The sequence below is a fragment of the Camelus bactrianus genome, chromosome 27 (assembly GCF_048773025.1).
Source record: "Camelus bactrianus isolate YW-2024 breed Bactrian camel chromosome 27, ASM4877302v1, whole genome shotgun sequence".
NCBI classification, from domain to species: domain Eukaryota; kingdom Metazoa; phylum Chordata; class Mammalia; order Artiodactyla; family Camelidae; genus Camelus; species Camelus bactrianus.
The window spans coordinates 27,458,529-27,746,886 of NC_133565.1; the positions used below are offsets into that span (position 1 = coordinate 27,458,529).

Here is a 288,358-nt window from a genome sequence, read left to right on the forward strand (position 1 = left end):
CCCTTTCAAATATGCGTGGCTTTCTGCTTGGATATAAACTGAAAATCTAGCTTTAAAAAATTTTAGTCTCTAGTCACATGCATTAAAAAAATTTCAAGTGGGGGGCCATGGTGGGTACTTACATGGGTGGTACCTACTTTTCTGAGTCCGGTCCTTATTAAATATATACATTTTTTCAACATTCTTTGTATTTAAGTATATTTTCCTTTCATAAAAAACTGGAGTATAGTTGATTTACAATGTTGTATTAGTTTCAGGTGTACAGCAATATATATTTTCCTTTTTAGTAGCCTCTTCATCATTTGCAATTAAAGTTTCTTAAAGATATATTTTTCATTTCTTGCTTTTATTGTTTTTCAACTTGCTTTTTCAATTTCTCCAAGATCTCTTCTGGAGTTGTGGAGGCCAAAAGCTTCACCACTTTTTCGCGAGATTTACCACCCTGGACCAAAAGGAAAAAACGGTGTCAGGGTAACACCCAAAACTTTCTAATGTTATTAGAGACAGCAGACCTCAGTTGTATCCATCGTGGCTGCATCCTCATGGGGTTGTTTAACAAGCAGGCTGGAGCCTTCATGACAGCTTAGTGCCCACTCTCTCCTAACCATTTCTGGTTTAACCGAAGATGATCTCTTAGATTCCACCTTACTACAATTTTTTACAACTCTTCAGAGTTTCTACCTTCATACATCAATTTCTGTAATAATACAAACTAGACATTCAATTTTCAAAATGAATATGGAATCCAGATGTACAGTATTCTGGTTTCAAGTAGTACTTTTGTTTAAATTATTTTTTAAATTACCAAAACGTCATAATTTTATATAAACTTTGTATACAAATAATTCCAAATGTAGAACTGCTATTCTCTACACGTTTCTGAAAATTCCGAACAAAAAGTGATGACATATCCAAGTGCTGTGATGCCACAACTGCTTAAGACGATTTTAAGAAGGATTTGTTTTGAAAGAAGGTAAACTTTGAGCAGGTATTTATCTGGGTGGGTGGAAGCTGCACAGGTGGAAGAGGGGGTCGTGCCTTTTAGGCAGATGTCAGAGCATGTACACTGGGAGAAAATCAGATGACCTGCTCCGGGGCAGGGGGGTTGGGCGTGGAGATGTTGAGGGAAGTGGCCTGACCAGATGGATTTTTAGGTGCAGCCTTCTAATCAGGACTGACTGCCAGCTAGAACCTGGATAGGAGTTATAGAGTACAGCACTGGAAAACAAGTAGAGCATTAAGAAACACACACATGGCTGGGCCTCACTCCTGAAGATTCTGTTTCAATCAGTCCAGGGTGATGCCTGGAACCTGTGTTTCAGAAATCATTCCCAGGTGATTTTGATATCCACCCTAGTGCAAACCCATGATATTAATGACTCTGTATGAATGATCCATCTCTCTTCCTAAAGAGCTTCTAGTAAGCAAGGATAACATGGACCAGAAATGCTGGATGAACTCACTAATGGAGATGAAAAACAAAGGGAAGCATTTTAGATTTTCCTAGTATGGTGATGACTTGAGGTAAGAGATGAGCAGACTTAATCTGACAGCAGATACAGGAATGAATTCAGAAAGGAGAAAATGATGGAAATGGTGGCAGTTAAGGAATGTAAGTATAAAGTGTGGCCAGTCTAGAGGACTGAGGCAGTAGGAATGAAGGAGACTAAATAGGAATAATTTACAGATCTTAGTGATTAAATGAATATGAGAGTTTAAAACAACTGGTTTTTCAATTATTTGGAAAAGGGAAAAAAAAATCAGTATTTTAAAAATAATGGCTGATGTAGTAATCAAAGATGTTTGGAGAAAGAGAGAGACCTACCTTGTCCAAAACCACATCACTCTTCCTGAGTTCTAGGACCTTGGAAAGATACCGGCAGAGCTCAGCGTTAGCCTCTCCTTCCGCTGGAGGCGCTGCAATAGCCACACTTACAGCCTCTGCTGTGACATCTGGAATGAAAACAGTGTGGACTTGATTCTTAGGGAGTTCTTTTTCTTCATGAAGTGAGGATATTCTGTGAAAGTGTTTGCAACTGCCTGGCATATACTAGGTTTTCAGTTAATAACTTGAATGAAGAAATGAATGATTAATCACAGTTAAGGGAACAAAGTCATGACAAATAATGCGCCTACCATGACAGTAAAGAAAGCCCAGAGAAGAAAATCGGTATTTACCCCACCCTGCTGACCAAGATGGGCCTACAGAGTCCTGGGCAGTGAACTGGATTTAGGAACTGGAAACTACACATGGTCTGGTAGGAAGAGCCCTGGGCAGGGATGAGTTGGGTTTTACCCCCAGCCACGTCACTGAGGAAGTGGATGAACAAGGCAGCTCATGAGATTGTACAGGGTTGTTCAGGGTTTCCCCATCAGGAAAATGAGAGTGCTGGACTGGATTTACCTCTTATGTGAATTACCTCTTTAATGTTTTTAAAATGTCGTATTTAGTTAACATTTACACAGCACTTATATATACTGATTTTAAGAGCACACAAACATAAGGGCTTTACAATAATAAATTTGTTTAATCCTGTAAGTTTATGAAGATACTAATACCTTTATCATCTCCATTTTACAAATGAGGAAATTGGAACTGAGAAGTAGTATGTTCAGGGTCACATGGTTAGAAAGTGATGTTCTGATTCAAAAATAAATTTGTATTCATGCTTTGAAATCTAGGGACAACGAATACCACTTTTTGAGGAGTGGTCCTGACTCACCCATCAATATAGCCTTTATAAACTATAATTCAAACAACTCAAACTTTAACATCTTTTATGGTGCATAGTTATACAGGGTTTAAAGATCAAACACTTGGGGTAATGTAATAGCTCAGTGGAAGAGCACCTGCTTAGCATGCACAAAGTCATGGGTTCAATCCCCAGTACCTCTGTTTGAAAAAAAAAAAAAAGTCTTCCAGTTATTTCTGAGAGAGAGAAGTATATATTCAGAACAGTTTGCAAATGAGCTTAAGCTGGTCCTACATCTGGGGTTACTTGGGCATTTCCACACACTGACATCTTGCCTGTGTAAACATGGCCAGAGAATTCACAGGAATAAGATGGTAAAACAACCCTCCTCCTATCGTGTCACTGGTTCTAAGCTGTACAGTTTTTCACATTTTAATATCTCTGAAATCCAGATGTATCTTAGATGCAAAAGAAAATGTTTAGTTGATGTGGATTCTGTCTTTCTTACTAGTACATAAAATATTTGTGTACCTTCTAGTTGATGGCTTCTCAGATTTGATGAAACATGGTATTCCAACAGTAGACAGTGTCCACAATGACTACCAAGAAAATGCTGGCCAAGGACGGCACGGCTGACAAGTAGCCAAGCTAACATGCTCATTAGCCCAAACCAGGCCTAGCACCCCAGTTCTGAGATCTTGTTTTCAAAATACTAAAAAAAAAAAAAAAGTTGGAATACAGAGCTTTAGCTTTAGTGGTGAAAAAGACTTTCAGGATAACCGATCAATGGTTTTCAAACTTTTTTCCCACTCAGAATCCTCCTCACCCCACCCAATTTCCTCTGAAACTCCAACATTTAAAACAAATGTAAATGTCCTGTCTGCCCACCTCCCCATTGTCCACCACACAGATTCCTGAGGCACCTGGGCTCCAGGGAATAATTTAAAAGCTTCTAACAGCCCAACTATCTCATCTGATAGATGAAAACAATGGGTTCAGAAATATTTTGTGTTGTTTTGATTTAAAACAAAGTTCACACAGGGGTTGATGATCAAATTCACAGATTTCAGGCTTTCTCTCCCTCCTTGGGCCAATGTCTCCACTTGTAGAATAGGACAACTATGAATAATCTAGGCTACACAGGTTTCTATATATGTTCTTTCTAAAATACCTTTTTAAAAAACTGAGGTATAATTGACATATAACTTACTATTTTCAGGTGTACAACATAATGACTCGATATCTGTATATACATTTTGAATTGATCACCACACTAAGTTTGGTTAATAAAATACCACATTAAAAGGAAAATATACAATGGGTTTTCTAATTTGGTATGCTTTGAATATGGTATATTCACTTTTAAACACTAGATTTACACCTTTACATTAGAATCTAGAATTTAAAAATGGAGAAGCCTCTCTAACTGCAGATGTGAAAAATATACCTGACCACATAGGAGAAACTTCCAGCAAACCAAGCAAGGCAAAGGGAGGATCGAGGGGGACAACCAATTCACACAAGCTTCCCACCCCAGTGTCAAGATATACCTGTCACAGCATTTTGTTTGGAACCAGGTTTGGCATGGACGGCTATGGTGACACAACCTTTAGGATCAACTGCCACAGGACCTAAGGGAGGAAGTGGTCTCTCTGGTTCCTTGCTCTGGCTTTTACCCTAAAACGACAACAACAACCACACTACAACTTTACAGGTTACAAAATGCTTTCCCACACATTTGATCTTTCCAGAATTCTCTTTCACCCTTAACCAAGACAAACTAGGCTAATTAGTAGTGTCCAGGGATTTCTGGCCACCTAGAATGGTTTTACAACATCCTTCATGGCTCAAATCAATTCTTCCATGAAGCCTTCCCATCAATCCCCCAAAGTGTTTTTTTCCTGCCTTGGAAGACCTGACTTAGTGCTGGTTCCTACCGTCTGCCTTGTATTTCCCATTCCTCGGGGGCAGACACCATTTATTATTCATCCCTGTATCTCAAGCAGCACAAGTTAACAAATGTTTGTGACCAGCTATGGCTGGAAGTGTGCATACATCTGTGTTTTGCGAGGGGCTAGGGAAGAGGAAAGAACAGTGATATTTAAACGGCTACTATGTGCCAGAAGCTGTACTAGAACTTTCCATTCAACAAGTGTGACCTAAGCGCCAGGGTGGTATTTAGGTAAAGGATATGTAAAGATGAATAAGGACACATGGTCCTTGCCCTCAGGGAGCTCAGACGGCAGCGAGGGAGAAAGAACAAATACCATTCTAATACACTACGCTAAGAGCGCCGACGAGAAACGCACCGGGCATGACTGCAGAGGGGGAAGGCAGTCCAGCCTCGGGACACTGAGAAGCTGCCGGCAGGAGGCAGTCTCAGGATGAGATAATGAGCCAAGTCTCAGGAACCGACTGGAGTCAGCCCCTCGGCCGGTGGAAGGCAAGTAGGAGTGGTGTATTCTTGACGGGGGGATGCGGCGACCAACCAAGGAAAGGAGACAGAACGCGGACTAGGGCCTCCCGGGGAAGCACAGGCCGTACGGCGCTGCCGGAACACGAAGCGCTAGCCTGGGCGGGTGGGAGTGAGGCCGGAGGGATCGGCAGCCACGGCACAGGGAGGGTCTCGCGGGCCGCGGGCCCGGGCGCTCCGACTTGCCCCGGCGGAGGGCGGCGCAGCCGAGTGACGCTGGGAGCAGGCTCCCCGGAACTCAGGGACAACGAGCAGCTGGCGGTGCTTCTACCCACCCGGGGGTCCCGCTTCTCCCCCGCGATCCTCAACCAGCATTTCTGCGGCCCACCCTCCTGCCGCCACCAGACTTGCCACTGGCCTTGTTCGTCGCACCGGCTTTCTTAGGCATCTCGGCGCCCAAAGGGAGCCGAGCAGCCGCCGGAGCAGCACGTCCAGCCCGGAGCTGCCTCAGCGCGCAGCCGCTCCACAGCATTCCCCGCAAAGGAGGGTGGCCGGGCGCCGGAAGAGCCCTCTGCGCCTGCGCACGCAGCGGCCTGCGCCTCTGTTCTGGCGCGAGGGCGACACCTTCCGGCCGGCGGGAGCAAGACTCCTCGTTCCTCCAAGGGTCTGCGCAAAGGATTGGTAGAGTCCAGTTTGTGTTTAGGAAGATCACTGGCTACAATGTGGCCACTAGAGGAATAGAGGTAGGGAGATCTGCCACCTAGATGGAAGATGGCCTGAACCAGAATAGTGGCAGCGGGAATGAAGAACTGAGAACTGAACATTTCAAGGATATTCAGGAACTGTAATGATCAGAGCTTGGGGAATGACTGGATGTGCGGATGAGGATTACTGAAAGTGGTTAAGATGATCAAAGATCAAAAGTGGAGAAGGAAAAACAAAGATCAAAGGTGGAGTCTAATGGGCTAGGGAAGAAGAGGGTTGACAGAACAGAGAGGCCAAGGGAATGGCAGGCTTCAGTTTCAATAACACGTCACTGGAGTATAGGGGAGAGAAGAAGAGGCATCGAAGGTTGTGGTCAGAACAGACGGTAGTGTAATTCCGTGACTAGGTGCATGGTGTGGTTATGAGGCGGAGTGATTGGCATGAAATGGTGGTTACTGGAGGTGAGGAAAAAACCTAGGAACGCTAGGTTTGGATGAACTGTCCACCCCACATGGACACTGAGGCCACTTCTACTTTGGTAGAAGAAAATGAACAAGTGTTAAACCAAAGCCGTATTTTATTTGAGGTCAGTTAAGAATTGGGTTACAAAAGCTGAATCAGCATTATATAGAATTAGTTTTGAGTGAAGTCATGTTAGCCTCAGTTAGAGCTTTGACTGTTATGATGGAAATAAAGGGGGCACTTGCCATGGTGAATTATTAATGGTATCTGGCAGTTGACTACATAAGTGAAGGCAGAGAGGAGGAAGAGGTGCCCTGCAAAAGAACCACTCAGCCTTTCCCAAAGGTCACTCAGGAGTGAGGAGTGGGGACTGGAGAAGGCGGAGGGAGGGGAAAAGCCATCAGCTCCATTTGCCATCCAAAACGTACACCTGATTGTTGCTTCTGCCCCAAATCTCCACCTCTGAAAGGGAGAGTTGGGATCACTAGAGCACCAACCCCTCTTACGAAGGATGCATTGTCTAACCCAAGAGATAATTCTCAGGTTTTGAGTCTGGATGACTAAAACAGGAAAGCTAAAAGAAGGTGGTTTAAAGGAGATGGGACTTGAAAGGAAACAATATGTTTCGTCTAAAATGTATTGCATTTTAAATACATTTGAAGGCCTGCCTCTAATGTCCTATAAAGTTGTCTATTTCCAGATAATTTTTTTCTTGCAAACTATAGGTACTACTTATGTGAACCTAAAAGAAAGAACACTTTAATAATGCAAATAAATAATCTCAATTTGTTGGGTAGATACTGGAGTAATCACACTTTTAAAAAATAGAAAATGCTTATATTCTACAGTAAATGCAGACTAGCCAAGTATCTTTTGGGGTCTTATTGTAAAGTTTGGGAATGGTGATGTTATTTTGGGACCCAGCAAAATATTTTCCCAACTCTGTAGCTTGGGAGATAAACCTGGGTTTAAATTCTGCCTCCCACCACTTACTGACCTTTTTAAACATGTATTTCTTGGCCTGTGAAATGGGTATTATAATAGTACTTCCCTCAAACTGACGTGAGAAGCAAATGAGAACGTGCGTGAAGTACTCAGTGCAGAGCCTGGTACACAGCAGTCACTCATGTAGCTCTGTTAATACAAAAAGATGTGAAGCGAGATGGTCGTCACCTTATCAGAGTAACAAGAACAGTCTTCTTTCTCCCACCTGCGGAAAGTAGAACAGGGGAGAAAACCTGAGATCAAGCAGCAGATGGCAGCAGCAGGGTTACTGCTGTAGCTGCTTTAAGGCAATGGCAAGGCATTCTTATTTTGAGCTCTATTACTTCCATATATTAAAAATAAGGTTAAACCCCAATTAACTAGAACCTTTGTTCCAAGATGGTGTCTTACACTCAACTTTTAGAAGAAAAGACAAATGACTAAATAAATAAATAAATAAATAAATAAATAAATAAAGGATAATAGATATTTATTTTTTAAAAATTCCAGGGGATGTCCCATTCAGTAAACAGTTCCGTTTCCTGTCCCTTCATGACTACCTTTAGTTACAATCATTCAGTACAACATACTTGAAAGCATTTGAAGTGCCTCAAATGTCAAAAAACATCTGGCACACCATACTTTAAGACAGAAGGATCTTCCATGATGGTAACTACAGAATGTTTGCTGGTTAATCTTTAGTTAACCAGAACCACACGTTCCATAGTCATTCCAGTTAACTGAGGTTTATAGCCATAAAGTCATTTTACCAGAGATAGGAAAGCTTCCCTTTTCCTCAGCAATTTTAAGAGAACTCTGTCACCAACACACCTCACTACCTTCTCAAAAATATCACATGAAATACTTCTGATGAAAAACTTCTATCCTAATTACCATTTAGAAAAAATTCTTTTTAAGTTGATACTTAAAAGAATTGTGATTTTTACCTATTTCCACAACGACCGGATAAACTTAATTACACATACATTTTTAATGAGATAATCACTTTTAAGGGAAAAAGAATGTTATTTATATAAAAATTTTGCTTTATAAAAGTGTATAAATGTCATTCTGTCAGATACACTTCCTATCCCCTCCTACTACAGCTGTACCTACGACAGTGAGGTCGTGAGTATTCAACATATTTTATTTTTTGGATAGAATTGTGTGGGTGACTGAAAGTATACTTTTCAGCAGGAATGATTCTGTTGGATAGCTTTAAAATTTCAAAGTAGTTGTTAGAAATGTTGGTATTTCATTCCAACGCTTGCTGTGTAAGATTATCGCCACAATGCTGAACTGATGTGTTTGCCCATCACCATCATCTCAATACTGAGAATTTTCTACAGCATCCCCCATACAGACAGGTATAGTGGTGCAGTTTGGAGATAAAGAATCCAGTCTTAGATTATACCTTTAGATCTTTTGTTTATATCACATTATTGTGAATCTGTACAAATTTCATTTATAGTTTAAAACTGTACTATGTAACATATTACTATACTATTATAAAATATCCTTTTCTGTAAGTGCATTGAAAATTTTCTTAGGCATCTGTTAAGCCTATTTCTAGCAATCTTCCCAATGCTAACAACCAGATATTTCAAAACTCCAAATATGAGGTCAGTTTTCTTAATCTTCTGAAATTTGTTACTTGAGTTAATAGGAATTCTGTAGGAATACTGACCCAAATGATCTTACGTAACCTTCAAATAGTTAAAACAGAAAGAAAACAAAAACAAAAACAAAAACAAAAACAAAAAACGCAGCTATATAAGACAAGAATCTTTCTATAAAATTGTTGAAAGATCACGAGTCAGCTGATACATGAAATTATACAAGGTAAAGCTGAAATAACTGTTTTAAAAAAAAAATGATTAAACCCTGTTCTTTTTTCCCTTAAGGTTATAAGAAAATGGAAAATCTCCCTTTAAATCATGCAGAGATTTAAATCAGCATTTATCTATCTCCTCTAAGAAAGTAAAATGTCTCTTATCTTACAATTATAAATATTCATAACACTCAAACTCTTTTTTGTGGCCAGTTTTTTATACCTTTGAGACTAGCCTGTATGGTACTATTTACCCAAGATGTATTACGATGTTAAATTATGTATAAAATATTATTTCTGGTATTTGTCCATCTTCTATTGAAGTGCCATTATTATTGCCGGGGGAACTAAAAAAGAAAAAGACAGTCTTGCTAGCAGTAGGTGTTTCATGCACCACTTTCTTCAATCCTTTTGTGCCATAGTGGGAATCTGGACCCTAAATAAGAACAAAAGGTTCATTAGTAATTTTCACTTAATAAGCACTCAGTTTAATGTGGTATTTTAATTAGATTGATGATCTATTATATTTCATTATAGCTCCTATATAAAAATTTACGCCAAGTCATTTAATGAAAAATGTAGCTTTTGCTATAAGCTAATTAATAACTAAAAATACTGGATGTAGAGCCCAGCTACTAGAGAACACTGAAATGGTTTTAAGAAAATAATTATTTTATTTTATCTCTATCAAACATTCAATCTCCTACTTAAATAGCTACTTCCAATGAAGAACCATTTTTTTCAGAGCAGAGCTGTGCTGAGAGGTGATGCTTTTTTCAAAGCAGTGGAATATTTTAACTCCCAGCTTTCTACCTTCCGCCCTTCCTATAAGGCTGTACTGTTTGTGACTCTCAGCTTCTACTGAAACATGCTCCCTCCCCAAGAGGAAACCATGGCCCTGCCAGGGCACCACCTGGAACACGTGGAGCAACTCTTACTTTGAGCGTCGCGCATGCTGTGTAGCACACGTTGGGCAGGATCTCTATAGGTTCTTTGAACATGACCCTGAATGTGTTAGCAGTCCCATCACAGCTAAATCCAGTATCATTCTGTCCCAGGGTTTGTTTTTTTTCATATTCAATGATCTGTCATTTTTAAAAGAGAAGTTAAATTTAAGTTAAATCTACCAAAACAAATTTTCATAGAAAAGAATGTGAAGCCCTTAGAAACAGCAGAGTAGACTATTACATCTCTGCATTGTAATTTTTCTCTACTATCTCTAACCACCACAGGTGCCTTTAAATGTGCTATCAGAAAATGCACTCATCACAGTAAGGATGGGGAGGATGTCAGATAGCTGGACCTTGGCTGCAGGAGAGAGGAGCTTCCAAAAAAGGCATGGCATGGGAACTGGTGTTTTAGAATGTGCAGATTTTAGATACCTGAGGGAAATGAGCCTTTGCTCCTTGCCAGCCTATGTCTTGTTGCTGGGAAATTCCTGCAGCATTTCCTATGTGGACATTCAAAATATGAAAATTCTGCCATTTTGATTTAGTTCCATAACCTGTGCCAGGCACTAGAGGATACCCTGAAGGAGCTTCCAGTCATCAGAGAAGACATAAACAATGACAATTCAGTACAGCACCCGCAGGAGGAGAGCTATACATAAGACGAAGTAGCAGAAGAGTGGAAAAAATGATTTTATCAGGGAGGAGTGAGGCTCCGTAGAAGAGAGTGTTAAAAGCTCAAGTCAGTTTATCAGGTTACAAGAGAAAAGTCTTCATGCAGAGTATATGGACAGTATGTGTGGAGGCCAAGGCTCACAAAGCCGCATTTTTGCTCACATCAGAGAAAAACAGTAACAGTAAAACAGGTTGAACCAGTACATGCAGCGAGAGGTCAGGACAGTGGTCATCTTGCAGGGACAGTAACCAGAAAAGATCACGAGGGGACTCCTGGGGCGCTGTAATGTCCTGTTCCTTGATCTGGCTGCTGGTTATGTAAGTGTGCTCACAGTCTGTGAGAAGGGGGCCATATGTTCCACTTATAAATATGTGTACTTTTCTGTATGTACAGTTGACCCTCCATATACGCAGATGCAGAACTGTGGATAAGAGGGCTGACTGTACTGTGCCATTTTATATCGGGGACTTTCATCTCTGAATTTTGGTATCCTTGAGGGGTCTTGGAACCAGTCCCCCACAGATGGCTATATATCATAGTTCAACTGAAAAAAAAAGAAAAAAAGACACCATGGTGCCCTGGAGTAAGTAGTAAGACCCAGGATTTGGCTGTGGCAGTGTAACCTAGAGTAATCCATGTCACTTCTGTGAGCCTTGGTTTGTCTTTTAATTTGGGAAAAAACCTTGTTTGCCTTCTTCCTAAGGCTACTGTGACAATCAAATTATAAAACTACAGCAATGATGACAGCAACAGACTATGTTCTGAACACTTTACATGCATCATCTCAACTGGTCCTCAAAAAACTACAGGGAAATACCACTACTGTCATAGCACCCAAGGAAGCTGAGGCTTAGAGAGGTTACACAATTTGCCCACAGTCCACCTTGCAGGTGGCAGAGCTGGATTCAAACCCAGGCAGGTCTATCTGGCAGTGTATCTAGAGGGTGCAAGAGACTAGCCCTGGGGAGAAGAAAATAGAGAGAAGCCCTATTTCAATTCATTTTACTCAGAGTATTTATATTTTATCATTTTAATATACCTGTAACCCTGATGACCTCGCTTAGTCTGTACCAAGGAGCCCAGTGTCTTAGGTAATAGGCGAGGTGCACTGAAAGTGGGGTTCCACAACTGAAGAGGCTCACTTGTTTCCAGGCCTACAGATTACAAAGCCTCCTTAAGTGGGTTTGTGGATCCTTTTGGATAGGATCTTAACAATATTTCTAAGTATATAAAGTGAAACAGGGAGTGATCATGAAAATCTTTTATACCCCTCAGAGGTTTGGTGAGGTTTTTTGGCATTAAAAATCACGGAAACAAAATTTTCCAACCTGCTTTAAAATCTCTCAAATAAACAATTTCACTGGGTTTTGAACCTATGGTTAAAAATATTAAAACTGTAACTGTCTAATTGGTTTATAAGAACAATGAATTGACATGAGTGATGTAAATTTATCAGCTGAATTTTACTATAAACCGTAGCAGACAGAATTAGAAAACGATCATCATTTCATTAGCACAACCAACAAAGCAATTCTTCCATCTGGAACAAGGTTATCTTTCTGAGGCAGTGAAGTATCTTTTTGGCTGTCATCAGACATATATCAAACTAATGATGCATTTTGATCACAAAGTTCACCAATCTTTTACTATTAAAAGTAATATATTAGTATTTTAGAGAGGGCCGTGTTTTCTGGTGTTATAATCTGAAACATTGTTTACTTCCTTTTCTCATTTTTATTTTTGTGTTTTAATTTATGTATAATACATAATAAGTTTAGAATTGCTTAGGTATACAGTTTGTAATAAAAGGGCAAGGTGGATGTGTTTCAAAAATAATTTTACTAACTGGGGTGTGCAATCAGAAGTGTGGCGAACACTGGCTGGTGAGAAGGGAAGGAGAGGTGCTTTACTGCCTTCCGGATTAAGTAACTGTGCCATATCTGAAAAAACTGAGGTGGAGCAGACCTAAAGACCAGGGCAGGGTATGGTCAGACAATCAGAAATCAGAGGTGGTACTAGCAATTAAAAGAAATTAGACAGTTTCAAGCCTCAGAGGTCAAGGTACCATGAAAAACAGCAGGTAGGTTGTTTTGAGACAGTCAATGCACAGCAGGAAGGACTAATAGAAGGGTTTCTTGGACAAAGGAGAGCTCCTTATATGTTCATCCTGTGAAGGACCCCAGGACCCCAATTTTCTGAAACTATCTTTTAGATCAATTTTAAAACAAAACCCTCTAGGCTTTAAATACTACTAACAGGCTTTCTGATGCCTTTGATGATTATATTGAAATTTGGATTTCATTGCAACAGTGTCTTATTGTAAAATTACATTTGTTCTCTATTTCAGATGATATATAGTGGGGAAAAAACTGTACCTGTATATTCACTTGATAATCTGTGGGACCATGAATAGATCCATATAAACCAAATCCAACTATAGAGATTCTTCTATTGACTGTGAACCTGAAAGAATGAAGCCAAATGTAAAATAACATACATAATTCAGTAAGCATTCGTATTCTGGAGGCTTATACATTTCAAAGTGTTACTCAGAACACCTAATTTTGCTCAATAAAAAGGAAAACTATAGGGAGGAGGGTAAAGCTCAAGTGGTAGAGCACAGGCTTAGCAGGCACGAGGTGCTGGGTTCAACTTCCAGTATCTTATTCAAAAATAAATAAGCCTAATTACCCTCCCCTGCCAAAATAAAATAAATAATACAATAATAAATAAATAAATTTTTTAATTACAAAAGTTAGATATCCTTGGAAATGTCACCTGCTTACCAAAAACTCTTGCTAGAGTAAATTTTAACTTATTGGGAACTTAAGTAGAATCTGTTTTCTGTACTGTACATTTTTAAGCCAACGAATTTATTTAACTTAAATAGCCATTTTTATTGTAATGATAACTTTAGTCTAAATATGTCTGCATATCTCCTTCATGAACACAGATGTGTCAGCCCTGATCAGGCCTGATATGCAGCATCCCAAACTATGACAACTCATCAGCTCGATGAATACCGGGGGCCAGTCAGAATGAGGTACTGGGCCTGGCACTGGGGAAATAACTGTCATCCAGACAGCCTCTGCCCCTGCTGCTCTTACAGCCCAACGGAGACAGTGACAGTAAGTAAACAAAGGAATTGTGGTAAGAACTGTGATGGAGGCAGGCTGCTGAAACAGAATGGGTGGTGGGGAGCTGGGTACAGGCCCTAAGTTACACAGGTGGGTCAGAGTGAGATTTCAATCTGGAAAAATCAACAGGTTCAGTTTGGTCATCATAGTTAAGAAATGGCCCACCTTACTTCATTTTATAACTGTAAAAACTAGCATCAAGCACAAATGGCACTGAAAAACTGTATAATAAAAGATAACCTAATATACATAGTGTTAGGTAAGGGCCCAACTTCTTTTCTTTTTAACGGAGATACTGGGGATTGAACCCAGGACCTTGTGCCTGCTAAGCACGCACTCTACCACTGAACTATACCCTCCCCTACCAGTCTAGAATATAAAGCAGTGATCCTCAACATTTCATACTTTAAGAGCTGAAATAACAAGTTCAATTTTTATTATTATTACTACCACACCATTACTACTTTATGAGCACTTCCTGTGCCAGGCACTGAGCTTCAGTTCTTTTTGCTGTTGTTGTTCATAATTATTTATTAGAACTGAAAGTTGTTTGCTCTTCTGTTTCATGAGCATCTGTTCAGGAGCTTCAGTTCTTTACATGAATTATTTCTTTTACTCATCATAACAGCTCTATAAACTAAGTAACACAGTATTGTTTTTATCATCCTCAGTTTTTATAGTTGAAGAAACAGAGGTTTAGGGAAATTAACTTGCCTATATCAAAACATGTGGCAGAGCTGGGACACAACTCCAGGTCTGCATGGATCTAAAGCTCATACTCCTCTTTTTGGGGGGGTGGGAGTGGAGGGTGGTAACTAGTTTTATTTATTAATTTTTTTTGAAATGGAGGTACTGGAGATTGAACCCAGGACCTTGTGGATGATAGGCAAGGGCTCTACCACTGAGCAATATCCCCTCCCCAAGAGCTCATACTCTTAATCATTATGTTAAACTGCCAGTATGAGGACCACCTTACATTTTTAAAAATATATTTTTTATAATACAGTTTTTTGTTATAAAAAAAGCTATATATTCTGCTAAAAATATTAGAAAATGCAGCTAAACAGGAGGAAAAATTTTAAGCATCTCTAAATCTGCCATTCTAGAGATAACTCCATTTTCAATTAGGTGCATTTCCTTTTCAGACTTTTAGTTCTAGTTTTTAAACAACAGAAAAAGACTTTTCTATGAATGTACATGTGTTATTTTATAAAACCATGTCAGATATACATATTTTTATAACTTCTTTTTCATGTAAAAAGGTAAAAGATTACTACCGATTCATCGTATTTCAGTAATTCCTACTTGTTAGATAATCTAGGCTATCAGCAGTTTCTGTTATTATGTAACAATGCCATGATGAATAGTCTCGTAGCTAAATCATTTTACAGAGCCTTAATCATTTCCTTAAAATAAATTCTTGGAAGTAGATTTTCTGGGGAAAAGGCACATTCTTAAGGCTTTAGATAAACTTTATCAAATTGCTTTCTGGGAAGATTATAAAACTTTACACCCAACAAGGAATGAAGATCATTTCTATCTCACTTTCAACAACCACGGGTATTTTCATTTATTTTTGCTGTTGAGAAGCTGATAACTGATAAATTCTATTTATATTTCTTTGATAACTGAGTTAACATTGGCTTATATGCTTACTGTCTACTGGATTTTCTCTTTAATGAAAAACCCACTCATGTTCGTGTTGCATTTTTCTGTGCTGATGAGCAGTGTCTTTTTCATGTGGATTTGAAAGTCCATGTTACATAGTTATTCTATGCTTTCTCTGTAATGTCCATTACAAACACTTTTTTATTTGTTGTCTATCTTTAAACATGGTGGTTTTGGAAAATTTTGAACTATTTATAGTCAAATTATGACCCATGCCAAGTTTAGATGGGTCTAGCTCATCCTCATAACAAACATTCTGTTCTAGCATTTTCACAATTTCATTTTTTTAAATGTTAAAACTTTTATTTATAAGAATACTGGTAGATGGCGTCGGTAGAGAACTTACTTTATTTTCCCAGTGGCTAATCCTTCCCTCACATTCTAAACATTCATTTACATGAGGCTGGTTTCTGAACTCTGCAGTATGTTCCATGCAGCACTAACTTAAAGCTTTATAATACTTTCCATGCTTGATCCATACCACTTTTTTTTTTAAAAAGAAATACTTACTCTTACAGATTAATCTTAGAATAATTTTGCCAACCTATTCCTCCTTACCAAAAACACGGGACTTCTACAAGGAACTGCATAACATAGAGAGGTTAGTTTGGAAAGATACCATCAAAGCTCTCCAGTTCTTCATAAGGATACCATACTATACGTTTCTTATAGGAGTTAATCCTACTACTTTACGATATTCGTTACTATTACAAATGGGATCTGTTCTTACTCAACATTATAACTGAAAATTTAAAACACTGAAAATTTTTTCTTGTGGCAAAATATATAACAAAAGGTACCATCTTAAGCATTTTTAAGTGTATAGTTCAGTGGCATTAAGTACATTCAGTGTTGTTAACCATCAGCACCATCCGGCTCTAACCGAATTTTGATGACATATTGGAACATCACTGGTTTTTGCATGCACTGTTTTACAAGTGGCCACTATTCTTTTTTATTGGTGCTGATAGAGTTTTACTGATCTTGAGGCTGTTTGGGCAGACCAGGTGTTCTCAAAAGTAGTTCTATTCCCGAAGAGGCATGGGGCACTGCTGGCAGGGAGCCAGGGACACCAGAATCACTGCAATATGTAGGATAGTCTCCCAAAACAAGGAATCCCAATCAACTTTCAAGTGTCCTGTCAGAGTTCACGTAGATGAAAAACTTGTTTTTAACTATGAGATTTAAACCTAATTCTTTTTCATTTATAAACCAAAGATTTTATGGCAATTTTAATATTCACTGACTTACAAAAGGTGACTACTTTATTAACATAGGAAATATCATACAGCCAATTCTCCTGATTTGTGGCAGTTATATTCTATAGTTGCCACAAACACAGAATTAGCAAACACTACGCCACTGCCCTAAGGGGGAATATGGACAACTCATTCTAGTATATTCCATTTTCTTTATTTTACAAAAGAGAAAATGAAATTAAGCATTAAGTGACTTGCCTGAGGCCACCCCACTAACAGATGCCAGAGTTGGGACTCAAACTGTCCAATGGCCCCAGAGCTGTCATCGCTTGCACTGCCCTCCACTGTCTCCATCTCGGTATGAGAGCTGAAATAAGGCAGAGGATCGCCCTGTTTGATCTCACACAGGAGCACGCTCCTGGGCAACTAAAATCTTTCCTGTGAATGACTGAGAAAGTACTGCTGGGGGTTACAAACAAACTTCAGCAAGCAGGTGAGTTCTCAACCAGGGAAACTGGATAAAGGGAATGGACTGTAACTTGCTTTATTTGAAACCTTTAAAGAAAATGACAAATTGGCAGCAGTGCTGCTCATGGTATTTGCGACGTGACTCTAACACACCTGTCCCCCGACTTGCAGCTGTCAGGGTGCTGCTGCACACAGGTACTGAGTCTGATTGCTGCAGCTTGTCTTCTGCTGCCCAAGTGTCTAGATACTGAAATAGGTATTTTATTTTACTACCAGTTACATTTATTTTCCTTTACAACTAGGCCATTATATCTTTAAAAAAAATGAAACATTATGAATTTCACTTCAGGTTAGTAAAGGGGGAATACAAAATATTTATTATAAAAAAGGGAGAACTAGGTCTGATGGAGTGCAGAACTACTAATGTAGATGTTATCTGCGAATAATGAAAAAAAAATTTCCTTTCTAGTAATTCTTTATCCTTTGTGACTACATCAATCAGAACACTGCTGAAAAACAGCAATATTCACAGGCATCTCTATCTTGAGGTTTCAATAGTTTATCATGTTAAAGAAGTATTCTTTTAGACCTAGCCTATTCATGGTTATATATGCATCGAGGGTGAAATTTTATCAAGTCTTTTTGACATCTGTAGGAAAAAAATGGGTTATTTCTTTGATCTGCTACCATGTTGAATTACACTAATACATTTCCTAATATTGAGTGATTCTTTCAATCTCTAAATACACTTTATTTGCTTTTATAGTGTTAACTTTCTAAGGTACTACTAGATTCAATATCCTATTTTATGTAGAATTTCTTCTTGTATGTAAGTGAGATGGACCTAGAAAATTTTTGTCTTGTCAGATTCCTGTATAAGCATTATGCTTCCTTCAATAATTAAACAAAAAGTGTTTTATTCTTTTAATGCTCAAGGAAACAATCTGTTCTCTGCAGGTTTGATAAAACTCACCTTTCAAAACCACCTTGTGAAGGGACAGTTCTTTGATAACTTTTAATTTCTTCCATGGTAATTGGTCTATTCAGGCTTTCTTCTTCAGTCAATTTTGATAATTTATATTTGCCTATAAAATGATCCATTCCATCAAAATGTTCAATTTATTAGCACAGAGTAAACCCAGAATTAAAATAAAAATTTCCTCAATATATGATTATATTCCCATTATTATTTGTAACTGTGAGTATGTTTTCTTTATTACCTTTGCCAGAGCTTTACTTATTTTATTGGTATTTTTCAGAAACCAGCTTACGGATTTAACAATTACTACTATTTTTAATTCATTAATTTATACATTTACCTATTTCCTCTCTCTTTTCTTAGGGTTCTTTTGCTATTCATTTTCTAGTGTCTTGGGTTAAATGCTTAAATCATTTATTTCTAATTTATTTAGTAAAAGTAGTTACTTATTGCTAATTCTCTGTGTGATCCTCTGTCCTCATCCTGTAAATTTTCCCAGATAGTATTCTCATTGTGAATGACTACTAAACAGCCCACAAATTCATTTTTATTTTCATTTTAACCCAATATTTATCTTCTCCCCCTTGGCATTCTAGTTTTAAACAAACTTATTGTTAGTTTCTACTTTTATACCAAAGTGCTATTAAGTAAGTGAAAATTCAAAAGGCATGTTTTATGAAAACAAGTACTTCTTCTATTTTGACATTTGACCTAAAGAAACATGGTAGAGCAAATATAAATTCCAACAGAATTATAGGCATGCATCTTTTAAGATTTAAAAATTATTTTCCACTCAAAGCTGTTATAAATGTATACTGGGACACTTTCCATGCAAATCTATGCAAAGAAAAAACTCACACTAAACCAAGTTAAGATTAAGTATATTAAACTGTAGCCTGAACTCTGTAAAAATAGTGTTTGACTAACTAAGACCTAGACCTCAGCTCACCAGCAATGGTAGTCCAAACAATACTCATGTGTTAGAAGGTCCAATTCAATCTTTTCTTACTTAAACCTGTTTCCTAAGAGATCCCATCACTCATAATTCAGTGGGGAGACCAGTAAGCCTGACATCTTGACTCTTGTATGAAGTTAGAAATGTATTAAACAAAGTATAAAATAAAATGTTGGCTAATTATTTCCCACAATTTGGGCATAAAAGCCAAACGCTAACTGCTGCCCCACCCGAACCCCAAGTCTACAATATGACAGATACCTGATTCGATCACTGGTTCCACTGTAACCCCACCGGCTCTCTACTTGCTGGAATCTATTGATGCAGCATTCCTTTCCTCTGAGGCAGCACCTTGGTCGATCAATGTATTCAACTCGGGGTTTAGGATTGACAGTAAAATGAAGAAAGAGATTCACCACTTCACGATCTGACAGAATTCCAGACTGAGCAGGACCTGCAGAAATAAAAATATAAACCTCAATAAAAGCAACTTCACTGCAATCTCTAACTTTGTAATTTGTTAAAAATCCCTAACTGTGAATTCATATCCAGAAGATGTAAACTTAACAATGAGGCAGAAAAATCGTGGCATATATAATTTTAGCATATATTTAAAAGTTTTACTAAATTTATTTGAGGTTAACCTAATATGTACGTGTAAAAATCATTAATAAATCAAAGCTTAGGTGAAGCCCTGAGATCACAGAAAGGCCTTTGGAATTTTCTATCCATTCACCCTCTGAGTATTTTGTCTATCAGAAAGAGGAGAGGTAGGGAAATGCTCGCAGTGGTGCCAGGGTTACCATTACCTCTCCATTTCCCATCTGTCTGAGGCTATAATCAAATAATGGAACACAGAGGCAGAAATATATGGGACAGTGCTTTTGTTGTGGGATTCAGAAATTAGCAGAAGGCAGGAGCTAAGACTGGAAGAGCTGTGGAAGAAGCATATGTTATAGTTTCCTTATTCACTGTTTCTGAGAAGAGAAAATTCCAAACAGCTTAAATTTATCCAGGAATAAACATGAGGAATGCTACTCCTCATAAAAAGATGCCACGAGATCCCTTCCAAGGCTGGTAAAAACAATCTAAATAAGAGATTTCAAAACACTAGCAATTTGGTTTAGGAAGCTATAAATCAGACTTTAATGTAAAACACCCTAAGTTTTAAAAAATTAAAAATTTAAAAGTATCACATAAAATATATCAACCTGCCAGACCTGGCCCCACAGTTCATTTGCAATCTCTGCATAAGGGAAGATTGTAAAGGAGAAAAAAATACAATTACAAAGTTAAAACATGCATTTTAGCCAAAACAAAAAACCCCCCCAAAAACAGACCTGGAATTGCGTAAGATCAAAAGAGAGATGGGGGTGAAAACTCATATAACTTTCTCAGACTGACAAGAGGACGAAAGAATTCAAATGTTTAAGGTGACTAAAATGGATGATAAAAAGCAGAGCCCAACAAACAGGTAACTAGTGTCCCTGAAGAACCAACAATAAGAAATAAAATAATGCAGTAATTCAAGACTACAAATACACCTTGCCTTACCATGCTTCGCAGATACTACATTTTTAACAAACGAAAGGTTTGTGGCAACCTTGCTGCACCTTCTACATCAGCACTTGCTGCTTCACCTTGCACTTGTACGTTATGAAGACGGCTTCTTTCCTAAAACCTCCTGAACCAGCCTCTGCTGGCTTCCAACTTTTCTTCTGTAGCTTCCTCACCTCTCTCAGCCTTTATAGACTTAAAGAGAATTACAGCCTTGCTCTGGATTGGGCTTTGGCTTTAGGGAATGTGACTGGTTTAATCTTCTGTCCAGACCACTCAAACTTTCTCCATGTCAGCAATAAGGCTGTTTCACTTTCTTATCATTTGTGTGTTCACTGGAGTAACAGTTTTCATTTCCTTCAAGAACTTTTCTTTTGCATTCCCAACTTGGCTAACTGTTCGGTGCAAGAGGCTTAGCTTTGGCCTATCCTGGCTTTCAACATGCCTTCCTCACTAACTAAGCTTAATCATTTCCTGCTTTCGATTTAAAGTGAGAGATATAAGACGCTTTCACTTGAAAACTTAGAGGCCATTGTAGGGTTATTAATTGGCATAACTTCACTATTGTGCCTCAGGGAATAGGGAGGCCCAAGGAAAGGGAGAGAGATGGCGGGTAGGTGGTAGGTGGAGCAGTCAGAACACACACAACATTTATCAACTAAGTTTGCTGTCTTATATGATGCAGTTTGTGGGGCCCATAATAATTACAGTAGTAACAGCAAAGATCACTGATCACAGTTCATCACCACAGCAAATATAATAAATGAGTGAATCAAAATAAAGGATTCAAGAAGGTGTGTCATAAAAGAACTGGTGATGAGCACTAAAACCAAAACAACCTAGAATTAAGTCTAATATAGTTGTATTATTACAATATATTGTGTGGGTGTATAATGAGTTACCACAAAGTGGTCTGGAAAGGTTGAAAGGATGAAACGCCATGCTAACATTCTTGTCTTAAACAGGAAAGGTCAATAAATACTGCTTTATTATGAAATGGAGAATTAAGAAAACTGAAGGGGAAAAAAGTAAATATAAAATTTATTTCCTAATCTCTAGACAGAAAAAAAAAAAAAAAAGCAAAGAAAACACACTCAACAGCAAAACAGACAACATAAAGGGAACTCTTCCTAAAAAAATTTTTGAAAAATACAACTGAGAGATAACATGCATACAGAAAAGAACCTGCATGACAGCAAGAGGAGAAACATTATCTGATGACATAGAAGAATTAATAAGTCTGTAGGATGGAATAGCCTATGCCAGAAAACAGCTACAGGTGAAATGGTACACAAATGGGTGAAGAACAACTGAGGCAGTCAATGCTTGAGAAGGGAAATGTACTGAGATGAAGCTGTGTATTTGTCACCATCTTCCCCCTTGGGATATCCGCTGATTTGCTTCACAGGGCATAAATGCCAAACAGAAACTGGCAACCTAGAAATTGTGGTAGTCCTCACTTGATGAAGGAGACAAAAATTGTAATTCAAAGCTACCAAGGCAGCCAGCAATGCAGAAGAGAATACTTAATAGAGAAACATTATCAACATTTTAGAGAAAACTATGAGACCAAGAAACTAAGCAGGAAGGAACTACTAAGAGACTAAAGAGTTAAACAGAAATTTCTCTCTTAATGCTGGAGAGAAAAATCCCCAAATATTTGAAAATTAAGCTACATACTTACAGCCTATGGATCCAGAAAAAAAAATTACCATGAAAATTAGAAAATATTTTTTATTGAATGATAATGAAAATACAACATATCAAAAACTTTTGGAGAAAAAAGAAATGCTTAGAGGAAAAACTACAGACTTGAATGCATACACAAAAAAGAATACATGTGAAAATTGCTGTTCTGAGCATTTATCTCAAAAAGTCACAATGTCTAAATAAATAACCCCCAGCAAATTAAAATTAAAGGAAGAAGATAATAAAAAAAAAATCAGAAATCAATGAAATGGAAAACATATACACACTAGAGTAAATTAATAAAGCCAGAAGTTAGTTCTCTGTAGAAATTAATAAAATGGGTAAACTCCTAGGTAAGGCTGATCAGAGGCACAATATACCATTATCAGAAATGAAAAAGGAGACATAATTTAGATTTCACAAACACAGAAATAATAAAAGCATATCATGAAATTCATGTTAACAAATTAAAAGTCTAGATGAAACTCACAAAAAGAAGTAGAAAAATATGAAATGTCATACTTAAGAAATTAAATCTCTAATTAAAAACTTTCCACAAAGAAAATGCTAGGTCCAGATAGTTTCACTGATGAATTCCCCTAAACACCTAAGGAAAAACAGCACCAATTTAATATAAACTCTTGAATATAGAAAAAAGAAATATTCCTAATTTTTGTATGAGCCCAGCATAAACTTGATAATCAAAATCTGACAATTTCATTACAAGAAAGGAAAATTATAGACTAATTTCTCTCCTGAAGTAGTTCTAAAAATATTTTTTAAATTTAGCAAATTGGATCTAGTAATATACAAAAGGATAATACATGACAACCAAGTCTAGTTTATGTAAGGAATCCAAAATTGGTTTAATTTGGAAAATCAATCAATGCAGTTCACTATATTAAAAGAGTTAAGGGGACAACTGCGTCATTATCTCAAAAGAAGAGAAACATTTGATAAAATTCACAATAAAACTCTTAGCAGATTATTAAAGGAAAAAAACTTCCTTAATCCAATAAAGGGTATCTACAAAAAAATTTACAGCAAGCAGACTCTATGGGGAAATACTGAAAGTTTTCTGCCAAGACTGGAATAAGACAAAGATGTTCACTATCAGTACCTCTATTTACTAACATGCTGGAGGGTCTAGGCCATATAACAAGGCAAGAAAAAGAAATGTCTAAGGATTAGAAATAAATAGAATTATTATTGTTTGCAGATAGCATGATTGTACATGTAGACTATGCACAATGATCTACAAATAAATTATTAGAATTCATGAATCTAGCAAGGCCATTAGATGCAAGGTCACTAGACACAAGGTCAATACAGGAAAATCAGCTGTATTTCTGTATACTGGCAAACAACCAATTAGGACATGGAAATTAAAAAAAACAATCATTTGCAATCATATTTAAAAAATAAAATACATAAGGAATATACCTACCAAAAAAATATACAAGACCTCTACCAGAAAACTCAAAATGTTACTAAGAGAAATTTTAAGTCTTAAATCAATATTCATGGATTGGAAGACTCAATATTATAAAAATGTCAATTATCTCCACCCCAGTCTATGAGACTAGATTGGGCGCAGTCAGGGTGATATGTCCACACCAGTCTATGGATCAATGCAATTCCAGTAAGAATCCCATGACTTTTTTTTTTTTTTTTTTGGTGGAAACTGATAAGCTGATTAAAACATTTATTTATATGAAAATACAAAAGACCAAGAATGGCCAAGATAAATCCAGAAGAAGAACAAAGTTAGAGGACTTTCATTACCAGATTTCAAGATTCAGTATAAAATTACAGAAATGATAATTCCACAGAACTGGTTCAAGGATAAACAAATGTAACAGTAGATCAGAATAAACATTCCAGAAATAGATTCACTCATATGCAGTCACCTGATTTACAACAAAATTATTTAGCACTACAGTGTATGGGGACAAGGATAGTTTTTAATATACAGCTATATGGAAAAAAATGAACCTTGACCTCTACCTCATACCATCCACATGTGTGAAAAAACACCACAGAAAACAAAAGTATAACTGGATTACAGACAGAAAAGTTAAATGTAAAACAACAGAATTCCCAGAAGAAAACCTAACAGAGTATCTTCACAACCTTGACGCAGGCAAAATTTCTTAAAGACATAAAAAGCCTTCACCTTAAAGGAAAAGACTGATAAATCAACTCATTAAAATTAAGATCTTCTATTTATCAAAACACAGCATTAAGATAACAAAAAGACAATCCATAGACAGATATTAGTGATATTACACATTGTATGTATTTTTAATATATTCTGGACACAAATCTTTTGTCAGGATAAATAATACATATATATATATATATATATATATATATATATGTATGTATATATATGTATATATATAAAAACGACGAGGATGTGGGGCAACTAGAATGAGCTCTTAATTCTCTTACTTAGGCAGCTGAGTGAACTGTTAACAATCACTTTGGGCAACTGTGTGGTAGGATCTACCAATGCTGAACACATGTACACTCTGACTTTGCAATTCCACTCCTACCTACTCAACAGAAATGTTCACACATATACACCAAGTAACAGGTACAAGAATGGCAACAGACAGAAACAACCCAAATGTCCAACAACAGTCAAATGGATAAATAAATCATGGCACATCCATACAACAGATTATACAGCAATGAAAAAGAATGAGCTACTGCCACACAACCACACAGATGAATCTAACAGACATGATGTTAAGAGAAAGAAGCCACACACAAAAGAATACATGCTATATATATGATTTCCTTTATATTAAGTTCAAAGACAGACAAAACTCATTTATAGAAACCAGAAAGTAGTCACCTTTGGGAGGGAGATTAATGACTAGGAGGGGCCGACAGAGACTTGTGGGGTATGGTAATATACTGTAAACTGACGTGTGGTTAAATAGGTGTATTCACTGTATTTGTTTTCTTCACTATGCAGATGTTATACTTTAATTTTAAAAGTTAGAAAAAGAAAAACATTGATTCTGACCAGCAAAAACTATTTGGAAGACTATTGGTACATACGTAACAAATCAGTATGAAAAGTCTGAATACTCCAATAGAACAAAAGTCATGAATGCTAAGAAAAAAATACAAATGGCCAATAAACATAAAGAAATATAACTTTAAACAATTATGAGATTTTTTTTCCTTTTAAATCAATCTGGCCATGAATTAAAAGCAGATAATACTCAGTGTTGATATGGATAGCAAGAACTGATCACAGAACTAAGAACCAGGTTTGTTTGATTTTAAATCAGATGCATCAACCCTAAGAATCAGAAAGATCTGTCAATATAACCCTGGATAAGGCACGTAACCCCTCTCAAGTTCAGTCCTTAAACTTGTGAAATATCATACAATTTTTATATAATAATACTATATAGAGTATTTTAAAAAATATAAAATATATATTACTTTAAAATGCATAGTAATATGTAACCTATAATATTATTGTGAAGGGCTATCAGGAGAATTAAATAAAATTATACAAACGCACATACCTAAATAGCTTCTTTCCCTCTCTCTTGCACATGGAAACTGACTGCACATTAAAATCATTTCAGATAGATTTTGGACAAGTTATACCCTTACCTGCTGCAAACTCCTCAATGGTCATCAGTGGGAACCGGATCAAAGACAGTGCTTTCCCTAGAACTTTCTGTTTGTTTCCAAAAGTCACAGGCAATTGTTGTCTTTGACATTCTGCTTCTGCCCATCGTACAACAGCTCCAAAAAGTCGACTTTCTCTAATACTAAGAGTGTCTCTTTCTAGAACTGCACAGAGAGTGTCTACAGGTAAAATACAAAAGTAAATCAAATTAGGAATATTTTGCTCTTTAATAAAACAACACTGACAAACATGCTTGTATTAAATTTTCAAATCTCAATAAAAAATAGGTTGGGTACTTAAAACTATAGACTCTATACATAAAAATATTTATGAATTAAAGAAATTAAACTGCAAAGTTTTCTTTAAGAATTTACTATGAGGTTAACATTCAACTTATTACTTAACCATACATGGAAGCTCGGATACAGTATCTCCTTATATATTCATGCCATTTATCAAGCAAATCCAAATATCCAGAACAATAATAGTAAGTCAGAGAAAAAGGCTCCTAGTCAGTAATGGACAAATTCATAAAGTCTACAGACTACAATTCATTCATTCATTCAGCAAATATTTCTTATTAAGTACTCACAATGTGCCAGGCACTATTCTAGACACCGAGGATACATCATTGAACAAAAAGTTAAAAATTCCTTGCCTTTGTGGAGTTTACATTCTAATGCGGGAACCAGATTAAACAAACCTAAGTAAGTTATAATACGTTAGATAATAAATGTAGGGAGAAATAGCAGAGTAAGAGGAATAAGAAGTGCAGTTTAAAACAGGATGGTCTAGACAGGCCTCATTTGAGCTAAGACATGAAGGAGGTCGAGGCAGGTGGGGTTAGTAAGTCAAACAGACACCTTGAAAGAGAGCACCCCCGGACTGGCCAGCGTGAAGGCTCTTATGAAAGCGTGCCTGGAGTACTCGAGGAACAGCCAGGAGGCCAAAGTTGTTGAAGTGGAGTGAGCAAGAGGGAAAAGTAGTAGGTGATGAGGCCCAAAGCATGGGGGGCAAGCGGGGTGCAATCATGTAGCACTCTGCAGATCATTTGGCTTTTGAGCGAAAAGGGGAACCCCTGGAGGGTTCTGAGCTGTGACATTTTATGTTCTAAAAGAACTACACTGGCAGTGGAGTTAAGAAGAGATGGTAATGGAGGCAAGAGTGGGAACAAGATCAGCTAGGAAGCTCCTGCACTGATCCAGGTCAGAGGTGATGGTGGCCTGAACTAGGAGGAAGTGGTGAAAAATGATCAGATTCAAGATATATTCTGAAAGAAGACTCAAGATTTCCTAACAGATTAGATATAGGAGGTGATGGAGAGCTTGAGTCAAGGATAATGCCCAGGTATGTAGTCTAAGCAATGGAGGAGTGGCTGTGGCACCAACTGAGATGAGAAAGACCATGCAGAAGCAGGGTCTGGGATGGGGGGAGGGGGGTGAGAGGGGAGAGCTAACATTTAATTTTGGACATATTAAGTTTGAAAGCCTTATCTGACATCTAAGTATAAATGTCATGACCATAACTCAGGCCCTCACTCAGAATCCTTTTCCTCTTATCACAGGCAAATTAAAATAGGCTGAATTATTTTTAAGCTACAGTAGACCAGAAGCAGTAAGTTCAGTAGGGCTTTAGAGGCCAACATACTAAAATGAAATGATAAGCTGCAATCTAACAGGGACTAAGAAGAGAGGAAATTTGTGAAAAGTAAACACAAGTACTTGAAAAGCACTGCATTCGAGTCTTTTATACCAAGAGAAAGAGATTTAAAAAAAAAACAACTTCAGAGACCTGAGGGCTTCAGTGTACAATAACTGATACTCATAATAGCACCAATAATCACAAGAATCCTAAATTATAGTCAATATGTACTATTTAACAAGGGCAGGTAAAGTAAAATATGTATTTTTAGATCAATTTCTCAAATGGCCAAAATAAATTGTTCTAGATGTATGAAAAAATTACTTACAGGGAACCCTACTTTCTAAAGAACCCCAATAAAATAGGCACTATTATGAAATATGTAACAGTTATACTTTAAGGTAAATTTAAATAAAAATGAGGATGCCATACTTAATATATGGAAGAAATCACTGCAAACATTAAAATATAATTAAATCACCAGAGATAGACATCTAAGAAAAATTTATTAAAAATAAAATTCAATTGTGCAACGATCTACACATTCATACTAGAAACAAAATATTTGTTTAATAACAAACATAGCTATCATTTTAGCAAAGATATCACAGTCCCCAGAACACAGGAGCTCAAAAACGTGTTAAAAATGAAGAGGTTAAATATTTTTTAATCAAGCATTTTTTACTTCTCTTACAGCTGAGCAGATGAGTATAAACTAAGGTTCCAGGAAATCTTTTCAAAGGTAAATGAATGTAAGTCAATATACCTCAATACTTGTAGGATTAGGAATATGCAATGACCATATTTAATCATTTAATAGAAAAACAGACGACTTTGAAGTGACACATATCCACCTTGTATGCTAATAACTTCAGTAAAGATAAACATAGAAATATGTACATTATACTGCCCTTGGCATAATGTAAATTCATTTTGTTCTACCAACGTGACATTATCTTCTTCCTCTGGCAACAAAGCTACAACAGAGAAACAGTATTTCTCTACCAGAAAAACAGCACGCACATCCCTCTGGAGCACATATTCAAATGCCAGAGAAGCAGCAGCATCCTCAGAATCTAAAAGAGCTATTAAAAAAGCTCCTGAAGCCAGGTCCTTCTTTCTATCAGCTTCTAGACTTCACTTTTCATTCTCAATTTTTAACAAGTACATTTGAGACAAACTAGACTGGTGGAAAGACATAGATTTTCTATTGACAGATGTGTTATAGTAAGAAATTACAGCTGCCAGTCATAAAGATCATAAAACACGTAAGATGTTTCATAAACATAATACAATGCTGGATTTTGCTATAAACCACTGTGAGTCAAATCAAATCAACAAATATTTATAGGGTTTTTATCCTGTGCAAGGTACCTACTTCAAGATTCCCAGGATCCAACAGCATGCCTAACGTAGGGGCTATTTAAGAAACAACTTGAAGTGAGTCACCCAGATACAGGCAGTATTATTTCAAGTGAGAGTAGACAGAAGTACAAATGGAGCACTTGACAGCCCCTTAAAGGAAAGGAAGTTAGGATTAAGCAATGCTTCATTACCAGCATGCGCAGTGCTTAGGGCTCTCAAACATCCAGTAATCCAACAAAAATTCAACAGCACAGGATGTGCAGATGCTGGAGAGGAACCCAATCTAGTCCCTGCCTTCAGGATAATGCAAGATGAGTATAAATCCTTCCCAAGGTAACATAAAATTAACAGGCAAACAAAGCAAGGGATGTTATTGTAACAGAGGAATATATTAAATGTCACGGAGGAGGGCAGGGTATCAACTCTTAAAGGAGTCACTGCAGAGGTATAATTTGAGCCAAGACATTAAGAATGAGTAAGATCTAGCCAAGGTGGGAAGGAAAAGCAACATTCTAGACACAGCCAGTCGCTCTAGCTGCTCAACAAGTATTAACTGAACACATACTATGTTCAACTGTTTTCCATGCTGAAGATATGGTGGTAAACAAAACAAAGTCCCTGCAGTGAGGGAATTTACCATCTAGAAGGGGAAGGTAGACAACATACATGTACATAGACAAATACCAAGATAAGAATTTCAGAGAGTGCTACATATTATGAGAAAAATAAATCAGAGTTAATGGAACAGGGATTGTTTAGGGGAATGGGGTATCTACTATTAAGTATATGTGAGATAGCCTGTCTTGTGACTCGTTTAACCTGAGATCTGAGTAATTAAAAGGAGATAGCCATACGAAAATTCGTGGGGAAAAGGATTCCAATCAGCGGAAATAGCAAATGCAAAGACTCAAAAAAATTGGAATAACCGTGGCCAGTATATATGGAACACAGTGAATGAGGGGGAGAATGGCAGGGGACAAGGTCATATGTAGACAGATAGGTAGTAACCATCAGCTCCTTACAAAAATTGTTTTCTCTTCTTTCTGGGATGTGAGTAGTCTGCATCTCCTAGCCTCCCCTGAAATTAGGTGGGATCGTGTGCCTGAATTCTGTCCAATGAAGTAAGAGCCAAAATGAGGGTGCCATTTCAAGGCCAAAGCTTTTAAGATGTGGATGTTTTCTCTGCCTGTGCTTTTTCCTGTCTGCAAGCAAGATACAGATGATAACTAGGCCATAGGGAACAGCAGACCAAAAAGGTGGAAGAGAGCTACTCACGGGCTAAGAACACTGCCTTGGACTGTTGTGTGAGTGTGAAATAAAATTCTATTGTGTTGGAGCTGGTATGCATTTTGGGGTTTATTTGTGCAAATGTGTTGAGTCTGCATTTTGGGGTCTATTTGTTACCACAGCCAAGCCTAGCCTACCCCGATTAATACAAGGCCTGATCACGTAGGATCTTCTAAGTTTTGTAAGGAGTTTGAATTTTAACTGCAGTGGGAAGCCACAAAAAAGAATGAAATATTGCCATCTGCAGCAACATGGAGGGACCTAAAGATTATCATACTAAGTGAAGTCAGACAATTTATCATATGATATCACTTCAATGTGGAATCTAAAAAAATGACACAAATGAACTTATTTACAAAACAGAAACAGACTCAGACATAGGAAACAAACTTATGGTACCAAAGGGGGAAGGTGGGGAATAAACTAGGAATTTGGGATTAGCAGATACACACTGCTGTATACCTGAAACACTGTTAATCAACTATATACCAATTAAAAAAAAAACAGAGCTCCTAGGTTTTTGGTTGTGTATGGTGGTGCCATTAAGGAAGAATGAAAAAAACTGGAAAGGAACAGAAAAGATTTGATGAGGATGGAGGGTAATCAATGGCTTTTTTAGTTGTGTTGTTGGAAATGTCTATAAAATCTCCAAATGAAGATGTCAAGTAAATAGCTGCATATATAAATTTGGAGCCCAGAAGAAGATAAGGTTAAAGATATGTATTTTAGGCTCACCACGATGATGATATTTAAAGTCGTAGGCCTGGGTCAGCTCTCTCTGCTCTTCAAACACAACTCAAAACTCCCTAGCCTGTCATTACACGGTCCTCCACACCTGGCTTTAACCTGCCTTGTACCTCCAGTCCTCTACATACAAGGCCTGATCACACAGGATCTTCTAAGTTTTGTAAGGAGTTTGAATGTGGTTCAACTTGCCTCTAACACCCTCCCCTCCTCGTCATCCAAATATTACCCATTCTTTAAGGCCCATGTCAGAACCTCCTGTGTCAAGATTTTCCTAACACGACTCCAATTTGAGGCGCTTTCTCCATGTTTTGGTTTTCATAGTAATTATTTTTTATGTATCTAGTTCAGAGAAGATGAAAGTCACATTTTGCCGTACGTCATCTTTTCTATTAATATCTTAAATCTTAATTTTCACATATTTGTTCCCTGATTGTCCAATTAGATGATAGGTGCCTTAAGAAAAATCACATCTTGTATTTCTTGTAGGACCCTAGTATAATGCCATGCATGTGGTGAGCATTCAATGAGTACTTGCTTTGACATCTTTTAAAAGGCAATGTGGTAGTTAAGACTTTTTAGAATATTTCAGCAAAATAAAGAAAGCAACACCCTTAAAGAGACAGACTTAAATCATTTGGAAAAAAACCACTAACTTAAAAACAGTTTTCCACCAACAAGGCTGACTAGTAAGGCATTACTGTACTTAAAAGAACATTTTAATTCACAGTGAACTTACCTATATCAATATCAGTAAACCCTTCTGCACTTATTGCATCCATTGTGCTTTTGTCTATTGTGTCTAGACAAAGACTAGCAAGCTGAGGTTCATCAAATAATCGAGCCTAAACACATAAAAAGACAGTTATTTTATTTTCATAGTTATTTTACCTTCAGACTGTACATATTAAAAGCTAATACTGCAAACAGTTGTAATTGCTAATTATGTAAAAACACCTACTCAAAATACAATTATAATTCTATATATTCTCAAAACGTTTCATTCCACAATCAGAAGTAAAAGCTAACAGCACCAATGTCCTGCTGTCATATTATCATTAACAACCCTGTTATTTTTATTTTCATACACATACGTATGCAATGCCTAATTTCTTATACATTACTTATTTTGATCCTGAACCCTCTAGGTTAGATAAGGCAGACATGATCCCATTTTCCAGATGAGGAAATAGAGGTCAGAGAAGTGTACTGACTTGCCTAATATCATCTACCTCGTTATACTCCAAAGCTAGTACTTAAATTCAAGTCTTACAATCTTTTCACTGAACGAAAACATCAATTGCTAAGCATACAAGTACAAACAGAGCAGATTTTTTTTTCCATTTCCTGTTTTGATTTGGGGGAAGAGAATGAAGTACAAGAATTTCAGAGCATGAAAGCTCAGGGAACCCAAGCAAAAACTAGGCCTGACAACAGAAGAGCAAATAAATAAATTCACAGGATGGAATATTAAACAATAATGAGAATGAACAATCTACAACTACACACAACAATATGAATGAATCCCACAAACTTTAATGATAGGCAAAAGCAGGCACAGTATATCTGAGCAAAAGAATATATAGCTGACCCTTAAACAACTTGAGGGTTAGTCACTCAGACATGTTTCCTTTCCAGTATCTACTGCTGCTACTTAAGAGTAAACTAAATTTTCTCAAAATTTAGTTTGAGTAGGCATTACCTGATAAAATAGCACTATTTTTATGATTGTATCACTTCATAGAAAGTGTTTCTCCCTGGGTAATCTATGCTGGTACAGTATACTGGCCCTTTGTTTTTAGAGGGAAGCTGGCATAGGTCCTCTCAAGTAAATGAACATGTTCAGTTCAAATGACTCACTTGGCAGGAAGAAGTTCACATGACAATCTGTGGGCTAATTCACACGACCCCACCAACGAAAAATTTGGAGTAATGTTGAGTTCTCAGATCAACAATGCACTGAAAAGTTCCTTTCTTCCCCAGTGACATCTGTTAACCCTTGCTACTCAAAGTGTGGTCCAGAAGTACCAACACCATCTGAAAGCCTGTTAGAAATGCAGATTCTCAGGACCCATCTCAGCCAACTGAACTAGAATGTGTGTTTTAATTGTCAAGGTTTAATTGATTGGTTTCTGAATTTTATGACTGAATTTTTTAAAATAAAAGTAGTTAAGTGATCCTCTCTACACACAATAAAACTCATTAGACAATAAAGAATCTTAATGACTATCAACTTCCTTATTAGATTTTCATCACAAATTCAAAAGAGGAAAAAATGCAGGGAGATAACACTTACTAGTTATATAATCTTGGTCAAGTTATTTTACCTTTGTGTGCTTCAATTTCCTTATCTAGTAAATGGGGCTAATAAAATTTTTACCTAGACCACCTACATCTCCTAAAGTTACTGTGAATATTAAATGCAATGTGAATTAATGCATACGGAGTACTTAGAATGGTGCCTGACACACAATAATCACCTAATACATTTTGCTATTATTATCATCAATATCACTATATCCTACTGGTTTAAGGTTGAGACCTTACTTCTACCACTTGCTGTCTAATGTTATATATGATATTTACCTCTTTAAGCTCTCATTTCATCTTTAAAATGGGAATAATAATAGTAAACAACACCACAGCTGTAATGAGGAGTAAATGTGACAATATATACAAAGGGACTAGCTTGGTGTCTGGTATACAATATATATAGACATGAAGTTCTTTGATTATGTCCAAGAGGTGACATCAGCATGTTCTTTCTCCTAGAACTATAAATACTTGATGACCGAAGATTAGAAGAAAAAAAAGGTGCCATCAGTCATTTTCGGTATGACAGAATGGATGCAGAACAGGGAAACACGAGCTCTGAGCTCCGGCCCCACTTAGCCTGTTGAGACTTTGGGCAGGTAGTTAACCAGCCCAGGTTTTAGATCTTTCATTTGGAAAAGGAAGGTTAAGCTAAGGGACACCCATGATTATTTACACTACTAATACTCAATAGTGATTATACATTATCAGCTTAGACTTTTTAGCCCTCATTTTAACTTCCTTGCCACTATAAAGACTGTATCTCCAAATAAAGTCACATTCTGAGGTACTGGGGACTAGAATTTCAACACATAAATTTTGGGGGACACAATTCAACCCCTAAAACGTGGTTACAGACTAGTTTAGGATTTTTAAAACAATCTGTAAAAGGGTATCACAACATTGTCTAAAAAGAAAAACAATAATGTATTAATATCTTAAGTATGAAGCTCAGATTACAGGCATTTAGCAAATGCTAAATAGTTTATGTTAAGAACTGGTTAATGGTTCCATATATGTGTTCAGTCTGTAAAGATTCATCAGACTGTACACTTAGGATATGTGCACTTTTCTGTATGTATACTATACTCAGTGAAAACTTTTTTAAATGTCAGAGAAAGAATATTCTTAAATTCTAACTCCTCCAGAAGTGGGTCAGCAAGCCTACAGAGAGAAGAAAAAGTAAATCTTATAACTTGTCTGGATTTGAAATACTCAATCTTTATTTTGGATCCAACAAAAATTGAGAACAAAAATGTTCAAAAAACTTCATGCTCTCAATCATAGCAGGAACGACATGGAATCCTAATCTCAACCCCAACTGTAAATAGCTACGTAACTTTGAGTCATAACACCCTACTTCTACAAGGCTTCAGTTTCTTTACCTATACAATATATTAATTCTAATTTGCTTTTCTATTCTAAAATCATATGAATCTGATGTATTTCCCTGAATGATACTATAAGATTTCATATGCTTTAAAATAATGATCCAGGACTAATTCTCCAGGAAACATTAAATATTCACATATACCTTTACCCAATTTTTGAAGCTAAATTAATACATACCGTAGCTACATTTACTTACCTGAGTCAGTAACATAAAGGCATTATCCGCCCTGAGATGTTTAGTGAGAAATTCCACACAATGTGCTTCCAAGGCTGGGACTGCATATTTCTTAGCAGTGTAAAGAGTAGTCATAACTGTTTCTGGGCCAATTTGAACTTCATCTGAATACAGAAATCTGGGAAGCAATTGGAAATTTCAGAGATGGTCAGTAGTGTTTTAGATAAGCAATCCATCAGAGTTAAACCCCTGAGGAGTATTTTAAAAGATAATGAACAAAGTGAAAAATAACCTGAAGTGTGTATCAGACTTTGCAGGACTACAGGGCATTTGCACTTACATCATCTCATTTTATTCATACTCAACCCTGAGAGGTAGGAAGTCTCTCTGTTTATAGAGGAAATTGAAGTTAAGTGAAGATCATGAGGTCTTCAAGTCTCTAAGCCAAATTTTTAGAGGTCTTTCAGCACTCCATAGCAGCTTAGGATGACAGCGGTTCACTGATCTCTCCTTCATCAAAGGATGTTCACTTAAGCAAATCTACAGATGGCTGAAGTTCATATCTCTAAACGTCAAAACATTCATTTATTTCCTGATAATGGTGTCTTCTTTTCCTGGGCATCTTTTAACCTTTCATTATTATCCTAGAATCAGCATCATGACCAAGGACTAGAGTACTGGGGCTCTGGAGGAATCAAACAATTTAATAGTATCTTAAATGATGCCACATTGCTATGTGCTTCTGGGTATTTAGGTCCAATTTTCTCTCAAAATACTATCAAACCAATACTGCCTCCCCTCCAGCTGGCTGCTTCTGACTGCTAGGTCACCAGATAAACCAGCTTCCTAGAAGTGCAGATACAGCGTAAGATTCTCAGAGAAGGCCCAGGCAGTTCCTGTCGAACTACACTAAAGCTGCTGCATATCCACTTTTGGCCCCCTTTGAGGCTCCTCAGAGACGCTTGTGCTTACTGCCCTGTTCTCAGCTATACTCAGAATAGCTGAAGGTGCTGGAGAAATGAGGTGTTAGGAACAAGCATTTCATTTCAGCAGTACTAAAGATTTAGAACACTTATTACACTTATATCCCCAACACCCAACTCATAAAATAAGAAGAACCCATTTAAGAAAACCCTTTAATATCTTTCAGAACACTCTATACAGTGAAATGAGTGCGGAAAGTAAATTCTATTTCATGTCCCTACTCTCTACTTTTCAATTTCTTCTTTTATTCCTGTGGCCATAATCACTACCCAAGATGAAACCCTACCCTGTTACACCCCCTAACTTCCCACCCTAACCAAATGCTAGCATTCCTCTAATAAATCACCATCTTTACAACTACCTCCAGTAGAGGCTATTCACTCTCATACTCCCCTGTCTCAGGTCAAAAGTGAAGGTTGCTGATTTTCAAGATTACACTGTTTTCAAACATTTTTTTCAAAACCTCCTCAAGCCAGCCATCTGTATCACCCTCATAATACTCAATGTTATATGCCACTTGGGGATGAGTACAGAGAATTAAAAATACCACTGAAGGCACAGCCCCTTATAGTCAGGGGTAGGGGGATGAATAAAGAGAGAAAATTAACATTTGTTGAGTGTCTACTATGTGACACGCCGATTTATTTAATCCTCTCACAAGGAAGGTAGGTGTTGTTACCTGCATTTTAAAGATGGGGAAACAGAGGCTGATGAAACATATGAGCTCCATAACACATCGTTTCTGGGCTTCTGACTGCTTCCAGAGCTAGACTATGGGGCCAGCCAGGTGACGGCTGTTTTAATTTGCATGGACTCAGGAAGAGATGACTTGGGTCTGAGCCTGTTTCATCACTTGCTAGCTATGTGATTTTTAGACAAGCTATTATCATTGTGTTCCTCTCTGAAAAGAGATATGAATAACAGTATCTACTTCATAACACTCTGGTGAGGATTAATATCAATCAAATTACATAAAGTGTTTTAAATAATGCCTGACAAATACTTAGCCTCAGTAAATGTTAGCTATTTATTTTTACATTGCTTCATTTTTTATCTCTGCTATTTTCCTCTGTATTTCAGATTTCCTTGCCACTGTCTTCTAGCCCTTCTATTTTTCTCCCTAGCAATCACATGTTTAAATTTCTAAGAATTCTTGTTTCTTTCTTGAGTGTTCCTTTTTTTCCTTCCACAGCATCATGTCTCAGTTTTGTGGATGCAAAAATGTTCCCAAGTCTCCAAGTTTCAAAAGTTCCTTTCTGTTCCTTGAATTACCTAGTTCCTTGAGGATCAGCTGTTCTTGGTCTTTGTTATTCATATCCTGATTTTCCTTTTATGTCAAAAGATTAATGAATATCTCCAGTTCAGTATTCTGGTAGCTGGTACTGTTTTCTTTGCTGTTGTGTAAGGAGGTCTATTTTCCAGCTAAAACCTTCTCCAAAATGGTAAGATTGGCTGGGATCTGTGCATGTGGAAGGGAAGTTGACTGGCACCTTACATCAGAGTAGGAAAGCAGCCCTGAGGCTAGACGCCCCCCCCCCCCGCCAATGCCATTACCCTGGAGTCCCTAAGCCAAGCCAGCATCCTAGTTCTCCCCAAGTGGTTGGTCCAGTTTATTTTAAGAGGAGCCTGCCAGTTGTCACCAGGACTTAGCATACAAGAGCTGGTTGAAGGGATGGTCTATAAGCAGGCCTGAAATTAATGCCCATATTTTAGCCCTAACTTCTCATTTTCACCCTCCTCTCTGCCAACTCTCAACCTAGAACTGTGCTGGGGTTCAGCCAGGAAAGACAGCTCCTGCCTCCACTGTAGTTCTTCATGCTCAGATTCTGGGCTCCAGACTCATCCACTCCATTTCCACCAACACACTCCCAAACTGCTCTGTCCCTTTTCTACATTGGCTTCCAACCCCTCCCCTTTTCCCTCTTCACTCTAATGGACTTATTCTCTTTTATTTCTTTATAGTCACTTTAAACCGAGAGAGAGAGAGAGAGAGAGAGAGAGAGAGAGAGAGAGAAAGCTAACTCTAACTCAGTTCCCTTCTTAAATAGAAACCTATGAAGTTTTTGTTTTAAGGGCAAGACAGGAAGAAGCCTTTACCTCTGTCAATTTTTTTTTCAGGCAAAATTTACTGAAGTTATAAAATACAGAGCAGAAATGTGGGGCCTGTATTACCACTTGCCTTTGTGTTTGAGTAGATTCAAACTTAATGAAACCAGTTCCACAAAGTTGAAGTACATAGTTTTGTAACAATGTATAAACTTGGGGATATGGGAAATCTGGAAAAGATTCCTAGAAGAATTTCTACTTGAGATCTAAAAGATGAAAAGAGGGTGGGAAGAACATTCCATGAACAAAATAATTGTGTTGGGACCACAACCCTATTCAAATTGCTTTTTTTAAATTATACTTCGGTAATTCATCTTTGTCTTGTAACAAGGAGTATTTTTCAGAAACATCCATATTTGTATCTAAAGTTGTAGACTGAGGATACCATTCATCTAGTAACGCCTTCGTTATGAGGGGACTACATCAGGAATTTTTTAAAATTGATCTTATCAGATACAGTTGTGTATCTTCTAAGAGGTTGGTTTGTTTTTAATCTAACAAACACTGTAAATTTTTATACTGAGTAGCCAGGCATTAGTGGCAAAAATGATCAAAATTAACTTTGCAGAGTACCTACAGCATGCATTTTTGTATTAGCCTCATCTTAGCTCTGTTTTATTTCTTACCCTTGTGTTTCTTGTAAGATTCTTTCTGGACCAATGCAAGTTATAAATAAATACTAGACTATAAACAATAAGAAAGGGAACTCTGTGTTTCTTGTATTTTTTCCTACATCCTTCCTGCAGCGCTAGGCACAGTATGGGCACCTGGCTAAGCTTACTGAATAGGTGTTAGCTGACTAGACAATTCAGCACAGGTTGCCATCTAACACTGATAGGGAAACTGTTTTCATTTCTATTAAGAAAAAGGCTACTTAAAAATCCAAAAATCATCTTGGTTCATATATTATTTGCATGCTTTCTCTACGTTATATTTAATTACTAAAATTGCTATAATAAAAAAACTGTATAAGCCAATGTTTACAAAACACAATTAAAAATTAAACATAACATTACCACAATACTTTGTATTTTAAAGTGAACATTCAGCTCTGATGCACTACCTCTAAGGATAAGAGCAGACAGAAATAATTACAGGTCATCAAACTATTTATTTTATCCCCAAAGATTAGTGGCTTTCCAAAAGATAAAACTTAGGTTACATTTAATTTAATTTAAAAAATTAAAAGACTAAGGTGAAAATGTCATTTTAAATTAGAAAACCACAAGGTCATATACAAGGAATTGATCAGTACTTGACTGATTCACTTATTTTACTGAAAAACATTTATTGAGGGACTACATAATAATAGACACTGAGATAGGTCCTTGAAATATAAATATGGGTAAGGTAGCTCTGCCCATAAAAAGCTTATAGTTTGGTAATAATTAACAAGTAATATCATAATTATAACATATCTATACATTAGGCACAGCCTGATAACTAATCTCTAAAGATAGCCCCAACAAGTCAAGCCTTCTATTATCCGTGCCCTTATACAGATTTGTCCCATAATGAATTTAGGCTGGTCCTGTTTAACTCCCTTTAACCAACAGAATGTGGCAGAAGTGGCACTAGTCAGTCTGGGGCCTTAAATTTGAGGATGGCTGGAAGCTCCTGCTTTTGTGCTTTCAGGAGCCCTAAGCTGCTGCTATAAAAAGTCAAGCTACCTTGCTGAACAGCGGCAGAAGCCCTACAGAGAGAGAAACGGGCTCAGCCATCCTAGAATCCAAATCAAATCCCCACCGTGACTCCAGCCACAACTGCTATCAGTCTAAGACTACATGAGAGACCTGAAGACTATGCTACAAGAACCTCCCACACAACTGTGAAAGACAATAAAACCATGCTTAAGCCGCTAAGCGTTGGGCATGGTGTGTTCTACTGTAATAGATACGAAACTTCCTATAAGAGATTAGACAGATTTACAGGCAGATTGTAAATCTGCTGGGGGTGGAATTAGTGGTGTTTTATAGACGAGATAAGGCCTGAAGTATATCTGAAGGGTAGTAAATAAGTGTGGAAATCCAGGCGGAAAGACTAAGCACAAAGGCAAAGAGGCTTTAGAAGGCAGCCATTAAAATAAGAAAAAGGCCATTGTTAGAAATGGGGCATTGAGTAAATGGAGAGGAAGGGGAATAGACATCAAATTATAAAGGTCTTGTGTACACCTGCTAAAATGTTCAAACTGCATCCTACAGACAAAAAGAAGTCATTAAAAGATTCAGAGGAATTGTGATAATATCTGGATATTAGAGAGATAACTTTGTTAACAGTGTGAATAATGGAGAGAGCTTAAGTCTAAAGGCAATGGTCTGTTCAAAGCAATGCCAAAAAAACAAAAAAAAATTAAGAGGAGAACCACCTTCAAGATTGGTCCAAACAGGATGAGAAACAGGTGTAGCAGACTGGAACCAAACTACAGGTGGGTCAATCCCCAACAGACCCACAGAACAACAATATTCAAAGGAAGAATAAATGATTATTTTTTAAACCCCTGAGTTTTGAGGTGCTTTATAGCATTACTGTGGCAAAAACTGACTGATACAGGGTATAATAAGTGTGCCTGCCTCAAAGACTTCTGAAACATTGAGTGACTTCACACAAGGTGCTTAGGAATGGTAGGTGGCATATGTCAAGCACTCATTAAGTGTCAGATATTTTTATTGTTGACATGTCCATCTGCATGGGTACTAGACATTCATTTGTGAATGTCCAGCTGGAAACTGGGTTCAGGCTAGTAGAAGTTTGGCAATATGGCTGTGGGAGCATGCAGTGCCATGGGTTAATGGGAGAAAGGAAGGCAACTGAAAATAAACCCTTGAGGAACAGTTACCCCGTGTCTCCTTCCGGCCACCACTCCATTTCTCTGTTCCTCTTTGCAACACAACTCCTTCAGGGGATCATTTATGCCAGCTGTCTCCAACTCCTCACCTCGTATTTTCTTCCCAATCTACTCAAATCCTTTTGTTGAAATCACTGTTGCGACGGTTATCAACAGCCTCCATTTTGTTAAAACCAATAATCCATTCGGTGGCCTCATTTTATTCAACTCTCAGCTGCATTTAACAGAGTCAACAACTCTCTCTTTATCTGAACACTTTCCTTAACTTAACTTTCAGGACAACATGCTCCTTGCTGTCCCTTCTAATTCCACTGACAGCTGTCTCAGTCTCATTTTATGTTCCTCCTCCTCTGCTACATCTCTACATGTTGGAGGATCCCAGAGTTCACCACTGTACCTCTTTCTTTTCACAATCTACATTCCCTCCCTAGGTAATCTCATGGTTTAAATACCATTTACTCCTAACTTGCAAATTTACATTCACAGGAAGTTCTTCCCTAAACTCCAGTTTCAAATTTCTAACTGTATACTCATACTCCTTCTTGGGTGTCTTGGAAATCTTAGTTCCACCTTCAAAATACACCCAGAATTTGACCACTTCTCATCACATCCATCACTATCACCCCGGTATAAACCACCATCAGCTCTTGCCTGGACGACTGCAAAAGCCCTGCTGCCCATGTTACTCCTTCTACAGTCAAACCTCCAAACAACTGCCAGAATGAGATTTTAAATGTATATCAGGTCATATCACGCCCCTGTTCAGAACCCTCCAAAGGCCTCCCGCCACACATCAGAGGAAATCCACGTCCTTCCACAGGCTCTGTGGCCCTGCATGATCCAGTCCAGCCTATCTTTGTGAGCTCATCTTCCATCACTTTCCCCCTTATTCTATCTGCTCAAATCACACTGGTTTACTCTTGCAGTTCCTCCCACAGGAGAAATTTAGGGCCTTAAACATATTTTTCCTTCCCTCATGGCTTGATCTATTCCTTAAAACATTTATCAGTACCTGATGTTATATCTTTGTTTCTCCTTACTTGATTGTAAGCTCTATGAGGGCAGGGACCTTCTCTTGTTCCTGGTGTATCCAACATCTAAAACAGTGACTGGTACAAGGGAGGCAGTATTTCTCAAATGAACAACTGAAGGACATTACTTAAAGCTCTGGCAGATTAAATCAAAAGCCTTTAAATAATGTTAACCAGTTCAAGTTGAAAAGATAATAAAAATATGTACAAGCTAACCTGCTTTTCCACCTCAGCAAGTGCTATGAGACACCTTTTTGTCACACAATAACAGGCACAGCATCTGTGTTGCTATATTAAGCACAGCATCTATGTTTCACAGCGGCCAATAACCTAAGTTTAAAAAATTGGTACAGATACCACTTTCAAAATAGAACAATGACTAGAAACTGAAGAAGGATAAATGCCATGACTACACTGAAAAATGCAAAACTTTAAAGGACTCAAAAATAATTCACTTATTTTCTATTGATGGGAAAGGTTTGACTGATTAACAGCTTCAGGGAAAATATGAAGTCAGCGTTTTCCCTCTACATTCTCAGTATTTTTTAAAGGAAAAAGCTACCCAACAATAGTTTTAGGTCAGTGGCTCTCAAACTTAGCTAGTATCAGTATTTAGGGAGAGTAAATACACTCCCAAGGTCTCACCTCGAAACATTACAATATTTTAAGGAGGGAGGAAGAAATCTATGAATTTAACAGTACTCCAAGTGATTGCCATGCAGGTGGACCAACAGGTCATTTTAAAGTTCTTCCAGTTTAGAAAATGTAAATGAGCTATAAATGATCCTCCTGGTCAACTTCAAAACAAAACCAAAATGACCTAGAGCCTAACTTTTGAGCTGCTTTTTCCCCTTGTACTAAATTACAAAAAATAAGAGAAACAAAGAGAAAATAAATAAGTCAACATCATATTACCATTCCAACATCTGGTTAGCATTTTTGTATGTTTCCTTCTATCCTTACCTCTAGGTATTTTTGCTGTTTCTTTTCCCAGTTTTTAATCCTAGCACAGTTTCAATTGCTACTTATTAAACATATTTTCCACATGAATGTTATTACTCAGCCTTCATAAATATACTTAGTAGCTGCACTTCATTCCATCAAATGGGCCTGTCATTGTTTATCTAACCATTCTCTCTGCTTGACTACTTTCTCACTATTATAAATAATCCTGCCTTAAATATTTTTGTGTGGAACACTGTTTCAGTGCTTGAATACTCCCTACCCGCGGGGAAAACCGTCTACAGTGCCAAACTGTTCTACCACCACCTCTGTCACAGAGGGCTCCTCAGATGTTAGCTAAAAAAAGAAATTGGAGGGTTTGATAGAAGAGGAAAAGTACTTCATTTTTAACTTGCACTTCTTTAATTACTAATGAGGTTAAACAGTCATTCTTAATTATCTTAATTAGTTTTTTTATTTCCCTAAATTATCTATTCTGTTCTTCAATCTATTTATTAAATGGATCTTAGTATTTCTTTTATACTTGTGCTAACTTTGTATTCCTATTGATCTTCCTGTTTGAGCTGTGAGCCTTTGTGGAGTATTTATCGGTTCCACTGACCTGTTTTTGTCCCAGTACCACCCAAGACTGCTATTTTAATGACACATTCTACTCAGGCAGCTAAAACTATCTTGATATAATGAAACACACATCATCTCTGGTATGAGTTGGCACTGTTACCTCGTCAAGTTAACTTGACTTCTTTGGGCCTCAGTCCAATTTGTAAAATTGTAGAAAACGATTCCTTCCTAAATGGACTTCTGCGAATAAAAGCTAGTAATGCCAAACTATTAGCTCCCTTCCGTTAAACAAAATTAATCAGAAGTCAATCTTCTATCCCCCGATAATCAAAAAGCAAACTCTAATACCGATGGGGAGATTCGTTTTTAAGCAATTGTGCGACCTTGTCTTCAGAAACGCAAGGTAGGGAAAGCCAAGCTTACTTGTTGGATTTTGACAACTAACACTAAAGAAGAAGGCGTCAGAATTTAAAAGAAAAAAAGAGAGAGAGGGGTGTCATCGGTCCTACAATACTTTCCAACTATCCCTCTCCGCCAACAAAGACATAAAACGTTGCAAATAGGCAACTGGGACAACCTGACCCGTACTCTTTCCTCACCACTTCTCTAATTCCCAAGCCTGGGCGGCAAGCCGCTCCTGGAACGTGAAAGTGCCTCTCAACCGCAAAACGCACGCTAAGAGGACGTGGACACTAACATTTACGCGAACCACCGGCGGACAGCCGTCCCGGCTGACAGATTCCGATTTCGACCTTTCGACCTTCGCGAGCATCACTGGCTCGGGAGGAAACTGAGGCCCAGGGAGGGTACGGAGAGCCTCGCCCAAGGTCAGCGGGGAGTCGGGGCAGGCCGGGCTCGGAAGCCCGCCGCTCACCTCAGTAGCGCCAGGAAGGCGGCGGGCTCCACGTCGGGCAGCTCGATCTCGGCCGACGTGGTGGCCATACCGCCGTTGAACATGGCGTCGAAGACGGCGCTGCCGGCCGCCAGCACGAAGCGGTGGGCCGGGATGCGCTGCGGACCCCCGGCGGCGGCGGCGGCGCCGGCGCCGCGGCCCTTGCCCAGCACGAAGCGCACATCGCTCAGCAGCTCCGAGTTGAAGAGGAAGGCGAAGCGCTCCTTCAGCGACGCCTTGGTCGCCTGCCAGTTGTACAGCGGCTCGCGCTGCAGGGGGAGCAGAGGCCCCAGGGAGGAGGGCGGCGGCGGCGGCGGCGGCGGCGGCGGTCCCGTGGCGCCCGGCTCCGCCTCAGAACCGGGGACCTGCTCGCCCGTAGCGGCTGGCCCGAGCGAGGCCATCGTGTAGCGGCGCGGCTCCGCAGGCTAGGGAGAGGGCTCCGGCCGCCCAGCCGCCATCGCCGAGGCCGCCCCCCGAGGCCTCCCTACCTTCCGGGAAAGTCGCTTCCGGAGGCCGCGCGCCTCCGCCGGCCCCGCCCGGAGCTGCCTGGCGCGCGTCCCCGGACGGCCGGGAGGCGGAGGCGCGCGCGGCCGCCGGCGCTGGACCTGGAGGGGACTGTGCGCTCAGAGGGGACAGTGCTCGGTGGGGTCCGGGCAACCCTGGGCGCACTGAGCGCATGTGAGCCCCCAGCTCCCGGAAGTGGGGCTTTTGCGGGCTGGCTGGGGCCCGGCCCAGGCCGCCGGCTCCTCCGCAGAACTGCGGGCACTTGAAGCTCCTGCTTTTCCTTCCCTCAGACCCCATGTGTATGTAGGGCAGGTACCCAGGCTCTCCTTCAAGGAGTTTCACGCCTGGAAGTGGAGGGGGTCGGAGGGCATGATCAAGGAACCCTGTGGGAGGAGACGACGTGATTCCACATACCCCTGTCCCCAACTAATGTCCAAGTCACCGCTCCAGATGGCCCTCCTCCCCCGCCCCCCCCCCCCCACCAGGGGTAATCCCGGGAGCAGAGCTGGGAACCCCTCTATGTCTAACAGCCAGTGTTCTGTAAAGAAGGGCTTTTCCTTTTCCTCCTTCCTCTTCTATCTCCGTTTTTGGTATCAGAATGTACTCATGGATTGGTTTTTTTAATGTGTTTTGACCTATTACCAAAAGTTGACCATATTTTAAATCTAAAAAGACCCCTCAAATGTACCAAAGCGAAAATAGTACAAATAGTACATACCACATTATCTGGTACAGGATAATAAAGTCATAATTGAATAGCAAAAAAATAGAAGACACTGCATTATCAAAACCTGTAGAATGCAGTCAAAGCTGAGCTCAAGGCTAAAACATAGCCAAAACCGCTTCTTTATTTGACTGAATAACTATAAAAATAAGTGAGGTAGAGGATTCTGGGAAGCTGGCAGAGTAAGATGCCCCAGGAATCTGTCTCCCCACATAGACAATTGCACTAGCAGAATCTGATATAACTATTTTGGAATTCTGGAATCTGTTGAGGGCTGGTAACTTCTAGAGGGAGACTTGGACAGTAAATTGCTGTTAATTTTGGTCAATTTCAGCTCTTTGCACAGTAACAGCTACCCATCCTCCACCCCTAGCTACATGGCAGTACACATGTTATTGGAGCAGCTTGCACACAGCTTGTAGGAGCCAGGGCAGGCAAAAAGGTACCTATCTATCCTACAACAGAGGTTGGAGTTCAAGCTCCAGACAAGATGGGGGAGTTTAGTCATTACAAGGGACTTTTGATTGAGATACCAGAAGGACATACCCTAGAAGCAAGTTTTACACCCTATTGGTAAGAGAAAAATTAACTAGCTTAAAACTACTCTTTGACAGTTTCAAGGTAATCTCTACAAGTTGCCATAAGGAGACTCAATCCTTTTTGAAGAGAGATACATCAACCAGAGTCTCAACATTTCTTCTTCAACAATGTTGGGGAAAAAAATAATGAGTCATGCTGAAAAGGAGACACAGAGAAGGAGAAAGAATAGACAATGCAATCAGTTCTATGGAAGATTTAGATAGGGGAAAAATCAGACAAGGACTTTAAAATAACTATATGATTAATATAATGAGGAAAAGAGAAGAAAGATGGAGAATTTCACCAGAGAGCTAGAATCCGTGAAAAGGGGTCAGATGGAGATTCTTGACCTGAAAAGTATTGTAAGAAATTAATACCTAAATGACTTGTGTTTAATAGCAAATTAGACACAGCAGAATGGATGATTAGTATAACTAGAAGACAAGTCAGTGGAAGATGTCCAAATTGAAACATAGAAAAAAAAAAAAACCCCAGAAAATGCCGAAAAGAATATGTGTCTCTTATTAATCATATGAGACAGAATGAAAAGGACTGACATATGTATAGCAGAGCACTAGAAGGGGAACAGAGAATGAGGCAGAACAAGTATTTGAAGAAATACTGACTGGAAATTTCTCAGAGCAAGTGTCCCAAGAAAACCAGGTGGAGCTGCATAACTTTTTTGGACCTAGCCTCATAAGTTATGCAAGGTCATATCCACTGCATTCTTCTAGTTACAAATGAGTCACTATGACCAGTCCAGATTCAAAACAGGGTAGGGGAGGGGAGATACATAGACCCCACCTCTTGATGAAGTAATATCAAAGAATTCATGGGTATGTTTTAAAACCTCCACCCTACTAAAACTAAACACACCTATATCCTATGACCCAGTCATTCCACTCCTGGGTATATATATCCAACAGAAACTAGTACTTATGCCCACCAAAAGAAGTACATGAATGTGCATAGCAGCTTTATTCATAATAAATGACCAAATGATTATCAATAGTAGAATGGATAAATGGTGGTATTTTCATATCATGGATGAAAAGGAACAAACCCTAATATTGAAATAATATGAATTAATTTCATAAACATGTTGCTTCCATTTATATCATGATTTCATTTATATCAAACTTCACAATAGGCAAAACTATAATATACGGCGCTGTCGGTCAGAACAGCAGTTACATTTTGCGGGGCTGTTGACTAAGAGGGTGCATTAAGGAACTTTCTGGGATAACAGAAATGTTCTGTGTCTAGTGGTAGTTATATAGGTGTTGTTCTGGTTATTTATTACTGTGTAACAAACCAGCCCAAAACTTAGCGGCTTAAAACAATCTGTTTTTCTTATGAATCTGCAGTGTGGGCAGGGCTCGGTGGGGAAAGCTCATGTCTCTCCACCCAGAGTCATCTGGGTTGGCTTGACTGAGGGCTAGAAGATCCACCTCCAAGAGGGCTTATTCACATGGCTGGCAAGTTGATGCTGGCTGCTGGCTGGGAGCTCCGTCAGAGTTGAGGGCCAGGGACCTTGGCTTCTCTCCACATGAACCTCTCCATGTGACTGGGCTTCCTCATAACATGGTGGCTCAAGGCCAAGTGGCCTAAGAGAGACAGGAAGAGGCTCGATCTCCTTTTATGACCTAGGCTTGACCGTCACACAGCATATTGCCTCCACACTTAATTTGCTGAGGTGGTCACAAAACCCTGCCCAGGTGTAAAAGGAGGGGACATAGACTCTGCACTTGATGGGGGAGTGGCAAGTCACACTGTGAGAAAGCCATGGGGGACTGGAAACTTTAAGCCATCTTTAGAACATACAACTGACCACAGGAGTTTACATATGTAAAAACTTCTTAGCTTTATGCTTGAAATTTGTGTCCTTTACCATTTGTAAGTTATATCTCAATAGAAAAGTAAATAAAATGTGAAAAGCTTGAAAAGAATATATAAACTTCACTTTTAAATTTATCCTGTATACTTGAGAACATTATCTATCTTTCCATCCATATAAACATGTATACCCCTAAATACAACTTTTTAAAATAAAAATGGTATCATATTACACATATTATTCTGAAACTTACTTTTTTTCACTTAATACATTGTGGAAATCCTTCCATGCCAAGCAGTTTGGGAGTGGAATGCTTTCAAATGTTCAAAGAAAAGACACTAAATAAATGAGAGCTTAGACAGACTTCCAAATTCATATTATGAAGTTAACTCTGATATTAAATCCTGATCAAGAGAAATCACATAAAGGAAACTATTAGCCAATCTCATATATGAATATAATATGAAAATCTCAAAGTAACAGCAAATCAAATTTAGTACTAAGTAAAAGCATAATTAACCAAAAGGAAGTAAATTCATTCAAGTAGTAATTCAAAGGTAGTTCAATATAAAGAAAAGGTACTAGCATTTATCCCCTCAGATATGCATAATAAGAAAAGTTATATCATAGAATTAGGAATGGACCCCAGTTTTATGGGTCTGAAGCTTATACAATTGTGTGTGAGTGTGTAGGGGGGTACTTTTAAAGAAAAGAATGCAAATTAGATAGAAAATAGGGGTATACAGATCTTCAAAGCAAATCTTTGAAACTTTTCTACATGTTTGAAATTATTAGAAAAGTTAGAAGAGTATAATGAGAAAAAATCATAAGAAATCACACATTTTTAAAAAGCTGACAAATATCACAAACAGCATAAACCCAGAAAGTAGCCTGAAAAACGTCTATAATACTTTTCCCCTGAAGTTTGTCTTCATACTTTTTGTCTCTTGACATGAAAATGATTTTGGAACATCATTTTCTAGAGAAAGAACAGAAAAATTATGTTTTTCCTCTAGTAGGATCAAAAATTTTATTATTGGCTATTATTGGCTGTTTAGAGAAGTTTCTGCATTTTTAGAACTTGTTACTGATCATATGCACATTTAAAGCATTATCGTGAAACCTGGGAACACTTCTTTGACATTTCTTTTCTGTACGAGCTATAGCAGACATTTACGGTACTGCTAGAGGTTTGTGTCCAACAAACACAGGAATCCTGATAAATTCTATCTTGTGTGATTCTTGTTACAAAAGGGTATGATTGTCTATTATTGTAATCAATGAAACATCAAGAATATTCCTAACAAGAGAGGACTTCTTTCTTGATCAGGTGTTAATAAAGACCAAATCCTCCATTTACAGTTTTATATTTTGATTGATTGGAAAAATTTCCCACAGACTAGCCTCTGTTGTTATTTATTTTTTAAACTTGTTTGCCTCCACTGCCCATATACCTCTGGGGCTGGGTCCCAGAGGATCCATTTATATGGTAATAAGGTTCCTGCCTATACCTTTGTGTCATGATACTGGATAAATTGGCACAACAGGCAGTAGAAGTATCCCTGGAAGCTCTTCCTATAGTGAGCATCTAGCAAAGGTGACTGATAACCACATAAAGATATCCTGCTAAACCTAACTAAACGTATCCCAGACTCAGCTTCTCCTTAATGCCAGAGGCCATTCCAGTGCCCCCCAGTGACACAGGGAAATTGTGATGGAAGATTTATCAGAACTATCAGCCTTAACCAACTGTCATTAAAATATCTTACTTTGCAAATTTTACATAAATATAACATTGTGTGAATATATTGCTAGAGCCCCTCCTAGACTCTTGGATGAGGTTTGTGAAAGTGAAGGGCCCTGAAGCTTAAGCTTCATTAGTTTCATGATAAATCTTCCTCTGCACAGAGTTGATGTAAGGCTTAACTGCATTAATACATGGGAAGCATTTAGAACAGGCTGAGTAAATGCTCAATAAATACAATTTATTATACATTACTGATACAGAAATAGATAAATACAGCAGAGTAGTGAGCCCAGAAAGAGATTCAATTATATACATACACATACATATGTGTGTATATATATGTGTGTGTGTGTATATATATACACATATATATATTTGTTTATTGGAGATAGATTATATCTATCTATATCTATATATATATGTGTGTGTGTGTGTGTGTGTGTGTGTGTATATACACATATATATATTTGTTTATTGGAGATAGATTATATTTCACTCTTTATTCCAAAATATATACCTCAAAGAATAAATCTATATATTAAAGAAGAAGACAGTGATAACAAAGAGGAAAAGAAGAAGAACAACAATGGTAACAACAAGACAAAAGAACCAAAATAAAGTGCAAGTGAAATGATCTGGTTTTGAGGTGGGGAATTTCTTTTTAAACATAATACCAAAGACTAAATCCATAAAATAAAAATACTGGCAGATTTGACTACATAAAAACATTAAACTTCTGTCCATCTATGAATAAAGTATATTAATATTAAAAGTAAAGATACAAACTAGGAGAAAATATTTGTGTAATTTATGACAAAAGGATCATATCATTAATACAGAAAGAGCCCTTATAAACCAATAAGATAAATACCCAATCATCCCCTTTTTTAAATGGACAAAGGACATGAACAGGGAATGCAAAGAAATACAACCTTTCTGAAGAGTGACTCAGAAATGCGTGTTCTACAGTTTAAAATTTATGTATCTTTTGTCCCAGCAATTCTATCCATGGTAATTTATTCTGAGGAAATAAGAGCAAAGTATAGAATTAAAAACAACATTATAAAAAGATATCAAAGCATTATAACAATTTTTAAAAATGGAAACAGCCTAGATAGATGATTGGTTAGGTAAATTACAGTACAATCAATCATATGCTGGAACAATAAATATCTGTTGAAGAATGTTTATTGGTATGAGAACGTGTTCTCAAGCCATAACGCTGAGTGAAAGAGCAGGCTACAGAACAAGACATAGCAATCCATTTTGTCCTATGGGCCCAGAGTGCACCATTTTTTTTTAAGTTGAAGTATATTCAGTTTACAACATTGCATCAATTCCTGGTGTACAGCATAATAGCTCAGTCATATATATATGTATATATATATATATTCGTTTTCATATTCTTTTTCATTATAGGTTACTACAAGATATTGAATATAGTTCCCTCTGCTATACAGTAGAAACTTGTTGTTTATCCATTTTATATATAGTCTTTAGTATCTGCAAATCCTGAACTCCCAATTTATCCCTTTACACTACACTCCCTCCCGCCCTGTAACCATAAATTTGTTTCCTATGTCTGTGAATCTGTTTCTGTTTTATAAATAAATTCACTTTTTTTTTTAGATTCCACATATAAGAGATATTACATGGTCATTTTGTTTTAAATGTCTGTTTTATATATATAAAAAAGATAAAGTTTATAATCACTGTTGTTAATTTGATATATTGTAGGGTGATGGGATGATTAGTGATTTCTCCCATTTTGTATTATTTTTTTTATTGGAGCTTAAGAAAGAGGTAAAAATATTGTGAGACTTGATGACATACAATGATTGCATTGGCTAGCAGGACACCTGCCTGGCTAGGCCATAAGATGCAGTTTATTTCTCTGTCTTCCTCTGAAATGCTGTTAGGTATCACCTCTCATTTGACGAAATGCAATTTAATTCAGTTGCCCGGTCATTGCATACCCCTATTGCAAGGCACTAGAGATGAGATTACAAAGGTAACTAGAAGATATTACTTTCCCCAAAGAAGCCATTAATTTAGTAGGAGGGGGGAAACCATTGGGACCTGCTTAGCTAGAAATAAAATTTTTTGGAATTTTTTTTTAATGCAACAGCAAAGGCAATTTTTCGTCTCCTAGACTAAATTCAGCTTACTTCTGGAGTTCTTCTTTCTTTGCTTGTCATTGCTTTCTGGAATTCAGCCTAGGAAAGTAACATATGTCACCATGTGTGCTAGTTTATAATTAGAACAAATGTGAAGATTTATAAGAAAAGGCCTATTGGCAAAAAACATTTAGTAAAACTCTAGAAAAGGCAGTCAGGAGAAATAAGGAGGAAGAAGTCTATTTTGGAAATTAATTTGATGCTAAAGAAAGAGAAGGCATTTAAAAGTATAAGAGGCAATTATTATGTCCTTGGGATTTTTGTTTCAGGAGTTCATGGAAATGTAGCTGCTATTAGATTACCCTCTATTTGAAAGGATGAGTATTGTGGATATAAATAGAAGCTAAGGTCAAGAAACTAAAGGCAGAAAAAGACTCATGCATCCAGTAGAGACTGATAAGCATGTGAAATAATATCCTCTACTCATAAGGCTGCAATTATGCCTCTGCCCTGAGTTTGAGCTCCAGGGAAGAGGGGAAGGGTAAAAATCAGAAGGGCCTAAGGTTGCCCTTCTCATACATCTTAAACCGGTTCAAATCTTCACCAGACTTCATTATGATAACATTAATACACAGCAGAGTCTTATTTCTAAGACCTCTGAGCCCATCAGGTAATTTCCTCTCCACATTTCATCTGTTTCCAACCAAGAATTGACATTTTTCAGAAAGATGTTGTTGACCTAAGCCCTAAAAAGCACCATCTCCTCCCTCTTTAGGAACATGAGTTTTTGAGAAGATTTTCCTAGAGGCATGGCCCCAGGAATTTAAAAAGCAAACAGGTAGAGGGTCACATATAGTCTGATGCAGCTTAATTTCCCACCATCTTTCCATCCCACTGCTACACTGACCTCCTCTATCCCAGATTTCCCACATTCTGCTTTCCTGCTCAGGACACAGCTGTTCAGCTTTCATCCTTCTCCACTGTCCTGCCAGCTTTCATGACCCTCAAGCTCTAGAGGGGCACGTTTCCCTGAGCACCTTCCCACCCCTTCCTGCTTTGACTGTCCCTTCTGTCTTTTCTTGGGCTCCTGTCCCAGCTGCCTGAGTCTGACTCATTCACGAAGGGCTCCATCCCCATGCCCCACTGTGCATGGTTGCCAGGGTCTCCACTGAGTGGCGGTGGGCTACCTGGATGCTCAGTGGATCTGCTGCCTCTTCCTTGTCTTTCTCTGAGAGGTCTCTTCTCTGCACTTGACTCTCATCACTACGTGTTCTTCAAGAAGAGGGGAAGAATAGCCTTTTAGTTCACCAAGTCAACTCAAGTTCTCTAAGTCCACAGCTCTTTCCCAGATACGCCTCATCTCCATATGGAATGTACCTCTTCTGTCCTCACCAAGTGCCACTCTTCCTAGCTTGAGTGAGAACATAATGACTGATATGCATACAGTTTTAGTCTGTGACCCACCTGAGGGATAGAAGGACATGTCTACCTATCCCAGACTCTTGGTACCTTTTCACTAAGGTATTGGACTTGTGTGTGGGATCAGGAGGTACTGTCTGTGCCCTTTATTTTTGGGGGTCCTATTTCTTAGGTTCTCTCAGGCAATAACATTCCTTCTGATCCAGCTTTCTGGGAGATGAATTGGGAAAAACAGGTTTGTAACGTCAAATAGCTCTGGTTTCTTAACCCAAACATCTGTCACATTGGCTGGCCCCGGGGTCCTAGATATGGTTGATCTTTATTGCCTTCCCACGATTTTTCTTCCAAATCATTTATCACTTTTATAGGATTTCATTGGTATTTTCCATTTGACTAACCTGTAGGCTTTTTTTTTTTCTCATTGAATCACACATACCAGTTATAAGATGCATTCTGATTTCAGAGTTGTTACAAGAGGAAGAAATATATATTTAGAATTGATGAAACACACTATATGTTAACCTTTCTGCTTGTTTTATTGTACATTTTTCTTTGTAGAGTTTTTTATGTTCTAGTTGATTTTCTACCATGTCAATTTTTATTTCCATTGTTTCTAATAATGATTTTAAGTAGTCTGTTACTAATTTTTATAATAATTTAAAAAACTTGGTCTGTTGTTCTTGGATATATGTCCTCTTTCATCTCTTTTACAACTTGTGGATCTCACATGACACACAAAAAATCAATTCCAGATCTACATGTAAAAGGCCCCTCAAATTCTTACAGCAGAAAATATAGGAGGACATATTAAAGCAGGCAAAGATGTCTTAAAAGGGAAATATAAATCACACTATCCATCAAAGGAAATTAATAAATTGGACTATATTAAAATTAAGAACCTCTGTTTATCAAAAGATACAAATTAAGAGAATGAAAAGGCAAGCTATAGATTTGGAAAAGATATTTTCAATACGTATACCTGACAAAAGACTCTCATCCAAAGTGTGTAAATTGATAAGAGAAAGGAAGCCAATTGAATAGAAAATGGGCAAGAGATCTGAATGGCCATTTATTAAGGAGGTTTTGCAAAAGGCTAAGAAGCATGCAAGAAGATGTTCAACATCATCATCATCAAGAAAACGCAAACTAACACGAGAATGAGGTACGACTACACGGGACCACAATGGCTAAAACTTAAATGGCTGACAATAACAAGTGGTAACAAGGATACAGAACAATCAGAACATTCATACTCATATTCTCCTGATAGGAGTGTAAATTAATACAGCCAATCTGAAAAATTATTTGGCATTATCTCCTAAAGATCAACATCTACACAATCTATGGCCCAGAGATTCCACTCCTAGGGATATTTCCAACAGAAACATGTATATTTGTTCACCAAAAGACATGCCCAAGAATGTTCATAGGAGTACAATTTGTAATAAACAAAAACTAGAGAAGAGACAATTGATCATCTTGAGTAGACAGAAATGTAAATTGTGCCATATTAACACAATGGAAATCTACACAGAATGAATTGATACAACAGCATAGATGAATCCTACAAACACAGTAATGAATGAAAGGAGCCAGACCCGCAAAGAGTATGTACTGTGTAATTCTGTATATGTAAAGTTCAAAACCAAGAAATTAAACTGGTGTTAGAAGTTAAGATATGGAAATGATATGAGGTGGGCTTCTGGAAGCTGTTAATGTTCTGTGTCTAGATCTGGGTATTATAGGAGCCTAGACCCATTTTTGAAAGTTCAATGAACTGTACTCTTAGGCTTTGTGCACCTTTTGGTGTGAGTGTTAGACTTTTTCCAGAAAAATACTGAAGACTTGTTCTTTAGATTCTTGCATTTCTTCTGGATGATTTAGTCAAGAAGTTTTCTTTAGGCTCTTATTGCTTTTTACTGTCATTGTCCTTAGATTAGTTTTTGCTTGCTTAAGTATTGGGGATAATAATTTTGCACACACAGTATTTTATTTCCCTCTTAAATAATGTTCCCTTTCAGCCTTCCCTCTCTAAGACAGGCTTATCTTCCCAGAGCAGGAAAGACTGAATATTTGGCCTCCTTATCAAAGTGATTGTTCTAAAATTAGGGTGGCCAGGGGAAAGATGCCATGTTCATTCCTGAGCCTCTTTTAGCCCCTGGGAATGTAGAATTGAGAGCAGCAGCCCTGCTATGGATCTGCTGGGTGGGAGTGAGGCGACCCCACTGCCTGGACTGCCTGGTCAGGGGCCAGATGGGCAATGTGGTAGCGATTCAGTGGAGCCCATAGGTCAGTGAAAGCTAAGGTGAGGTCAAGCCAGCTGGAGAGGAGCCCTCAGGCTCTGACCATAATAAATAAAACTAGGTGGCAGGTTAGAGCAACTGTAGGGATCAGCTATGGATACTAGAAGCCAAGATCAAAGCCAGTTGTGCCTCAGTGGTCACCAGCCCCCACATAGCAAAGGGATGGCATAAGGCTATAATATCTAAGAGGTCACATGGCCCCTTCCCTGCACCCATATGCTACCTTAGAGATGAGCTGGAAGAGGAGGGTGAAATCTGACAGACTTGGACTAATTGTACTAGAATGGACTAAAATACATGTTTCCATTGTCACCTAATCAGGGAGACCCAGTAAGATCAGGTTGCTTAAAGAGAAATAAAGGAACCACATTTCTTTGGCACTTCTGAGGACAGTGCAACTAAAGTTGCAGCCCTCTTTCTCTCTCTTTTTTTTTTTTCTTGATTTTATCAACTTGTAAATTTTGTTGCTGAAAATAATTCATTCAGGAAGTTTTCTAGATATTTGAATAGAATTTGAGGAGAAAGTTCCTGGCATTGCTACTCTCCACAATCATCCCTTTATTTATTAGTAAAACTACTTTACAATTTGTCTTACTTTTCCACTGTATTCATCGTCCAACCATCTACCTACCCACCCAAACAGTAACCATTTTTTGGAGCCACGTGCCAGGTATTAAGCTAGAAGATGAATGACAGTCCTTGCTATCAAGTTTTGAACACAGAGGGTAAGCAGATAACAAACACTGTTCCATCTTCACCTCACCACATAGCCACATAGGCTTGTTTTCATTTTTGGTGTCTAGGCATATGAATTGCCAGGTATTGTTGAAAGTACCAGGTTTCTGAGTCTTATGACACTATGACAATAATCTTTAAGAGCTTCCTTGCTTTGTAGTATGTCAAGTTGTACGTCTGCTGCCCTAGACCTGGAATCAGTCATTTCTCTAAGGAGCCTCGGTTCCCTTTAGTGGGAAATATATTTAGAAACCAGAATCTGGCCTCTAAGGAAGCTCATTTCTTCTGGGTTGGTTATTATTTCTTGTTCTTTTCAGTGGACAGAGATGAGAAAATAGACATCCATGTCTTGTTCCTAATCTCAGGGGAAAAAATCTTTGGTCTTTTATTATTGAGTATATTAGCTGTGGGTTTGTTGAGTGTTTTTATCATGAAGGGCTCAAAAAAATTTAAGAATGTAAAGGGGTCCTGCTGGTGTAGAGTACTAGCTAGGAGCGAGGACTTTGGAATCAGTCTGTGCGGTTCGAATCAGAGCTTGGCTGTTTACTTGCTTCACGAACTGTTTGGATGGTTTATTTAACCATTCTCTGCCCCAGTTTCCTTATTTGGAAAATGGAGAGGATAATAGTAACACTATCTACCTCAGAGGGATAAATGAAGATTAGATGATTACACGTTAAAACAGTGCCTGAACCCGGAGATTGTCATTCTAAGTGAAGTAAGCCAGAAAGAGAAAGAAAAATACCGTATATCACTTACGTGTGGAATCTAAAAAAATGACATGTTAACTTATTTACAAAACAGAAACAAACTCACAGACGTAGAAAACAAACTTGTGGTTACTGGGGGGAAAAAGGGGTGGAGGGATAAATTGGGAGTTCATGATTTGTAAATACTAACCACTATATACAAAATAGATAAACAGCAGGGTTCTCCTGTATAGCACAGGAAACTATACTCAATATCTTATAATAACCTATAATGAAAAAGAATATGAAAAGGAATATATATATATATATATATATATATATATATATATATATATATGACTGAATCCCTATGCTGTACCCCAGAAATTAACACAACATTGTAAACCCACTATACTTCAATAAAAAAAAAAAAAGTGCCTGATGTGGAGTAAATGATTCAAAGAACTGAACCAATTTAAATGTTCACTGGCAATTTCTAATTTCCCAAAGTCTATCACACATAGATTTAATCATTTGACTTTGCTTTTTTTGATTAATAGATGATGCCTCATTTTTCAAGTTTACATTTCTGTAATTACTGTAGAGGCTGAACAGTTTTCAAATTTTTGTCACAGTTGTGCTCCTTCCCTTTTTAATCTATTTTAACTGTCCACTTGTACTTTATTACTAGCTGTCTCACATACTACTTTGATGCATCAAGTACAAGCTAAATAACTAAAATTAGTCTGGTTTATACCACATTATCAAGGCTGTGTCGCGTTTATAAAAATAATATTAGGGCTCCAAGGACATTGAAGAGCTCGAATTATCTGTCCCACATGTTTTAAATCTTTGAAATAAGCCATGGAGACTAAGCCCAGTTGCTGTGATTCTGCTGCCGTGGTATAAATATGACCTTCCACGAAAAAGCATGTCATGGCCAGAAGTGAAACTCAAAGCAGCCGGTTGGGTTTCAGAGTTCACTTCACTAGAATATGCTGCCTCTCTGGTTACAGGAAAGTAAATATAGACCAGGCTGATTATATGAACACACTGCATTTAACTTTGCCCATCTCTAGTCCTTTCCCATTTCAGTTTCAACCGAAACGAGATCAACCCAGTTATAAGTAGGTCTGCTTATGCTTTTCCCATCCACTCAGGAATTTCCCTTCTTTCCAAGGCTAAGTGTTCCGCCTTTGCCCTTCAGTTCATTCCCTTACTATCCTGCTGCTCTGTTTCTCCCTTTTCTTTCTGGCGACTTCAAACTCTCCATTTCTACTGGCACCTTTTCCTGGTACCCACAAATATGTAACTATTTCTTCCAACAGGAAAGAGGTCCTCAACCCTGTGGCAGCCTCTGAGTGTTCCCCTTTCTCCCTCTTTCCTAGCACAGTACTTACTCCAGTTCCTCATCTCCTGCCACTCCTCAAGCAACGACGAGGTGGCTTTGGCCACCACTCCCCTGAGCACCTCTAAGGCTGCTGGAGGTCTCCTAACTGCAGAGCCAGTGAGCCGCTTCCTGTCATTTTATTTGACCTCACTGGGCATGATGGCTGACTTCTTACTCTTGGACACTCTCCTTGCCTGGGTGTGTGATACAGTTTTGTCATTTTTCACCTCTCTAACCTTTCCTTTTCAGTTTTCTACATGACGAGCCCCTCATCTGTCCCCACCCTTAACCATTGGTTTACTCGAGATCCTATGCTTGGCTCCCTTCTTCTTTTTCCCTCCAAACACACCTTCTGCACGATCTCTTCCTTTCCCATGATTTTGGTTAATGCTGGTGATTCCCAAATCTGTATCTTCACCCCAATCATCCTTCTTAGCATAATACTTGTTTTAGATATCCAAATGTCTCCTGGAAATCTCCTACTGGAGTCCCACAAACACATCAGACGGAGTGGACATCTCCTTTCCTGGAAACTCCTCCAACACCTTATGAAGTAAATTGCTGCTACCTTAAAAAAAAATCCAGTTGAAACCCTAGCAGTCAAGTGGAAAGAATGTCTAGCTGTCTGGCTGATTTTAGCCTTTGGTTTCGACAGATCACGGCATAGAGAATACAACACAATTGTGCTCTTTCTCTCCTAGTTTGTAAAATTTGATTTTATTTGGGCAGCAAAAAGCACAAGGAAGGAGGACCCTGTCTCTAGGCCTCAGAGAAAACCCACAATAAGTTTCGGTATATTTCAGTGTATCTTAGTCCCCTTAGTTCCTTGTCCTTTTCCTTTTCTCGAGCACGCTGCCACTCCTAAATTCATTTCTGGTTCTTGCCTCTCATATCCAATTAATCATTAAGCTCTGTAGATTCTGTTCCTAACTAGCCTCTCCATTCTACTCTCACTGCAGCTGCCCTGGTTCAAGATGCCTTTGTTCTTCTCGCTTAGATTACTGCTCCTCTCGCCCCTTCGCCTCCCGTTTTATTCACCTTCACCTCACACTCTGCACACTTACTAGAATAAGCTTCTAAAATGGCCAACCTGAACACGTCCCTCTCCATCGTCAAATTTTCACTAGTTCCTCCATCCCCGGGGGGTTGGCTGGCAGCTCCTAGACTGTGCTACGGTATTTTTGCCTCCTCTCCATTCTGTATGTTGTAGGTAACTTCTTTCTGAAATGCCCTCTCTGCCTTGATCCTACAGGGTCACTTCCTCTGAGGAGCCCAGACTGAATTGATCATTCCCTCCCCTGGGCACCTTTGATCCGTTTTATTACTGTCCTTCTTAAGTACAATGGTGACTGTGATGGTCTGTTTACAGGTGTGAGTCCTCCGTAGACTGTGAATGATGGGTCACTTGCTTACAATTTCCTTTTTTATAACTACACTGCCTAGTAGAGTTTGTAGCACATTTGTGTATTGAATGAATGAGTTTTAAATTTGATTGTTTGGCTAGGGATTCTGTTAGCTCTGCAGTACTTGGAGGCTGGTTGTAAGATGTGCAGCTTATTGAGTCCTCATCCTCTATCCCCTTCCCGCTTCTCCTTTCTGCTTCCTGCCTTTATGCCATTTCCTTTCCACGCTGGATGCCAAGCGGGTGGTGAACCAGTGACTGACTAGCGCATGTGACTGCTGGGACAGTCAGTTTTACCATAAACAGAATTCTTACTGCCTGAGTATTCATTAAACAAGACCCCACAGTTTGAGTTTATGTAATGCAGCAAAAGTCAATAACCCTCTGACATATTCACTAACACACCAGTCAATTATGAAATCAGTTCCCCTGGATTAGCTGCAAAGTTTACCTCTGCCGTGGAAAGTGAAAATTTGACTGATATAAAACCAGTTAACAAACGAAGAACAAAGCAACAAGAATAAAGATGTGATAAGTGCTTCAAAGAAGGTGATGTGAACATCAAAGGATTAAGACTACTTTTGGAAAATTGACTAACCGCTTGAATACTATGCAAAGGCATCTGTCAAATCTTGTGGCAAAGCTCAAACATGAAATGAATGTTGTGTATTATGCCATCATATTTCTTTTTATCAAAGTTATACATGTATTTAATAAAAATAGATTTACAGAGCTTGAAATGAAAACAGTAATACTTTATCCTACTTTTCCCCACCCCTGATTTCTGCCCCTGAAGACAACACCCTCTAATGCCTGCTTTTGCCCCCAATTACTAAATAACATGTTGGCATTGGAATTTCTCTATTTTTCCAGGTTTGGATGTTGTCTATCGAGTTTCTACTACGGAAGATGAGGCTGCTTCCTTAGTTTTCTTTTTCTTCTCACTACTTCAGCCTCAAACTCTCTGGAGTTTTTCATCTCTTACTACCTTCAAACATGCTAGGTAACATAACAATTTCATCTTTGTCTAGAGACAGTTCTCCTAGAGCTGCCTTCTTCCTGCCCTAAGCTGGGCTGCTTGTTCCCCAGGCCTGCTGCTGCACGGCTGTCATCCCATCATGCCCGGGGGATCCCTCAGCCCTGTTCATGGCCTGGAGCTCCTGTTTCCTGAATCCCACATCTTCCTCTGCATTGTATACTCCCTTGTTTTGGTGGCACACGCTCTCCAGCAGCTTTCTGAGAAAACGCTCAAGGGAGGTAGACTTTTTTGAGACCTTGCTTTTCTGAAAATGCCTTTTTTCCCCCTCTCACTTAATAGTTTAATTTTTTCAAGTTGAAGTCCTGAGCTATCTGGACTAGATCATCGGAAAACTCTCCCACTAAAAAACACCTAAAAATGCTGGCTATAGCATAACAGATTTTATAGGCACAGAGCTGAGACTGCAAAAATGTAAATGAAATCCTCAGAGGCTGAAACTAAACTCTGGGGCCTAGAGTCTGTGAGCAATGCAGTGCTTACAGCTCTAGGGAGGTCGTCATCTCACTAACCTGGAAACTTGGTTTTCCTGTCTACACTAGGCTAGGAGACCTGGCTTGGAGTTCACTGGCTGCAGAACATTGAAACTGACATCCCTGCAGAAAGCTGGGACCTTTAAAGGAAACATGCACCTGTGATGAAAGGATGAACAAGCAACAAATTTCCCACCACACAAGAAGATAAAAATGAAGCTCATATGTCATGGCCTGACTCAGAGAAGGGGGGAAACTCTCACTTGTAAAACTGAAGCCATCCTATACCATTGTTTGAGATCTGAATTCCTGCTACCAGAGGGACATTATTGACCTTTCCCATCTGATTCTTCTGATGATCAGCTGCACCTTTTCCTGACACCTGATCCAGGTTTGAAGGTGTTATCTGTCTCTAGCCATGGATCAGGACAGTGTTTCTCAGAGTGTAGACTGGAGACAGTCTTGAGGACTTCCTGAGTATAGTCAAGCTAAGTGACTCTTGGGAAGGGCCCTTTGCTTTCAAAGCTCATCAGGTCAGTGAAGAAACTGGCAGGAGGCTGGCCATGGACTGAGCAATTGTAATGAAGCTCCAAACAACATGCACACACCTCGAGCTGATCATTTTGTGTTTAGGCATTGCCATCCTGGAGGAACTCCTGGTGAGCACACAGGAGAGAATTATAAGGACGTTCATTTCAGCATTGTTTGTAGAGGTGAGAAATTAAAAATAACTCTGAGATCTATTAGTGGAGGAATGAAAAGTAAATTGTGGTATGGTCATACAGTAGAATGCTCTAACGGTGAAAATGTTCTCCTAATTTCTCGCTATTTTTTTTTTCTTCTTTGGAGTTTCAGTTTCTTGAATTTCATGCTGTCCTTCCTTGAACTTTAAAAAAAAATTTTTGCTGGAAAATATATTGGAATAATCAATCATCTGGGATGCATGGATGGTAAATGTTCTGAGTTCTTGCATATCTGAAAATGTCTTATTGCCTTTACAATTTACTGGCAGTGTGGCAGGGTTTAGAATTCTAGGTCCAAGATCCGTTTCCTTGCTAACTATTTTGTATGTATGTTTTCCAGGATTCAAACATTGTTAATGTTAGATGACAGTTCTGTCTCTTGTTCTTTTGTAGGAAATCCCAAAGATCCTAGGATTTCTTGTTTATATTTAAAATTATGAAATTTTCCCAGGATGTGTCTATCCAGATTTTAATTCAGTTCAACCTCACTAAATGCCAGGCACTGTTCAAGGTGCTGGGCTTCACTGGACAATGCACAACTCAGGCAAAGATTCCTGCCCTCCTGCCGCTGACAGTTTAGCAGGGGGGACAAGTTGTAAATAATATGCATGGGCCTCCTCACAGCAAAGTAGCTGGGTTCAAGGAAGGGCACCATATGAGGGGAAACTCTAATGGGCAAGCTCTTATAAGCTTTTGTTTAAAGGATGCTTTCTAATGTCCCATTGGCCAACGCAAGCTGGCCACATGCCAAGTCCAGAGTTCCTGTGGTAGGGGACTACAAAGGGCATGAACACTGAGAATGTGGTTCGGGGGCCTCCCAAGTAACAGCTCCCAGGGTCTTCTATGTATCCTTCAAATCTCTGGTCTACTAAAAGTACCTTTTCTGGTTTTAAGCACTATATTGTTTATTTTTTAAAATGTGTTTATTGGCCAGTTAATTATGTTAACTATTCTTACGCTAACTATTTTTATGTTAATTCTTGAATCAGAGGTTGAAAAGATATCTAAGGAGGAAAAGTAAACGTCAGGGAAGTCCCTCACTCTCCCCTCAGTCAGTTCTGTCTAGCCCAAACCCTGACATGCGAGATCTTTTTGTTATACCTCAAGAGCAGTCTGAATGATGCAGCAGCCTCTGGTCTGCTGGTCCCACGCTCATTCTTTTCATGCAAGAACATCAAATTACTCTGCATCTGTTTGCCTGCCAAACCATAGTGCTCTGTCCTTACTTATCAACCTAGAATATTTCTTCTCTCTTGCCAGCCACTATAATTTCAAACTCTCTAATGCCTCATCTGTATTAAAATGTTATATGAAATAATATTCACAGAACATTGCCTGAAGGATATTCATAAATACCCTTTGATCAGAGCTGGCAGATTGATTTCAGTTGGCAAGTGAGAAGAAGCCTATTGGTGTGGGAAGGTCTATGAGGTGACATCCAGTCTCCACGGGAGAGAGTTTCAGTGGTCATTGCTGATGTCTGCCCTGGGCTTGGACTGGGAGTGATGGAGTGCTTGCCAGGAAGGTATTTCCACTCCTGCCCCCGGATTTTGTAAAATTTATCACTGAACCAAGCCAAATCTTCAGAGAACTGCTTATCTTTGTGGAATTCTTTTGGCTCCTTTGCACTGAGTGGCTCTTGGCAATATGCCAACTACCTGCACTGAAAATGTACTGAGAGACAACTGTTCAGAATTAGATTCTATTTTTATTGTAGGACTGTTGCTGAGGACATACTATATGACACAGTGTTCCCTTTAAGAGGAGCCATGAGAAAGCTCTTCTGGGCAACTGATCTGTTTTTATCTTATGGACATCGTGAATGTTCTAACATTATGTTCCCCTCCTTGCTTTGGTTGCTAGGAAACCCAGGGCTATGGTGCAGACCTCATCTAGCAACTGCGGAAGACTTTTTGACAAACATTTGCTCTCCCTTCAGTTAGCATTTATTGAGCATCTGCTCTATGCTTAGCCCTGCCCAAAATATCCATGTTAATCATTGTAGCCCTTGTCTGGGCACTCCTGGCCAAAGAAGACAAGCCCGGTGTTTAATGTAATATTGTTTAAGGTAACTTAATATTTCTTTGAGTGGACTGGTCACTATCTGGTCCCTTCTCTGGGCAGGATTCTAGTAATCCACCCACTAAGGTACACCACCCTTGCCCGGGTCACTCTCAGGTCATGTTTTCTGTCTCTGTGCACCCCACATATCAATCTATTTGATTGTCCCTAGCACATTCATCTAGAGAGTCCAGCCTTTCATGAGAACATGAACACAACTTTTATCAGAAGAATAAAAAAAAAAAAAGGAAAAAAGGGGAGGGGGGAAGAGGAGGGGCAAATTAGAGATATGGGATTAACGGATATAAATTACTATATATAAAATGGATACGCAACAAGGATATATTGTACAGCACAGGGAGTTATACCCAGTATCTTGTAATAACCTATAATGGAGTATCAGCAACAATTACTGAATCACTACGCTGTACACCTGAAACACACACAGGACTGTAAATCAACTATACTTCAATAAGAAAAAAAAAGAAAAACAGAAAGACAGAGGAAAACAGAAGCATGTGACAGGGGAAGAGTGTGAGAGCACTGGGGTGGGGGGCTAAAGAGGGCGCAGCAGGCTGACATCTCCTTTGCTCTTCCCGAAGAGCCTCTCTGTGCTCCCTCAGTCCCTACCCAGCAGCATTCTTCCTTAGTTCCTACCTCCTATGTGACCAAGTTCCCTGATGTTTTGTTTTCATTTCCCTTCCATGGCAGAAGCAGGCATGGTAAGGGGTCCTTCAGTTTAATTCCTAATAAGTTAAATCTTTTGAGTCAACACACAAAAAACTGCGTCTTTCTCATGAGGGAATGGGCAGTGTACAGACCTCCATGTGTCTATTTTTGCTTCCTGGAAGCTTGGAGTCAAATTTCACAGCTGCAGTATTAGCCTTCATGACTTGCAAGATGGATGGTCCTAAAAAAAGCCAAAAACCGAAAATCAAAAACCAAACAACAACTTTATTGTCTGAATGCCTTTAATTTTAACTCATATCCAACCCTTTTCCAAAAGCATGGGAACTTAATAATTATTGATTTGTATGGAACAGAACTCCAGACTCAGCCTCCTAAGCAATCAGTAAACTAGCCAAATCTGTAGGGTGTCTACCCACCATTTCTGAGGTGCCCAGTGTGGTGCTTTGCTGCTGGTTGGCTGTGGCATCACGGGTATAGTGACTTACGTCAGAAAACCTGAATTCAGGTTCACCCTCTCTTAGCCCTTTGACCTTGGGCAAGCTATCTCACCTTTTTGAGCCCCTGTTTCTTCATCTATAGGTGGCTCCACATTCTTCAGAGAGCTCTTGTGAAGACTAAAGGAGAGGATGTTGATGGAATTCCTTTATAATCTACAGCGTACTCCAGTGCAGGAGAATGAGATTACATTCATTGGTTTGTGCCCTCTCCGGAAATCTCGGGTGGGGTCCTATCAAACCGTCTTCTCGACTACAAGCAGTTGGATCACTCATATTTTCAGCATTAAGACAAATTGTTGTCAACAAAATCATATAATCTCCGATATGCAAATCACAGTACCCCAAAGCTTTGCCATGGCCCTTGGATCCCTTGCAGACTCCTAGGGAGCCGCTCACAGGGTTGGGATGTTGGATGTTTCTGTCATCAAGTTCGATGCCCTTGGGCTTCTCTGCTGGTGCAATGCTCACCAGCCCATCTCAGTGGCCTCTGTTACCATTCTCTTCAACTCTACCCTCTTCCTGGGACATTGAATTCACCCTAGTATTTCCAACCAGAGCAAATAACTTGAAGTTCATCAAGTGACGTGTTCTCTCATACATGTCTGCCTTCAATATGGGTTGTTTCCATTTCCTGGAAAACCCCCACTATTCCTTGTCTGCTTCGTCGGCTTCTACTTGTTCTGCAAGGCTGGTCTAAAGCCTCACCTCCTCTCTGAAACTTTTCTTGACTCCTCCAGGCAGAATTGGTGGTTCCTACAGCAATTTGTACAAAGATCTTTTATCGCCTTGCATGCTAATCATTTACATATGTTTTTCTCACACTAGACTGTAGGCTTCTTGGGCAAGACATGTCTGTAATTCATCTTTGTGTGACCCCTTCTTAGAACAATGCTGGAAACATGGTAGAGTCTCTGGGGATGTTTGAGTAAGTATTAGTGACTTGATTATCATACACATTCTTACAGTAGCAGAGGGCATAATTGAAGCCAGGTCAATATGATAGGAGGAATAAGTCTAGAGCTGTGAAGTCCAAAACAGAAGCCACTGGCCACATGTGGCTACTGAGCACTTGAAATGTGACTAGTCTGAAATGAGATACTGTAAGAGTGAAACACACACAAACTTTGAAAGACTTAGTCCTAAAAAAGAATGTAAAGTATCTCATTAATATCTTTGACATTGTTGACCATTAGAAAAAAAGATAATCTTTTGGACATATTATGTTATATAAAATATTAAAACTAATTTCACCTCTGTCTTTTTACCCTTCTAAATGTAGCTAGTAGAAAATTTAAAACTACACACGTGGTTCACATTTGTGGCTTGCGTTATATTTCTGTCAGACGATGATCTAGAGCATTCATTCATTGAACAAATATTTCTTGAACAGCTGCTCTACACAGAGACTAATCTAAGTGATGGGAACAGAATAGTAAACAGATGGATAACTTTCCTGACCTCGGGGAGCTTACATCGTAATTAAGAGAAAGACACACAGAACAGGAAGCAGATGTGTAAGCAAGATAATTTTGGACAGTAAAAGAAAAGTACTATGAAGAAAGCAAAGTGAGGTTCTTGATAGAGAGGGTGGGCGAGGTACAGGAGGGCAGCCAGGTCTTCTAGAACAGGTGAGGTCAGGGGCAGGAAGATGAGGGAGGAGGCTGGGACATGGAAGATAGTAGAGACCTGAACTGAGACAGTGATGGGCAGACAGGGAGGAGCAAACAGACTTGATGGGCAGAACCGATGTGGACACCCTGGTTTCTGGCTTGGATGGCCAGGCGAATGGTGGGTGGTGCCACCAGGTGAGATAAAGCTGGAGTGGTCATGAGGCTATTGAGGAGTTCTGTTTTGGCCATGTTAAGTGTGAGGTGCCTGTGGAATCCCAGGTAGCAGCACTGAGGGGAGACATTAGTGCTGGGAATGATAATTTGGGATCTGTCAGCATTAAAACTGAACGTGGATGGGAAAGGAAAGAGAGAAGATGGCAAATGGAGAGAAAGCTCAGGTCCAGGGAGCACATTTCTAAACTGGATAATACATGAGCATGTGTCTAGGCTGAGGGGAAGGATTGAGGGTAGCTAGAGGAGTTCAAGGTATAAGAGAGAAGGCAAGATTGATGCAGCAAGGTTTGGGTGGTGATGGAGGGGTTGGGCTGGCCTTGGAGACTGGCTAGCAGGAGAGAAAGGGGTCTCGGAGGAGGTGTTTGTTGTTGGGGAGGAGAAAGGAGTTTAAGGAGCTGGTAAAGGTTAGGAGTAGTTGTGGAAGAGGGCGATGTCCAGGTCACAGGTAAGGACATCTTGTGGGGAGGCTTCGGATATGTCACAGTTTGGGCCAAGGCTTTATCATTACTTTCTTAGAATTGGAGGAGCCACTAAGAAGGGCCAGGGCCAGGGACTGGGAGAGCTGGTTTTGGAAAAGTTGGGTGGCCCTAGGGAAGTTCAGAGCCTCTTTGCCACTTTTTCCTCATCTCTAAAATGAGCAGAATGGTCTCTTCAACTCTCTCGTTATAAGGACGCTAAGTACCTGTGCCTTGAGCTGTTCACTGTCTGAAACTCACTTCCCTTCCCTTTCCCAGCCAATAAGAGGAATCCTGGCTCTGTCCCAGGGGGCTTAGTGGGGCTGCTCCCCAACACAGTCAAGAAGCCAGGGCAAGCCTGGCACACATTATTCCCTGTAACCAGTGGGCATCTGTCTGACAGTAGTGTGAGAGCAGAGCCCTCATCTCCCGGTCCTTGTACCCTGTACGGCCTAGAGCAGGCTGGCTGGTGGTAAGCTGGCTTCCAGGAACGCTACCTGGAATAGAAATAAATACCGTTCTAGTCTCTTAAATCATTGTACTCCTCCAAGGGCCAGTTCCAATTTAAAAATGGGAATTGCAGGCTGTAACAGTGTGCTGAACAGTGCAGGGAAGCACTTCGTGCCTATTAACTTATTAAATCTCGCAATCACACTAACATGGGTTATCCACATTCGGTAGAGAAGGGAAAAAACAGAGGTTAAGTAACTTGACCAAGGTCAACAGCTGTGAGTGAGCAGAGGGGTTTGAAGTGGGATTTGGATTCAGCTCAGGAGCCCTGCTTGCTGCCGGCTGTTGGCTGCTCCAGCGGAGAGCTTCCAAGGCTTCAAGATCATTTATCCCTTCCCGTCCCCGGGCCGAGGGTTTCCCACGTGGATGATCTCGCGGGCCCTTCCCGCTCTGACACCCCGGGTCTGGCTCCACCCTTTGCTGGCCCGCAGGTAGGCCCAGCGCCTCTCCAGGTCGTCGATGACAAGCTCCCGGCTGCGCCCAGTGCCGGCGCTCCGCGCCTGCCCCCCGGCCGCCGTCTTCCCGCAGAGTGCGCATCTCCGGAGACACCTGTCCCCGGGCAGAGGGCTGTCGCCGCTCCTCGGCGCCGCCCCGCGCTCGCAGCGGAGCCCCAGCGCCCCTGGGCGGGAGGATCGCGAGGGCGCCTCCCGGGACTGCGCCGCGGCCCTGCGCACCCGGCGGCGGCGGCGGCGGCGGGCGGACGCGCCGAGGGGGCGCTGCTGAGGGCGCGGCGCGGAGGGCGCGGGGGACGCGCGGGGCGGGGCGCGGCGCGGGGCGCCTCGAAGGGCACGGCTGAGGGGCGCGGGCGCTGCCGGAAGCTGGGGCGGGGCGCCCGCGCGGGATGCGTGAAGGGCAAGCGGCGCGGCGGCGGCGATGAGTGCCTCGGCGGCCACCGGGGTCTTCGTGCTGTCCCTCTCTGCCATCCCGGTCACCTACGTCTTCAACCACCTGGCGGCCCAGCACGAGTGAGTGGGCGCTCGCGGCGGGGGTCGGCGCGGCAGGAGCCCCAGCAACTTTTCTGATGGGGCTGAGCCGAGAACTGCGGGGCAGAGGTTCGCCCGCCGGCAGGAGGAGGGGAGGCGCTCGGAGTCGCGCGGGCCAGGGTCCTGGCTCAGACTGCCATCCTTGACATTTGGCGCAATTCTGGGGCCAAGTGCCAGGCACCCTCTCCACCCCAGCACCTTGCCAGGTATCTGGGGTTACAGAGGTCAATACAGCAATGCCCCTGCCCTTGAAGGGTCCAGGGGCAGGGGTGGGGGCGGTGCACACACCGACAACTAGGAGCCCGGCCTCATTATCTGGGGCCGAGCCTTGTTCGTTTCACATTTCGCAGGAACGTTTCCATGTATGGACACACACATACTTGTCATTTCTTATTAATTTTAGAAACTGTTGTGAATGACTAGCAGAAATAGCCCAGAACCAACAGGCAAAGACCTGAGTTCTAGGCCTGGCTTTGGCACTAACCGTAGGGACTGGCCTCAGTTTTCTGGCCTGTCAAATGGCCTCTATTTGCGTCCTATTGTCAGGATCCAAAAAGACCATGAAGGGCGCAGTGTAGCGTAGGATGGGGAGCAGGGCAGAGAAGCAGGGGCAGTTCCATGCTAAGGAAATGGGTGGGGCTGAAGGAGGACGCATATGGATTTGGTTCAAAGCTCTGCCTCTCCTCTGTGAGGGATCCCTGGCCAAGCAACGGCAGGCCTGCTCGGGCAGTGGGAAGGGTGCCAGGACTCCGTGCCTGCTGGTGTTCCTTGCTGTCTGCAGGGAGGAGGAAGTAACCTGTTATGTTTCCCACAGCAGTTGGTGCTAAGGAAATTGCATCAGTTTGTACGCCGCAAACCCTCTCCAGACCCTCAGGCAGCAGAGAAGTGTCTGCCCACAGGGTGGTGACTTCCTTCTCTCTCGCTGCTGGGGCCACCACTTGCTAACAGCCTTATCCAGACAGCACCCATCCATACTGAGTGCTCCCTAGGCACAGGCAGTGACTGCCCTTTGTCTGACCCAGTCTCAGGGCAAAACTTCTGGAAGAAGCACCTCTGGACAGCAGATGTCATGTGTCTGTGAATGTAGTGCACGGAGGACCCTGTCCTCTTGGCATTATGGGCAGTTCGACAAATATTTATTGAGTACACACTCTCTGCATGGCACTGTTTCAAGTGTTGGGGAAATAGCTATGAATAAGCCAGAAGAGACTGGGGAGGCGTATGTTGAGATAGACATTAAAAATAAAATGGGGCAACGTGAGTGACCAGGAAGGGGTACTGGTGGTCAAGGAAGGCTTCTTGGAGGAAGTGACATGAGCTGTAGGAGGTAGCCACAGGAAGATCTGAGGACAGAGCTTTCCAGGTTGGGGAACAGGGAGCAGTCCAGGGAGAGAGATGTGGCTGGGTGCAGGGATATTTGGGAGGGACGGCAGCAAAGCTTACTGAAGGATTGCATGGCATGAAGAGGATTTGAGGATGACTCTGGGATTTTGGCCTCAGCCACTGGAAGGATGGTGATGGCATTTACTGAGTACACACGCAATTATGTATTGCTGTGTATTACTGAGCACATTGCTAAGCTCTACAGAGTTTTGAAAAATTAGTTCCAACCATTCTTCCTGTCCTGTAGGTTAAAATCCCAGTAACCTTTGACTCCTCCTTCTTTCTCCACTCCTTCCCTCCCATCCTCCCACTGTCCCCTTTCCTGTAAGTCCAGGGCTGGGCTAGCATCTGTTTCCTCTTTCCTGTTCTCACTGGCACTGGCCCTCTCTGACCCAGACCAAAGTCTCCGTGGGAGTTCCCTTGTCCCAGTGTCCTGCACATTTCTGCCTCCGCCCCCAAGCCCAGCCCACCATGCTGGTGCTTTAGGCGTATTGCACTGTTCTGTGCCCCTTGGACACTCCTCAACTTCCCTGCTTCCTTGCCGTTGTTCACACTGTTCCCTCTGACTAGGATACACCTTCCTCCCTGTCTCTGACTGTTGATGCCACGCCTGAACTTTCTGGCCCAGGGTAAAATGCCACCTTTTTCTTTTCCAGACCCTCCCTCCAAACAGATGTGATCTCTCCCCCCTCTGAGCCCCCTTGGGTTGTGCTTTTCCCACAAGAGTTACTTTCCTGTGGTCAGGACCTACTTCCTAGGCCATAGCTCACCTTGGTATTGTCCTGCCCAGCACAGGGCCTTGTAGATAGTAGGCATCCAATTAAGTTTGACTTAGTTGAAGCTTTTTTCCCACCACCAGACCTTTTACAAAAGCCTGAAACACAGAAAAAGCAAATTAAGTTGAGGAATCAGGAAAGGGTTGGGATCTCTGTTACAGACACACACACTGCTCATATACCCGACCCCTGCCAGTAGCTGTCTGTACATGGAAGGGCATTAGTTATTCCGCCTCCCTCAACACACACATGTTCCAAGACTAACAACTTTTCCACTCTTGAGTTAGTTGCAGCACTTACCCCTCCTCGTCACCCCGGAGTCCCTGCTGGATCCATTTCTTCCTGTTCTGAGCAATTCCTGCAGTTGGATGTCACCGAAGGACACAGATGATCTGCTGCCCCAGTTTCTCTTCATTCTTTGCTCCTCCCCTAGAGGTGGAGAGTGTGAGAAGACACTGTGAACCAATTTACACTGCTTTCTCATAGCCCAGAAGAGTGCCAGCTGTGTAATGGTCCTGCTCCTTGGTAGGAGCAGGCATAGGGGTTGCCTCCTGGCCCCTACCTGCCTCAAGCTGTGATTAAAATGCCTGTCAGCTTACATGGCACACCTAACCTTTTCCCTCTTCACAGGATGCTTCAGCCCAGCATCGCGTTCCTGACTCACATCAGCTTTCTCTTCCATCGTCTCCTCCCTTGGCTCATCTCTGTAGGAGGAGGCTAGAGCATCCACTGGTGTGCACCACTAGAAACCTATTTCAGTCCAGTCTACCTGGACACTGGTCATCCTCATTCTTATCACAGAACTATGCCATCCACCCATCCATCTGTCCATCCATCCATCCATCATTTGTCATCCTTTCATCTATCCATTAATCTACCATCCATGATCTACCATCCATCTGTCCATTCATCCATCATTTATCATCCATTCATCCACCATCTATCCATTCATCCATCATTCATCATCCACCCATCCATTTCTCCTCCCTTTCTTCGTCTCCCTTTCCTTTCCTCCCTCATTCTTCCATCAATTCTTGTACACCTTAGTCCCCAGGCAGACTTTCTGTGTCATACTCACCCAGGTATCATGAAAAATTTGCAGAGTCCCATGCCCCACCCTTGAAGTATTCTGCTTCTGTAGGTCTAGGGTGGCACTTGGCAATCTAGCTGCTGCTGGTGCCTAGAGCCCCGCCCTGACTCTGAGTGGGGGCTGGGGCCAGGTGCTGGGGAGAGGGCCTGTGGCCAGTCCCCCTGGGGCCCCACTACCTGCAGGTTGGATGGATCACTTCCTGACTGACCTGATCTGACGTTGCGGGCAGATTTCTGACCGAGGCCTAGCGGCTACTCCAGCTGTAAGTGTGTGGAGTGAACTTCAGCATGAGTCTGTCCCTCAGCTATGGGTAGGTGTTGGCGGGCTAAGAAATCTGTGACCGAGAAGGGTACTTTCCAGAAGTCCCAGGGGCACATGGCAAAGGTTATCCAAAAGTCCTCATGTGTGGCTGTGGTGGTATGGAGGGGTCTCGGCTGAGGAGGTGGGCTTGTGGCAGCTGTCAAGGCCTGTTGGCAGTGTAGCATGGCCTATTGTAGCAGGCCAAGGGAGTGGGCCAGGTGGTGCTTTGTCTGGAACTGGATGCCCTGCTGATGTGGAGGACTGAGAGAGAGAATCTCTCTGTAGGACTGGAGGTGATGCCCCCCAACACCAGGTGCAAGAGCTGAGTCCATTGAGACGGGTTCCTCTATGTAGACAGGGCCCCCTCTTTTTCATCCATAGTGACTGACACATAGGGGGCTGTGATACATTTTTCCTCAATATTTTTTAAAATTAAGAAACAGGTGATGAAGTGACGTGAATTTCCTAAGGTCACTCAGTTGTGTAGTGGCAGAGTAGGTACCAGAATCCAGTCTCTTGACTGCTGACTCCACCAAGCCTTGGGCCCTAGTGCTGTCCCACTGAGGATGGACTTGGGTCCCACTGAGGAGGGACTTGGGTCCCCTGGTCTCCTTGGTGCCATGCCCCTTCCCAGGAGACAGTCCAGGGACTGTGTTCAATCTAGCCTCACCTTGGCTTCCTGGGTGTGGGGCTGGATGCTGGCTTGGCTTCCTGGGTGTGGGGGGCTGGCTGCATTCTGGCCTCAGGTCTGGCCTGGCTCAGGCTCTTCCCTCCTTGGATTGGCCTCATCTTCTGGCCCCTTTGATTATACACCGGCCTTTGGTCTTTCTTCCTTGTCCTCCTGGAAGGTGTGTGTAATTGTGACTCCTGTGTGTTCCCTGGAGCTCTGTCTGAGGGTTTCCAGCTGCCCTGAGGGTGGAGGCAGATTCAGTGGTTAGGCCTTTGGCCACAGTGAACAGGCCTTGGAGGAGCGGATGGACAGATGTGGGGGGACAGCGGCAGAGGGTGCTCAGACACCTCGTTCTCAAAGGTGAGCAGGATGAAGCGAGGACCTGGTAGCTCTGGTCCCTGAAAGTCACAGGGGTGGCCCAGAGGGGCCCAAGTGCTGCAGACAAACGTCATTAACTCCACAGCTTGAGGCATAAGGCAGAGGCAGAGCTGGGAGAGAGTGTGTTCAGTAGCCAGGAAATTCCATGCACCAATGTGTTTATTTTGATAAGTGACCACCTCCCTGTTCTGGTTGTTGCAGTTCCTGGACAGTTGTAGGGGCTGCTGCCCTCATCCTGCTCCTGGTAGCCCTGCTGGCTCGTGCCCTCGTCAAAAGAAAGCCACCCCGGGACCCTCTATTCTATGGTACGTCTCTGTGGGAGGGAAGCCGCACGACACTGGGCCTCCACCTCTTTTCCTCTGTGGTGGTGAATACTCTGAGCACACTGGTAAAGTGGCGGGAAGGGTAGGACTATTTCCGTTTGCCTCCAAGCCCACGTCTCTCCCAGGCGGTGGCCCCCACCCTCTCCCAGCCGGGATCCTGGTGGAAGGAAGGTCACTGCCAGGGCCAGGCAGGATGCCCCTCCGTTCCTGGCCCCCACACCCAGCCATGCTCAGACCTCTGACCTCGACTCTTGTGTGAGCCCCTTCCTGGCTTCAATCTGCTGCTTGCAGCCCCCTCCACGTAGTGTGGAACTTAGCTGGACAGTGCCTCAGCCTGCACATTTGTATAATGAGGAAAATAACAGTACTTAACCATGGAGGGTTGGTACAAACATTAAATAAGGTACTATTTGTAAAATACTTAGGACCTTGACTGGCAAATACACTTGTACCTTAAATAAATAAAAACACCACTGATGGAGCACCTAGGATGTGCCTGATATGACTCTGAGCATGTTAGCAGTATCATCTTATTTAATTCTCACAACAAACATCTTCCCTGTATAGATGAGGAATCTGGCTCAGAGGCACTAAGAAACGTGGTCAAGATCACACAGTAGCGAGACGGCAGTGACCCCGAACCCAAGCTCTTGCTTGTACCATACTGCTTCAGGCAGAGCAGATTTTCCCCTTCGAGATTTTCCCCTGCCAGGAACTTAGCTGGATGTTTTATTCCTCTAGTTTCTGCAAACAGCGCCACCCCCCCATATTCAGTGTCCTACAGGAACAAACATTTATTTTTCTTTCTTTCCCCAGCTTTACTAAGATATAATTGATGTGTAAGTTTAAGGTGTACAAGTGATGATTTGATATATATTGTGAAATGATTACAATAAGGTTATTCACCTTAAGGTCTTTTGCCTCACAGAATTACCATTTTGTGTGTGTGTGGTGAGAACATTTTAGATGAGCTCTCTTAGCAACTTTTCAGTACACAAGTATTTGTTAACTGTAGTCACCCTGATGTACATTAGATCTCCCAAATTTCATCTTATAACCAGACGTTTGTTATACCAAATGTACCAATAATCTCCCCATTTCCCCTACTCCTCCAGCTCCTGGCAACTACCAATCTACTCTGTTTCTATCAGTTCAGCTTTTTTAGATTTCCTGTATAAGTGAGAGCATACAGTATTTGTCTATCTCTGACTTACTTAGTGTAATGCCCTTAAGGTTCATCCACGTTGCAAATGGCAGGATTTCCTTCTTTTTCATGGCTGAGTAGTATTCCATTGTGTAACATACCACATCCTCTTTATCCAGTCATCTGTTGTTGGACACTTAGGTTGCTTCCATGAGTTGGCTATAAGCAATTTATTCTCCTTGCTCAAGGGTCTGCAGGTGGGCTGGGGCTGCTCCGCTTTAGGCTGTGGATCTGATTTAGAGCTGTTCCATGTGTCTCCTGTTCCTGGACCAGCAGCTTCCCAGAGCATGCCTTTTTCATGGCAGATACAGAGGCACAAGAGGGACTAGTGGGAAAAGAGCCATGCCACTTAAGGCCTTAACTTGGAGCTGGCCACCGTGGCTCCATACATATTCCACTGGCCAAAGCGAGTCATTTCACCGAGCCCATCGTCAGTGTCTCCGGGAATATTCTCTGCCCATGGTGGATTTTGGCAAAGGTAGAGGAGGGGAGAAGAATTGCAAGTAACTGATTTCTCCCAATTTGCATGTAAAAAAAACCTCTGAAGCTTAGAGAAATGATGTAACTTACCTAAGACTTGACAGCCGGTCGGTAGACGAGCTGGGCCTGTCTGAGTTCAAGGCCCATGTCCTTCTTCTGGCCCCACTCCAGCCCACCTTTGCAGACTGGTCTCCTCTGCTGTCTTCCCTCCTCTCCCTCCCCATTCCATGGAGGCCACGCTTAGCTCTGCTCATGTCTCTCCCAATTCTTCAGGCTTGAGGACCCTTGCTCCTGCGCCCTCAGCCCTCTGTCCTCATCTCTGTCACTGTAGCCTCAGGGCCAGGCTCCAGGCCAGACTCTGGCCCACTGGATGGCAGAGACTGTCCCTGTCATCTCTGACCCAGGGTTTGACACTCCTGTCGGCATCAGCCATCGTTGGTATAACGGTTAAATGATCGTGTGCTGAATGCTTCGTCTTCTGGGAGACACCGGATGTCTGATCACTGTCGATGAGATCTGGACCAAGGGCCTGCACAGAGGAGGCACAGGGAGGAGGTCTGCAGGGAAGGGTATGCCTGGGCCTTCTGCTTCCTCTGGGGAAGGTGTAAATGCTGCAATCCTGGCTGTAGACTCTGGGCAGGGCCAGCGTCTCTTCTCTGTGAAGTAACCTTCCCCACTCTGTTTCTTTTTTCATATCTTTATTCACCATCAGATTTTTCTACTGTCCATGCCCACCACATCATTTGACACCAATTTATTACAACTTGAAGATGCAGCTTTATTGACAAACTGCCATGCACTAAATTTGATCACTCACTGTTTAGAAAGTGTTATTCCTTAGCTGTTTGTTGCTGTAGTTTTAAGCCCATTTAGAGTCTCACAACTTTAGTGAGATTTTCTAAGATGCTATGGCTTTCCTTCTTTAATATTCAATTATACCATCTTGTATCCATTTTTTAAATTACTGGCCTTTCTTCTCAAAGCCATTGCCACTTGCACATCAGCTACTGTCTGTCTGTCTTTAGGCTCCCCAGTGTGGCACAGGGCAAGCGCAGTGGACATGCTGTGAGTCGGACTGCTTGGTAATCACTGAGATGAGTGATCTCTCCTGAGTCATTATTTTAAAACTGGTGGTCACCTCTGTGCTTCCTTGGTCACTTGTTAATGGTTTTGTTCCTGCCCCCAAGGTGGGATGCAGGTGTGGCCCTGGGGACCACTTGTAGGGAGTGGAGGACGGGTAGGGGCAGCCTGGTAGAATCCTCTGGGGGCGTTAGTGGGTGACTTCATCATTTGCACCCCTTACCAGTGTCCCCTCGGCAGTGATGGGGAGACCCTGACACAGGCAGAGATCCAGCCGTGTGCACAGGAGCTACATCCTGTCACTCCACGTTGACACGCTGACCCGTCCACAGCGTCTTCTGTGGAAAACATTAAAAGAAATCGTTACTGGTGAACGCCAAGCTCTTAGGCATCTGCACTGCAGCTATCTGAACGACTGCTTTCTTCGCCCTAGTGTACGCAGTTTTTGGATTTACCAGCGTGGTGAACCTCATCATAGGACTGGAGCAGGACGGGATCATCGACGGGTTCATGACCCACTACTTGCGAGAGGTATGGCTTAGCCATGATGAGCCTTAAACCAAAGGGCTGGCCACCCAGACAGCAGTGCTCAGAGATGGGAGCCCTTTAGTTTAGTGTAAGCAGGTATGACACGCAGTGTTTCATTCACTGCCATAGACGCAGCCCACGTACTCACACGGAAGTGAAGCAGAAAGTTAGGCTCAGACCATGGCAGGCAGTTCTCTTCCACGTTCCGTCTTACAATGAACGCCTTTCTCACACCTCAACCACCACCTTTCTCCTTTCCTTGTATTTAACATAAACGGGGAACTTTAAATGAATTTAGTATTTGTGTGTCTGTTGTCATAAATACATTACTCTCTAAGAAAGCCCAAGTCAGTCTTAAATGTTTAAAGTGCCAAACACTGAGGCAGTTAATAAAGCCGTTTGATTGTGATGATGGACCCACACCCCTGCCCCCGTCACAGCATTATAGATCTACTTGGAACCTGACAGAGTTAGTCCTTCTTCCTTCTTTTATGATGTGATAAATCCAGCCCCAGAGAAGTTAAGTAACTTACTCAAGGTCACACAGGAAATAAGGAGCAGAGCTGAAAGTGTAGCCTTCATCTGTGTTGCAGATAACGGGGGAGTTACTGTGCAAGCTAAGGGAGTGTGCATTTTGTCCCGCGTGTGAGGGAGGATTTTAAGTCGGGGAACAATGCAGTCAGCGCTGGGAAGGACGGGCTTGAAGGGAGAGGTCAGTGCCATGAGCTGGGACCCCAGTGAGGAGGCTTTTGCAGGGCCAGCAAAGGCATGAAGATGGCCTGGAAGGAGGCCCAGCATGGGATGTAGACAGGAGGGACGAACTTCAGAGGATTTGAGTGGCTGGAATGGGCAGGACTCGGGGCGAGTTGGGAGCGGGGGTGAATGGGGTGTAAAGTCCAAGAGGACATCCTGATTCCTATTTTTGGCACAATGCTGGTGTTATCAAGTCAGAGAGGGACAACAGGAGAAATTCAGTTTCACAGACATTTGGCAAAGCAGACTGTGGGGTCACAAGTCCTGCTTTCTGCCTCCAGGAGCTCACTGTCTCATGTGGCAGGGAGATGGCACTGTTCGAGGTGCAGGGACGGAGACTCACACCAGGCAGAGTACACTGAGGAAGAAATGACTCTGGGAGCACTCAGAGGAGGCCTCAGTGAGATGGTGACACTGCCTTAGCCTTTTTTAAAAATGGCAGTATCAGTGAATGATAAACGTTTTCCAGATAGACTAGGCGGTGGAGGGCATTCCAAGGAGAGGGGACAGCACAGGCTTAGAGATGAGAAACAGCATGTGTCTCCCCACTGCCAGCCTGGGGTGTGGGTTTGCAGGGATGATGCTGAGTTCATCTGGGGACACGTGGAGTTTCAGGTGGGACTGAAAGGGACATCCTGGCAGGTGTCCTAGCTGGCAGGGCTTTCCAGGTGTTGAGCTCAGGGGAGAGAGATGTGGGGACTAACCAGATATAGTTGGTACCTGATGTTCTGAGAGGAGAGGGTAGAGAGAAGAAGGCCAAGGGGGGAACTTTGGAGACCTTGGCCAGAAGGTAAGGAGGCTCTGAAGTGGACTGTGAGGGGGCAGGCAGTTAGAAGGAAAACCCGGAATGTGCAGGGCCACCAAGTCCAGAGTGGGGAGGTTTTAGGAAGCAGCTGCCGAGAAGGCCTGGAGGTTGCTGAGCTGGTGGGTGGTGAGCAGTGGGGCAGACAGGGTGTGAGGAGGGGGACTGGTGTGTAACTGTGGGAAGGTCTGTAGGACCAGGCTCTGGGGACCCGACTGTCAGAGAAGAGGTGGGGCTTGGTCTTGCAGGCTGCCACCAGCTTTGGGAGGTTTCTGAGCCGAAGAATGACATGTCAGGGCCAGGACAGGAGTGTAGTGAGCTGAAGAGGAGGGAGATAGGAAGACCATTTCCCAATGGTCCAGTGAGGGGCACTAGGCTATGACGAAGAGGGAGGGTGGCCTGGGCTGACATTATAGAGAAAAAGTTGATAGGACTTGTCAACAGACTGCAAAAGAGAATGGAGTGAACAACAGCCCTGTGGTTTTGACCTGGGTAAGTTGAGCGGTGTCACCATGAAAATGGAGAGGCCAGGTGGGGCTTGGTTGAGGGGAGAAGCAGATGTGTTAAAGGAGGTGAGGGGCATCTAGTTGAAGATGAACCTCAAGCCATCAGGAGCGGCCAGCACTGGCTTCAAAAGCCAAGTGTGTAGGCATGAATGATTAAAGCCATGAACTTGGATGATCTTATCCAATCAAAGTATGTCTGAGAGAAAAGATGTGGGCCAGGCATTGGTACTGAAGTACGACCCCTGTGTTGTTTCCCTCTCCTCTGTGATTTGCACTTGATTTAATTTATGAGGCAAGATGACAGAGCAGTCCTTGCCCCAGGGGAGCACGAAGCTTCAGAGAATCCCCTGCTTGGCTGGTTGATTGACAGGCTGGTTGATCTGTTCCTTGTTGTAGAAAGGACTTAAGGCATCTTAGGAAGACATCTGAAACAAGGCAGGAGAGCACAAATGTGGGAGAAAGAGGACAGGAAAGTGAGGTGGAGCCAGACTGACACTAAAAACCCAGGCAAATTTGATAGTGATTTTCTAGTAGCCACCTGGAAAACAGAAATGTAGTTCATCATATAATCTGTGTTTATAAAATTAAAAATTGCTCAGAAGTGTAGCTCTTCTTGGTAGTACAGTTTCTGCTCAGTATTATCTGTGTGACCTTAGACAGGTCAGGTAACTTCTTAGAACCTCTGTTTCCTCATCTGTGAAATGGAGTCAGTTGTGACCCTCCCATAGTGTTGCTGGAAGGCTGAATGAGGGGTTGTGCCGGGGCAGGGGAAGAGGTGCGGCTGGGAGGGGGAAGTAGGACCTTTCTTACACTCATCCCAGTGAGCCACGGGGTCAGCATGAATTTTGAAGGTTGGCCAGTGGCTCTGATCAGCAGGGTCTGCCTGACCACCCACTCTGGCCAGAGCCAGACACCTTTAGTCACAGATCTGCCTTGGCCTCGGTGAGACAGCCAGGATTGCCTGTAATGCCGTCTGTTTTGCATTGCTGTACACACCTGTGTTGAACTAGCCCAGGCCAGGCATTCTCTAATCCCACCCCGAGGCAGATCCTAGTTTTGGCAGCTCCAGTATTTTCATTGTTCCTACCAATTTTGTCATTGTAAAGGATTAAGAATAGTTTTATTTTAGCAGACGAACATGTGAGTTCTGCTGTTTTATTTCACTTGCAATACAGGTCTGGTATTCTGTGTTGAAATGTTTGAGTCATATTTAAAGTGGACTTCTTTTTAATGCTTTCCTTAGGGTGAACCATATCTGAACACTGCATATGGGCACATGATCTGCTACTGGGATGGCTCTGCTCATTATCTGATGTATCTGGTGATGGTGGCAGCCATAGCATGGGAGTAAGTCATTTTGCCTGGTGGGTGTCCCTTTGTCCCTTCGGCAATCGAGAGGCAGGTGTGTAAGGAAAATAGATGTATAGAGGCAAATACGCAGACAGGTACACATGGACAAGAGAATAAGCTGTATGGAGACAAGCTGGACATGGCTCTGTCTTCCATGCATCACTGCCTTTGACATGTCCCTTTGAATTTCTCCTCTGCTATGATGGACAACTCAGGCAGACCCCTTAACTTTCTGATTATGTTCTCTTATAAAAGCAGCCTGTCTCATTTTTAGAAATTAAAGCCCAGCACATTATCATTCAAAACTTCAATCTCCTTTCAGTTTAAAGCTCTCTCTCTTTCTCCCCAGTTCGGGCATAGCCCTGAGGCTGAGCGGCATGCACTGAGGATGGGGTACATCAGCTATCCTTTTACTCAGCTCATGCTGCAGCTGGCTCCCCTGGGAACACTTGTGTATGGATGTGGGGTTAAAGGAAGGGCAGAGTCTTACAAGACAATTGCTTTTCCTAGGTACTGGTAGCCTCTGTTATGATATGCTGGCCCTGTCTTGTGGGTCACATGTGTGGGTCTCTGGAGACCACTACCACAGGAACCTCTGCATTGCAGTGATCCCTGAAGTGAGCAGTGCTCTCAGGCTGAGATCGTGTGACTCCCCTGCCCATGGTGGTACACCCACAGCTTCTTTCTGCTGGGACCCCTGTGACCCAGAAGGCATACCCTTTGGGGTGGGACGCTTTAAAGACAGCTCAAGCTCAGCTACCTTCCCAGGCCTCCCCTTGGCTCCACGTTAGAGAAAGTCATGCATTCCTGCCCTGCACAAGGTTGAAATTCAGCTATCCTGTGCCCCTCCCCTGCCCCCAGTCACACACTAGAGGACAGTTCCAGCTAATTTCTGGGCTTCTCTATGACACCAGCCCATCTCTTAGTGAATGTTCCCAAGCTTCAGGGGACACATAAGGCATTCCCGAGAATGCTTGGGCTTGGCTTGCTGCCAGGAGTGGGCCAGCATTTCTCTGGTTCAGTTAGCATCCAGCTGGGAGGAAGATTCTGGTCTGTCCTCCTGCTGACAATCCCGGTTGCTATGAACGAGCCTCTTGGGACCTGCTGCATTTGGCTTGGGGGGTAGGGCAGGGTAGGAAGTGCACAGTATTCTCTACTTCTGTTTCTCTTCTGAGAATCTCTTTTTGAGTTTCTCATAGCCCTTTAGGGAGGTGGGGTGTCAGGGTTGGAAGAACTTGTCAACATTACCTATTAAGACTAGCGGGGTGTGTCTAGCAGCTCTTCCAGAAGGTGAGGTATAGGTCCCTTATTATATTTATCTTTGAGGCTTTGGCTAAAATTCTGTGGCCCCAGGGAAAGCCCACTTAACATCCTGCTACTCATACTTACAATGATTTAAAATATGGATCCAATTTCCTTTCTTCTTTGAACCTTCTTTTTTCTTTCATGCTGAGTTTCATACATGATAGTGAAATGCAGGACTCCTTTGACAGCGATGCCCATGTTGTGGTTTAACAGATCAGCGTAGCAAGTGTAATTTCCTATTCAAAAGGACACAAAGAGGGTTCTATAGCATATCACGTATGGAGACGAAGCTTGAACACCAGGGTTCCTTGTATTTGACTCATTACTTTCAATTCAGTATGTTTTCATTTACTAGTTGGATTTACACGTATTTTACTAGTTAGAACAAAGATAATATTGTGAAGCATTTTACACTAATAGTATTCTTTTTAAATTTAATTTTTTTTACTAATAGTATTCTATGACAAGTGCACTAAGTCAGGATTTTTTTTTGTTACAGGGAAAGTTATAGAACCATTGGCCTATATTGGGTCGGATCTATTATTATGAGCATTGTTGTTTTTGTGCCGGGAAACATTGTAGGTAAGAAACTTTATCTTAAAATTCACTATCCTTTTCCGAAACAATGCGAATTGTCTTTAAATAGGGAAGCTATTTTGGTTGTGTTAGAACCAAGAAATTCCAAGTTTACCAAAAAGCTGTTGTGCAGAATTACTCCTTTTCCCCTCCTTAATTTCACCTTTTAAGAAATGCTCGTGAGCAATTTTCAGAAGTGTACATTGAACAATTAGACTATCTAATATCAGTGATTCCTCACTTTTAGAAGGATCTAGTGGGGGTAAGTATTGTAGGTTTGTGGCTACATTCAGTGTGCAAATATTTCTTACAACTCTGTATGTGTATAACTCTTGATGCACTATGGGAACTCAATAAATGTACTTGAAAATTAAAATTCTAGAAAGTTAATGTGAAAGAGGTTATTTATGCATGCAAGAAATCAGGGTATTTTATTAAGTCTACTTTTAAAGTACTGCAGATAGGGCATACCTGTTAATAAATGCCTAATAATTTTAAACCGACCTATGTTTTTTTGGTCTTATTAAAAATAGTCTGACCCATATCAAAATTTTAGATGACTTGAAATGGGGAAGTATCCTAAATGTTACTTGTGTTTGGATATATTTTTGATAACTGTTTGACTTTCTCTTTCTCTCTTTTAAAATAGGGAAGTATGGAACACGCATTTGCCCTGCTTTTTTCTTGAGCATACCATATACCTGTCTTCCTGTGTGGGCTGGTTTCAGAATCTATAATCAGCCATCAGAAAATTATAATTATCCCTCAAAGGTGATTTTATTAAGTTAAATGTAAACTGTTCTCAAACTCAGAGGGCTCACTCACACTCACTGGCTACTGAATTGAACCATGCCTCCAGGGATTGGAGCATCTGGGGCATTCAGTCAGTGTGACTGTGTTGGTTCTGCAGCGTTGGTTCACACCTTAGTTATGGTGGCCACAGTGGTCTGTTTCTGTGTGAACAGATCTGCTTGGATTGGCCAGGCCATACTTTTTGGAACTTCTTGTGTCAGAGGTTACACTGGCTCTTCCCATCAGATTCCACATTAGTGTGTGGAATGAAGCTTGTGTGGGGCTATGAATGGCTTGGAGTTTGGAACACTTGGGCACCTCTTTCAGAAATATCAATGTATCACTGCACCAAAGGGAGGCTGGAGAGATACTGCTGTTCCAGGTAGCGCACACAGCCACAGGGTCTGATTACCAAGAGATCCAGGCACAGGGAGACTGGCTACAGGACATCTTCTGAGATACCTCCCTTCCACTCACAGCCAAGGTGGTCAAGGTGAAACAGTACTGGCTGGGCAGGTACTCTGTTAAGTCGTCGTTTCTAAGCTAGTGACATCTTTCTAAGTTTCTCTTCCTTTCATAGTTATTAGATCCTTAAGCAAGATCCTTTAAGCAAAACTGACATATGAAAATGAGTTACTAGAGATAATCAGAACACAATTATTTGTTTTATAAAAAGACTTACAATAGAATTCATTAAAATACATTTTAATTTACAAATACTTCATCTGTAAACATTTAGACATGTGCTATGTAAACTCGGGTTGGCACATTGACATCTGGTACTCCCTTACATCCTTTTGAGGAATGAGGTGGTTGTTAAAAAATAAGCAAACAGTCACCATAGCCTTGGTCCTCACTCTACTGATTTTGATGGCTCCATGTCAGTGTGTCAATACTGTTCATGTTGTAAGACACATAGAGCTGTTCATCATTATTATTTTTTTAATGTTAAAACACAGTGATGGCCAGGGAGAAATAGGCATTGTCATACAGTGCGGATAGGAACATATATTCAGAATTGCTCTGCAAAGCCATTTGGCAATGTTATCAACCTTAACAAATTTAACTCTTTACCTAATAATTCCACTTCTAGGGCCCTGTCCTAAGAAAATCATCAGAGATGCTGTCAAAGACTTATGTATAAAGTTGCTCATCATCACATCAAGTATAACAATGAGGAAGCCTAAATGTCCAGCAATGGAAGATACAGCAATTCCATATGATACTAAGTTTTAGGAGAATTTTTAATAATAACACGGGAAGGTACTTATAACAGTAGATACTGGGTGCCAGAAGAACAAATGCAAAATTGTTCATACATTAAGTCCTAATTTTGTGAAAAATAAATGTTGATTATACATCATATATACATACATAATAACATATATATTTAAATATATAACTGTATATGACTGGAAAATGAAATAACTATTAATAGTGTTATGATGGGTTAATGGCTTTAAAATGAGTATATTTTACATTTATAATCATAAGAATGCTATTCCCCCAAAAATATGGCCTTTGAGCCAGAAGGGCCTTCAAGATCACCTGCCCCAATCTCCTCACCTCACAGATGAGGAAACTGAGACTTAAGGGGAGAAGTGATTTTCCTAAAGTTACATGGCTAGTGGTTTTGAATCTTCAAAACTTCCTTACCATCCATCACCGTGGTACTTATGTTTCAGTGCATCCCAGATTCTTCTTTGATACCTTGGGCCTGCTCATTAGTTACCAACTCTTATTTTAGGTCATTCAAGAAGTCCAAGCGAAGGACCTGCTGAGAAGACCCTTTGATTTAATGTTGGTTGTGTGTCTCCTTCTGGCAACTGGATTTTGCCTGTTTAGAGGCTTGGTAAGATTAAGAGATCAAAATAACATAAAAAAGAATATATATATTTTAATCAGACTTCCAAGTACACTAACAAAATACACCTCCCATTAGAACCTAGAGGCCTGGACCTGCTTCCTGACACTCTTTTACCCTCACCTCAAACCTCTCCTCCCAAAGGGGTGGTCCCTTCTGGGCCGCTTCATACCACCCTCTTCAGGTCCTTAGATCAAGCTCTACCCAGAATTATCTTTATTTTAAGGCACCTAAAAAATCAGCTATTAGAGTCTCATTTTTTTTTTTTGGTTCCTTTGATGTTTCTGATTGAAATTTAAATAAATCTTTGGTAAGAGTGATAGCTTAAGACTCCAGTCAAACTGTGGAATAGAGCATCCATGTGTTCTCAGGAGTAGGAAGATGGGATTGAGGAAAGGCTACCAGAGTAAGGTGTTAAGACTCCTGGCCAACTACTAGCTGTGTGGCCTTGCAAAAATCACCTAACCTCTTTGATCCTCAGTTTCTTCCTCTGTACAATAATAGTGCCTACCTTACAGTATTGTTTGAAGATTAAGTAAGATAAGGCACATCAAACACTTGCAGAGGGCCTTACACATAGGAAGTGCTCAATAAATGATTGCTCTTATGATCTTTATTGTTTCATGCCTCATTCTCAGTAGCACTAAATTTGAGCAGCTAGAATTACGTGGTTAATTATATTTGGCTTCAATGACAATTACTAACTGTTCTAAGGCTGCTGGCGTTGCACAGTAGTTGGAGGGCAGAGTGGAAAGTGTAAGTTGATGTAGCTGATTCATTATTTTGGGGTCCTTCAGCTATAAGGGACCTGTGTGGCAGGCCGAGGCAGGGCGAGAAGCTGTCTGAAGAGCTGTCTCTGTGGATTGTCAGTAACCTCCTGGAGCAGAGTCAGCCAATAGGCATGGCACAGAGAAGGGAGGTAAAGGAGAAAGCAGGGCCATAGGCTTTGCTCAGACCACAGAGCACTGAAACTGTTTTTCGGTTAGTATGCTGTAATGCCCAAAGTTAAAAGAACAAAACCCAGCAACAATGAATATGAGCCCCAACTGTATTCCTGCATAGCCATCTCCACTGCCCTGTGCACGTGAGAAAAATGCATGCATGAGTGAGCATGCACACTTGGTAGGTGGGACTTTTAGGTTGGGGCCCATTTTTTTTACCATCTCTGCCCCTGACATGGATACATATATGCTATTTAGGTGGGACAACATTTAAGGACATGAGGAATGGTGTCTGAGGGAGGTGACTCAGAGGGGACCCACTGATGTGCCAAGGAGACACTCTGTTCTGTGGCCTAGAGTCTATGCTGCCGTGACTAAACCTGCTCTGCTCTTTCAAAGTGGACACAGGAAGTGGCTTCAGACAAGAGGACCCAACCCCACTTTCAGATCGTTAGCCTTTACTACCCCAAAGGCCACATACTCTGTGAGGCCCTGGAGAGAAGAGGGTGCTATTTTTGAGTCTTGCAAAGCATAGTAAGATGAATTTGGTATAGAAACGTACTTTTCTTCCTGCAGGCAATAGTTGGCTAGTTATTCCCAGGAAAAGTGAAACTGGTATCTAAAGCAAGCTGTGCTCTGGTTAGCCAGACCTAGACGCTGAAACCGAGTGCTCGGAAGGTACCCAAGAATAGAGCGTTGGTTTGCATTTCCTGCTCCACTCTTAACCTCTGCTTAATCTCTTTAGAGTAAATCTGTAGAATATTTATTTTCTTTCTCTTTTACTGATGAGCTTCTAAAATAGTTTTTGGTAAATAGCAAAGCAGCTTGTGACTAAACCTGGCACACTGAGCCTTATCAGCAAACGTAAGAACCAGATGTGACTGTTAATCTTTATAATGAATTCATTTTTGTTCTTAGATTGCTTTGGATTGCCCAGCTGAGCTCTGCCGATTATATACGCAATTTCAAGAGCCCTACCTAAAGGATCCTGCTGCTTATCCTAAAATACAGGTCAAGTAGTTATGAAGCCTAAGATCCTTCTAAAATTAATTTTCTCTTTTTTTAGGAACGGGAAAATGTGATACCATAAAGGAAACAGGAATTAATATTTTAAAAAGTGAAAATGTTAATTGAGGAAGACATTGATTTTTTTCTCATGCTTTTCATCAGGCCAGGTTAACCATTAATTTGCTGATGATGTTATTTCTCTGTTCAAAACAGATGCTGGCATATCTGTTCTATTCGGTCCCTTACTATGTGATTGCACTTTATGGCTTAGTGGTTCCTGGATGCTCCTGGATGCCTGACATGACACTGATACATGCTGGAGGTCTAGCTCAGGTACTAAGCATATGCTCTGTTAAGAAGGTTTACTGGGGACTTGGCTGTCCCTGTTGAGTGTCTGAAAAATATTTCTGCTCTGTTTTAGGGTAGGAAATCATTATTAGATATGTTGTCCCCTTTGCTTCATGGTTCTTTAGAAGACATTTCTGCATTATTTAAATCTCACAATTACTACCTGGTTCGGTGTGCCATCCAATTATATAGATGAGGAAACTGAGGCCCAGCAAGATTAAATGATTTTTCTCACGGTCACATACCCAGCAACTGGCACTGCTGCTTTACTGTGCTATTTCCCAGTCTCTGAACACTGCAGCTACTAAAAGAGAAATAAGAACTGTTACCTTTAGTCTGTCTAAACTCAAGACTTCAGAATTCCATTATATTATGCTACACAGAATCAGGGAAATTAGTTTTTAAAAAGTTCTGCTCCTGGGAAGCAGGGCCCGACATCTCATTCCTCCCCTCTGCTACTTAGCCAAGCCTCTGGCCTAGAGTAGGTGTTCAGTGAGTACTTACTTCATTGAACTGGAAATGAATTTATCTATGAAATTATCATACAAAGTATATTTTTAGAAGATAACTATCAAAACAAATTGATCGTATAAACAAAAAAGACAATTATTAATTTGCTTTTTTCTTACTATGAATAAAAAACAAATGAACTCTTTTAAAATCATTATTTTTGTCTTGCTCTTTCCAAACAGGCATAAGAAATGCTGTTCATCCAGAAACTCTAGGCATATACAGTTAATTATACTGATGGTATAATAATTATGATGGCAAAAAGACACTGGAATTTACAGTGTTGAAAAAACAGTTACAGTACTTAAGTGTTAGTACACTGGGCTAAATCTTTCCAGGCTAAGGTACTTTTTAATTACAGAATTAGAATATTAATACAAAAAAAATTGATGCAGTATCCAGAAGTAATGGTTTCTGTCCTTTCCTTGAAGGACATTGGAAGGAAGAGAACTAGTATTTACCCTCTTTGCAGGTGTTACACTCTGAATATCTTATTTCTTAGGCCTTGGTTTTAGGTCTTTATTTCCATATCTTTCAATACCAACTATACACTGATGACTTCCAGTTTTCTCTCTTTAACTCAAACTGTTCCCAGACTCCTATATGTAATTCCAAACTCAGTCTTTTCACTTGGATGTCTCACCAGCATCTCAGATTTCATGTCCAAAATAGGATTCTTGTCCTCCCCACAACTTCTCTTCCATTTCTCCCATCTCTGTAACTGGCCCTTCCTGGCATCCAGCAGTTCAGGTCAAAAACTGGGGGTAATTATACTTTCCACTCCCTTACCTTCTACATGCAGCCCATCACTAGGTCTGGGTAGTCCTCTCTTCAGGGTAATTCTCAAATTCACCACTTTTTTTTTTTATAGCTCCTCTGCCATTACATTAGTCTCTCATCACCTTACTTCATGCAAGATAAATCATGCTAAATGTTTTACTTACCTATTTGTGTAAGGATAGACTATGTGCTCTGCTGGAGTAGCAAATACTCAGTAGTTAAACATAGTAAAGTTTCATTTCTTGCTTGTGCAAAGATTCTGTGGGATATTTTCAAGAGCCAGGCCTGGTACCAACCCAACTGCAAGGGAGGCTAATAAATGTGGTCTTCCTGGGTACCTCAGAAGAAACTGTGATGAACACATAGCATCATCTCTGCAAGTTTTTTAAAAGCCTCACTTGAAAGATAAGACTGAGGCTCAAGGCTGTTGTTACTTCCCTAAGGTCACAAAGTTACTAAATGGCAGAACAGGGATATAAAATCCCATCTGACCCGAGCCCATATTCTCCATTGTACTGTCCCTCTCCTCAGGCAAACATTAGCTGTGGCATAGAGTCCTACAGCACAGAATAAGACTTTGTATGTGGCATGTCACTGGGGTGGGAGGCAGTGACATCTGAGCTGAGGGCTTTGTGGGCCGGACAAATTTTAAGATGGAGGAAGCGTTTAAATGTTGGTGTGCAGCAGGTCAGAGGGTAGAGTAAACTTTGGCTTTTGTTTTCTTGGCTTGGTTCCCCTGCCTTAGTCTTTGTCCTCCAGAACAGAGGGCCACCCACTTACCCCACTCTTACCAGTCCCTTGATTAGATTGTTCAGCGTTTGTACTCATTACCTGTGTGTGTTGCCTGCACAGCCTGGCTTCCTCTGCGTGCCATGTTCTGTGGTCTGCCCTGCACCAGGCCCTGGTGCAGGAACACTGAGTGTCCTCAGCTAGGAGGCTGGCAAGAGTGAGGCCAAGCGTTGGACCTGGTCAAGTCTCAGGAGACAGCTGGAGAACTAGGCAGGAAGACCTAGGCTAAGGCCTTGCAGAAATCTTTGGTCTTATCCATCACTGCCCAATCTGACAGGCTAGCCGGAGGCTATGGACTAGACCTTGTAAATGTCTGAAGGATGTTTCTCCAACCCAACAGAAGAATGGTGTAATCTGAGAATTATGTGTCTGACATTCTCATAGTTCTTGGCTGGGCTTTAATATCTACCTATTCTGAGTGTTTAGCCTAAGGAAAAGTTCCCAATCATACTGCAGCAAAACAGTGCATACGATGAGAGTTGTGTGATTTGCTTTCTGCTTAGCGCATGCTTGTTTATGAAATGAATTCTCATCTTGGGAGGATATTTGACACGGTCATCACAGAAAGCACTCTCTCTAACCTTGACTAGCACCCCTCGCTTGCTAAAACTGCCATTCCTAATATAGAAGCTTTATGAAGTCATGATCCCACTAACTTTATCAAATCTGCTTTTATTGGAAGATTTAGTGAACCCCCAAAGAACCTGTGATTTAATAAGAAGAAAAACTTCTAGAGCCATACAAGTCAATGGAAAACACGTTAAGTAGTTATTAGGTCCCTGATTTCAGACCATGTAGGAATCTGCCAAACCTGCTGCCTTGAGAAATCAAAAGATCAATCAAAAAATAAAATACAATAAAACCAGGATACATTTTATACCAAAAAGTTCCACTGGGACTCATAACCCAAGTGTCTTTTCATTTAAAATCCTTAATACAGGATTAAGGTTGCAAGTCTAATTTGAAGAAACACTACAAGCTGTTTAGGTCTCATTAGCGTTTTCTATCAAATGAAGAATTTCTGTCTGCTAAAATGTTACTGAAAATTAAAGGATACAGTCAATATGGTTAAGACCCTGAGCTCTGGAGGCAGACTGGTTCAAATCTCAGCCTGTCACTGATTAGTTCAGTGACCTTGGTTACGTCACCTCTTTGACCCTCAGTTTCCTCTTCTGTAAAGAACGAGTAACACACCTTTCTCGTAGAGCTGCTGTGAGGATTACATGAGGTAACAGAAATAAAGGGCTTACAGCAGTGCCTGGCACACAGTCAGCTGTGGGCCTCTTTGTTGCTATTATTGTTGTTGTTGTGAGAAGATTCCCAATAAGAGCCTGGAGGAGAAATGCCTTATGCTGCTCAGCAGAGTCACTAATCTGTAGCCAGGCGTACTGTGTATAATCACCTAGAAAGCAGAGACACTGGGAGACAGCAATGGGACAGGTTCACAGAGGTGCGGCCAAGAGCCTGCCACGCCACCCGATTAACACCCCGGGGCCCTGGGAGCAGGGGCAGTGCTGCCTCGCCTCTCGCCTCTCCCCCTCCCTGGCCATGCTGCAGGTGCCATGTAATTTCTCACAAAAGGGTCTGGAGGCTTACCTGTGGATACTGTGGTTGTAAAGAGTTGACTCTACTGGGAAGCACATTTTAAAAGTTGTTTTTAAGATATTTAAAAAATATCTGAAAATGAAGGTTTAGGAAGAACACGGATAATTGGGATACTAATGCAAACCCCATTTTAGTCGTTTGCTTCTGGTGTGATTCATCACTAAACATCTTTATTTAGTATTAAAACTAGAGTTTGGGTTTAAAGTCTTTAGTTTACATTTGGTAGAGACAGTCTTGAAATTGTCAAAAGGTCAGCAAGACAATCTAAAAACAAAGGGCCCAGGTTTTCAACCAAGTAAAGTGTCAGATCATGAACAAGTATTTCAGCTGGTTTTGTATCTGTAGAAAGAGTCCCATGCGCTTGGCACCGTCCTAAGCATGTCACAAAGATCAACTCACTGAACCCGTGTAACGATCCTATGAGGTGGGCTCCGTTTTTATCCTGCTTTTACAGATGAGGAAGCCAAAGAGGTTACATACCTAACACAATGCCATACTGTTGGTTTTCGGGATTTGATGCTGTCGATCTGGTTCCAGATTCAGTGTTCTTAACCACAAGACTACGGTGCTCAGAAAACCCTAAGAAATGGTAACACGGTTCTGGTTAGCTATTTATACCATATCAGCCAAATAGTCTGGCTACCGTCCCAATATTAGTTCCATATTAGTTTCTGCCTATAGTATTTATGTGGACACATAAAACTTTCAGTTCTCCTTTCTGGAACCAGGATTGTGCTTTTTTGTCATCCTTTCCAGATTGTCTCTAGAAGAAAACAGAGCTATTAAAATTTAACCTTTTCCTTTGCTTTTATTGCCTCATTTTCCATCCCAATCATCCATTCTTAAAAAAGAAAAAATCAAAGTAATTTCTTAATTTAAATTTCTTTAAGGTGACAAAATGATTTAGAGTGAAGTAGAAGAAAAATGATTAGGGATTCAACTTCACATCACTGAGCTCTCCAAGCCGTCATAAGGAGGACTCGTGTACTGGTAGGGACATCACTCAGGAGACATAGTTTGGCCCCTTATCAGCTATGTGCTTGGGAGGGGAACCCTCCTCAAGTGAGGCTGAGGCTTTTCTGAAACTTCAGAACCCCGAAAACTGGACATCATATGCCCTGGGAGGAAGCTATGGTTGGATGCTCACTCAGCTGGAGGTGAGGCCATTATAAATGCACCCACTAGAACTATGAGCAATACTGGAAAATGCAGAAAACTGGCCTCAGGCCTTTTCTCTCAATTACATACCTCTTTTGATTAGAAATGTAATCATCCTTACCCCTTGTTGAATAATTCTGAAGAAAAAGGCCTACTAAAGTAGGTATAAAATAGAGAAATGCTTTGTAGAAGCCTTTTTGTATTGTGACAGTCACAAGACCATTACTGTTGAATGTTTATTGAGCTCTAACAGTGCGATAGGTGCCACACAACACATCAGACACAGTACCTGCCCGGTGGGCTTACAATCTAATCTAAGGACGTGATCATTTTTTAATGTTGCCATGAGTTTGCTGTTTGTGAAAATGAGGTATTAACTGCACTGATTAGTGCAGGAAAAAAGCCTATGAAATCAGACTTTTTAAGCAGGTTTCCTTATGCAAGTAGGCATGGTTGCTCATATTATTCCCTCAAACTATGGTTGGCATTTCCCCCAATTTGGTGATTTTTGAGATATGTACAAGTGTTTATGAAGATAGAGGCACCAAATGCACATTTCTGAAGATCAGGGTTCAAATCTGGCCTCTAGTCAAGGAAAAGTTTGGTTTTATATTTATTCGAAACAGGCCTTAGGGAAAAACAGTGACAGGGCCAAGTTCCTGTCTAGCGTTCCCAGAATGTCAGCAAGAGCAGCTCCTCAGGGCAGTCTCTCAAATGCCCTTTACTCTCAAAATGTTTTGTCTTCATAGCCCAGAGATGAAATGCTTAACATCTGCTGGGTTCTGTCTGAGCATCTGCCCTGGGGGAGGTGTGTTCGAGGGCAGAGCCCTCTCAGTGCCTCGCAGATCGCAATGCAGACAGTTCCTGCGTTGGCGCTGGTCCTTGGCAACACACCACGCTAATTTGATTTCTATCTCCAGAGAGCAGCAAAACTACCAGACCTCCACAGAATGAATCAGTAATCTGTAAAAATGTAACCTGTTGAAATGTCTGTCACTGATAGAATCCATACATGCGCTGCTTATGAAATCTTGTCCTTTTCTTACCATAGTAAAGTCAAGTGCTAAGTAACACTTTTATCTGTTAACCACTTAGCAGAATAAACTGACTTATATGGAAGGAAATGTAAGATAACTTTTATGTATTTAAAGCAAATTATTTAGTTTTTCATTCTTGTCACTTCTGTGCCTTCTTTAGATTATTGTTATCTTTTGTCTCTTTACTTTCTTTGATGTTGATGAACTAAGAAGTCACCATTACTGCACTTGGATTCCCAGTCCTTTATTCATGTATATCTTGAATTTCAATAAGATAAGAAATGCAGACTCCAGGGTTGCATTTTGTAATGATACAAGGATCCTGAGGAAATACTTTTACAGAAGCGTTTTCTAATACAGATTTCCCCCTGTGCTTAAGAAAAGTATCAAAAAAGACCAACCGGCACATTCTAAATGTATGTTCTGAACAAATATTTAAGTACAAATGGGAAGCTCTTGCCTTTCTGTTTGTAAACTCAGATTATGCTGACGAGCCATACTTCTAAACAGATAATCATTTGATTTGAAAAAGTTGTCTGCGTGTACATTTGCCATTTTATAAAGAACAACCAAATTCCTACCTATCTTACCTTACAAAACAACCCTTAGTATTTTTTAAGTTGCATAAAAAACAAATACATGAACAAATAAACAAAATACATAAGGAAGGGCTTTGAGTTTTTGCTCCAAGGAGTAGGTGAAAGATTGATAAACGAAGCTGAGGTCATCAGTGCTTCTCTTTAAATAGTTATGCTAAAAATATTTTAGCTGTCTAAACTCTATTTGCTTCATTTTTACTGGAACACATTTTGTGAGCTGCAACTGAGTCCTTATATAGGATATCTCCAGGATGCAAATCAGAAAAAAACAGATTTTATTCAGATTTTTCTGTTAAATTGAGCCGCTAATGTTTGGTAGGGGGCACTAGATGGGTTAAAAAACAGCTAGCATGACAGAGACATGCTAAAGAAGGTTTATTTTATTTGAACTGTTATATCATGCGTGGCTTGAAATTCAGTGAAATATTGAAGACTGGACTGTTTGAAAGTACTGATTTTGAGGGCACAGGAACATGGTCCAAATGAATCATTCAGAACTCAAGGTGCATCCAACTGAACACAAAATTCATGCTTACCCTTTTTTTTTTTTAATGCAACAGGCTCAGTTTTCTCACATCGGTGCTTCTCTTCATGCTAGAACTGCTTATGTCTACAGAGTCCCAGAAGAAGCGAAAATCCTTTTTTTAGCATTAAACATAGCATATGGAGTCCTTCCTCAGCTCTTGGCCTATCGCTGTATCTACAAACCAGAGTTCTTCATAAAAACAAAGGCAGATGAAAAAGTTGAATAAAAACATTATTTTATGTTCTTCCTTTCCAGATTACTGACTTTTGTTATCCTGGTATCGGTATCTTGTCCCTTTTCACTCTCTTCCCATACAGGAACATTTTAGAATAAATTCTTGCTCTGCACTGTATGTGTGAGCTATCATAGGTATTGTGTGGGTAGATTTTTTTTGAAGGAAAATTGAAGTTGTTCAGAAAGTTCGTTTAAAGAAATAAGTTCAGAGTTATCTGTGAATAAACTTGGCCATCTATCTTAATACTCTGTTTGCACATATTAAATGAGTGTGAAAAATTCCAATAGAGCTCCTACAAGAGTGAGCATGAAAAGGAAACTATTCCAAAGTGAATATGGTCTGTGCATATTAAAAATTTCAAAATAGCAAATACAGATTGGAGAAATTTTTTTGCATATAAGATAAATATGCTTTATTATCAACCTCAATATAAAAGGCAAATAAATCATAAAAATTTTAAAATGTTGTTTGAAAAATGTTTTCCCAAGGAAAGTATATTATTTACTGCTGTTTTAAAAATTGCTTTTATTTAAATTTTTTTGGTGAGTCTAAATAGCTAGGGAGGGAATCTATAAGTTTATCATCACCCTTAATGCTTATTTTATTCGTGACTGGAAAGATTTCTATTGTATTTCTGTGTATATCCTTAATAAAATTATTTTTGGCTTTTCATGAAGACAAATCTTACTAAGTTTGAAATACTCTTTTTTTCAGAAAAAGTTCTCTAGGCTTTAGGCTTTTTATTTTAAAAATCTGTCAAGTTATATGTTCCAATTCAAATGTCATCTACATTCTCCTTATGTTTTAGTGGGAGCAATGAAGAGGACTTTGGATGAATTAATTAAATTTCATTCATTTTAAATTAAAATATTCAAAATTAAAAAGTACCTTTTAAGGACAAAGAACTGGACTGGCATCCCTGCTGTCTTTTAATGAACTTTTCATATTCGGAAGTGTGAGTGAGTACAATAGAGAAAAATCGGTATTTGCTAAGTGGGAGAAACAAACCAAAAACACAGCCGCTGCCTCAGTGCCCTGGAGTGGTAAGTGGATTGGTGCTTTTAATACCCTCAGCTGCTGTCATCACCATCACCATCACCATCATGAATGGCCCTAAGTCTTTAGAGCTTCTCACATTTTTTCTTCATGTTATTTACTAGCTCTTCACCAAAATAAGAAATCCAAACGAAAACGGGGTCCAAATCAATGCATGGATAATGTCAAGTGTGTGAATTTAGGGTCCACTGAGCTGGTAAGTATCTCAGACGTGCAAGCAATCACGTAGCCAATTCTTCCCTCCCACACAGTGTTTATAAAAAAACCTAAAACCCACAGAGTTTTAAAAAGAGAAAAAGAAAACCCTCACCTGCGCTTGATTCTATTGTCAACTTGCTGTTAGCAATTTTTTGCTTTAATATATGAATTACATTAATACCCCACATTACATATATGAAGCCAAATTACACTAACTTAGTTGTTTACAGCCTCAAATCTTACTCCCAGTACACATTCCAATAAATTTATTCTGTAAAAACAATACATTTTTTTGTTTTTGATTTTTTTTTTTACAGTAAACTTTTCAACTACAAACCTCGAATACGCGAAAGATGATCCAAGGACAAGCATAACAGGATTGATAAAACCCAAACTGACTAAATGTGTTCTCACAATATAAGCTGGCATAAAAATAAATAAAATTCTCTATTATCACAATAGCAACAATAATGTACACATAATAATGGTTTGTGGATGAATATTAACTATTCTAATTCTATTTCCAAAAGAAAACAGATCATTTTAAAAGTCTATTTTAAAAGTCAACACTCTGTCTGATTTCCCATAGGGCTACTGCTGATTCCAGCTTTAAAATGTAAAGTATCCACCTTGAGTGATTAGCTCAAATTGTCTTGGCATTGGGAAAAAAATAAATCATCGCCTTTATTTTGGAGTAACACAAAATGACTCACTAACTTCACATATAGAAACTGAGTTTGTGTACGTAACAACATGAGTTTTGAGAAGTATAAGCTGTCAACTAGCTATTTCTAATACAGAATAGATATTTTACAGTATGATTAAACTTTACACATGGCCTCAAAACTGAAGGACAATTTTAAGTTTATCTTCAATATGCCAACGTTATATATCTAGGAATTGGTTCCTGGGTTCTGTCACAGAGAAGAAATCCCTTAAGCATTATGTTGAGTGGTCATTTCAAAAAAAATGCTAATTTGTATTATAACTGAGTGTTTGATGATGGCGGAATAAAGGCAGGAGTGATGAATGTAACTGCCTTGATAAAGAATCCTAGACATGTATAAGCTTGTGCAAAAATCTTGATAATCCTTAGTGGTTAAGGGCAACTTCATGCAACCAAATAACATGAAATTAAATCAATAACCTTTAAAAAAGGCTAAAATGTCTTTCTTTCCCCCAAACACAACAGAGAGGAATGTGAATAATGTACATACAAACTGGGGTTCTGTCAATGACAACAAGGACTATGTGTTGGTTCATATCAAATCCAAGAATATTAGACAACCAAACGTATAACCTTCTTGTGGTTTTCTTTATATGCAGCATTCATTATGGTAGTTAGGTCTGTAAGAAAAGAAAGAAAACAAGCCTTTAGATGATACTGGATACTAAACAATAAAAGCTATCCACACCTATACAGTATATAACTGGATTTCCTAAGATTCTAATCTGCACTGCAGCATTAACAATATTTAGCAAGAACAACCTCTGAGGCTTTGCTTTATACCCATCAGTGCAAAAAGCTAATGAAGGAACAACTAAGGCATTTTTAGTATTCCATTAAAAAAAAGGAAAAAACAATAAACTTTGTCTATTGTCTGGCAGGGCACAGAGTACATCAGTGTGTACTCTGTATAATTCTAGGGCAGTGTATTGCTGGGATACATAAAGTCAATGGAAAAATTGAGGTAATTCATCTTTGTGAGGACTCTGGTGTCAGAAAGGTAAATTGCTTAAAATTTTAAAAGCATTTGCAGAATGCGCAAATTATTCTATATAATATCTACAACTTAATTACTTGTGACATATGGCTCAAAGAGATATAAGAGTTAACAAAATCAAGATATACAAAAAGAAAGAAGGCCTAGATTTCTTTTAAAGGTTAGATTACATCCATGTGACAAAGAAAATATTTCCGTTTCCTGAAACAAGTGTTTCAATTTGGGCCCCACTTTAAATTGTGTCAGGTTACACTTCCCCACAGGGATGTTATTTTTGTTTTCTTCATCAATAACCCAAATGCATTAACCCCCTAAGTAATGTTCTCATGGGAAGGATGAAAGAGGAAACTCAGGCCCCAAAGATTTGCTCTAAAAGCAGCCTACTTCAGCTCTTCACTAAGTGAATGAACTTGTTTGTAAGCATACATGTGCTCACTCATTGGTCTGTTCTCAGTTACGTAGCCAAAACCTATCCTGTACGGCACACAATACCATGTATAAATAATTCCAGAACCTTCAAATAGGAAAAGTTACTAAACCTACCATCCTTTCAGGATGACAGAGATACATTTCTTAGCCTTCTCTGTTCCTACCAAAATGAGAAAGTCAATCTTAAAAAAAAAATCACATTTAAAATCTGTGAACTTGCAAGATGCAGTGCCGGATGACTCCTAATTATTTCTTAACAAACGAAAACACTAGATATAAGATTATACTCACAGACTTTGAAGGATTTCCCCCCTTTGTAAAGGAGGAAGACACACATTAAAACAATGAAAAATTGTTAAATTTTTCAAAGGAAAAAACTTCTTTAATAATGTCTTTTTATTAATATTAATGTGAAAGGCAATACCTTCTATGTTTACATGGGTAGAAAATTCATAGTAACAACCACTCAATCCATGTTGAAGATTATTTTTGGACCAGATTGTCCCATGGAAGCCTCAGAATATTATTCACGCCCCAAAGTGAGGGTGGTAGCAGAATGTGACTAACTTAAGGACATGATTTTTTTTATCTGGTGGCGGGTTAGGGGTTTCGGGGGGTGGAGGGAGGAGGGGAGTATCCTTAAACAAGGTGCTGTCAAATGGGTGCTTAAAAAACCAAATTATAAATCTGATTTTTTTAACTTCTCATACCATAATCAGTCTACCTGCATTTGTGTATCAAAAAATATCTTGGTAATTCTTAATGGTGTCTGTTTTGGACATAGTGTGCTGAGTGTCTGCTAGACTGGACACCTCCTCTGAGCAAGCAGCCACAAGTGGTTCCTTAACGTGCTGGTTGCCATGCCCTGTGCTACGTCTACACTGGATGCTGGCTGGCTAATCCAATCAGATTCTCCCCTGAGGCATTTGAATGTGAGGCACACTGCAAGGCTGCAGGGTGGCAATGAAGCTGAAAGCCACCCACACAGAAAGCAGAAGTTATGAGGCAGCAGAAATCCTAGGATCTTTCCATGGAGCACCATTTTTACTTGAAAAAATGATGACAGGTAAACTCTGGCTATTCAGACTTGGGCATTTTGCACTTTGTCAAAAATAATGAAGTGAACCTATCACTTCAAGGAAAACAACTAGCAGCATTTGCTGCCAATGATAAAATCTGAGCCTTTAAAAGCGAAAATTAGAATTCTGGAAAACTTAGATCTTCCACAGTCAACAGCTTCCCAATGCGTAAAGATTTCTCTGACAAGGTAGGTAGTGATATTTATCAATGTGACGAAAAAGATTTCATCATGAAAATATTTGGAAGATCTAGGAACAAATATTTTCCAAATGTGTAAAACCTATTTAAAGTACCAGACAGTCCAACAGATTTTAACCAAACAATACAAAAGGTTCAGATTCCACTCTGTAACTCACCTCTAAGAACCCACCACTTACAGGACTGGTGTATTTCACAGAATATACACGATGATCTGACAAGACTATTAAAATATTTGTATTTCCATTTTCCAACTACATGTCTGTGTAAGGCCACATTTTCTTCATATACTTCAACCAAAATTACATTTTACAACAGACTGAATACAGAAGCAGATATGAGAATCCTGCCCAATGTCTTCTATTTAAGAAGACATTGAAGAGATTTTTTAAAATGTAAAACAATGTTATTTTTCTCAAAAAATTTTTTTGGGAAATTTTTTTTCCCATAAAAATGTGTTATGTTAAGTAATGGGCTTATTATTATTTTTAAATAAATTAATAAATATCTTAAAATTTTGTTTTTATTTCTAATTATGTAAATATCAATAGCTATAACAAAAACTCTTTGGGGCCCGCAATAACTTTTAAGAGTATTAAAGGGGTCCTGAGACCAAAAAGTTTGATGACCACTGGCTTAGAATAAATGAGAGTAAATGATGAGAAATGAGGCTGAAAAGATAAACTGGGGTCAGAGAAGAAGACCTTTATATTCTGAAATAAGGAGTTTGGGCTTGGTCTGAAGGGCAGTGGCAAGACATAAGGAGGCAGCACTACACTGTGGAAGCAGCAATAGGTCAAGGGTAAGAAGAATAAAGGCATGAACACTGGTTAGTGGTTACAGTGAACTCTGTGGCTGTCCTCCCAACATTTATTCTATTCTCTGCTTCTCCCCTCAATGATGTGATAGCCTTGTGATTTGGGGACTTCACTCCAGCTCCAGGAATGGGTAGAACCTGACTGGCCTAAACCAGTTCCAACTCCCTTGTTATCAGTAGTTGGTTCTGGGATGGGCAGCTTTCCGACATGGTCCTCAGTGATGCCTGCCTCCTGGTATTCATAGCCTTGTGTAATCCCCTCCCTTTGAGTGTGCTCTGGACCTTGTGACTTGCTTCTAATGAACAGAATAAAGCAAAAGTGATGGGATGTCACTTCTTAGATTAGATAACAAAAGGCTGACTTCTGTGTTGCTAGCATTCTCTTTTTCATTAATGAAGCCAGCTTCCATGTTGGAGCTGCCTTATGGAGAAACTCACATGGCAAAGAACCAAGGGAGGCTTTGGCCAACAGTCAGTGAGGAACCGAAGCCCTCAGTCCAGTAGCTGTGAGTAACTGAATCCTGCCAACAACTATCTGAGTGAGCTTGGAAGAGGACCAACCCCAAGCTGAGCGTTAAAATGATTTGAGCCCCTGCTAATACTTTAATTGCAGCTTCGGAGAGATCCAGAGACAGAGGTCTCAACAAGTTACACCTATCTGGATTCCTGATCCATAGAAAATGCTAGATAATAAGTGCTATTTTAAGCCACTGAGTTTTGGGGTAATTTGTTGCATGGCAATAGATAATACAGCGGATGTATGATCTGTATGGGGTCCTGGCCGCCAAGATTAGTCACCTCCACTCTGCAGCCACATGAATCAAGAAGGGAAGCTCCAAGTGTTCTGGAGCTTGCCCCCTTCTGCCTCGTGCTTCCACCGGCAGGACTGAGGATGTAGGAAGAGAGCCTCTGAAAGTAAAGGGAGCCTCAGAATTCTGTGGGTTCCTTGTAAGAACCTCTTCTCTCCTTCCTTTACCAATATTCATAACCTCAATGCTACCATCTGCCTTGAGACTATCAAACCTTTTTCTTTATGCCTTTTATACCCTTGCTTACTTTGGTTACCACAGGGTGGGCTCCAGAGCATCTGTCACTTCCTGGACTCTCCTCCCCAGTCAGCTTTGTACACGTTCATTTATATCCTTCTCTCTTAAACCTTCCCGCCTTCAACCCAAATTCTTTATTCTTTTCTACTGGGCCTCTTGGAAATTACAGTCAGACATTAGCAAATCTACATTCCCAAGATATTTTACTCATCTCCTTGAACTGTCATTCAATATCATAACTGCTGGGATGTCAAAATGCACAGAGACTGTCTTTCCAGGACTTTCTGGCCTCTCGGTTCCTAAACTTCTTCTTTTCCAAAGATCTTGTCCTCCATCCTACCTCAGTCACTCGTTTCCATGGTTATTTATACAAAAGTGATTCTCAACCCCTGAAAGTATTTACAAACACTGTTTTAAGTCACTGTTTTGGGGGGCAAAATTATAGGACCATTTAAAGTTGTCATAAGCACTTGGAAGTTTTACGGCATTTAATGGGCAGAGGCCAAAGGCACTAAATGTCCTGCAATGTGGATCCCACTCAAAATATCAAAATACCAAAAGCACCTGCACTATTATCAGCAACTACTGCAATCTTTCCATAACTCTAAGCATCTTACTTTTCTATCACTACTTATCTTTCCAGCTCACTCCCTTTACTTAGTACTCTAACTCCAAGAATTCTCTGACACTCAAAATTCGTTGATCCTATCCCTTCCTCATGTCCTTATTTCCCTCCGAACATATTTTGGATCCCATGGCCCATCATTATAATTGCTCCCTTCCTTGTGTACACCCTGCCCTCCTTTACTCTACTTTCCGGGCAAACCCCAATTCTAGTTCAATTCTCCACCTTTCTGTGATTGTACAATTGAATATACCTGTAGGAAAACACACAACCATCTGACTGTTCTCACTGTAAATTCATGACCACTAACCTCCAGTGGGCCCTTACTGCTGTCTGACAATTCAACTTTATTTCCCAAGTCCAATCACTCTTCTATTCTTTTAACTATTTTATTCCTTCTCCTCTCTCTTGAAACTTCTAACACTTCTTCCTGCTCTCACTCAAGTGTTGACCTTGCTTCCTAAGAAGACAGAAGCAACCAGATGAGAACTTTTACTAGCTTTCACCCCAAGTACCCATTTACCTGCACCTGTGCCCAAACACTCTGCATTCACTCCTGCTTAAGTGGATGAGCTAAGGTAACCCCTTCAGATGTGCACTAGATCTTATATGCCTTCTGAAGGGCACTGCTTTGGCAATTCCTTCTCACATTATTATTTTGTGATCTTTCCATATTTGGATCATTCTTTGCATATGTACTGTAAATTCTCCTATCAAGAAAAAAAAATCCCTTTGGATCTTTTATCCTGGATCATGACTAGTTAATATTTGAAAAGAAGTTTAAAATTAGACTACTTGCCCTACAAGGTATCAGGATTCCTTATAAAGTTACCATAATTAAGAAAGTGTAGTACTGACCAAAGGGACAGAATAGAGAACCCAGGGAGAGACCCATGGCTGTATGACAGAAAGGAAAGGAGAGATTATTTAATAAATGGTGCTGGTTAAATAGCTATGGTATGGGAAAAAATGCAGTGAGATCCTACCTCATACCATACATAAAATTCCAGATGGGCTAAACATTAAAATGTTAAGAACAAAACTCTACAATCTTAAAAGGAAATACAGGAGACATTATCTTTCTGACATTAAAAAGTTTGACTATAATAAAATTAAGAAAGCCTGTTCACTAGTAGGTATCATAAAGAAACTGAACAGATAAGCCACAAATTTGGAGAATATATCTGTAATGCATATGGCCACCCATGTTAGCTAGAATCCAGAACAGATAAAGGAGTTATACAACTCAATAAGAAAAAAAAATCCAGTTGGAAATGGGCAACAAACCAAAAGCAAGCACTGCACAGAAGAGGGAACATGGATGGTCAATAAACATAAGAAAAGAAGCTCAGCCTCATTATTGATCAAAGAATCACAAATTAAGACTATAATTTACACCCACTATATTGACAAAAATTGTGAAGTCTGATAATGCCAAGTTAGTTACAGGGAACTCATACACTGATGGTGGGAGTATAAATTGGTCCAACTACAAGAAAAATAATTTGGCATTATCTTGTAAAGTTAAAAACCATAAATTCATGACTCAGCACGTCCGGTTCTACTTTACATACCCTAAAGAAACCTGTGCAAACGTGCACTAGGAGACGAATATGACAATGCTCACAGCAACACAGTTATAAATGCAAAAAGCTTGGAACAACCAAAATGCCCATGAATAGGAGACTGGATAAAGAAAGTGCGGTATACTCGTAAAATTGAGTATTATACAGCAATGAAAAATGAGCAAACCACTCTACACATAAGGAATCTTGGAAGCATAGTAGTGAGTAAATGTCATAATTTAAAAAAAAAGCTTTTTCAAAAATAAGCAAAATTCAATTATTATTTAAATATATACCTATACGTTAGGTAGGGGTTAAAATTCTGACAATGAAAGAAAATAATGAATAAAACACTAGTGGTCATCTCTGGGTAGGAAGAAGATGGGGCCAGGGAAGAACATGTGAACAGATACAAGTTATCGTTATGTTCTAGTTTTTGGGTTAAGCAGTAGGTATTCATTAGAATACTATGCTTATTACTTTATACTTCTTTTGTGTATAAAAATATATTAAAAACAGGCTAAAAATAAAAAAAGGTCAGGCTCTTGCTTCAAATTACAGCTCCTACGAGCTGTGTGACCCTGGGCCAATCCTTTCAGCCTCAGTTTCCCAGCTACCTCCTGGGACTCATGTGAGGATTAAATGCATGCACAATATTTAGCACAGGGTGTGTGGCACACGGTAAAAATGTGAGCCACTGCTACTCTGCCTCTCTTGCTGTTTCTCACTTAGTAGCAACTATTCTCGAGGTGCTTCAAGATATTAAAGTAGAAATTGTTTCACTAACAGAAAAATGAATCTACAATGAAAGAGACACAGAGTGGGAAGCCATCAGTAATATGTAACAGTTGAAACTGTGAGTGCATAAGATGGACACAGAGGGAGGTTTCAGAGTAGAAGTGTGCCACGACAGACAGACAAAAGTGCTCTAGAAAGAGACTGAGAAGGAGCTGGGAGAAGAAGAGACTGGTGATCTGGAGGCAATGTCAGGAGAAAGTGGCTAATGGTATTAAATGTTGCAGAGTGAAATAAAGACTAGAGGAGACACTGGATTTGGCAAGAGGATCACTAGGGACCTTTATAAGAGCAGTTTCAATGAAATGGTCAAAGAAGAAACAAGAGTGCCATGGGTTAAAGCATGAGTAGGAGGTGAGAAAATGGACACTGGGAGAAAAGAAAACTGTTTTAAGAAGTCAGAGATGAAGAGAAAGGTGAAAAGAGTAGGCTATATGGTGGAAGGGAGGTATCTTTAAGGTTAAGGGACATCTGATACCGTTTACAGGCAGAGAGCAAGAAGCCAGGAGAAAAGCAAACAAAGGTCTAGGAGAGAAAGGGGACAACTGACTGTGTGGCCTTGGAGAAAGGAGGAGGGGATGATATTCTGGACTCTGGTAAAAGAAAGGTGCAGATCAGTGCTTCTCAAACTTTAATGTGCATATGAATGGCTTGGGGGTTTAGTTAAAATACAGATTCTCATTTGGCAGGTGTAGGGTTGGGCCTGAGATTATGCATTTCTAAGAAGCCCCCAGGGGGTGCTGATGCTACCTGTCTGCAGACCACACTCTGAGTAGTAAGAGTGTAGACTGCCTCTTCCTCTGTCACAGAAAAAGCAGCTAGAAATAAGATTGGTACTAAAGGGGAGACAAGTTGTGGATTGCTGTGTGCATATGGAAGCTACCTAGGATGAAGGTACAGGTAAGATAAAAAGAAAATCAAATCCAAGTCAGGTACTCAAACCTTCAGTGACTGTTAGCAGGCTTTTGTCTCTGGGAGAGCTGCAGGCAAAGGTAGTGACAGAGGACTAGTTACTGAAGTGAGGTCAAGAGAAGGAAGATAGGCAGAGGACAAAGCAAAGCTGAGCTGGGTGAGAGGAGTAAGGGAACAGTCAGAAGCAAAATTAACTTGAGAATAATTATTGGTACTGGATGCAGGAGGAGACAGTTGAGAGGTAAACAGTACTGACAAGGGTGGGCAAGAACTCAACTGAAACCAGAATTTAAAGAGTAATAACAGTATATTTTATGGGCATTGTTTTAAAATGACTTGCCACTGTCCAATTAGTCTTCATATGAGTCTCTATGGAGACTCATGGAAAATGACCAGGGGCAAAATTTGCCTTTACTAAAACTTTTACAAAGACGGACTTGCCTGTGACTGTGAAGTTAACAGAGGTTAATTAACAAAAGTTAACAAGATTCAAAGTGAGCAAGTTTTCCCTTTGGATACTTTAAATATGAATATTCACATATAGTTTGAATATTTAAATATTTAAAATCTCCATGGGTATATTAAACGAATCACTGCCTCTAGGGAAGAAGGACAGTATAAAATACCCTATTTTGAACATGCTATTCATTTTATAATAAAATAAATGCAACTGTCAAATCTTGAGGTGGCATTTCATAATTTTAATGCTTCACACCTTACTTTAAAAAACTCTCAAGTTGTTGAAGTTGGTTTAAAAAAGGAATAAACCTGTTCATAGATTTCCAAACTGATAGGCAGGTGTAATTCCCACCTGGCTCTCTTTTGTCCTCAGACTCTAAGCATCTAATCACTTATTCAGGAGCTGTGAATGAATGTACATGTCAAGCTGAGAATGTTTATTCATTTACTAAGGCAACGTTCACTAATGCTGAGATATGAATCCTGTTCTAAGGCAAAATGTCTTCTAGGTTAATAGATTAGAGAAATTACAGGTATATACTTACCCCTTCACTGGTTTTTTGCAAGTCTGAAGTTGTGTTTCTTGTGTCATTGCCGGCATCTCCACCCTCAGAACTGCTTTTATTTTCTTCTTCTTTGCAGTCCTTGTCATCTTCATCTCCTGGAGATTTCCGGGACTGTTTAGAGGATTTCTAAATGTTTAGACAAGTTAAAAATTACAGTCAAAAGCAGAAATCCAAATGGACAAGTGTAAGTAAGAAATGCAGAAGTAGCTGACCTACACCCCGTCTTTGTGGCTTGATACAGGATATACCAATACAACATGCAGTGTGCGAAGACCGTGGTAGGTGACCTCGGACAAGTCATTTCACCTCCCTAGGCCTCATTTTAACCAGCTAGACAGGAAGTAGAGGTGGACTAGATGACCATTTAGCTCTTTCTAGCCGTATGACATTATAAGTAGAAAATAAAGATTCACAACCCTAGAACACTGTCAATGAATAAATATAGCTGGATGGACAACACTCTGGGAAGGCTACAGAGCTAGAAGGCACTCTGAAGGTCACCTTGTCATTCCCCATCATTTCATAGCAGAAGCGAGGTCCTTCTAAAGAAACAAGGTAAACTATCCAAGATACTACATGGAGATTCATTTTGCCTATACTTGTCAAAGCTGTTTGGTTAATGGTATACATGGAATGATCTTAACAAAACTTTTGTAACACCATGTAATATAAATTAACTTTAATGTTTTAAATTATGGAGAGTTATTTAAGAACTCCAGGCCATACTGGTGAACTAGCCCCCTTTTTCTTATCATCTTGCATTTGAAATCAAGACGAACTCCAGAAGATGAAAATACAATTATAGTTCACAGCCAGAGATGCTTTGCAGAACAGCATTAAAATGATCAAAAGCTGGCCCCACTGTGCACCTATAAGAAAGTAAAATGTAGCATTTCACTAATATTTCCTCTTTGAGAAATTTCAAGAGTCTTTAAGCATATCGCAAATAACAGCTAAGGCAAAACTGATTAAGCCAAGTCACTTTTGGTCTTACAGAAATGAACTAGCAAATCAGAGCTCCCTCAGACAATACTTTAAAATGCAACTTCCAAAGAGAAAATATCTTCTAGCTATGTGATACAATATATAATTACATTGCTTCTTTTTTACTTAACTGAAACTACCAACCAAGCCCAAAATGTCAGTTTAAAATGAGGTCATCTTTATTTTTTACATGGAGGGAAAGCAGGAATTTAATATTAATAGTCCAAATGTGGAGTGCTTAAAGTTAAAGTTAAGATCAAGTATGCCAATATAAAAAGTGAAATATGGGGGGAAGGGTATAGCTCAGTGGTAGAGTGCATGCTTAGCATGCATGAGGTCCTGGGTTCAAACCGCCAGTACCTCCATTAAGAAATAAAATGAAATAAAATTAAAAAAGTGAAATACTTCTGTTCTCCTCTCCTAGTAAATACAGTATAATTACTGAAATGTAGTAACTGCTTTATACAGTAACTCTCAAATAATAATAGTCTTTGATTTGTAGTTCCTACAGATACTAATACACAACTCCCTAAAATTTACAGTGCTTACAAAGGATACTTATGAGTAGCCCTACAAATGAGTTTGTTATAAGTATTATAATTTGGTATACATGAACTTGAATTAGGCATTACTATAGTTTTGCTAATGAGTCACATTCAGAATTCTATTAAGAAATCTGGCTGCCAAGCTGTATTTGGTAAACTTGCAAAGCTCTTACTGTGCATATTCAGGTCATCGCAATTCCTGTAACTTGGGGGAAGGACCCTTCATTGGCTTCATCTGTGCGGTCTTGAATTGGTTGTGTGCCCAACTGTTGCCATCTCTGTTTTTTAACTAAGATTACTAGTGGCTTACTATCATCATCTGGGTGAGGGTATAGCTCAGTGGTAGAGTGTGTACCTACCATGCACGAGGTCCTGGGTTCAATGCCCAGTACCTTCATTAAATAAATGAACAAACCCAATTACCTTTCCTCCCCCAAAAAAGAATGACTACTATCATCAGTTTAGTTTGTTGTGAAGCTCTGTGATTAGCCCTACTTTATACAGTAAATAACCTGCATGCAAAGTATTTTTTTGCTTATAATTTTCTAGTATCTGTTATGGTTCAAATATGTGTCATACATACACTTACTGCTAAAGTGATAGCATCACCTACCTCAAATGTGTTTGTACTATGGTTTTCATTATGATTACTGAATTTTTTTTCACAGAAAAAGAGAATTAGCTGAGGTAGAGGGGATGTGGGACCTTTCTGAGATGCAGTCAAAAGTTTGTGAACCATTGGTCTTCAGTGGCAAAGGAAGATTATTCAACTTTAAGAAACAAATGTGAAAAAGAACACCATAGTCAACAAAAGGCAACATTTGGGAAGCCAAGGAGAGCAGTGAGATTATACCAGGTAAGTGGTTCTTTAAATGTCATTCCCAGATTGGGGACATCAGCCTCGCCTGGATATTTAATTCTCGGACTCTACCCTAGATCTACTGAATAGAATTTTGAGTTGGGGGAGGTGACGCTCAGCAATTTGTGTTTTAACAAGCCCTCCGGGTCATTCTGATGCATGTGAAAGTTTGAGAACTGTTGTGCTAGGTTACTCAGTTGATATGAAAAATATATTATGGTTCTCAAGTGATCATGAAAGTTGTGATCTTGAACGAAAGCAAAGGAAATGATTCTTTAATTTAAAATAGGTAAGCCTCAGTAAGTAAGTAAAGTATGTCTTTACCTCTTCACTGCTTTATTTATTTTTAGCATTTGTTTCTTTTTTTATTTTATTTTGTTGTATTTTTTAGTTTTTGGGTTTTTTTTTTTCTTTTTGGTGGGGGAGGTAATTAGGTTTACCTACTTATTATTTTTAGAAGAAGTACTGGGGATTGAACCTGGGACCTCGTGCATGCTAAGCATGTGCTTTTCCACTTGAGCTATACTTCCCCCTGTCTTCACTGCTTTAAATTATAAATCTACCCCAGGTATGAGCCCCATTACTTCTGGTTTTCACAACAAGTAATGAAATGATGACATTTAAGAGCCACATATCCATACTATTAAATATCTTGGCTACTTAGATAGCTTAAATAATTTAGGGTGCTACAACACATTACATAGAAGCTCAGCTTTATTACCATTTAAGGCAAATGACATGTTTTTGGTTAGGTGTACAGGAAGTAATATGCATTCCTACAATTTTACCTGTATGCCAGCTGGGTAGATTGTATAGACTGTAAAATAAAGTGTTGCTAGTCTAATAAACTCTTGGTTCTTATTTTTAAGGAGTTTCTTGAGTATATCCAGCCACTAAATACCAGAATCTAAATGCAAGTAATTTGTCCATGTATTCATAACTGTGTGACAGACCAATTATAGTAAAACTTCTACCAATCTTTGATCTTTAAAGATCCATTTATCTCATTTTTGGTTTCTAAAAAGTTAACAACTTCCACAACCTCATAGTTTTTCAACTGTTATTTCTGAATTACCATATGAAAAACTTAAATTTTCAATTTGTAAATCGAGGATCATGTCATGCCTCCGTTTAAAACCTCCAATAAGTTACTGATACATTTGGGGTCAAATCCAAAGCCCTAAACATGGCACACCAGGCTCTGTTATTTAGCCTCTGCCTGCCTCGCCCTCCTGATCATGATTCTCCAGTCACGCCAGCCTCCTTCCAGCTCAGGACGTGTCTGACTCTTCCCTGCCTTGGAGCTTTGCTGCTCGGCCATTCATGGCTCCTCCTCCCATACTCTTCTTTTAGGTGTCAGCATAAGCTTTATCTTTTCAGGAAGGCCTGGCCACTCTACCTTAACAGGTACACCTACCCTGTCATTCTCTGTCCCATTCGTTTCCTTCATGGACATTTCAGAGTTTATATTTATTTACTGTTTGTTTACTCTGTTTCCACCCCCATCCCCAACCCACTGTACTGTAAGTTACATGAGGGTAGGGATGGAACTGGATTTGCTCATCACTGTATACCTAGTACAAGTGTCTGACATAGAATAGGTGACCAGGAAATATGAGAACTGAACAAATAAAGAGCCAAAGCACATTCTTTTAAGCAGAAAAGGCAAGAAAAAGTATATCTTTATATTTATATCTATAGTATTAGACATAGCCTGAAACTGTACTGAGTCTCCTATATTCCTAAACTCTTCAGAGCTCATCTGGGAGTTATTATAGGAGGAATACCTACTCTTACGTACTTGATTAAAGAATAATTCTCCCCTAAACTGAGAAGGTGGTATTTTCAGGGCCAAATAGCCCTGATGAGTCACTAGCAATTACCATCACATCTAAGATTACCTGTCTAATTCCCCTCAGATTTATGACTGTCTCTAAAGGCAGAGGCTCCACAGAGCTAATATATTTCTACATGCCCAATGAATGAATTAAAAATAATCTAAAAACTTTTTAACGACTATGCATATAACATTTAATACAATGGGAAAAGTTTCTCAGTAACCTTTGAAGTATATGACTTTTTCCGTTTTGAGCCTGCTTTTTCATTCTTTCTTTTGCCTTTTCCATCTTCTTCTACTCTATCACCTTCTTCCTCACTGCTTGCATCTGCAGTATTCCCGCCTTCTCCCTCAGTTTCTGAAGAGCTCTGTTGCTGAATTGCCTAAGAAATAATAAAATATTAGCTAATTACATTTTTGAAAAACAGCAAAGAACACAGACTGTGAAAATAACCATTCTATTTTAATTTTAAAAAAGTTCAGCTTACTCAAGATTTTCAAAATAAAGGGCTGTCAACCTCAATTTTCCAGTGATCACGTGACTTGAACCCTCTTGGGTAAAGAATTACAGGCATACCTCGGTGCGAGTTCGGTTCTAGATCACCACAATGAAGAGAATTTTGCAATAAAGCAAGTCACAGAATTTTTTTGGCTTTCCAATGCATATAAAAGTTACATTTATACTCTACCGTAGTCTATTAAGTGTGCAACAGCATGATGTCAGAAAAAAACCAGCAACGTACAAACCGTAATGTATCTGACCTTCTATTTAGACCACTCAAATTTTCTCTGTATCAGTGATAAGCCTGTTTCGCTTTCTTAGTATTCACATGTGTTCACCAAAGTAGCACTTTTAATTTCCTTTAGGAATTTTTCCTTTGCATTCACAACTTGCATAACTGTTTGGCACCAAGAGGCCTATAGCTTTTGGCCTATCCCAGTTTTTGACATGCCTTCCTTACTAAGGTTAGTCATTTCTAGCTTTTGATTTGAAGTGAGAGATGTGAGATTCTTCTTTTTACTTTAACACTTGGATGCCACTGTAGGGTTATTAACTGGCCTGACTTCAATATTGTTGTGTCTCAGGGAAAAGGGAGGCCCAAGGAGAGGAAGATAGGAAAGTGGCTGATCAGTGGAGCAGTTAGAACACACACATTTATCAATTAAGTTCACTGTCTTGTGTGGGTCTGGTTTGTGGTGCCACAGAACAATTACAGTAGTAACATCAAAGATCACTGATCACAGGTCACTATAACAAATACAAGAATAATGAAAAAGTTTGAAATATTGTGAGAATTACTAAAATGTGACACTAAGACATGAGGTGAGTAAATGCTGCTAAAAAAGGGTGGGGGGCTGACATACTTGTTCAATGTAGCATTGTCACAAACCTTTAATTTGTAAAAAATGCAGTATCTGTGAAGTGCAATAAAGCAAGGTATGCCTGTACATTTAATCCAAAATGCTACTGGAACCAGAAAGAATTCTGACTTCAAATGGATGGTGGGTAATTATTAGTACAAAGTATGTATAAGAAAGATTCAAAAAGGAGTTAAAACCAAAAAAATGAGATACAGCAAGTGACAATGAAGTAAAACACTACCTGGTATCCAGTAAACTTTACTCCTGGGTTATTTTCTATTTCCCATAATCCTTCATTAAATCCTTTCCGTTTGTTTGACTTTCCAAACTTGTCTTTGTATTCCTTATAAGGGAAAAGGTCTTTGGGACCTAGAAATGCACTGCAGAGATACATTAGAAAGAGAATTGACACTTTGACCTTCAGATGTAAGATATATTTAGTATCAATATCAACTCAGGTGTCAGAGAATATTTTAGTAAATCAATTAAAAGTATATATAAACTCTCCGAATTAGGCACATATCACAAGATGTTTTACACATATACTTCAAGGCATAAAAAAACGGATAGTTGGTTACCCAAGCCAGCAACCCTGAATTGTGTTACTTTGACTTTACCTTTAAATTACTAATTACTTTTTTGTTTTGAAATTTATTTTTAGTTACATAAGTAGTTTTAAAGATATCTACCCTGACCACTTAAATCATCACCTTAATATAAGACTTAACCTATGCTAATCTTGCACAGGTAAGGGTTTTGTGAGACTTATAGTAAAAACATAAACACTGTATTAAAAAATTGCTGTAACTCTATATGCCATATTAGTATATTTATTCACTATTTTTATAAATTAAGAAATTATATTAATGTTTAATGAGGCACTACACACAAAAAATTAGAAATGGCAAAGTAGATAGAATCTTATACAATTTAAACCGTGTTCTAAATTAATCATAATTGCAAAAGAAAATGAGTTAGAATATATCCTGTTGCTGGCTAATAGATCCAAGAATTCAGAACAGGATCTCAGCATTATTATCTATGATATTAACCTGGTGAATGAGATGGTGGAGGCCCACATTCTGGCTGAGACCCATTTCAAACAGAGATTCATTTAATCATTTACACAATTTTTATTGAACATCTCTAATGTGTCAGGCATTATTTCAGAGGTGCTGGGGATTCCCCAGGGAACAAAGAGATAACATCTCTGCCCTCATGGAGCATGCATTCTAGTAGCAGGGGTAGGGGTTTAGACAATTGAAAAGATAAATAAATAAATAAATAAAATACACAGTACTGTGTACTGAAAATAAATATATAAATAAAGCAGAGAAAGGGGAGAGTAAGGACTCGGGGTAGATTTTACAGTTTTAGATATACAGATCAAGAAGGAAGACTTGAAAGGTGGTGAAAGAAAGAACCCATGCAGTTATCTGGGGGAGAGCAGGGCAGACTGAAGGGAGAGCACGTACAGAAGACCGAGGTGTGAGAATGCCTCGTGTGTCTGAGACTAAGGGGCCAGTGCGGCTAGAGTGAGATGAGTGAAGAAAGAGCTGTGTGAGGTGAGGTCAGAGAGGTAACGATTGGGAGCACAGGTTATGCTGGGCCTTGGAGGCCACTATAAAGGCTTTGAGTCAGATGGGAAGCCATTAAATGGTCTGAGAAGAAAAGTGACAATTTCTGTTTTATCAGGATCACTTTGGCGCTGTGCTGAGGCATTGGATACTAGGGTAGAAGTAGGGATGGTGACTTGGACAGGGTGTAAGCAGTGCAGTTGGTGAGAGGTGCCTGGATTCTGAATTCACTCTCAGTAAAGAGATGAGGTGATTTGTTGATGGGCTGGATATGGCTTGTGACAGAGAGGGTAGAGTTGAGGTTATCTCCAAAGTTTTAGACTGAAGACTTAGAAGGGAGTTGATATTTACTGAAATGGAAAAATTTTTGAGAGAACAAAATTTGAAGGTGGAAAGCTCAATTTTGGATGTTAAATTTGAAAACTTGGTTAGACATCCAAGTGAAGATGTCAAGTAGGCAACTGGGGAGGTGATTCTGGAATTCAGGGGAAAGATCTGAGCTGGAAATATGTATCTGGAAATTATCAGCAGAGATTATCACTTAAAGCGTTGAGATGACAGGTTAACAATTTACTGTTGATTTCTGTAAATTCCATTTTCTGACGGATCTTAGTATTGATCCCTTACATTGCCCAGCTGATCAAAAACTCAAGTTGATAAAATCACCTGAGGAAGCTTTCTGACTCCAATCACCAAACCGTCCTTGATTGTTCACCTTTAACTGTTCAGCATGATTGCATTTCATTGAATCCAGAAATAGTTTACTAGGTTACTGGACATTTTAATCAAATGCCTGACAAACTGAGCATGAGAAGGAAATGTGACTCGAGTATGGTAATTTCACTTTTAGAGAAATTTGAGATGAGTAATTAGACTGTGGCTTTTGACCCTTCTCTAGCCCTTGATTCTGTATAGGAATTAATTGCGGGCTAAGCTGTCTGAGGTTCACATCAGCTACTGATGCTAACCAGAGCTTGTCTATAAGGATACTTAAGCATTAATAAGGTTAGTGATTAAACTGGCCATGTTAGCTGTTGCCAGAAAGAGGGACACTGAATGAACTATTCTAAAACAAGTTCCTTCTTTTGATAGACAATCTTGGTTTTTCTTGCATTATACATTAATTCCACAAATCAAATTCCCTCTCAATTGGCTAATTTTGCTGCACGTTTTAAACAATTTTAAAGGGCAGAAACTACTGGGGTTAAGTTATATGGAGCAAAAGAACTTGGGGCTCCAATAACCTATCTGTCTGAGCATTAGAACTGACTGAAAGACATGTTCTGAGGAAAATTCTGGTCCTGCCTAGGGGTGCTCCTTTGGCCGACACAGCTTTATTGTTAAGTGCCTCACCTTTCACATACCTTCCCCTCTTTCATTTATTTCATTGAATTAATTTTAATTCATTCAACAGCTATTTTTTTAAAACACCTACCATGGGCCAGGCACTGTGTATACAGGGCTTAGCAACATCCACACGGTCTCTGCCTTCACAGAGAGGTTGAATATAAGGTACCTGGCAGGGCATAACCTCATGTTCAGGGACACCCAATATCTAGTAAACGATCGGCTGAAACAATGTTATGACAGGTTTTCTGAAGTTCATTCTCTTCTAGATGTTTTAAAATCTACCTATGGATGATGAAACCAGCAAAAACCTCACACACGGACTGTATCCCACTGCTCCTTGGCAGAATTACTTTTACTGAATTGAGCCCTGGAATGATGCCATTGACTTCTATTAAGGATGTTATAAGAAACAGCTCTATAAAATCCTTCATACTATTCACTGGAATGATTCTGTTACATTTACTAGCAATATACCAGGTGGCGAGCTCTTTAAGGTACCTTTTTATTTTCAGTGCCTTAATGAATACCTAGAAAATGTTTACTAAGTGAATGAAAGTTACTACATAATATAAGTAAATGGTTGATTTTGGTGTACATAGTGGAAATGTGATAATCTTGTTTATTAAATCCTGCCTTGTTCCAGATATACAATCAGATATTAGAATTAGGTCCTAAAGAAAAAGTAAAATAATGGTATATACAAAAAATGGAGGTGGCAATGAGGCAAATGCAAAAATATGTATCACAGAGCCCTATGTACTTATTACTCTAGGTAAAATATTTCTAAACTTCTAGCAACTTCTTAAAGGAGAAAAACATGTTAAGTTGCATAGTCCACAAATGTCTATTAAATAAAAACAAAACAAGAAAACAAAACTAACTTCTTAAAAGAAACAGCTATTTCTCACATGAAGACAAGAAAGAAATACGTCTTAAGGACCCTCTCCTGGCTAGCTCCCTTTCAAGACCAGAATGAGGAAGATATCAGAGTGGTAGAGACAGAAAGCTAAGAAAAAGTTCATGCTTGACTCTGCTAATATTCAAATGAACAGGGATGACTCTGAGTTTGAAGACTTAGAAGATTTCATCACAGTTTTCAGCTTCCCCCCGCCATTTGCAATTCCTATTCCATTTGTGTCTTTATTGTAAATAACCATATACGTTCTTAGCAGGTCAAACTGCCTACTGTTCCCTAGTATCCATTAGCTTCTTCTTTCTTTTAATGGATTACTCCTCCCATTTTCCCCCCTCAAAAGAGCTGCCTACCTAGAGACTATTTCCCAGCTTCCCCTACAGCTAGATGTTGCCATATGACCAAGTTGTTGCTACTGGAATAAATGTAAGTGACACATTCAACTTCTATGTCATTTTCTTACCTCTTCTCTTTTTCCCTCCCCTCTACCTGGAAGATGCACAGGTGCTACTGAGCTAGTTTCTGCTTTTTTGTTTTTTCAAATAAGCAGACAAGGGCAATCCCCCAGGGACAACATAATGGAAGGATCCTGGGTCCTTAGAGCAGAGCAGACTACCCACCTTGATCTAGCTGCCTATTTCTGGATTGTTTTTCAAAAAGAAGTAAATTCCTATATTATTTGAGACATTCTATTTTCAGGTTTTTTTATTCAACAGTTTTACCTGTACTCTGACCAATTCAATTACAAAACCTTAAAAAGGTGTTATGTTTGCTTCAGAGTCCAACAAATTCAAAGAGCCTGAGAGAACATAACTTTATTCTGTGAAATATGCATGGATGAAATTTCTCTAGAAGGGAAATATACAAGAGCTATAAAAGAAATTACTGGAAATGGTATGGAGACTACCCTAGGACTTAAAAGTGTCCTAAAAGAAACTTCTGGGTGATATCCCAATATTTAAGTAGAAACAGAAATGATACTCAAAAGCAAAATAAAGGAAAAGTGTTTACAGTCAGAAACATACATTATTATCTTGTTAATTTTATATAATTGATTATAATGATTTTAACAACATATAAAATGTTGTAGATCATTTATAAATAATGTAGTCTAGCAGAATCAAATTAGAACTGTTGAAACTTTTAAGCTGTTTTGTTGACTTACGTTTCATGGGTGCCAAAAAAGAAGATAGGATACTTATTTGCTGGAGGCTTCACAGCTCCCTCTGGGAGTTCATCAATCTATTAAAGATAAAATCATGGAAAACAGCATAAACATGATATAGACATTATTCTGATAATTTATTGCCAACTTCAAAATAAAATTACTCTAATAAAAATCTCAATAGTTTTCCTTTCTTGACCCTTAAAAATTGATTCTAAAGGTCATATTTGGCACACCATATGGAGAGTAACACTGTAAACTGATTATAATGATTATGGTAATACATAATCAGGAGCCCAAACTACTCATTTCCTTAGACTCAATAGAATTATTCTTGGGAATCTGTCCTAGTGAAATAATTCAAAAGAATAACAACAACAACAAAAAGAAACAGAAAGATGCACTGAGGGGATAACAGCAAATTTTTACACACACACAAAACCAAATACACACCCTCCTCCCGAAACATAAGCATTACCAGATAGGAGAATTATGGACAAGTAACTCAAAATATTATATAGTCATTAAAAAATATCTCTTGCCTAGACTACTGTTAAGTCTCCCTACCCACTGATGCTGTAATTACCTTTTAAAATGCATATTTGATCGTGTCAAATCCTTCAATAGTTTCTCATTGCTTATAGCATTCCTAGCTGTGCATCTGAAACCTCTAGGCCTTTTAAAAAATAAAGATCTTCAGTCCTTCCCCAGACCTACTAATTCTTATGTACAGCTGAGATTGAGAACTTCTAATAGGATAAAGTTCAAATTCCTTAGCATGTATCAAGAAATGGCCCTAGACTCTCAAATCTTCAACCTTTCCTTTGAACCCCAGGCATGAAATTACAAATGCCTATAAACCATTTCCATTTACAAGTCCTACAAGCAGCTTGAGCTAAAGAAAAGGCTACACATAGAAGAGGCACATACGTAGTTTAGAGGGGAAGGAAAAGGTTCTGGTATCAGCGTCTTGAAGAAATCTGCAGGTCTTCTTAACTAACATATGGTAGTAGCCTGAGGATTACTACACCATCACAAGTTCATCTCTGAACTGAATGAACCATGTGTCACACAGCAGATGCTCTGGCGTACTGAGAAAGATGGACTTTGACTCTAGAAATCTGTAGTTAAGTCCTACTTCTGAGTTAAATTGTGATATCAAAGGTATCACTTAATGACTCACTTCTGTAAAGTGAGATAGCTGCACTAAGTAATCTTTAGGTTTCCTTCAAGTCCCGAAATTCCATGCCTTGTCTAAAACTGAATTTTCTCTGAATCTGCTTCTGTTTCCTAGCTTAAGTACTGGGATACTCTGTTACCAAGAAAGAAACCTTAATCTTTTATTATTTCTTCAAGCTCCATATTCTGTTTTTCACTGAATTCTGCCAATTTGGCTCCTGAAATGTCTCCAAATTAATCACCATTCCCATTAGTAAATTTAGTTCCCTAAAATAAGTTCTTGTGATCTTTTGAGAAGGCCATCATAGCAGCCTTTCAAAATATCTCGTCTCTAGGCTTTCCCCTGCTACCTACTATACAATTTCTGTGTGAACCTTGAATGTGTTATATTTAATACACTACCCTACAAAGACAATGTTAAACAAATAATTTCATTTTGAATAAAATTCAATTTATATTCAATTACATATGTACACACACACACATATATTACTGTGGTAAAAAATACATTAACATAAAAATTTCCATCTTAACCATTTTAAAATTTATAGTTCAGTAGTGTTAAGAATATTCAGTTATGAAACAGATCTCCAGAAAATGAATAACTATATTGTAAATGGACAAATAGAACTTAAAATGGAAATGCATGTCTATGTATGTGAGACACTGAATTGCTAGCTGACAAAACACTATCGCACCATTTTTTTTTCACTTTTGTGGGAAAACTGAAAGTGAATGGTTTTTTTTTTTTTTAAAAAAACTTCTAAAACTTTTCTTAAAAAAAAAAACACAACTTTTGGTTAAATTCTTCCTTGCTATGTTATGTAACTAACATCTACTGTAGAAGTTGCAAACTGATGGTCCTTGTGCCATTTCTGGCCTGAAGATATGTTTTGTTTGGCTCACACAGTGTTTTTTAAAAACTGAATTAGTTATCAACACTTTAAAACTGGAAGATTCAAATTAAAATCCAGATTAATAGTTTCTGTGAAAAAAAATACTGAAGACAGAGCTAGGCAACACTCAGCCTGCATTCCCAGAAGGCAACAATTAGCTGAAGATGATCAACAGCTGCCACCTTTAGATAAGGTATGTTCTCTCAAGTTGGTTACAGTCCCCACCATTCTCTAGGTAATGATGTAAACGCCTGCTTCCCTTACTTACACTGCTTGCCTGGCCCCTCTAAATATTTGAGTTCATTCCCCCTGTGATAAATATTGTCAAAAATAGTGACCTTACCATCATGCTGGTTCCCTCATAAAGGTGTTAAATAAATGTTGACATGCACTGACTATATTTTATTAAGAGTCTTGTTTTTGACTGTTCTGAAAATTCTACTTTGACAATTTTGGAATTATACCAATTGTTCAAGTGGATACAACTTCTTGAACCAATTAAAGAGTGCACCTCCCAGGCACTGTTTCTTTTGGCATCTAGAGTGAATACCAAGCAGCAACAGAACTTGATCTTCGGAGTTTCTGTTTTTCTACTGTGTCTGTTTCCCTGACTTTTATTTTCACTTTTATTTCTGGTTCTTGGCTATGTTTGGTTCTGATTCTGGTTTGCACACAGTCAATGTGTTATTTCCCACAATAGGAGGATAGAGACCTATTCTTTTTCGGATATGACAGGGCAAAGGATCAGGCACATTAGTTTTTTGGCTTGTAGAAAAATAAGTCTTGCTTCTACTGGAGAGAAGAAAAGCCCTTTAAGATCTAGATCAGTGAGCATATTTTGTGTTTCCTTTAACTTGTAGCTGAAGTTGTAGACCTGAAGCCGTAAGCTCTCAGTGTGTATATATTTGTATATATTCCTTGTGTGAGCTTGAAACATTTTCCAACTTCTGAGAAGGGTATTAACAAATTAGATATAAATTTCTTAAAATGAAAGAGCTCTTTTTAAAATTAATTTGTAGATACTAATAGACTTACAGAAATCTAATATAAAGGGATGGACGTAAGAATCCCCAGGAAGTTTAAAGTGAATGTAGAGTACTTCAAATATGGTGGCCTTTTTGTTATTGATCTTTGTTTGTCTGCTTTGCTCACTGCAGAGACACTTAAGACATGTCAGTTAGAAACTGAGGTTCTATCTCTTGGAGTCTACAACTCTACAGCCCCGTGGACTTGGGGCCTGGAGGGAGGTAGCCTAGAAAACTTGTTCTCAGAGTGTTATTCCTGGACCTTCACCATCACTGTCATGTGGGGACTCACTAGAAATGCTAGTTCTCAGTCCAGAACCCAGATAAACAGATTCAGACACTTTGGGGGTTAGGCCCTAGAATCAGTGTTTTAAACATCCAGCTGTTTTCAATACACGTTATGACATTCCATCTTCCAGCTGTGGTTCCTGTGGTTGAGCTGTCTTTGTTTCTTGTGATTAATGAAAGTCTGCTTAAATCTGCAGGATTTTTGCACTGCAATTGCAAAATTGCATCAGTGCATGTTTATTTTTCTAATACTTTCAAAAATGTATAAAATGTCCAATTTTCTTTTTATCAAAGGAGTACTACACTATATTAAATGGGGTGGCCTTTTAAGGAAAAAACTCTTCTCACAGAAACTGTTAGCTCAGAAGCATTTTCATTTAAGAATCCAAATTTAAGTAATCAAAGTGAATTCTTGAAGAAATCACACTGGTTGATAATTTTGGTTTAAAAACAACTATATGTCTTTTAACCATTATACAGTGTAATACAAGCAAATTTAAAAAATAAAATTTGAGTTTCTCATGAAGATACTAGTTTACATCTGAACTTCTGAAATCTCCTGATAAGCTAATATTATTTCTGTATAATGTTTAAGATTTAGGAAAATGTAAACTTAAATTATAATTTTGACAAACTTCTCTAAGTCAACAGTAATTATGTTCTGTGGTGTGTTATAATTTCCAAAAGTTAACTTTAAGGCCTTGGACTAATATTAAATTGAGATAAAGGATAATCTTTGCAAACTTGAATAACTTCTGAGTAAGACAGAATACTTGGTCACCAAATACAGTTCTAACATATATATGATTTAATTTTATATGTCATGTAATAGAAAGGATATGTGTATTATGTGTATCCATGAGCTTTGCTGGTTTGCTAAAATACTTCTTTCTATATGACAGAAATTTCTCAATGTCTCTGTGAAACATAAGTTAGTTACTTGGGTTAAGTAATAATTAATATGGAGACTGAGACTATACTAAGAAAAACAGTGACCCAGACGTACAACCATGTATGCAAGGTAATGAATGGCATGTGTTCTTGTTTATTAATGGGAAAAGATTAATTTTGTACTTGAAGTAAAGTATCTAGGTTGTTCCAAAATGTGAAAGAGGATAATGAAGGGCAAATCTGGATGAATATTGAAAGCCTTAGAAGGTATGTGGAAAGGGAAATTAATTTGCCTTGGATTATAACTACAAATAATAGCCTAAAATATGCAGTGAAAAATTAAAAGTTTGCCAAAGCTGGCTCAGTTTTGATGGATTTATTCATAAGATTAAAAAAGGAAAGCTTATAAATCCATTAATGTCAAATATTTATTAATACAAAACCAGAATTTGGTTTTCTGTTAAAATAACAAACTGGTCTTGGAGTATTGTCTGTTCTTAACAAGATATGGTAAAAAGGTTATTCTTCACTCTCTGAATAATCTGCACAGATATCAGATGTCATACCTCACTAGAATCTTGGACTTTGTTCTGACTCTGTCATATCCTTTAATTTTTTTGGGGGGGAGGTAATCAGGTTTATTAATTAATTAATTAATTATTTGTTTTTAATGGTGGTACTGGGGAATGCACCCAGCACCTCGTACATGCTAGGCATGCACTCTACCACTGAGCAGTAACCCCCCAACCCTTAAATTTGTTTTTAAACAAACAACAAAAATGCCTTTAAAAAGTTACAGTTCTTTAAAAAAACTGAGTTACCACCGTCTATATTAATTTAAAACATTATATTGTTACTTTAACTAAGTTGTTATTCATTATTCTCAGATACCTAAGTTCGTATCTTAATCAAGAATGAAGTCTCTGATAACTCTTGTGATGCTGGTAAGTTCAGAGTACTCATTATGAAACAGATGATTTGGTTCAGACTGTGGTATAAGACCAAAAACTCAATATTATGTACAGCCTTAACATTTGGTAAAATTGGGATGGTCCTGAATGGCCCACCTGCAAGTTCTCTTCCCCACTTTGCTCCTGTGGATAAAGTCCCCTAGTCAAAAAATCCTCCTCATCAAAGGGACTAAGTACAGTTTCTCCTTATTCCTGAGTAGCAGGTTTTCGTTCCCTGACAGCCTTGGAATTATTCAAACAAGAAAATCACATGTTCCTGTGGGAACTCCACTCTATGATACTACAAAGTCTGCCTCCCACTGCCCCGGTTGTTCACACTGTTTCTGAGTGCAACCTCCAGGTTGCCCTGTATGGCATTCAGTGTCCTCTTCCTCTGAGGAATCCTCTGTCTCACCAACAGGATGAATAGAAAGTGATTAAAATACAGATGCTAGAGGCAAGAAGTTCCACACAGTGGCTCAAGTGATTTGTGTGGTAGGTTAGCGGTTTCGTGCATTGTAGGAGTCCAGGTGGTAGTTGAGGGTGGGGTTGGGTGGAGGATGACATGTCCTAAGAGCCAGAGGGCTAGGCAAAGATAACAAGGTCTCTCCCTTGGCAATATCTCTTCTCTCAAAAATGCTTATGGTCCATTCACTCCCTTACTTTGTTCAAATTTCTGCTCAAAAAGCACATCAGAGGGCTTCCCCTTACAATCCAACTTAAAACAGCACCTCTTACCCTGTCTTTCTCTATTCTTTTATTCTGCTTTATTTTTATTCTAAGCATATTCCAGACATTAAGCTTTATTTGTTTCTTAACATTAGAAAACAAGCTTTCTGAGAGGGAAACTTGTTTTGTTCACCACAGTGACTCTAGTGCCTAAAGCAGCCCCCGATACACTGCAGATGCATAATAAATATTCCTCGAGGACCAAGGTTTCCTTACTGACTCAGGGTCTGAAGAAGCCTACATCTGCATATGGAGAGAATCAGTGCCCCTGCCTGTGATGAAGAAGAGAAAGCTACATCAAAGAACACTTTCAATAACAGATAACTATGAAAAAGTGTTCTGAGGTTATAGTGTAAAGGAGTCTCAATGCTTAAGAAAATAAGAAAGATAAGCAAACTCCTCTTTGAATATGCCAATAAGAAGGATGTAGGGGCTAGCTGACTAAGAATGTGGAGGGAAAAGGGCCATTTTACCTATGAAAGCTTATGAGGTGAGGATAAATTACAAAGGGGAAAAAAGCTAGTGATCGTGTTATAAAATTGATTCAGATAAAGAGAAGCCTACAAATGAGTCAACAAATTTACTGTAGAGGATGATCAGGGAAGCACACGATGGAATAAGGAAATAATCACAAGAGAAAAGGGAAAGAAGTTTTAAAATGGGAGTATGTTTGGCTTAATAAACAGGTAATTAATTAATCCACTTAATATTTGAAAATAACACTTTGTTAGGACCCCAAACATGATAATGAAATAACTTCCAAAATAATATGTTCAAAAATATATGCTGAAAACCAGTCCCTCATCATCTTTAAGAATATAAAAACCATCACCTGTTAGTTGTTAGAACAATTTTATATTGAAAGACATTTTGTTTGTCACTCAATGAAACTGAACAAACTCCAATTTTCATCTTTAAAAAAATTGTAATTTTGAGAGGCTACGATGCACTTAGACTGCAGGGCTTTTAACTTACTGTAGGCTCTATGTAGGGGGTAGGTCCCTCATTAGTATGTTACACTGCTGATTCTGGAGGAGGAGCAGATGTGGGGCATTGACTCAACCTCATGTATACCTGAGGAGAGCCGATCTGACAACTGGAAGAACTCAGGCTGAACAGTAAAAAGTGAGAGATTTGGTTTATGATCTTCATATAAGAGCTTCATTTATATCCACAGGTGCCTATTTTTTTTTTTAAATAACAGGAGTCACATTTTAAATTGCAATGTCCTCATCTCCATAATCCCCCAACTTTCCCTCAGTCTTCTAAGCAACTGTCCACACAGGTTTAATTTTGAACAGGTATAAAATACACTTGTCTCTAAGGTTTGTTTTAATTTTTAGTGAGGTCAAATATATAGTGGAAGATACTGATTTAAATGTACATTTAACAAGAATCTGATACATGTATATACCCATACAACCAACACCTAATCAAGTATAGAACATTAAAGTCATCTCAGAACATTTCCTCATACTCCCTACCAGTTACTTCCCATCCACCACAGGCATCCACTTCCCTGATTTCCATCATCACAGGTCAGTTTTGCCTGTTCTTGAACTTAAAATTAAAAAACAAAAATAGTAAGAAGTCTTTGGTCATTGGCTTCTTTTGCTCAATGTGTTTTTGAGATGAATGCATATTAGTAATACAGTTCTAACATTCTTTTATATTGCCAAGTAGTGTTCTACTGCATCCTTTCTCCTCTTGATGCAATAATGGGCATTTATATTATTTCCAGTTTTGGCTATTGTGAATGAAACTGCTATAAACATTCTTGTACCTTTTTTTGAATATATGCTTTCATTTTTCTTGGATAAATACTTAGGAGTAGTATAACTTGGTGATAGTGAAGTTATAGGATTAACTTTGTAAGAAACGTCCACATTGTTTTACAAAGTAGCTATACCATTTTATACTCCCTCGAGCAATATATGACAGTTTCAGTTGCTCTACATTCTAGGCAACATTTGATATGTCCAGTCTTTTTAATTTTAGCCATTCTAATAGGTGTGCAGTAGTATCTACTGTGGATATCTTTTAACATACCAAACTGTCACAATGCTCTACACATTTACCCAAGAGAGATGAACACATATGTCCACACAAAGATTTGTACAAGGATGTATATAGCAGCTTTATTCATAATAGCCAAAATCTGGAAACAGCCCATGTGTCTCTCAACATGAGAATGGCTAAACAAACTGTGGTATATTCATACATGGGAGTACTATTCTGTAATAAAAAGAATGATGTACTAATGAATACAATAGCATGGATGGTTCTCAAAAACATTATGTTAAATGACAGAAGCTATAAGAGTAATAATGGAATATTGTATAAATGAAATACTGCATGATTCCATTTATACGAAGTTCTACAAAAGAAAAAATTAATTTATGATGAAAAAATCTAAACAGTGATTACCTCTGAGGGAAGGCAGGAGTAGTGACTGACTGGGAAGAGGCATGAGAGAATTTTCTGGGGTGATGGTAATGTTTCATATCTTGATACGAGTTTGGGTTATACCGGTATATAAACTTGTCATAACTCATCAAATGGAATGTTTACGACTTACGCATTAATTGTATGTGACTTTTACCCCCAAAATGTACATAAATGTTAAATTCTCATTAACTACATGCATGCTAAAGTGTTTAGGAACGAAATATTATAATGCATGCAAATAAATTTAAAATACATTAAAAAATAAGATGAATTGGTAAATGAACAGAAATTGTTAAATGAATAGAAATGTGATAAAACAAACCTAGCAAAATGTTAACTGTAGAATCTAGGTGATGGATGTATGGTGTTCACTCTTTATTTCAACTTTTAGTATGTTTCAAAAATTTCATAATAATATTTTGGTGAAAAATAGAAGGAGAGGGGAGAGAGGATGAAGGTAGTATAAAAGTTGGTTATAACTATGTCTCTTAAAATGGAAAGTCAATAGATACTTCCAGTCAATAAATCAATATGAGAAGGAAACTGCTGTGCTTTATTATAAGCCGAGGTTGGTTTTTAAAACCGTATGTACAATTCTTTAGCTTAAACACAACTGAATTCAAAAAAAGAATTTTTTAAAACCACCAAATTGTCAATTAGAGATTGTACTTCCACTAATAATGTGAGTCCCTATATTCCTACATCTTTACTAATAATGGATAATATCTATCTTCTCTAAATTTGCTATGTGAAAAACATTTCCATTTTCTTAATTATAGATGATGTTGAACATCTTTTCATACATTAAAAAGTTATTTGTATCATGTTTTTTATAAACTGCTCTTTCACACCCAATGCCCATTTTTCTACTGGGCTGTTGTCTACTCTTGTTACTGATCAGTAAAAGTGCATTTTGTATGTCTGGCTATCATCTATCTCAGCCCTTTTCCTACCATATGTTACATGTTTTTTATCCATTTATCATTTGTCTGGGCGTCATATGCAACATTTTTGGGGAGGGAGCAGAAATTCTTAATTTTTATACATTAAAAGCTATTAATCTTTTCTTTTGTGACTTATGAGTTTGTATCGTAAAAGGTTTTTCCTATTCCAAGAGTACAAAAAAATTCTCCCATATTTTCCCTTGTATTACTTTTGTGGTTTCAATGAATTATTTTCTTAAGCTAAAAATGTGCCTAATGGTGAGTATAGGGAAAAGAGCACCCACATAAACAATTACTAGGACTAGAAATTGCTACAAACATTTAAGAAATTAATATGACTGCATATATTATAAAATTTAAGACATATGTACCACATGGCCTAACAATTCTACTCCTAGGAACAATCTACCCTACAGAAATAAGAGCATGAGTATGTAAAGATAAACCAGTATGTTCACTGAAGCTCTCCTGCCAAAGAAGAAACAACTAACACACCATCAATACAGGAATGGTTAAGTAAACTGTGATGCAGCCATACTATGGCATATCCTTAGCCAAGATCTATATGTTGACTTGGAAAGCTAGCAGTAAATCAAGGACAAGTGAAAAGAGCAAGCTGCAGAATAAAAAATGGTCATGGCATAAAACCATGCGTGCATGTGAATGCTTATGTAAGTATATGAAAACATTAGGAAGGGCACACACCAAACTATCAGTGCTAGTTCCCTTAGTGGAGTAGGAATGGTAGTGCTACAAAATTACATTTCTTCTGAAATTTAAAATAAACAAAACACTATTTTTAATAATAATAACAGTAAGCCAATAAAAATACAGATGCTTAGGGCCTGCCCCAGCAAGACTGATTTAAAAAAAAAAAATTGGAAGAATGGAGTTTTTAGTAGGTAAAGAGCAAATGGACAATTAAACTTCCAGATCACAATGTCTGTGTCTGCTGAGGACGACATTTCTTCTAAACAGTCAGCTCATCTATGAACGAATGAGATCCTTATTTGATGACCTGTTCCAACTGCAAAGGAGGTTTGGAATTAGTCTATAGCTCTAAACCTGGTTTGAATTTTTACGAAACTATTTGCAGAACGTTAGCCTTCTCTTACCCATTTTCCTAGTAGAGATTCTTAGCTGGTCTTCCTCCAGTGAAACTTCCTTAATTTTATGCAAAATTTTATACAGTACATTTTAATGGAGAGAGAATTCACTGCTTTACTCATAGCCTCCAAACCCTGCCTTCCCCATCAAAACAAATGTAAAGAAATACAATCATGTAAAAATTCAGAAACTTGTGAATCTAATTCACAGTATTTGTGCCAGTTTGGGCACATCTTTTATTTTCAGTGTCAATTCATTGGGCTTTATGTTGTCAACAAAAAAATGATATGTAATATATGCTTTTTCTCTCTAAATTCTACTTTATCTGATATAAATTATTGCTACCTCTTGCTTTATTCAAGTCTGATAAATACATCTTTCTAATTTGGGGCTAATTTTTGCCTTCTACTATTTTGTGTTAGATCTTATACCTCATTTTTAATTCTGTAAGTACTTATATTTCAAGAACACTATTAAAATAACATTTACACAATAATATTAAGACAATATTTACACAATAATATGAAGACAATATTTATCTACTTATTCTAATCTGAAACAAAGGAAGGTATTTAGTACTTTCCCTTCTCTTCTTCTCTTTCCCATTCTTTATTAATCTTTCCTCCCTCTTTTCTCTATTATGTTTTACTGTACAGTTTAATAAATTAGTTATAACTTTTCTTGTTACAGTGTGACTGCAGGCAATTACCTAGGGTAGATGCCTTCAAAGAAGTAGTAGGAAGAAAGCAAATAGCAGATAAAACAGATGTTGATATGGAACTACCTGAGTTTCAACTGAAGATTCAAGACAATAGATAATACATTCCAAAATGAGTGTGGTTTCCGTAGTGCAGTGGTTATCACGTCTGCCTGACAAAATGAGGTAACCATCACTCCAGACTTATAGAGAATGTGATCAACCCCCCCTGCAAACTTTAGCTCTAGCACAACAAAACAAGACCAAAGAAAGGTTGGAGAAGGTAAGAGAAGAGATGGAGATTATGAGTGAATTTTTGGAAAAAAGCTTCTTTTCCCTAAGTATCTTGACCTAGGGAAAGAAGTTTTAACAAGACTACTTGAAGAGCTTAAGATATGTCTTCTAGAGCTTGACAGTCACAGGAGACTGGTGTTTGACTCATGTCTGAGAAATCCTGAGAAAGAGTACAGGACTTCTTGGTTAGTTCCTCTGATGGCAGAGTGAAATGGGTGATGACTGCACTGCACTAGGACTGGCTTGCACTCCAAGAGTTTCTTGTGGTAAAGAATGCAAACCTTCCACAGAGCATTAGCTAGAGACAGTATGAAGGCTGTCTTAAATCCTATCCACGAAGGCCATCTGGAGGTGAGGTGACCACAGCAGAAAGAAGTATCAGTGCATATCCAGTGAGGGACTGGACAAGGTGAGTATTCACAAGGGATACATTGGTCTGTATCAAGAGAAGTAAAGATGAGATAATCTCAGGAATATGTGGTGGTAGGGTAGTAGGCTGCTTCTAAAATGGTTCCAAATAATCCTCATTTCCTGGTATTCATGACCTTGTATAATCCCCTCTTGAGAGTGGGCTGGATCTGGTTATTTACTTCTAATGAATGGAATATGGCAAAAGTGATGGGATGTTAAGTCTATCTTGCTGACTCCTGCCTTCTTGATTGCCTGCTCTGAAGAAGCTGGCTGCCATATCATGAGTTGCTCTATGGAGAAGCCCACAGAGCAAGAAACCCAGGGAGAGCTGTGGCCAACAGCTTATGAAGAAATAAGGCCTTCAGGCCAATAACTCATGAGAAACGAAATTCTGCCAACAACTACTGGAGGGAGCTTGGAAGCAAATCCATCCCTTAGTCAAGCCTTAAGATGACCATGATCTTGTGAGAGACATAGAGGCAGAGGGTCCAGGTAAGCCATGCCTAGATTCCTGATCCACAGAAATTGTGAAATAATAAATGTTTGTTTTAAGCCAGTAAGTTTTGAAGTAATTTGCTGTGTAGCAAAAGATAATTAATATAGGGTAGCTCTGAAGAAAGCACACATGAATTCATTAGCAAAAGAATCAGCTCTAAACAACTGTCCAGTCCAGACAGCATCAAAAACAGCTCATAACAGGTATTAACCCAATATGAACTTTCCTGCCACCTTCTCCCCTATTTCAACCCTAGAGGGCTGAAGACTGCTGGATGAGTAGTCAACATGTCAGGTTAGGTCAGAAAAATTAGTTAACCCCTCCTTCTCACTGTAGTAGGTCAACATTTAGGAGGTACAAGTTTCTTTGGAAGGGAGAAATTTTGGCTTTAAATAAATTTTGAAGTTTTAAATAATTACACAGAATTGACTCCACTAATAATTGAACTTAGTCTGCTTTTGTATTAGAACTGATTTGAGGACTTCTCATTAATAGAGAGTGATCAGAAAAGTTATAGGACCTCATCCAAGGGGATAGGAGCAATGCTAGCATCACAGAACGAGTTTGAACAGAGAGTAGAGGCAAAATAAAAGCTTCAAAAAAGCAAACTGAGGAAAGAAAGTAGTGAGAGCAGCTAAAGCACAGGGAGAAACAGCAGAAGTGGGGGGCAGGTCAACATGAGTACCATGTAATACATGAAGACAAAAGAAAATCTGCTAGGCTAGATCCAACATTTTGTAAATGGTAGTTTCCAAACCCACAGGTCTCCACAATGCTCTGAGAAGTTTGCATTATTAATGACTGTCAACACATCTGTTTCAATTTCAATTTAAAAAATCAATAAATACAACTGCAGTACTTTCTCCCCAAAACTGAACAGAATGAGGGCCTTTTTATACCTACTAAGCAAGTACGTGTAGCAATAGTAGATCAATGTGTTCATGATTCAGATATTCAGCTAGGTTTATCACTCAATTGAACACAGCTAGCTGCTTGTGGATTTGACCACTAATCTGTACTAATTTTTATTCTTACACATATTATTTAGTTTATACCCAAAACAAACTGTTGGTTAAGACAGCAAAAGGAACATGTATGTCGAAATAGAAGCTAGTGAGGAGCACAAAATGACAATAATCTTGTAAATTTAAATTTATTTCAAAACTATCTTCATTCTATTTGAAAACTGAATTTATCTGATCAATATCAAGATTCTCCATCTGAACCAGTATTGAAAGGAGAAAAAAATGGTGACAAGTATATCCCAATTTAGCATTTTATTTTAAAAACATTATTATAGTTAAGATTATCATTTTGGTGATTATCTTTTCATGTCTTTTATACATATGCACGTAATATTTTACAGAGATGGATTATGTCACAAAAACTGTTTTATCATGGTGAGCCTTTATCTTTTAAATGGGGACATGTGTTAGTTTATTGAGAGGTGAGTGAGTGGAGGTTTGCCTTTATAATTTCTCTCAGACCTACTTATCCACAGGTAATGATTACAGTCAGCCCTCTGTATCCACAGCTCCTCACCTGCTGATTTAACCAACTGTGGAATGAAAGATACTTGAGAAAAAAAATTTCAGAGAATTCCAAAAGGCGAAACTTGAATTTGCCACATACTGGTATCTGTTTATATAGCATTTACATTGTATTAGGTATTATAAATAAGCTAGAGAAGATTTAAAGTATACAGAAGGATGTGTGTAGGTTATATATAAGAGACATGGGAGTCCACAGATTTTGGGATCTGCAGGGGTCCTGGAACCAATCCTCCTGAGAAAACTGAGGGATGACTATTTATACCAAAGTATGCTCTTCTCCATGTTCATATACAAATATTTTGTACACATGCACATAAAATGAACTGTATTTCATCAGATTCTCTGCATTATTAAATGTCCTTGAAGTCAACACTGGCATAGATTTAAATCATTTATTTTTAATGACTGCATAATAATCCAGTGATTGGATAACCTATAAATTTATTATAGGTTTTATTATAATTTATTCAACTTTTCCCTGAGGGATGGGTATTTACCTTATTTTTTAGTGTTTCTGCCCATTAAAAAGGCTAAAGTAAACATACTTAAGATTTTTTTGCACTGGTGCTTTGATTTCCAGGAGTGAGACTGTTGGATCATTGATTAGAGGTATTTTTCATTTTAATAGATACTGTCAGGCTACTTTCAAAAAAGGCTGTAATAATTCACATTTCCACCAAGGTATGAAAATGACCTCCCTTCCAATCTTTGACAACATTAGGTGTTACTGCTCTTTTAAATTTGCATTTCTCTGATTAATGGCAAGGTTAAGCATCTCCTCATAGGTTTATTGGCTATTAGAATATGCCCTTCAGTGAACTGCCTATTCATATTATTTTTGCATTTCTCTACAGGATTCGGTCTTTTCACTATTCATTTGTAATATATTAACCCAATATCTGTAATTTCCATTTCAAGTAATTTCTCTATTATATAATATGTCCACTGAAACATTTTCCTTTCTTGAGTTCCGGGACACTACATTCTCCTGATTTTTTTTTTTTTTTTCCTTTTCACCATCCACTTCTTTTCAATCTCTTCATAGCTCCTCTTCTCTACCTACACTTACTCCTTTGGTGATTTCATCCAATTCCAAGGGTGTGAATGCCATTGATATGTTGATGAGTCTCATATTTCTACCCCCAAACTTCAGACCTCCCTTTTGAGTGTCAGACTCACATACTTTAGAGTCTCATAGGCATTTCAAATTTAAGAAGTTTAAAAACAAACTCTTATCTCACCTTATCTTATGGCTCAACCTGTTTATCTTTCAGTATTCTTGATGTAGGTAAATGGCATCACCATCCAACCAGCGGCTCCTATTAGAAACTTGGAAGTCATTATTGATTTACTTCTCTCTCATGCAGATATATCTCATTGAACATTAAATCCTTTCAATTATACTCTCAAGATGTATCACCAAACTCATCATTTCTTTTTACATCCACTGCTGTCCCCTCCAGTCTACTCCACCATCATCTAATGCTTAAACTTCTACAAAAACCTCCTAATCGGGCCCTTTGTGTGCACCTCCCTACTCCCCACCTCTGCCATCAACAATCAATTTGTCAAATCCTAAACATAAGTCAGACCATGTTATTCTGCTCAAAATTCTCCAATGACTTACCATATTTAAAAAAATTTCTACACTAATTGCTTAAACTATAAGACCCTACATGATTTGAATTTTGTCTACCTCCCTGAACTCATCTCCTGCCCCTTTACCCTAAGTCCCAGTGCATTCTCTATTGGCCTCATTTGCCTTCTTGCTCTTCCTTGAATATGCCAAGCTCATTCCAACTTTTACCCAAGAATTGTATGACTCCCTCCCATAGAACACTTGACTCTGCTCAAACGTCATATTTTCAGAACACCCTTCCTTGATTGTGTAGAAACACACACCCACAAAGCATCACATCATATGCCATCCTCTTTCCTTTCTTCGTCTTTTCCACAGCTCTTATGGTTATATCAAATCACAGATTGCTTTGCTTGCTTCTTATTCATCTGTCCCACTTTAAAACTTAAGCCTTATGAGGACAAAAAAAGTGTCCATTCTCATTCGCTACTAAATCCTTAGCACTCAGAACAGTGCCTGGCACATAGCAGGAATTCAATAATTTTTTTTTCCAAAATGAATAAATGTTGTTTTATTATTTTTTGATACTGATCATTGCAAAGCTAGCCTAGCCTAATTACACTGAAGGCAGTCAATATGTAGCTGTAGTTCATTCATTTTTAATTTAATGAATTTAGTATTTTTATGTCAATATACCACAATTTAATTTTCCATTCTCTGTCAAAGGACATCTGGGTTATTTCTAGTTTTTTTGCTATTATGAATCACATTGGGGTGAATATCTTGTACACATCTTCTAGTACACGTGTGAGTTTCTCTAGGATTAGAGATGTTGAGTCAGAAAGTGCGCAAAATTCAACTTCACAATATAAAGCTAAATTTTTTTCCAAAGTGGTTGACCAGTTTATACTCTTTCAGTGGTACATAAGATTTTCTGTTGATCCATATCCTCTCCAGCATATGATATTGGAAAATCTCTTAATTTTTGGCAATCCCATTGTGATCTTATAATTTGTATTTCCCTAATTACTAATCAGGTTGAGCAACTTTTTTTATATTTATAGGCCTAATGCATTTCTTCTATGAAATGCTGTTCATGCCCTTTTGCCCATTTTTCTATCTAGCTGTTTGTCTTTTACTCAATTCATTCTGCATACTAAAGCATTGTTGGCTCTCTGTGTAGCAAGCATCTTCCTTCAGGTTGTGGCTTACATTTTCAAGTTCATTAAAGAATTTTTTTTATTGAACAGAAGCACTTGATTTTAATGTACAAAAATTTATCAATCTTTCCTTCCATGGCTAGTTCTTTCTGTGTCTTGAGAGGAAATTCTTCCCTATTCCAGGGACATAATGTATTCTCTTTATATGCCCTGAAACTTTTCAAACTTTCATCTATGTTCAATGATTTTTGTATATAGTGTGAAACAGGGATCTAATTTCATATGTATACTACATAGTTAACTCATATGGATAACTAATCATGCTGGCATTGTTTAAAAATACTCTCTCTGTATTCCCCCTCCCCCACCTGCAATGCCATCCTTGTCACATAGCATGGTTGCATACATCTGTGGACGAGTTCCTGAGTAAACTTTCTGTTCTATTGGTCAATATATCTCTCCCTGAGCCAAACATTGTCTTAACTATTAATTACTATTTGAACAATTTTACATTTTGATATCTGATAGGGCATGTCCTATCATATTATTGTTCAGAGATGTCTTGTCTTGGTTATCTGCCATTCCATATACATTTTAAAGGACAACAACAAAAAGAACATAATTTAAAAGCATACACTCATTATAATAGCAACAAAAAGTATAAGATACCTAAGAATGTATCTAATAGATGTACAGATTATAAAACAATTTTTAAACATTTTAAAAAGCCCAAATAAATAAATAGACCACATCCATTGACTAGAAACCTGAATATCTTAAGATGTCAGTTCTTCCCATATTAATCCATAGATATACTTCAAATCCAATCAAAATCCCAACACAGTTATTGTGAATCTTGACAAGCTAATATACTGTTTGCTCCCTACTTCCTTTCACTTGGAAGCATACAGAATTATAAAGTTAATATAAGATATAAAGCTTTAACCAAAATATGTCTTGGAACCCAAAATGTGATGAGCCTTATCTATTTTCAATGTTAGGTCTTTTTAAAATTAAAGTCCAGAATATTTCCTTTATTGTACTTCTGAGAATTAATTTTGAACTATTTGTCCTGTCTTTCAGAGTTCATGTTATTAGCAAGCTGACCTTCTGAAATTGATGCTTAATTATCATCTCTTCCTTCATAAGTCTCTAAGCACTTTTGCTGTCTAGATACATTCTTCAAAGTCTATTTTCTATTTGATGAATTTACTGGTTCTACTTGTTATGTTAAGTGTTTGTATATTCTCTACTCTGGCCATTCTTATTTAATAGACTCACTGTTCACTTCCTAATGTTTTTCACTGAGAAAAAAAAAAAATTGAAGAACACAGATGTGATACAGTACCTTAAAGGAGAGTCTTGGACAATCATAAGGCATAGCATAAAAGGACTTTTAAAAAGCCAGTAGGAGAGCGAAGAAACAGCATAAACGCTGAAAAAAAGTAAATACTTTTTGCATACTTGCAAATTTAGGATAGTCACAATTACCCTGAAAGGCTCTGAAAACAGGGACCCCCTAGACTGCTGACATCAAACAAAAGGCAAAGTCACAGAATCAAAGTAAAAGTATGATAATCCATTAAGTGCCTCAAAAATTTAACCTCTAGCAGCATTAATAATATTCTAACAATTTAGAACCACCTGCTAAATGCATCCAGTTGTAATTTATCTAAGGATAAAGATGTGAAAATAGTTTTGTCTTTCTGCCAAAAGCACTATTCTAAAAAAAAAAGGCAAAAAACAAAACCAAAAATTTTTTATGAATATGTGTTCCTGACAGGGTTGCTAAACAAATATTTAATAATAGAAAGTAGACAGTAGGAAGAAAATACCAAAAATTCCATAGGATAGTTCTCTCAGAGATTCCCTCCTTCAGTTTACGTCTTAGGGATGAAGTTCATCACATGAAAATTTGAATAATTCTAGGTATAAAACAAAATTAAGCCATAGTTCGTCTTGAAGTCTGCCTGTTTTTGACAAATAAAGGTGGTAGCTTAGCCAAACTATCTTGTCTGCCTCATCTGTGCAAAAACTCACTTAAACATCTAAATAACCACTCACAGGCATTTTCTGAACACTGTCTCATTTTCCTTGTTCTCAACTGTACCCAACTGTCTCATATAAGGCTAGGCCTGGGAAACTTGTGACATGTCTTCAGTCTTACCTTTTCATCTTTCAATAACTTCCTCCCTTGTTCTACTCCACGTATTTGATAAGATCACAATGATCCCAGCACCTCATATTTCACTGCTCTTGCCTTCCCCACATATGCTGCACATAGATGTCCATTAAAACTCACTGTCCCAGGAGTATCTGTCAGAGTCTTGTTCTTTGTTTATTTTTAAATAAATTACAATATGCATAATAATCAATAGAGTGAAAAGGCAGTCCACACAACAGGAAAAATATTTGTAATCATGTATCTGATAAGGAGTTATTAATATTTAGGATAAAAGAACTCTTAGAACTCAATAACCAAAAAACCCCAAATAACTCAATTAAAAAATGGACAAAGGAGTTGAAGAAATATTTCTCCAAAGAAGATATACAAATGGTCAACAAAGCACATGAAACCATTCTCAACATGACTAATCACTCAAGTAATGCAAATCAAAACCACAATGAGATATCACTTCATATACATTAGGATGACTACTATTAAAAAAAAAAAACCCAGAAAACAAGTTCTGTTAAAGATATGGAAAAACTGGAACCCGTGTACACTGTTGGTGGGAATGTAAAATGGTGCAGTCTCTATGGAAAACAGTACGGTGTTTCCTAAAAAATAAAAAATAGACTTGTCATATGATCCAGCAATTCTACTTCTGGGTATACACCCAAAAGAATTAAAGGCAAGGTCTCAAAGATATAGGTGTACCCACATGTTTATAGCAGTATTATTCACAATAGCTGAACGATGGAAGCACTCCAGGTTTTCATCAATGGATAAAGAAACAAAATGTGGGATATACATACAAAAGAATATTATTCAGCCTTAAAAAGGAAGAAATTGGAAAACATGATACAATATGGTTAAACTCTGAGGACAGTATGCTAAGTGAAATAATCCAGTCATAAAAAAGACATATGCTGTATGATTCCACTTATATGAGGTACCCAGAGAAGTCAAATTCATAAGAGATAGAAAGTAAGGTGTTTGACAAAGTTTGGGGGTAGAGGAGAAACCTGAGTTATCGTTTAATGGGTACAGAGTTTCAGTTCTGCAATATGAAAAAGTTCTGAAGATGGATGATGGTGATGGTTGCAAAACAATGTGAATGAATGTACTTAATACCACTGAATTGTACACTTAAAAACAGTAAATTATGTTATGTGTATTCTAACACAATTAAAAAAAAATTACAGCCAGTACATAATTAGCTCATCCCAAGACTAGTTTAAACCCTTTTCTTATCTGAGCCTTAAATTTTCTAAATTAAATAAGAGTTTCTGTCTAATTGTCAAAATGGTTAGAGTGAATTCTGTATTTTCATTCACTTATCCCTCTCATCCTACGCAGGTGACTAACGAGGGCAATGGGTTGTACTGCAGTTCTTTCTACTAACTTGCCTCTGTTAACTCTGAGTAAGTCACTTTGTCAAAAAGATTATTAAATAAAGTATTTTAGTCTTCTCATCAATCCCCCCCAAATAACAACAACACTGGAAGTCATCTTAAATCTTATGTCTCAGATGTACTTAACTTTTCATTAAAAAGACTTCAAAATTGTCTGCAGGGAGGGAAGAAGCAATAACACAATATGTAAAGGAAGGTCCATTCAAGATGCTGTGTTATCTCTCAATAATGAGTTAAACTATACAAATCCTATGACAAATAATAAGACAGCAAATAGACAGTTTTAAAAACTACATTTCAATGACCTACAACCAAAAAAGGGCTGAAACTCAGCCTTTCTGGAAATGGAAATGCCAAGGAAAATGCCAATAAATGAAATGCTCATAAAAAATGTCTCCATCTATTCTCTTTTTCATGTTCTTTCTGAGATGGACAATTTTAGTTACTTTTTGTTCATTTAGTCTAGCTCCCTTGTTGATAGGAAAATTTTGTCATCACTTTCTACATACATCTCGCTTTTATTCTTTTCCTTTGTGCATTTATGCTTCGGTTCCTTAACCTACCTCAAGTACTCTAAAGGTAAGGACCTGTCTCACTCTTTGACATAAATTGTAGCATTTTTTTTTTCAAACAGCTCCTAGAGTAATGGAAATAAAAGCAAAAATAAAGAAATGGGACCTAATTAAACTTAAAAGCTTTTGTACAGCAAAGGAAGGCATAAACAAACAAAAAGACAACCTACAGAATGGGAGAAAATACTTGTAAATGACGCACCCAACAAGGGACTAATTCTTAAAATATATAAACAGTTCATACAGCTTAATATCAAAAAACCAAACAATCCAATCAAAAAATGGGCAGAAGACCTAAATAGACATTTCTCCAAAGAAGACATCCACATGGCCAGCAGGCACATGAAAAGATGCTCAATACTGGTAATTATTAGAGAAACGTAAATCAAAATGACAATGAGGTATCATTTTATACCAGTCAGAATGGCCATCATCAAAAAGTCTACAAGGAATACATGCTGGAGCGAGTGTGTAGAAAAGGGAACTCTCCTACACTGTTGGTGGGAATGTAAAAGAGTAAGAGTTTTGGTAAGAAAATACCAATTAGGCTGACACATCTTTGGCAAATATAATTAAATGCAAAACTTCTTTAAACTATATAAAATTAGTAGTGAAATATAACTATAGTGACTGAGACTTAAAAATTATAAGAGTGATACATATATATGTATGTATGTATGTATATATATATATATATATATATATATATATACACTAGAAGGTTTACTATATCATGAAATAGACACTTTTCTAAGGAAATAACAATGGCCCAAATTGATTCAAGAAGTGTAGAACATATGAATAAACCAATAACCATGAAATTAATTTAAAAGATGCCTGAAAAAAACACTCAAAAACTTTCCAGGCCTGAAGTGGTTTTAAGGTTTGATCACAATGTAATGAAATTAGCCATCACTATTAGGAAATTTGGGGAATTCACCAATATGTAGAAATTAGACAGCATGCTCTTAAATAACCAACTGGCAAAGAAGAAATCACAAGGAAAATTTTAAAATACTTGTAGATGAATGAAAACATAATATACCTTATGGGATGCAGTGAAAACAGTGCTTACAAATACATAGCTGTGTACATCTATAATAAAAAAGAAGATCACAAATCAATAACCTAAACTTCCACCTTAAGAAACTGGAAAAAGAATTGCAAACTAACTCAAAGCAACTAGAAGGAAAAAAAAGATCAGAGTGGAAATAAAAAAAAGAATAGAAAAATATAGGAAATCAATTAAACCAAAAGTTAGTTCTTTGAAAAGAGCAATGAAATTGACAAATCTTCAGCAAGACTCACTAAGAAAAATAGAGAAGAGTCAAATGACTAAAATCAGAAACAAAAAGAAGAGACCACCACTGCTAATCTTACAGAAATAAAAAAGACTATCAGGGAATAGAATGGACAACTGTATATAAACAAATTAGATAACCTGGACAAAATGAACAAATTCCTAGAAAGGCACAAGCTACTAAAACCCATTGAAGAAGAAACAGAAAATTTGAGTATAGCTATAATAAGAGATTGAATTAATAATAAAAATTACCACAAGTAATAAAAAAACTACCACAAGAATCTACAAAAGCCAAACTTATAGAAACTTATATAGTAGAATGATGGTTGCCAGAGGCTAAAGGGTGGGGGAAATAGGGAGATGTTGGTCAAAGGATATAAGCTTCCAGGTACAAGATGAATACGTTTTGGCAATTTAACGTACATCATGGTAATTACAGTAAACAATACTGTGTATATACTTGAAAGCTGTTGAGTAAATCTTAAATGTTCTTACTACAAAAAGAAATGGTAATTATGGAAGGTGATTGACGTGTTAACTAACCCTATTGGTTTATAATATGTAAGGGTATCAAATCACCACATTGTACATCTCAAATTTACACAATGTTTTATGTCAGTTATATCTCAATAAAGCTGTTTTAAAAAAACTACTCACAAAGAAAAGCTCAGGACCAGATGGCTTCACTGGTGAATCCTACCAAGAATTTAAAGAAGACTTAATACCAATCCTTCACAAACTCTTCCAAAAAACAGATGAGGAGGGAACACTCCCCAACTCATTTTTTGAGGCCAGTATTACTCTGATACAAGGATACCAGAAATTGACATGTCAAGAAAATAGAACTATAGATCATTATCACTGATGACTATAGATGCCAATATCTTCAACAAAACATAGATCTTCAACTTATGATGGGGTTACATACTGATAAATCCATCATAAACTGAAATTAAATTACTGTTAAGTCAAAAAGGCATTTAATATACCTAACATACTGAACATCATAGCTTAGCCTAGCCTATCTTAAGCACGCTCAGAACACTTACTAGCATATAGTTAGGTACAGTAATCTAACACAAAGCCTATTTTATAATAAGATGTTGAACATCTCATGTAATTTACTGAATACCATTCTGAAAGTGAAAAGCAGAACGGCTGAATGGGTACAGAATGGTTCTAAGTGTACTGGTTGTTCACCCTCATGACAGTGTAGCTGACTGGGAGCCATGACTCACTGCTGCTGCTGCGCAGCATCACAAGAGAGTATCTTACTGCATATCACTAGCACGGGGAAAGATCAAAACTCAAAGTATGGTTTCTATTAAACATGTATCACTTTTGTGCCATTATAAAGTTAAAAAATTGTAAGTTCAACCATCGCATGTCAAGGACCACCTGTGCTAGCTAACAGAATCTAACAACATATGAAAAGAATTATGCACCATGACCAAGAAGCTTTATCCCAGGAATGCAAGGCTGGTTTAACACATGAGTATAATACACCATATTAATACTACATGATTATCTCAATAGATCCAAGAAAAACATTTGACAAAATCCAACATCCTTCCATAATCCTTCTATTATAAAAACATTCAACAAAGTAGGAACAGAAGGAAACACCTTCAACCTGGTAAAGGGCATCTATGAAAAACCTACCACTAACATCATACTTAATGGTGAAAGACTGACAGTTTCCTGTATAAGATCAGGAACAAAAGAGGGATGTCCACTCTGACCACTTCTATCCAACATTGTACTGGAGGTTCTAGTCACAGCCATTAGGATTTATTGGGAATGTAAAATGGCACAGCAGCTTTGAAGAAGAGTCTGGGAATTTCTCAGTGGGTTGAACAAAGAGTTATCACATGACTCAGCAGTTCCATTCCTAAGTATATACCCAAGAGACTGAAAACATTAAATCCACATAAATATTGTACACATATGTTCATTGCAGCATTATTTATAACAAATGGCACAAAGTGGAAATGACCCAGATATCCATCAACTAATGAATGATTAAGCAAAATGTGGAACACCTACAGAAAGTTACTCAATCATTAAAAGGAATATAGTACTCATATATGCTACAACATGGATGAGCTTTGAAAACATTATGCTAAATTAAGGAAGCCAGACATAATAGGCCATATATTCCATGATTCCTTTACATTAAATATCCAGAATAAGCAAATTCATAGAGACAAAGTAGATTAGTGACTGCCATGAATTGGGGGTAAGGGTGGTTAGGGACTGATTGAGTAATAAAACTGGTTTCCTTTTGGGGTGATAAGATGTTTTAGAATTAGTAATGGTTGTACAACCTTGTGAATGTAATAAAAACCACTGAATTGTATAATTTAAAAGGGTAAATTTTATGTTGCCTGACTTATATCTCAACAAAAAATAAAGATAAATATAGTAGTCCCCTATTATCTGTAGAAATAAAATGACATCAATAAAATCCAAATTAATAATATTAAATTTAATGTCATATTGCTTTGCTGAAATTACATACTGTTTACAACATGGATATGCCTCAGGTTCTTTTGCATTTATCACTCCTACATTGCCCTGGGCTGTACGATGAATAAAATTTCACACTACTTTTCTCTATCAGAACTACCCCAGGCCTCCATTTATATAGCCCATCTTGACATCATTAAGTGATAAATGCGATGTTGGAGGAAAAGAAAAAGGAGCATCTAGGATAATCTGAGGACTTTGCTTTTTGGGTTAGCTTGATGAAATAGTAATCTTTAACTAAAACAGGAATACTTCGGTGGGGAAAGGTGCCTAGATTGGTTTTGATGATGAATTTGTAGTACCTGAGGGACAGCTAGATGGAGCTGTTTAGCAGGTAAATGGATGCATGGATTTGAAGCTTGCAATAGTGAGTCTAGACCTGAAACAGATTCAGAAGATAGTACCCTAGAGAATGATGGCTTGAAGTCAAAGAAGAACCTGTGAAGGTATGATCAGAGAAGTAGAAGAATCTTTCAAGAAAAGCAACACATGGGGGAAGCCAAGGGAAGAGAACTTTTTAAAAGCAGTATTGCTTTCCACAGAGGCAACAATTAGTATTGAAATGAGTCTTTCAATTGGCAGGTCATGCTGACTTCCGGGAGAGGGCTGAAAAAGAGACAGTAAGGTCAGTTATTTAAAGAGGCTTGGCTACCAAGGAAAGGAGAGAGAGCAGTGCCTGAAATGTAGGAGAGATGATTTTTTCTAGTCTGAAGAGAGTTAGTAGAGGGGAAGAGACTATGAGAACAAAACTTGGTTTAGGTCACTTCTCTACCCCTAGCAACTATTAGGGTACCTGAGACATAACAAACAAACAAAATCTGCAGAATGTTGAATGGAGAGAGGAAAAGGGTGAGGTCAAGCAAGAAGGGGATGATATTAGTAAGGAGGATGGGGAAGAGGTGATGGAGAGGAAATAAACATTTTCTGATCACCCATTAAACTTCAGCCTGTTTATGTTCAAAATCCTTGAAATAACCTGGAAAAGAAGGCATTACTGTTTCCATTTTATACTCTAACAAAGTGAAGAGATTAGATACCCAAGGTCATTCATCTGCTGAGGGACAGAGACAGTATGCACATACGGTTTCATCTACCCACAAAGCTCCTGCTCTTCCACTGCACCTTGAAAATGAACGTATGAAGTAAGAAAAAGACTTGCTCAATAATGAGCACAAAGAAGATGAGTTTCAAAAGGGCAGTATGAGTATCTACTAACATCTGAGGAGGATGGACAAGGAGCTACCCAGGGCAAGTAAAAGGAGTGATGAGTAATAGTGAGGACCTAACTGAAATTAATCCTGGAGCAGGTGGGAGCAGTTCAATGAATCATGTGGGTCTAATTTGGATAAGTAAGAAGTAAAGCCAGGAAGTAGCTGGATACCAAGAGAAAATGGAGAGGTCAAGGGCTTATTTTTTAGAGTTTACAATAATACTGAATGAGAAGCAATTTTAGAGGCACAAAGGAGTCGTCAATCACCGTCATCCCCATTTCACTTCAACAAACTTCAAATGCCCACTCTTGCTGGCTGCCCTATTTCTGTAATTTACTTTTATAACAACATAAAAACAAGGGACACATTTGTTCTGGGTTACCTGATCCCTTGTAGTTAAATAATCTTTGCCCTAGACGAGGAGCTTATTAAAAATGAACAATGGAGACCATCAAATTTCATAACTCTATCAAAGGCTTTATCCTCTCCCTGCCACCTCACATAGCACAAGATAGGGCCAGTAAACAACAGCAGGTACAAAAGGCTGAGCGGCAGAACCACCAGAGTTCTTGAATACCTGGCATAACACAAAGATTAACCTAATATTATCCCTTTGGTTCCTAAATATTTCCATTTAGTACAGTAGGGCTATTTTCCAATAGAATTGTACCTATTTTGTGGGAGTCAGTCAGCCAGATGAGAAATATAAACCTGTGCTTACTATAACTTTTCAGAAATATATCTTTTTCAGAAATTGAGGATTGTCTCTTCTGAGATTGCTGTATTTAATAATGGCAAGGAAATCTCTTTGATTGGACAGAAGTTACTGAAAAGGAAATACAGAACCATTAGAAATGTGTTAGTCCTATGACTTTCCATTCACCTCAGAGGGTACCACAAACCCACCCCACCTGTAAAGCTTCTGGACTTAACAAAAGCCCATCAACCCCAATCATAGCCTGATACCTCCATGGTCCTGACTCACAAACCCAGGAAAACCTGAGATCCTCAATATTATTAGCCAGGGAACACTAGGTAGTCAAACAGCGTATAAAACTGGATAGTTAGCAAATGAACAGAGCTTATTACTCTTAAGAAGCCATTATGTATAAAATTATAATTAACTTCAAGAAAGTTGTAGGTGTATCTGCAGTTCAAAGATTAGAAGGAAGATGAGAGTAGGAATATTTGATCCGTATACCTTTGGAGATCAAGGAAAATACTGGCTTGGATGGTTAAATGACCTACTATAACTTTCATTTCTTATGTTCATGTGACCTTCATGTAAGACCATGGCTACAGCAGAATATAAAGCTCAGGACTATTAACTCATCTCAAAAATCCAACTACTGTTCTATATAAACACATATACTTTGGCCTAACAGACTAGACCAGTGCTTTTCAAATTATAGGTAGTGATATTGACTTTGTGGGCTACAACCTAATTTTATACAAAATGAAATATAAAAATATCAGGATGCATCACATACAGTATGATTTGGTAAAAAAAAATTTTCTAGTATGTGTGTACAAAATTAATATTTATTTCTTACTGTTGGTTACAGTCTAAAAAAGTCTGAAAGCCACTAGACTAGACTGCATCAGAATTAATCAGCAACAATGACTCATTTCCAAGGTCTAAATACTTTTTCAAAATTATTGACTTAGTCCTCATGCAGCAGTCCAGTGAAGGAGATAAGAACAGTTATACCTTGTTTGAAAATAACTGGTCTCATTTTGAAAGTCAAACAGAAGTTCAGAGGGAATTAATTTTCAATCCATTCAACATATGCTAACTCTAGAAAAAATGAACCAAAAATTTATAATACTGATCCCTCTGAGTATGCATTTCCTCCAAAATTAAAGATGCCATTAGTATAAAAGTTCTACTCTGGTGACAAAAAAGGAAAAAGATCTAAATCCATGCATTTATTTTTTGACATTTTTCCTCACATAAAATTTTTTTAAATCTTCTGTGAAAGTCATTTTTATATTTGCTAACCACTACTGAACCTAACTGAACCTTATAACAACTCTGATCTTAAACATATTTTGATAGAAACTGAGAAGTTACTACTGTTATTAAGAATTTTCCAGTCTCCATGGAGACAAACATGTTACCACTGACTCTCGTACACTTTGAAAAGTACCTGCACTTTCAGGAAACCTTAAAGACTCTATAATTAGGCTTAGAGAATCCACTCAGAGCTTGAGTCCCAGTGATCAAGTGGGAAGAGTAGTTTATTCATAGACCCTTTTTGTATAGCAACACAGTCCAGTTTACTTGACCCTAAATCCTGAAGCTGTATGGAACCTCTAGAGATGACCCATCACACTCAGGAATCTGAAAGAGGTAACAATGGGAAGTCCCCACAACTCCCAGAACCTAGACCCAACTCACTATTATAAAGTCACAAGGATACTGCTGAAAGATACACTTGCCAAATTACAAAAGTATTTACTGAGACTTCACTAGGTTCCTAGTCTGGTGTTCCTAGGAGGTAATTATTAGGTACTTACTTAACAAATACTTCCTTCATGTATATTTTCACATTTGAGTACCAGGAAAAAAGAAGGGCGAGAGAACAGGAGTTATCACCCTCCCTGTTTTACAAAGAGGTTGTAATAAAAAGGACACCCAAACCTAACAAACCAAGACAGTTGTGGAATGAGGTGCTTGTCTTTTACCTCCTGGTCTAGTTGTCTTTCCCTGCGTGGCAGGAAATCCTGCTCAGAAATCTGGAGGATGTCATTCTGAAGGCTTGCACTCACTAATCATTAGATTATTTCATTCTTTTTACTATGTGGCTGTGACCATACAAATGGTACTTACCTAACTACAGCAAATCCTTATCTAGGTAAGAAAATATAATAGAAAAATTCAATTACTACCTCTGTTTTAATCAGCTGAAAGATTACATATACAAATGTCAGTGAAAAACCGTACACAGGAAAATGCTGTTTTAGGGGTTGGGAATGCAGTAAACTGGCAAGAAGTTATACTGGCTAGTAGTAGTGCTTATGATTTAGCTTCTAGGCTCTACTGAACCAGTAACTCTCATTACCCTACCTGATGTTCAAAGCAGATGTGCTCCCTTACACATAAAGGCTCTGGAACCTGTAAGAAGTCAACACAATGCTACTCATTCACTGTTTATTTTAATGGATCTCTGCTTCCTCTAAATGCACACTATCTTATTTATTTTTATACTGCTTTGTGTCAAAGGGCTTTCAAACAGATACAGACTAGAGAAAGATAATAAATGTTATAATAATAAATGTCCTCTGACTTAAGATTGCCAGCTTCTCAGCGACTTGTGAGCTCTACACATATACATATATACAGTCTTCTTATATACTGCCAAAAACTACTTCAGTCCTTCATCTAATCTGATATCACATTTCTTATGTTCTTGTGGCATTCTTCATAGTCTAGGATTAAGACACTTAATAAATGTGTGACTTTAGGTGAATTTTTCAGCTAAGTCTTGGTTCTCTTATGGGGATTTCTACCCCACAGTAGTGTTATCATATAATTTATCCTAACTTGTAATCAAGACACAGATATGATACATGATTTGATATATGTCACATATGATACATACATTCTGCCTAACCTGTAACCAAATAAATTAATTCAATTAAATATTTGTGTTTATTGACAAAGATTTTTTAAATATATGAATCATCTGCTTTTAGTGAGTATGTGAGAAAACAAGTATTCTCTTATTCTGGTAGTGGGTAAGATAGTAAAAACTCTTCTGAAGGATAATGTAACAATATGTAAATCCAAAGCTTTAAAACAAGCACATGACCCTTGACTCAGAAATATAATTTCCAGAGACTTGTCCTAGGAAAATAACTAATGATTTAGGCAAAAAAATGTTTCTCAAAGTATTCTTTTATAGTATAAAACTGGAAATAAGGTAAATGTCCTATAATAGGAAGTAGTTATAATTGTAATACATTAAGTCTTAAAGGAAAAAAATGTCTCACTGAAAGCTAAGAATGGTGAAATTCAAACCATGAAGAAGCTTGGAGTATCAGTTTTCTTTTTCCCCACCTCATATAAAGCATGTGTTTTTTAAATTGAGGCATTAGACACAGTATAGTGCACAAATCCTAAAAGTGCAGCTTGACAAATTTTTACATATGTTCAAACCCAGATCAAGATACAGAACATTTCCAGTGCCTCCTCCCAGTCTGTAACCATACCACCACCTCCACCTATCACAAACTGATCATCACTGATCAGTTTGCCTGTTTTTGAACATTATGGAATCATACAGAATGTATTCTCTTGTGTCTGGCTTTTTTTTCACTCAACCCTGTATTTCTGACATTCATCCACATTTTTGTGGGCATCAGTAGTCTGATTCCTTTTATTGATGAGTAGTACTCCATTGTACAAATATACTACAAATCTGCTTATCCAGTGTCGTGTTGATGGACATCTGGGTTTTCAGTCTTCTGCTGTTATGGATAAAGCTGCTATGTATGAGCATTACTGTACAAGTCTTTGGTGGACATAAACACTCATTTCTCTTGGGTATATGCCTAGACAGACTGCTAAGTCACAAGGTAGGCATGTGTTTAACTACAGTAGATCAGGCCAGTTTTCTGAAGCGACTGTATCAATTTACTCTCCTATTAACAATGTTTGAGAGCTCCTCTATAAAGTTTTTAAAATGTAAAAAAGCTCTTTGGTTGAAACACAACAGTTTCAAGACTTCTGGGAGTTTTTTTTTGTATTGCTTTTTCTCTTTCTTTTAGAGCAGGGGTAACAAAGCAGTGTTCAAACCTCAGGGGATACACAAGATGATTTCACGGGGTGTGAGAAGAAAACAGTACAACCTATTTTAGTTTCATATTCTTTCACCTAAAGAGTAAATTTTACTAATATTTAATATATAAATTAACACTAACGTGCTTATTTAGATGGTTATATTTATTCACTTTGGGCATATTCTGATTTTCTGCCACTTGTGTTTACCTGGTTGAGAATTATGGAACATCTACTTCTAAATGAACTCTCAATAAATGGACAAGTAGCTAATGGAATCCTACCAAGGTAACACTAATAATGAAAGAAGCACATAAGCAAACAAGGATATGGCCGAGCTGATAGTTCTATAAAATCTCTTTAGAAGGTAAAAACTATGACCATCTAGTCAGATCTCACAAGAAGGAGGCAAAAAACATTTCCAAAAATTAGTACTTTTAAAAGTACAGACTTAATTTAATACTATTAATGATATTTTGCCAATAGGATTTTTATAACAAAGTATTATTTATATCTTCTGTCCTCCCTTTTAATTTTTTATATTTAGTTTATAATGTATACAATAGCACAAAGTACATGTATATATAAAAGTAAAATTACACATATTAGAGATGCATGCTCAAAATTTTTTTTACCAACAGAGTACACAATCAAAAGGCTTTAGGAGACTCTTGTTTTAGCATAAATTTTTTTTAGTACTAAGCTAGTTAATCCTTAGGTATAAATGAACTTCTAATTTTTAAAGTCTATACAACAAGTATACTCCATTAGAAACAGCCAGCTGCTATTTAATGTTAAAATAATATATCTGAACAGGGAGGAGGACAAGAATCAACTGGGAAGAGGCATAAAGGAACTTCTTGGGTATTGGTACTTTTCTGTAAGTCAGGAGGGGCTTGCATTATACCAGTGTATACTTTTGTTAAACTCACTGAATGGTACATTTAAGATGTGTTTCAGTCTATGTAAATTCTACCTCAAAAGGGAAAAAAAAGATCTATAAAAAATATTGACCTCTAGCTAATGATATGCATGCTGAAGTGTCTAGGAGTAAATTGTGATGGTTGCAACTTACTTTGAAATGCATTAAATTAAGATGGACTGCTGTATGGACAGAGGGATGGATATATGAACAAACAGGTGATAAAGCAAGTAGAGTTCAATGTTAAGTGTAGAATCTAGGCGGTAGATATATGGATATGGGTGTTCACTGTACAATTCTTTTAATTTTTCTATATGTTTGAAATTTTTCATGATAAAATATTGGACAAATAACAAATCTACTCAAGAGTCGAAAATTTTAAATAGTGTAGTGATACAGAAGAAAAGTTAGAAATTCAAAAAGGAAAAAAGGTAGGAACATTCAAGTGTCACTGCATAGTGCTTTTACATACACTAAATCTGTGAAGTGAGAACTGTCCCTATTTTGCAGACTAGTAAGCTGAAATTTAAGATTAGAGAACATCCCCGAAGTTACAGAGTGTGAAGCCCAGCCCCAAACTGAAACCAACCCGACCAAATTTACCAGCTGTCTGAATCCTCTTGGCTCACATTCCTCACAAGGGGATTTCTAAGAACAAACAAATGTCTCCTCTATAGCAGAGAATTCACTTCTCCATTCCACATGGACCAGCTCTGACTGGTAGAAAGCTCCTCCCCACAGTCTGAAGAAATCTGTCTCCCCCATGTTTTTCCTCTTACGTTTGATTCCTTGTGGCTGTGTAGAATTCCAACATGATCATCCTTCATATCAAGCAACAGTATTTGAAAGGTGAATTAAGTAGGATTTTTTTCCCAGTAAGTATTTTATAACATCATCATCTACAAACTTATAGCTAGATATAAAATGGGGATGTTTCATAGAATTGGGATAAAACTAAAACAAGAACATTAAAGCAGACAACTGTAACTAAGAGTAGGGACTGAAATATCTTTTCCTTCCTTTTCTAACCTGTATCTTTATTTGGAAATTGCAACATGCCACTCACTGTAAAATATTTTTAAAAAATTAAGAGATGTAGGTTCTTGCCTTGAGGAACTCATGTTAAATGTGAACATAGAATTTTCTTTCCTGAGTGTATGGTATCTTATCTAACAACCTAATTGGTTTTATTTCCTCATTTTTTCCCCATTTTGCCTTGGTTTGGAAATATGATCTCTAGGAATTTTATATACAATTAAAAGCACAAGTAGAACCCCTTCTGAGCTCTTTTTTAAAAAATAACTCAAATTTATTTATTTATTTATTTTTATGTTTAATTAAAATATAGTCAGTTTACAATGTTGTGTCAATTTCTGGTGTACAGCATAATGTTTCAGTCATACATATAGATACATATATTCCTTTTCATTATTGTAAGATTACTGTAAGATCTATAAGATTGAATGTAGTTACTGTAAGATTGAATGTAGTTCCCTGTGCTATACAGTAGAAGCCTGTTTATCTATTTTATTATACACAGTAGTTGGAATCTGCAAATCTCAGAACTTCCAATTTATCCCTTCCCACCCCTGCAGGACTTTTTTGTTTTAAAATTACTACAGGTGGCCAACCTATGAAAGCAACACAGTAATGAAATTTTAAGTCTATTTTCTTTGACTCTCAGGAGATATTTTTTCAAAGGTAAGATTAAAGAAAGCCACTGTGTTACCACTTTTCACTATGTATAAACATATGTGCCCTATAGCTGTTTACTTCCTACTTGACAAGTATATTCAAGGGATTCCCTAAAGGACTCCTAAAGTCACAAATCTTGTCCCTTTAAGCAGTATGGCACTACAGTATGAAAAATAACCCGTTATTCTACCATGAAAACTTTGCCTTATTTAAGAACATCCTACAGTTCAGATGTGGAGAAAAGTTATTTGCACAGCCTCATGGAATCTGAATAAGACTTGTGCCCCTTGAAATCGTTGGTTGTTAGTGTTGGAAGGAATCGGGAAATGATCATTTCATAGTTGTAGAAATGGGTATTCAGACAGCTGAGATGATTAGCCCATAACAGAGCCCAGACCAGATGCCAGGTCCCCCAATTCCTGACCCAGCGTTCTTTCCATTTTACAGTCATGACAAACTAAAAAAAAGTGATTATGTCCACCCATTACTTCAACTTCACTAAATTTCAGTCTGGCCACCCATGATGTCACTTCCTTTTGTGAATAGGTGTATTCTGAGGTGGGGAGAAGGGGGGTCTTGGTATATTCACTTGCACATAATACAACATTTTAGAGCTTGCACTCATATTTATGCCACTGTTTCCCATGTTCTATTTCTTAGGGATACCAATATAGTCTTCAAGATACTTTGACCCTCCTTTTCACTGTATTTTTTATTTCAAACAATTACCTGCCAACTATTATAAAATTAAAAGGGATTTATTCTAAAACACAAAGCACATATGCTAGCAAAGGGCCTAATAAAAATTTTAAATGTTATGTATTACACGCAGATGCTTTCTAGAGAAAGAACCCAGCGACAACCTTGCTACATAGAAGAAGAGAGCTATTGTGGACTGTTGTGGGAGGCCAAGGATAAGGTCTGGGATCCGACCTGAAACAAATATGGAGGTGAAAAGGCACGAGGAGCTTCCTGGACCCACCAGCCAGTGCCAGGCTGCAAGCTCCCGGCTATCTGGTGCTGATTTAAAAGAACCAAGGGCACCAGGGATGCACGTACCCCAGGACAATGATAGGGCAGGCAGAGTACCCAGAATCGCGCTCAGGGAAAACTCAACAAGTCTGGATGGCGAAGGATGCACCGAGAGAGGGATGAATGACTGCCAAGAGGCTCCTGCTGGCTCCGAATGACCACTACCCCTTTCCAGGATTTGCCGCCGCGGGCACCCGCCGGCTCGCGGACAGCCATTTGCACTACGCTCCCCTACGTGCCCCGACGTTCGCCCGGGACCCGCGGTGCCTACCAACGACCCTGCCCAGAGCGGTGCCTCCACCCCAGGCCCGCTTCCCGGCGGCGCGGGCTCCGGGTCACCACCCGCTTTCCGGGAGGAAGGCAGCGGCGGGCCTGCCGGGGCCAGAGCCGCCTTCGAAAGTGGGCGGAAGGATGGCCGCCCTCGCGGAGTGCGGGTGCGGCCCGGAACCCTCGCCTCCAGCGCGGCCCAGTCCTCTCTGCTCAGCGCCGCCTGCGCCCTTAGCCCCGGCCTCGGTCGGCCGCTCGCGGCGGGCTCCGAGCTCCGGGCTGAGGCGATGGGGAAAGGGGGCGGGCGCGCCATCATGAAGGGGAAAATGGTGGGCGGGCGGGCCCGCGCGCGGCCGCCGTACTCACCCGGGCCGGCCAGTGCGGGTAGCCCTTCATCTTGGCGAAGACCAGGTCGCCCGCCTTGTACTCGCGGGGCCGCGGACGCGCCATCCCGGCCGCTCCCCTTCCTGGTCGTCCTTGGGCGCCGCGAAGATGCCGGGAGGCCGCCCCCCCGCGGGCCGACGGACTGCGCCGCGCTCCCCGCGGGCCTCGAGCCGGGCTAGCGGGCAGACGAGCGGCCGCTCCGACGAGGGGAAGCGGCGAGGCGGCGGCAGAGGCGAGGGGTGGGCGGGGGGCGCAGCAGGCCCGGCAAATCACCGCCCGGCAGCGGGGGAGGGGAGTCCCCGGCCGCTCGGCTCTCGCCCGCGCCGAGGTCCCCGCCGCCGCCGCGCGCGCTGCTCACAGGCGCCGCGTCGCCTGCCTCATGCCGCCGCCGCCGCCGCCGCCGCCGGCCTCCTTCCCGGGCTCCCGGGCTCCCGGGCGCGGCGCGAGCGCCGGGCCTCGCGCCTCCTCCGAATTCCTCCTCGGGCAGCGACCGCAAACACGATCTTATTATTGTTCTCGCGCGCGCTCAGCATCCCCCCCGCCCCGCTTCCCGCTCCCCTCCCCTCCCCTTCCGCGCCGGCCGGTTAATTCCTAGGTACACGGCCGGCTTTCGCGGAGAAACCGAGCGCGCCAGCCCGGCTGCTCGGCGGGCTGGCGGGCTGGCGGGCGGTGGGTGCGTCCTCCCCCAGCACCGAAGCCCGAGCCGGGCGGGCGGGAGCGCCTACTCCGGAGGCCGCCCGCCGCCCGCTCTCTTTTGTTCTTGGCCCGGAGCTGCCAGCCGCAGCCCAGCCAATCACCACCTGGCCGCCCCCTCCCCTCCAGTCCGCGCCACATTGGAGGTGCTCCCACCAGCGCCCCCAGTTCCCCGCCCATCTCCCGCTGACTGGGCTCCCGCCTGGTTCCCCACCCTGGGGCACTTCTACAGATGCTCTCCGGTGAGAGGGGCACAAAGGCGCTCCAGGCCAGGGACCCGCTGCTCAGAGCATCAGGCTGCTGGAAAGAGCACCCACCTCTCTGGAGTCAGTGACCTTGTTGGGGTCTCACCCTAGGTCTGCCCTTGACAATTCAGTGTGACCCACCCAGGGCAAGCTATTTAACCGGAGTCACCAGAGATTTTCTAATTTGCCAAGCCTCACAGTCGGGATTCGAACACAGATCTCCACGACTCCGAAGTCCAAGGTTATGCTTTTCCATGTTTGGGGTCTTACAGGCCTGTAGTTTGTGAAAGGGACTTACTCTGGTAGGTCACTTGTTTACAATCCTGGCAACATTTTGGACAAAGTTTTTTGAATGGCCCAATGAATGAATAAATGCGGCCTCTTTCATCATCCTGAAGCTCACCTTTAAGAGGTCAGCAGCTCCTGAGTGCAGGACTTTCTCTGGCCCTCATCTGGTCTCCTTGTTTGTGTCTGTCCCCTCTTCTGGGCTTTCCTGCCCTCTCCCCCTTTTATAGAAACTACAGTGTGTCCCATCCTCTGCCTCCCTCTCTTGCTCGGTAGAACTGTGCTTGTTTAACCCCTGCTCTTGTTCCTTTATGCTGGGCTTCTGATAATGGGGCTTTAAATTCTCTAGACTTACTGGGGGTTGTTTACTTTAATTGTGCTTGACGTTGTCTACTAATACATTTCCTTACGACTTGAATCTGATAATTTGCCTTTTTAGATATTTACTCTTCCTCACCAGAACTACAAGTTCACCTCCTCTTTTCTCACTGTGGAAGGCTAGTCTAAGTTCTTTTGCCTCTTTTGCAATAGCCTATGTCTGAGTCCCTTTGGGCTGCTATAACGGAATACTGTAGAACAACAGAAATTTATTTCTCACAGTTCTGGAGGCTGGGAGCTCCAAGATCAAGGCATAGGCAATTTAGTTTTCTGGTGAGGGCCTGCTTCTTGGTTCACAGAAACAGTCTTTTTGTTGTGTTCTTACATGGAGTAAAGGGGAGGAGATTGATGGAACTCTGAGATCTCTTTTATAAGGGCACTAATCCCATTCATGAGGGCTCCATCCCACTTCCAAATACATTGGGCATTAGGATTTAACATGAAATTTGGGAGGACACAAACATTCAGTCTACAGCAGCATGCTAATGTGTCACCCACTTCTAGGACTGCCATGTGTACCTGTCATCATGCCATCATGTCCTGCTTATGAACCTGCTTGTGAATGGTTCCTATATCATCTTATGTCAAACCCAGATCCCTCTGATCAGCTGCCAAAGCCCTACCTGTTTCACTGCTCTTCCCGTATGAGTCCTGCTTCCCTTTGGGCATAGATTAGAAATAGGGGAGAGGAGAGAAACGAGGGTGAGAAGATAGTCAGTTGGAAGCCATGGGAGGATTTTAAACAGGGACATGATCATAATTTGGTTTAGACAGATTACTCTGGTGGCCAGTGGGAGGTGGATTTGAGGGCGAGAGTCCAGAGGGAGGAGTTCAGTTGAGGAAGGGGTGGCTCTCACCGACAGAGAGAAGATAAGGGCTGAGATAGGGCTCGCTGACTCATTAGGTGGTAAGTAGCTAGGAAGACGGAGGAGTCAGAAACTATTCCTTGGTTTCTGGCTCAAGCAACGGGATGATTAGTTTTGACATTCACTGAGATGAGGAAATCCATGAAGAATGGGCAGTTTGGGGATGAGATCATGAGTGGTTTTGTGTGTTGAGACTTCATGGGACAGCTAGAGGGCGATGGTTTAGTGGAGAGCTGAATATACAGCTTAAAGAAAGTGGTTGAGATAGAACATAGAGATTTGAGTGACATCAATAGTTAAGTGGTGATTGAAACCACTAGGGAGATTCCTAGGAGACTGTGTAGAATGAGAAAAACAGTGGCAGGGATGGAGCCAGGTAACACCAACATTTAACGGTCATGCAGAACGAGGAGTGTGGTCCTGTTGGAACCAAAGAATTAAAGAATTTCCAGCAGGAGGGAAATGTCCAGATGCACACCACTGGGAGGTCAAGTAAGATGAGGAAGGAGATGGCTCCACTTAATCTGGTGGTTGAGAAGTATTTGGTGACCTTGTTGGGAACTGTGTCACTGAAATGGTGATGAGAAGGAACCAGAGAGCAGTGGCTTGGGATCTGAGTGAGAGGTGAAAATGTGGAGGCAGGAAGTGTAGACAGCTCATTTCCAGCAGTGGAGAAGCAGTAGCACGAAGGCATGGAGGGAGAGTTGTTCTGTTATGATTGTTTGGCTGGTTTTTAAAGATTGGAGAAAACTGAGTTTGTTATGAGGAGAAGGAGCCAGTAGAGTGGTTGAAGACATAGTCCAAAGAGGGGACAACTGATGGGATTTAGTTATATTGATAATGTGGTGATTTCTCCCAGTCTAGGCTTTGGTTTCTAATTGAGCCTTGGTCTGACTGCTCAGCACATATTTTTTACCTGCCTCTCATGTTCTATCAAGTCAGACTTAATAACACATGCACATGGGATCCTCCTTTAGGCTCCCTCTGACTGGTCACTGGGAATCTCCTAATGAACTTGGCTAAGAGCCCATCTGCCTCTGCAGCCAGGTTGAATGCAGACCACTTTGTCAACACAGTTTTGCCAAGGATGAAGCATTGCCCTGTGGCTTTCACTGCAGACAGAGTTTTCAGACTGGTTCCTCTGCATTTAAGCAAAGGATTGTTCCTGTGGCTATTCCAGAACAAGGCTCTATTCAAATATTTAACAGATAATAAGTAACTCTTTAGAGATACCACTAAGACCATTAAAAGAGCCAGATGTATTTTATTTTAGTCAGTATGGCTCCAAGAGCTGGTCTATTTGCTATGTCAAAATAGAATACATTAATTTTACTTGAAACTTGGAAAGAACTCCATTCACAAATGGTGGTAATATCAGCTTCCTTTGATCACTTTTGATTTCACCATCCTCAAATCCCAATGGGCTACTACATCTCTCTGCTGTTGGCTACCGAATCTGTTTTTTACCACTCCTCTTCTCACACACATCCACATATTTTGTTGACCCTGTCCTTTTTTTACCTTCCCCTTTTATAACTTGGCTCAGCTTTCTGATAAAACTCTTAACAGTTCCTTCAAATCCTGTCCCCCAATTCACCCATTCCATGATGCTTCAATTACCTAAAATCCACTCCTCCTCCCCAAATTATGTATGGGATGTAGAAAGTATTAAAGGCTTGAAGAATTAGCAAATTTAGCTACCAGTTTTGCTGGTACTGTTTCACTGTTTGTGTATATGCTGCTGAAGAGAGCATTGGATAAACAGTTAGCTTTCATTTCTACATTGATTTATTAAACAAATATTTGTTGAGTCCTGCCATGTGCCAGTCACTGTGCCAGGTCTAGGAGTCATGGAGAACAAGGAGGATGGTGAGAGAATCACAAACATGTCAGATGAAGCAGTGTTGCAGGAGTCCCAAGAGACTAGGGTATCAAACTACAACCATCTGAAGGGCTGCTGTGTTTAGGGAAGGATGTGGGAGAAATGATGCTTTGCTAGTTCTAGGCCTAGGCATTAAGAGGCGTAGCAGCTTCTGTTTTCACCCTCTGGGAGTACTGACCCACCTGTGTAAATAATTATAAATATCCTGCTGGTATGAGGGGGAGGGGGAACATGGAGAGAGACAGGCCCTGGGGAATGAAAGACTACAGAGAGAGAGAGAGAGACACCCAGCCAGTCCCCAACTTTCCTGATCCCCATAGTTGAGGTGCCAGATATGTGGAAGCCATTTTGGGTCCTCCAACCCCAGTGAAGCTACCTTAGCCAACATGGCACAAGCTATCCCTACTGAGCCTCATTCAAATTGCAGAATCATGTGCAAGTAAATGGTGGCAATTGTTTTAAGCCACAAAATTTTGAGATGGGTTGTTACGTAGAAACAGATACCTGAAGCAGGGTTTAATAGCAGATTAGAATTCTCTGACACAAATTGTAGCAATGTTTTCTTAGCTCAGTCTCCAAAGGCAATAGAAATAAAAGCAAAAATAAACAAATGGGATTTAATCAAACTTATGAACTTTTGCTCAGCAAAGGAAACCATAAACAAGACGAAAAGATAACCTACAGACTGGGAGAAAATATTTGCAGATGATGTAACCGACAAGGGCTTAATTTCCAAAATATACAAACAGCTCATACAGCTCAATAACAACAACAAAAAAAAAAACCCAAACAACCCAATCGAAAAATGGGCAGAAGACCTAAATAGACATTTCTCCAAAGAAGACACACAGATGGCCAATAGGCACATGAAAATATGCACAACATTGCTAATTATTAGAGAAATGCAAATCAAAACTACAGTGAGGTATCACCTCACACCAGACTGATCATCACTAAAAAGTCTACAAATATTAAATGCTGGAGAGGGTGTGGAGAAAAGGGAATGCTTCTACACTGTTGGTGGGAATGTAAATTGGTGTATCTACTGTGAAGAATAGTATGGAGGTTGCTTAAAAAACTAAAAGTAGACTTACCATATGATCTAGCAATCCCACACCTGGGCATATATTCAGGGAAAACTCTAATTCAGAAAGATACATGGATGCAAATGTTCATAGCAACACTATTTGCAATAGCTAAGACAGGGAAGCAAACTCAATGTCCATCAACAGATGAATGGATAAGGAAGATTCCCGTGAGTGCCCACACACACACACACATACACACACACAGATGAATATTACTCAGTCATGGAAAAGAATGAAATAATGCCATTTGCAGCAACATGGGTGGACCTAGAGATTATCATACTAGATGAAGTAAGTCACACAGAGAAAGGAAAATATCCCATCCTATCACTTATATGTGGAATCTAAAAAAATGATAGAAATGAACTTATTTACAAAACAGAAACAGACTCACAGACATAGAAAACAAACTTATGGTTACCAAAGAGGAAAGAGGTGGAGGGATAAATTAGGAATTTGGGATGAGCAGATACATACTACTATATACAAAATAGATAAACAATAAGGTCCTACTGCATAGCACAGGGAACTATATTCAATACCTTGTAATAAACGATAATGGAAAAGAATCTGAAAAAGAATCTATCTATCTATCTATCTATCTATCTATCTATCTATCTATCTATCTATCTATAAACTGAATCACTTTTCTGTATACCAGGAACTAACACAGTATTGTAAATTAAATATGCTTCAATTAAAAAATAATAGCAGATTAGATACAGCTAAAGAGAGCTAGTGATCTGGAAGATAGGTCAAGGGGAAAAATATTCAGACTCAAGCCCAGAGAGATAAAAGGAAGGGAAAAAACTGAAAAGAATGTAGTATAGTCACACTAGCTTTCTACTGGTTAATATTTGTAAAGTATTTTCTATTTATAAGATATGTTGAGGAAGTCTAATATGAAGTCTCAAATGTTGAGGAAAGAAAGAGAATGGGATAGAAGCAATATTTGAAGCCACATGGCCAAGAATTTTCTAAAACTGATTAAAGCGAACAAGCCATGGATTGAAAAGTATTTTGGATACCAAAATGATGAATTACTTGGGTTATATATATATATATATATAGAGAGAGAGAGAGAGAGAGAGAGAGAGAGAGAGAGAGAGAGAGAGAGAAAGAGAGAGAGAAGTTAAAATGCACAAAAAGTGAGACAAGGTAAACGGAGTAAAAGGAGCCTAGGTCATAAGATAATACAGAAAGTGACAAAAGCACTAATATATTACATTTTAATAAGTTGAAGGTTCATGTCATGATCTCTAGGATAAGAACTAAAAGAATAATAAAAGAATTCTCAACTAATGGGTGGAATAACAAAATAGTAAAATAATACAGAACCCAAAAAGGTAAGAAAGGAGAGAAAAAGGACATAAAACAGTGGATTAAATAGTCATATGGCAGATTTTAACCCAAACACATCAGTGATCACATTAAAGGTAAAAGGAACAAATACTCAATTACAATTAATAGATTGTCAGATTGAATTAAAAAGACAGTCAATCTTATGCTTACAATAACTTAAGTAAGGTTATTGAAAGATTGAAAGTAAAATGACTCACAACAACAAAAAGAAAACCTTGCAAATACCAACAGAAACTGGCTTTACTAACATTAGACAAAATAGACTTTACAGCCCAAAGCATTACTATAGATGAGTGGCTCTCAACCAAGAGCAATTTTGCCCCCCAGTGGACATTTGGCAATGTCTAGACGGATTTTTGATTGTCATGACTGGGGTGGGGATGCTACTGGCATCTCGTGGGTAGGGAACAAGGGTACTGCTAAACATCCTACAGTGCACAGGGCAGCACCCCCTACACGTACCCAATAAAGAATTATCCTGCCCAATATGTCAATAGCACCACAGTTGAGAAATGCTGCTGCAGACATTACATAAAAATAAAAAGGTCAATTTACTAGAAAGGAATCAAATGCTTAACTTGTATACACTAATAACATTACCCCCAAATATATAAAGCAAAAAGTTGATAAGGAGAAGAGACAACTCCACAATTATGGTGGGAGATTCCAACTCATTTCTCTTAGGAACTGATAGACTAAGTGGGTAAAAAAATAAATATGAATATAGGTGATTTAAATAACATAAGTAATAAGCACAATTTTATTGATATATTTAGAACACAGTATCAAATATCTATAGAATATATATTATTTCCAAATATACATGGAACATTTACCAAAATTGACCATATGCTGGCTCTAAGAGTTAATTCTGACAGCTTCCAAAGGATTAAAATTAGGCATGGTCTATTCTCTGATGACAGTGGAATTAAGCTGTGAAGTCAATAACAAAAAGAAAACGAGGAAATTCCCAAATATTTGGAAATTAAACAATATTTTTATTGTCTAATTTTAAATAACCCAAGGGTCAAGAAATTACAATGGAAATCAAAATATATTTTGAACTGAATAATACTGGAAACACACTGCATCTAAAAGTGTGAGATGAAGCTAAAGCTGTTTAGAGAGTCTAAAATGCATATATTAGGGGGAAAGGGATGAAAAGCAATTATCTCAAGCATTTATCTTCAGAACTTAGAGAAAGAACATAAAGGTACACCCAAAAAAGGAGAAGGAAGGAATGAACAAAAAGCAGAAATTAATAAACCATAAAAAAAATCACAGAGAGGATAAATAAAGCTGGTTTTTAAAGGACTAATAAAATGGATAAGCTTCTATCAAGACTGATCAAAAGAAACAGAAAAAGAACAAATAACAAATAAGAAGTGGAAAGTGGGACATCATTTCAACTTCTACAGATATTTAAAATAATTTTAAAAAGGCATTGTGGACAACTTTGTGCGTTTGCAAATTTAGATGAAACTGATGACATACTAGGAAAACACATCTTACCAAAATTCACACAAGAAGACAGAGAAATGTGAATAGTCCTAATTCTATTACAGAAAGAAATTTCATCTATGAGTGAAATCTTCCCCCAAAGAAAATCCAGGCCCAGATGGCTTCACTGGTGTATCATACCAAACATTTTGGGAGAAATAGTGCCAATTCACACAAACTCCTTTAGGGACTAGAAGAAGAGAGAAGACTTTCCAACTTGTTTTATGAGGTCAGCACAATCTCAGTATCAAAACCTGACAAATGTAACACAAGAAAGGAAAACTGTATACCAATCTCTCTCACAATACAGATAAAAAAATCTCAGCCAAAATATCAGCCAACCAAATCCTGTATACATAAAAAGAATAATATATCATGACAAATTTGAATCTAATACAGAATGCAGGTTGATTAATATTTGAAAATTAATGTCATTCAAAACATTAATATATTAAAGGAGAAAAATCACATAATCCTTTTTCATAGATTCAGGAAAAGTGATAAAATTCAGCATATAGTTTAAAAATTAGCAAACTAGGAATAGATAGGAATTTTCATAATAGAATAAAAGATATATACAAAAATCTATAACAAATATCATAGTTAATGGTAAAATATTGAAGAATTTCCCTAGGACTGTGAACAAGGAAAGATATCTACTACAACTCCTTCCATTCAAGACTGTACTAGATTCTTAGCCTGTCAATTAAGGTAAAGAAAAAAACCCAAAGTATGAGGACTGGAAAATAATAAACAGACTGTTATTTGCAGATGACATAATTATGTGTGTACTAAGTCTAAAAGGATCGGTAGGTAAACTATTGGAATTAATAAGTGAATTCAGCAGTGTCACCAAACAAAAAGTCAATATTGAAAAACAGTCAATTGTATTTCTATACACCAGCAATAAACAATTAGAAAATGAAATTTTAGAAAGGTTATCATTTGCAAAAGCATCAAAAAACGTTAGCTACCTAGGAATAAATCTAAGAAAGATTTATTAGAACTTTCCATAGAAACTATAAAATATTATTTAGAGAATTTGAAGAACTAAATAAATGGAGAGGTATACCATTTTCATAGATTGGAAGACTCAATATCATAAATGTGTTATTCCTTCCCAAACTGATGTATGGATTCTAATTAAACCAAATTGAAATCCCAACAACTTCTTTTTTTTGGTGTGGAAACTGATGAGCTGATTCTAAAACTTACATGAAATGCAAGGAGGCAGCAATAGCCAAGACAATACTAGGGAAGTGAGTAAAAACACAAACAACAGAGTGTGAGAAAATATTTGCCAGACATGTAATCAACAAGGGGCTTATATTCAGAAAATACAAAGAACCCCTACAAATCAGTAAGAAAAAGCAACAATCCAAAAAAAGATGATTAAGAAACTTGAACAGATACTTCACAAAAGATGTTAGACATATGGAAAAAAAATGAACGAAAAGGTTCTCAAATCATTAGCTATCAGGGCAATGCAAATTAGAATAGTAATAAAATAACACTACCCTCTTACCAGAATGGCTAAATTTAAAAGTACTAATGATACCATGTGTTGGCAAGAATGTGCAGTAACTGACACTCTCAAATGCTGGTGGCAGAAGTATAAATTGGTATAACCAATATGGAAAGTAATTTATCATTATTTTACTAAAAGCTGAAGATATTTACTAAAGTTTAAGATAAAGCGATTCAGTACTTAGGTATATAAATGTGAATATAGATACAACAAAAGTCATGTACAAGGGTTTACTTAGAAGTATTATTCATAACAGTTAAAACCTGGAATCAATCCAGTGGCCATCAACACTAGAATGGATAAATAGTGGAATAGTCATATAATAGAAAAATTTATGGGATGCAATACCCATAAATACCATAACTGCTATCATATATAATAATGTAGATTAATCTTATAATGTTGAGTAGAAGTAGTGAGGTATATGCAAGAATAAGTACTACGAGATTCCATTTACAAAAATTCAAAAGTTACCTATAGTATTAGAAGTCAGGATAGCAGTTATCTTTAGGAAGGAAGATGGAGATAATAGTTGGGAATGGGTATAGGAGAATTTTGGATGCTGGTAATGGTCTGTTTTTCCATCTGGAGGTGTTTACACAGGTTTGTTCACTTTACAGTAATCACTCTGTACCTGTTTTTTCACATCTTTATAATTGTTATACTTGAATAACGTTTATTTCAAAATAAAAATGAATGTTAGGTTTTTGGACCATGGCTTAAAAATTCTGAAAGCAACTCCACTTATGAGCTTTTATGTCTAATGTTTGCTTTCTTTGAACAAATCTCTAAAGGATGAAGGGGATTTCTGGCTTTCAAAGTGACTTCAGGAATGGGAGATAATTCTTAGAAGGTATATAGAATCTTTTCCAGATCATTAAAGACCTCTTACCAATAAAGTTTGAACTTCTCAAGGGGAGAGACTATTTCGTTCACTTCTGTATGCCCAGCACCTATCACAAGATCTGACCCAGCTTTAGGCCAGGGATGCAAATAGATTTCACTAACTGTGCCAGCTCCAAACTATTAATAATGGCTGGCTGGAAACACGGTGTAGGAGAATGTATTTGAAACTGCATCCAGGATCAGTGGAAGAGATTCTATGATCAGCTAGCAGTGTCTGCCATGGGTACCAAGTACAAAATGGTGGTACATACAACATACATCAGACCATGGGATCTTGGCTGATGATGCAGAGCATTGACTTAAGAGCATTGTTTGCCCAGGAACTCACCATAGGACCAAAAGGCTTTTAAGCTAATAATGGATGATATGAGAGAAAAGTCAACAATCAATCTGTAAAACTAATTACTGTGGAGGAAGTAAGATTTGATGGAAAGAAAAATAATAGTAAACGATGTTGGCAGTAAGTCAAAGTGAAGTAGAAAGGGAATCAGAAATAGTACTTATGATCTCCAATGTCTACACATCAACTTTTCCCAAACAAATACTAGTTTTCACAGAATGCTGTTTTTCAGGATATTCACAATCAGGTTTCCTAATATTTGTGAGACCCATGTCAACAGTATAAATTGAAGAAGCCACATATATGAAAACACTTAAAAGTTATAAATCAAGCTATCACACTGTTAGATAAAATATGTTCTGCCCACTTACTTTGGCAAACGTATTTTCAAAATGATAAAATTGAAAAATGTGTAAGAGGCTATATAGTCTTTATGTGATTGAAAGATGGCAAAAATCAAAGATGAATATAATTATTACTATGCATGTCTGGCTGTTCTGTTGATGGGCCAGAGATGTTTGTGTCAGTAATAAAATAAAGGCATACATGGTTAATCAATTATTTTTATATTTATTCCATAACATTTACTTCCTAGCCTTCATTTCAGCAAAATCAAGATTTACATAACATGAATTTTATTGATAATATGTCAAATTAGACATTACTAATATCTGTAATATACCAATAGTTTTTGGATGATTTAAAAATTTTTTAAAATTATTTCAATTTGGAGAAATGTTGCCTCTGCTGAGGCAATAACAATTATAATTGCCTATATACGCAAAGTAATACCTAGATTTGGAAACAAACCAAGAAATTTACACATTTTATGTGTAATGTACATTGTGATATGCAACAATAGGGTTGCCTATATAAAATGATGATTATTACAGAATATTCTATAAAATATTTTAATTACATAATATAGTGTTAATATTTATCATGGTTTTTATCATCTCCTAAAGGAATATCTGGATGCATACAGTATTTCTTCAGTTCTTTTAAAATGTGTTTCAATATTGAGATATTCTAGAGAAAACCAAAAATAGCAGTCAGTATCTTGCTTGATTGGTGCAAATTTCTCTTCAAAAGAGACTACCTCTTGATAGAATTTGACCAGAAAGTGGTCTCCATAGAATCAGTATTAGATCATTTGTAAGTAAATCTTCTTCATAATCATGCAAATTCTTTTGTTTTCATGTTCTGATATCTTAATATTTTATTGGACAATCACCTTTGTTGCATATTTCATATGTAGTTTCTTTTGATTTAGAAAAAGATTTTCTCTAAAATTAAAAAATTAATTCCTTAAAAAGTGAAATAGTTTTAAAAAATAGACTTCTGCTAATATTTTTAGTAGCAAGCAACAGTTTATATCAAGTAACTGTGGATAAGGCAAATTCAAAATTATTTTAATTTTCTAACAAATACCATGATTCATTTTTCATAGGAGGATTTTCTGTGGTTTCACTGAACTCTTTTTGGGTATTTCATATCTTGTCTAAATTAAATCTAACTGCCTTAACAACATTCAATTCTATTATAATTAGTGTCCTAGAATGATTATAAGGTCAAATTTTATATATTTTCATCGATACTGTTCTATCTTTGGGAAGACCTAGAACGATTGTAAGGGAGGGAAAAAAGCTATTCTATAAACTATAAATTCTATGACTGGAGCCTGAGAATTGAACTAAGACAAATTAACAGGAAGAAAGGCACACAAATTTTATGTGATGTTAGTATTTTAGTTTTTACATGCATGGAGGCCTTCATAGAAAAGCAATTAGGACCTCAAACAAGCAGTTAGAACTAGGAACTTGTATACCATTTTAACAAAGGGGGATCAATATTGAGAAATGACGAGATAAAGGAAAAGGGGTTCGGGCTTCTAGGGGAGGTAGGGGGAAACTAATGGAAGATAATGGTTATTCTTGTAAGATGTGTTTGCGCGAACCTGTTGTGGTGCTGACTTTCTGTCTCCAGTAATAAGAATTGTTTTCATCCTGGTATGGGACAGGGGAGAAGGAACATCTTCATAAAGGGAACTTTATGTTCTGCTTTTAGGGAAAGAACATTGTTTTCCTCATTTGCAGCTTCTTAATTGCCTTCAGCTCAAAATAATCCTTTGCCAAAGAGGCATATTATGAAGTGGCATATTCTAATCTTCTGATCTCCTACAATTTCATGTATAACCTTTGAACTGTTTCCAAGAATGTCTCTTATCAGAACAGATGAAGCCATATCTTTTAATATCAAATTCAAACAATACCCCATCTATGGCACAAAGAACACTTCTAGATCTGGGGCCAAAATTCTGGCTTATACATCCTTTTCTTTTTAACTCAGTACCCTTGACAATTTTTTTCCAGCTTTACTGAGACATAACATTGCTTAAGTTTAGGTGCATAATGTGATTATTTGACATACATATATATAGTGAAATGATTACCACAATAAGGTTAATTAACACATCCATCACCTAACTGTAACCTAATGTAGTCATCATTTTTGTGTATGCGAGGTAAGAACTTTTAAGATTTACTCTCTTGGCAACTTTCAAGTATATAATTCAGAAGTATTAACTATGGTCACCATGCTGTGCATTAGATTCCTGGAATTTATCCATCTTATTATAACTGGAAGTTAGTACTCTTTGACCACCATCATCCATTCCCCCCACCCCTGGAAACCACCAATCTACTCTCTGTTTCTATAAGTTCAGTTTGTTTTAGCTTCTGTATATGAGATCATACAGTACAGCTGACCCTTGAACAAAGCAGGAGTTAGGGGTGCTGACTCTCCCACAGTTGAAAATCTGCATATAACTTATATTTGGCCTTCCACATATGCAGTTCCTCCTTATCCACAGTTCCAAACCTGTGGATTAAACCAACCTCAAATTGTGTAGTACTATGATAGTTACTATTGGAAAAACTCTGAGTATAAGTGGACCCATGCAGTTCAAACCCATATTGCTCAAGGGTCAACTGTATTTGTTTTTCTATGTCTGACTTATTTCACTTAGCATAATACCCTCAAGTTTTATCCATATTGTTGCAAATGGCACAATTTCCTTCTTTTTTAATGTCTGAATTTTATTTATATATATAAAACAAAAGAAGAACAAAGAGTGTTTTGCCCACCATCCAATTTTACAAAGATTAACCCACTGTAGTTGCTAACTGACAGTGCATTCTGTGCTTCAGGCAGAAGAAATTAAGGTGACAACAGAATGAAGCACTCTGCTTCAGACAGAGGAAATTAAAGACGATAGCAGGCTGCTCTGTGCTTTGGACAAGCAGGACCCTTAGATAGTTAGATTATCTTAGGAAGAATTTAACGAACCTAGCTTTTCACATCTTCCCATACATAGAAAAGAATTAACATCATTAATTTTGTCTTTCTGACTAGTGGCAATCTTTTAAAGATGCATACTTGACTCCATGTATTCCCCAGCACCCCCTGCCCCAAATCATATACAAACTATCCTCCTCCCACTTTTTCAGATCTCCCAGGCTATAGTCCTCAGCAAACTTAACTCACAACTTACATTGCACATTTTTCTTTCAGTCGACCACACACCCACCCCCAGCCCCCGCCAACACCACATTTTCTTTATTCATTCATCTGTTAATGGATAGAAACTTAGGTTGTTTCCATATCTTGGGTATTATGAATAATGCTACAGTGAATACATGAGTGGCAATATCTCTTCGAGAGAGTGACTTTAAATCCTTTAGATATAATACCCAGAAATGGGATTGCTGGATGATATGGTAGTTCTATTTTGAGGATCCGTCATACTGTTTTCCCTAGTGGCTGCACCAATTTATATTCCCACCAACAGGGCACAGGGTTTCCTTTTCCCCACATTGTTACTAGTACTTGTTTCCTCTTGTCTTTTTAATAATAGCCATTGTAACAGGTGTGAGGTGATAGCTGATTGTGACTTTGATTTGCATTTCCCTGATGATTAGTGATATTGATCACTTTTCATGTATCTGTTGGCCATTTGTATATCTTTGGAAAAATAGCTCTTGACAATTTTTGACATTATGTATATAATTTATATAAAACCAAAATGTTTTAATTTTAACTTTAACTTTACAAGATTTTAACTTTAAACTTTACAAAATTTTTTCATGAAAATAAAAGCATTTGCTATTCAAGTATAAAATGTCCACTTAACACCAAGGTAAAGAGTCAGTATTATTTATCTCATTTATCTAGATGTACCATATGCTACATAATACCATACAGTGCATAAAAACATATGTGTTTTATATATATATATATATAGTTTTAATTTAGCATTGCAACATATTCTTCAGCCACCCTATTCAGCTGTTGGCCGAAACCTTTCTAATTCACACCAGAATGAAGAATTGGAATACAAAGAAAGGAAAAAAGGAAACTCAGTCCTACCGGGAGAAGATATTTTGTTATGCAAAAATGTATTGTATTCAAGCTATCAGAGAAGGATTTGACATGTTAATTTTTCTTTTCTCTTACCTAAGCACTTCTCCCACTCAGAACCTCTCCAGACTCCCAGCTGGTGTTGATAATCCACACTGGCAGCAGAGCCACCCACAAACTTTCATTGTGTTTTAACACAGTCACCTTTGGTTTTGAGGATGCAGGGAAAGTGATGCAGAGAAGCTTTTCTGTGCACTGATAATGCTGCCTATGAAGGGGTGGTAAGGAATAGCTGTGGACACACATACTGCATGTAGCTTCCCTGCTCACGTGTGTACTCCATGGTTCCTACTGATTTCACTTACAAAAGTCCAAAAATAAAATTATTAAGAATATCAATATGGCAACATCAGAGCTTTGAACCAAGTGCAGGGCTCCTCTGAATGTATGCGCTGTGTGACTGCACAGACTAGATGCCTTCAAGCTGACGCTGTGTGACCAACAGAGTATGGTGGAAGTGACATGTATGACTGCCAAGACCAGGTCCTAACAGTCACTGTAACTTTGGCTTTGCTCTCTTGGATTGCTCGCCCTGTGAAAGTCAGTCACCATGTTTTGAGGACACTCAAACAGCATTGTGGAAACGCCTATCTTGGGAGGACAGCCCCGGGGCAACCTTTGACCAACAGTCAGTGCAAATTTGCCGTCATGTGAATAAGCTGCCTTGGAAAAGGATCTTCCGGCAGCATCCACGCCTTCAGATGACTGCTGCCCTAGTGAACATCTTGACTGCAACCTCATGAAAGAACCCAAGCTAAAACTACCCAGCTTAGTCACTTCTGAATTCCCATCTACAAAAACTACCAGAGATGATTCACCTTGATTGTTGTTTGAGTCATAAGCTTTGGGGTGATTTGTTCTACAGCAATAGATAACTAAAGCAATGCTTTAATTCACATTTGCTTTAATCGTAGTAAGATATGGCACCCTTTTACCTGCATAATGGCTACTTATTTTCTTTTTTCTTTGAATTGTTCATGTATTCATTTATTTTTATTGGGTTGTTTATCTTTATCTTACTGATATATACATGGCTGACCAAGAAAATCAGCCTTTTGTTGGTCATATGTACTGCATATGTTTTTCATAGTTTATAATTTACTCTTTTGATTTTTTTTATTGCAGAAGTTTAAAATTTTTATTGTGGTTTTAATTGACTAGTCTTTCCCATTATGTCTTTTATATTTTGCTTCAAATACTAAAGGCTTTTCTCATTCCATAGTTATAAAAACATTTATCTATGTTTGTTTCAGTATTTTGATGGTTTCATTTACATTAAGACTTTTGATTATTGTAGAATTTGGGGAGGGGAGGGCAGTGGAGATAGAGAAAGTGAGAGAAATACAACCCCACTTCACAATAGTGAGGTCATTATACACTTTCAGTTATTAAATCATCCTCTCCACTGATCTGAAATACCATCCTTATCATATCCCAGACGCCTGTCTATTTTGGGGTTTATTTCTGGACTCTCCATTCTCTTCCATTGATTTGTCTACTCCTGTGCCAGTGTTACTCTTCTATTTCTGGATATCCTGGATATTTTCCTGTCTTTCACTTTTCTAGAATAATTTTGGGATCATTTTTCAAATTCAAATAATTTAATCAATAACCCTTTGTATTTTTATTGCACCAAATTTATAAAACTGAGCTTCCCTATAGAAGAGTAAAGTCTGTCTTTCCACTGGCTCACATCTTTTTATGTTTTCTGGTAGACTTTGAAGATTTTCTTCATTAGGTTCTAAATATTTCTTATTAAGTTTATTCCTAGGATTTAAAAAAAATTGAAGTATAATTGATACACAATAAACTGCACATCTTTATAGTGTACAACTTGATAAGTGTTGACAAATGTACATAATCATGAAAGCATCAATGCAGTCAAGATGATGATTATATCCATAACCCCCCAAAGTTACTTGGTGCCTCTTTGTAATCATCTCTTCCCCAAGTGACCACTCATCTGCTTCCTGTCACTATAGATTAGTTTGCTTTTCCTAGAATTTCATACAAATGGAATCATGCAACCTGTACTCTTTTTTTTTTTCTTTTGGTCTGGCTTCTTTTTACTCAGCATAATTATTCTGAGAGTTATCCATGTGGTTCCATGTACCCATAGTTCGTTTTTTTTCATTGTTGAGAGCCACTACCTTATATGAATAGACCACATCTTGTTTATCTATCTGTTCAGGGGCTGAAGGACTTTAGGGTGGTTTCCAGGACTTGGCTAGTACAAGTAAAGCTGCTATGAATATTTGTGCACAAGTCTTCATGTAGACACGTGCTTTGTTTTTCTTTTGTAGGTACCTAAGAGTCATATGTTTGGGCCATATGATAGATGTATCCTTAACTTATTAAGAAACTGCCAAACTATACTGCAAAGGGACTGTACTACTTGACATTCCCACCGGCAATGCCCAAGAGTGTTTTGGATCCTATTTTGTTATTAGTTTCTAGTTTTATTGAATTATTAAAACAGAATGGGGTCTGATTTTTATCCTACTTTTTGGAATTTATGTAGGTTTTCTTTATGGCCTTACAAAAGATTGATTTTTAGAAATGTTGTTTTGGTACTTGAGAAGAGTATTCACTATGCTCGGGTGTCGAATTCAACCTTATTGATTATACAATTCAGAGCCTTTATAGGCCTACTTACTTTTTGTCTATTGTAACTGTCAGGTGCTCAGAGAAATAAATTATAGTCTCTTAACTGCTATTACGTTTTTGCCAATTTCTTCTTATCATTTTCTGAAGTTTTTGTATTATGAATTTTATTTATTGCAAGAAGATTCATGACTGCTGTAACTTCATTGTCGATTGTTCCCTTTAACATTATAAAGTCTCTCTCTTTGTTTTGTAAATACTCTTTCATTTAATTTAGCCTTACTCAATTTTAAATTATTACCTTGCATAATTGTTTTTGCTAAATCTTCAAAGTTTTTGATTATGGAAATTTTCAAACATGCAAAAGTATTAAAAAAAATTGTATAATGAACCTCCATCATATCCATTATCCAATTCCAACAATTATCAACCGGTGGCCAATCTTGTTTGTACTCTGAATACTTCGCCAAATCTGGATTATTCTGAGGCAAATCCTGATATTCTATCATTTTATCTGTAAACATTTCAACGTATATTTCTAAAAGTTAAAGACTCTTTGAAAAGAACTACAATACCATTATTATCCTTTTAAAAATTGACAATAATTCCCTAATATCATCCAATATCATAATCAGCATTCAAATTCACCTTTTTCATAACTTCACCTTTTAATTTTCTTGCCCCAGATATGGAATCAGTCATTACTCCAAGAAGCCCTGATTCTTTTAGTGGGTAAAGGTATTTCTGGATTATGCGGTCCTAGGTACTAAGGGCTATATTTTTTATGTTTTCATTTGCCTGCTATGGCTATGCTCATAGTTGGTCTTTCAGCCTTTCAGAGTCATTTTATTTTAGATCCATGAGTTGGGTTTTATTCATTAATACATTCTGAGATTAGAAAAATGAACTGGGTTATTTCCATAGTTCCTGAATGTATAATGGAAATAGACATATTTAGCAACTGCAAGAATCCCTACACTGGTTTGCTGATCTACTGAGTGAGGACTATTATGATAGGAAGAGCCAAGTAGAAGACTTTGGAACTTTCTTCCCCCAGCAGGATACAAACCAAAAGCATACCTGGAGGAATTTCAGAGGTCAGTGCCACCATCAAAGACTTAAAAGATACAAAGATGTTGATTCTTTTTTTTTTTCTTATTGAAGCATTGTTGATTTACAATGTTGTGTTAATTTCTGGTGTATATAGCATAGTGATTCAGTTTATATATATATATTCCTTTTCATGTTCTTTTTCACTATAGGCCATTACAAGGTATTGAATATAGTTCCCTGTGCTATACAGTAGGACTTTGTTGTTTATCTATTTTATGTATAGTAATTAGTATCTGCAAATCCCAATTTATTCCTCCCCACCCCCTTTCCCTTCTGGTAACCATAAGCTGTTTTCTATGTCTGTGAAGGATGTTGGTTCTATTGCATATCCATTTACCTTTGCTGTTTGGCCTGCACAGAAGGTGGTTGGAGCCTGGAGAACGACAGTTGATTATCCTTAATGAGGTGAAGGTGCCAACTGCAGTTACTTTTGAAGATGTAATGTCTTTCCTGGAGCAAATCTTAGTACACAGCTGTAGACGTAGCAAATGACTTCTTTTCTCTACGTCAGTTTACAGGGTCTCCTGAAGCAGTTTGCTTTTGTCTAGCAGAGATAATGGTACACTTCACTTCCCCAAGGCCATGTCAACCCTCCTGTTTTCCACTATGATCTAATCGGCAGAAATCTTGGTTGTCTTGACATCCGACAGAAAATCAAAATAGCCCACTACGTTGATGATATAACGATAACTGGTTCTGATGAGCAGGAAGTTGCAGGTAGCTTCTATGTCTTATTAAGATACATGTGTGCTAGAAGGTGGGAGACAATGGCTACAAAATTCCAAGAGTTAACCAGACAGAAGTTTTTGGACCTCCATGGATCTAAAGCCTGTTGGGATATTCCTTCTAAAGGAATTGACACATTACTCTATCTTGCATGCCTACCATTAAAAAAGAAGCAAAAATGCTTGCCTCTTGAAGGAAATACATGCTACATCTGCGTGTGTTCCCTCTCATTTATAGAGTACCCTGTCAGTTTTGAGGGGCCTCCAATGAGAAAAAGCTCTGCGGCAGGTCTAAGCTGCAGCGCAGGCTGCTTTGGCGCTTGGGTCCCATGACCCAGATGTACTTGAAAGGTCTACGGCACAAAGTGAATGGGGCCTCTGGAAGGCCCGAAAGGAGAAGAACAGGACATGTTTCTAGGATTTAGGAGCAAAGTCACACCCCATTCTCCAGTTGAGACCCAGCTCCTCCCGGGTTCTGGTAGAGCTAGAATGCTTAACCATGGGACATCAAGTGGCTATATAATCTGAGTCCTCATCATAGACTAGGAATGATCTGGCTCATTAAGCCATAAAGCTGAGTACACACAGCAGCAATTCATAATTAAACAAATTGTATGATAGAGATCACAATTAAGCAAATCCTGAAGGCATAAATAAATCATGTGTGCAGTTGGCTCAGACTCATATGATGCCTATTCCTACCTCACTGCTTCTTCTCCTCCTATTTATGCCTGTACTTTGTTGGTGAACTCCTTATTATCAATCAGCTGAGGAAGAAAAATTCAGATCTAATGATTCTTCACAAGACAGTGGCACCAACAGGAAGCAAACCACTGTAGCACTATAACCTTAATTAGAAATATTCAAGAAAGACATTATTAAAGAAAAATTGTCTTACCTAGTAGAACTTCAAGTGGTCCGTTTTGTTGACAACTCATTCAGTGTGAAATAATTAGAGGTGAGAATCTATATTCAACCATGGGCAGAGGTTAAAGAGTTGGCCAGTTGGCCAGGGACTTGGCAAGAATAAGATTGGAATTCAATGAAAAGGAGATCTAGGGAAGAAATGTGAAGATGAAACTCTTTGAAAGAGCACGGAGTGTAAGGATATTTGTGGCCCATGTGAGTGTTCATCAAAGGGCATCTACCATAAAATAATTAACTAGACAAGAAGACATGATCTGAGGAGGTCAGCCAGCCCTTTTCCCAGTCACCTCAGTGCTTGCTGAATGTTCCATATTCAAAGTGACCATAATGGCAGTGGTGGGCTCAACACGTAGACTTCTCTCTCACCAAGGATGATGCAATTGAATGTCTAATCTGCCAACAGCATAGGCCAGTGATGATACCATGGTATGAAGTGGGTAGTAATTTGTTCTCATTGAAATAATCACTTGGATTATTATGGATATGGATTTTCCTTCTGTCTGCAATGCTTCTGATAGTACCACCCTCCCTGGACTTACAGAATGCTTTATGTGCCATAGAAGTATTTCCTATATCACTTCTGACCAAACAACTCATTTAACAGCAAAGGAAGAATCACAATGGGCTCATGCTCATGTCATTTCACTGGTCTTACCACATACTCCAACCAGAAATACCTGGTCTGAGAGAATCGTGGAATAGCCTACTGAAGACAGTTACAGTATAAGTTGGAAGACAATACTCTTAAAGGTTGGGGTATATCCCAATGAATTTTTTTCTTCCTGAGCCAGTGATCAATATATGTGCTATTTTTTCCCACAACCAGAATACTCAGGTCTTGGAATCAAGGGGTAGAATTGGGAGTGTTCTTAATAATCCACGCACAAAGTTTCTGCTTTCAAATCTGATAGATTTCTGTAGAGGTCTTGGTTTCCAAGGGAGGAATGTTCCACTAGGGAAGATAATTGATTTACATCCTTGAGTTACAAGTTGAGATGATCACTGGCCATTTTGGACTAAGATGCCACTCAATTAACAGGCAAAGAAGGGGGTTACTGTATTGGCTGGGGTGATGCCAGTTATATTGGATAACTGAGTTGCTAAGACACCATGGAACTCAGTGGATTCTCTAAGGCACCTCTTAGTACTTCCATGTCCAGTAGAAAGAAAGTTAATGGTAAACTAAATGAAGGTGACTGGGGATCAGATCGTTCAGGAATGAAGGGTTGGGTTACAACCAAAGAATCTGGGTCTGCTAAGATACAGGCTGAGGGTTAAGGGGACTGAAATGTATGGTGAGACAAGAAGCTGGATACAACAACTGCAGCTTGAGTACCAGTTACAAAAAAAGGATGCAACAGCATGTAAATTTTTTCCTTGCTTGATATATGTATCTGTATATACATTATTTCTTCCTCCCCATTTTTCCCTTGTTAATTTTATATAAGGCTTAATGTTAGTCTTTGTGTTCCAAATGGTTCACATGGGATACTAACTGAACTATATGAGAAGTTAGCCTCACCCAGAGATGGATATTGGAACTGTTAGGTTTTTGTATATTGTTTGTCTGGGAAGAGGGTGATGGCTTTGTTGTACAAAAGATGGTTGTATCCTGTTATGTGGAAGCGTGGAGTTGTTATTCTTGTCTTACATCCCTGTTTTTTGGCATTGTCCTTCTAGACATTATCAGAACCCTGCCTGATTTTATTCCCCAATATTGGTAGCTTGTCTATGTTTCAACAGTATTCTTAATCTTTAGAGTTGAGAAACTTCTCCAGGATACGTCTCAGTTTTGATAATACTATATAATTTTTTTCTCTGCAACTTTGTTTTCAGCTGCCTAAATTTGAAGATGTAGTTATTTTTTCATTTCAGGGGTGTTTTCATTCATTCTAATTTTGGGCCCTTTTTTTTTTTTTTTACATTTGTTTATTCTTTATTTAGGAGTATCATTTACCTGTGTATGTCTTCCATATCCATTTTTTAAATCTCTAATTGCTTTTATTTCTTTGTCTTTTTCCTTTCTGTGAGATTTTTTTGGGGGGGAGTGGAATTCATTACCTTCCTTGATTTTTATTTACAAATTAGTTATATAGAGACTTTTTTGCTTTTTGCTCTCAATTTCTTTCCTTATCTCTGAAATCTCCCTATTATTCTCCTTAGTCTATTGTGTTATCTTCGCATATTTTATCTTCTCTTTCGTACATTTCATGTTCTCTAAATTTGAAGGCACAACATAACTTATTTCCTTGTGTATTTCCTTCTTTTTTCTAGGATGTGTCCACTGACAGAATAGACTTTTCACCTGCTAAAAGACCTGCCGTCATTTCTCTGGTAGCCTCAGTCTATTTGTTGTGAATGCCTTTCTAAAGGCCCTAGATGTGACTACACTTATCCTTAAATTCACCTTCATGAAGAAGTTACCAAGGTACTTGTAGTAGTTAGGGTTCCCCAGAGATACAGAACAAATAGAGTGTGTGTGTGTGTGTTTGTGTGTGTATGTGTCTGATGGGGTAGGCTGGCAGGCTGGAAACTCAAGGAAGAGTTACAATTTGAGTCCAAAGGCTGACTGTGGGCGGAATTTCCTCTTTCTCAGCGGAGGTCAGTCTTTGTTCTATAAGACTTTCAAATGATTGAATGAGGCCCACCCACATTATGGGTGGTAATCTGCTTTACTCTAAGTCCACCAATTTAAATGTTAATGTCATCCGAAATACACCTTCACAGGAACATCCAGAATAATGTTTGACTAAATATCTGGACACTGTGGCCCAGCCAAGTTGAAACAAAATTAACTATCATAGTACTATACCAATATTTTCTGAATGGTTGGTATTGAGAAAAAAAATGGGTAAACAGAAATGGGCAAATTATCATTAGATGTGTTAAATTGGATTTCATCAGCCAACCATACTTTAGAGAAGCCCAAAGCTTCTGAGGTAAACAACTACACTCTTTAATAAAGGCTAATCTGGTATGCAGCATTTTATTCATTCAAAGAAAATTATAAGTGAATCAATAACTGTCCCCACAGCTTTGGGAAGACCAAAATTTCTTCCAAGCTATTAGAGAAAGAAGATAATTTGCACCAGCTAATGATGAAAAGGAAGCACCATTATCACTCATACAGACCACACCAGATGTCCCAGGTACCACCTGTGTTCATTTTCCCCCTTTCTCAACTTCCCTTTGGTTAAGGGCTCCCTGTCCCTGTGGGACCCCAGTCTTTTCATCTCCTGCATCAAAACTCCCCCTCTACTATGTAGGCCCTTTCAAAGACCATAGCATTTGGTACCAGCATTTTGTGACTGCCTAATATTTATCTTACATATTCATCCTTTTCCTGATGCATAAGACTACAAGTTTCTCAAGGATCCATGTCTTATCTCTGGAGGCCAGCACATAGGGTGGGCAGGTAATGAGCTGTTAACATCTGTTAAGAAAGACACTATGCACTTTTTCTTAACATTGGATTTACAGGGTTCTGTAGAAGTGTAATATCTTTATATAAGACTTCATATAAATGGTGACTTGAGTAAAGGCAACCCACTCCTATCTCAATCCCAACAGAAAAGAACTCAGGAATTAAAAAAACTGGAAAATGTCTTATTGCTTCTATAGAAGAGGACCATCGTATGGCAGAAAGTTAATTTCTGGAAGTCACAGTGAGCTGGAACATGATCAAGAAGAATACCAAGAATTAATTTTAATTCCCCTTCCAAGAAGGTAGTTGAACCTGTGGATTCTTGAAGAGTTCCTAGGGTTTTTTTTTTTGTTTTTTTAAGATGGGAGGGAACACTGAGAGTGGGCTATAGGACAGATAGGCAACACTCAACTCATTACCTTCTTGTCTATAAATATCAGTGACATTTGAGGGTCTGGTTCATGGCACAGAATCTCTACCAGTCATAGAGAAGAAACTCTGTAGAGACCTTGGCCCACTGCCCTGGCTTCCACCCTATTCTCTTTGAGAGGCTTTATTGCTGAACTGCAACAAGTTCTTTACCTTCAGTTATGAAGGGAGAATGCCACCAGCACCTGAGTCATGCGTGAAGTGATCAAAGAAGAATGTTGGGGGCAAGCACAAGGCATGGATGGAACACTTAGCAGCCAAATCTGAATAAATACATGCACATACAAAGAAGCACTATTCTGTGACTTGAAAGGAGGCTAGTCAAGTTCTCACAAGCCAGAAGAGCACACAACAACAGGAGGCATTTTGTTTTGGGTTCTCAAAATTCAAGAGAACTTCCAAGTATCCCTGGATGGTGGTGGCCACCTAAATTTGTACTTTTCCATACTTTCTCCAAAAACTATACAGATTAACAAGAAAAACAAATGATACCACCATTAACCTGTGACTTTAGCATACTAGAAGACAGAGAACACTATAAACTTTAAATTCATTTAGTACATGTAATTGCAGCTCTAAGACTAAAACAAAAGGAGTGGCAAGAGTGGAGACTAATATGTAAAGGGGATGATGGAATAAGTTTATGGATTGTTGTATAGGCAATAGGTGGGAGTCAGTGGATACTTTTCATAACTGACTAACCTAGTGAATAAAAAACATGTAACTAAGGTTATTGTAAAAGCTTTAACTAAAAGGGTAACAACTAAACAAATTTTCTATGACTTGGCAAACCTCTCTAAATATCAAAAGAAAATTTAAAAATTAGAACAAAGAAAATACATCAAATAGAGAAAGAAATATGATAAATATACATATATAGTAATTATAACATAGAATAAGATAGAATTGAGGTTAAACATATAAGTCATATCAATAAAAGTGAGTGCACTGAACTCATCTAATAAAAGAAAAGGATTTACAAGTTGGCTCATAAAGCTGATATGTATATAAAGACACTGAAAAATTATTCAGAAAGGCTAAAAATAAAGAAATAGGCAAAATATACCAGGTGAAATGGAAACAGAAAGCTGGAGTTGTGATCCTAATATCAGACAAAGCAGTATTTAAGTCAAAAAGCATTAAGCATAACAAATAAAGACATTAAAACCACAAATGACAATTCAGATATAATAATTATGGATGGCTATGCACCAAATAATGCAGCAACCACCTATAACTGTACAGGAGATGCAAGGAGACACAGATACAAACACACTAATGGTAGGAGTCTTTAACATACCACTGCAAGTACAAGACAGGTCAAATGGTCCAATAAGTAGGAGTAATAAAGACTTAAACAGTATAACTAATAATGTAAATTTTATGCAAATAAAAAACTTTAACACTTCGATTATAGGAAATATGCCTTCTCAAACACACACAGATCATTAGCAAAAACTGATCATATATAAGATCATAAAGGAAATATTATTAAATCCCATAGAGTAGAAAATTACTAGTAACATTTTCTGATCACATGGAATAAAACAGAAATTAATAACAAAATATTGTTAAAGGTCCATTTAGAAATTTAAAAATCTTCTATTAGGTCTAATTTTTCCAAACTTTATAGAACACCTTACAAAAACTGATTGTATATTGGGCTACACAGAAAACCTCAATTAACTCCTCAAAGCTGAAATGTACAGTACATCTTATCATGATATTATAAAATTGGAAAGTAATAACCCAAGGTTAGACAAAGAAAGAATCTTGTAAAACTTGGAAATGAAAACAAAACAATTTTATTATATCTTGGATCAAAGAGGAAATAAAAATTAAAATTTTACTACACAGAAAATAATAATAATAATAATGGCATTATACTTTAAAACCTAATTTAAATTAAATTCTTAGCACCAAATTCTTACGCTTGAGTGAGAATGAATGAATTGAGCATTCAACTTATGAAAACAGAAAATAAACCCAATAAAAGCAGGAGTAAGGAATTAATAAGGATAAAAGCAGTACATTAGTACGTAGAATGAACTAGTATTATTGATAAACAAATTGAAGGAAAAAAAAAACACAGATTTCTGTCCAGATTGATCAAGAAAGGAGAAAGAAAACACATGTTTAAATTAGCCAAGTTGGAGAATTACCATTAAAATTGGCAAAGTAAAGGCATTTTTTTTCTCCCCCTCCTACTCCCTCCCGTCAAAGCTCATCAAAAACAACCATCGAAAAGAATTGATCTACGTTCTGCATTGGGCATATGACTTCCTTTGATTTGAAAGAGAGACAGGAGGAAGCAGGAATTTTGTGGATTCCATTTTCTGGAAGGTTGGCTGGGGAGGGGTCTATCCTTGGGTGCAGTGTGGCACTTTCAGGGCATCCAGACCCAGTGACCGAGGTCCTTCCTGGCTAGTGTACGGTCTGCAGTGGTGGAAGAGAGGTCTTTGCCTGGTGAATCATGCTGTGTGGATAGGCAAACATTGCTCCTGCCTATGTAGTCGCCAAACTGATTTGCTCTCTGGCTCTCCTAAAGGTCTTGTGAGCCACTTAATGTTTTTTGATAAATTCCTTTTCTGGTTATAATAGCTGGAGTGAGTTTTGTAGAAAATGACCAAGAATCCTCACCGATATGAGGAAGGTCAGAGTCCTGAAAAATCCATTGCTGGGGGCAATCTTCTCCAAACATTTTTGATGGCAAACCACTATCAGAATAAAATAGATACACCCCAGCATATATTTATTACCCTATAATTTACATCCAAATATTGGTATGTTCAAGAATTATATAAATGATAAAACAGATTAAAGGGAAACATTTAAACTGATGAGATTTTAATGGACTAAACAATATTTAAAGCCAGATCACTTTTTTTTTTAATTAAAATTTGGTCAGTTTACAATGTTGTGTTAATCACTATGTACAGCACAGTGACTCAGTTATAGGCACATACATACATATATTTCTTTTCATATTCTTTTTCATTATAGGCTATTTTGATGTGTTGAATATAGTTAGTTCCCTATGCTATACAGTAGGACCTTTTTAAAAATCTATTTTATGTATAAGTAGTTTGTATCTGCAAATCCTCAACTCCCACTTTATCCCTCCACCACTCCCCACCACCCCCCGCTTTCCCCCAGTAACCATAAGTTTGTTTTTTATGTCTATGAGTCTGTTTCTGTTTTGTAAGTAAGTTCATGTGTGTCTTTTTTTTTTTCAGATTCCGCATATAAATGATATCATATGATATTTTTCTTTCTCTTTCTGGCTTACTTCACTTAGTATGACAATCTCCAGGTCCATCAATGTTGCTGCAAATAGTATTATTTTATTCTTTTTTCTGTAAAGCCAGAACACTTTTTATTTTACTGGTATAAAAATCCATACTTCAAATACTTTTTTGGATTAAAAATGACTTTTTTTTTTCCCAGTAGATCTGATTAGATTGTTGTAATTTTTACTTTGTAACGTGGCTGATGAAAAGTTCATTTCTAGTAGTAAAAGAGGTGTTCTGTCTGCCATTTTTGGCTGATTGTTTTGTCTGTGCTTGCTTTAGCATTGTTTTCACTCCATAGTGTTTTTAATTTTTTTTGCTTTGTTTTGTTTTTGTTTTGGCAGGAATTTCTGTAAATTCCTTGTTCACTTTGCACTGGCTAGGTTTTAAAATTAGATAACGTGATGGCTAATCCTTTAAACTAAGCACACATAAGCTGTGTATCTTTGCAATACACTGAGAAGGAAGGAGGGAGGGCGGGAGCCACTGTCAGCTCCTCTATGTGTGTAGCTTCCAGTCTTCTGCTTATGCACCGCATGTCCACCTGACATAGGAGCCAAACAAGGGTGCCCTTGTTGGACTGTGTATTCAACATCAGTAATGATGGACTTCTTTCTTTTGTTAAGATAAAAATAAGATCAACCGAAGTGCCATATTTCTTTCCTGCAGCCCATTTGATTATCTCAAGTACCTCCTGGGGAGTGAGAGTTCCAACTGGGAGACTCTGGATGGGAGCAGTGAGAGCTAGAAGCAGGTGTCAATCATGAAAGAAGTGGGGCTGTTCCTGTACAGATCAGTTGGACATTGGAAAGGCAGGGGAGATGGAGCTGAAGGAAAAGTGACACTGGAAGGCCAAATTTGTTGCTTGTGACTTAGTTTGTGTGGCTAAGCGTGGCTCCTGAGAGGGAGCAGTAATCTCCAGACCATAGCACAGGGATGTGGGACTCAGCCTCTGAGCCAACCACCCACTTGAAAAATGGAATATGAAACGAGAGTTACTCCCAGGACAAAGGAAAGTTGTGAAAACCACTGTTATTTGGTTAACTCAATGGACAGTTCCAAACTCTTTGTTGCCACCTCTACTATAGAGGCAAATAATCTCTGCTTTCCCTGCTTCTTTTGCTGCTAAATATGGCCATGTGATATGGTTCTGCAGTGACACATAAGTAGAGATCTGGTGGGGACTTCCGGGAAAACTTCTGCTTTTCTTGATAATACAGAAAAACATAATCAGTGCCGCTCCTCTACCCGCTCCTACTTTCAGTGCAGGACTGGATTCATAGCAGCCTCACTGTTTCTCGACAATGAGGGAAAAGTCAAGAGAACTGCAGAGATGCTGGCCCTGGCCAGGCTGGGCCACTAAACAAACAAATCCTAACAGTTACTTATACCTAGACTTCTTGTTACTTGAAATAAATTCCATTTGACACTAGTTTTTTGAATTTTCTGTGGTATGCTTCAAAGCATTCCTAAGTGCTATAAGATACCTCCTTCTAGACTAAAATTATAGACCATTTCTCTTCATTTCCTCCCTCCTCTCAGCCTCACTCAGGTCCCCACTTTATTCTTCAGCAATTAACCACCCCATTCAAAGATTAAAAACCAGTAGAAAGAAACTTGCATGGGTTATGTGCATGGAAACAGCCAAAGTAAAGGAGGGAAGGTATACAGGCAGTTAAAAACCATACATCTCAAGAAGAATTACTCTGTTGGAATAAGGAACTCTTAGAAATGTATAAACGTAAAAGCCAAGATAATATAATAGCCAAAATAAGTATTCTTAGATAAAAATGAAAAGTAAGTGATTAAACAAACTCTATTTTTCTTTTAGCAAAAGAAAGAAAAACGATGGAAAGATGTTGGCAGGGTGGGATTTTTTTTCTTTGGTCTTTTTCTGTGTTTTCATTCATATCCCCCAGCCCCCTCCATGAGTTTGTATTACTTTTGCATTTAGGAAAAAAATGCATTATTTAAGAGAAACTACCACTTTATTATATCCTCAGGTCTCTACTCTGGTCGTTTGGATTTTAGGTCAGAGAGACTACATCTTTCTTTAACAAAAGCCATCCTGTCCTGTGCTTAGTTTTTCACCCAGGGATTGCACAACAGTTTTCCTCCCCTGTCCCTCAGGAAGGTGTGTGGGCACATCCCACCTGGGATCCTGACCTCAGGACATCCTGGTCAGCAGCCAGCAGACCCCTCACCTGAGATGCTCTGGAAGAGCCAAGGGGGATCTAACCTGTGGGCAACAGGAGTGGAACTGAGTAAGGGTACCTGGCCTAGTTGAATTCCCGTGACCAACTGGCCATGGAAGTCTGCTGCCCTAGAATCTCAGGCAAGCCTCAATGTGTTGGTCTCACTGGCTCAAGTCAGGAAGAAGGAGAGCTGAGAGCAAGGAGGAGAGGATGGGAGGGACTAGATCTAGAAGCAAAGGGAGCAGTTGGCTGAGAGCTCTCACCTCCTTGTCCTTCCTCTGAGGCCAGAGGTCACGTGGGATAGCTGGGCCTGAGAATCGTCTCAGCGGTGTCCTTCATGACCCTACAGCTTTGTGCAATCCTCCACCTGGAAAGTGGAGCTGCTCTTGCAACCCTTGTGGGGATATTGTAAAAACCTGTGTTATGTGCTCTTGTAAACTATACGGTGCTTTCCAAACACACATGAATCAAAACAGTTTATTAATAATAATGAAACGGTGGGGTTGGCTTGGTTTATCTCTGAGTTTTTTTTTTGTCTGGGAGCCTCTCAGGTTTTAACATTGAGGTTTGGGTCTTTCATGACTAAGACAATTGGATTTTCCCCAGCAGCTTCTATTGACTCAGTTAAGGATTTCAATAGGCACAGAGATGATTTAAAAAAGTTATTTATTTATAAACACAAAATACTTAAATTCTCCTTTTCCATAGTAGGAAGAAAATAGATAATGTCTAAAATGGAAGGTTTAGCGATAGCAGTAGGAGCATGTGACTTAGAAACAGAGAGACAGATGTCTGTGTTAAAGGACTGAGAGAATTAATATTGTCAAAGTGCTCATTCTACCTAAAGTGATCTACAGATCCAACATAATTCCTATAAAAATTACAATGACATTTTTCATAGAAATAGAAAAACAATCCTAAAATTTGTATGGAACCACAAAAGACCCCAAATAGCTAAAGTAATCTTGAGCAAGAACAAAACTAGAGGTTTCACACTTCTTTACTTCAATCTATGTTACAAAGCTATAATAACCAAAACCATATGGTCCTGGCATTAAAAACAGACACACAGACCAGTGGTACAGAAAGCCCAGAAATAAACCTACACATATACAGTCAACTAAGTTTTGACAAAAGCACCAAGAATACACAATGAGGGAAAGGATAGTCTCTTCAATAAATGGTGCTGGGAAAACTGGACAGCTACATGCAAAGGAGTAAAATTGGACCCTTATACTATACAACCCCCCTCCCCCAAATCAAAACAGATTAAATATTTAAATGTGAGACTCGAAACCATTAAACTCCTAGAAGAAAATATATGGGAGAAGCTCCTTGCTGTTAGTCTTGACAATGATTCTTTGGAATTAATACCAAAAGCACAGAAGACAAAAGCAAAAATAAACAACTAGGACTACATCAAACTAAAAACTCTCTGTACAGCAGAGGAAACTATCAACAAAATTAAAAGGCAACCTGTGGAATGAAAAAATATTTGCAAATCATATATCTGTTAAGAGATTAATGCCCCCAAAATATAATATAAGGAACACATACAACTTAATAGCAACAAAAGAAAAGAAAACAAAATAGACCTCCAAAAAATCCTGATTAAAAGATGAGCAAAGGACCTGAATAGACATTTTTCCAAAGAAGATATACAAGTGGCCAACTGATACATGAAAAGATACTCAGTATCAGTAATTATTAGGGAACTGCAAATCAAAATCACAATGAGATATTGCCTCATACCTGTTAGGATGGCTATTATCAAAAAGTCAAAAGATAATGTGCTGGCAAGAATGTGGAGAAAAGGGAACCCTGTGCACTGTTGGTGGGACTGTAACTTAGTACAGCCACTATCAAAACCAGTATGAAGGCTTTAAAAAAAATAAAAAATAGAACTACCATTTGATCTAGACATCCCTCATCTGGGTGCATGTCTAAAAGAAATACAATCACTATCTCAAAGAGATATCTGTGTTCCCATGTTTGTTGTAGCATTATTCACAGTAGCCAAGATATGGGAATAACCTAAGTGTCTATTGACAGATGAATGGATAAAGAAGATGTATATATTTTTACTCATGTATTATTATCATTATTTATAAATATTATTCAGCCTCATAGTTGAACTCATAGTAACGAAGAGCAGAATGGTGGCTATAGAAGGTGGGAGTTGGGGGAAAATGGGAGATATTGATCAAAGGGTACAAAACTTTCAGTTATAAGTTCTGGGGATCTAATGTATAGCATGATGACTATAGTTAATAACAATAATAATAATAATAATAATAATAATAATAATAATAATAATAATAATAATAATAATAATGTATTATATAATTGAAATTTGCTAAGAGAGTAGATATTATATGTTCTCACCATACACACAAAAGGTAATTATGGGAGGTGATGGATATATTAATAAGTTTGATTGTGCTAATCATTTCACAATGTATTCATATATCAAAACATATTGCACACTTTAAATATATATAATTTTCATTTGCCAAAAATAAATATTTCTTAAAATATAAAGGTACAAACCAAACTTCACAGGGTCTGATATTCAGAGTCAACCATTATGTCAGGCTTAAATTTTAAATGTGAAACTTTGGAAAACATTTGTGTAAGGGGGTGGGCCAGCCTCCTTAAGGAGGTTCTGGTCACCAGACTTTACTGACCAATTCCAGTGAGCTGGACCAAACACAATGTCTTCTTAGAGGAGGTAAAGTAACTCTGGAGTCTGCAACAAGTTACTGAGCTTGTCTCTATAAAACTGACTTTGGAGGGATTGTCATCATGTGCACTGAGCACCTACTCTCAGCTGGGTGCCATTCGAGGTGAAGAAAGAGGATACCCTGGGCCCTTACCATTCTCTTAACCTGGCTTGAGTAGCAGGGCAGGGTGGGGCAGGACGGAGTGACTTAATATGCAGACACATCTCACAAATACACTCAGGGCAGGAATCAGAGCATTTGGAAGGACATTAGAGATCACCTACTGTATGATTTGAAGTCTTTTTTTTTAAACATGCAGTAATACTAATACTATTAGTATTAAAACCTAATATATGAAACCAGATAGAAGGGGAATGAACTCCTCTGGGGGTGGAAGTGGCCCACTTGGCTACTCCTCATACCTGCTCTGGCCTGTGAGGCCCCTGTGAGGTTCTGTAGAACAACTTGAAGTACAGTCTGAAACCACCATTTTATAGATGGAGAAATGAGTTAGAGATGGTTAAGGCCCCACTACTAGGGATGTACAAAGGTGGAAAAAGAATGAAATGCCATTTGCAGCAACATGGATGGACCATATGAAGCGAAGTAAGTCAGAGAGATAAAGACAAATCTCACATGATATCACTTATATGCGGAATCTAAAAAAAAGACACACATTTTATTTACAATTCCACCACATCATTCCTCCATGTGCGGGCTGGTTGCAGAGTTAGAGGGGCCCTGGTTTCACGTTCTATCCTAGGAAGGCAAGTGCCAAACTGGGGAGTGACAGAGGGAGCCTGTGCCATCTTACCCTGAACCAGTGTCCTAGGTGGAAGCACTGAACTCCAGGAAGCAAGCTTAAGAACATTCAGGAAACGTGTCTTCTTTTCAGCTGGCCTTGGAATTGGAGGACATGGATGGGTCATGAGGCGAATTTCCAAAAACATTTCCTAGGTCTGATCAGGATTCAGGTAGCACACAATGCCAACTGCAATAACCAAGGAATTCCAGCAGAGGGCACTATTCACCAACAAGCTAAGAAGCAACCGCCCATCAAAGAAGATTGGAAAGCCAAGAAGCTCCTTTAAAAAACGTTTATTTTGCTTAGTATTCGCAGCCCTCTGCAAAGAACATAAAGATAATGGAGCAATGCAGAGTAATTAAGACTTAGCAATCACAGATTTCTAGGGTGTAGATTTAAAAGATTCAGGTGACCAATCAGGCATTCAGTTCTTCATACAGTTTGCCTGAAGCCACTTTTAAAGTTTCTTGGAAAATATGGTTTTAATAAATAGCCAAAAGTATACCTCGCAAAGAAGGAGTTGTGTGTGAGAAGGGAGGGTGACAGGGGCTGGGCTACCTGCTTAGGACTATACGGTTGATGTTCAGAGATTGAGACGTTTCTCTTGTACCCCAGCATTGCCAGGGAGCTGGGACCAGGGGTTCATTTCCCCAGATGAGTAAGTCCTGGTTCAAAGGTGTTGCCCCAGGGCGTCTCAGACTCCTTTGCAGATGCCCTCCAGGATCTGAGGGGGTAGGAGGAGAGGCTTAGAGAGGCTGTCTGAGCCAGGGGCCAAGTCTATTCTCCCCAGGAATGGGATGAGTGGCAGGACCCTCCCTTTTAGAAATGGTCTAGACCAGTGGTTCTGAACTGGGGGCTATTTTGTCACCCACCCCCACCAGGGGATACTTGGCAATGCCTGGAGACATTTTTAGCTGTCACAATTTTGAGGGTAGAAGCCAGAGAAGCAGCTGAACATCCTACAATGCACAGGGCAGCCTCCCCCCTCCCCCGATAAGAAAGGATTATCTGGCCCCAAATGCTAAGAGTGTCAAGATTGAGAAACCCCGGTCTAGACTTTAGACCAGGGATTCTCAAAGGGTGGTCTCTGGCCCAAGAGCATCAGCATCGCCTGGGGGCTTGTTACAAATGCAGATTCTCAGGCGATCCCTGAGACCTGCTAAATCAGGCTCCAAGAGCAACCTGTGCTTCAGTGAGCCCTTCAGATGATCTAGTGCATGTCAAGTTTGAGAACCACTTGCCCAGGGACGATAATGCTTGAGATTTAGAAGTCTAAGATGATGCTTCTAGGATATAATGTGCTTACACTCACAGCAGAACTGTTAAAATGCAGATTCTGATTTAGTGGTACGAGAATTTGTATTTCTTACAAGCTCCAGGTGATGCTGACACGGCTGGTTGGCTGGCTAGGGCCCACACTTTGAATTGCAAGGATCTGTGATATTGCTTCCAAAACTTGCCAGGTAATAAGGTAGACCTGAAGTGTATGTCGAAACTTCAAATTCCCCGAGGCCCACTAAGTAAACCATCTCCAGAGGAGGGGCCTATAAATCTGTATTTTTAATAAGTGCCTCAGAAAATTCTCATGATCAAGCAGGTCTGAATACACTGACTTCCGAGGGCAGGTTCAGGAGTTATTGATCAACAAAGTCATCTCCAAGTCCCTTTTGTCTATACCAGAAGTTCTCTACCCCAGCTGAGGAGAATCATCTGGGGAGCTTTGAAACTCTCCCTACAAGGGCCACAAAGCAGATGGGTTACATCAGAACCTCAGAGACTGGGACCTGGGAAGTGGTGCTTTGAAAAGATGCCCATATATCTGGAGAAAACTCTCATTCAAAAAGACAATGCACCCCAATGTTCATAGTAGCACTATTTACAATAGCCAGGACATGGAAGCAACCTCAATGTCCATCGACAGATGAATAAAGAAGATGTGGTATATTTATACAATGGAATACTACTCAGCCATAAAAAGACTGAAATAATGCCATTTGCAGCAACATGGATGGACCATATGAAGTTAAGTCAGAGAGAGAAGGACAAAGCTCACATGATATCACTTATATGTGGAATCTAAAAAAAAGGTACAAATTTTATTTACAAACCAGAAATAGACTCATGGGTATAGAAAACAAACTATGGTTACCAAAGGAGAAAGGAAGGGTATAGGGATAAATTAAGAGTTTGGGATTACTAGATACACATTGCTATATGTAAAATAGATAAACAACAAGGACTACTGTATAGCACAGGGAAATACATTCAATTTCTTGTAATAAGCCATAATGGGAAAGAATCTGAATACATATATATGTATGTATATATATAACTGAATCGCTTTGCTGTACACCTGAAACTAGCATTGTAAATCAACTAGACTTCAATAAAAAATAAAATTAAAAAAGTAGATGAAAATAGAGTTAAAAAAAAAGATACCCAGGTGATTCTAATGTGCAGCCATGTTTGAGAATCAGTGACCTTAGAAAACAGTCTGGCAGTTCCTCAAAAAGTTAAACATGTAGTTACCATATGACCCAACAATTCCACTCCTTGGTACATACCCAAGTGAACTGAAAACATACATCTACACAAAAAAGAGTACATGAATATTCATAGCAGTATTATTCAAAATAGCCAAAAAGTGGGAAAAAATCCAATGTTCAGCAATGGATGAGGGGAAAAACAAATTAAAATAGTTGTGGTATATCCATACAATGGAATATTATTTAGCCATAAGAAGGAATAATATATATTTCAACATGGATGAACCTTGAAACATTACGTTAACTGAAAGAAGCCAGATGCAAAAGACCACATATTGTATGATTCCACTTAAATGACATGTCCAGAATAAGCAAATCCATAGAGGTAGAAAGTAGATCAGTGGTTTCCAGGGGCTGATGTGAGAGGGGAATGGACAGTGACTGCTTAATGGGTATGGGTTCTGTTCTGAGGTGGTGAAAATGTTTTGGAACTAGACAGAGGTGGCGGCTGCACAACATTGTGAATGTACTTAATGCCTCTAAATTGTACACTTTAAAATGACTAAAATGGTAAATTTTATGTTATATGAATTTTATCTCAATTGAGAAAAGAAAAAAGAATCAGTGACCTCTAGAATTTCTTAATAGAGGTAGAGTCTAAGAAATCAGGCAAAATCTGGATGTGAGTGGATTAACTCACTCAGAATAAGCCCTAAGATAGGTCATACTTGTGCTCCCGTGGCCTTTGACCCTCTGCTAGAGGGAGTAAGTGGTTTCTGAAAGCTCGGTTGGAGGAACAGATATTATCAGATCCCTATGATTAAGGGCAAAGCTAGTTTTCATCTGTCAGTTGAAGTTGTATTGATTTGAGAGCTTGCTCCCAGAATCTGGGAGGCTTGTGCTTTTTTTACGTTCAAAGGCTGATGAAGAAAGTGATTGCTGAGATGAGTTTTCTTAAAGCGTGGGGGTTGTTTCATGTGAATATAAACAGGATGACCCACAAGGCTGAAGGTTTAGGGATGTGCAGCAAACTGACATTAAGTTACATTTATGTAGCCACACACCTGGGAGGGGAGACTGAGAGTGCCCAACCTTGAAGAGGAGAGGTCACAGGGAGATCACGACCCTGTGCCCTCAGTGAGGTGGGCCCAGCAGTGAGGGATGTTAGCGAGAAAAGTTGGAGGCTTTGCTTCTGGAATATCAGCTTGTGTAATTTTAATTTTTTTAGTATAGTATCTGTCTCCCTTGCTGGGCTCTAGATTCTGCAAGAGCAGGGACCGTGTCTATTGCATTTACCACCGTGTACTCAGCCGTGCTTGGCACATAGTAGGGGGTGTTCTCAGTAAGCCTCTGTTGATTGACAGCCAGAGGCTACACATAGAGCCCCTTGGTGAGGGTGAATGCTGACAGCACAACTGCCAGATGTGGGGGTGAGTTGGGGGAAGGCAAGTCTTACAGCAAAACTGACAACACATGGGTGCCAAGGACGGGTCACTCAGTACTCAGAGGGAAGGAGAGGAGGTCACCAGGGGTTTTCTGGAAGTGATGATACCCGAGCTGAGTCTCAAACGAGGACCAAGGGTTAGTGGGTCAGAGACTGGGAAGGCGGTTCCTGCAGAGAAATCGGCATATGCAGGGCCACAGGGGACTGACCAGCCCTGCGACTGTGGGCAATTGCAGGGGCTCAGCCTGCCTGAGGCTCAAGGGAAAGTTCTCGGCGGGGATGACACGGTTAGATCTGTCATGGGAGGACTCCCTCAGGCTGCTGTGTGGAGGATGGATTTGAGGGAGAAATAAAAGCAAGAGGCTGCTAAAATGCTCTCAGAAAAGGAAGAGAGGGGGGTGGAGGATCACCTGGATGAACCAACATGTATGATGAGCAGGAAAGCAGTTTTGTAGATTTGTATGAAAGGAAAAGTCTAGGACAGCGATGATGATGGTGACGAAGACGATGCTTACAGCTAACATTTATTGAGCACATCCGTGCCAGAAACTGTGCAAAGTGCTTCATATACACCGTGGCATTTTAGTCTCATCGTGAGCCCCTGAAGCAGAGGCTATTTTTATCCTCATTATACAGATGAGGAAACTGAGGCTCAGGGAAGCTGTTACTTAGCCAAGATCACCAGGTTAGTGTGTGGAAAAGCCAAGGACAGTCAGACCTGAAGAGCTATACTGTTAACCATACTCGGTACCGCCCCCAGGGTTTTAGTTTGGGTTGGCCGGGTGATGGCACCACTCCCTCAATCCGAGGAAGCAGAAGGAGGAAAATATTTGATTGGTGGGGAAATGACAGACTGAGCTGGGGACGAGTTGAACTGGGGATGCTGTGGATTATTCTGTGATAACCAATAGTCAACAGGGCAGCTCTGGAGGGTTCCTGCTGAAGGTGCAAATTTAGGAGGCATCAGCCTACAGATAGTAGTTGAAGTCACGGGGATGAATGAGACAACTTAGAGCAGGAGAGTGAGGAGAGAAAAAGGTGAGGGGAAGGGACCAAGAAGGCACTGGAGAACCAAATGTGTCCTTTGGATATGGCCATCTGGGTGTCACTGGGAACTTAGGGTAAAGGAAGCAACAAGAATGTAGTGATTAGGAGAGAGGAAAAATCTACTATTCTAAGGACCTTGGCTGTACAAGGAAGAGGAAAGAAGAGTCACCAGGAAAGATCAGGGGTCCAAAGAACTATTTTTTTCTTTTAAAATTAAGATGAGAGAGCGTTGCCAATGTTACAGGCTGGAGAGGTGGAACCATTAGAAAGGATGTTTGATAATGAATGGGAGAGGGGTGAAGTGATGGAGCAGCATCCCTGAGGCAGCTGCAAGGGTGAGGTGAGAGTGTCATCTTTGAAAAGCAACAGAATCCACAGAAAAAAACAGGTTTGAATCCACCTTGGACAGGACAGAGGGGCTTTAGAAAGGTGAGATCTGGCCAAAGGCTCCAGCTGCTGTGTGCTACATTCATAGCCACATTTCCAGAGGCCACACTTCACACAGGCTGCTCACAGCCAGTGACAGAGCAGGGGTACGATTCCCGGGGAACACATTCCCGGAGATGGGGGACTGCTTGGATGGTTGACCTGGGCTCAAGGACTCCCAGAGGCCTTGCTGAACCTTTCCCAGGTACAAGGCAGTCTCAGATACATGACCCAACCCTCCCTCCTTCTCTCCTTCACTTGGGGTCAGACCTGCATTGCATCCGCTGGCTCCTCCAGCCTTCCCTGGTTTTCTTCCTACTTTCTCTCAAAAGAATGTCTCTTAATAAAATCCTTGTACAGTTAGTCCTATTGGCATCTGCTTCTAGGAGGACCCAGATTAACACAGCCACCCATAGGCACACATGGATAAAATCAGGAAGATTGAGGCAGGGAGACTCTGGTCCCTCAATGGGAGGTGATAAGCCTTAGGAAGCTATGATCGTCTGCTTATGACAGCAAAGTGGGTGGTGGGAGTGCAGGGGGATCCTGGCCACCTTCCCACAGGGGTCTGCAGCTCACTGTGACTGTTTTCCAGGAACAGGATAGATTCTCAGGAGGTCCAGGCAGATGTGACCACCAGAGGATGAGTATGAAGACAGACAAATGATGTGTGTGTGTGTGTGTGGGGGGTGGGCAATGGGGGAGAAGATGAAGGGGTTCCCACCCAATTCTCTGAGAGGAGGAAGTGAGCTCATCTCTGAATATGGTGAGTCCATGGGGTGGGGTCTTGCAAAGTAAAGGTTTGCAAGAGTTACTGTGGAGAAAGGGAGAGACAGCTGACAAAGACTAACTGAAGACTAGTGGGGAAAGAGAATGGAGAAGCAGCAAGGATGGGAAGATATTTTAGGGTCTTGTAGGCCTTGGGAGGGTCTCTGGATTTTATACTAACCGATGAGGGAAGCCTTGGAAGGTTTCGAGCTGGGGCACTACATGATCTGATCTACGTCGTAGAAGGACATTCTAGCTACTGTAGGAGGTAAGAATGGATGCAGCAGACCAGTTAGGAGGCTACAGCAGTCCTCCAGGTAAGAGGTGACGTGGCCCAGAGCAGAGCAGGGGCAGTGCAGATGCTGGGAAAGGTCCCCTCTGATGACTGCTCTTCTCCCAATGAAATACGAAGCAGGAACACTGACATCACCTGAGGGAGGGAGCTGGACGGGTAAATGGGACCATGCTTTTATATCTATATTGGAAGGGTAGGAAAAAGAGGTGAAAACTTATTTTTAAAAAAACTGCATATTTAAGAAAGAAAGAAGAGGCTTAAATCTTTCATTATATTCCATTCTGAGCATTGGCTATAAGACCTATCTCTGATAGCATGGTATTATTTTCAAAATTCCTTTATTTTCCTTGATAATACATGGACACCTAGCCCCTCCTCCTCCGAGAGAGGTAATCACTTCATTTCTTTGGAACTCATGAGTTGCTGGAGTTCCTGTTTGGATGTGGCAGTAGTTACTGATTCCTGTCCAACAGACCTCCCCTGGGTTGTCAGATCTGTAAAATTCATTTTGTGTGTGTGTGTGTGTGTGTGCATGCGCACGCACACATGACCACATGCACTCATACAACAGGCAGTATGATGACAAAAATCGCGGTGACAAATGTTTGCCTTTTTAAACAAAAAGTGTGTCATATATTTTATTAAATCATAGAAAATTCATTTGTATACAAATTTTTCCGCTTTCAGGAAACTGGAATACTAAACAGCTGGGTAACAAAACAGTTGAACGATATATCTCACTTTAAGCAGAGACAAGTTTTAAGTTGTCACATTTATTTTTTTAAAAATTTTGAAATAATCAGTAACAGCATTATTGGCATTTTCCACCTTTGGGGCAGAGGAATAATATCTCTTTTAACCCCCCCCCCCATTCTCTTTAAGGATATTTTTCATTACTGAAACCAACCTTGAGTTTAAAAGGTGGTTAACTTTAAGTCTTAAAACAAAATCAATTTCTTTTTCCCTCCTGTGGGCTTGTAGGGTATTGTAAATGCTGAATTTCAGGAGATGGTCTCCTTTCACAGGACCGATTAAGCTCCTTTCTTACAACAGCAAATGTGTATAACGGTGCAGGATATATTTTAGAATAAGTTAAATATTAAGACATACAGTATGGCAATAATGTCCTATTTTTCTCTCTACCATTTAAATTCGAAAGTTCATTCTAATCTTACACATTTATAAAAGGGTGAAGACTGAGGGATCCAGTGATACTGAAAATGCACAACCACCATCAGAACCGTGTTCTCTAAACGCTTTGGCTGACTATATACAAACGGTCCTGCCAGACCTGCATTCGTTCCACGGGGGATCTAAATGAACAGACTCTGAAGTTCACCAAACGAAAATGGGCAGTGGTTTTGAACTTAGGCTGTCACGCGTTCTGCTTTTGAGCAGAGACCCAGAGGTCACACTGACATGCCTCAAATACTCACCCCAAATACTCACATAACATAAACACAAATTAAATATTATCAGACTTATTTTAAATTAAATTGAAGACCACTATTTTTAAGTGCATGAAGTATTTCTCCCTTAACTTCTTGAACACGTGTTACAGACAAGAACTAACATCCATGTTCCTATGTATTAGAGGCCAACCTGCTTCCTCTGAGAACTCCCTGGAGTAACACATGAGAGACTGGGGGGTGGGGAGAAGCAATTCTCCACTTGAAACGGAGGGAATAATCTCAAATAGTCATTTTTCCCAAACTCGAGCCAGGATTTCAGACTCATTAAAGCAGGAACTGGAAAAAGTGATCTTTGGGACTGGCTTCTGGTGTCACCTATGGTGACAAGTTTGTTTCCCTAAGACATTTGATTGGCCCTTAATACAACAAGCCTCACTTCAAGCCGCCCTTAGGTCCTGGGCCCCTGTTGTCAATGTGCAGACCTGGAGCTCTCCCAGGGAATGTGTAAACAGATCTGGAAAAAAACTCCGTTTCTGCAAGCTTTTGTTATGTCAGTGAAAAACCTCTTGGGGTAAGAAAAATAATAGGAAACGCTGCCCCAGTGACAACTTCCCACAAGGCTTATCTTTTGCTCATCCTGCTGTAGAAGGCCATAGTCAACTCAAATATTCTTTGCCTGGCTTGCCCCAAATGGTATTCGACAGAGTTAGAAACATTTCTTTGGACTATTTTATTCCTGAATTGTGACAAACGGTTATCTGAGCAAATGTGGTACACCACCTTGTTACTGGAGGTGATGTGGAGAGGAGGCCAGGCTTTTGTGCAGGTTGGGATTCTGGCTGTGTCTGTTTCGACTGCGCACAGACGAGAACATCGTGTTGCAGCCTGGGACTTTGCATTTGTGGAGCTGGCGGAGGTGCACGGTTTTGTAGTGGGCCCTGAAGGTCCCTTTATTACTGTATGTCTTTTGGCAGAGGTGACACGTGATGGGCAACCCAGAAGGCAGGCTGGCGAGGCTCCGGTCGGCCTTCTCCATCAGGACGCAGATGGGATAGTCATCTTCCCCGGGGGCCAGGCTCGGCCCGTCACAGTTCCCATCGCTGTCCTCCATGAGCATGGCGCCCTCCTCGCTTGCCCCATCTGAGTCCCAGGAGGAATGGCTGCTGCTCTCTGACTTCATGCTTGAGGTAGTACTCAAATCCAGGACAGTGCCCTCGCTTGGCGGACCAGAGTTGTAGCTCTCCAGGCCGGCGCTGTGGACTTGGGCTATCGGGTAAACCAGACTGCTCATCCGACTTGTTCCCTTGAAGATGACAGATGTCTGGGAGGCTTGTGGTGTGAAAGCCACATCCTGATAGGCCTCCTTGGCCACGTCTTTCAGAAGGTAGGCTGCACGGAAATGGTCTTCACCGCTCTCCAGTGCTTCTGGGGTCAGCACTTTTTGGTGGAGGTTTAGGTTTGAACTGTGTCTACAAGAGTGAAAAGATGATTAGCAATGGACTGTTGTTTGGTTGCTTTAAAGACAGGTGTCATTCTGAGTAGAGTGACACTGGGCAGGGAGCAGGAAAACCCGCAGCATGGGAGAGGTGATACTGAGGACTCGGGACACAATGTGTGTGTAGTGGACACTGCCCGCTGCGGTCTACCGCCTGTCACAAGTTAGCATTTGACCAGGGAAGTCGACAGAGTATGTAGTTCTCTTCAATGTCCACAATCTGATTGACATGTAACTTCTTATACCTCATCTTTAGAGAATGACTAGACCACTTCAGTTAGGCCAATTCAACTGGTACACTGGAACCAGGAGATCCCAGAAGAAAACTGGTCACAAACAGTAGGAACTAAGCAGAGGACTTCATTTCAATGAAACTGGGAATTATTATCTTCTGGAGCTGCACTGTCCACTGTGATAGCTACTCATCAATGGCTACTGAGCACCTACAATGTGGCTAGTGTCATTATGTTGAAATGATAGTATTTTGGATAGACTGAAATAAAATGTTACTAAAACTTGTTTTACCTGTTTCTTTTTACTTCTTTAATGTGGCTACCAGAAAATTCAGAAGTTCCTATGTGGCTTGCATATGGTCTAGAGCATTTGTATGCATATCACCACAGAAATTCTATGGGTGTGAAAATCTGACTGGCTAGAAATAGTACATGTGTGCGTGAGGGTGTATGTGTGTGTGCACGCATGCACCTGGTGTGCGTGTGCTGAATTTAGTTCATATTTGCAACATTTCACTATATACCAGACAGGTATTTTGCAGATGCAGCACTGTGAGCATACCGCCAATCGTCCACCCAATGATTACTCCTGAAGGGCAGATAATGAGTATCCATTATGACACATGCCGTTTACTCCTAAGATATCATTTGGATGTAACTTGTTAATAAATGTTGGCCTTGCTCAAAGATCCCCTAAGTTCTGACGAGCAAAAACAGCCCTTACAAAGGGGTACAGTCCTAAAGGTGACTGGAGAATTATTCCGGACAGGAAAATACCTTTCCCAATGAGATGAGAATGCATGCCAGGGTCAAACTGGGAAAACCCCCCTCAACAAAATAACAAAGAATCGAATTTTCTCTTCTATATCTCCAAAGACATATGGGGGGTGTTACTCATAAAATGTATAAAATTTATTACTCAACTTCTCTTTTTTATCCGCTTATACATTCTTTTTTGTGACATAATCAGAATTATACTTCCGGATCACCCACTTTGCAAGTAGCTCTTCACAACTGCGGCTCTGCCCTGTGATTATGTCAGCATCCTGGGCTGAAGGGGCAGGTATGTCTCGGCAGAAAACCAGACACTAGGCTGACATATAGGTTCTACTACTACATACAAGTGGTCAAAAAAAAGTGAGACAAATACATTTACTGGAACCTTGTACAGAAAGATCCCTGATGCAACAAAACAAACCTCTGGGCTCAAATCCCCAGTACCCCATGAACATCAAGAGCTAAACCGTGAGCTCCCCTCTCTCCTCCTTAACCATTCTCAGAGAGCTAGATGAATTTCCTGAGGTGCCATGTCCCTAAGACCACCAACCACCACAGCTGCAAAAACCCTGTGGACCATGTGTCAGGCTTTCTGCCTCCAGGACTTTGCTAATGCTATGCCTGCTGCCCATGTCTGCATTTCTTCCCTTCAATCTCTACCTCCCTGTCCCATTCTTCTGTTCGGTTTCTGACTATTTAGATTAGTTGAGACCAGTGGTTTTCAAAGTGTGGTCTGGGCACCCCTAGCGGTCCCTGAGATCCTTTCAGGATGTCTGTCAAGTCAAAACTCATTTCATAAAAATACTGAGACAGTGGGAAGGGTATAGCTCAACTGGTAGAGCACATGCTTAGCATACACGAGGTCCTGGGTTCAATCCCCAATACCTCCTCTAAAAATAAATAAATAAGTACACCTAATTACCTCTCCCCTCAAAAAAAAAAGCCACTGAGACATTATTTCCCTCTTTCAGTTTCATTCTCTCACTAGTATAGAGTTCTCCAGAGACTACATGGAGCAGACTGAATACAGAAGAAGCTGATATGAGAATCGAGTTGTCTTATATCAAGCCAGACACTAAAAGATACTTGGAAAAATGTAAAACAAAGCTACTTCCTAAGTTTTTGTTCTGGGAAATGCAGTTATTTTTCATAAAAACATTATGTTAACATAAATAATAGGATTATTACTTTAAGTGATGTGATACATGTAAATTTTTTTGTTTTAATTTCTAATACAGTAAACATTGATGGGGATAAACCCAAATAGACAAAAGCTCTCGCAGGTCCTCAGGTTTTAAGAATTTGTAAAGCAGCTGTGAGACCAAAGCATTTCAGGGCCGCTGGTTTAAACATATCTCCTTTCAGAAATCCGTCCCTAACTTCTCAGAGAGTCTGGTCAGGTGTCCTCCCATGCGCCCACAACAGCCTGTATTTTACCGTCACGTCTAGTGGCCACCACGTTCAGCTGTAATCATCTGTTTACTGGTCTGTCTCCCACACTGGCCTTCGTGGGCAGGGGCTGTGTCCAGAGCACCTAATCCAAAAGGTTCTTCAATATTTGTTGGCTAAATAAGTACCCAAGGTCCCTTCCTGATGGGTCCTAGTAACTGCTGTTGGCAGCAGTGGCGGCTTGAGGAGAGGAAGTTAGTTATCCTTATAGAGATGCAATTCTCATCTCTGACTCAGAAAAATGGTGGTGGACCCAGGCCTGTGCACCAAGTCCTGTTTAACATGGTATCATTTTAACCACAGATTCCCAGGAAAATGCAGCCCAAGTTCTAGACTACTAGAATTAGTGGTTTTACAATTAGAATGCAAGATGCTTTCCTATGGTGGAGGGGGAGGGTTGTATCACAAATAGGTCAGAAAATATTAAATACATGAAAAATAAATGTAAAATAAAATAGTAGCTTAAATTCAATATGTCTTCTAACTTAGTAGACAGTGTAGGTCAGAACAGTATCATAGTGATCAAGGATAAGCTGACCAATATGATGATCTCTTCTTTATAATAACAGCTTATTCATGAACAAACACTCCTTTTGGAGGAGGGTGGAGGAGGACTGGTTCACTAATTAGGGTATCCTGGTGCTTTGGTGCAACTTCCAGCTACAGAAGACAGGAATTTTAACTAATATCACCCTTGCTCCATCCTCTTTGCTCAAGACAATGAGGGTGTTCTTATGAGCCCCGTTCAGGAATGTGTGTGGGAGTCTATACATTTCCATCCCCTTAATAAATCAGGCACTACAATTTGGACTAAGGTGATGGTGGTGTTGAGCTGCTTCAAGTCAAGCTTGTCTGAGCAAATGTAACATTTCAATATTCTGTGAACCACTTAGCATCTATAATGCTGTGTTTCATCAGAGAGCTCTGGTCCTCTCCTCAAAGCCTCCTGGGGTCATCTTTTGGTATGCTTCCTCTTCCCTTTATGGGCTTGGGAGGAAGGTGACCTGAAGAAGGGTTGTGAGACTCAAGTTCATCAAGAAAAGCACAGGCAAGGTGGTAACGCCAGTGCTATGCCCCCAGAGTGATGAGTTATACTCTACACCCAGGCACTTTGTAAACAGCTTGACTCTGTGTGTGGGGCTCATGAAAACCCAGCACTGACACACTTCTCATCTTTCAGCCACACATCACAGACCCTGAAATAACCTGCTAATTGCCTTTATTCTTTGATATCTTAATATTTGAAAAACCTTCAATCAGGCAGTTATTCTTTCTTTTTAAACATAGTGGTCAACTAGAAATCAAAGAAAATATTTCATTCAGTGGACTTCATAGAATAAAATTAAAATCTGACAAATTTTGAGAAACTACAATCCTAATTTTAAAAGTTCCCTCCTAATGTGTGCACTAGTTCATGACCCCTTATCCCAAACCCCTGGGGCCAGATGTGTTCCTGAATTCAGACTTTCTCAGACTTTAGAAAAGCAGAATGATGAATATATGGTAATATCATGTTAATGTCCCCATAGTAAATCCATTGATATTTCTGTACGGAATATATATAAAAATCCACACAAAGGGAGAATTAAAAACAATAAAATAGTCTCAGATCATTTCAGGTCAGTTTTGTGGCCAAATGAATTTAAATTTTGGAACTGAAAATTCAGGAATGTGGATCTACAGAACACAGTTTCTCAATCTATGGTCCCTGGAACAGCATCATTGTCACCTGGGAATTTTGAAATGCAAACTCTCACATCTCGTCCCAGATCTACTGAAGCAGAAATTTTAGGGGTAGGGCTCAGCAGTCTGTTTCAACAACCCACCAGGTGATTCAGATGCATGTTAAAGTTTAAGAATCACTGCCTTGGAAGAAATGATTGCCACTAGATGTCTTACCTGTCTCTGCTCCTGCGGGAAGGGAACGTGGCCTTACAGCCCTCCACTGTGCACACATGCGTTTCTTTGGCGTGCATGTTCTTGTGATGCATTTTCACACCACAAGCATTTTTAAAGGTCTTCTTGCAGATGTCACACTGGAAGCGATTTTCCTCCTTCTGCCTCGATAATGCGTGCTGACCCATGTGCTCCAGCTCTTTGGGATCTTCAAAACAAGGAAAAGCCATTCCTCGGTTGGACAAAGCACTGAAGAGTCCCCCGGCCAGGAGGCGCTGCTGCAGTTTGATGTAGTCAGAAAAAGGAACACAGGGCTCCACCCCAGGTGTGAGGTAAGGTTCACGGCCATCCTCCTCCCCATCCCGGGGCACCACGGTCAGCACCGACGTGTGCTCAGTCTCCCTCTCCAAGTTGTGTGTGGCCTGCTCGGGGGTTCGGAAGATGGCTCCACTGGACTCCAACACCGGTTTGAGATGGCAGGGCCTCTCTCCTTCAGGGCAAGGCTTCCCTAAACTTCCTGACGGCGTGTGCTGCTCCTCGGGGACTCTGTCTGACCGGGGACTGCAGGCCTCCAGCTCATCTTCACTGACCACCTGCAGGGGCATGTCTTCATCTGAGCTGAGAGTGTGCCTCTTCTCGTCAGCTACCTCCACGGACTCCTTCTCTATTTTGATGGGCATACTGGACTTTCGGGATTTCTTCTTCGGAAGGGCATCAAATGGCATTTCATTGGAAACCAGCTGTTCTGGGATTGAAGAGGACAACAGGGGGAGGGAAGGCAGCATCCCAGGTGTGTTTGCCAGCTCAGCTGGAGTGGCTGGACTGCGGTAGAAAGGAAGGACCGGCTGGACAGTCTTCAGGTTGGGAAAAAGAACCCCGTTTTGCCCGATACTTGGGAAGGTTGGTTGGCTCCTGGAATCCTCCCCTGAACCAGTGTAGCCAGGGAGAGGCCGACAGTCTGGAGAAGTCACCCTGAAACCCGGGCGCCTGTAGCTCTCAGAGGCGGCCAGGTTCAGGCTGTTCCTCAGATCTTTGTCCCTGTTATTTCTGTTCATCGGCATGTGCAGCCGGGGGTTGGGGTTGGCGCTGTGGCGGTTCCGGCTCCTCAGGGAGCTGAACACCATGTTGCAGCCTTCAATGGTGCACTTGTGCTTGATCTTCAGGTGGACGGCGTTGTAGTGGATCTTGAGGGTGCCTTTGTCGTAGAAGGTCTTCTCGCACGCTGTGCAGAACACCCGGCCCTTCTTCGTGCCGAGGCTGCTCCTCTCAGACTTCACTTTGGCCTCGGGGGACAGCTGTGCCCTTTCTAGCTTTGTGACGATGTTGTATGAGCTGGAGTCACTTAAATGGGCGTTATCTTCCTTTTTAGTAACAGCATCTGGACAGTTTAGACACTGCTCTTTTTCAACCTGAAATGGAGTGGACCTGGAAGTTAAGAAGCTGCTGTCGGGGAAAGGTCCGTGGATTTCCTGTTTGGGGTCCTGATTCTGGTCCTGACCCTGCTCCAGCACATATGGTTCGGGCAGTGACCCTATCAGTGCGGGAGGCACAGGGTTGAAGAACTGGAAAGGCAGCATGAAAGTCATGTTGTTTATGAAGTTCTCAAAGGGGTGTATACTGCTGGGGTTTCCTTTGTCCACAGGGGCCGGGAGGCTGGCGCTTCTGTGGCTGCAGCTCTCGATGAAAGCCCGGATATCGACGTTTGCTGTCGAAGGCGGGATGACGACGGACTGCTCTTCTTTCTCTTGAATCGCCATGAGTTCAACTATGGACTTGGTCTCCCCAAAACGGAGGAACTGCTGCAGGGTGGCTACCTCCTCCTCGCTGGTCATGATGCTCCAGTGATCCAGCACCTTTCCTGACGCATCCTAAACCCGAACCAGGATTTAAAAGTGCAATCAATTTACTATTCCTTACCCTTTTCTCTTAGAAAGGAGTCATGTATGTGGTCAGGGCCTCCACTAGCAACAGAGAGCACTTTCTTGCATGTTAGAAAAAGACACCCCTGTAAGCACAGGGCTTGTTGAATTCAGCTCCCACTCACCCTTCTCCCCTAGGACAGAAACTCGGTGCAGAGAATAAACTGCACAAATGTAAGCAGTGGTCCAAAAGAGAGAGATAAAATTATTATCACTCAAGCCTAAGGGAAATTGGTGATTATTTTCCATCTTATTTCAAACCAATTGGTTGTCTTGCATTAGGCATAATAATTTTCCTCCACTAAAATTAAAATATGTATCATTTGAACAACAGTAACTTCTTTATCTAAAGAGTATAGATGGGGCAATCAGGCCTAGACACAGCTCAAGTATTTATTCATTGCAAGTTTAATAATCTTCCCCAAGCAGCTAACATCAAAAAACAAATGAACCTGTATTGATCTATTGCCTGTGTTCACAAAGCAGAGCTGTAATTACACTGGAGTGTTGGAGATCTTTCAAACTCTAGCAAGGCCTAACTTTTCCCAAAACTACAATAAATATTTTATCACAGAACATGTATTTGATGGCCTACTGAGATTTTTTACAGTGCATGTAAGAGTTTTGAAGATGATGAGGAATGTAACATCATAAATTTTTCATGTGCTAGAGGTTCAAGGTAATTGATTCCATATTTTTAATCCTAACACTAGAAAGCAAGATTATTAGGATCATTAAATATTGATCTATGTCATAATGTAAGATCATAATGCTGCTCTACATAAAAGGTGGTTTCTAGCCTGCTGGGGGTCCTGATTGCAAGGTGAGCAAACATGTTTCCACAGGAAGACTGGGGCATTAAAAGAGTTAGAAAGAAGTGGGTTCAAATTCTGGGTCTGCCACATATGAGTTAAGCCACTTCAGCAAGATTTAGAAGCACTCAGCCTCTGGTTTTCCAACTGGAAAATGGGGTTAATCTACCTACCTCATGAGATTACTGGAAGAGGGTCTAAGTCAACAAATGGTTGTTATCCGTGTTTGTTTTAATGATATGGCCCATCTGAGTCAGACTGAAATGTATGTTAGTCTTAGAAATACATTCATCCCCTGGTTTCATTGAAATTTTTACCAAAGTTAGCTGACATTTTCTAGTGTAGTGGCAAGGAAGAAAATGCTGCAGCTGTTTCATATGTCAGAGAGATGATATAATTCATACCAGGAAATATGTTCTTTGCTTGTGAAAATGCCTTGATAGCCTCTCTGGATACTTAGCATTAAGGCCTCACCCCTCCCCATCCCCCCAGCATGGTACAGAAAAAGAAATAAAACTACTCCACGTAGGAAAGAGATGAGAGAAGGGATGAAAGGCATGGAATGATGGAGAGACGCAGAGAACAGGCAAGAGGCCGAAAGAGAAGTAGGGGGGGAGAGAGAGAGAGAACGGGCAAGAGCACGCACACAGAAATGTCACAAGATGATGGAGCCTAGGAGGGAAAATCAGCAGTGCGATGGACGCCAGAAGGCTTTAAAGAACAGGAAGGTGTGGCATGAAATTGTAGCTGTTTGCTGTGCCGTTCTGCAATGTAAGTTCCCTTCCTCATCCCCAAACCCTCAGTAAAATCTGAAACAGATGATGTCTTGTGTCAGTAGACGGTCTGGAGATAATAAGAGAAATGGAGGTAGCACCGAGGGTGGGGCAAATGACTGTGGAAGAGCCGGCTGAGTGGAACCCAAATCAGAGAGTATGTAATGCTCTCACATCCTAGCTTTCACAGATACCTTGAGGAAAGAGCTGGATTTCTCCCAGAATATGAGGTAGGGCTTAAGCCATTAGAAAAACTATTAAAAGGAAGGATGACCACCAATGGCTGTAGCATTATATAGGCAACTGGGTTACATCTGTTCCACGGACATGAGTTTCAGAAGACATTCTAGGAGAACTGTGCCCACGGTCCCCATACCTGCAGCACGTATCCACGGATGTAATCCTGAAGGGTCCAGTCCAAGGCATGGAGAATCTGGAGGACCTCATCTTGCTTTAATACACTGAAGAGTCGGTCCAGTAGGATTTTCAGGCGAACAGGGATGGCCTGGGTCCCATACAGCATGAGGCTGCTAATATCAAACACCACATTGGACTGGACAATCTCCACCTGGCTTGCTGGATACACAGCAGGGATCCTCAACTTACTTAGAGCTGAAAAATCAAATTGAAGAAATAACATTGTTCAAGATTCTACTTTCAAGAGAAACACTGCACAGGAAGTAGGCTAGAGCTAACTCTCAGTTATCTGTTCAATAGAAAAACCACAAATATGCTGACAATTAATAATCTTAATAGCTATCTGGTTCCAAGTTACTCACAGGAACTTCTAAAATAAAACGGACTAGCCTGAGAGTCTTCTTTTCTCCCTTTCCTGTGGCATGCCCAAGGAGTAAAATGGCCACAAGTAGGGAAGATGCAAGGAAAAGGGGTAAAAACAAAGGTGGCAGATGCACAATTAAGAGAACAAAAAATCAGGAAGCACGGGGTCTAGGGAAGAACCTGAACTTGGGAATCCAACAGATCTGGGTTTGAGTCCTCGTCTGCCACTTGGAAAGTTAAACCACTGAACTCTATGCTATCCAAAGCAACAGCCATCAGCCACATTTAGCTGGCCAAATTTAGATTTAAGTTAACATTAAATAAAATTAAAAATTCAGTTTTCCTGTTGCACTAGTCACATTTCAAGTACTGAGTTGTCACATGTAGCTAGTGTAGGGTTGTCAGGTTTAGTACCTAAAAATACAGGATGCTCCTGTTAAATCTGAATATAAATTTCAGATAAACAATGAATAGTGGGATACAGTTAAGCCAAAAATAGTCATTAGGATATACTTAGGCTAATAATTATTTATAATTTATGCAAAATTCTCATTTAACTGAGCATTCTGTTTTTTACTGAGCAACCGTGGGCTAGAGGCTACTGTATTAGCACAGAACATTTCTATCATTGCAGAATGACAGCACTGAAGCACTATTTTCTACATCTTCGGAAGGAGGTTAATAGACACTTACATAGAATTGTTAAGATTCAAAGAGATAAAGCTCTTAGTCCGTTACCTGGCACACAGCAGTAACTTATAAATGCTAGTTGTCATTCTTAGATATTAAATCCATTCCTGAATAACTACAAGTTATTTAGAGGGAACACTACAGGCCAAGAGATGGGGAGAAATAAAGTTACCGTGGGCCACCCATCCATGTCTGCACTGCTCACACTGACGGTGGTTTATTTTCCCTGGTTTGAAGCTTTGGCAACTACAGTTCAGAGTGCAGCCGATAGCCTGCAAAAGAGAACACAGGGATACCTGGGCATGTTAGTGATGCGTGGAACACACATCACATTTACAGAACAAAACATATTCCTCTACTGAGCAATGTTCACTGAATGATGTGTGCCTATTCTGTGCCAGGCCCAGATATGTATATTGTATCCTGGAAAGAGGAAAAGCTGGCCCCAGATCTGGAGACAGGGAATACTCTACACAGATATTCTGCATGCGAGAATAGGCTAAAACACCAGAACTTTTTGTAAGAAAAGATAACAAGTTGGAAGGAAATATCCTGCTTGTTATTAAGGACATAGAATGGGTGAACAAGAGTCACATTCTCACTAAATCTCTAAGTTGACGACCAGAGCAGCAACCTTGAAAGGTACATACAGGCTGCCTTGGAACAAGTAAATGCGAGAACGATCAGAACTAAGACTAATGCACATGTGTAATTTGTTACCTGCCACCCCCTGCCCCCAAAAAGGCAGAGGCTGAATATCAAAACAGGTTTGAGGTCATGAAATGGTTGATCATGCTGAGGATGATTCCCTGACTCCACGCACTGGACCATGTGACTGACAGAAAGACATAGGCTGGACAAGCCGTGCACTGATGCCCAGTTGCAGGTCAAAGTGGCAGGTGTGGCGTGGGGGTGTGGAGTGTGCAAATTTACGGCTGAAACAGAAAATAGAGATGTATGTGTCAACAAAGTTCTAGTATTAAGAACAAAGCTTCACACATATTTTTAAGATGAATTTCTCAAAAGGGGATAGAGGCCTGAGGAAAGTAATCTATTATTAAAGAGAAAAAGCTCCCACAGGAGCTCTGTCAGTGAGATTCCCGGGAAGAGCCTCTGGGTGGAATCCATATGATTCAAGAGTCTTGATGCTGGGGAGTGCGTGTGTGTTTGGAGTGAATGAAAAAGCCCTACAACTAAGAGTTTAAACCTCCATGTGCCAATTAAGGGACTATGTGGCCTTGTGTGGGGACAGGGAAGAGGGGAATCTGGCCTAGGACACTTTAAAGAGTATACAACTAGTCTTCATTTAAAAAGCAGTTGCTGGTGGGATTGTAAAATGGTGCAGCCGCTTTGGAAAACAGTCTGGCTGATATGCACACAGTTACCATATAACCCAACAATTCCACTCCTAGGTATAAGCCCAAGAGAACAGGAAATATATGTACACACAAAATTTGTACCTGAATGCTAAAAGCAGCATTATTTATAATAACCCTAAAATGGAAACAATCCCAATGTCCATCAGTTGAATGGATAAACAAAATGTGGTATGTCCATACAACAGGATATTATTAGGCAATAAGAAAGAATGAAGTACTACAACATTGTAGATGAACCCTGAAAATACTACACTGATGAAAGAAGCCAAGTACAGAAAGTCACAGGTTGAATGATTCCACTTACATGAAATGTCAAGAAGAGGCCAATCCACAGAGGCACAAAGCACACAACTGGCTCCCAGGGTTGTGGGGAGCAGGTAGGGATGAGGAGTGACTGCTAATGGGTGGCAGTAGGGGGCAAAGGGGTATTCTTTTCCTGTTTCTTTTTATCATTTTTGAAAACAGCTTTAAATTGAGATAGAGTTCATGTATCATACAATTCACCCATTTAAAGTAGAGAGTTAAATGATTTTTTGTATATTCACAGAGTTGTGCAATCAGCATCACAATCTAATTTTAGAATATTTTCATTAATCCCAAAAGGAACCCCATGCACAAGTTTATGGTGGAATATGTTTCCATTTCTTCGGAATATACTCTTAGGAGTAGAACTGCTGGATCATATGGTAACTCTATGTCTAACTTTTTGAGAAACTCCCAAACTACTTTTCAAAGTTTATACTCTGACCACCAATGTATGAGGGTTCCGATTTCTCCATATTCTCACGAACAACAGTTATTGTTTGTCTTTTTTATTGTTGTTATCCTACTGGGTATGAAGTGGTACCTTACAGAGGTTTTAATTTGCATTTCCCTGGTGGCTAATGGTATTCAGTATCATTTCATGTGCCCGATGGACATCTGTATGTCTATTCAGATCCTTTGCCTATTTTTAAATTGGGTTGCCCTTTTAGTATTGAGTTATGAGAATTGTTTATATATTCTAGGTACAAGTTCCTTACCAGTTAAAGATTTGCAAGTATTTTCTCCAATCCTTGGATTACCTTTTCACTTTCTTCATGTTATCCTTTGAAGCACAGATGTTTTAAATTTTGACCACAGTTTTTTTTTTTGAGGTGATGAAATGTTCTAAAATTAGATAGCAGTGATGGTTGCACAACTCAATGAATATAGTGAAACCACTCTGTTCCTCACTTTATAGGAGTGAATTTTATGGTATGTGAATTATATTTTGATAAAAATATTATTTTAAAAAATCAGCCCACTACATGTCTGTTAGAATGGTCAAAATCTAGAACACTGACCAATATCAAATGGGGGTAAGGATGCAAAGCAACAGAAATCTCATCATTGCTGGTGAGAATGCAAAATAGTAAAGCCACTTTGGAAGACAGATTGGTTGTTTCTTACAAAACTAAACCCACTCTTACCATACAATCCAGTAATTGTGCCCCTTGGTATTTACTTAAGGGAGCTGAAAACCTACGCCCACACAAACATGCACATGGATCGTTATAGCAGCTTTATTTGTAAGTTCCAAAATTTGCAAGCAACCAAGATGTCCGTCCGTAGGCAAATGGATAAATACTGTGTATACTCAAATAATGAAATACTATTCAGCACAAAAAAGACATGTGCTAGCAAACCATGAAAAACATGGAGGAAACTTAAATGCATATTACTAAATGAAAGAAGCCAACCTGAAAAGTCTATATACTGCATGATTCCAACTATATGACATTATGGGAAAGGCAAAAATATGAAGACAGTAAAAAGATCAGTGGCTGCCAGGGGTTTAATGGGGGTGGGAGGATGAATAGGTAGAACACAGGACTTTTAGGGCAGTGAAAGTACTCTACGATACTATAATGACAGTAACATGTCATTGTACATTTGTCCAAACCTGTAGGATATACAACACCAAGAGTGAACCCTAAGGTTAAACCATGGACTTTGGGTAATTATGACATGTCAATGTAGGTTCATCAATTGTTAACAACTGTATCCTCCGGTGAGGGATGTTAATAGGGGACGCTATGCATATGTGGTGGCAGGGAGTATATGGGATATCTCTGTAGTTTTCTTTCATTTTTTTTTTCTGTGAATCTAGAAGTGTTCTAAAAAACCAAAATGAAGATCTTAAAAAACCAAAATGAAGATCTTAAAAAATCAGTGACCTTGCTTAACATTTACATGACTTGACTGTTATCTATAATTTCTTTTGGATTACAATGGGCTTGAACAGTACAAGTAGACAGATTTTTCAGGTGAAAGAATAGCACTCTTCATAACTGAAGTGTGCAGCAGAGAGCAACAATGCTACCTAATCCCTTCAAGAGGCTATCAAAAAACAGGAAATACAGGGGAAAAGGGTTTTGCTCTTTGTAAAGTCATACAATATAACACAAAGAACTCCAGATGATCACAACACTCTCTCACTCTAATAATGCATGATTCCCATCCGGTGAATCCCCAAAGGGTGAAAATTGTTCCACTCTTTTTATGTATAAAGTACACATATACAAAAACAGATAGTTTACAGTGTGATACTAAAATTTCACTGGGAGAGGCACAATTAGGAAAAAATTTCTAAAGTCTCTTTAGAGATGGTGGATAATGGAAAAAAAAAAGACTGAGAAATACTGTTCTAATGCCACAAATTATTTTACTTTTTGGTTATAGAATTTCTACTTGTATATACATACACAAATGAATTAAATGTATAAATGCACACATCTACATACCTATACACATAATCATAGTTATCTTGACTAGAGGATAAAAACAAGTAATGGTCAAAATCTAAAAGAGCACCTATGTTGCCCAGCTTCTCAAACTTCCCTGCAACTCGCTGAACTCCAGCTCACAGGTGAACCAATCAACAATATTCTCAACAGCGACCAGCACGCTCAGTACTAAGCCTCCGAAATATTTCACCACCCACATTCTATAAATATATGACTGCTTTAAAGTAAATTTTTAAAAGGAGAAAAGTTCTTATTTTGGATTAAGTCCCTCAAGATGCCATCCACTTTTTAAAAACAAGATTTTTAGAACTATACAAAGCGAATTCACATTTCATTTATTTGGACAATAGGACCTGCTTGAATCAGAGAAAGATGTCCTTGAGCTCATACTTCCTCTATCCCCTAAAGAGTCTGCTCAGAAGGCTCTCACTCATACAGAGCCCTCAGGAAACACTGAGTGACACTATCTCAGGTCCAGCACAGCAAAACTACAGAGGGAACAATTCCAAGTGCGTTTCATAGCCTTAAGGTTGAAACTCATTTTTTTCTGCATCTCTTGACACCTGACTCAGGATTTCTCAACTTCAGCATTATAGACATTTTGAGTTGGGTAATTCTTTGTGGTGGGGGGCTGTCCTGTGTATTGTAGGATGAAAAGTAGAATCCCTGGCTTCTACCCACCAGATGCCACAGTAACACCTCCCCCTTCCCCAGTTGTGAAAACCAAAAATGACTCCAGACGTTGTCAAATGCCCCTGGGGGCAAAACTGCCCCCAGCTGAGACCCACTGATCTAACCTGACTATTGAGTTTTAGCAGCTTCTAGTTTGGGGACTGAATTTAAAGCAGTTTTATCTGTAATTCCAATGTATAAATGCTGCTTTATAAGAAACATTCATATGGTTCTATATGAACCTATTTGAATAAGGCTTAATAAAGCTCATTAAACATCTATGGAAATAAATCTCAGAGGAATTATTTATGAACTAAAAAAGCTAATTACAGTGTCTAAGAAAACTTCCAATATTAAAGCCCTTTGGTTTTTCCACGCATCTCAGAATTCCACAGTGTAGTAAAATTATGGCACCATTATCTAAAGACAAATTAAAACTTCTAAAATGAAATCAAACCAAAAAATTCTAATTACAGGACGAAAAGTACTCATGTAAATCAAAATGGAAAACTTTTAAAATGTACATCCTTTCTTTTAGAATCCTGATACTTGTTCCATTCTTCAGAAACATAAAGCAGATGTTTGCAACATTCTGAACTCATCAAGACATGATTATTGCTTTTAACGCACTCATTTTAATCAGACTATTTCTGAATTGTTATTAGTCACTTTGATGTGCTACAAATCAACATTCAAAATTCTGGTTTGCTATTCTGTAACTATCATTCGCTCATTCATTCACCCAGGAATTACTGACACACATAGTATGGGATGGATGATTCAGTTATCTGCAGTCTTGGGATGGAAAGTTATGACCTAGTTTTTAGGTAAATTTGAGGGTCCCATTTCATCTCCCAGACACCCATGACCTATCTTCAGCTTGGGGAGATGCTGCCATGGACCTCTTGTCAGGAGATGCTGACTTGAACTCCTAGCAGCGGCCAGCCCAGGCACACAGTGGGGTAGGTGCAGAGATATCCACTGCTGGACAGTGCAGGCCTTTGATGGGACTTGAATTATCGAGCTTAAAAATAAAAACTGTTCACTTCAAAGCTGTTTGCATCTCTAGTACATGCAAATATTTTCATATCACTGAAGATAAATCCAGGGGGATATTCTTGGGGGACCAGATGGAAGGTGGGAATAGAAAAATTACAGAGGACTTTTGGGGTTTCCAGATTCAGGGTATTGATGCTTTGAGGGGAGTCATTTGTTATCTGGCTCAGGAACAAAATCCAAATGCATATACCAGACAGGTAGCTTTGTAGGTTCAAGTCACTTAGTCTGCATTGTCCAATACAATAGCCACTAGCCACACGTGGCTATTTAAATACGAATAAAATAAAATAATCAGTTCTTTGGTCATTCTAGTCACGTTTCAAGTGCTCAGGAGCCACATGTGGCTAGTGACTATTCTGGACAGCAGAGATGAAAACACTTGTATCATCACAGAAAGCCCTACTGGACAGTTCTGAGTCTGATGGTGAGACTAGCTATTCTTCCAGCATCTGCCCTCCCACATGGGGCATCTGTATGTATTAGGTGATCTCATTCAATCCTTGCTGTATCACTGTGAGGAGGGACTCATTCTCAGGAAACTTAAATTTATGGAAGATTTGTACTTTGTCCAAGGTCATGTAGTTCGTGATGTTTATGGGTTATGTATTATATGTGAGGCTTTGCAGTAAGCAATACCCATGTGTCACCTCATTTCTTACCACCATGCTGGGAAGTAGGTATTACCATCCCCATTTTATAGATGAGGAAGCTGAGGAACTTATCGGCTATGAGGATGGTCTCAAATTTAGATACTGGGGGTAGATTATATCTTGAAATATCAACATTTGGTACTAACTGCATTTGTATTTACGATTTTATTTAATTTCAACAGCAACTCTGAGAGTTGGACATTATCATCCACATTCTGCAGATAAGGATATTAAAGTTCCACATGGTAAGGAAACCTCATTCATTGAATAAATATTTACTGACCATTTATGAGCCAGGCATCCTAAACTCTGGGGGTTTACTCTGGGGATTAAAGTGTTGAACAAAAATGATGAGTTCCCTGCCCTCACGGAACTTGTATTCTAGAAAATGGAGAGAGACAGAATAAACAAGTAAACACACAAACAATACCTTCTCAAAATAAGGCAAGTGCTGTGAAAGAACTAAGCATAAGCAGAAAGCTCTGCTAAGTAATTTTCCCAGGTGGCATGGAAAGGCAGGGGTAGGAGTAAGAAAGTACCTTTTAGATAGAGTCATCACCAAAGGCTTTTGAGGAGGTGACACTTGAACTGAGTCCCAAAGGAGAGCAAGGAGCTAGTGAAGAACCAGAGACTGAAGGTGTGTTTTAGGCAGAGGGCAGAGCACGTACAAAGGCTCTGAGGCACAAAAGAGGCTAGAGTGTTCAGGGACCAAAAAAGGGGCCAGTGTAGCTGGAGCAGAGTTAGCAAGGTTAACGGTAGAAAACAGGGGTGAGAAAGGTGACAGAGAGCACTCTGCATAGGATTTTGTAGGGGAGGCCAAGGAAAACAAATTTTGTTCTAACAGTGAGCCTTTGAAAAAAAAGTATGAAACTAATATGATCTGCCTGTTAAAATGACACCTCTGGATGCAAAGCTAGGGAGCCTGAACTCCTTTCCCCTTATCGCACTGAGCATCTTTGACTGGGATGTAGTAAAATGTGCCATTGGCCTCAGGCAACCTGTGTCTTCCTTCCTGTTAGGCATATAACCTTCAGCTCCATGCCTTGGAGTCTTTGACTATAAAATGGGCTGGATATCTGTTCCTGCCTACCTCAGAGGCCTATTAGCCATATTAATGAGGACATACAGATGGAAAGCTGAAAAGACCAATTAGGTAGTTGTTGCTACCAGGCCTACAACATGTAGGATCTTAGATCCTCTGGGTTCTGTCCGTCTGACTCTGCACAGACAAAGCTAATTAAATACCTATGATAAAAACTTCCATACAAGATGCTCCACAATGAATTATTTCTGAAAGAGGCAACAAAACAATTGAAACTCCAAACCAACACCCAGTGACCAGCACTGGGTCTGATACTTGGTAAGCCTTCCACTGGTACTGAGAGAACAATGAATGAATCATTGAGAGAGCTTCCCCATGCTTACTAATTACAGATGCCCATCCAATATTCTGTTGCCCGATCTGCCTTGGTAAAGGAACTTTAAATAATTTTCACATCTCCTTTGGTGGCCAGGTGACCAAGCACTGATCAACGTGTACAAGTAGAAGTTGTTGGGTGGAGCTTTACGGAAAGCTCCTTACAAACAGGAGCTAACTCAGCTGGGGGACGTTTTTGCCTTTCCTCCTTCCTCCTTTTTGGAATGCGAACACGATGGCTGGACCTCAAGGCTGCAACCATGAGGCCAACGATAAGTCACGCCCTAAGGATGGCTCAGCAGAAAAGATGGCAACTATTATTTAGGAGCCTTTTACTAGCAGCCAAATGCAGTCCCTAATTAACACGCTGATCTTCCTACTGACTGTGAAGCGGGTCACAAAAAAATTACGTGAAAAATCGCTAACTACAGATCACTGAGGGCAAGTTTAGAGTCTGTGGTCCTCTCTTAAGTGTGAGATTCTAAGGCTATGCCAGATTCTCAGTTGTAAGAATCAGAATCCCCCAACTTGAAATCAAAGGACCCAGTATGCTAAATCACAAATCACTTTTTAAAAGTCACTGATCTTTAGAATGAAAATGTTTCAAGTTTTTCCAAGCTGTATTTTTAAATGTCGAATATAGAAAATTGCTTTTAATATGTTTGAGACCTAGAAACCTGCAGTGCGTACCAGTTTTTTGATATATACAAGATCTACATACAAGACAATCTATAGCACAACACATTTTCTAAAGTGGCTGGGCCACCCTAAGCTCGGACAGAGGATTTGATTTCTGTTCATCTACAGTGAATTTGTCATTCCCATTCTCTCTGTGTGCAGGGCTAGCCTACCTGGTTCAGGAAAATGCTTCATTCAAGAGTGGAAGGTCTCTACCCCACTGCTCCTTGGAGCTGCTCTATCTCTGCCTCTTACACACATTTTGTAGTTCTCACTTCTCTTACTAGAATTGGCTTTTTCTTTCTTTCTTTCTTTCTTTTTTTTTTTTTTGCTCTCTCCTCTCAGTTTTTCCTCTAGCTTCTCTTATTTTTTATTTTTAAGTTTTTCACTGTTTTTCTAACAAACGCAAACCCACAGAGGTATAACTAGGATCCTGAAAACAGTATCATCATTTACCAGATGTCCCAGGACAACTGGGATGAAGGGAGAAGAAAACCCATGAGGTCTTTTGTGAGAGGCAGCTTATCTGCTGCTGGTGGCACTGGACTGGAGAAATACACATGGATCAGGTGTTCATCATGCCATCATCTTCCATTAGTAGTTTAACAAAATGAAATCAATTTATTTAACAAATTGTTTTTGGGGGGTTCGTTGTTGTAGTTGTTTCTAAAGCATCTACCATGTACAGATAACTGTGGGGAGCCTCAGGGAGATGTAAAGATGAGGAATTTCCAGTGTCTGCTCCAGGGAAGCACATGGCTTCATCGGGGAAGAAAAGTCATATATCTTGATACGTCAAGAATTGCTGAATATGATCTGCCAAAAATTAGTGTGAGTTGTTCACTATATTGAAATTTAGCAATTCAAAAGATACTAAAAACAGATGCAAAACTCACTGGCTACCTTTAGAGGATGCTACGGAACCAAAAACTGGTTAACAAAGGGAAAGAATCAAGCGTGTATTCTTTTTTATACAAATTGTACTTCAGGGCAACCAAATCACTGATGAGACAAAGATTCCCTTTACAGAAATATTCCAGTGAATAAGTGAAGAATTAGAACACCAGCATACTGAAATTCTTAATGAAAAAGACAATAACCATGTCACTTGCCTCTGCATGGAAGGATACATACTTCTACATACGAGGTGTTCTTGCTCCCAGAAGTTCAAATCTGAATCATATTCGGCCCTTTGGTACAGGGGATAGAGGAATGTTTAAACGTTATCACGAGGAAGCAATCACCAAAATCCAGACTGGGGAGTACTCTATAAAACAAATGACCTAGCTTTTTCAATAGATAAATTGCAAAGAAAAAAGTAAAGTGTAAACCTACAGATTAAGAGACATACTTCACGGACCATATCTGGATCCTGATTTGAACAAACCAATGGTAATATAAAGTTTACAGGACAACAGAATAAATTTGAACCCTAGAAATTTAATGACATTAAAGAATGAATTGTTAATTTTTTAGGTGATACAGATATATTGTTTTTGTTCTAAAATAGAGCCTTTGATTTTAGAGCTACATATTTAAATATTTATGAATGAAATTATATGAATGCCCAGGATTTGTTTCAAAGGAGTCCAGTGTTGGGCAATTGTGAGGGGAACAGGCAGGGAAAATAGACGAAACAGGACTGGCCCAAAGATCATCACTGTTGAATCCCCAAGCACATAACATCAAGCTTCATTGAACTATTCTAATTTTGTTTGAAATTCTCTATAATCAAAAGTGAAAAAAAAAAAGATAAATCAAGACTCTATCTCTCCCCAAAATTTTAGTTTTGAGTAAGACAACATAAATGGAGAGTAATGTTATGTAGAGGCCAGAGGAGACTTCTTCCAGAAGGCAGCAGGCATGCTCTCAGCAGTGCATACAACACCGCAGTCCTAGGCATAAAGAAGGCTCACTCTGCACATATGTGTCAAGCCCAGGAACCTGGGCCACAGAGCACAGGTTTCTGTCATGGGCAGTGAGAGCTAGAAAGGCAAAATAGGGTGAGGGTGGGCTGTCCAGATGGGCATCCACGAGTCTCTCTCTTGGGTTCATGGAACTATCAGGGTTCTGAACAATGGGAAGACACTGTTTACTATGAGCATGGTTGAAAGAGGAACCTGGGAAGCCTCAGAAACCAAGTAGGTAGCATTTGCAATATAAAAATGACACTAAAGGAGAATTGACGGGATCTGGTTTCTCACTGCAAGAATGGGGACGAAAAGAGGCCAAAGAATACTAAGAGCGTGGAGAAGGGGGTCTGGCAGAGAAAGGGCAGGTGGGAAGTAGAACTCAGGGAACAGATGTTGGGCCAAGTCTACCTGTGAGCAGAAAGTACGCATGACACGCTTATAGTGTTCTCTTGCTGGTTAGTTCAAAGAGGGTGATGGGGAAAATACTTGTTCTTTTGATCTCTATAAATCAAAGTATAAACTCTGTGCCAAAATAATTTAACAGCTGTGCCTTTTTTCTTAAAATTATTAGTTCTAAAAACAGAAAACATAAAAAGTTGAAAAATATGCAAATATTACCTTAGCAACCAAACCAAATATTTCTTCTTTAAAAAAGCTAACAACAAACTATACAGATACATAAATGATACAGATACATTTTTTCCTTTATAATGTAAGTTTGGGAGACCTCAGTTGTAATCTTCAGAAATCCTTGATAACAAAAAAAAAAAAGTAAGGATGTAACTGCACATGCAGGGAGCTTCTGGACACAACAATCAGCCTTAGGAAAAAAGTAAAAGCCAAAACAAAAAAGGCATTTACACTTTAGGATAATTTTAACAAAGGTGGCTAGTTACAGAAACAATGCAATTTCACCACTACAAGCTAACACACAATAACAATGAGATTACGAACATCATTAAGTAAAACTTTGCAAACATTTCTTTTTGGGACTTAGAACTAGATTTCAAAAACTAAGTGTAAAAAAACCCCGTAGATTTTCCAAATGAAGTTTTTAAAAAGAAAAGATCAGACTTAATTATGCCATCCTGATCACTGCCTTAACATTCAGCATGGTATATCATGAAACAGAAGTGTCTGTATAAAAATTTTATCTTTATAATGAACAATGAAAGAAATAATCAGACGACGACAGAACAACGACAATGCTTCTGGAAGCTGACATAGAGCCGGAAAATAATCTTGATGTTTGTGTCAGTGTGTACTGAAGGATCACACAAATAATCTGTAAGAGGAATCAAACTAATATAACTCTACGAAAAAAAGTTAGCAGCCTCACTTAAGGTTACCTGAGACAACCATTTCCCTCCACACAGGCTGTTTGGACCTGGTCTTCACAATATTTTGTCTTTGTCCATTTGTCCATCTCTCTTTTCTCTCACATTAGCTGGGTGAAATTATCAACCCCACAAGGCAGAGTCTTTCTGTGATACATTAGGCTGGTTTACAAGAAGGAATCTGTGTGTGGACTGTTTGCCTATAACTATGATAAGTTTGAGAAGGTCCCAAATTGGACCCTGGTGAAGCAGGTCTGCTCTGTTCAGACCCACCCTTTCTGGATAAAATAAGCATGTGTCTGAATAGAGAAATGGGGCCACACCAGAACTTGGAATTTCCAGAATTAGTAAAAAGGGCTTCAAAAAATGACAAAATAAGAGGAAATAAGGTTTTCAGGTGGAAATCCATTTAAAAGGGGAAAAAAAGCCTTTCCAGATGCCCCTCTGTGCAGAATCAGTTATCTTTAACATCTTACAGATAAGTCATCAAAAAATTCTAAAATAAAATTTAAAAATCTATAGACTACTCAGAATAAAGTAATTTAAAAAATTTATTGACTCTTTAAATCTTGATCTTAGATACCAAAAAGATGGATGGCTCAGCACTGAGATTTCACCTTAGCTAGGGTATATCTAGTTCTTTTAAAACAGGGCTGTTTCTGACAAAAGTAACTCATTCTAAATGACATCTGTAGAGGTGAAAATTCACCCTGGGGTAAAGCACGCTCCTCCTGCAAGTAATTTACCTTGTGGAACCTTCAGGGCAACTCTTTAATGGCCACTGTCAAAATAACTTCTAAAGCCATATACAAAAGCTAAAAGACACTCATGCCCCTCACTCCGTATGCTGCGGTTTAGTTTCACGAACAAACTGAACTCTCAGAATGTTTTCCCATTTATATTTATCCCCAGGCATTCATAAATAATAAGTGTATGCTTAAAGAACAATTATTATTTGTTCCACAGGGAAACCTATATGGTTTTTCTCACCCAGTGGGTTGGTTTGTCCTTTTTTCCAAGCTGATGATTCTGAGGTACAGAATGTGGATATGGGCCTGGGACCCAGGCCTGACTGCAGCACCGGAGAGATGTAAAAATAAAAAAATAAATAAAAAAAATAAAATAAAAAATAGCCCTCTATGTAAACCTTATGCCTCCACTGCAATTACTTCATTTTGGTTAACATTTCTAGTGTGAATTACAACCAGAGCAAACAGACCATTGTTTCACATTCCAGTAGATATCAACGGCCAAATAACCATTTCAAACTAACCACTCTCTCTCTCTCTGACTGAAGGAGCATGTCACTAAATCCTTACTATTCTGAAGGGAATAGGATCTATGGGTACAGATGACGTTCCAAATTAAATTATGCAGACGTCTGAACACAGTTACGAATTCCCAAAGTATGGACAGTACTTGTGCTAAGTGAAGATTTCACCACTTCTCAGCATTTAGCTATAACAGGAACATGTTCAACTAACAGCTGAGTTGAAATAGTAATACTATCTTGGTGATATTAAGGTTAGCAAATTAGATAAGAAATCAAATGATGAGTCACATCTTATTCTTTCAGGTATGCCCAAAAGGATAAAGTTATTTATTAAAATTTTATTTTAGTAAAAGTGGTAGTTATCCTTTCACACCTATTTAAAGCAAAAATCAAATCCTGGACAATTTGTAACATATGAAGTAATATTCTTTTACATGTACAAAATTTTTATTTTGACGCTCAATTTTAATGAAGTTTTAATAATACACATCAAGAGATTTGGGGATAATTGAGAAGCCAGTATATTTATCACTGAACAAATTTTTAACACCTAAGCACGTATTTGCAACTAAGAGTCTTATGAAAAGATCCTATGAAATCCAGTAGCAAATTAAAACAACAAACAAGGAATGAAAGGACACAAGAAAAAAAATGATCTGCTAAATGCTGTTTTTCAATTCATGTACTGTCAAACCCAAATCTTTGCTGCTTTGATGAGAATATATTTTTAAAAAATTGTTGCTCCTTGGGCTCAAAGCTGTAGTAACACATGTTTTCTCCTACACACACACACACACACACACACACACACACACACACACACACACACACACACACACACACACTCCCTGACAGGGATTCCCAGGACACCAGTGGGGCCTCTTTTAGGCCCCTTAAGTGTTAACAGCAGAGGCCTGGCTGCGACCAGGCGTCTGGCCGGATTTAAATGCCCTGTCTTCAGAGGACTGCGGTGAGCACGGCCATAAAACTAGGGGACATTACTGAGCCTCAGAGTGTCTGATCCTCCCCTCAACAACACACACACAATTTTACTCATACAATTAAGGCTGCTAGTTGGCATTCCATTTAACTGTCAAAGTCAGACCGGTGGCAGCCCCGCAGCCACAAAGATGCCTTAAATGAGAAGAACATGTTTCTACACCGCATTTGAGAAAGTTTGGCTCCGAGCTATGCACTGATTAATATCAGATCTCCTCCTTCACTCGCCGCTCGACAATCTTGTCACATCTGGCTGACAAATCCTTAGGAGCTTATGCAAAGCCAGGCCGCCAGTGGGGCTGGGGTCTGGCCGGCGGCGCCCGAGGGGCAGCGGGGACCATGCCGCGGCCTCCTCCTCCGCCCCGCGGCTCCCGGTTCCCTGCTCCACCGCCGCCCGGGCGCTCGGGAAGCGAGCGAGCGCGGCGCCCACGGGCCGGAAAGCCGAGTGTGGCCAGAGTTCAAACCCGGGACGCTCGGCCCGGCCGCCGGGCGCTTGCAGGCAGCGCCGAGCCCAAGCGCTTCGTCGGCACCGCCGCCAGCTCCGCAGCCCAGTCCACTCCTGTCACCTGCAGCCAGCCCTTCCTCAAGTGGCCAGAGCCCACTCTGTGCCTCCCACGCGGAAGCACTAGAGCCTTAACCCAATTCCCAGGACGGTCTGACCCAGCGGGAAACCCCCCGCGCGGAACTACTCCGCGCCCGACCGGGCAGGTCAGCTGTAACGTTCATTAAAAAAGCCTGACCTTGCAACCTCCACGCTGTTCTGTCCCGGAAGCTGCCTGACCCGACCTGTCTGCGTCTTCATTTGCAGTTTTGTGCAAAAGATTTGCCCCCCCCCCCCCGGGCAGGAGCCCCCCGTCACTACCCCTCGCCTGTCTCAGCAATTCTCCGCACGCTCAGTTCTCCGGAAACAAAATCTAGGTAGAAAAACGGTCACTTTTAAATATCAGATGTTTAATTCCTTCTGAGGTAAAAGCAGTTAGTCCCAAAGTCCTGGGACTTAGGTGCTGCTGAGGGGGCGGGAAGAAGTGCGGGGAGCAGACGCCGCAGCCCGAGCACGGCAAGACGGCCGCCCAGTCTCTCCCGACCCCGCACTATCGACGCGCCGAGGCCACCCCGGGGGCGCCGGGGACCCGCCCTGGCCCGCCAGCCCGGGTCGCGCACCGTGAGCGCGTCGGGCGGCTCTGGGACGCCGGGAGGCGACGGGTCTGCGCGCCCCTACGGGCCCTCCTCGCCTCAGAGACGCTCCCTCACGCCCTGCCCCGGGGAAGGGCCGCGCCGCCGCCGCCGCCGCCGCGCAGGTGGCCTCGGGGAGGTGGCCTCAGGCGCGACCCCAGGTACCGACCCGCCCGGGAACCGAGCGGCGTTCCCGGTCGCCCCGCCCCGCCCCGCGCCCTGAGGGGGCGCCGCGCTTACCTCGGCCATCCTGCGGCCGCTGCAGTGCCGGGGCTACCGGCGCGTGTCCCCGGCCCAGGCCGCCCCGCGTCAGCCCCGGCTCGGCGGGCGCCGCCGCATCCAAGCTCCCGCCGTCGGGGCCAGGCGCGGCGAAGTGGGCGGCTCCCCGGGCGCCCCGGCCGCGCGGCGCGGTGGCCGCCCCCGCCCGGCGCGCACCGCGTGTGCCCGCACGCCCGCCCCCTGCGCCCCGGGGGGGCGCCCCTCCCCCTATCCCCTCCCCCTCCTCCTGGGCTGCCGAGTGGCCCGAGGCTCGGGCGCTGCTGCTGCGCCGCCGGGGAAGCCGCCTCCTGCTCCCGCGGCCCACTAACGCGCTAAATCGATGCAGCTGAGGCGAGGCCGTGGCCCCCGCGGACAGCGCAGACCTCGCCGGCGGCCGGTGCGGAGGTGTCTGCCCCCGCCGGGCTTGAAGGCACTTGTCGGCAAAGACACAGACGTGTCCGTGTTTGCCTCTCCCGGGAAAGGGCGAAATGCTCTGAAGTTCTCTGGCTCCCGTCTCGGGGGATGCTTCTGACGCCCTACCTGCCCTGGGGCGCCCTCGGGTCCCACCGCGGCCAACAAGAGGGCTGTGCCAGCCTCGCCACCAGACTTTATTTCCAGAGGAAGTGTGGGGACGTGTCCAGGCTGTGGAGAAAGGGGGTCCCCAGGAGAGTTTATTGCGAATTCGAACAAGCACCCCACCTTCCCTTCTGGGCTCTAAGGAGTTATAGTCCCAGCTTTACCACTTTCCTAAGACAAGTGAACTCTCTGAGCCTCGGTTGCTACCGTTGTAAAATGGAATTAAGTTTTCACCTCTCTTATTGGGTGCTAAGGATAAAACGAAATTAAATGTCCTGAGAAACCAAACAGGAGCTTGGCCCCCAAGAGCAGATGGGGAGGGGCCTGCGGGGAGAACCGGCTTCCTGTCCTGGGGACAGAGCAGGCTTCAGCCCTGGGAGCTGACAGAGATGGCCCACAGCTGCTGAAGCGGGATCCAGCTTTTTTTCTGCACCGCACTGGGGCAGACACAGAACCTGAGGAGAATCAGGCCTTCTCTCCCTTTTCAGTTCCCCAATAGGATTCTCTGAAGGCTGGACTTGGGGGATCCTGCTTCCTTCTACCCCAATTTATCCTACCTGCCAGCCTGCTAGTGGAGATCCTTGGAGGGAAACCAATCCTTCCACCTTGTGGAAAAAGATGTGAGATGAAAGGAAAAAGAAGTGAGTTGCAGTCATTCAGACAGAGGGTGCTGGTTCTGACTCTGAACGACGCAGGCCTCTAAGTGGAAGAGAAGGGAAAGGAGGGACCAGGATGCATGTGCAAGAAAGTATGGGTATCTGGGCTTCATGGGGTCCAGAGAGCCCCTGCTTCCTGTGCCCTGCAAGCTGGACACACATATCTGGCGTTCTGGCCAGGTGAGTGTCCTGGGTACCCTTTCTTGCAGGTATGCGGTTGCCTGGACTCATGTGATGGCCTCTGCCCCTGCCTTACAGGTGTTGGGAAGATTCATTTTTTTTTCATATGGCAAACTGTAATATGAAGCTTTGCTTTGTGAATTCCAAACCTAAACCGCTTACCTTGTGTTCTTTTGTGGCCCCTCCTCCCCACCTCCAGCTTTTGGGCTTTTCTACTTGCTCCTCTTCTTGTCTTTCTTGCTTTTAGCTTTCAGGCCTTTCTCCTTGCTCCTTTTCTCTGCCTGTTGTAACACAATGCATCCTTCAAGACCTTTCTCAAATGTCACCACTTCTCAGAAGCCTTCCCTGATCCACCAACCCTCCACATCATGTGCCTTTGTCCTCTTCTGACCCCCAAGCACTTGTATCTGCCTCTCTTATTGTGCTTATTACATTCTCTAACTTGATTGTGATGCGTCTTTGTCTTAACTTCTTTGGTTATTACTCATCTTAGTGGCTTCTGTGTTATGAGTTGCTATAGCAGACAAATCTCAGGTTTTAGAGTTAGAATGATTAGGGTGTACCTAGTTCCCAGCAATTGAAAACTGGCTGAGGAAGTCAGCTTTCTTGACCTCACTGTTCTCATCTTTAAAAGTAGGTATGAAACCTGTCCCTGGTTAGGTTGCTAGGGCCAAATAAGACAGCTTCTGTTCTGTAAACTCTGTTTTCCCTTTCTGCTGCACATAAAACTGATTTTTGTACTGATTTAAATGTGTTACCAGAGGAGTCCTTGGAGTATTATTAAATGGCCATATATACTCATTATAAATACACTGAAACGTGTAAGACCTAGGCAATGGCCCACTTAAATACCTTTAATCTGTCGAATTGAAGGTTTTGGTCAGTATCTTTGTGTTTGTTGCAATAGCACTAGTTTTAGTAAAATTTTCCACTAGCAACAAATATCAGGATCAACCTGTTTAACTCTATTTCTCTTTACAAACAGGGAGGATTTCTGGCAATACAAAATTTGAAAACTTGAAAATAGCCTGCCTCTCTTAACATGTACCATTGGGAGCCACATACACATTTCTTCAAATATGACAATTTGGACCCACGTATGTGGAATCAGTAGGTCTAGATGAAAATTGCTAATTAATCTTCTGCAGATTCATTTAGAATCATATACTGGTAAGTGTGAGCTCTGAAATCAGTCCTCATATTTATTCCCAGATTTGATGGGCTTCTCTGCCACTCGTTGGAAACATGTAAGCAGAAGCTGGAACAGAGAAACCACCCTTGCATATAGAAAAGAATATGGCACCAGCTGGGTAAAGACCATCCAGATCACACTTCTCTTCTCCTACTGGTCAGTAATGGGACCTGGGCATGACTTTCCTGTCTCTGGGTCTCAGCTTCTTCATCTGGCAAATGGGGCATTCTGTGGGCCTGCCTGTTCTCATAATCCTCCCTTTTTGCTTCTGTGTGCTTATGTGCTTTACCCTTGCCACTTTTCGTTTGTGTCCAATTTCTTGTAGTGAGTATGAAAAACAGAATGTCTTCCCTAATACCAGGAATTTAAAAAATCTTGACTAGAAAGGGTAAGAGTTGAAAAGGCACAAAATAAGAAAATTCCTGTGACCTGTTCTTCTGGAGGCACAAAGCAGCTATTCTTAAGTGGAAGGCTTGGTTGGGTTGGTTGGTCCCTGAGCGAGGCCTTTCCAGGGTGGGTGTGCCCATCCTGAGACCCACTGGCATGTGCTGAGGGGCTGGGCAGGTTGAGTCGGGGGAAGCAGGGCAGGTGGGGGTTGTGTGGACCCTCTGAGAGCCAGTGCCTGTGTGAAGTGATTAGTTGTTATTCTCCTTGTCATCAGCTGGGAATGTGAGCTCTGTTTTGCCAGATTTCCTGAGTTTTCAAGAGAAGCTGGAAGTATTCTGATATTTAAAAGTTGGCAACTAATTCAAATTTTTGATAAATATGGTGTGAGTCAAACAAAATATGTTTGCAGGCTGAATCTGGTCTATGTATTGTTCATTTGCACCCTCTGCTATATACAGTGATGTCTTCTTGAGGCCTGGGCTTCAAGTATATAGTAGGTGTGCAATAAATGTTTGTAGAGTGAATATCACTTCTGATGGTGAATGGCTCACAGCCCACCTGAGCTTTAAATGGAATTCTCAAAAGCCACACAGAGATTAGTAATAACTTTTTTTGTGTTGGATTCCGAGTCCACTAATGGGCTGGTAATCTTACAGTATTTATACCCTGATAAGACTCCATATAGTTGTTAATGGTTCTGTGAAATACAGAATAGCCTTTCCTTGGAAAACTAATTCTCACAAGAAATTTTTTTCCCCCAGTAGGGGAGCTTGAAAAAAATTTCTTTTAATTAAAAAAAGGTATTTTCAATCATGGGATTGTTGTAATAAAAAGGAAACAAAAAATCTTTAGCTATGGAGGTTTAGGCACTACTGATGGGAACAGGGTATTACAGCAGGGCAGGTGGGTAGCCGCCTCCTACCTGAGCTTACCAGTGGCCTGGAGGAGGAGCTAGCCCAGGGCCAGTTAGCAGGAGGACTGTGTGAGTGCCAAAGGGGCAGGAGAGGGACAGGTGTTTGACATGGCAGGGTGGGCAGAGAGCTGTAGCTCTGTCAGAAATCTTCTGAGGTGGCCTCATTTAAGTCTTGCACATTCCTCTGAAGACGGTGTCGGGAAACAGTCAAAGGCAAGAGTCACATTTGCTCCGTCACCTCCCAGCCCAGACACAGACACCTGGTGGTGGCAGGTCTGGGCACATCTGCTGCTCAGCTCAGCATTGGAGCCTGACTAAGCAGCATTTGGGCCAAGCTGCCCCCACCCCCACAGCTGCCTGCTGAGGGTTAGGCTGGCCTGCCACAGGCCTGGCCCAGGTGTCACAACTTCTTCCCTCTTGCCACTGGACCACTTCCTGTTGAGAGGAAGCACCTTTCCAAAGGTGGCACAGGGTTTTGGTGGCAGAGAACTATTCCTGTTTCTCCACGTCTCACACAAGGCCAGGGGGCTGAGGAGAACAAAATGCCCCAAAGTTCCTGCTACATCGAGGGAAATGCACTATATCTTGCATTTTGGGTTTTGGTAGCCAAGACTGCCAAATCTCAAAGAGGAAGAGTGATAAATACAGTTGTAAATTCCAAACTGCAAACTAACCCAAGTCCAATTCTAAACTGCTTCCCCGAATGCGTTTGCATGTGATGCAGCTTGTGAGTATCAGTAACATCTTCTGCAATTGGGAAAGAATATTCATTTCTGACACTGACAAGTTGGATGCTTATGATGATTTTTTCAAGTGTAATGCTTGGAGAAAATGTTGCAAATTTGGCTACCATTGTTTTGACATGTCTGGGTTGTGTGAAGTTAGCTTCTCATTTAATCTGCCCTCTATGGCCTTTAAACAATCAATGACAGTCATAAGAAGGCTGTGGCTTGCCTTCCAAACAGCCATTCTCTCTTCACCAAGGCAACAGAAAGCAAATATCATCGGTGGATTCCTCCCTGGACATTTCAGTACTACAATTCCAACCCTGAACTCAAGGAGCTTTATTTCTAGGTAAAGTGTAGAAGAAATACTTGGTTGTTGAAAATCCTTATACTGGCATTTTGCACATTGAGTTGATGAATTTGGGGGGAGTTTTACGAGGACAGGATGGTTTTAGGAGTTTTGAGGGGCTGGTGAACATGCGTCAGAAAAATACTTTTAGAACATGGCATCGTCTGTAAATTTAACGACCCATTATTCAAGTTGAAGGAGAAAATATTTGGGTTACAATAACTGAGAATTCCAAATTAGGTCATATTGCTTTTGGAAATTGGGAAGGAAGGGTTAGGGAAGATGGATTATAGGATGGATTTTAAATCATTCTCAATTACTAACTGATATCAAACTTTAAAAACATTTCTTTGGGAGTTTCAGTGTATTCTTAAGGGGAAAGAGAGCTATGAAAAAACAAACTTAGAGCTATGAAAAAGAAGTATGCATTTTATGTTTTTGAAAAAGTAAAACCATCTTTAAATTCTGACTTATTAAAGTTAGAGGAAATAGATTTCTCTTTACAGACCTCGTCTCTGACACTGAATAAAAATTAATTAGTGATCCAGAGTCTACACATGAAAAAGGATTGTAGCAGATCCTAGGCTGTGATTGCCTCCTCAACTTCCATTTCATTCCTTCTCTAGCATTTAGCAGCTATGTCTTCTGGGTAGGTACCCAACCCCAGTCCCACAGGTGATCAGGTCTAGTAACAAATGCCTAGATCAGTCAGCACCAAGGTCTTTTCTTGGCTACAAGGATTGGTTCCAGGTCCAGTCAGCTCAAGGCTCAGGATTCTTGTTTGATAGTTAAGAGAAGCCAAGTTCTTTCCCCATAGTCATGAAAAAGGAGATGTTACCAGAGCCATCTTGTGAATAATAAAGGAAAATCAGAAAGGGAACAGAGCACATGTCAATGAGTAGAATTGAGACTATTGCAGGGAAATTTAGCCGAAGCTTTGATCAAACCATGTGTGAAGACTTTGGCCTTTTTAGATTTGTGAACAAGAGAATCACTTTTATCATGTAAGTCGGTTTGAGATTTTTTTCCCCTTATCTTCAACAGAAAGCTTCTCAGCTGATATAGAAACTTTGCATTCAGTTTTACTGGAAGATTATTCTGGGATAAAGGATAAATGAAATACCACGTATCCTCTGTCATACCAGTCTTTGTTCATTCTTTTGTTCTTACATGACATTGGGAGAGAACCTCTGAACCAAGGCCCTCAATCCGCAAACCCTGGGCAAGTGAGGAGATCCTTCTTATCAAAGCCCATTGCTGCTGTAGTCATGATTTTCTCCTTGGTCTTAAGTAAAATATTTTCCAGAAATGAACTGACTATATACTTTAATTTTTGAAGAGACTTTTCTTCTTGTCTTTTGAGATTCAGAGGGTAGGGACTGTCGATTTTTATTGTATCTAGAACAGTGCTCTTCTGTACACAGTAGGTGCTTTGTAAACATGGGCTTACCTATAAACATATACATGAAGAGATTTAAAAATACATTCCTGACTTGTAGCTTCTTAAAACTACCTTCTTGTACATGGCATAATTGAAGACTTCTAAAAATGTAATTGCCAACTACACTTGGAAATCCACTTTGTCAAACCGTGGCTTCTAACACCTTGTCTCTGACACCAAATCAGTTTTGATACCGATGTTTCCCAGAGGTGTGGCTTTTAATCCTCAAATTACAACACAAGTTTTAACAGGCCAGTTTTGTCTGTCACCAGGAGTTTAGTAATTAACAAAATGCCCCAGCACTAATGGTTTATCAAAAGGCCAGTGAGTAAGAGACATTATACAGGAAACAGACCTGGTATGCTCATGAAGGAACTCATTTAAGGAGCACCCCGGTTACATTTTATGCTCAATTCGGGCCCAGTCACTGAAGCTTACTCTAAGACTTTGAAGGGAGGCCAAAAGCAAGCCCTGGGCATAGATCCTATACATTAAAAACTAGTGACCTTTGTAACATCCATTCAAGGAATCACACACCTCCAAATCATTTTCACAGCCATGGGTATTTTGCAACAGCCTTTGTTAATACACCTTCTAATAAAAGTTAGTGGTTTCCTTGGGAGTCTGAAACAAGGCACACAACAGCCAGTGAGTAACCTGCAAGTCATGCTGTGGTGACAGTTTTGCTTTGTTCTGTGGGAGTGAGAAGCCGAGTCAGGACACGGATCACTGTCCATGAGCGTTGGGAAAGAAAGGTCCACACACTCCAAGAGGGGAATGTTTTCTTTATCTGAGGTGGCTGCCACGTCTTAAATACTAAAACATGTAGGTGTACTTGAGTAAAGAGAAGCGACTGACATTTCAGAGATAACGCAATAGAAGGAAAGAGAGAAGAGGAACTGGGTTGTTGGGCAGAGATGTAAGTTTACCCCTGGAAAGGTAACCCTTTTTTAGAACAGTCGCGTCCTCAGATCCTGACAGAAGGGTCCGCACATATCCTCACGCTTGCGTTTCTGCAGAGCAGACTTTCTGCCTGAACCTCCCCTCTCACTTTCTCTCTTCAGGACACTCCTAATGGATTGCAGATGTCCTGTTTGGTCAGAAGCACGTTTCAGATACATCTGCCCTTCTTGCTTTTATGCAGAAAACACCTGCAAATCTTTATCTTTGGTTAGATTTACCACACATTTGATGCTTTGAAATTTTGGTCCAGTGGGAAAAGGAGCATGTCACCACCCTCCTCCTGCAGTTGGATTCCATAATGGACAATAGCCTTTGGGGGAGATGTTTTCATTTTTCTTTAAAGATAATAGGAAGGCTTTAACAGTCCAGACCTACGTAGCTGAAGGCTAATTAACTTCTTTAGTCCTATAGAGTCTATGGGAAAATCTGTGGTGACTATGGGTGAACAGCTATCGTGTGTGTGTATGTGTGTGTGTGTGTTATTTTGTGTGTTACTTCAGGTGTTACAGCACCTGAAGAAGAGAGAACAGTGAAATGTTGGCAAACTAGCTAGGATATGGTTACAGGACCAGCTTCCTTGGATGTGCCTTAAAAATGCATGTGATGTATTTCCAATGAGTGAATAAATCCCTTGAGGCCTCAAGGAAGATATTTAACGTTTATTCATTTAACTTCAGGATATTCCATCCCAGCACCCAAGGAATGGCAAATGCCACTTAAGTAGTTTTGAGATAATAAAATAATAAAATTATGAGCTGCCTCTGGGAAGGCTGAGAAGGGAATCCACATTCAGTGTGGTTTTGTAAGGAGCTGGGAAGCTCTGGCTAGCTGAACACTAGCTGTGTAGCTTTGAGCAATACATTTAACCTTTAGGATCCTTGGTTTTCTCATCCGCTTAGTAAAGGGGATGGATTAAAGCCATTTGTTTATTCCACAAATAATTATAACACTGAAGGCCTTGCATGTGCCACACACTATTCTGGTGTCTGAGGACATGACAGACCCATTCTCTATCCTTGTGAGCAGCCCCTCAGCAGAACTGTCACTTCCTGATCACTTTCCATCATTCACTGCTGACACTGGGGATTGACTTAGAAATTTCTGCCGCACCTGGACCTTCATTAATTCCTGGATTTCAATGTTCGTGTGGTCTACCTATTTAATAGTCTAGCCCTACAATTCTCTGACCTCCTCAGTCTTCAACTTCTCTTCCCTTTCTCACATCTTTGTTCACACCCCACTGTATTTTGAACCTATAAAGACTTCTAGTTTCCTGACTCCTCTGTTTTCTCTACTAGTCTCTTCCTGGACTCTGTTTCTTAGCTATGGAGTAAGAATTCTGTTTCTATTATTCAAATTACCCTCTCCAATAACCCGTAACTCCCTGGCACCACTATCCTATAGCACCCAACAACCAAATCCCAAACCTGGATCAATACTGTAATCAGCCCCCTCAGCTTCAACTCCAGACTGAGTGTTGATGGAAAAGCAAAATGATGGTGGAATTGGTGTTACTGTTCTCCGCTGTGTCAGTCTCTGCCGAACACAGTTTCCCTGAGTTCTATGACATCTCCTGCTCCTGGTTCTCCTCCTTCCTCTCTCACCAGATCTTTTCCGTGTCCTTCATGTGCTCCTCTTCCTCCATCTGCACTTTTCATGTTCCTCAGTTTCTGTCTTCTGCCACCTGTCGTTTATACTTCACATTCTGCCACCTTTGGTTTAGACACTACGAATACAATATGAAAAGCAGTATACATAGTCCTAGGCCTGCAGACCACTGTGGGGCGAAGTAGTTTTTTCTAAGCAAGCTTGCCTTGGTGCCTCCACTCCTATCTCATCTGCCTAGAATAACCCTACTGGCTGAGGTGGAATGTTTGTTTTGTAAAATCAATTGGTGGCTTCCCATTTTCCCTAGTGCTATGGAAAAGGTTTTCTAACATGGAAATTATCTGTCTCGCTAAGATTTGACAGCCTTCATCTCTATATTCACTTATTCCTGAAACCTGCTGGTGGGGGTAGAGGTTTTATTTGTATAGTTTTTTTTTTTTTCTATTTGTTTTCCTTTATTACTCTTTGCAAGTTTTCTATTTCTTCTACTTTCAATTATTTATTTTTAGAGTGAAATGTCCATCTGATTGCCGTTTTTAAATGAAATATGACATAATTATGTGCAGTTATATAATAATTAAAAAATATAGCTATCATGTCAATTTTCTCTATTCGAATTTTGTTTTCTTTATTCTCCTAATTAGAGTTGCCACTATATTGTCTATTTTATTTGTTCCTTCAAAGCAGCTTCTTTATCTTTATTATTTTCTTAATCTAATTTTCCTTTGGATTTCTTTGGTGCTCCAAATCTAGCACATTAAGTTGAATGCTAAATTCTTTTAAAAAAATCATTTCATGCTACAGATTCAGCTCTGAATGTATCATTAGCCACATTTACTATATTTTCTTATATAATATATCCACAATAGTTTTTTCTAAATCATCTCTTATTATATTATTAATATTTTTCTTTGATGTTATATAAGGCTTTCCAATTTAATAATGACTTTTTTGTATTAAACCTTATGCTTTCTCACTTTACTACACTATGATCAGAGATTATGGCCAATATCATCTCTTTTTATATGTGTTTTAGAGTTAGGGCTTGGGAATTTTGGAAGCTGTTTGGTGGTTGGTGCTCATATTTGGATGGCTTAAAATAAAAGGGGTTGAAAGTACTAAGGTAGAAAAGATTACATCAATGAACTTTTCTTATGTCCTATACTTCCCTGATTGTTGTATTTACTATCCTGTGTTATAATTGCTTGGTACATTTAACGTCAGATAGGGTCAGACTTGTTCATCAGGTGTCCCAGTAGGTGCTCAATAGATATATTTGTTTACCAAATAAGTGAATATTGTTGGATTCCCTTTTATAAACCAACCTGAGAGTCCTTGTTTTCTAAAATGGTACCTGGTCTAATTGCTATACTTGCTCTGACTTACGAGATTTCATTACATGCTCTCTCTGTTTCTTTTCTATTTTCGTGCTGACACAAGAAATACGTTCTGTTTACTTTTGACTATTTGGAATCCAATCACCATATTGTTAATCCTAGTAATAATTTTCTTGAAGTGTTCTATAAATTTTTTGTTCTGTACTTAATCATAGCTAGTATCTTTTGACTCCCTTTCATGGAAAAAAGAAGTATTATGCCCTTCTGAGCTTCCCTCTTCTTTCTCTTCTTTTGCCCATTTTTCTAAAATCTAAAATACAATCAGACAATAGGTATGTTGGTTATATGTTGTTGTGTAACAAAATAAGTGACTTAAAACAACAGACATTTATTATCTCAGGACATGGTTTAGCTGGGTCAGGATCTCAAATAAGACTGCAGTCAATGTGTTGGCTGCAGCTGCAGTCATCCCAAGGCTGGGGGAGAATTTGCTTCTAACTCACCCATGTGGCTGTTGGCAGGGCTCAAAAGATTCACTTCCAAGCTCATTCATGTGGCTTTTGGCAGGTGTCAGATCCTGGCTGGCTGTTTGCAAGAGTTACCGGTTTCTTGCCACATGGGTCTATCCATAGGGTGGTTCCCAACATGTCAGTACTTCCTTCAGAGCAAGCAATGGAGAAAGCCAGAGAGAACAAGAGATGGTGAGCAAGATAGAAGCCAGAATCTTTTTGTAACTTAATCTCGGAAGTGACATCCCATTCCTTCTGCTGTATTTTGTTAAAAGAGTGTCACTAGGTCCAGCTCACATTGCAGGGTAGGAGGCTTCACAAAGACTTGGACTATGGGAGCCCCCTTAGAAGCTGTCTACCACAATATAAAACTTCCTCTTTTTATTCCTTCACAGTATTTTTTCTTTTGTTCCAATATTTGTATCAGTTATTTAGACATCAAATAATATCCTTTCCCTGTTACTTGTAAAAGCCCTATGTGGATTTTAATACTTATCTACATGACTTAATTTCAATAACAATCACTATTTTCAATTATAAGTTACTGATTAATAGTTCTTTCACTAATTCTGACCACAATGATTTGAAAACACTTGAAGAATCTCTGCATAAATGGCACTGAGCTTATTAATATTTTGTGTATCTGCAAATATCAGGATTTTTTTTTATTTTCCTGTTTTATGAACAACCTGTGGCTAGGAATGAAATCCTTGGGTGTCACAACTACATATTAGTGGATTGTAGATATTTCTCCTTTTTCTTTCAACATTGACTATTTCAGAAGAGATAGATGAAGCAAGTTTGATTTTTAACTGCTTTGAATATGACTTTTTCCCCCTCTCCAACTATTTATCAGATAATAGGCTTATTTTTTCCTTTGAGGTTTAAGAATACACCAAGATATGTGTTAGTATTGTTTCCTTTTTATTAATCTTATCTGTGATAATCTGGTGAGTCCCCTTGTTTCCAATGTAAGGGTTTTTTTTTCCCTCCAAATTCTGGGAGCTTTGATAATCAATTCCTAACCAGCTGTGCCTTCTTTATCAGGAATGTTTTATTCATAGTTTGGCTGTCAGGTCTGTGTCCTGTTTTTAATATCTATTGTCTTTGTTTATTCCTTTAAATATTTCATATTGATTTATTCTGTATTTGGTGTATCATTCTTCACATTGTCATCTATTTGGATGAATAGAGTCTCTGTAGTTTTCATTCTGCTTTTATTGCTTTTAATTAAGACCTAATTTCAGCTATTATGGGTATAATTTTGTTGCATTTTCTTTTTATGCTGATCTGTTTCTGGATTGTTGTAATGAATTCCTTTATGTCACTGAAAATATAAAGCAGCTTTATCTTCAAGTTTACCTGCTTGAGGAGGAAGATTTTCCCTTGGTGTCTGCAGAATTTTTTCATAGGTCTTATGCTCCTTTTTCCTTTGAACTTGAGTTTTTCTACAAGTTTTTAATGTGTTTGTCTGGAAGACTTGAGGGACTGGATTGCTTAAAAACTTATATCCCATGATTCATTTTAATATGGAGAGCCCTCCCTGGGACTAGTGCCAAAGATTCAATCAAAAGGATGCCAGTGACTCCCTTAGGAAGTTCCTGGATCTGAAAATGAAGGATAGACCAGGAATAGCTGCAGGTTAGCTCACCTAAATCTTTCTTGGAATAAGACTGGAGTATAAATCAATCAATAGATGTAGGTCACTCATTCCTTCTCTGCTGAATGGCTGAACAAAGAGAATCTAGAGCAGACCAAGTTCTTTCTTATTAATGCTGGTGAATTATTTCTTTGTTTTGGCTCATGTTTCAACATTTCCTCTTTATCTTATGCATCTTCAGATAACTTCTGGCCCAAACTTAAGTTCAACAGTTAATCTACCAATATATTTTCCCCTATTTTGGGTTCTCTGTGTTTATTCACACCTCCTTCCATCCCTTTGGGTTCACTTTTCTTCTTGCTGAAGTAAGTCCTTTGGTAGTCTTTTCAGTGAGGATCTGTGAATGGCACAAGCCTTTAGACTTTGTAAATCTGAAAAAGCTTTTATTTTGCTCTGACTTGTAAGTGATAGTTTAGCTGTGTGAAGAATGTTGAACTGATGGCTTTTATATTCCATTAGAAGTCTTCTGGCTTCTGATATTGTTGATGAGTGGTTCACTGTTGATCTAGCACATTCTGTTGCAGGAAGTCTGTCTTGCCTCTTACATAGCTTTATTTTTTTCTAATCCTTGATTTTTTGCAGTTTCATAATGATGTGCTTAGGAATGACTTATTTTCAGTTATCCTGCTCAATATTTGGTGTGTTCTTTCAGCATGAGGAAAAATTCTCCGTCAACATTTCTTCACCTATTGTTCTTCTCATTTGCTCTATTCTTTTACTTCAGACTCATATTAAACAAAGGCTAGAACCTCTCTATCCATCACCTGGGTTTCTGAACTGATCTTTGTTATTTATATTCATCTTTCTATGCTCGATTTGGGTAAGTTTTCTGGTACTGTCTCTCAATTTTCTACTTCTCTTTTTGTATCCAATATAGAGGAATATATTTTACATTAATAAACATATTTTTCAATTCTAAGATTTTTTTTATAAGTTCTTTTTCATATTCCCCTGTTTTTGCTTCATTACTGCCTATTTGATTTTATAACTTTTTATTGCTTTATTTTTTTATGGGTGTTATTCATTCATTTATCTCTTTGAAGACCCTAAAACATCTTAAAGTCATTTTCAGGTAGCTCTTTCATTGTCATTTCATCTGAAATGAATTCATCTACTCATTGTTGATTTAAAAAGAGTGGGGACCAGATACGGTATCACTGTATAAAACTGGGATTAAGACGGGACCCCCTCACCCATTAAGGAAGCCTGAGAAAACAGACTATGACTGCCACCTTGTCCTATGACTCTTAGAAAAGCCACATGCTTATGGTGATGGGAGAAGCTCCACCTGGCATCCCCGACCTGAGAAAAGCCATGTCATTGCTCAGTGTTTGGATCTGTGCTGTTCTGCATTGATCCTGGCTTTGGTTCCCCATCTTTCATGGGATACTTTTGAACCCATCAACTCTGCTTACCACTTGTAAACTTATATTTCTGATAAATGTAGAGTCCACGAAAGTGCTTATTTTCTTTTTGAGCATATTTTATACATTTTTAGTGTTCTATTTTTACATTTTATCTACTATTGTCATTTGGTTAGGGTTGGAGAGGGGCTCAAAGTGCAAACTTAACTCAATTTTGACAAAGTCCTGCTTCCAAATGTATAATTTATATTAGAAGTTCAGTATCAATTTCATATCATCTCTACATCTCAATAAGGTGTTCTGATTTCCAGGAACAATTTTAAAGTTCACTTACAACAAGCAAGTGTTAGATATGATTCTTTAATTTTGACTTTCTATTTTTTGCCTATATTGAAAATTAGCATAATCATATTATACATTTTTCTCCCAACCACAGTTTCTACCTAAACTTAAATGCCTTATGAATTTTTGAACTGTGTATATACGTCAAGGGATATGGCCATTATATTAAACAACTACCAGTGTAAGTTATTTCCAGCTCATAGTTCTTGTTTATACAAATTTAGTTTATTCTCTCAGGCAGAGATGTTTATTGATGACTTTGCTCCTGGCCCAGTGCAGTCCTGGGGCCTGGGGGCATTCAACCACACTAGACGTAGGTCAACAGAGGCCCTCCCTGCACCCACGGAGGCTCTGGACCTCAGTGCACACTTATGTTATGCTAACTGTGTCCACCAAACATCTGTGTAATAGTCAGAGCAAAGTGATAACGTGGAAGGCGGGGCATGTTGTCTCTGCCAGTGACTAGGGGAAGGATTTGAGGTGACAGTTATTGATATCCTCTTCTTTCTATCCCACAGTCATCAAGGAATACTTGCAACCTCTCTTCTTTGCTTCCTTGGTCCCAGGGTGTGTGTGTGTGTGTGTGTGTGTGTGTGTGTGTGTGTGTGTGTGTGTATGGTGTATCGCCCCCCCACACACTTATGTACCTGTGGCTACAAGGTATAAACTTTTCAGACAGCTGTCTTAGACCCCTACTGACCTGCTCTAAAGGAAAGACTCCTGTCCAAGTTTTAACATGAGGTGCTGGGAGCACCAGAAATGAAGGACACTGGGAGAGAAGGGGCTCTAGGGCTCATAGTGGGTGCTTAGTAGGCACTAAATCCAGGCTCCAGTGGCCAATGAAGCTGCGCAACAAAGGACTGCGTTTTGGTTCTGTGAGAGCCTCTAGGATGGTGCAGCCAAGAGGAGTGCTTCTATGCAGCCAGCCTATGCGTATTCTGAGACAGATGATGCCGCAGAGTGAAGAATGCCTGGGGAAACGTGGCCAGGAGAACTAGCACTTTACGGCTCCTCATTCACTCATTTTGGTGGTTTAAGGTGAGAAGAGTCAGTATATAAAGTCAGCAATACCCACCGTAACACTTGCACTGTGTGCAAGATGGAGAAGGGATTTGTTTGTGTTCTAAATTCTGGGGACATGATAGAAATTTAACTTCCTATTTTGCTAATCTTATTATATTATATTGGAGTTCTGACAAGCAGCTCTCACTCTCAGTATTTACCCCTATCACAAGAGTGCACTCTGATGTTTTCATCTATTCTGTTCAATTCTACTCTATTCTGAGTTCATTGTGTGTGTATGTGTGTGTGTGTGTGTGTGTGTGTGTTTTAAAGTCTGCAAAGGTACATCAACAGATGAATGGATAAACAAAATGTGGTATGTATACAGTGGAATATGTTTCTCCTTAAAAAGGATGGAAATTTGGTCATATGCTACCACATGGATGAAACTTGAGGACATTATGCTAAGTGAAATAGCCAGTCACAAAAAGACAACTATTGTATGATTCCATTCATGAGGCAGTGATAAATTCATAGAGGCAGAAAGTAGGATGGTGGTTTCCAGGAGATGGGGGAGAAGGAAATGGGGAGTTGTTTCATGAGTGCAGAGTTTCAGATTTGCAAGATAAAAGAGTTCTGGAGATGGATGGTGGTGATAGTTGCACAAAAATGTGAATATACTGAACACTACTGTACTGTATACTTAGACATGATTAAGATGGTATATTTTATGTTATATGGTCCCCCCCCCCAATACACACATACACACACACACACACAACACGGTGGGGTAGTTATGACAGAGCAAGTGAGTGTCTACGGGAATATACAGCAGTGGGACTCTGCCTAATCTGGAGTCAGTCAGGGAGGTCTTCATGGAGGAAGTGACATTTAAGCCAAGACCTAAGGGATAAATGAAGTTAACCATGGAAGGGTGTGGAGCTTAATGGCTGAAGAAGGCTCTAGCCTATGAGCAGGTTAAGCAGCCACCTCCCAGCCCTTATCAAATGGTGTGTGGGTTACTAAAGTCAACTGGCTTCCTGCTTTCAGTTTCTTTCCACCTACACTGATGGCAGATTAATTTTTCTTGAACACCACCTGGATCATGTCACCCTCCCACCTTCCTGGGTAATCCTTCCAGAACTTTTTTCTCTTTGCCTGCTGAATAACCTCTCTGCCTGGCACTCAGGACCCTCTTCACCTGGCCCCCATCCTGGCTCTGTAGACTTACCCTTCCGTTACTCCCCCGTGTGAACTCTTGCACCAGCCATAGCCCTCTACTATTGTTCCCTGAATGCAGCTCTTTAGTTCCTGCCTCAGCACCTTTGCTTAGGTCATTTCTCCTGTCAGGAACAGCCTCCCTTTTCTCCCCTATGTCCTGGTGCCTTTTGTTCCTTCAAGCACCACCTCAACTCCTTCTACTCCTCATGGATCCTTCTCTTTCTGGATCCTGTATCATGTTATTTAGCATTTGCTTTCTTGTCCTTTAACTTCACCCCTTCCCTCCCCCACCTCTGCACACATTACCCAGACTCTCATTCATGGTGAGTCCCTGATGCTTAGCACCACATCCAGGGGGCCAACAGCACTTGTTGGTACATAACAGTAATCATAACAATTAGTCCTATGGTCAGCAGCTTATCACCAGCTGGTGGGAGCTGGCAGACCCGGGGCTGATGTCCACCAGGGAAGCAGCCTGTTTACCCTCAGCCCTGAGCCAGGAGCCCACCTCCAGCACCATTGCATCTACTCCTGACATTCTTGAACTGAACATCCCCTGCCCAGGCCCTCCAGATGCTTAACGGGATTATCTGCCTAACAGTGCAGCCCTCCCAGGCAAGTGACTTGATCTAGAGAGATGCAAGGGGCAGTGACAAGCACAAGGCACATTTTCCTGAAGTCCAGAGTTTGGGGGTTGGGTGGAGGTGGGGAGGGCAGAGGAATCAGGTGGAGGCCCTGTTTTAACTCGGGAGAAAAGCTGCTTTCACAGGCTGTAGTTTTGCACAGCAACTCACTGCCTAACTATTCAATTGGCAAATGCAACCATCTTCGTGGGGCTTCGAGAAGTGGGGGCGGAGAGTGAGGAGGCGCGGGGGGTTGGGAAATCCACCTGGATGCCATCAGTCTTGCCAGAGTAAACAGAGCTGACAGGAGTGCTTGCCGGCAGCCTGGTACAGGTTAGGGGGGGTCACAGAAGCGGCCTGGTGACCCGCCTGCCTTAAGGTAGAGACGCTCTGGAATCTGTCACAAAGGACAGAGCTGAAAGCTCATTCCTCGCTGAATGAACTCGTTTCCTGGCATTCCACACAATTGGGAGTGCGTACACTTTTAAAATGTTTTAAATGTAAATCTGAGCTGGGATCAAATACACACATTTAAAGCAAAACAAACAAAAAGGATTCCCCTCTACCAACCTCAAAGTAGGACCCATATTATAGATGTCACTATCAATAAAAAATAATTTTTTAAAGTTCTTTCTTGGTTTTCTTGAAGCTTGAAGGTTTAGAAAAAAATAGCTGAATTTGTGAGAACCTACCACTTAATTATCTAGAACTCTCCAGTGCTACAGCAGTATTTAACTTGAGCAAAGGACCTTTACTAAAATCCTGTAAGATGGGAGATGGAAATTTCTTCCTAAGAACAAAAACTCGCAAACACTTAATTCTTCTCAGTGCAGCTGAGAAAGTGATAGCGGCATATTTAGCAAACTTTACAGAACTCTTCCATGTGCTATGCAAAGTGGGAGAGAAATTGTAAATAAAAGAATTTGAGTGACTAATAAGGAATTTTTGAATCGGGAGCCCTGGTAAGACTGTCATTTATTCCTCCCTTCAGCAGGCGCTGAGGTCCTCTTATGTGCTTTGCATGTGCTGGGGTGGATGGGGGCCACCCAGACATGTAAAGTCATGGCCGTGACCCTTGAGCTCAAAAGACACACAAATGGTTTCTTGTAAGGCTGAAGAAAAACAGTCACAGCCTAAACCTGCCTGTGCCCTCCAAGATGTCCTGCTGATTTGTTTTGTGACCTTGGGCAAGTCACTTCACCAGCTTGTGTCTTGTTTCTTCACCTATAAAACAAAGATAGTAAAACTCTGGTGCCTTTGGGGTATTTCTGGCACTAATGAAGGCTCATAAAGCGCTTTGAGATCCTTGGGATGAAAGTCTCTTCAAAACAGTAAAGCCTGATTATTATGCTTCGAACGTGACATTCCTATGAAAACCCCGGTCAGGCTCTTACCCCACCTCTCAGTGAAGATTTAACAGCAGAGAGTTGTAGTAAGTTCTTAAACGATGGAGACTCCCATTACTGATACGAAATATGCTGCTGCGAACTAGTATATTAAGGGCTATTATCATGAATAATTAAGGCCAGTTTCTACTTACAGATTAATGAACCGAGTATATGTTGTGATGTAGTGGATTTTCATTGTGGCTTCCCCTAGCCGGCTAATGTCATGAAATTTATTTATTCTCAGTGGATCCTCCAATTCACATGGATTAGCAGACTTACTTCACAAAATAGGTGGACAAAAAAAAATTCTAAGGGATACTTGTATTCCTACTGTAAGAAATAAACCCAATTAGAGCTCTCAGTACAGATGAAGAAGGTTCATTAATGGTAATGAAGGGCTGAGCTACGCTAAGGCCCTAAGTTTGTAATTAATCTTGTACAGATCTTCCAGCTTGAAAATACTGAAGAATATCAAAGTCATGTACATTGCTCCAGGCTAAAACACATACACGTGAAAAGGAGAGTGCAGGCTCATGCACAGACATTTTGGCTGATCTTGGACAATGCTCTACTTGTAATGATGCATTCACTTTGGAAGGTGGAACCATAATTAGATCAAACAAGCCTTTGGATAACTCGCTAATTTTGAATATTAAAAATCCATAATTTCTGAATTCAACAGCATTAAGAGAGTTGTCCAGAGTAAGGGACAAAGTGTGGATTTTAGAAGACATGGTTAAGAGGAATTATAGACACTAATGTGTCTGGATTAATAAGTGGAATGACTTAGGTTCTAATTGTCCCAAGATTATTTTAAGCAAATACTCAAAGTATTAGTGTTTACATTGTGTGCTCCTTTCTGTGATTTCTCTCTTTTCCTGTGATTTTTAAAATAACACTGCTGTTGGAGTTAGCCAACATAGGGTAATTAGTGTGCTCTGTGACTGTACATAGTGAGAAAGAAAAAGAGATTATTTCTGCTGGAGATAAGGGTCAAGTTCAGATTTCTGGAATGCTATTTGAAAAGGAAAAGGTGCTGGGTAACAGACGAGGGATGTTACCACAGTGAGCTCTGTCTTTGCAGCTGGGAAACTCATCTGCAGCTCACCTTGACGGGCCACAATACTGAAAAAATAATTAAGGCCATTCAGAACCATTAGGTTTATAGATAAGCAGGATAAACTACTTCCAAGAGAATCTGCAATTCCTGTTCTGATTTAAAGTTAAGTTTTCCAAACGTGCTATGCAGTGGGGCACCTCCATACCTTTGCTCAGCAAGTACCTCCCCACCCGTCCACCGCCCTCCACCTGGGAGACTCCTGCGCATCCTTCAAGATTCTCTGTGGAGCCTTCCTTGGTGTTTCCAGGTAGAGAGAGATGCTTCCCTCTTGATGTTCTCAACACTCAATTTACATCCTCTTCTAGTGCAGCTTAACCTATTGCAAGTATTTCAGTATGCCTGCCTACTTCTCCCTTTAGGCTTGAGCCTTCAAGCACTGGGACCGTATCTTAATCACCTTTGTTGTGGATCTAGCGACATGGGTGATGTGACTAAGTACCTAGTGCCTAATACATGTCCCTTGACTCTAAAGTCAAATATTTACCAACCAGTGTAGCACAGGCACTGATCAATCAGAGCTGGCTGTAAACAATTCTTGGGGCTGTTCTGAAATAGCTGACCTCCACAGACTGCATAACAGGCGCTGGATATTTATTGACACAAATTCAATCGTAGCCTGAATTACAAAATGGGGCTTTTATGGCCCTAGAGCTAGGTATCAATGTTTTCCCACCTATAAAATGGGAGAGTAATACCCTTTTTGTGATATTGTTATAAATCTAAGATGAAGAATCAAATGAGAAAGTTCCTCATACCCAGTAGAAGTTGGCTGATTCTGACTGTGCCTGTGGCTAAATCAGCAACTATTAAAAGCTCTAGAAAAATGGCCCAAACTCATTATTTCAAAAGGAATCATTATCTCTCAAGTCATCAGGGATCCTTCGAGGAGTTTGGCCTGGAGCCCTTTCTGAGAAGGTTAAATGCAAGGGTCTAGGTGAGGAGGTACTTCTACTAACCTGCTAGCCCAGCCTTAGGTAAATTTGGAGATGAACAGTACCTGCCTGGTGGAAAATACCCTCAGGTCAGAGCTCTCCTGACAGCTTGCTTTCTTTAGGGCATTGGTTCTCAAATTTTGCTGCACATTAGAATCACCTGGGGAACTTTTGAAACTGTGTCCCAGGCTGAACCCAGATGATTTAATCAGAATCTTTATGTGTGTGTGTGTGTGGGGGGGGTGGTTAGGACCCAGACATAGGTATTTTATCAAACTCCCTTGGATTATTCCAATGGGCAGCCAAGTTTGAGAACCAGAGTCTAGGGCATAGGGGTCAGATCTAGATGCCCACAGAGGCTTGGCAGGTCATATGGACAAACCAATGTAAGACAATTGGGAATGGTGAGGACTGTGGTAAACTGGAAAGCACATGTCCTATTTACAGATTTTCAACTCTAAGAAAATGAATACACTGTTCAAGCCAAATGAAACACAGCTGTGAGCTGGATTTGACCCATGGGACATGGGTTTGCAAACCCTGCCTGTGCTAATATTGCCCGAGAGGCCGTGGAAGTTTCTCAGAATAGGTCAAAGCCAGGCCTCAGGAAGTGCTGCTGAAGCTATCAGCTGCATGCTTCCCAAGGATTTCCCCTACATTCCATTCTCTTTTCCCCAAGCGGCATCTCCCCAGATGCTATTGTTAATTGGCTTTTATTTATTTTACATGCTTTTACATTTCAGGTGCCTAGAAAATAAATTTAAAAATGCCGCTGTAGCACATGCCTACGAAGGTTGAATTTCATCTTGGCAGTAAGTTTTTTCACAGTGATTACTGCTGACATGGCTCTTGTTGAAGCTATTGTACACGATCTTCTGTTTAAAGGGAAGGAAGTAGATCAGGTCAGCCATTCGTTTTTTTCAGTAAAAAGGTTGGACGTTCTTCAGGACGGACCCCCCTCTCAAGACCATCCTTGCAGTGTGGGGCGTTTCTTTTCCGTAGAGGACTGAACGGGCAGACATTTTTATTTTTAAACCCCAGGTACAACCTCTGCTGTGTTCCTTTAACGTTCTCTGGGTTCAGAAGTCATTGACTAAACTGGGTGTGGCCTGGACAAGGCTGGACGAGTCCTGTCACATTTTCCTTCCAGCTCATCCCCACCCGTTATTAGTAAGTAATTCCCTTACTAGGCTGAGGCGTCTTCACGGTCCTTATCACAGGGTAGGCTTGGGTGGGATGGCAGGGCACTGCAGTTCTCATCAGTTGCCCCCAGGGGAGGATGACCCAGCCTCCATTTCCTCTTCCACTCCTTCTGCAGGTCTCCATACTCACCAGGGTGAATTAACAGCATCAGCTTCCCATCTGTAATGTTCAAATTTCTTTCCAGAAACTTCCCTATTTTGTATTGAATTGCTATTTCTTTATCAGCTTTGCAAATTGGTATCTTTAACAAATGAAATTGCTCGATCAAGGACAGTAAAGAAAAATGAACAGCACCCAACCAATTATCGTTAGATAATTATATAAGAATAAACAAGTGTATGTGGAATGAATGAATGATGCCTCACCTTAGACCATATTTCTCATGGACGCATAGCACACAAATTTCATGAGGAAAGATGAAGACAGGGTGTGATTCCATTTTTGGTTCCACTGCACATATTTGAGCATCTGCTCTGTGTCAGTCACTACGTCAGAACTGGGGAACAAAGATGAACAAGTAAGTTCCTGCCCTCAGGGAGCTGCCTGGAGAGTAGGGTGATCTAAGAGTGCTCCTGTGTGCCCAGCGCTCAAACAAAGGGGTGTATGAATTGCTGTGGGAGCACAAGAAGGAAGTGACTAACTCTGCCTTGGGGCACAGGGAACATCTAAGAGAAGCTGGGACATTAGGGCTGGGTCTCAAAGACACTCCCTTTCCCAGCATGAGCCTGACTCTAAGTCTGGGGACAACGTCTGTCCTCAGGAAAGAGACTTGGGCTCCATGCCTGGTTTCCCAGCTCCTCTTTCCCGGACACCTTCATGGGGAGAGGAAGGGGACAGACACATCCTTTAAAGGCCATCCCTTTCCGTCCCTCCCAGATAAAGACTCTCAACCTCCTCACCCATCACTTGGGGTACAAGAACCCCAGTGAGGAGAGACAGTATTGGGGGTTGATGGTCAGCCTCATAAATAAAATGGTAGAAGGTGAGAAAAGCTGAAAGGAAAGCTATGGTGCACCAAGGCTTGTGGGTGGGGCCGGTGGGAGTGGTCCAATCCACCAGGTTGGAATCTCTTATCACTGACATTGTTTAGAATTGTTCGTGATGGAGATAACAGAAAGCAGATAGACTTTTGGTTCTGTTATTGTTTTAAAATTCTCTACAAACAAGGCACCCATTATTCCTTGCATAACAGATGGACTCCTCCCATGCTGCCTGCCCCATACGTCACTGAATAAAATAACTTCTTGAAAGTTCAGGAAAAAACAGAAAACTCAAGACTTGCCCATGACTTGGGATTTCCAACAGGTTCTGACTCTGAATGTGCCCAGCATGTAGCATCTGGTGAGAGAGACTGGGGACTTGATCTGCAAACTCTGAATCCCCTGAGGATACAGTGCTATGAGGCTCCATCATGTCAGAAGCCCAGTGGCTGTTCACCCCTGTCTTGCTCTCCGGATGTGAACCCATGGGGCAATGGGATTGGGGAACAGAAAGGAGCCCAGGGAATCCAAGGAACCTCACATCTCCAGAATCAGGGGCAAATGGATATAAGGTGATGCAGGACATTTCTCTAGGACCACTCTGACGCTCTCAAAAAGAATAATCATAGCCCAGTGACAAGGTAAGAAAGTTTTCCCAAATGACGACGGAAAGATGTGTTTTGGACCCTGAAGTATAGATTTGTTGGTAAAGCGACCCTAAAAAGTCTAACAAGACTACAGCCAGAAAGCTTAGATTTGAATCTTGTGAGTTCAGGCGAGTTTACTTAACCTCTCTGTGCCTCGGTTTTCCATTTCCATCGGGATAATAATGGTACGTAGTGTATAGGGTTGCGGTGAGGATTAAATGAGCATTTCCATTACATGGAAAATGCTTGGAATGGAGCTGGGCAAGTAGTAAGTGTTGAGTAAATATTCGCTATTACTGTTAGTGGAGAACGAGCCCCATCAAACTGCTCAAATTTGATGTCATTTTCTGCTCCTTTGCTCAGTGATTTGGGGGTTTCTGAATTCTATCTGAGGTATTTAGGGAATTAAAAATTTCTCTAAGAACACATATTCATATTCTTCAAGAAGCTGCCAAGTGTTCTCAGGAGCAGAGCATCCTTTAGCAGAACCATGTGTTATTAAGGTAGGAAAACAGCATAAAGAATGTTATGGAGAGAAAATATTGTAGAAATATAGAGGAAATAACACGGTGGTAGGAATATAGCCGAAAGAATCGGGCCTCCAAAGCCACCCCTATTCTGTTCTGCAGTTTACTTATTACTCCTGGTTTCTGCTTCCTGTATATCAGTGTCATCTCAGAAAAGGGAGTGTCCCCCTCAATTTTACATTACATTCCTTTAAAAAGTGGAAAGTAATTGTTTCCTTATTACAAAAGCACTATATAGTACTTTCAGGAAAAAAAAAGCATAAAAGAAGAAAAATCCATGCTATTATCCTCACCCAGAGACACCCTCTGTAACACTGGGTATCCAGCTTTCTGGGTCTTTTATATCACATACACAGCTTTTAAAACAAAAGTTGGTTCATACCACATATACTATTTTGTAACCTGTATTTTTCACTTGACAATATATCATGAACATCTTTCCATGACAATAAATTTTAATTCTACATCATTTTTAATGGCCAAATAGTATTTCTTTTGCTAGATGGACCATTTTTCAACACAACCTTATTGTTTAACTTGTAGCTCCTTTCTGATTTCCAAAATCTTAAACAGGGTTGCTGATCAATTTCCTGGAGGATAGTTGTCAGGACACACTATTAACTATTTCTTTAGTATAAATTTATGTAAGTGATGTGCAGAGTCTCAAACTTTAAAGGTTTGAGATGTACCTTGCCAGATGTCTCCCTTTCCCAAAAGTCTGGACTCTAATTTATGAGAGATTTTTTTTTTATTCTTTGCCAATTTAGTAGACAAACTGTATCTTGGTTTAACATTATATATATTATTAAAGTATAGTTTAATTACAATATTATATTAGTTTCAGGTGTACAATATAGTGATTTGTTATTTTTATATGTTAACAAAATGATAACCCCCATGAGTCTAGTTACCATCTGTCACTGTACAAAGTTATTACAATATTATTGACTATACTCCTTGTGCTGCACATTACATCCTCACATTTATTTATTTTATAACTGTAAGTTTGTTCCTCTTAATCCCTTCACCTATTTTGCCCATCCCCCATCCCCTCCCCTCTAACAACCACTAGTTTCTTTCCTGTATCTATGTCTCTTTCTGTTTTGCATATTTGTTCTTTTGTTTTTTAGATTCCATATATAAATGAAATCAGTGGTATTTATATTTCTCAGACTTATTTCACTTAGCATAATACCCTCTAGGTTCATTCATGTTGTCACAAGTGGCAAGATTTTATCTTTTATGTGGCTAGGTAATATTCCATCATAAATACATAACCATTTCTTTACATATTCATCTGTTGATGGACACTTAGGTTGCTTCCATATCTTGGCAATTGTAAAAAATGCTTCAATGAACTTTGGGGTGAATATATTTTTTTGAATTACTGTTTCCATTTGTTTTTTAGATAAATACCCAGAGGTTGAATTGCTGGATCATATGGTAGTTCTATTTTTAGTGTTTTGAGGAACCTCTATACTGTTTTCCATAGTGGCTACATCAATTTATGTTCCTACCAAGAGTGCATAAGTGTTCCCTTCTTTCCACATCCTTGCCAATACTTGTTATTTCTTGGGTTTTTTGGTTTTTTTTTGATAATAGCCGTTTCTGACAAGTGTAAGGTGATAACCCCATTGTGGTTTTGATTTGCATTTCCCTGACGATTAGTGATAGAGAGCATCTTTGCATGTGTAACTTATATTTCTGATAGCTAATTATATTGAATATTTTAAATATGTTTTCCAGGCATGTGTATTTCAGCTCTTAAGAACTACCTGTTCATGTCCTTCGTCCATTTTCCTGTGGAGGTGTTAGTCTTTTTCTTTTTTACTAATTTGTGAAGTCTGAAAGAATAAGGTTATCCACCCTGCCATGTTTGCTCTAAATATTATTTTGCCGTTTACTATTTACCTTTCAATTTTAAGTTTTTTTAAACACACAGAATCAAACCTGTATTTTCCATTTTAGATTTAATCTTTGGTTATTCCAAGAATATATAGAGAGCTACTTTTCCTTTGGTAATCTTTATGGTTACATTTTAAAACCTAAACTGATATCTAATTCGTATACCATGGAATTCACTACCTAAAAATGCAGATTGCAGTAGTTTTGAGTGTATTCTCAAGGCTATAAAACTACCACAATTATCTAATTCCTAAACAATTTCATCACCCACCCCAAGAAATCCTATACCCATTAGCATCACTCCTCATTTCCCCCTTATCCCAGCCCTTGAAAACCACTAAGCTGCTCTCTGTCTCTATGGATTTGCATGTTCTAGATATTTCATGTAAGTGAAATCATAGACTATGTGGCCTTTGTGTCTGGCTTCTTTCACTTAGCATAATGTTTTCAAGGTTCATCAATGTTGTAGGACAAATCAATATTTTGTTCCTTTTTCTAGTTTCCATTGTATGGATATACATTTTGTTTATCCATTCATCAATTATCGTAATTTTATGATATGTTTTCTAGCGGGGAGTAGTATACGTCATTGGTTCTTAAAGTGTGGTCCTTGACCTTCAGCATCACCTGAGAATTTGTTCGGAATGCCAATTTTCAGGTCTCACCCAGACCTACTGAATTACTACCCCTGGGGGTAGGGCTTAGCAGTCTGTGGTTTAACAAGCCTTCCAGGTGATTCTAATGTATACTTATTTGAGAACCGCTGGTGTACCTATTACTCTTTAATATTTTTTTGATTCTTCTAGTTATATTAATTCCTCTGGCTGAAGTCTAGTGTTTTGGAACATGTATCCAGTTTCTAAGTTTTATAAGTTGTTAAAGTCTTCCCAAAGGTTTTACCCATGCTTCTTTCATTAGGGTCAATAGTTAACTGGTATTTAAATTTTCCTTTCTGTTTTTCTCTCGTTTATAAACTCAGTCAGGGTTTTCGATCAGATTATTATTCTTTTTCAAAATGTGGATTCTCTTCAAGAAAAAAATGTTCACTTTTACATTCAGTCTTACTTTATTTAAAAGCTTCTCTATTTTGGCTGGTTTTAGGGCTCATGTTCATTTCCCTGTACTTGGGCTCTGAATTACTGTAACTCATAAAAACTACTGTTCCCAGCATGCACTGAGACCCGGGTCCTTTTGTCTCCACTGCATCACTTGTGGAGACCACACCTCGAGATATACAGTATGTGTCACCATTGCCTGCCCTCTTTATGCCTGTGTTGTCCTTCTCTGTGTGGATGTGCAGAGACGGTTGTACTGGGTGGTGGGGGGCCAGTACAGGCAGAAGAGCTTCTGTAGTACTGCGCCCAAGAGGTGGGCTGCCTGGTTTTCTGGTGATGATAAGGAAGGCACAGTTATCTTGCTTTCCTCTTTCCTTTTGGTCTCTGTTTTGAGATGTGAAGCCAGATCATTCTGTGAGCTGAAAACTAAAGTTTATAAAATTTCTGCATTGTCCGCCTTTTGTTTAATATCAGTTCCTCACAAGATTTTATTACTTTGACTTTTTTTTCCCCTGGGAGGGGGTGTCTTAGTTTTCAGCAATGTGAATGAAAAAAATAAATGTTTTTCCCCTATGTTTTCATACGCATGTTAGTGACAAGTTGAGAAAGGATGTATTGGGTCATGGTGACCAGACACCAGTTTGAAATATAGTATCACATTCGCTTCAGAGCCTGTGTCTCAGGAGAGAGGCTCCTGTAATTCAGGATCAGGAGCCATGGCATTGCCTCCGTGGCATGTTAGTTTAAAAAAATCACATTTGGATGGAAAGGGACAGAGACAGTACAAAATGAAAAGAGGCCTTTGGACTCCCCAGAATTCTATTAGTGAGAAGCAAGCTAAGAAAACCATGCAGCTGCAAACACAGGTTGCCTTTCATGGAGAAGGAAGGAAAATGGGAAGAGTGGCACCAACAGCCATGAGAATCACCCCTGAGCAGGAACAGGACTGAGTCCTAATCAACAAACTTCCAACATTTGCCCAGCTGAATTTCAGAACTGCTACTTACCAGTGACTTCGGCATGCCTCCTGCTTTAGCCCTTTTTGAACAGAAGCATTGATAGAGATTATTGTATGCCTGTTTCGTCCATCGTATGTTGGGCATGTGTGTCTCCAGGTGGTGCAGATAACTTGTATCTTTAGTTCAGATCGAGAGGACCTGTACTCAAGGAGCTACCCTTAAGGAGCTACACCTGAGGAGTTTCAGCCACACCAGGACTTGGTTTTAATGATGAGCTGCTAGGTTTTGAGCGATGCTCAAATGGGATGAGATTTTTGGTGGCCTTGGAAGGGGGTAAGTGTCTTTTACATATGGGAAGAAGGTAAGTAATTCATGGTCAGAGGGTGGACTTTGGTGGTTTTAAAAATATGTCTGCAATTTAAAAATACTTTTCCTTCAAGAAGTGGACCTTAATTCTCCTCCCCATTCGTGTGGGCTGGACATAGTGACTTTTTTTATAGTGAACGGAATATGGTATGAAAGGTGATATGTGACTTCTGAGGATAAGTGATAAAAGACATTGTGGCTCTTTCTTATGCTCCTTCTCACTCTCTCTGGGGAACCCAGCTGCCATGTTGTGGGGACAGTCAAGCAGCCCTATGGAGAGGTCCATATGGCGAGGAAATAAGGCCTCCTTCCAATGGCCATGTGAATGAGTCATTTTGGAATTGGATCCTATAGGTCCCCTGGCTAAACCTTCAGATGACTGCAGGTCCGGCCAGCATCTTGATTGAAACCTCATGTGAGATTCTTGGCCAGAGCTACCTAGCTAAGTTGCTCCTGAGTCCCTGATCCACAGAAGCTATGAGATAATAAATGTTTGCTCTTTTAAACCACTGTGTTTTGGGGATAATTTGTTATACAGCAATTGATAACTAATACACAGACCCACTGTTATTCTGGCAGAGCTTGATTCCTGATACCTTTTGATTCTTAACACTTACCTGGAGAGAAGGATCCTGGCAAGAATCTCTCCAGAGACAGTGCATGCATCTCTACAAGAATCGTCAGCACCCCAGAACCTCCTTGAACTCCCTTGCAGTCATTACCCCTCCAAGGGCAGCTACTATGTTGACCTCTAACAGCAAAGATTAGTTTTGCCCATTATTGTACTTTACATAAATGGAATTACACTCTTTTGTGTCTGGCTCTTTAACTGAATATTATGTTTATGAGATGTATCTAAATTATCATATGTAATCATAGATTGCTCATTGTAATTGCCCTATGTAAAAACCCACAATTTGTTATCCATTCTACTAGTGATGGACATTTGGATAGTTTCCTTTTTTGGACTATAACAAAGAGTCCAACAATGAACATATAAAGATAAATTTTGTTATATGTGTATCTCAAGAGTAACAATGGAATATGTGGGTTACTTTCCACAGCTTGACTTTCAAACATGGAAAAGAGGAAACAGAGGGTTGTAGTAATTGAAATCCATGTTCCCAAAACCTAATCTGAATAATTTCTACTAATGAACAGCACAAAAGGATTCCCACTGAAACCATTCACTCTTGTATATCCACTGACTGCCTACCATGTGCAGTGCTGTTGAGGGAGAGCCTGGTCCTTTTCTCCAGTTTTCCACATAGAATAGAGTAAAGGGATTGGGCAAAGATCCACATGGCTGGGATCAGAGTAGAACTCTGTAAGAGCTAAAGAGGTACCTTAATGAAGGGAGTCTAGAGAGATCAAGCAAGGCTTCATGGAGGGTCGGTCTTAAATAATAGATATAATTAGACACTCAGAGTTGGGGATGGGGTAGGGAAAAAAGGATATTTCAGGAGGAGGAAATAAGAGAAGAAAAGTCACAGAAATTGGCATTATTTATAATGCCACTAGAATAACTTTATTAAAATTGATTTGAAGAATCTCAGAGGTGGGAAAAACAAATCTTCATTCCAGTGCTTCCCACATCGACATCCCCATTATTAAACAGCATGGCAACTTTTTTTTTTTACAGTAAAAATACCTCACTTCAGATACAGCTTTCTTTTGAACCAAAGCTAATTTTATTCAAAATTAATATGTCTGAAATGGAGACTTGATATAAGTTAAAAGATGCCAAGCTCATTTGTTTATCCACTGAACAACTATTGTATGTGTAACTTACCGTCTTACACCAGTGAGGATTCATGTGAATGAGGGATAGCCTAAGGCAAAGCATTGCCCAATGATCTTAAATGGTACACGGAGGGTTATGAAATGGTTAAGCAGCAGATTCCTGGGAAAGCTTGCCACAGGAAGCTTGGTAAAGTTGATGATATCTGCACAGTGGGGGAGACATTTTTAAGTTGTTCTCAGCCTGGAAATACTTCCCTTCACCAAAAACACCCAGATGTTGTAAAAGCTCCCTCATGGCCATGGTGATGATCAGAAATGCAGACTGCTGGAAGAAGAAAGAGTTTATGGGCAAGAAATGCATGGTACAAAGTCATAGCACTGACAGAGCCAGGCAGGGGGCATTTTGCATTGTATGTGCCAGAATTCATAGCATGCGCACAGGTCTGTGTAGTAGCCAGTAGGAACAGGAGTACCTAGAGCTCTATGAACTGTGTTGAAGAAGACACGCTTACGGTGTAGACCCTGAGAAACTGCAGAGAGAGCAGGAGCGAGAGCGCCCATCACTGTGGATATGAAAACAGTGAACAGCAAGGAAGGGGACTTTCTTACGCAATCTGCGTTCCTATGCAGTCATTGTTGAATATGGCATGGCATAGGACCCAGGAAAGGACATGTGGGTGAGGTAAATGGAAGACAATGACAGACGAAGAAGATTCAAACAGCGTGTAAGAGACTTTTCCACACATGATTAAGGGCCTCAGTGGTGCAGAAGTGGATGCAAACAGCAGAACCCCTAATGTTGTAGAGCATTTGCATTACAGCAACACACACACACACACACACACACATACACACACACACATGATTAATTATTCTGGACACTGTATCCAGCACACATTACAAGATGAACTCAATTCTCAATAATATGAGGCACCTGGATAAGACCAGTCCAATAGGTAAAAAGATTAAATGCAGTAATTCTTCATACTGCCTGTAAAGTCCTGGAAAAGAACCTTCTCAGCAGATTTCTAGACAAGGTCGCCTCTACCTAGTGATGAGTCCATTGTGTAGACTGGGCTGCCTGCAAGGGCTGCCTCGATGTGACCGTGAGGGCCCCATGATGTAGCAACAAAGAAAACCTCTGAACGTTCTCTCCCAGGGATGTGTTCTAGTCCTGCCAAAGACCAGCTCTCAAAATGCTGTCATCAGTGTGGTCGAATGCAAGGACCCTTGGGGAAGTGTGAGGGTGTTCAATCCCTCATTTTACAGTTAGAGAAGCTGAAGGATAGAGTAAGACTTATTCCAAAACCCCTACTGTTAGGAGCCACCCCTCTAGGCAAGACAGCTCCGCATTACTCTTTTTATGGAATGCCCTGCATTGTACAGATGTGGAGCTGGGGGCAGGGAGGCTGTGGCCTGTCCAGATCCTGCCAAGGGTCAATATCATACCTGGGCAGAAGCAGCCCTGGTTCTGGACTCCTTCTCCAGGCCTCTTCCGTTAGCACTGCTGCTTTCCTGTGGCTGGCACCCCCTCCCCTCTCCTCCCCTCTGAAATGTAACTGAAAATCCTTCCAAGTAGTTGTCTTCAAATCTAAAAATGAAAGTAGAGTGGCAAAGAGTCTAACCCTCCAGAAGAGGCGCGTCCACGTTGCTGAGGCCAGTCTGTCGCAGGTCAGGTGCTTGCAACAATGGCTATTTCTAAGAGAGGGCAACTTGTCAGGGGCAACATGGACAGGTATGTCCAACATGGACAGCCTCATGACAACAGCTGCAGAATTTAGCTATGGGATATCAGAATACTCAGAGGGTTTAATCCTCTCCCCGGCGGCCTTTTCTCATGGTATTTCCTGAGGACAGTGTGGGGCCTGCAGCGACTAGCTTTGGGTCTGACTAAGCGTTTTCTCTGGAGAGGAGCAAGCTGCAACCAGGGCCTCATTCCTGGACGGGTGTAAGACCTGGGGGAGAGGCAGAGCCAGGCAGGAGAGCCCGGGCTTTCGGCCTGGGGCCTGGGTGTCCTTCAGAGGAGAGAGAATCTGAAGGCATGTGGCTGTGCGTTTACAAATGTGTGAACTCAGCTGCAAGATACTGATAGGCTTCAGAAACAAGAACAAATCCAGAACTCTCCCCAATAAAGACAAGAGGTTTCCTTGGGGATATGTTCTTCCCCAATTGTAAAGTATCACGTATAGGAGGACCCATATATGCTGTTACATATGGGTGTTACAAAATTGTTTTATCTGAACCATGACCTTGGGTCGTCTATGCAAGTTTGTGGCAATTTACAAAATTTCTGTTTGTGTATGTTGAGATATTTATTAACCAGTAAGATCCCCAAATAGTAGTGAAAAATGCCCTTTTCACTACTCTGTGGTGATAGAGGCCAGAACAGTGGGGACCTTCATGGGTGGGCTGTCAACAGGGAGGGGTACAAGGGAGCCTTCTGAAAAGTTGGAAATGTCCTAAACCTTGGTCTGGGTGGTGGCTACGTGAGTAAGTGCATGTGTGAAAATTTAAAAGTCATCAATGTGTACACTTAAGATTTGTGAGATTTGTGCATTTTACTCTATGTAAGTTTTGCCTCAATAAAAAAAAGGAATATTAAAAATTTAAATGTGGTTTTTATTGCTTTAAATGCTTATAAACTAGTAGTTTGGGAAGGGTGCTTTTCTCTCCAAAAACTAAAACATAAGTAGCATATATCTCAAGCCATCTCTGGGCTCTCACTATAATACCTTTTGTGCCCAAGCTCTTACCTTGTAAAACATGACTGACTTTTAAGGGTCAAAGATGATTTTTCTCCATCTGTCATTCTCGTCCGTGGCAAATGTGGACATGTCATTCGGAATGTAGCACGGAGGCCCTGATGAAATTGGAAAAGCATGTGGAGATAAAAATCATCCTGGGATGAATCCAGACACTTCCTGCCACTCTCCAGATGTCACAGAGCTGGAAGCCACCCTCCCGGGGGAAGTGATTCAGCCGGCCTCAGCCAGATGTGTAGGAAGCCGCCTCGGACCCACATGCTAACACTGTCCTGATTGTGCGGAGCATATGCTTTCAGTCAAGAGTGAAAAATGCAGGCAGGGGCACATGCCAGGAGTCTTTCAAGCATGGCCCACCAGTCAGCCTACAGCGCGATGCACTGATCCGTCCAGTCAGCAGATGTGTGTCACCACGACACAGGCTGAGGCTGGTTAAACGGTAACAGAGCTCAGTGACCTAATGCACACACTCAGCCCTTCCTGAGAACCTCACGCCGCGGTTGTCATGCTGTGGGATGCATGTCAGCTTGATTTTGAGGCTGCCTAGAACATCTGCCCCTGAACAGCACGGAGTGGCAGGAACGCCCTTTCCTGCACCCACCCAGCAGTGTGTCAGAGACCTCGCCAGCCCGACAAACAGCCCTTTGGTGCCCAAGTGCAGAGCTTTAGCTCCATGTCATGGTGAATAATCTTGAGTGCAACTGCATGGCAGGCTGTTTTGGGAAAACTGTCTGGTCACTGGGTCTGGCTTTGCAGGGCCCCAGGCTGCCTGCAGGCAGCGGGGCCCCTCCCCCCAGCAAGCCTTCAAGGCTGCCACCTGCCCCTCCCCTTTATAGAACGACCTGAGTGTGGAATTTGCCCACATGTTCTAAACTCCCTTAGACAAACTTTGTAAGAGTCTTGCCTGATCTGATTAAAGAGGGGTCAATGTGCAGGCACATTTGCTCACGGGCACACTCACACACTCTTCTGGGTTTGAGAGGAAACAGTCACCCACAGACAGTGTCGTTCAGGGAGACAGACACGAGACAAGGGCAGAGATACCCCAAATGAAGCCAAAAAATCTCGTCAGGAAGCCTCTGTGTGCACACAAGCCCTTGGTTGGCCAATAGCAGCAAATATTGTTCTGAGACAGAAGTCATGGTATGTAGTTCTCGTGGGCGAATATAGTTGGGCAGATGTAGAAATATTTCTCAACAGTTGTTCCCACCAATTGTTCAGAAGCCAGGCTTTGGAGAGCTGTGCCCCCCTGTGCTTTTATCTGCAGACCTCCCAGCCTCTGTGGAATTCACTGATGCTGCATAAGAACTCCGTTTCCTGGGCATTGATAGAGCCCATAGGCTGTCATTTTTGGCAAAGGCACACACCTGTTCTCTTTCCACCCAGACACCAGGAAAGCCAAAACAACTTCAATCATCACTTCAGCTCATCAAAAAACTATTGCCTTCTTGTCCACACAAAGATCTTCCTTTATAACCACGGCTCTGGATGTGTAAGAGCTGATCGTCAGGATGGCAAGACCAGAGGAACTTCCCCGTCTGCAACGTGTCCCTTTCCTCTCGGTATCGGCAGAACACACTCGGGCCGTGCGAATGGACCTATCAGCCAGTTACTGTTTCAGTACCAAGCACTGAAAGCAATTGCTCAAAACTTGGCTGAACCTCACATTTGTGGGGTGGATCCCCTCCCCTCGCAGAGAGAATCCTCAGGGAAAAGCAGTGGCCATGATAATACATACCTGTGGCTCATCACCAGTCATTTACTTGGCTTTAGAATTTGTTTTTGTGCTTACATTGGAATATGGGTCTGCCTAAGGCTGTGGGAATTCACAGCACTTTAGATAAACTAAATGTTCTTCCCCTAAAGACCTGACTCAGGCAGAACCGGAGGTGGTTTAGTCTCCTCTTCTCCCTCCCCGCTCCTGACAGGTATTAGGAAGCCCCTGGTCTTTCCTCGGGAGGGCCAGGAGTCTTTGGCTGTCATTTGTGTCAAAGGAGGTGGCAGGCCGTGGGGAAGGCTGCATTGTCCTGCCACCTGCCTCTGTGCCGCAAAGTTGCCACCCTCTGACACCTGGTCCCCTGAAAAGTTTCTTACTTAACAGCATGGATTTGAGGGCCACTGAGAGGGCAAAAAGGGGTGCCTACCATTTAACATAAGTGTTTATTTCATAATTGTACCCTGGGTATTTCTGCTTATTTCATGAAAACTGTTGAGATGCTTCATTGTCTTCAGGGTAAAGGACTAGAGAGGTGAATATGAGGTAGGAAATTATAGAGGAGAGTCAATACCTGAGAAGGAATGTCATCATTAGAATGTAAGTGTCCCAAGGGCAGGAGTTTTGTCTGTTTTGTTTCTCCAGCACCTAAAATAGCACTTGGTACATGAGGGATAATTAATAATTATTTACCGAATGAATGAGGTGAAATAATATTTAAAAAGGCCTTCCCACCTCTAGAAATTCTGGGAAGTTGTTTTCTTAAAAACAACAAATAAATAAACAAAAAACCCTCAAACCCTGGGAAAATGCCCAAAGCAAAAAACCCTTATTAACTCTTGATTTTGAGAGGAAATGGTGAAGAAGGTCTACTTGGGTTTATTTGTTCATTCAGCATACATTTCTTCCACCCCAAGTACTGGGCCCAGAACCTGTGGGACTTAAGCTGATGAAAGAACGCAGCCCCACCCTCGAGGAGCTCCCTGTCCAATAGCAGACAGACGAGGGCCCTGATCATTACTGCACAATGTGATGAGTGTTTTCTAGTCCTGGAGAGGGGCTCCAGCAGCCAGGGAGGGAGTGACTAACTTCTGACTTTGCCTGGGGGCCGTAGGGAAGGCTGGGACTTGAAGCCTTAACAGGAGTTCACATGCCTGGCAAGGGGCAGAGAGAGAGGGAAAGAGTCCAAATTCTCATCTTGGACCATGGTTCCATCAGATTACACACTTACCAGAGTTGCTGACAAGGAGCCAAATGGACAAGCAAAAGTTGGCTCTTCTTTTCTTTTCTCTCTTCTCCTGGGAGAGATGCTAATGAACAACAGTGGCCAAAAGGCAGGTGAGAGTAAGGAAGAAACTAGATAATGGGCCAACTGGATAGCCAGCCCCTTCCGAATCATGTAGCCTTGGCCATATTTGATGTCTGCAATGCAGACTGAGGCCTGATTACTACATAAATTCTCCATCAGGCTGGGCCCTCAGAGGACAGATGTCCCAACTGTGACATCCATCTATTTAACCATCTTGCAGAAAGCCAGCCACTGGGGGCTGTTTAATCAGGACAACTTGATAGCATGATAGACAGAGATTCTTGAGACAAAGGGTAACTGCTCTTAAGAGAGTGGGTGCTGCTAAAAACCTGTTGCCCGTTAATTGCTGTGGAGTGGAATATGCCAAGGTATCTTAATTCAAATCTTACCTCACCATCCTAGGGACCTTTTGTTGCTGTAAGTAAGGATGGTCCTTGGTTCCAAGAAGAAAATTAAAGGCTGCTCCTGAGATGAGCACAGTCATTTGGATGAAAGAAAACACATGGTTGCATTTAGAGATCAGATCTCAACAAGACAGGGCACCACCTCCTGCCCAGAGAGGAACAGGCCACAGGATGCAAAACTGGAATTTATGTGAGAATGCTTTGCCCTTATTATAGCACCTCTAACAGGGGCTCTTGACACACATTTCAGGTGCTAATTAGTTCTTGCATCCGTGGCCATGGGCACATATTGTGTGTGCCCATTTTCCTGATGGGAAGACTGACACGGAGGAGATGGGCAGAAAAGATGTGCTTGAAGGAAAAGACAAGATGCCATGTTTGCTTAACTGTGATTGCTCTGGGAGAATTGTGCCTTGTTACTTTTGCCTGAGGGCATTGTTTCCTTCTGAGCTCAGGGTCTCTGCCCTGCAAGGTTTGGGTCCATAATTCGTCCCTGAATTTGAAATAGAAATGGCAAAGGCCTACATTAGAAGCTAAATGCTCATCAGATCACTGCTTCTGAAGAATATGGCTGTGGTTAAGGGCATGCTGTCTGGAGTTGGCCTTCTTGGGTTTAAACTCAGGCTATGGCACTTACTGGCTATGTGACCTTGGTAAGTTTCTCAAGTAAGAAATTGTGCTTCAGTTTCCTCAGCTGTAATGTGGCCTTGATAATAATAATGCTTTTCCTGTAAGATCACCGTGAGGATTAACTGATTATTTGTAAAACTTTTGAAACAATATCTGGCCCACAGAAAGTTAAACATTAAGTTGATCCGTATGAAATTACCAACACACGACTGCTTTTGACCTACAAAAGCAGCAATTTCATATGGCTCATTCTGATTTGTTTAATGATAAAAATTTTTTATTTAAATATTATCTATAAAATTTTATTTATAATAATCTCATATTTTCATTGTTATTGTGTTATCATTTAGTTTATAACTTTATTATTATATTTATAATATTTGTTTATAATATGCCTGTTTTTCATTCACTCACTCTTTCAAATATATTTTGAAAGCAAAGTGCAAATTCCCTTTTTAAAAAAAAATTATGTATCTCAGGTTGGTGTGGGTATCATGTGCCTGAATTGGTACCCAAAGCCAACAGCTAAGAAACAAAGGGATCAAGTAGCCTGCATTCTAGGGTCAGGAAACTGTGGCATAGGATTGCTGGGGGAAACTACATCTGCAGAAAGTGTGGGCATCATCCTACCAGCCCCAGCCTCTCAACACTGGCTGTAAGAGGAGGCCTGGAGGAGGACAGACTTAGCCTCTCAGAGGGAGAGGAAAGGGCTATTTACCTCTTTAAAGCCAAAGGAGGGAGGCCTCAGGGGAAATCCTTGTTAAATTGGTGGGATGTGGGTTTGATGCACTCCTGGCTCACTCAGGAACCAATGAGCCCTTTGACACAGCCAAATACAGCAGTTCCCAGGTGTGGAGGAGGACTCTTGGGGTGAGCTGCATGGTGGGGGTTGTGGATAGAGAGGGAGCAGGACCTACCTCCCCATCTCTTGGCCACTGGCCTTGGGTTTTCAGTCTCATCTAGAACATAAAATTGATTCTATACATGCCCATGGGCTTAGTAATTGGGGGCTGTCGGTGAGTTTGGGAGCCAGTGACCACTACTGAGTAGCCATCAGATGTATGTAGCAGGATGCTGTGAGCTGGGGCAGGAAGATACAGGATGAGAGTCTAAAAAATATCATCAGGGGCTCTGGCAGGTGTTCTGGAGGGAGCCTTTCTTTGCAGCCCTAATGAAGGCACCACCTGTTGGCATCAAGCCCATGTGTAGTGTGTTATATTAGGAGACCGGTAGGAAAGACTGTCTCCCTGGCTGGGGCAGGTGGGACAATATCTACCTTTTCCTTATTCTTCTTACTGGCCTCATTCTGGAAAGATGAAAGGAGAGGGAAGACTAATGAGAGAGACCAGAGGGACTCAAGTAGACAAAGCCACAGGTCTAGCCTTGCCTGAAGAAAAGGAGAGGATCTCTGAGTTGGATATACTAACAGCAAAACTTACGTACTGTTTACTTTGTGTGCCTGGCATGCTCCTAGTGCTTTAATCCTATGAAGTAGGTGCTATCATTATCCCCATTTTACAGATGAGGAAAATGGAGGCACGGAAAGGTTAAGTAACTTGCTCAAAGCTGATAGATAGTAAGTGAAAAGCTGGATGCCAACCTAGGCAGCTGGCTCCAGAATCTGTAATCTTTCACTGAACAAAACTAAATTTTAAGAATTGAAACAAGACTGTTCAAAACAACAATAACAGAAAAATGGATTGACAAAAGGAAGCCAAGAAGTTATATAACCAGAATAAAATATCATCAAGTGTGCTACTACCCAATAGGAAAGGAAGGCTTGACAGACCATGACTAATAGCAGATTTTTGATAAATCAAACAATCTTGTTCATCCACCCCAGAGAGTTGAGATTCCTTGATAAACTGCCTTCCCATAGCCTTTGTTCCTTCCCACAAGCCTGTGAGGCAGGCACTGCTAGTATTCTAATTATACAGGTAAGGAAACCAGAGGTTCAGAGAGGTTAAATGAGGTGCCCAAGGTCACCCAGTTACACGTCGGGGGTTGAAAATAGTTCTTATTGGCTTTGGAAGCTGAGCTTTGAATGGTTCTGTGGATGACACCAACATGAAGTGGACGTGGATTTTTTACCATGTTTTTGGTCTGGTTATATGAAGGAGAAAGCACAGTGTAGAAATACGATGTGAAGGAGAAAGGTGGGAAGACCCATGAGACAGAGGTGCACGTGTTTCCTTTTGGGTGGATAGGGGAAAGAGGGATTCCAAGTCACACCTCCTCCAAGTAATTAGACATGACAAGAACTAAGGGCATTACTAACACTTTGCAGGGCAGTAATAGTGATGGCTGTCATACTGGGCCCTTTCACAGCACTAGGTACAAAGGAAGCTCTGTATGGTTGGTTGAGCTAAGCTTCATGGTAACCTGAGGGGAGGGGTGGTATAAACCCCATTTTTTAGATGAAAACCCAAGGCTTAGAGATATTAAGTGACTTACCCAAGGACACACAGCTTATAAAGAGACAAGCACATATTAAAGCCAGATCTGTCTGATTTTAAGTCGAAACTCTTTCCTTCAGCTTGTGGTTGTCCTCCAAGCACCACCACATCGTTCCTCATTTGATTTTCATGGGGATTGGAGGCAGAGGAGACACTGTTATTCCCACTTTACAGACAGAACAGCAAGTGCAGAGGTTCTGCCCAGACTTCTGTCTGGAGCTCAGACCTGCATATGCAGTGACCCCCTGGACATCTCCACTCAGATATCCCACAGGTATCTTACACCCACCATGTCAGAAACCAAATGCATCATCTCATCTTCCTCCCAAACCATTCTCCTCATTCTTCCATTTCCTCATTGATCTAGTGAACAATTATTTCCCAGGGTCTAGGGATAAATAGTAAACATCTCAGTAATTAGTGATACTCTTTACCTAGTTACCTACACTAGAAATCTGGAAATATTCTTGCATTCTCCCAACCCTTCACCACCAAACATTCACCAAGTTCTCTCTATTTCTTCTACTAGATATCTCTAAAATCCATCCATGTATTTCAGGCCTTCGTCATCTCTTGCTCACCAAGTTCTCTCTATTTCTTCTACTAGATATCTCTAAAATCCATCCATGTATTTCAGGCCTTCGTCATCTCTTGCTAAGAATATTGCATCAGCCTCTGGATGTCTCCCAGTTCCCTCCTCCTCCTCCTTTTCTTCCTCCTCCTCCAAACCACTGTCCATGCTACAGTCTGAATGTTCTTTTTAAAGTGTACAACTGACTGCGTCAATCCCCCACCACCACTTAGAATTCTCCAACAGCTTCTGAAACCCTTAAGATGGCTTACAAGGCCCTCCAGGGCCTGGCCCCACCCCACATCTTCAGTCTCAGTTGTCACCACTCTCACCTGACACTTGTTTTCTGGAGCTTTGTCAAAGCAGCTCTCTCTCCCAGGATCTCATGTATTCTGCCCTCTCTGGCAGAATACTGTTGTGAATTTTTTTTTTTTTTTCACCAGGCTGATGCCTAGGCATTCTTCAGACCTCAATTTAAATGTCTCCTCCTCAGGGAGTCTTCCTGGACCCTGTGGATGAGGCAGTTTATCTCCTGTCCTAGCTCCCTCTACATTCCCTATCATACCAGTCATCTCATTAGTGTATTACCTTATTTAACACATCTCTGCAAAGACCATATTGTCCTGCCCACCAGTGGATACCTAATGACTCAATGAACATATAAATAAATGAATCAGTGAAGACCCAGAGATATTAAAGATTATGGCAAAGTTGGGAAGGAAGAAGTGTCTCTGGAGGCTCTGTTGGAGGGGAATTTTGCGGGGCAGTGATGACAGCTGAAGCCGGAGAAGTAAGCAGGGGCTGCGTGGGACTGAAGTGGCCTTGTTTGGACATTGTCTTGTAAGCAGTAGCATTTTGTTCTCACTGAAATAGACATGCACTCTGGATATAGGATTTGCCTTCCCTGTATGCAATGTTTCTGCCAAAACAATCATCTGTGGACTTACAGGATGCCTTATACATCGTCATGATATTTCACACAGTATTGGTTCTGATCAAGGAACTCACTTCATAGCAAATACATTACAACAATGGACCCATGCTCATGGGATTTGCTGGTCTTATCATGTTACTCACCATCCTGGTGCAGTTGGCTGGGTAGAATGGTGGAATGGTTTTTTGAAAAGTATGTTACAGCACCAGCTAGATGGCAATACCTTGCAGAGTTGGGACAAAGTTCTCCAGAAATCTATGTATGTGTTGAATCAGCATCTGATGCTGGTGCTGCTTCTCCAATAGCCAGGATTCATGGGTCCAGGAATCCAGGGGTGGAAATGGGAGAGGCACCACTCACTATTACCCCTAGTAACCCACTAGAAAGATTTTTGTTTCTTGTCCTATCTATGTTCAGCTAGCCTAGAGGTCTTAGTTTCCAAAGGAAGGAATGCTTCTACTAGAAGACACAATGATTCCCCTGGACTGGAAGTTAAGACTACCACCAGCCACTTTGGGCTCCTCATGGCTCTAAATCAACAAGCAAAGAAGGCAGTTACTGTGCTGGGTGGGGTGACTGATTCTGATTATCAAGGGGAAGTCGTACAACTATTCCATGATGGAGTTAAGGAAGAGAATGTCTGGAACACAGGAGATCCCTTAGGGCATCTTTAACATCACCATGCCCTGTGATTTAAGGTCGATGGAAAACCCAATCCAAGCAGGACTTCTAGTGGTTCAGACTCTTGAGGAATGAGAGTCACCCCACCAAGTAAAGAATTGTGACCAGTGGAGGTGCTTGCTAAAAGCAGACATGCAGTGGAAGCAGGTGGTTATAAAAACTAGCTATGAGCATGTAACCAGTTACAGAAATGAGTATTTCTTCCTTATTTTTTATGAATCTGTGTGTGTATGTGTATTGTGTAACACAAGATGGATATATTAGCTTTATATCATAGCATTTCAGTGTTGTTTTAAAAAAAATTCCCCAGGTTTATTGAGATATAAATGACCTATAACATTGTATATGTTTTGTTAACTTCACATCACGTATTCAAGAGATTTCAAGGAGAAGATTAAACATTATTCAAGGAGTTTGCATCCTCTTCTGGGGAAAGGGTTTTCAGTTGTTTACAGGATAGTTGTATCATGTTAGGTGGAAGTATGACCTTGCTATTGTCTATTTGGAGATTAAGTATGGTTTAAGGAGATGTGTATGGATGCTGAGCTGACAATGAGTGGACTTTTTTAAATTGAAATATCATCAATATACAATGTTGTGTTAATTTCTGGTGTACAGCATAGTGATTCATTTATACATACAAACATATATGAAAAGGAATATATATTATATATATATATATATATATATATATATATATATATATATATATTTTCATATTCTTTTTTATTATAGGCCATTACAAGGTATTGAATATAGTTCCCTGTACTGTACAGGACCTTGTTGTTGATCTATTTTATATGTAGTAGTTAGTATCTACAAATCCAGAACTCACAATTTATTCCTCCTCACCTCTTTTCCACCCTGGTAACCACAAGTTTGTTTTTCTATGTCTGTGAGTCTGTCTCTGTTTTTTAAATAGGTTCATTTGTGTCTTTTTTTTTTTTAAGATACCACATATATGTGATAGCATATGTTTCTCTTTCTGGCTTACTTCACTTAGTATAATGATCTCCAGGTCCATCCATGTTGCTGCAAATGGCATTATTTTATTCTTTGTTATGGCTGAGTAGTATTCCATTGTATAAGTATACACAACTTCTTTATCCAGTCATCTGCTGATGGACATTTAGGTTGCTTCCATGTCTTGGCTATTGTATATAGTGCCACTGTGAACACTGGGGTGCAGGTATCTTTTTGAATTAGAGTTTCCTCCAGATATATGCCCAGAAGTGAGATTGCTGCTTTATAGGGTAAGTCTATTTTCAGTTTTTTTAAGGAATCTCCCTACTGTTGTCCATAATGGCTGCACCAGACTACATTAAGGAGTGGACTTCTGATGGTTAATTTCATCTATCTGTTAGGCTGGGCTATAGTGCCTTGGTATTTTGGTCAAACATTATTCTGGATGCTTCTCTGAGGATGTTTTTGCATAAATTAACAGCTGATTTAACTGTTTTGAGTAAATCAGATTGCACTCTATAATGTGGGTAGGCCTAATCCAGTCAGTTGAAGGCCTTATTAGAACAAAGTCTGACCTCCCCTGAGAAAGGAGAAATTCTGCCAGCAGAAGGACTTTGGACTTGAACTGCAAAATCTGCTGTTGCTCGAGTTTCTAGCCTGCTGGTTTACCCCGCAGATTTTGGATTTGTCAGCCTCTGTAATTTTGTGAGCCAGTCCCTTAAAATAAATCTCTCTTTATGTGTATACATACACGTCCTATTGCTTCTATTTCCCTGGAGAACCTTGACTTATATAGATGTCTCTCAGGCAGCAGGGCAAGCTGATACTCTCCTCACCTATTGGACTCAGCATTCTCAAGTGGATAAATGGCAGGGGGGAGGGGAAAGGGTAGGGAGAGGTACTTTAGTGTTACCGGATGATACACCTGCACAGCAGTGTATTTAAACACAAAGAAGAGGAGCCTTTGTTTTCACATCCCCCAAGTCCAGGGCCAACAAGGTACCTCTGGAAGCCCATTTTCCTTGGGACCAGCCCTAGGGAGAGAGTCTCTGCTGCTTTCTCCATCAATGGAGGACGTGCCTCTGCTGTTTAGCCCAGGTAGGCCCCTCGCTCAGAGATCACCTGAACCATCACTGTCAGTTCTCAGATGGGAAAACTGAGGCCCAGCAGGGGAAGGGACATACCCAAAGTCACACAGCTAATTACATTTAGAACTAAATTAATTACGTATTAGAATGACAGCCTGGTTGCTGGGTTCTTACTCTAGTGCTGTTGACATGAACTCACCATACTGCTCACCTGTTTTATCTGTTTGTTTATTGTTTCCCTCTGAACGAGGCCCCTGCTCTGAAAAACACAAAGCTAGAAGGGCACTAGTCTGGCCCTTTGCTCTCAAAAGGCAAGTTTTTAAAACATTTGAGGGATGGTTGCTGATCTAAAGGGCTTTGATGTCCCAGCAAGGTAAACATTTAGATTAACAGCATGGTAATAGGTTGTAATTCATAATGTCACAAGGTTTTTAATAAAAATTTGGGAACATAATCCATGACGAGTGCTCTTAAAATGGTTATAAATCTAAACATTGTGTTCCCTATTGTGTTCTAATTGCAGAGATGTTTAAAATTAGTCATTTAGCAGAATAGAGATTTAATGCCATTTAGGCTATCAACAGAAATGCACATGACAAATTAAAACGATATTTGGACTGTTTAATTGGTGATTGAGGGGTTCTACCTCCTCTTCTCAAATATTTTCAAGTGTAGTCCACCTTAAGGGTGAGGTCTAAGTAAGAGACTCTCTTGAGCAACTCAGGTTTCTACAGTGTATAATTTTGGAGATTTTCTATCTTTCCTAATATCTAACTGCTGAAATCCCACATTTGCCAGACATTGTATGTTTTTGAGAGCTGTATTGAGTATTTTATAAACCCAGGGTTAGTGAGAGAGTTAAAATTTATTTGTATAGGGTCCCATCTTGGTAAACAAAGCTGTTGAAATCTGCAAGTAGTTTAATCATTTTTATTGCTATTATAAAATGTTTTGAAATTTAGCATTAGATTGAGAAATTCCCTTGCTGAGAATTTTTATGCCTGTGAGAGCTGTAGTGATGTATCCTTTTTTATTCCTATTACTGTTTATTTATACCTCTTTCCCACTTGATTAATATTGCTAAGCATTTATCAATGTATTGTTCTTTGTATAGACTCAGCTTTTGGCTCTGTTGATCCTCTCAACTGTCCTTTAGCTCTTTATTTCATTAATTTCTGCTCTTTAGTATTTCCTTTCTTCTCTTTTATTGGGCTTAATTTACTTCTTTTTCCAGCTTCCCAAGATAAAACACTCAGATAATTGAACTTCTGCTTTTCTAACCCATGCATTAAAGCCATAAATTTCTTTCTAAGCCTAGCACTAGCTGTATCCTACACTTTGGCATATCATATATTCATTATCATTTAATTCAAAATATTTAAAAATTGTCAGTACGATTTCCACTTTGACCCATGGGTTATTTAGAAGTATATTACTTAATTTCCAAACATTTAAAAAATGATATGTTGTTATTGATGTGTAGGTAATTGTACTGTGATTTTAGAACATAGTCTGTAAAACTTCAAAACTGAAATTTTTTGAGACATAATTTTTGACACAACATTGTATGGTTAATTTTGGTAAATGTTCCCACATACACTTGAAGAGAATAGTGCATTCTGCATTTACTAGGTAATGTGTGCATGTGCACATGTAATCAGATCAACTTTGTTCAGATCTTTCCACATCACTGCTTCTCTTTTGTTCACTTACTCTATCAGTTACTACTGGGAGAAGCATGTTAATATCATTTACCATGAAGCAATGCTGGGCTTTAGTCTTTGTGAGTGTTAGTCTTTCTCTGGTTCTCTCTTATTCCTAGAACTGCAGTCTTTCAGGGGCTCCAAATGAAGGCCTGGGGTGTTTACCCTCCTCCTTGGTGGTCCCCAAATGTTCGTTTCACCCTGCCCTTTGAGATTGCTGAAAGCTCTACTCAGCTTCTCAGCCGCCCCTTCACAGCTTTCTGCTGGCCTCGCAGTCTTTCAGCTGCTGCATTATGATTGACAGATGCCTCCAGGGAAAAAGTGGTGTCTCCGTCAGGCTCACCTCTCCCTGCTTCCTTCTCTCCAGGATCTTGGCCCCTCAGGTCGGCTGCCTGCATAGCTCTTCGATGACTTCAAATGCGTTTTATTTTCATTGTTTTTATCCAGTTTTTCTACTTGATTTCGACAGGAAGGGACCATTGCTGGAAGTAGAAATCCTTTTTCAGAGAATTTTTATCTCTTAAAAAAATACGTGGATATAAAATTCAAAAATTGAGAGGAAACTGACCCTAGGTAGAAAGAAGTGCCTTCTTTATGTCCTTCAGTTAAGAGCCTAAACCACAAGCACGGGTAACTGACAATGTGGTCAGTGAGATTATTCACTTTGTGTCCTTCCTCCCCAATTTTATTTATCACACAGCCAACAGTAATAAAGAAAAGCAATTAATTACCCACAGTCTCATTCTTCCAACAACCACTTTTTAAATTTTTATTTTAGGGTATATACCCTTAAGATATGTCCTTTATACATAAATTCTACCTGTGGTATCATAACTATATGTATTTCTCACTCGACGTACTTCATAAAGATATTCTATTGTCTATACAGTCCTAATTTTAATAGCTTTGTGCTTAAGCTGAGTTGCCTTACCTACTTGTTTCAGAATTTGAATTTCCTATGCAAATTGACTATGTATGTATCTACTTATTTGACAGAGGTCTTTATTTTTGAAATTGAGTCTGTCATAAGTACTTTAAAATGGCTTTCTTTTTAAATCCGTGCTACTTTATTTTCCAAGGTTTCATTATTTTTTTCCCTACACAGTTGAATCTGTCAAAATGTTTTCCTTGTGATTTCTTTGATTACAGAGAAATCAAAACATAGCTGGCCCCTTGCATTTGCTGAGGATATATTTTAGAGTTTCTACACATAAAGAAAGTTTATGATTATTGCACTAATCTACAGTTAGAATAATAAGGAAGAGGCAGGTGCTGGGAGGATACAAGGATGGAGACATGTTCTTCCCGTCCAGAGACTTGCCCTCTCCAGGGGGTGATAAGTGTTCCTTGCACATAGCTACTTGTGTTGACCCAGCTGTGATGAGGGGTGTAGCAGAGGTGTCAAGAAAGGAGCTGGGAAACAGAGTGAAAAAAGTCTTTAGGGGAAAACAAGGTTAGCGTTCTTTTCCCTAATGGGTCCTTCATACTTGGGGGAATCAGGGAGGACTTTGCTGTGGAGTTGAGTGAATAGGAGTTGTCAGTAGAAGAAGAATGAAGGAATTCTAGGCAGAGGTAAAAGGACATGCCAAGATGAGGAAACCTGTGGATGCACCATGAGGGTCAAGGAACAGCAAGCAAGGCATGGTTCAAGTGCAGGAGAATGGAGAAAAGTGGTGGCAAAGGCGGCGGAATGGTAGGTCTAAGCCTTTCCTCCTTCTCTGCCCAGTCATGATTCCTCTTCTCTAGGTACTGACATCAGCAAATGCTTGACTGGAATGAGGTTTGATTCTAAGGACTTTTGCATTTTCATCCAGATTAACTGGGGTAGAGCATATAGAGAATGTGTTTGAAGGGAACTTCTGGTACCTATTCTAGGCCACCATCCCCTCCTCTCTGGGGAAAGCCATTTCTATCCTTTCTTTTGCAGTTTGGATTCAGTGAAAATAAATCTTTATTGCTTAAATTGGCAGAAAGAGCCATGAGCATTTTCATCAGCCAGTTAATGAGAACTTCTGAATAACCCTTTATTAAGAGGACTGAAATCAAATATTAACACAGATCAGTGTTTTCAAGCTGCATGCGGCTGTTTCGAGAACTCAAATATCTGCATACCTATACCATTCTGGTAGATGGTGTGGATTGTATAGAAGTCTTCAATTTCTGTTAATTTTGGTTATGGACTCTAGGCTAGAATTATGATAGCAGAGTATAATTTATTTATTTGTTCCTTATGGAGCAAAAGTTAAATCAACACTGCCTTTTTCACCCTAATGATGACTTTTGTCATTCTTAATTTCTGCTTCTTCCTATCAGTACTGCACTACGTGTCTCCATTCACCCTTCCTGTGTCCATGGCAGACTTCACCAGTTGATCCTGAGGACTTTCCGGTTGAGTCACAACATGACCTCAGGGGCTTCACCATCTAACTCTCAAATATCACCATCAGTAGATCATATTTGTTTGTGAAATGAAACCTGTTTACTACCTAGCCCCATCTCTGTCTTTTCTTGATCTTTTCTGACATTGGAACCCTTACGGTTTGACCACAAATCTCCAGCTCTTTTTGCAGTTGCTGGCCACATTTACAGTCTCATTTTCCTTTAACAATGGAGGACTCTCCTAACATCCACACACCTGAAACATGGATGGCAAAATAGCCAGGAATTTCTGTACCAGCAACGAATCACCTACACAGCAGTCTTTCCCAAAACTGAGGAGAATAATTCTAGAAAAGAATTTGAAAATCCAGCCCCTTCCCCCAAATATTCCAAGCTGTGGGATTCCCTGAAAGATGTTTAAGTGTAAATGATGGTAAAGAGATGGCCCTGAAATGGCCCCAACATTCTGGCACAGGTAACTTTTCTTTATAAAGCTTCTATTTGAACTTATATGAGACTATTTACACTACAAAAATAGCTCATACATGTTTATTCTAAAAACAGCCACAAGATGTAAAGTAAAACGCAAAAGTCCCTTCACTCCTTTCCAATTCCCCAAGGGCAATCACTGTTGAAAGAGCTTTAAGACAGTCTTCTATGCATATGTAAATATATATGTGTCTCTCTCTACGTGTAGTGAGTTTTTTTTTTTTTAAACAAGCATGAGATTATACCATACATATTATTCTGGAATTTGCTTTAATTCCTCCATATGATTGATACATGTATGTGTGTATAGATACATGTCCTTCCATGTCAATACTTGTAATTCTACCTCATTCTTTTGGTAGCTGAATAATTTTCCAAAATAATTGAACTATTCTATAATTACTGGGCTTCTACACTATTACAAATAGTGCTATAAGGATAAACTTTCTGTACTTGTGTGTAAATATTTGTGTACTTATGTGATTGTTTCTGTAGGAGAGATAACCAGAAGTGAAATTTCTGGATCTAAGAATATGTGTTAGATTTTCTGAGAATATACCCTTCACTTTTACTAACACTGGCTATTATCAATCGTTTTCACTTTGGCCAAAAGAGTCATCTTTTACAAAAATGTTTACATTTCCCTGATCATTAGCAAGGTTAAACATTTCCCCACATATTTATTAGCCATTTATATTTCTTCTGTAAATTGCTTGTTTATATGTTTTGCCCATTTTTCTGAGGTTTTCTTTTTATTGATTTGAGTGTGCTTGAATGTATTTAGCCCAGTGGTTCTTGCACGTTGGAATCACCCAGGGAATGTTTAAACAGGTCCCACCTTGAGAAATGTTCTGATTCCAATGGGCTGTGGTGAAGTTCAGGCTTCCCAGGTGAGTCTGATATGCAGTCAGGGTTGAGAGTCACTGGTCCAGGGTGTGGCTACAGGAATGGGTGGCTTAGGTAGGATGGAGGACAAGGTTGTAGGAAACAAACAGTTAAGGAGCTGAGAGGCCAGGGTGTTAGGAGAATTGTGACTATAGTTATCTTGGTCTGCTTGGGCTATTATAACTAAATACCATAGACGAGGTGGCTTAAACAACAGAAGTTTGTTTTCTTGCAGTTCTGGAATCTGAAGTCTGAGCTCTGTACTCTTGGAGGCTGGAGGTCTCACAGGGTTCGCCTTCTGGTGAGGGCTCTCCTTCTGGCCTACAGACAGCTGCCTTCTTGTTAAGTCCTCACATGGAGGAGAGAAAGTGAGCTTGGGTGTCTCTTTCTCTTCTTATTAAGAAGACTAATCTCATAATGGAGCCCCACACTCATGACTTCATTTAAAACTAATTACCTTCTAAAGGTCCTACCTCCAAATACGATCACGCTGGGGATTAAGGCTTCAACATATGACTTTTAGGAGACACAAACATTCAGTCCACACAGTGGTGTCCTCTGTTTCATTACTCATGTTGTTATTTTGCATTTGCTATCTTTTTATCTTGATGAGACTAGTTAGGTTTGCTATGTTAACCCTTCTGGTCTCTTACACAAAGCACAGGCTACTTACTCTGTTCTCACCGCTTGTCCTGTATGTCTACTCCTCTTCAGTTTGCTTCTCTTTCCATGGCCACAAGTTCAGAGGACAGCCAGTTTATAGGGTTTCATTCTTTACTGTTTACCCCCAGATTAGGATACAGAAGCCATACCGTCTTGTTGGAGAATAGTGGCTAAAATGCTTTTATGCTTATTACTCTTAGTCACCCTCATTAGACCTATATAGTGTCTAACTTTTAGGAAATTTTTTTGGGGGGTGGAATCAGATAGGAGCAACCAGATTTGGACCGGAGGTAGGTGCACATGCCTTGGAAGCATAGGAAATCCTCGAATTGATAAAAAATGCCAATAGGCTGAAGGTAAGGAGACCAAGAGCAGGAAAATAAAAGGAAAAGTCAATGTGGGGAAGTGGGATACACAGGAAATCAGGAGGATGGTCCTAGTTGGCTCTGCTGCCAACTTTCTCCCAGCCTGACTTTTCCTATTGATAATAGAAGGGGTGGGGGGGACTGCTGAGGTCTCTTCCAGCCCTACAAGCCTTTGGCCAGGAAAACAACACCAACCTTTAACTCTCTATTTGGAATTTAATTGTCCAATGACAAAGGCTACAGTAAAATTTCCTTTCTTTTTTAGGATGAAATCTTGCCGTTAGGAGGAAAGAATTAGGACAATTGGGTCTAATGTGTATAGCTTCCACATCTTTACATCTTCCTGTGGTCCTAGCAATGCAATGTTTGCCAAACGTTAACCATGTTTTAGAGGGCTGTTTTATCCCGTAATGGTGTTTAAAGTACAGAGTAGTGGCTTTTAAATACGAATATTATAACACAACATGCACACATAAGGTACATTTTTAGAAAACTTCAAAGGAGAGTTTTGTAATACCAAAATTTATTCCTGAATTTCTTATCTGTCTTCATTCCTTCCTCAAATACCTGAGCATCTTCTATGCGCCAGTAGGGTGACCAACCATCTCAGTTTGTCCTGGACGTTCTTGGTTTTAGCACTAGAAGTCCCACGTCCCATGAACTCCTTAGTTCTCAAATAAATGGGGACAGCTGGTCAGGCACTCTACAAGGCTCTGAGTATAAAGTGGTAGACAAACAGACAAAAAACCCAAACAATTGTAATAACTCGTATATCCCAGTCATTATTTTTAAAGATAAAATGCATGTGATTGAGAGAAATCCTCTTTCACTAGGTCATATGTTTTTCCACAGAGAGCTCCTCAATTTTACTTTGGATGCAAGTCTGCCGATTACCAACAGATTGTTCTATTATATTTGACTATGGTAAAACTAAAACACTGAGAATTATGAAATAATAATCAACAAAATGTGACATTGTCTCAGGAAACCGAAATGGCTAGTTCCATATAAACGCAACATCTATTCAAGATGGTTAATGACTTACAGCCAACTTTAAATCATTCTTTCCTCTTTTTCCTCAGTACACAGTTTAATAACAGTTGGAAATGTCTGTACAAAGAAATTACCTTATGAAGAACTGTTGCTGGAGCATGATGGATCCACCCATTTTAAATCTGTACAGCTTGGTGATTTGCTCACAGTGAATGCACCGGGATAAACCATTTTAAAGCACTGGCACCTATACCATCTTATTTAACTTTCACAGCCACCTGGAGGTAGGCAAGACAGATACTATTTCCAGCTCACAGCTGAGCAAACTGAAGCTTAGGAAGATTAAATGGCTTGTGCAGGATCCCTCAGCTAGTAAGAGGCACAGCTGGGATTTGAACCCTGGACTCCTGGCCTGCCCTGTCAACCCCCTGGTCTGCTGGAGTGATGTATAAACCACAGAAAGAATGAGGGAGAGGAAGGACGGAGAGAGCTTACTAAGTCGCATTTTGGGTGGTGGGACACCAGGGGGGATAAATCTGCTTTATTTGCTTTCAATAAAGGAAAAAATTTGGATATTCAGCACAATTGGACTTAAACATTAAGACCTCTTTCATTAAATCTCACCATTTTCTATAAACAGTAATTTGTCCTCAAATGTTCCCAGGGTGGAGTTAGACACAGAGCAAATGTGTACCGAGTCCCTCTTCAGTGTGAAGACTGTAGGGGATTAAAAAAAGGTTAAGAATGCACAGGTTTTCCTTTGAGGACTTTGAAATTTGTAGGCAAGATGATATACAAATGGTTGCATTTCAAGAGCAATGTTAGGCCAGAAAGGAGGAAGAAATTACTTCCAGAGAACACAGTCAGGGCAGCCCTGTGGAGATGGGCTAGCACGTGAGTGGGGCCTGAGAGGCATTCAGTCTGAGAAGGTGGGGAAGAGCAGTTCAGGTGACAGGAGGAGAAGAAAGCAAAGGATGTTTGTTACGGAACAGTTTAATTTAGTTATGGAATCGGCAGTTTAGCTGGGAAGCTGGGCTGGAGGAAGCCCAGGCTTTGGTTCTCCAGCACATCCCTCTGCTTTGCCTAGCTCCCAGGCTGGAGCTGTCCCTACACACACCTTTGTTTATGCAGTCTACCTTCTCCCAAGAAGCTACCTGAGGGAACCGTGGAATTATATACCTGGCAGTTTGAGAACAAAGGTAAACAAAGGGCAGACACAGCCTGAGGTCACAGAGCAAGCTGGTAATAACATCACAAATTCCTAAAGGGAAGGGTAGTCTGGTTGCAGCTGCAAACGCCTACAAGGAGGAGGTAGGCACTTGCTCGGGTTCCAACATTCTCCATTTAATAAGCTTTTCCTGACCATAGCAGCAGATTGGTGCACAATGCGGACCAATCTGATTTGATTCTCAGTCAACCCAGACCTACAAGGTTGTGCCTCTCAGGCACCCCAGGTCACCTAAAAACAGCCAGTGTCATGGGCAAACAGGCTTCCTCCCTGACTTAAATACGGCCTGAAATGGTTGCTGATTCTGGCTCTCACTGCAACATTTCTGGATTAAATTTGGGGGCATCAGTACAGATATGAATTTAAATAGCCATGCATGCAAGGGAGGTGACAATATACGTGTCTACTAGGCAATGTGCATTTTGTTTTAAAAACAGAAACTTACATAGAACTCAGGGTTCAGTAATGTGGTCCATAATGAAATGTTCACAAGTCTAAGTTTTAACAGAATCAGAAACCAGATGCTGATAGCTTGTGTCTGCACACATAATAGAAAACAAGCTTTATGGGAGCATGGCCTTGATTACCTGATTCCCTGCTGTATCCCCAGTGCCTAGAATAATTCTGCTTAGTTATTGCTTGAATTACGGAATAATTCTAAGTGGTGGAAGTTACCACGGGGGCTTTTGTCCTTTCCTGCCTCCTGAGGCTGGTCAGAAGTGTTCTGTTAGATTGGAACACATCCCTTATCCTCTCTGCTCCTGCTTTACCTAAGGGGTTCACGGGCTTTTCCATGAGAAAACTGGTGTTTTAGCAACATAAAAAGCATGTACCCATGGATACTCAATAACTCACTCCCAGAAATGTTTCAGAGCCTGGCAACACTCAAGCCACTCTGCTTATAGGTTTACATCGGATTTTTGACTGCACAGTGGAGAAAGCCTGGTTGAGATTCCTGTACACACGGACTGCAGTCAGAGAGCCTGACTCCCATGGTGACAGAAGCTGACCGAACACTCCATTGCCAGCAGTTTTGCGCTCCATTCCTAGGCATACGGGACCAAAGCACTGATTCAGTCAGTTCCTTACCAGCCAATTCCACAAACTGACCTCACCAGGTCCAAGAAGTTCCCTGCTCCCTATTTTAAAACAGTCCAAAAAAAAAAAAAAATACACTTCTCATTAGATTTATTTTTCTTTCACATCATCCTGCAATTTAAGTTCGCACACACAGCCCAGAATAATTAAATGTGAAGTCAGACCGTGCCTGAAAGTCAGCTTTGTTGCTCTGAGTTATTACCCCTCAGTTCAGCTGACAGACCTTCCTCAGATGAAGGGTCTACCGGGGAGGGCTGAGGCAGGAAGACTGGAGAGGCGTGGCTCTGATTGGAGCTTCACAATCAAAGCTGCACCTTCCCCTCTTCCCTCCTCCACTACCCTCCTCTCTTGTTGGGACTCTCTTAAAGCAATCATGTCTTCTATGAAAGGCGAGGCCTGTCTGGACACGAAGCAGCCACAGAAGGTCCTCCAGGCAAGGCTTCCCATAGACAATTTGGCCAAATTCATAAATTAAGTTGAAAATTTGATCCTGCTTGCTGCCAAGCGGGGCTAATTAATTTCTGTAGAGACTGATGAACAGGAAGCACACTATTCACATTATTTCATCAACAATTAATTCACTAAGCTCAGATTCATTAGCTTCCTGGCATTTACCATCCCAAACAGTGTTGGAAGGTGTTTGTAGAGGGAACCCGGCTATTTTAAGCCTCCTAGAGAACACCTGAGGCTTAGCTGCCTCCTTGCAGGTGACTTCACCCTCCCCTGGAGAGGACTCATTAAAGATTGTTTTGCAGCCCTGGGAGGCAGGCCTGGGTGGTGCTCCATTCCTCCCTGGGATGTTCTGGAACTTTGTGGCCTCCCTGGCAGGGGGAATCCATGCTCAGGGCCTCAAATTAATCACTGCTTCACTAATGAGCTTTACAAATGCCCCAGGGTGCTCCCAAGGACCGGAAGCTGGAAGGAATGGAGTTCTGGCTCAATCGGTTTTGGGGCTTCAGGTTAGTCTCCCCAATCTCGCTTGTCCTTCTTGGACTCCCTCCAGACCAGCAGCACTGCAAAAGGACCTAGAGCAAAAGGCCCCCAACTCAGAGCCATTCATCAGTCAGTAGGCACCTGAGGCAATCATGGTTGCAGTCAGGGAAGGCTTCCTGGAAGAAGAATAACATAAATACTCCACAAGAGTGTAGGCTCCACAAGGACAGGGACCCTATCTGTTTTGTTACAACTGTATACCCAGCTCCTAGCACAGGTCCTGACAGATAGTGGTGCTCAGTAAATGTGAGAGACAGGAAGAAAGGGCAGGGAGGGAAAGAGGAGAGGAGGAATGACCAAGCTGAAAACTGAGATGACTGAGCTAAACCCAGATAGGAGAAATCGAGTGGAGATGGCAGTCAAAGCCATGCTGTACAGTTGCACAGGTTGTGCACTGCACATTTCTGAGGGCATCATTCACATCTATGTAAACAGACCTAGAATTAGGCAGTACGCAACTTGCATTGCTACACACAGCAGTCCTAGTAACAGGGATAAAGCCAGAGTATTTCAGGCTGAGGGCACAACATGTGCAAATGTCTGGAAGTAAACAAGGAAAATGTGGAGTGTTGAGTAACTAAAGAAGCTCAGATTAGCTAGAAATCTTGAGGGTAGAGACTGTATTTTCTACTTCTCTGTGTTCTCCACATGGTACCTCACACGTAGTGGCAAGTGAGAAATGGTTCCTGAATTTAAGTAAGCCTCAGGTTTCCTGTCAGTACAAAGCAAAGGGAACCCAGGACTCCATGCTGATGTCAAGCCTTATGGCCATTCCTGGCACCATAAGCAAGGTGCTTACTTCATCAGAGCCCCCAAAGATGCGAGAAGAGATTTACATCATTTCCAGGCATTGTGCTACCCCTGGCAGGAGAAAGAGGACTTTCAATCGTGCCAGCTTTCCATTTTCCATTTTCTCTTAGAAGAGTGACTTTTAGGTAATTGCGGCCTGAGTTTACTTTCATTGTACTCTCGCAGAATGTCAGAGCTGTAGAGGGCTGTATAAATTGTCTTGCCCAGTCTCCATTTTATTCTTGAGGAGACTATGCCCGGAGAGTGAAAGAAAGTCATCCAGAGACACCCAGCTAGTTGGCAAAGGAGTCAGGGCTTCAACCTTGTCCTTTGGAAGTTCCTGTACATCAGAAGTCTACAGCCAGCATTCCTCCCCTCCAGTGCCTGCCATCGCCCGACAGTGCATGGCCAGCTTGATGGTAGGCAAGGTATGGTCAGTGGTCCTAGTCAGCTTTGAGTCTAAGCCGAAGTGATGAGTCCTAAGTGATGCTGTGTGGCTCCATCCTCCATCATGCAACCCTCTAGAACCTTCTTCTGCAAGCCTCTTGACCTTAAAGAGCATGTGCAAAGCAGACTGCTGATTGGGCATCAAAAGAGAAAATTAGATGAAAATGTTTGGAGAGAGCCACTTTCAACATCCCTGCCTTCCCAAGGAAGCGGCAAGTCGCGTGTCTGCATGGGACAGGAACTTTGCCTGCAAACCTGGCTTGGTGACAATGGGCGTCATCATTTAGGCTGAGGAAGAACCATAAGGAGCCCTGCAAGGACACGCTTGTACAAGCCAGCCATGGGCTCGCACACAGGGAGGTGGTCAGGTCCGTTCACCTGGCTGGACTCCGCCCTTGTGATGAGAAAAGGCCAAGGAGAAGCCTGACCAGGAGATGCTGGCTCTCATTCTTGGCAGAAGCCACACACTTGACGTTTTCTCTGTTCATGAATTCCCTTTTTTGTCTGTGCGTAGTAAACTCGTGGCTAAAGCAGGCTTTGGCCCACAGGGCAGGCAAGTCAGAGTAGCCTTGATGGTAGTCTCCTTCAGAAGCCCTGACTTGCTCAGACCCTGCATCACCAAGGAGAAACCACCCATATTTCATCCTCCTGTGCTCTTTTCCCTGGGACAGTTCTGCTCATTAGTGCTTTCACATTTCCCTTGGGTGATGTCAGAAGCAGGATTTTACTCAGGCTCCAATATTTGAACATTTTGCAAAATATGTTCAGTATTACCCTCTCTCACAACGACAAACAGGAAGAGAGGTTGTGTTTCAAAGCTGAAATTCTTCTTTTAAGAAAGGCTGAATAAATTTGCAGCAACAGGGATGGACCTAGAGATTATCAAACTAAATGAAGTAAGTCAGAGAAAGACAAATAAGATATGATATCACTTATATGTGGAATCTAAAAGAATGGAATAAACGAACTTATTTACAAAACAGAAACAGACTCACAGACATAGAAACTTATAGTTACCAAAGGGGAAAGTGGGGGAGAAGGGATAAATTAGGAGTCTGAGATGAACAGATACACACTACTTTATATAAAATAAACAAGGATCTACTGTATAGCACAGGGAACTATATTCTATATCTTGTAATAACCTATAATGGAAAAGAATTTGAAAAATAACACATGTATAAAACTGAATCACTTTGTTGTGCACCTGAAACTAACACAACATTGTAAAGAAAGAAAGCAAGCTTGAATAGGCAAAAAACGGGACACTTCAGGCCCTTCTTTACAACTCTAAATTAAGTTATTGAAAATACATAAAAATGGGGGAAGTCTGCTTTCACGTTAGAAACAAGGTAAGGGTGCCAAGGAAACACTGGAAAACTTCAAGGAATTTGTTTAATTGAGAATAAATGGCACAAAATGAAAGAAAGCTACAACTCAGATTCCTGAGAAAGTAGCAAAACCTCATGGGAGAAATAGAGCAGATCCTGGATGTCAGGAACATCTTCTAGTCTGATGGGGTGAAAGTTGGAGGGAAGGAGAAGGAGACCCAGGGCTGGGGCCTGGGATTTAAAAGCAGCACTAAGCTGGAAAGTTGGTGGGCGCGAGGACAGGGAGGGGTGGGATGAAGCCTTCTAAACAGCCAACTTCCAGCCAGCAGCCCCTGGAGGTAAATCAGGCAGATCTGAGGGCTGCTATGCTGGAAGGTCTGGTGCAGAGGCGGCTTCATTCAGCCTCAGGTGCCTGGTGGCATGGAGGTATTGTGGGAGCTATTGGCTGAGGCCAAGGATTGGTGGCGGGGGAGGGGTGGCCAAAGGAGAGGATCATAGTGTTGGCAGGAGGGGAGGACATTTATGCACCAAGACCAGGGCCCTAGGTGAAGAATCTAGTAACAGAAACATTCAGATGCAAGGATCTGAGCTCTCCTTCCATATACTTAGGTGCCTGGGCCACTGACCTGTTCCCTGTTTTGAGATCAAAAGGAAAACTAAATCAAATGGCAACATTAAAGCCAAGCTGGGCAGGAGGGAGGATCAAGAAGCACTGAACGTCCAGTTTTGTTTTGTGGGGAACGAGGAAACAGTTCTGAAGAAAACTCTTGTACAAGGATGAAAAACCCAAAGAGGAGGAGACTCCGTGGAATAATGATGATAATATAATAATAGTAGCAGCAGCGAGCATTTGTTGGAAAGCTCCTAAATGCCAGATACAAACTTCTAAGTGCTTTAATCCTCACAAAAACCTCTAAGGCTTATTATTATTATTACCCCTATTTTACAGATGTGGAAATGGAGGCTCAGAGAGGTTTGGGAACTTGCACAGGATAGAAGAGAAAAATCACACTTTTGAAAAATATTTACTGCAAAAAATACATTTTACGTGGCATCTGCTTTATTCTCCCTATAAAATTCAGGAATGCTTTCAAGATACAAAACCTGCATTAAGATGAAAGAAAAAATAGGAAGGAAGCTGGATGACATAATGATAAAATGATGTGCATCTAACATGTTATGGTGGAATTTGAAGCCTTCGAAGCAGTAAAGAGCAGAATTTATACCGGAGAAAATGAAAATAGAATCCATATCTTCATCTGTTGAAGGCATGGAGAGAGGGAGAGTGGAGAGGGGGTGATGTTAAGGTTTAGAATCATTAGATGCCCAGGCCCAAGACTTGGTTCTTTCATTGGAAATATTTACACATTTTCATCCGCCTGGAAAGATCTGGATTTGATCCTGCCAAGAGTAAGAGGATCAAACCAGATGACTTCTTTGTATGTTTTCCAGCTCTTCCATTCCATGAGTTTTCTTTCTATCAAGTAGCATAATTGGGTCCTATCAAAAGTTAGGTTTGAGGCATTGTGATTTTGGGGGGTGAGACTCTTAGATCTATTTACCTTTCTTCTATTAAAAAATTCCATAACTTGCCTTTTCTGTGGGGCCCATGCCTCCCCCACTCTGAGGCTTTGTACTTTGGGTGGGTCTCTCTCCCCCGCCCCCAGCTCCCACGGTGGCACTGATGGTCTTCAGCTCCCTTTTCACTATGGGATTTTGAGCTAAGCGGCAGCAGCTGCCTTCTGACCCCGAGGGGAGATACTGTCTGAGAACAAAAATCAACACACTGGAAGAACAGAGCTGTGCTGAGTACTGATAATATGGGTTGGCCCCTGCAAGAAGTTGTGCCAGACACTTAGCCCTACACCAGTACTATCCAGGAACATAAGCCAATAAATTCCCTTTTTTTCTTAAGCCAACTTGAGTTGGGTTTTCTATTACTTGTTAACGGAAAGAGTTCCAACTGATTTGGTTGGGCAGAATACATCAATAATACAGTCTAAAGGCAACCTTGCTTCTCTGAGAATCATGGGCATTGGGTATAGCATTAATGTTAACATCCTTGCTCATGAGAACATTCTATCCTAAGATACTTTTTAAGAACAATCAACAGAAGGAAAATCAATGAGCTGTACATAAATGGCATACACATAAACAGAACTTCATTCATGTGTGTTTTTAGTATTTTCACTGACTTGAGGGCTGCCTTCATAGCCAGGTTACTGACCCTCAGGGCCTCGAAGACCAAAGGAAATAAGAAACTGAGAGGATTGAAGGCGATGTGACTTGTTTCTCTATCCCAATGCCAAGCCCACCCAGTTACCGAGACAAGCCTGTTGGTCTCCAAATGGGTAGAAACACTCCATCTCCTGTAAGATATTCTTTGGTTGTGCTAAGGGAGAAAGAGGGAAAAAGGTGAAAATCTTTTTTGTTCATCTAGCAGACTTTCCCCACTCTCTCATTCTCTCTGGCCATACTACCTCCCTCCATTTCCTTAAATTTGCTGTGCTTTCTCCTGCTTTTTCCTGCACATATGTTTTCCTTTGTAGTACCTACCACTATAGGTCATAAAATGCTTCTCGAAGTTTATTTGTTGAATGTCAGACTCTCCCTCAACAGTAAGGTCCGCACGGCAGTGGCCATGTACATTTCAGCCTCTACTTTATGCTCAGAGGGCAGCCAAACAATAAACAAGTACATATTGAATAAATGAATGAATAAATGTGTGAATGAGTGCTTGTTGCTTCTTTGGGGTTCAGAGAGATAAAGGAGTGAATTTCTTCCTACATTATTTTTGACTGAGATTTTTTTTTTCCTAAAGCTTTTTCTTTAATAAAAGGTAGATATTTTGTCAGCTGATTTTGATCTTCAATTTCTTCAGAGGAGGAGAAGGGAGATAGGAATGCTCAGAGCCCAGTGGATGCAGGAAGGTGGGACTTGGTGCTACCTAGAAACTGATTCTGTGAGTTTATCTTTCTTTGGATGTGGGAGTGGGCTGTTTAGAGGAGGGAATGAAAGCTATGTTGATTCCACTTCTGGAAGGGAATCTAACAGCTGCTGCCAGGAGTCATGCAGGTGGTGGGTTCTGGCTGATGGTTTAAATTCTAATTTGGGGTAAAAGAACATTAATGTATTTATCCTGTTTAGAATTTTCTAATTTGCCATATCTGCAGACCTTGGAGAGCTACAAAGGGAGTGGAATGTGAAGCAAAGAAAAACAAGTTCTCAAAAAAAAAAAAAAAAGAAGAATTAAGTAAATGATGCTTCATCCATTGGGGGGATATTATGTATCCATTAAAATAGACTAATATGAAACATGATTATGCTATAGCCTTAAGTCTAAAAACAAAAATGAAAAAAGAAGTAGGACCCCATATTGTAGCTACAGAATAATAACAACTGGGTTGATAAAAATACCCTGCCTGGCAGGGCCTGGCTTACCTCCCCAGCAGCATCTCTTATCACCCCTCCTCCTGGAGGCCCCTGCCCTCTGCCCTCCAGCCATCCTAAACCCACATTTCACTCATGCCTTCCTCCCATTGCCACCCCTCCCCTCTCCTGGACGACTCCCCTTTCCTGATTCTTCAGGTCTCAAATGTCTCTTCCTCTGGAAACCCTTTCCTAAACCCAGAGTCTGAGAACAAACCCTTGCCCCGAGGTCAAGTCCTGCTGGCATGCACTTCCGGGTCATCACACTTACTGGGTCTCTTTTGGCTGTGGGTTCTGTGAGGGTGAATGGGCCATTCCTGTCCCATTCCTAGTGCCCAGCACAGTGCCTGGCACAGGGTCTCAGTAAATTTTTGTCGACTCTACACCTTACGAAAGTAGTCCAAAACGTTGCCAGTGGTTGCCTCTAAAGTGGCACAACTAATGCTAATTTGTTTTCCTTCTTTCTACTTACTTTTCTGTATTTTTCGAATGTTCTGCAATAAGCATGGATTACATTTATGATAGAAAACAATAGCAACCCTTTGACTATAAAACATCTGGAGAGGGCATGAATAGGAGCAATATAAACTGTGTTTTATGTTTTCTTTTTTTCATAGAAGAGCGGTGGGATTTCATCTGCATTTTTAAGTCTTTATCTAGGGAAAACCATACAAATCCAACAGGAGCGACACAAAGCCGGCGGGCTGTGCAGGGCTCTGTTCTGACATTCTCCCAGCGAGCTGCATATACTGGTGGATCTCACCCTGGCGGGCAAGGGGTTTTCAACTCTGTTTCCAGCAACCCACTCAGGGCCTGGAACAGAGCAGGCACTACTTAGCAAATGTTTGATAGATGCCTTGATACCAGTTTTAGGGTTGAAACGAACTCGGGCTGATGCAAAGAAATGCACACTGTGTTTTGTGCTGATGTTCTAGAATTCTGAGGAGGCACGCTAGGGGGAACTTCACTCAGAGTCAGAAACAGTAGCAAAATTGGTAGGTCTATAAATGTGCAGTTATACTTCATTCATCTCAAAGTAAGATTTAAAGCAACCTCAGTCTTTCAGGTGATGGCTAAAAACAAAACAAGCGAAAAAAGAAAAAGAGAAAAAAAAGAAAAGAAGGAAAAAGAAAAAAGAGGATGCTCGTTTGCAAATCCTAACAGGTTCACAAAGGCCAGGCTGTCCGGTTCATGCCCTGGAAACCCCCTGGAGCTTGGCACAGCCTCCCTCAGAGTCTGTTTATGGGGACTTTGGATACTGTTCTAATGAGCACAACCTGGACCTGTCAAGAGTCCCAGGTCGTCACATCCTAGGGCCGTTTTGCACAGGGCACACTGCCTGCCATGGCAAAGGCATCTGGGACTTTGCTCACAGCACGATATAAAGGACAAAACACCAGGACTAGAAAAGGCCCTGAAACATCTAGTGAACCCCACCCCTCCTTTTAGAGACTAGAAGCCCAATTAGAGAGGCTAACGAGCCTGTCCCAAGTCACACGGCAAAAAAAGTAAATCTGTGATATATAATTAACAAACGAGCAAGAAACTCCCAGGCTCCTGGCTCCCTGTGCCAAGGTAACTGTAATTGAGGGTCAGCATGACCACAAGAGATCAAGGAAGGCAGGAGAGTGAGCCCTGTCTTCTAGGGTGATTCCCAGCAAAAATTCTTTTATAATTTTTAATTGCTTCTGAAGAGTGATTATCCTCAGTTATCTAAAACACTGATTTCTGGGCTATGTCCCGATATCTCCAGACAGAAAAAGAACTCCTTAAATAGTTACTTATTTTTCCTATCTGTTATTACAAAAAGGATTCAATACCACCCCTCCCCATCACACACTCACAGTTTTCCATGTCATTCCATTGGACAGACTGGGTGCTTTATGAAGGCAGGGTCCAACTTGCCCATTTTGTACAGTGCCTGGGGCAGAGGTTTTTCTGGATGAATGAATAAACGAACGAACAAATGAATGAATAGTCAAGATTTTGTAGTCAAGCTGTCCTACTTAACTTTCAATGTAGCACACCCATGTCTTGAGGCCAATTCTTAAAATCCATATTGTAGATGCATTTGGTATGACAGGAAGTAATTAAAACACACTATAAGCATTGAGGGAATGCTTGTCAATGCTCATTTCTATAACCAACAAACAGTGTGGAAACTGCATTTTTCTCTGTAAATCAGGGCGTGCTGACATGTGGAAATACAAAAAAACACCAACACAATATGTAAAATCTAGTTGGGAAGAAAAATCACAGAAAGTAGCAATCCTCCATATTTTTGGTGCAAGATTTACACACACGTAGTTTTGTATTTCTTTTGCTAACTTACCTTTCCTCCACGGATAGCTGTTAAAATCATTTTCCCACTGAGTTTCCTTATTTATCCCCTCCTTAAAATTCAAGCTGTTATTTCTTTTAATGAGCAGAATTTGGGGATATAGTCCTACTTATCTGCATCTTCTCTGAGACTACAAATTATCAGGAGGCACCTCATGTCTAGACACCTGCAGGTGTCATTTGAATCACTGATTTAAGCTGTTTACACCCCACGTTGTTTTATTTATCCTTCAACATCAGGTCTCTGTTTAATTAAAATTTACTTTGGTCCTCCTGGCGAGTGCCGGCCCCATCTCCATCGCTGCACAGAAGTGGTTTTGCTCTTAATTCCGTCTTTGCCTCTGTCTGTTCTAACAGAGGAACACTCTGGCCGCCCAGACCCTGAGCTTGCTTTCCTTGAGTGTTGGAGTCTTGAAAACCACAGGCGACTGCCAAGGATGTCTCCCATTTACAAGCTGTTCTCCAGGCCAACACTGATCTTCCCCAGACGCTAAATCATAATCTTCATGTTTTTCGTATTTCACATTCTAGCCACAATTTCAACATCCCATCCCCGTGACATTAGGGGATGATAAATCAGCAGGCGGGACAGCTCCCCTGTACAGACTGGTACGGGCGGACCGGGCTCTGCCAACGCCCTCACTCCTGCCAGATGTCAGCGCCCGCGGGGTTAACCCTTTCTCACAGCTCTGCCTTCCCCTGTCGGCCAGAATCTTCCCCAGGCAGCTATTTTTAACAACATAACATAGCTTTTATTTCTTTTCTTTTTAAACTTTCCTCCTTTTTGTCTTTTCCCTCCTTGTCTTGCCAAACCTAACAGTACTTTAAGGCAAATAAAAATGCTATCAAACTACAGGCAATGTAAATATATTTTTTTCCTTAAATAAGTTAGTCTGCATTAAAACTGTTTTGCTCCCTTCTCTTCACTGAATATCATTAAAGGAGGATGAGGGTGGGAAAACTTTTTTTTTTTTTAATTTTAAGGTGGAGAAAAAAATTTTTTTGCTGTTTTTATAGTTTAAGTAGCTTTATTGAAATAATTTACATAACATGGAATTCATCTGTTTTGCCAGGACAATTCAATGGTTTTGGGTGTATTTATAGAATTGTGCAACCATAACTGTAATCTAATTTTAGAACATTTCTATTACCCATCCCCCCAAAAAAACTCCTCAGTCCGCATTTGCAGTTACTTCTGTCCCTACCCATACCAGCCCCAGGTAGCCACTAATTTCCCTTCTGTCTCTATAGACTTGCCTTTTCTAGGCATTTCATACAAATGGAGTTATACAGTAGGTGGTCTTTTATGTCTGGCTTCTTTCACTTAGCCTAATGCTTTTGAAGTTCAGTGCTAATGGCTTTTATTAGATGGCAAAGCCGTTTGGAATGGCCAAACTGTCCCAGAAGACTACATAATCTAATATGTACATGCTAAGTATGCTCTCAGAATACATGCTGCATAGACATGTCCCATGCAATAGAATGAGAAACTCACTCCTCTGTTTAGGGTCAAGTTCTAAGGTGCATGTGTGTGGTGAGGGTGAGGAGGGGGAGGGAGGTAGGTCAGTCAAGGGCCATATACAAATACAAAGCATCTCAGCTACTAGTTTGTATTGGTTTTGTTTTAGAGAAAAATTCAAACCATTCAATTCACCTGTTATTTAAATGACAGATCAAGGCCAGGTAACTTTATTAGATAAATACAAGGGCTTTTAAACTCCCTCCTTTTATATCATATGTTGAGCTTATATATGTTAAAGCACTTTGCATACTGAAATGATATGCTCAGGGAGAAAGTATTTTTTATGTTAACTAATAGTATATGCAATTAAGGGAATGAGAAAGAGGAAGTAAGACAGAATGGGAGGTCAAAGCCAGGTAGAAGGAGGAAGAGAGGAGTGAAAAACAGACCGAGATTTGTGGGGCCAGCAAGGAGAGGCATGAAAGAGGGTCACCTGTCCCGCCCCTGCCCCAGTTATATTCTCAGCAGTTAGTGATGACTTTGCAGCTTTTTGGCTGCTCTTTCTAACTTTCATCATGGAATATTCACAACAGCTTCCTTGACAAGGAACCCTTCTCCCACCTGAGGGTTATGGCCAGCATGTAGGTTCACAGCCATGGCTACACATTAGAATACCCTGGGGAACTTTTAAACTCTACCCATGCCCAGAGCCTGCCTTTAGAACCAGCTCGCAGGTGATGCTGCTGCTGCTCCCAGGCCACACTTACTTTGACAGGTGAGGAGCTAGAGAAAATCCAAGTTTTTTTTGTATACGTGGGGTGTTCCATCATCTGTCTCTGCTCCAGACTAGCAGCATTAGCATTACCTGAGAACTTGTTAGGAATGCAGACCTCTGGGCCTTACTTCCAGTTTATTAAATCAGAAATTCTGAGGGCAGAGCCTAGCAACAAATTGTTTTAACAACCTCTATAGGTGATGTTGATGGACAATAAAGTTTGAGAGCCACTGATCCACTTTTATGTCCTAAATGTGCAATGTCCCTCTATATGTATTCTTTCTGGCTGGAATACTTTTCATCCCCCTAACCCTCTTTTACCCAAAGATCTCCAACAAACTCCTATTCATCCTTCAAAACACATCTCTTCTGTGATACTTTCTATCCAGTGTTGCACTGATAAGGGTCTAACAGTCAGCTCTCCAGAACCCTGATTTTATAGCATTTGTCAATTTCAAGCTATCAGTGTGAAGATGCTGAAAGCAGAGCTGGGACGATATACACACTTGCTAAGAAATGGGCTCCTGCCAGCTGGCTCCAGCACACCATCACCTCTATCCTATACTCAACCCACTGTGTTAAGTGTTTGGTCATCTGTCTTCTTGCTCTGTGTTGCACTCCTTGAAGGCTGGTTCTGTATCATTTGTCTGCCTTCTTCCATTATTTCTAAAATGGGACCTCCACGTAGAAGGTCCTTCATATATCTTTAATGAGTTGAATACAGCCTCTGTTGTGTATGTGTATGTATGTGGGTATGTATGTGCACACCCACGTACACAAATGAAATTTTCAAAATGAAAATTGTTCAGTAGTGAGATAATTGTTTTAACTTAAAACATTAATTTTAGGTTGAATGTAATAAAATGTACCCTCTATATTTTATTCTAAGATTTGGGGCACATGGTAAAGTTAATTATGATGGTGTCCATTAGAAACCTTGTGAATTAGAAACACTGCTTTTGTTTAGTTTTAAAGTATGTACAGTCTTACTGTACAGCACAGGGAACTACATTCAATATCTTGTAATAGCCTATAATGAAAAAGAGTGTGAAAAGAAGTTTATGTAAGTGTAACTGAATCACTTTGCTGGATACCAGAAATTAACACAACATTGTAAACCAACTATACTTCAATGAAAAAAAAAAGTATGCACAGAAGTGGAAGGCTTCTGGTGGTGGCCTCACCTGGGGGAAGGACCTGAGAGCTGGGGGAAGTGCTTCTTGCTCTGCCGTTGACCTGGGATCAGGGATCCCCATTCCGCAAAGGAAGGCGCTGCATTGGATCACTAGCTCTGAAGATCTACTCTATCTATGGTTGTTAATTACAATTTAAGACTCCAAATGCTCTTGACGCTGAGAAGAAAGTGTGACTTCAGAGATGTTTTCTCCATTAAAAAAAAAAAAAGTCATTCTGTTTTATGGAAAGGGTTAAGTATCTAATATGCCCTGAAGCATCAAGGGTTTGTCTTGGCATCTTGTCCTCCTTCTTCCTGATGAATTGCCTGACACTTCCCTGATCCTGCAGCTCATTTCTTTAGAAAATAACATTTGGTTCTAGTCATGGCAGAAGCCCTGGCTTTGCTGATTTAAGGCCATAAAGGAATGTGACAGCAAATTTAAATACTTTCATATCTATAAGAGTATGGGGTCCTGAAATAAAAACGTTAATATAAAACACTCTGTGTTGGCTCCTTATGTACAATAGAGTTCTCTTTAACTGTCAGTGGTTCAGTGACTATTAATTCATCTCTAATTCTCTTTAGGAACTGCAAAACTTGGATTGAGTTACAATTTTCTACATTGCTTGGCCATATTAAGACTGAATTGTAATTTTAGGATTCAGATTTCAATGAATGAACTTTGCAGTATGAACAATTAGGAAACACCTTTTCTCTCGTTAATTTAATATTGCATTTCAATAATCATGGCATTGACTTGGTAGAAAAAGAATTTATCAATACATTGTATTTTATGATACAAATAAACAACTGTGCCAATGAAAGACTCTTCAAGAAGGCTTCAATATTTTTGACAAGAGGAAGGTGGGAGTTTAGGAATAACTGTTCCTTTTGAAATTCAAAAACATAAATTAGGATAATTGTTTTAGAAAACAGAGCTCGAACTTATCAGCACATTTCCTTCTCTAATTAAGCAGCTTATTTTTCAGCTCATGCTTTAACTCTAGATACTTGTCACTTTTGTTAGTAAGCACTGATTGGGCCCATCTACTTCAAGATCATTTGTATTATCCCTTCATTTGGGTTTACAACTTGGGTTTCAACATTAGGTAGAGGAAAAGAATAAAAGCTAATTTTAAATTTAAGCAAATAATGAATTTCAGAAGAGACCTCAGCAATGTTTTTATTCATTTCCTGTTGTGGTCGCCTTAGCATGTCAAACTGAAAAGTATAATGGTGGAATTAATTACCTTCCCTACAAAAATCAGTCCAGGGCTCCCAGAGTTCACTCACTGGTTCCTCATTCTCTAGTTTCAAATTCCAGAGGGCTCTTCTTTCTTCCCTCTCCCTCACATTCCAGATCCAGACGATCATTAAATCGTGCTAACTACTGTTTGTAATGCATCTAGAGTATATCCTCTTTTTTGTTCCTTATCAACTTGACTGTCAACTTGAAAGTGCATCATAGTCACCTGGAATTGTACATTTTTATTTACAGTTTCAGGACTTTTCCCCCAAGATTCTGATTCAGGGTATCAAGGTGGGTCCTAAGAAATCAGCATTTCTAACAATGTAGTAGATGATTTGGGCGCCTGAGAGGATGGGCAGTAGGAACCAGATGAAAAGGAAGGAAGCATGTTCTAGGCAATGAGGCTGGGAGGTGAGAGCCCTGGGCAGGAGGAAGCTGATAAGGAAGGACAGAATGAAGGACAGGGAGGCTGGGAGCAGCTTGATGGTGCCAGCCCAATGTGGGGGGCCTCCCAGGCCCTATAAAGCGGTCTGCTTTGAATAGGTGGGATATGAGGTGCCCGTAAGTCTCAGCTGAAAATGTCAGTTGGGAGCAGTGAGGAGGATCAGTAGCAGAGCTGGATTGATCATTAGTTCTCTGGGAAAGAAACTGTCAATTACAATGAGAAGGGAGTTAAAATAGAACCCCACTTATTTATTTATTAAAATTTTTTTAATTGAAGTATAGTTGATGTACATTGTATGATTCACAATTTTTAAAGGTTATACTCCATTTATAGTTACTATAAAATATTTGCTATATTCTCTGTGTTGTATTATATATCCTTGTGGCTTATATTATACCTAATAGTTTGTACCTCTTACCCCCCTACCTCAATGTGGCCTCTTCCTACTTCCTTTTTCCCACTGGTAACCACTAGTATGTTCTTCATATCTGTGAGTCTGCTTCTTTTTTGTTATATTCATTAGTTTGTTGTATTTTTTTTAGATTCACATATAAGTGATATCATACAGTATTTATCTTTCTCTGACTTATTTCATTTAGCGTAATGCCCTCCAAGTCTATCCATGTTGTTGTCATGGCAAAATTTCATTCTTTTTTTATGGCTGAGTCGTATTCCATTGTGTGTGTGTGTGTGTGTGTGTGTGTGTGTGTGTGAGACATCTTTTTATCCATTCACCTGTTGATGGACACTTAGGTTGCTTCCATATCTTGGCAATTGTAAATAATGCTGCTGTAAACATTGGGGTGCAAGTATCTTTTTAAATTAGTGTTTTTGGATTTTTTTTGGATGTATACCCAGGAATGGAGTTGCTGGGTGATATGGTAGTTCTATTTTTAGTTTTTTGAGAAACTTCCATACTGTTTTC

General features: G+C 40.0%; 5 protein-coding genes, 1 long non-coding RNA gene and 1 other non-coding gene across 12 annotated transcripts; 2 read left to right on the forward strand and 5 right to left on the reverse strand.

Annotated features, from left to right (window-relative positions):
* Positions 1–229: 229 nt before the first annotated feature.
* Positions 230–5,681, reverse strand: C27H15orf40 (chromosome 27 C15orf40 homolog). Its single transcript, XM_010955132.3, has 4 exons — positions 5,525–5,681; positions 4,244–4,370; positions 1,826–1,953; positions 230–442 (listed from the first exon to the last, which is right to left on the reverse strand). Exons 1-4 carry the CDS (start codon positions 5,636–5,638, stop codon positions 347–349), a joined length of 465 nt encoding a protein of 154 aa, XP_010953434.2. The 5' UTR covers positions 5,639–5,681; the 3' UTR covers positions 230–346.
* Positions 5,682–7,730: 2,049 nt separating this feature from the next.
* On the reverse strand, positions 7,731–44,837 carry BTBD1 (BTB domain containing 1). Its single transcript, XM_074354093.1, has 8 exons — positions 44,306–44,837; positions 34,963–35,119; positions 31,801–31,906; positions 26,006–26,203; positions 19,379–19,571; positions 13,087–13,174; positions 10,027–10,173; positions 7,731–9,524 (listed from the first exon to the last, which is right to left on the reverse strand). Exons 1-8 carry the CDS (start codon positions 44,722–44,724, stop codon positions 9,366–9,368), a joined length of 1,467 nt encoding a protein of 488 aa, XP_074210194.1. The 5' UTR covers positions 44,725–44,837; the 3' UTR covers positions 7,731–9,365.
* Positions 44,838–46,041: 1,204 nt separating this feature from the next.
* LOC141575251 (uncharacterized) lies at positions 46,042–77,172 on the reverse strand. Of its 2 annotated transcripts, none has more exons than XR_012502698.1 (8): positions 76,969–77,172; positions 73,281–73,519; positions 71,521–71,649; positions 71,215–71,318; positions 64,904–64,992; positions 50,647–50,735; positions 48,221–48,371; positions 46,042–47,737 (listed from the first exon to the last, which is right to left on the reverse strand). It is a non-coding gene; the product is annotated as an uncharacterized LOC141575251 (long non-coding RNA). The 2 variants fall into 2 exon arrangements; XR_012502699.1 differs by having other exon boundaries at positions 75,196–77,172.
* TM6SF1 (transmembrane 6 superfamily member 1) lies at positions 68,776–94,766 on the forward strand. 4 transcript variants are annotated; one of them, XM_074354094.1, is made up of 10 exons: positions 68,798–69,043; positions 73,860–73,963; positions 77,179–77,276; positions 80,578–80,681; positions 82,489–82,571; positions 83,215–83,336; positions 85,105–85,209; positions 87,081–87,173; positions 87,384–87,503; positions 94,557–94,766. In XM_074354094.1, the coding sequence occupies exons 1-10, from the start codon at positions 68,952–68,954 to the stop codon at positions 94,746–94,748; spliced, it is 1,113 nt and encodes a 370-aa protein (XP_074210195.1). In that variant the 5' UTR covers positions 68,798–68,951; the 3' UTR covers positions 94,749–94,766. The 4 variants fall into 4 exon arrangements, with proteins under 4 accessions (XP_074210198.1, XP_074210195.1, XP_074210196.1 ...); XM_074354096.1 differs by lacking the exon at positions 68,798–69,043 and adding an exon at positions 69,125–69,267; XM_074354095.1 differs by lacking the exon at positions 73,860–73,963 and having other exon boundaries at positions 68,804–69,043.
* HDGFL3 (HDGF like 3) lies at positions 92,583–152,242 on the reverse strand. The gene is made up of 6 exons (XM_074354103.1): positions 151,726–152,242; positions 116,820–116,896; positions 112,056–112,194; positions 110,677–110,835; positions 106,207–106,353; positions 92,583–97,358 (listed from the first exon to the last, which is right to left on the reverse strand). The coding sequence occupies exons 1-6, from the start codon at positions 151,807–151,809 to the stop codon at positions 97,353–97,355; spliced, it is 612 nt and encodes a 203-aa protein (XP_074210204.1). The 5' UTR covers positions 151,810–152,242; the 3' UTR covers positions 92,583–97,352.
* On the forward strand, positions 108,082–108,153 carry TRNAG-ACC (transfer RNA glycine (anticodon ACC)). The gene has a single exon. It is a non-coding gene; the product is annotated as a tRNA-Gly (tRNA).
* Positions 152,243–192,600: 40,358 nt separating the features above from the next.
* BNC1 (basonuclin zinc finger protein 1) lies at positions 192,601–219,981 on the reverse strand. 2 transcript variants are annotated; one of them, XM_074354020.1, is made up of 5 exons: positions 219,791–219,981; positions 204,405–204,504; positions 203,139–203,374; positions 199,262–201,126; positions 192,601–194,877 (listed from the first exon to the last, which is right to left on the reverse strand). In XM_074354020.1, exons 1-5 carry the CDS (start codon positions 219,797–219,799, stop codon positions 194,193–194,195), a joined length of 2,895 nt encoding a protein of 964 aa, XP_074210121.1. In that variant the 5' UTR covers positions 219,800–219,981; the 3' UTR covers positions 192,601–194,192. The 2 variants fall into 2 exon arrangements, with proteins under 2 accessions (XP_074210121.1, XP_010953439.3); XM_010955137.3 differs by lacking the exon at positions 219,791–219,981 and adding an exon at positions 204,953–205,168.
* Positions 219,982–288,358: the final 68,377 nt, after the last annotated feature.

Coding starts and splice junctions, on each gene's coding strand:
- C27H15orf40 (XM_010955132.3), bottom strand. CDS start 5,638: ATGCTGTGGAGCGGCTGCGCGCTGAGGCAGCTCCGGGCTGGACGTGCT. Junction 4,371..5,524: donor AAGCCGGTGCGACGAACAAG/GCCAGTGGCAAG, acceptor TTGTCGTTTTAG/GGTAAAAGCCAGAGCAAGGA. Junction 443..1,825: donor GTGATGTGGTTTTGGACAAG/GTAGGTCTCTCT, acceptor CTTTTGGTCCAG/GGTGGTAAATCTCGCGAAAA.
- HDGFL3 (XM_074354103.1), bottom strand. CDS start 151,809: ATGGCGCGTCCGCGGCCCCGCGAGTACAAGGCGGGCGACCTGGTCTTC. Junction 116,897..151,725: donor ACCCGCACTGGCCGGCCCGG/GTGAGTACGGCG, acceptor TATCTTTAATAG/ATTGATGAACTCCCAGAGGG. Junction 112,195..116,819: donor TTTTTTGGCACCCATGAAAC/GTAAGTCAACAA, acceptor GTATCTCTGCAG/TGCATTTCTAGGTCCCAAAG.
- TM6SF1 (XM_074354094.1), top strand. CDS start 68,952: ATGAGTGCCTCGGCGGCCACCGGGGTCTTCGTGCTGTCCCTCTCTGCC. Junction 77,277..80,577: donor TGACCCACTACTTGCGAGAG/GTATGGCTTAGC, acceptor TGCTTTCCTTAG/GGTGAACCATATCTGAACAC. Junction 83,337..85,104: donor ATTATAATTATCCCTCAAAG/GTGATTTTATTA, acceptor CTCTTATTTTAG/GTCATTCAAGAAGTCCAAGC.
- BNC1 (XM_010955137.3), bottom strand. CDS start 205,063: ATGGTCCAGTGCGTGGAGTCAGGGAATCATCCTCAGCATGATCAACCA. Junction 203,375..204,404: donor ACATGGATGGGTGGCCCACG/GTAACTTTATTT, acceptor TTGATTTTTCAG/CTCTAAGTAAGTTGAGGATC. Junction 201,127..203,138: donor TCCGTGGATACGTGCTGCAG/GTATGGGGACCG, acceptor GTTCGGGTTTAG/GATGCGTCAGGAAAGGTGCT.
- BTBD1 (XM_074354093.1), bottom strand. CDS start 44,724: ATGGCCTCGCTCGGGCCAGCCGCTACGGGCGAGCAGGTCCCCGGTTCT. Junction 35,120..44,305: donor GCCTTCCTGGCGCTACTGAG/GTGAGCGGCGGG, acceptor ATTGCTTCCCAG/ATTTCTGTATTCAGATGAAG. Junction 26,204..31,800: donor GTTTACTGATATTGATATAG/GTAAGTTCACTG, acceptor TTTTACCTGTAG/ACACTCTCTGTGCAGTTCTA.